Source organism: Ziziphus jujuba, chromosome 11 (assembly GCF_031755915.1).
Source record: "Ziziphus jujuba cultivar Dongzao chromosome 11, ASM3175591v1".
In the NCBI taxonomy this organism is placed as follows: Eukaryota; Viridiplantae; Streptophyta; class Magnoliopsida; order Rosales; family Rhamnaceae; genus Ziziphus; species Ziziphus jujuba.
Genome location: NC_083389.1, coordinates 8,634,088 through 8,842,519, shown reverse-complemented (window position 1 = coordinate 8,842,519; position 208,432 = coordinate 8,634,088). Strand labels below are relative to the sequence as shown.

The 208,432-nt window shown below is 34.4% G+C and overlaps 40 protein-coding genes and 1 long non-coding RNA gene across 63 annotated transcripts; 19 read left to right on the top strand and 22 right to left on the bottom strand.

Moving 5' to 3' along the window:
- Window positions 1-843: 843 nt before the first annotated feature.
- Window positions 844-3,189, bottom strand: LOC107409920 (pentatricopeptide repeat-containing protein At4g21065-like). Its single transcript, XM_016017340.4, has one exon. It carries the CDS (start codon window positions 2,858-2,860, stop codon window positions 959-961), a length of 1,902 nt encoding a protein of 633 aa, XP_015872826.4. The 5' UTR covers window positions 2,861-3,189; the 3' UTR covers window positions 844-958.
- A 140-nt stretch (window positions 3,190-3,329) lies between these two features.
- LOC107432078 (kinesin-like protein KIN-5C) lies at window positions 3,330-11,760 on the bottom strand. The gene is made up of 23 exons (XM_016043138.4): window positions 11,537-11,760; window positions 11,273-11,402; window positions 10,502-10,660; window positions 10,047-10,396; window positions 9,834-9,972; window positions 9,636-9,733; window positions 9,390-9,546; window positions 8,877-8,946; window positions 8,713-8,789; window positions 8,442-8,495; window positions 8,269-8,349; window positions 8,078-8,189; window positions 7,905-7,991; window positions 7,641-7,816; window positions 7,379-7,540; window positions 7,129-7,236; window positions 6,631-6,789; window positions 6,474-6,557; window positions 6,169-6,374; window positions 5,980-6,081; window positions 5,619-5,728; window positions 5,088-5,239; window positions 3,330-3,856 (listed from the first exon to the last, which is right to left on the bottom strand). Exons 1-23 carry the CDS (start codon window positions 11,593-11,595, stop codon window positions 3,659-3,661), a joined length of 3,030 nt encoding a protein of 1,009 aa, XP_015898624.3. The 5' UTR covers window positions 11,596-11,760; the 3' UTR covers window positions 3,330-3,658.
- A 5,718-nt stretch (window positions 11,761-17,478) lies between these two features.
- On the top strand, window positions 17,479-20,461 carry LOC107432080 (uncharacterized). The gene is made up of 3 exons (XM_016043140.4): window positions 17,479-18,498; window positions 18,625-18,793; window positions 19,462-20,461. Exons 1-3 carry the CDS (start codon window positions 17,674-17,676, stop codon window positions 19,911-19,913), a joined length of 1,446 nt encoding a protein of 481 aa, XP_015898626.1. The 5' UTR covers window positions 17,479-17,673; the 3' UTR covers window positions 19,914-20,461.
- Window positions 20,462-22,049: 1,588 nt separating this feature from the next.
- LOC107432075 (uncharacterized) lies at window positions 22,050-25,236 on the top strand. The gene is made up of 3 exons (XM_016043134.4): window positions 22,050-22,918; window positions 24,278-24,446; window positions 24,540-25,236. Exons 1-3 carry the CDS (start codon window positions 22,121-22,123, stop codon window positions 25,013-25,015), a joined length of 1,443 nt encoding a protein of 480 aa, XP_015898620.3. The 5' UTR covers window positions 22,050-22,120; the 3' UTR covers window positions 25,016-25,236.
- Window positions 25,237-26,118: 882 nt separating this feature from the next.
- LOC107432098 (auxin-induced protein X15) lies at window positions 26,119-26,964 on the bottom strand. The gene has a single exon (XM_016043167.4). The coding sequence runs from the start codon at window positions 26,725-26,727 to the stop codon at window positions 26,347-26,349; it is 381 nt and encodes a 126-aa protein (XP_015898653.1). The 5' UTR covers window positions 26,728-26,964; the 3' UTR covers window positions 26,119-26,346.
- Window positions 26,965-38,334: 11,370 nt separating this feature from the next.
- On the top strand, window positions 38,335-42,301 carry LOC107432074 (rho GTPase-activating protein 5). The gene is made up of 5 exons (XM_016043133.4): window positions 38,335-39,293; window positions 39,954-40,074; window positions 40,335-40,454; window positions 40,763-40,993; window positions 41,443-42,301. Exons 1-5 carry the CDS (start codon window positions 38,848-38,850, stop codon window positions 42,046-42,048), a joined length of 1,524 nt encoding a protein of 507 aa, XP_015898619.3. The 5' UTR covers window positions 38,335-38,847; the 3' UTR covers window positions 42,049-42,301.
- A 487-nt stretch (window positions 42,302-42,788) lies between these two features.
- LOC107432083 (uncharacterized) lies at window positions 42,789-45,139 on the top strand. Its single transcript, XM_016043143.4, has 7 exons — window positions 42,789-43,187; window positions 43,312-43,489; window positions 43,675-43,737; window positions 43,881-43,982; window positions 44,132-44,287; window positions 44,501-44,617; window positions 44,824-45,139. Exons 1-7 carry the CDS (start codon window positions 43,078-43,080, stop codon window positions 45,040-45,042), a joined length of 945 nt encoding a protein of 314 aa, XP_015898629.3. The 5' UTR covers window positions 42,789-43,077; the 3' UTR covers window positions 45,043-45,139.
- Window positions 45,140-45,440: 301 nt separating this feature from the next.
- Window positions 45,441-47,718, bottom strand: LOC107432090 (putative pentatricopeptide repeat-containing protein At3g11460, mitochondrial). Its single transcript, XM_016043152.4, has one exon. It carries the CDS (start codon window positions 47,580-47,582, stop codon window positions 45,675-45,677), a length of 1,908 nt encoding a protein of 635 aa, XP_015898638.3. The 5' UTR covers window positions 47,583-47,718; the 3' UTR covers window positions 45,441-45,674.
- A 102-nt stretch (window positions 47,719-47,820) lies between these two features.
- Window positions 47,821-52,995, top strand: LOC107432091 (signal recognition particle subunit SRP54, chloroplastic). The gene is made up of 15 exons (XM_016043153.4): window positions 47,821-48,057; window positions 48,171-48,303; window positions 48,564-48,631; window positions 48,710-48,811; window positions 49,394-49,546; window positions 49,657-49,734; window positions 49,815-49,940; window positions 50,077-50,179; window positions 50,666-50,766; window positions 51,560-51,697; window positions 51,782-51,925; window positions 52,037-52,112; window positions 52,248-52,333; window positions 52,415-52,540; window positions 52,696-52,995. Exons 1-15 carry the CDS (start codon window positions 47,887-47,889, stop codon window positions 52,801-52,803), a joined length of 1,713 nt encoding a protein of 570 aa, XP_015898639.3. The 5' UTR covers window positions 47,821-47,886; the 3' UTR covers window positions 52,804-52,995.
- Window positions 52,996-53,132: 137 nt separating this feature from the next.
- Window positions 53,133-54,140, top strand: LOC107432097 (uncharacterized). Its single transcript, XM_016043166.4, has 2 exons — window positions 53,133-53,564; window positions 53,739-54,140. Exons 1-2 carry the CDS (start codon window positions 53,415-53,417, stop codon window positions 53,886-53,888), a joined length of 300 nt encoding a protein of 99 aa, XP_015898652.3. The 5' UTR covers window positions 53,133-53,414; the 3' UTR covers window positions 53,889-54,140.
- A 286-nt stretch (window positions 54,141-54,426) lies between these two features.
- LOC107432089 (replication protein A 14 kDa subunit B) lies at window positions 54,427-61,887 on the top strand. Of its 5 annotated transcripts, XM_048465085.2 has the most exons (11): window positions 54,431-55,175; window positions 55,317-55,403; window positions 55,508-55,615; window positions 55,813-56,079; window positions 56,430-56,513; window positions 56,702-56,918; window positions 57,179-57,264; window positions 57,495-57,682; window positions 57,758-57,887; window positions 60,502-60,760; window positions 61,491-61,887. In XM_048465085.2, the coding sequence occupies exons 1-11, from the start codon at window positions 54,570-54,572 to the stop codon at window positions 61,553-61,555; spliced, it is 2,097 nt and encodes a 698-aa protein (XP_048321042.2). In that variant the 5' UTR covers window positions 54,431-54,569; the 3' UTR covers window positions 61,556-61,887. The 5 variants fall into 5 exon arrangements, with proteins under 5 accessions (XP_015898636.3, XP_048321042.2, XP_015898649.1 ...); XM_016043150.4 differs by lacking the exons at window positions 60,502-60,760; window positions 61,491-61,887 and adding an exon at window positions 58,331-58,733 and having other exon boundaries at window positions 54,427-55,175; XM_016043163.4 differs by lacking the exons at window positions 54,431-55,175; window positions 55,317-55,403; window positions 55,508-55,615; ... (4 more) ...; window positions 57,495-57,682; window positions 57,758-57,887 and adding an exon at window positions 59,298-59,454.
- A 664-nt stretch (window positions 61,888-62,551) lies between these two features.
- On the top strand, window positions 62,552-66,794 carry LOC107432092 (heterogeneous nuclear ribonucleoprotein Q). 3 transcript variants are annotated; one of them, XM_016043154.4, is made up of 9 exons: window positions 62,552-62,699; window positions 63,748-64,218; window positions 64,323-64,439; window positions 64,646-64,786; window positions 64,932-65,105; window positions 65,430-65,637; window positions 65,734-65,909; window positions 66,055-66,140; window positions 66,307-66,794. In XM_016043154.4, the coding sequence occupies exons 2-9, from the start codon at window positions 63,817-63,819 to the stop codon at window positions 66,446-66,448; spliced, it is 1,446 nt and encodes a 481-aa protein (XP_015898640.1). In that variant the 5' UTR covers window positions 62,552-62,699; window positions 63,748-63,816; the 3' UTR covers window positions 66,449-66,794. The 3 variants fall into 3 exon arrangements, with proteins under 3 accessions (XP_015898640.1, XP_024935374.1, XP_015898641.1); XM_025079606.3 differs by having other exon boundaries at window positions 62,555-62,699; window positions 63,426-64,218; XM_016043155.4 differs by having other exon boundaries at window positions 62,556-62,699; window positions 63,665-64,218.
- Window positions 66,795-67,552: 758 nt separating this feature from the next.
- On the bottom strand, window positions 67,553-70,734 carry LOC107432093 (F-box/kelch-repeat protein At1g57790). 3 transcript variants are annotated; one of them, XM_016043157.4, is made up of 3 exons: window positions 70,577-70,734; window positions 68,356-69,477; window positions 67,553-67,798 (listed from the first exon to the last, which is right to left on the bottom strand). In XM_016043157.4, the coding sequence occupies exons 1-2, from the start codon at window positions 70,606-70,608 to the stop codon at window positions 68,379-68,381; spliced, it is 1,131 nt and encodes a 376-aa protein (XP_015898643.1). In that variant the 5' UTR covers window positions 70,609-70,734; the 3' UTR covers window positions 67,553-67,798; window positions 68,356-68,378. The 3 variants fall into 3 exon arrangements, with proteins under 3 accessions (XP_015898643.1, XP_015898644.1, XP_015898645.1); XM_016043158.4 differs by having other exon boundaries at window positions 67,553-67,792; XM_016043159.4 differs by lacking the exon at window positions 67,553-67,798 and adding an exon at window positions 67,837-68,132.
- A 1,805-nt stretch (window positions 70,735-72,539) lies between these two features.
- LOC107432068 (subtilisin-like serine-protease S) lies at window positions 72,540-75,866 on the top strand. Its single transcript, XM_025066613.3, has 11 exons — window positions 72,540-72,635; window positions 72,741-72,832; window positions 72,941-73,038; window positions 73,163-73,327; window positions 73,441-73,552; window positions 73,630-74,164; window positions 74,252-74,352; window positions 74,455-74,697; window positions 74,788-74,899; window positions 75,039-75,234; window positions 75,331-75,866. Exons 1-11 carry the CDS (start codon window positions 72,540-72,542, stop codon window positions 75,864-75,866), a joined length of 2,286 nt encoding a protein of 761 aa, XP_024922381.3.
- Window positions 75,867-76,007: 141 nt separating this feature from the next.
- On the bottom strand, window positions 76,008-77,649 carry LOC107432094 (uncharacterized protein At3g28850). Its single transcript, XM_016043160.4, has one exon. The coding sequence runs from the start codon at window positions 77,523-77,525 to the stop codon at window positions 76,332-76,334; it is 1,194 nt and encodes a 397-aa protein (XP_015898646.3). The 5' UTR covers window positions 77,526-77,649; the 3' UTR covers window positions 76,008-76,331.
- A 10,020-nt stretch (window positions 77,650-87,669) lies between these two features.
- Window positions 87,670-89,147, top strand: LOC107432100 (uncharacterized). The gene has a single exon (XM_016043169.4). It carries the CDS (start codon window positions 87,860-87,862, stop codon window positions 88,733-88,735), a length of 876 nt encoding a protein of 291 aa, XP_015898655.1. The 5' UTR covers window positions 87,670-87,859; the 3' UTR covers window positions 88,736-89,147.
- On the bottom strand, window positions 88,738-92,310 carry LOC107432099 (alpha carbonic anhydrase 1, chloroplastic). 2 transcript variants are annotated; one of them, XM_048465532.2, is made up of 7 exons: window positions 91,375-92,310; window positions 91,008-91,222; window positions 90,792-90,898; window positions 90,581-90,683; window positions 90,266-90,448; window positions 89,965-90,149; window positions 88,738-89,428 (listed from the first exon to the last, which is right to left on the bottom strand). In XM_048465532.2, the coding sequence occupies exons 1-6, from the start codon at window positions 91,517-91,519 to the stop codon at window positions 90,012-90,014; spliced, it is 891 nt and encodes a 296-aa protein (XP_048321489.2). In that variant the 5' UTR covers window positions 91,520-92,310; the 3' UTR covers window positions 88,738-89,428; window positions 89,965-90,011. The 2 variants fall into 2 exon arrangements, with proteins under 2 accessions (XP_048321489.2, XP_015898654.3); XM_016043168.4 differs by lacking the exon at window positions 88,738-89,428 and having other exon boundaries at window positions 89,765-90,149; window positions 91,375-92,309.
- Window positions 92,311-100,059: 7,749 nt separating this feature from the next.
- Window positions 100,060-104,382, bottom strand: LOC107432177 (uncharacterized). Its single transcript, XM_060812966.1, has 12 exons — window positions 103,945-104,382; window positions 103,661-103,725; window positions 103,022-103,094; window positions 102,857-102,875; window positions 102,272-102,391; window positions 101,868-101,937; window positions 101,521-101,564; window positions 101,333-101,382; window positions 101,139-101,190; window positions 100,884-100,951; window positions 100,399-100,456; window positions 100,060-100,297 (listed from the first exon to the last, which is right to left on the bottom strand). Exons 1-12 carry the CDS (start codon window positions 104,262-104,264, stop codon window positions 100,205-100,207), a joined length of 1,032 nt encoding a protein of 343 aa, XP_060668949.1. The 5' UTR covers window positions 104,265-104,382; the 3' UTR covers window positions 100,060-100,204.
- A 5,964-nt stretch (window positions 104,383-110,346) lies between these two features.
- Window positions 110,347-111,584, top strand: LOC107432197 (uncharacterized). The gene has a single exon (XM_016043282.4). The coding sequence runs from the start codon at window positions 110,426-110,428 to the stop codon at window positions 110,939-110,941; it is 516 nt and encodes a 171-aa protein (XP_015898768.3). The 5' UTR covers window positions 110,347-110,425; the 3' UTR covers window positions 110,942-111,584.
- A 1,840-nt stretch (window positions 111,585-113,424) lies between these two features.
- Window positions 113,425-115,958, bottom strand: LOC107432228 (heme-binding-like protein At3g10130, chloroplastic). Its single transcript, XM_016043326.4, has 8 exons — window positions 115,569-115,958; window positions 115,399-115,485; window positions 115,224-115,294; window positions 114,968-115,069; window positions 114,718-114,822; window positions 114,215-114,350; window positions 113,865-113,974; window positions 113,425-113,716 (listed from the first exon to the last, which is right to left on the bottom strand). The coding sequence occupies exons 1-8, from the start codon at window positions 115,804-115,806 to the stop codon at window positions 113,642-113,644; spliced, it is 924 nt and encodes a 307-aa protein (XP_015898812.3). The 5' UTR covers window positions 115,807-115,958; the 3' UTR covers window positions 113,425-113,641.
- A 361-nt stretch (window positions 115,959-116,319) lies between these two features.
- Window positions 116,320-119,649, bottom strand: LOC107432101 (1-(5-phosphoribosyl)-5-[(5-phosphoribosylamino)methylideneamino] imidazole-4-carboxamide isomerase, chloroplastic). The gene is made up of 8 exons (XM_016043170.4): window positions 119,371-119,649; window positions 119,192-119,247; window positions 118,580-118,787; window positions 118,369-118,454; window positions 117,914-118,015; window positions 117,555-117,688; window positions 117,120-117,168; window positions 116,320-116,797 (listed from the first exon to the last, which is right to left on the bottom strand). The coding sequence occupies exons 1-8, from the start codon at window positions 119,495-119,497 to the stop codon at window positions 116,618-116,620; spliced, it is 942 nt and encodes a 313-aa protein (XP_015898656.3). The 5' UTR covers window positions 119,498-119,649; the 3' UTR covers window positions 116,320-116,617.
- Window positions 119,650-119,737: 88 nt separating this feature from the next.
- LOC107432219 (uncharacterized protein At5g03900, chloroplastic) lies at window positions 119,738-124,297 on the top strand. The gene is made up of 13 exons (XM_016043307.4): window positions 119,738-120,264; window positions 120,378-120,485; window positions 120,577-120,677; window positions 120,813-120,893; window positions 121,318-121,390; window positions 121,484-121,549; window positions 121,893-121,982; window positions 122,363-122,428; window positions 122,655-122,797; window positions 122,882-122,968; window positions 123,054-123,117; window positions 123,391-123,534; window positions 123,816-124,297. Exons 1-13 carry the CDS (start codon window positions 119,878-119,880, stop codon window positions 123,957-123,959), a joined length of 1,554 nt encoding a protein of 517 aa, XP_015898793.3. The 5' UTR covers window positions 119,738-119,877; the 3' UTR covers window positions 123,960-124,297.
- A 177-nt stretch (window positions 124,298-124,474) lies between these two features.
- Window positions 124,475-127,070, bottom strand: LOC107432220 (uncharacterized). The gene is made up of 5 exons (XM_016043308.4): window positions 126,744-127,070; window positions 126,132-126,267; window positions 125,316-126,050; window positions 124,842-124,953; window positions 124,475-124,729 (listed from the first exon to the last, which is right to left on the bottom strand). The coding sequence occupies exons 1-5, from the start codon at window positions 126,818-126,820 to the stop codon at window positions 124,704-124,706; spliced, it is 1,086 nt and encodes a 361-aa protein (XP_015898794.3). The 5' UTR covers window positions 126,821-127,070; the 3' UTR covers window positions 124,475-124,703.
- A 507-nt stretch (window positions 127,071-127,577) lies between these two features.
- LOC107432195 (glucosamine 6-phosphate N-acetyltransferase) lies at window positions 127,578-129,630 on the bottom strand. Its single transcript, XM_048465218.2, has 4 exons — window positions 129,450-129,630; window positions 128,886-129,014; window positions 128,491-128,559; window positions 127,578-128,157 (listed from the first exon to the last, which is right to left on the bottom strand). The coding sequence occupies exons 2-4, from the start codon at window positions 128,988-128,990 to the stop codon at window positions 127,693-127,695; spliced, it is 639 nt and encodes a 212-aa protein (XP_048321175.2). The 5' UTR covers window positions 128,991-129,014; window positions 129,450-129,630; the 3' UTR covers window positions 127,578-127,692.
- Window positions 129,631-129,761: 131 nt separating this feature from the next.
- Window positions 129,762-132,067, top strand: LOC107432189 (iron-sulfur assembly protein IscA-like 2, mitochondrial). Its single transcript, XM_016043268.4, has 4 exons — window positions 129,762-130,136; window positions 130,738-130,868; window positions 131,006-131,114; window positions 131,747-132,067. Exons 1-4 carry the CDS (start codon window positions 129,777-129,779, stop codon window positions 131,810-131,812), a joined length of 666 nt encoding a protein of 221 aa, XP_015898754.3. The 5' UTR covers window positions 129,762-129,776; the 3' UTR covers window positions 131,813-132,067.
- Window positions 132,068-132,693: 626 nt separating this feature from the next.
- Window positions 132,694-135,288, bottom strand: LOC107432178 (large ribosomal subunit protein uL1). Of its 2 annotated transcripts, none has more exons than XM_016043255.4 (6): window positions 135,175-135,288; window positions 135,026-135,071; window positions 134,489-134,708; window positions 134,136-134,301; window positions 133,442-133,647; window positions 132,694-132,944 (listed from the first exon to the last, which is right to left on the bottom strand). In XM_016043255.4, exons 2-6 carry the CDS (start codon window positions 135,028-135,030, stop codon window positions 132,891-132,893), a joined length of 651 nt encoding a protein of 216 aa, XP_015898741.3. In that variant the 5' UTR covers window positions 135,031-135,071; window positions 135,175-135,288; the 3' UTR covers window positions 132,694-132,890. The 2 variants fall into 2 exon arrangements, with proteins under 2 accessions (XP_015898741.3, XP_015898742.3); XM_016043256.4 differs by having other exon boundaries at window positions 135,157-135,253.
- A 1,246-nt stretch (window positions 135,289-136,534) lies between these two features.
- Window positions 136,535-138,602, bottom strand: LOC107432191 (cytochrome b-c1 complex subunit 9, mitochondrial). The gene is made up of 3 exons (XM_016043270.4): window positions 138,381-138,602; window positions 137,627-137,674; window positions 136,535-136,831 (listed from the first exon to the last, which is right to left on the bottom strand). The coding sequence occupies exons 1-3, from the start codon at window positions 138,498-138,500 to the stop codon at window positions 136,781-136,783; spliced, it is 219 nt and encodes a 72-aa protein (XP_015898756.1). The 5' UTR covers window positions 138,501-138,602; the 3' UTR covers window positions 136,535-136,780.
- Window positions 138,603-139,393: 791 nt separating this feature from the next.
- LOC107432217 (protein CIA1) lies at window positions 139,394-144,782 on the top strand. Of its 2 annotated transcripts, none has more exons than XM_060812627.1 (10): window positions 139,394-139,984; window positions 140,470-140,616; window positions 140,929-141,147; window positions 141,281-141,345; window positions 141,557-141,643; window positions 141,828-141,899; window positions 142,363-142,425; window positions 142,794-142,869; window positions 143,179-143,262; window positions 144,417-144,782. In XM_060812627.1, the coding sequence occupies exons 1-10, from the start codon at window positions 139,790-139,792 to the stop codon at window positions 144,489-144,491; spliced, it is 1,083 nt and encodes a 360-aa protein (XP_060668610.1). In that variant the 5' UTR covers window positions 139,394-139,789; the 3' UTR covers window positions 144,492-144,782. The 2 variants fall into 2 exon arrangements, with proteins under 2 accessions (XP_060668610.1, XP_015898791.3); XM_016043305.4 differs by having other exon boundaries at window positions 139,401-139,984; window positions 141,578-141,643.
- On the bottom strand, window positions 143,757-144,410 carry LOC132799871 (uncharacterized). Its single transcript, XR_009634784.1, has 2 exons — window positions 143,958-144,410; window positions 143,757-143,832 (listed from the first exon to the last, which is right to left on the bottom strand). It is a non-coding gene; the product is annotated as an uncharacterized LOC132799871 (long non-coding RNA).
- Window positions 144,783-145,349: 567 nt separating the features above from the next.
- Window positions 145,350-146,261, bottom strand: LOC107432218 (protein BIC1). The gene has a single exon (XM_016043306.4). It carries the CDS (start codon window positions 146,036-146,038, stop codon window positions 145,514-145,516), a length of 525 nt encoding a protein of 174 aa, XP_015898792.3. The 5' UTR covers window positions 146,039-146,261; the 3' UTR covers window positions 145,350-145,513.
- Window positions 146,262-149,519: 3,258 nt separating this feature from the next.
- LOC107432182 (pentatricopeptide repeat-containing protein At3g24000, mitochondrial-like) lies at window positions 149,520-152,090 on the top strand. The gene has a single exon (XM_016043260.4). The coding sequence runs from the start codon at window positions 149,609-149,611 to the stop codon at window positions 151,688-151,690; it is 2,082 nt and encodes a 693-aa protein (XP_015898746.4). The 5' UTR covers window positions 149,520-149,608; the 3' UTR covers window positions 151,691-152,090.
- A 121-nt stretch (window positions 152,091-152,211) lies between these two features.
- LOC107432174 (cell division protein FtsZ homolog 2-2, chloroplastic) lies at window positions 152,212-156,462 on the bottom strand. Of its 2 annotated transcripts, none has more exons than XM_016043250.4 (8): window positions 156,140-156,462; window positions 155,099-155,860; window positions 154,305-154,604; window positions 153,796-153,886; window positions 153,414-153,538; window positions 153,167-153,259; window positions 152,821-152,886; window positions 152,212-152,743 (listed from the first exon to the last, which is right to left on the bottom strand). In XM_016043250.4, the coding sequence occupies exons 2-8, from the start codon at window positions 155,744-155,746 to the stop codon at window positions 152,624-152,626; spliced, it is 1,443 nt and encodes a 480-aa protein (XP_015898736.2). In that variant the 5' UTR covers window positions 155,747-155,860; window positions 156,140-156,462; the 3' UTR covers window positions 152,212-152,623. The 2 variants fall into 2 exon arrangements, with proteins under 2 accessions (XP_015898736.2, XP_015898735.2); XM_016043249.4 differs by having other exon boundaries at window positions 156,246-156,462.
- Window positions 156,463-157,590: 1,128 nt separating this feature from the next.
- Window positions 157,591-161,690, top strand: LOC107432221 (F-box/LRR-repeat protein At1g67190). Of its 6 annotated transcripts, none has more exons than XM_025066665.3 (5): window positions 157,591-157,732; window positions 157,851-157,929; window positions 158,408-160,027; window positions 160,268-160,343; window positions 160,762-161,047. In XM_025066665.3, exon 3 carries the CDS (start codon window positions 158,605-158,607, stop codon window positions 159,862-159,864), a length of 1,260 nt encoding a protein of 419 aa, XP_024922433.1. In that variant the 5' UTR covers window positions 157,591-157,732; window positions 157,851-157,929; window positions 158,408-158,604; the 3' UTR covers window positions 159,865-160,027; window positions 160,268-160,343; window positions 160,762-161,047. The 6 variants fall into 6 exon arrangements, with proteins under 6 accessions (XP_024922433.1, XP_048321448.1, XP_015898801.1 ...); XM_048465491.2 differs by having other exon boundaries at window positions 158,323-160,027; XM_016043315.4 differs by lacking the exon at window positions 160,762-161,047 and adding an exon at window positions 161,097-161,690 and having other exon boundaries at window positions 157,669-160,027.
- A 2,610-nt stretch (window positions 161,691-164,300) lies between these two features.
- Window positions 164,301-165,487, bottom strand: LOC107432158 (NDR1/HIN1-like protein 10). Its single transcript, XM_016043234.3, has one exon. It carries the CDS (start codon window positions 165,293-165,295, stop codon window positions 164,654-164,656), a length of 642 nt encoding a protein of 213 aa, XP_015898720.2. The 5' UTR covers window positions 165,296-165,487; the 3' UTR covers window positions 164,301-164,653.
- An 11,825-nt stretch (window positions 165,488-177,312) lies between these two features.
- On the bottom strand, window positions 177,313-181,800 carry LOC107432186 (protein ABSCISIC ACID-INSENSITIVE 5). Of its 4 annotated transcripts, none has more exons than XM_016043262.4 (7): window positions 181,339-181,800; window positions 180,096-180,193; window positions 178,829-179,957; window positions 178,219-178,290; window positions 178,082-178,111; window positions 177,807-177,911; window positions 177,313-177,710 (listed from the first exon to the last, which is right to left on the bottom strand). In XM_016043262.4, exons 3-6 carry the CDS (start codon window positions 179,945-179,947, stop codon window positions 177,816-177,818), a joined length of 1,317 nt encoding a protein of 438 aa, XP_015898748.2. In that variant the 5' UTR covers window positions 179,948-179,957; window positions 180,096-180,193; window positions 181,339-181,800; the 3' UTR covers window positions 177,313-177,710; window positions 177,807-177,815. The 4 variants fall into 4 exon arrangements, with proteins under 4 accessions (XP_015898748.2, XP_015898747.2, XP_060669005.1 ...); XM_016043261.4 differs by having other exon boundaries at window positions 177,313-177,695; window positions 181,339-181,799; XM_060813022.1 differs by having other exon boundaries at window positions 177,313-177,695; window positions 181,375-181,799.
- Window positions 181,801-184,594: 2,794 nt separating this feature from the next.
- LOC107432223 (germin-like protein subfamily 3 member 2) lies at window positions 184,595-185,577 on the top strand. The gene has a single exon (XM_060812756.1). It carries the CDS (start codon window positions 184,757-184,759, stop codon window positions 185,432-185,434), a length of 678 nt encoding a protein of 225 aa, XP_060668739.1. The 5' UTR covers window positions 184,595-184,756; the 3' UTR covers window positions 185,435-185,577.
- A 601-nt stretch (window positions 185,578-186,178) lies between these two features.
- Window positions 186,179-190,296, bottom strand: LOC107432222 (uncharacterized). Of its 3 annotated transcripts, none has more exons than XM_048465484.2 (6): window positions 190,176-190,296; window positions 189,957-190,069; window positions 188,515-188,777; window positions 188,203-188,414; window positions 187,850-188,117; window positions 186,179-186,826 (listed from the first exon to the last, which is right to left on the bottom strand). In XM_048465484.2, exons 2-6 carry the CDS (start codon window positions 190,048-190,050, stop codon window positions 186,530-186,532), a joined length of 1,134 nt encoding a protein of 377 aa, XP_048321441.2. In that variant the 5' UTR covers window positions 190,051-190,069; window positions 190,176-190,296; the 3' UTR covers window positions 186,179-186,529. The 3 variants fall into 3 exon arrangements, with proteins under 3 accessions (XP_048321441.2, XP_024922671.3, XP_015898803.3); XM_025066903.3 differs by lacking the exon at window positions 190,176-190,296 and adding an exon at window positions 188,916-188,985 and having other exon boundaries at window positions 189,957-190,088; XM_016043317.4 differs by lacking the exon at window positions 190,176-190,296 and having other exon boundaries at window positions 189,957-190,169.
- Window positions 190,297-193,712: 3,416 nt separating this feature from the next.
- Window positions 193,713-195,798, top strand: LOC107432188 (protein TERMINAL FLOWER 1). Its single transcript, XM_016043267.4, has 4 exons — window positions 193,713-194,254; window positions 194,457-194,518; window positions 195,025-195,065; window positions 195,263-195,798. The coding sequence occupies exons 1-4, from the start codon at window positions 194,057-194,059 to the stop codon at window positions 195,478-195,480; spliced, it is 519 nt and encodes a 172-aa protein (XP_015898753.3). The 5' UTR covers window positions 193,713-194,056; the 3' UTR covers window positions 195,481-195,798.
- A 2,872-nt stretch (window positions 195,799-198,670) lies between these two features.
- On the bottom strand, window positions 198,671-199,946 carry LOC107432199 (uncharacterized). Its single transcript, XM_016043285.4, has one exon. The coding sequence runs from the start codon at window positions 199,292-199,294 to the stop codon at window positions 198,905-198,907; it is 390 nt and encodes a 129-aa protein (XP_015898771.1). The 5' UTR covers window positions 199,295-199,946; the 3' UTR covers window positions 198,671-198,904.
- Window positions 199,947-201,188: 1,242 nt separating this feature from the next.
- Window positions 201,189-202,647, bottom strand: LOC107432180 (uncharacterized). Its single transcript, XM_016043258.4, has one exon. It carries the CDS (start codon window positions 202,224-202,226, stop codon window positions 201,471-201,473), a length of 756 nt encoding a protein of 251 aa, XP_015898744.1. The 5' UTR covers window positions 202,227-202,647; the 3' UTR covers window positions 201,189-201,470.
- A 1,817-nt stretch (window positions 202,648-204,464) lies between these two features.
- On the top strand, window positions 204,465-207,770 carry LOC107432181 (CAAX prenyl protease 2). Its single transcript, XM_016043259.4, has 8 exons — window positions 204,465-204,816; window positions 204,969-205,028; window positions 205,212-205,424; window positions 205,749-205,860; window positions 206,613-206,684; window positions 206,829-206,891; window positions 207,015-207,092; window positions 207,475-207,770. Exons 1-8 carry the CDS (start codon window positions 204,613-204,615, stop codon window positions 207,606-207,608), a joined length of 936 nt encoding a protein of 311 aa, XP_015898745.3. The 5' UTR covers window positions 204,465-204,612; the 3' UTR covers window positions 207,609-207,770.
- The last annotated feature ends 662 nt before the right edge of the window (window positions 207,771-208,432 follow it).

Below are 208,432 nucleotides of genomic sequence, written 5' to 3'. Positions count from 1 at the left end.
CATCCAATAAGATTGGATTGGATTGAACTGGTAGTTTTCGTTTTGATTGGTTATAATTTGTATGGACATCCTGTTCCTTTTTTTTTTTTTTTTTTTTAATGGTAATATTTCTACTCCTTGGTTACTCTAACTTAGCCTAATTGTAGAATAGGCATTCACATTTGGAGCATAAAGCATGTCTTTTTAATAATGATATGGGATACATTTTTGCTTTTGGTGCAAAAACGAGCTTTAGGTTCAGTGCTGGTTTAAATGGAAGTTCTTTATGATTTACTAGGACAATTTATTGAAAAGAATGATAGAGATCCTTGCCAGGAGATCAGAGTTAAGAAGAATACCTGTCCAACATACGAAAACTTCCCTTAGTGTTTAGTTCGTCACACATAAAGTGAACCAACAATCAAAGTTAACAAGAAAAATTTAAGATAATAGGAGGATAACCAAACGATGACATATCCAAAATGAAATAATACCTCAAAATCTCTTAAAAGAATTAATATGAGCAAGTACCCAAAGACATATACAGGAAGAAACAGAGCACACGTTATCATTTATGAGAATCAAAAAAAAAAAAAAAAAAAAAAAATACTGGAAGAGATAGAGGTTCAGTATTCTATTTCTCCTACCAGAGGCAGAACGGGAAAAAGGAAGATTCATGTCCGTGCTTGTAATGGCATTGTGAGAATGATTTTAGCAGAATTAATGGCACAAGCCGTAGTTACACTCTGCTTCAAAAATAATGAGAAATTCAGCTTCCTTGCAATCAAGACACTATAAGCAACAGTCGTGGCTCAGCAGCAGTTTACCAAAGGCTGTTTGTGGCTAAAGAACTTAGCATGCAAATACAATAAATCTTCTTTGCTCTCAAATATTTTATAAATTTTTAAAGTACATCAGCGTATTCCAGTCATAATACGAGGATCAAGATTCAAGAGGACAATGATAACATATAAGCCAATTACCAATAATCCCCGCATGAACAAGCCCCTTTCTTGAAGTGGTGAAACCGATTGGCATCTCGAACAATGATCACTCTTTCTGTAAGGGCTGACACAAACTTACTAAACGTGTGGCAATCACCACAAACCCTGAGATTCTTTGTAATTCTGATAGGAGTTTCATTAGAGGTGGCCAAAAGGCCAAACGCAATTGCTAACTTCTCACTGTGTGCATACAACATTCCTACCTTAACCTCCTCATCAGCTTCGTGCAACACAAAGTTGGTATCAGGGACATAACCAGCCAGCTCCAATTTCTTGTATAAACTCTCAAGCATCCCGTAAATTTCCTCAGACCGAGGATGACTCCTATCTCCAGCACTAAATTGGAAAATCTTATTATCAACCTCACACCATGTCCAACCAGGAATTTTCTTTAGTTTCCTTTGGGACATCAGATCCCTTATCCTCGCCACATCTTTCCATCTACCTGCTTTGGCAAAAATGTTTGAAAGCAATACGTAATGCCCTGGGTTCTGCGGCTGTAGTTGAAGAAGAGAGTTTGCTGCCATTTCTGCTAGGTCAACATTTCCATGGATTCTGCATGCCCCAAGCAAAGCACCCCAAAGCCCCTCATCTTTCACAATTTTCATGCTCTCCACCAATCTTAAGGCCTCATCGAGTCTCCCTGCACGTCCCAGGAGATCAACCATACAAGTATAGTGTTTAACATCTGGTCTTATAGAGTATTCATCCCACATCAATGAGAAAAATCGAAGACCTTCTTCAATCAAACCTGCATGACTGCAAGCATATAGCAGTGAAATAAAGGTTATACTATTTGGTAATATTCCACTTCTCAACATCACTCTAAATATTTCGAGAGCTTCGCTACCATGCCCATGGTACCCATAAGCTCCAATCATGGCACTCCATGAAATGACATTCTTTTCTTTCATCCTATCAAAAATATCTCTCGCAGAACAAATACTCCCACATTTAGCATACATATCGATCATAGCTGTCCCCAAGATCACATCCAACGAAAACTTGTTCCTACAAATATAATCATGGACAAGTCTCGCTTTATGCATTGCCCCTAACTTTGCACAAGCATAAACAACAGATACCACAGCAACCTTATCGGCTACAACACCTTCCTCTGTCATCCGATCAAACAAAACCAACGACTCATAAGCATTCCTACACTCTGCATAGGCACCAATCATAACAGTCCACGAAACAAGGTCTCTACTACTCATATTATCAAACAGTTGACGGGCATCCTCAATTAGCTTACATTTTGCATACATATCCACCAACGCCGCACAAACAAAATGATCCGAGTGCAACCCATGTTTCAAAACAACGGCATGAATCAATTTTCCAGTAACGAGATCCGTCATATCCCTACAAGCCCTTATCACAAAAGGCAATGTATAATTATCCGGTGTGACTCCACAACGAATAAGCTCTCTAAATATTCCAAAACTAGTAGCATAATCCCCAACCTTAGCAAACCCACCAACCATTACACTCCAAGTTACTGCGTTTCTCCCCCTCATCCGATGAAACATGGCATAGGCATCGTCCATTGCTTTATGATGAGCATAAACGTAAAGAAGCTTGTTTGCAACAATGAGATTTTGGAGCATTCCATTGACAACCAATTGGGAATGAATTTGCCTGATTTGGAAGACGCTTCTACTGCCAAGCAGCGAGGAGACACAAACTTTGGGGTCACGAAAGGGCAAAATTTGAGATTCTTGAAGCTCTTGAATGTGGTTATTGGTAGGTACAAAGTTGTGCTCCTGAAACTGAGGAGTCTTAGTATCTGCCAAGGCAGCAACTGTATAAGCCAAGTAGAGCCTAAGCTTTTCATGGCCTGCTATAGGGAAGTTCTGTTTTCTTAGTTTGAGCATGACAGCTCCAGTTGCATTAACGGCTAACTAATTTTTAAACTTCCATTGCTCTGTTACGTTTTGGTATGGTCAAAATTTTTAGTTCTTAAATTTTGAAATAAATTCGATGATCGCAAACGGCTAATTCGAAAAAAATAATTTCAAAAAAAAAAAAAAAAGCCACGTCCCGTTGGCCATCCAACTCTTTAACAGTTCGAACGAAATCGAGCTTTTCCCAAAAGCAAAACGACAGTAATTTCAGGGTCGTTGTTCACACAAAATTCAAACAGATCCATGATGAATAGAACACTAAAGATTATAAGATGTAGTGGTTTACCAATTGCTGACACTTCTCAACTTATATACGAATTTCATTAACGTTTTCTTGCAGATTTCTCAGCTAGGGAATAACAAGATCTTACATAACAATTAACAAAAAAAAAAAATGTAAAAAACTTTGTGAAGAACATTAGAAATGAACCACAGAAAATAAACAAATGGCCAAATTGTAATATTAATCTAATAAAGGTGGCGTCACATAAAGAAAAAGAAAGAAGAATTACAGAAATTGTATGTAGTGATTAAAGCTTTAACCACATGTGTGCTCTACCTAAATATACATTCCTGTAAAGGAGCTACAGATTTGGTAAATCCCAAGACGGGATTTATTTGATTTACCTTCAAACTAGAAATAAGCAGATGCATCCCCCCATCTACCACCTGCTTTTTACCTCTTAAAATTTTCAAACGGCAAATAATAACAGTACAGACTTGGATAATACAGATACAAATTAATGAAGCTTAAACCACAGGGCAAGATTAGTTGAGTAGGGTAAGAGGCGAGCGTGGGATGAGTGAGGGCTTTAACTCTTTCCCATCAAAAGAATCATACGAATGATTTTCCCTAAACTCTTCAACAAGAGCCTCCATTGGCATGGCTCGAAGAGACTCAATCGTCTTCTTGCACGGAATGTCCTGCTCAGATCTTGTTGGTGTGGTGCCGCTAGGATCATAATCCTACACATGATTGTGGAAAAAAAAAAAGGTCACTATTGGAATACACGACAGCACATCTACCCTGTCACTATGAATGTATGAAGGGAATCATAGGGAACAAAAAAATATTTTATCCCAAGTACTTGGTTCTCATGGCATTTTTTTTCTTTTTCTATTTTGATGGATAAGAATTTCATTAATCAAAAGTTACAAACAACAATCTGATAAAACACTCCTTTCATAACAAAAAGCTTTACATAAACTAGAAAAGAGATTAAGATAAGAGATACAACCATTACCAAGATTATCCTTCAAACCCCATTGACATAGTTCATGAGCTACTAGATTATTTTGTATTTATTTTGTTATGGCATATAATATTATTTAAGGGTAAAATACACAAGACTTACTAATAACTAATAACGACTTAAAAATTACCCCCAAAAATAGACATACAAAATAACCCCTCCAAACTATTGAAAGTTACATATAAAAACTATAGGGATTAAAATCTTCATATTACCCCTACCAGTTAATATCTTTTATATTTTTTTGAACGTAAATTTTCAATATTAGATAAATAAAAACTTTAAATAAAAAATTAAAAAATTACCATGTGAAAAATACAAAAATAACCTTTGGACCCATTATTTAAATTTATATTATTTATTTTCATTTTCATTTTGTATTTTTTTAAAAAAAAAATATGTGGGTATAAAATATTGTAGCAAAAAAAATCTGTAAAATTTATTTATATTCCTATTCATACTAGTATAATTTTATATTACTTCGAGTTAATCAGAATATCATATAATTTATCAATTTAATGTAAAATATTTATGTTGTATAGCTTAATGCATATTACAAATAGAATAAGGGTATTTTTGTCTTAAAAATATGTAATCATTTATTAATTACAAAATCGACATAGGGTGTTATCTGTTATTTATAAAGTTTAAGGAGACTAGTTTTGTGTTTTTCACCCTATTATTAATAATATATATTTCCAAAAAATTTGGATAGGATGGGTTGAGCCCCTCCTTAGCCCTAAGGAAGATTCTTCCTTGTGTTTTCGCTATTTCAATAAAAAGAAGATAGATTTGATGCCCTCGTTTATGCAAGAAACGAAATGGAAGAAATGCATAGGGGTCGGTCAAATAAGAATAACATGCAGCTGGTTTCTTTTCTCTATCTAGCTATCATTCTTTCTTTTTCATTTACCATGTAACTAACATATGCCATAGCAACTTACCATGTATTGATTCCGGAATGTTTCCTGTGCCTTTTTCTCAATTGACGCAGCTTGGCCAGAGTGATCCTCCCTGAATGTCTCAATCGTGTTTGAATGATCTCTTACAGTGTCTAAGATTGCAGAAATAGATCCTCGCTCCTCTGCATACATGCCTGTAACAAGTTCCAAAACCAAATATCACATCTCCAGTATAAAGGTATGTGGAGAATAACTAAGAATTCATAAGGATATGGAAGTCCAATTTCTTACAATGTTTTTACTTTAACACAGAGAAAAAAATACCAGGTGGTCATGCATAATTTACCTTCAGCTGTTAGTCATGCATAATTTACCTTCAGCTATTACTGTATCAATATATATAAATCGACCATAAAATTTTATACTAACAAGCGACCTAGTAACTTTATGACTTGTGAGTATAAATGATCCTTATGTTATAAAATAATAGCTGACAGGCCTTGTTCAATTGAATCCATTCAATATTCCAAGTAATAAAACATAAGTTGCTCGTGGAATTAATCATTAACTTACCATTAACGTGCTGAAGGAAATCCTCGGCATTCTTTGCTACATCTTCCTCAGCAGCAACCCTTGCAGAAGTGATCTCAACATCATGTTGTTCATTGCAATCAGAAGCATTCCTGCACCGGAGAATATCAAAATGATTTTGCCTGGTTGAATATGAAATGATAGGCTTCCAATACGCTATTCCAAGAACAACACAAGAGTCCTATTTTTGACTCACAAATATTCTTCCTCTAACAAAACAAGCAATAACCAAGGTACATCATCCACAATACAGAGGAACAAGTGCAAAAGAAACATCGGGAATTAATACAGAAATCCTATACCACATATACAACAGAAAGGACTCAACAAAATTGGGCACTACCTGATATGTTCGGCAAGAGTCAATACGCTTTTGCTCTCAATCTCATTTACAGTTTCCTGTGTCCTCTTCAAGTGCTTAAAAGCTGAATCAGCTGTACTTACACTGAAACAAATGGAGAAGGGAAGATCAAAGAATATTTAATTTGTTATGGAGTAAGACACAGCACACCCAAAAAAATAAAGGACTTACCATTGTTGTAGAAGAACTTCCATGCGACAATGCTTTGCAGCAGAGTAATCTTCACCATCTTTCGCATCCTTTTCTGCTTGTGCTGAAAATGATTGCCATTTTCGTTTTGCATCTGAAGTAATACCCCCCACTGAAGAAATATGACTATCAAAGAACGCTTTATCTGCAATTGCACTGTCCCTTAGACCATCAAGCTTGGCATACACCTGTCAGCAAAAGACATCAGTAAAACTAGAGTAATAAAAGAAAGGAGTTTTATATAAAAGACAAAAAAATAAATAAATAAAGATTTTATCAATTTATACCATCTCTTTTTGTTCACAACTGTGATTGGATATTAAATTAGTAATACTAGCAATAAGATTCTCCGCATGCGACTTTGACTGCTCCTGAAGAACATAAACTACACTTATCAGATACTTTGAAAATATAATCTTCCAGTAAAAACTGTATGCATCTTACCTCATAGGCCTTCTGAAATTCATCAATGCTTTTCATTTTAAAATCATTAACTGTTGTCACATGATCTTCAAGTATTTTTGATTCTTGCAAAAGCTTATGCAAAAATCCTTGAGAGTACTCAGATATGCTCTTTGTTTGTTCAATACTGGCATGAAATCTCTGTTTATTGAAAATCAGGGGAAAAACCAAGAACATCGTCAGAGTAATGCAAGATAGGAGATAATACACTGTAATTTGTACACAAAACACTGCAACGACAGCCAAACTAAACCACATTTCTTTCTTAGCTACATAAAATCACTGCAAAACATTAAAATTAATTAATTAATTAAAAAAAAAACTAAGGAAATAATAAAAAATAGGAGGAAAATGCTTCTTAGACCAATACTTCGATAATAAAACTTCAAATTACTGTCAATGAAAACCTCAAAATTCTGAAAATTAGAAAGAATGACAAAATCCTATTGAAAAGAAAAATGTTAAGTGATAGAGCACAACCTGTCGCAACTCCCTTGCAAAGACTACCATTTCACCCTGCTGAGTTGACAGACAACTTTGAAGATCATCAAATATTGAGGATGCTTTACTGGAATTTGACTCTAGAAACTGGTTCACAAACAATCAAAATAAACACATCAAAATTAAGAAACATCAAATATCAAAATATCAAAAAATCCAAAGTAAAGACTAGTAGAAATGAAAGGATAAAAATACAAGAGACAAAGAAACTCAAACCATTGCTACCTACTTCTTCAATAGAATGAGCATTTGCAGCAGCCAAGGATGAAATTTCCTCTAAAGAAGCATTTGAGCTTGCCTTGTGCAAGCGAACAACATTTTGCACTGCCTCAATATGTGATAGATACAAAGCCCTTGAAGATTGAACTTTTTTCTTCAAGTCCATAACAGCCTAAATGCAGGAATTTCCAATTCATGCACAAGTTAAGAAAGATTAAAAATATCACCAACACAGTACAAAATCGAACGGTGGAAAGTATTCATAATTTTACCCTATCTTGTGTGTCTATAAAAGAATGACAGAATTTCTCAACACACTGAATGTGTTCACTTTGACGAGACATCGATTTTGAAACAATATTCCGAAGAGAACTGATTTGTTCTGAAAGCTCTAATTGATAATTGTCCACCACAGATCTATTCTCAGTATTCAACTTTTCCTCTCTACCTGTATCATATCACATCCAAAAACAAACAACTCAGTAAATTTATAACTAAATCACAACATAAAATCTAATTACTTTTTGACTACTAACCAATTTTTGAAAATAGTGAAGCATTATCATGTAGTGCTTTCTCCAAGTCAGATCGTAAAACGCAGGCTTGATGAGCTAAAGCATTTTCTGTTTCACAAATTTAACAACATTTATACAAACAATCTCAATGCACAGAAAATAAAAAGATTCATGGAGAAGAATATTCGAAATACCTGCTTTTTTTTGCTCAGAAATAATAAAATCTCGTTCCTTTAAAGCATATCGGCATTTTCTTAATTCTTCCTCACAATTGGAGAGTAGTTTACTGGTTTGGTTCAAGTTTCTCTGCACAATTTCTCCCCTAATCATTTAGATTTTATACGTGCCTCATATCATAAACAAAAACACATTGAAATCAGCTTACTTCAGTGGCATCCAGTTTGTTGCTCAAATCAGTACATTGCTGAACCTGAGTATTATATTTATCTTGCAACTCCTCAATTTGCTGTGTAACATATCATGAAAGTAAAGGTTAATAACAAAAAAGTAGAAAGTAGATTATTACGATGTTTTGAATCAAATGTCAGATTATAAAACCTTTTGATTGGTTTCCAGCACAAGCCCCATCTGCTCAATCTGATCAGCCATGGCCTACGCATAACGAAAACGAAAGTCAATATTCAAAAAAGCAAACTAACAAAAATATCTATATTATACAAATATGTAACCACAGAAATTGAACTCTCCAAAATTAGCAACTTTAGCTCAATAATCATGGTCATGAAATCTTAAGAATACCAATTAGACTATAAAGCTGTGGCAACAGAGTGAAAACATTAGGGAAGGAAAAAGGGAGAAAACGAAATACCTTCCTTTCACTCTCCTCCTGATAGTATCTCTCCTTCGGAATGTATACACCAACTTTCTCACGTGCAGCAAAAACCTCTGAACAAAAAACGACAGCATTGAAAAACAATCTGCTATCACAGGTTACAACCAATTACCTAACACCCCAAAATGTGAGAACCTCACCTGCCTTGAGGCGTTCAATTTCACCATAAAGATCCTTGATAAGAGTTGATTTCATCATTTTCTGGTTCACCTGCAAGTAACCAAAACAAAGAATAAACATACAGAAACAATGATAAACCACTGAGCAAAATGACAAAAGACTTAAGGATTTCATCTGCAGTCGTAGATCATATTCAAAAAATAGCAGTCAATAAGAGGGAAAAAGGAATAGTGGCTATCAAGCCAATGCATGCAAACTCTACTCCACAAAAACGGCTATAATTCAAAACACAAAATAACTATTACATAAACATATCCAAAGTTCTTAAGAGAAGTTCCGCAGATTTTTAGTAAAGCAATTAAAGTACATACAAAAGTATACACTTTCGGCGTATACAGATGGTTAGCCATAACAGGGGCGTATACAGATGGTTAGCCATAATAGGGTTATTCTCTTTTCAGTATATACAGGGGCAATAAGGTAGTCAAAACGACAAAAGCTTAGATGCTCAAAATAAGAAGGAAAAAACAAACCTCAGGCTTGTTCTTTATATTTTTTGCCCTATGTGCATAATCAAGTGTGCTTAGGGTTTCCTCCAGACAGTGGACAGCAGGTGAAACTGTAGCTATGATGCATGTCTTGGTTCTTCCACCAAGCGAGTCTCGAAGTAACCGTGTGAGCTTGCTATCCCTGAATTTCAATATAAATTTGTCAGATCGTAATTTGAGTATAAAGGAGATGGGAGACTAAGCTGAGAAACTCAAAGTGCAATGCCAAACCTGTAGGGGATATGCCCAAGATGTTCAACCAAAGCATTGATTACTCGCCCCAAGGTCAATAAGCTTTTATTAATTTCCCCAGCTTCTCTTGCACGACCCTATTGAAAATACGATAAACGCTTTCGTATGTATAGAGTTTACAGAGTACTTCCTAATCTAATAATATAAACTTCAGCAATTTAACAGAAATGCCTTTACCTCTCGAGCTCCAGATCGAGATATATTTTCTGACCCAGCCAAATCTACAAGATTCAACTTTCCACATTTGATTAGCTCTTCACCTTCTGGTGTTGCCTCTTTAATGTGGATTGTAATGGAAAAGAGAGAATGTGATCGACTGGGATTGAAAACACAATATCAGTTAGCCAAGGAAACTTCACATTTTACATTTAGTATGTAATAGATCATCACCTTGATTGTTTGTTTAACAAAGTTTCAGCAGTGCGACGTTTTGCAGACCCTCTTTCAAGCAGGGTAAAAATCTCACTAGCACTAGTAACAATTTCCTCCTCCAAACCTCTAACAAGGACTCCTCCTTTCCCATCCTCCATCAAAGGCAACTGCTTCTTTTGCTTCTCCTCCAAAGCAACTCTAGAAATTTCCTCTGGGGCAAGTAGATCTGTAATTTCCTCATTGTAAAGTTCTAAAAATGTAACTTTCACACTATACTCCGCATTCTGGCTCTCAAGGGTATCAAAAATCTGCTGGACAGCCCTGGGGATAACTCCAGCCCCAGGAGGCAATTCTCCATTGGGCCCACTCTGTTTCAATTTCCCATGACATAAACAAACTATCACCCCATGATTTACAGATGATTAAATAGAATCGACTGATGAGCTTAATGAAGATATACACAAGTACTATACCTTTGACCTTTTGCATTCACCCTCCATGGTATACGTCTTGCCCGTACCAGTTTGACCATAGGCAAAAATAGTACAGTTGAAGCCTTCCAAAACTTCATTCACTATTGGAATCACTGCTTGCTCATAAAGATCTTTTTGCTGAGAAGATGGGCCAAAAACCTGAAAGTACAGTTAACAAAATTTTAGCGTATTCAACCCTTAAGACTCAACTGGAATAAGCGAACACCAGACAAGACTATTTATAACTCTGTTTTTTCTTTTTCTTTTTCTTCTTTTTTTAATTTTTCCCTTTCAAAGGTTTCTCATGCATTCCATTTCACTGAAGACAGAGAAGTGAGTGTCAACAGTGATTAAGAATTTATTGCTAGAGAATGAAGTTACTAGCAGGAAACTAAAACCAGAATACCACCATCATTATGAATATGAAAATTGCAACTAGATTCCCACCACTTAACTTTACCAGACTACACATGTAACCCAATTTTGGAAGACATCAAATTTTAATCATCAAAGGCGGAATACAAAGCCATTTCGCTGACCAGTCTCCGAAAATTCCACTAGTTAAGAAACCACAAAGAAAAACACAGGATGAAATTTTTTTTCTGGATTCGAAACCAATATTAAAAGAAAAAAATATTTATCATTTCTCAACAAAAAGATATATGAAATTAATGACAAAAGAAACTAACAATCTTTTAAAACGATTAATTAGATCAAGCAAACTAGTTTAAAAATATATATATAAATAAATAAATAAATTATCCGAAAGACCTTATCAAAAGTGAAAACCCTATCTATGTGCTTCCCAGCAATGTTCTGCGACACGGCCACTTCTCTGTGGTATTCATTGCAAGTAACAACCTGCGGGGCATTGTTCCGCAACTCTTCATCGCTAAATGGCCTGAGAAAATGAAAATAAAAAATAAAAACTAAAATTAACAAAAAAAAGAAAAAAAAAAAAGCTTCGGGCAATGATTTATAACACGTTCATTCCAAAAAAAAAAGGCATAACCGACACATCGGAAAAGGTACTACCTGCAACGAAGAAGAACCTGAACATTGACTCCCTTCTCTTTCTCGTGGCGACCGGACATTTTGAATTTACGGCGAGACAGCGATCGAATTCAACAAAACTGTTAGCGCTGGTTTCAGATCCGCTACTAGCAGCACTGTCTCTTTGTCTCTCTCTCTCTCTCTCTCCTTTTGTCTCTCAGATGCGAAATCTTTCGCTCTGTTTTCTCACCTCTGAATTGTGAAAGAGAGCGGGATGGAAAAGATATTTGAATTTTGAGAGCTGCTCTCTCCAAATATATCTAACGGCTGAACTTTGACCAACGTAGATTGAACGGTCTCGATGGTGTTGAAATCATGTTACAGTGATTTTACCATACTGCCCTTGTTTTGAAAGGAGCATGCCCGTTGATCCTGAACCTGGCTCTTGTGTTCATAAGGGCCCAGATCTATTGGACTGGACAAAAGAAATTGGCCCCTCTCTACAATGCAGAGTTTTTCAAACCCAAATCTAAACGTTATGAGTGATAGTCAAGGAAAACGGGACAAGAAAATAGACCATGGTTAGGCTGGACTTTCTCACCATGGATCTGTTTGTTCCAAGAAAATTTAGCTCTGGAAAATAACAATAAAAAATAAAAAGCAAGGGTGAAAAAGAAAAACAAAAGGAAATTTTATTAGCACATACAATTTTTGAAAAGAGTTTTGAAATAAAGAAGATTATGAAACAAGGAGAAATACTAATTAAAAAAAATTAATTGACTCTATAAACTTCATTTTGTCAAATTTTTTAATAATGCATTGGGTTTTTTTTATTTTTTTCTATTTAATTGTGTGTAATTTGTTTATTTTTAAATATTTGTTAGTGTTGCACTAAAAATAAAAAATATTTTTCGGTGGTATTTAATGAATATTAAAATTTATTAGGCATCTAAAACAAAAATAAATTTAAGTAAAAAATAACAAAAACAAAAAGCCATCACAATTTTTTTAGATAAAAAAAAATCATAATTTCTTGTTTTAAATTTGTAATTTATTAAAATACCAAATAAACTCTAATTAATAATTTTTTTTATCATTTACAATAATTTCTCTTATCTGATAATGTTAACTAAAACTATATAGTAAACATTTAAACTAAACAAATTAAATACAATTAATTATTCAAAAACAAAAAACCAACAAAACTCTGAAAAATAGTTGTTAGTGTTAGTAGTTAATGGATATCAGAATATCCTAGACTTCTCAAATTAAAACAAAAATAAACAAAGTAATCACAATTTCAAATAATTTTCAATTTAATATTTATACGTTTCCAATAAATTTGTAATTAATTCAAATACCTAATAAATTTTAATTAGCAACTAACATTAATAAACATTTAAAAATAATTAAAGCAAATGATATACAATCATCAAACCGCTCTAAAGAATTTTTCCAAAATGAGTGGATTATTCACATCAAGTTCATATTATGTTAATATTTCTTTTGTTTCAGATGAAAAACGGATAGAGACCGAAGATTTATTACCAAATTATATGTAATGAAAAAATATCATATACATATATATATATATATATATTAAAAAAAAAAAAAAAAAAAAGAGCAAAACATCAACGCATTATCAAACAACACGTAATAACTAAATTTGAAAATACATAATAGTTTTATTTTATTTTGTTACAAAATTGAGCAAAACTTACAATTAATGTGGCCATTTGATTTACACGTGCACGAACATACTGCATTATTGAAGTTCAAAGCGGTGGTCATTTAGTGTTTGGCAGAACGGAGCGTACACGGCTTTATCACTTCATATGGTTGCTTCGGAAGCTGTTTTCCTCATCTTCTATAAAAATACGTCTCCTCTGCTTCTCATTTGAAAGATACCTTTCAAGCATCCATTAATATGGTCACCCATCGGCATGGCATGGCTTCAGATTATAGCTGTTCTTACATATAGAATTTTTCACACTCTAATTGTTGGCTTTCTATCGGGATGGCTCCGATCATTTTTCGAGGACATTTGAAGTGGTCCATCTAAAAAAGTTTTACCAAATTTTTTATCAAAAATTTAATAAATTTTTTATAATTATATGTAATTCAATAGTACATGTAAAATAATATGAATATTTTTAATGGAATTTTTATAAAATTATTAAGCAAAATAATATATAAATCATACATTTAGATTAATTCATCAAAACAATTTAAAAAGTATGATAAACTAATGCAAAATATAGAAAATGGTCAATATAATATATATATATATAAAAGGATTAATGAATGAAATAATATTTATTATTATGATAATCAAAGGAAAAAAAACAATAAAACAATTCTCTCTAAACTCAACTTTCACTTTTTTGACAATTCTTATGTTTTGAAAATTTTTCTTTTCATAAAACTTATGAAATTTTTCCAAAAAATATGGCAAATTTTATATTTCATATATACGTATCTGTAAATATGATACAAGTAATAATCTCTTATATTTAAATAAATAATTTATATTTTTAAAAAATAACTCATAGACAAAAGTAACAGTTTCATAATCATAACTCTAGAATCTATGTGTCATATGCTTAATACTAGATCTGTCATACAATTATTAGCATTCTAAGGCATCATAGAGCCAATGGAGGAGGAAAAATTGGTTATACAATACTCAATGTTCCACATGCATTGCAGAGCTGGGACCTCTCAATCAGCTTTTACACTGCGTAATAATAACAAAAGATTAAACTATATATAATTATAATTTTATTTATAAATTAATCTATATCTATATCTGTAACATTGATATTGCTTGATACATAGCATCACCAATTCATATTGTACATATATCGCATAATAAAATGTCATTTATTTATTTTATATCTATATCAAAAAATTTAATGTAACTATTTGACATATTACAAGCAAATCATATATATATATAAAAAAATAAACAAAATAATCAAATTATAAATATTTCTTTAATGTCAAAAATATTACAATGTAAAGTTATACAGCAATAATCAATATAATTACCAAAATTTATCAAATAACAAAATCCATAATTTCACCATGAACATGTTAAAATTTAGAAACAATTAAAAATTTACCAAAAATCATATGAAATAATAACTTTAATATATATGCACATATATAATCATATAAGTAAAATTTATATAACATTTCCTAAAATTTCGAAAAATCATGAACCATCAATTTAAAATGCCCAAAAATATTTAGGAAAATAAATCCATTCACATGTACTGTTAATATCCATTCCCACTCTTTCGTAAGGTCGTCTCCTTTCTCAGTATGGGTGCATATAGTATAATAAAAATTAAAACATTCTTTAAACTCTAAAAATCAAAACCAAGATATTGGTATGTACCAAATATTTTAAAATACTTCATGCAGATTTAAAATTATATAAACTGAATATTGAAATGTCTAATTATACAGCGAACCATTATGATTTGATACCCAAACTTGGAGATTTTCCCTCGAAAACTAACTTTATGAAATTGAACATTCTCATATGTCCTATTGACATCTAATTACACTAATTTAAGTTTAATTTTATCTAATTTGTCCAATTGTGTCAGAATATAGTTAAATTTTATATGGTATTAATTAATTAACTTAAAAAAAACTATCAAATAATATCCAAAATTTGCAAACACCTTGATAAAAAAAAAATTTATCACATGATATCCAAAATTTACAAACACCTTGGCCTATCAATAATCAATAATTTTCTTGTCCAAAACTTAGTCACACTTAAAAGCCCAATTTAATCAATTTTTGTCGAACGACCAAAAATTTCAAATTTTAAATGTTTTCTTGAAATGGATTGTTACACTTTCAAATTACTTAAAGAACAAAAATAAATAAATAAATAAACATTTTGAATACATCTTATATATGTTTCATTATTTTTTTCTAATTACAAAGCTGATGAGAATTGAGAAATCCAATTTAATTATTTTATTTTCAATCCATTATTGTTTAGTAGAGAAAAATATAAATCAAATGAAAGTTCACCTTCTATAAGTTTAAGCTTTTGGGATCAGTGATAATTAAATATGGTATCAAAGCCAAAGATCCAAAATGTCCTGAGTTGAAAACTCAACAACTTCATCTAAAATAAATATATAAGTAAATTAATTAAAAACACATGTAAAAACCCATAACGAAATCCAAAAAAGATGAACTTACATTTGAAAGGGAGCGTTAAAAAAAATGTAAATCAAATAAAATCAAATGAAAGCTCTTTTTCTATCAAAAAGAGGTGGATCTATATTTGAAGCGGAGTGTTAAAGAAAAATATAAATCAAATAAAAAGGTAATTAAACACTATTATTTTATATATGAATCTGTATAAATACATTAATTGTGGTAACAAAGTTTTTAAGAATGGGTGTAGATCCATCATGCATTTATAATTTCATCAATATATATCCATGAACATATATATATATATATATATATATATTTTTTTATTACAAATGTAGGATGGGGATGTTTACCCAAATTAAGGTTCCAAATTTATATCTAGAAGCATACTCTAGTAGATTTACAGTCAAACATATGAATACATCCATTGACATATTTTGTTGTCTAAAAACTAGTTTTGCGGACCACTTGGTTTTGGGTCACCTAAACAAAGGGAATCATTTAATATATCAGCATTCATCACAAAAGGCTATTATTGAGCTATTACTGCTAATTAAATCACCAAGCATCGAAGTTAATATTATTATTTTTCCTAAAAGACTTATCAACATATATAGGATTATCTTTCAAGGAAAAGGATGTCAACCGAGTTGGAATAAGGCTGTTACTCGAGACACAGCGTAATGGATTGACGTCTACAAAACCGCTGAGTCTATTAACTCTCTCTCTCTCTCTCTCTCTTTCAACTCACGTATGAATTAATTATTAATTCATTGAAAACATACTAGAGAATAAAAAAAATAAATAAATAAACAAGCGGTACATACATACAATAAATAAAGAAACTTTCATTTATGACAATAATATTATTTTAATGTGTATTTATCTTGTACCATGTATGCATGTGCGTATGTAAGGAACTACAAATCTCAACATTTTTTTTCCTACAAATCTCAACATTTTTTTTCCGGCTTAACTACAAATGTTACTCACTGCTCCTTTAATACTGTCGGTCGCCCATTTTCATTGGACCACTCTCATCTTGGGTACATACTTTGAATGCATTTTGCATTTTTGTTGTTTTTAGGGGTATGTTGGCAATAGTTTTGCAATCTCCTTCTGTCAATGTTACATTAATGTATCATTATCAAAAACATTCAATTCCACTGATACGTTGTTGAACCATAGATAAAGACATTGATGTTACATAAAAACTTAAACAAACAAATACGAGAAAAATACAGATAAAAAAAGTAAAAAAGGAAAAAACAAGAAAATGAGGAAGTGAGTCGGACCATGGAAGGTGCATCAGTTAATAAATTAGCAAGAAAAAATTATTATAGTGAGAGAGGGTGAGTCGGTGACCGTCTGACAGGGATGGAAGTCAACATACCTTTAAGACACTTTTGGCATAATTTCTGAAACGTTGTTTTTCATTTTTAAAGCTCCAAAACAACTTTAGTTTTTACTTTTTTTTTTTTTTGAGAGCCAAGCTAGCTTAGACCTCCATATCTTAAAACCAAGACTCTAAAATGTAAGTGGCATCCAAGACACATTCATTTTTTAGTTTTTGTTTGGTACTTAATATTTAAAACAATCAAATTAGACACCCTTAAACTAATGCGTTATCAAACGCCATGGTAGTTTCTTATAAAGCTCTTTTAAAAATGCAGAAATCAAAACTTATCCCAAACCGAGCCTAAGCCCTTCTTCTTCTTTTTTCTTTTCAGTATAGCTACTATATATAGTAACTATAAAATATAAATGGACCATGATAAAAACTCAGTGCAATGAACAGCAAAGTTAAAAGCCATTTAATCAAATCTAGAGGCAAGTGTACCTACCAACCGAGGGGCAGATAAAAGTTAATGTACAATAATTAATTCAAAACTAAAAAACCCTAGCTATTCACAACTAGTTTTACTAGTTTGAGTATACAAAATAGCCATATGGTCGACCATTCACTCGTCTATAAATAAAGCTACTTGTTCATGTATGTCTGCTCAAAAACTCAACTTTCCATATCAAAAATGGTTGAACCAAAGGGTCGACCAGTTGGTGCCACAGAGTACAGTTGGTGTCGTGCTGTGCCCGGTGGCACTGGCATAGCTGTGCTAGCACTTCATACCTCCAAAGCCCCAGATGTTACCTTCCTCCAAAAAGCCCTACATAAGCTCCAAAACTCTCACCCAATCCTCAAGTCCAGGCTTATTTCCAATACTTCCACAAACACCTTTTCCTTCCTCACTTCACCAACTCCTTTTGTTCAAGTCAGATCATTCAATCCCTCATCAACTTTTCATATTTTAGACAACTTGGCTAATAAGCCTAGCAACCAGGAAGTGTCACATTTCCATTTGATCCTTGAACATGAATTGAATTTAAATAGTTGGCATTATACTAGAAATATTAATGGTAGTAGTCCGCCACATAATTGCACTGATATGTTTTTTGCTAGCATCTATGCTTTATCCAACAGCAAGTGGGTAGTGGTGCTGCGGCTTCATGTGTCGGCATGTGACCGCACCACCGCGGTGTCGTTGCTGAGAGAGTTGTTGGTTTTGATCGGTGAAGGTGAAAGCAGAGGGATTCAGACGGAAATGGAGAAGAAAGGAGAGGTCAATTTGGGGATTGAGAAGCTCATCCCTTCTGGGAAGGCTAAGAAGCCTTTGTGGGCACATGGAGTTGACATGCTTAGTTACTCTGTGAATTCATTGAGGCTAACAAATTTGAAATTCGAAGATACTAGATCGTCTAGATCTTCTGAGGTGGTAAGGTTGCAGCTGAACCAAAATGATACTGAGAAGATTCTTATTGTAAGTCTAATAACCAATTAAAATAAACATTCAGTTTATTTTAATTTCATAGATACATGAAATTTAGTATATATAGTTTATATATTAAAATGTCATATACATTTATATATGCATGAAAATTGGCAGGGGTGCAAATTGAGGGGGATTAAACTGTGTGGAGCATTGGTGGCTGCTGGATTAATGGCTGCACATAAATCTAAAAACCGAGTGGGTCACCAAATGAAGAAGTATGGAGTAGTGACCCTCACTGATTGTCGCTCACTTCTTGATCCACCTCTTTCCACTCATCATTATGGTAAGTGTAAAAGCTCCGTGTGGTACTCTCCCATTTCCCATAAAGCAATTTTTTTTTTGTTTTTTCTTTTTGTAATGTTTCGATTTCGTCATTATATGCTTCTGATTTGATCCCTTAACCAAAATAATTAAAAAAAAAAGAAAAAAAAATATATATATATATATAAATATAGAGAGAGAGCAAACATTTAGTTGCACATGCCATATGTAAAAAAAAAAATTATACCGTTATGATGATGCATATATAGAATAATGAGCGATCACAACTATTTATTCTATGAGCAGAATGCCCACAAATATTTATTCTATGAGTAATGCAGTAGTTATCAAATTTTTTTATCAAAATTTTAATAATTAATTGTATGATATTTTTTTAATAATACTAAATTAATATTACCGTGTATATCTGAATAAATAAACTATTTAAAAATTATAAATATTAAAATTTTGATAAAAACTTTGGGCCCTCTAAATTTATTCTTATTCCATATATTAAATACGAACTCTGAGAGTCTAATTTTATATCCTGACCTGCCGAGAGATTCACTGGGTGCGGCTAGTACACCGTACTCGAACACGGTGGTCCAACCACTTTGCAAGTAAAAAATAAAACAGATGCTTCCCATACCATACTTACTCAATGACCTAAAATGACATTTAAAATTATAGGATTTTACCACTCTGCCATCCTCAACACCCACTCCATTAAAGGAGGAGAGGAGCTGTGGGACCTGGCCAAGAAGACCTACGGGGCTTTCGCGAACTCCAAGAACTCGACCAAACACTTCTCGGACATGGCCGACCTGAACTTCCTGATGTGCAAGGCCGTAGACAACCCGGCTTTGACCTCGTCGTCTTCCCTGAGAACCTCTTTCATGTCGGTGTTCGAGGACACGGTGATCGACGATTCCGACGAGACGGGGCGTGGTCAGGTGGGGCTGGAGGACTACATGGGTTGCGCATCCGTGCACGGCGTCGGACCTTCCATCGCAATCTTTGACACCATAAGGGATGGTCGGCTCGACTGCGTATGCGTTTATCCCACGCCGTTGCACTCCAGGGAGCAGATGTTTGAGTTGGTTCATAACATGAAGACGATTCTCTTGGTTGCTAGCCAGTAATTAACTTTGGTGGCCCGTTTATTTTTTATTGCATTGTTATTTTCGTCGTCGTCGTTGTCGTTGTTGTTGGTTTTTTTTTTTTTTTTTTTTTTTTTTTTTTTTTTTTGTAAATTATAGTGACTTTATAACTAAAAGTATAATTTCTTAAATTTAATAACTAAACGATTCCTGTCCCAAAAAAAAAAAAAATGATATGGTCCGCATTTTTGTGTTTGCTGTAACGTCAAATGAGATCTGTCACTATACGAACCCGAAGGCCATGTTATGCGCATTGAATGGGGCTGTGAAATTTGAACCATGTACGAAAATGGTCCAAACTTATGGCTTAGCCTCTTCGACCTTTCTATTGCAAATCGTGGGGCCGAGGTTTTGTCTTTATTTCATAGGTATGTATGATGGATATGTATGGTTCAGTTGTGGGATGCCTACATATTTCAGAAAATAAACGTGTATACTCATCTCATACATGTACTAAAATTAAGTGTGTGAGAATTCAATTTGATACACATCAATAATAAATTTCGGAAACTTTTTATGGCTTGCTTTTCCATGATAAGACATATAACAAATTAAATACAATCAACCGAATGTAGTCAATCTAATCAATTGAATATGATACTGTTAAATTTTTACGTGAAAACAAATAAATTTGAAATCATTTATTTAATTATTATATAATTCACCGTCTAATTTATTAATTTGTTAAGAATATGTGCAAATTTCAAAGCTATATTTGATTTAGGTTTCAAATTATAATTTTTTTTTAATCTACAAATATATTTGCTTGTTTTAGATTTTTATTAGATTAAATTAAAAATAACAAATCAATAAATGTTTTAGATAATAATTTATATATTTTTAATATTATAAAATATATATAATTACAAAAATATTTTTTTCTTATGGGTCTAATAAGTTTGTTGTGTTAAGATTTATGAATTTATTCATTTTTATTGGATGGTACAAATACAGATCCAATATGATATTATTAATCTGAAATTAACGTTCGGATATGTATTATGTTATCTTGTCATATAAAATTTTACCAAATCTATATTGAATTTGAAGACCCGTTGGTATATGTATTATGTTATCTTGTCATATAAAATTTTACCAGATGTAGATTGAATTTGAAGACTTTTAAAGTGGAAAAAAAAAAAAAAACAAAGGCTGGAAGATAAATTTTATTTTCTAATTCTAAGTAGATAGGAATATTTATTAGTGATTACAAGTTTTCTCTTTTTTTTTTTTAATAATTAACGGCATTGCTGACTTGCCATATACTCAAACCTGAATAGAGGAAGGTAAGAAAATATGGCACTTATCAATTCTTTTGCGACCTCGACCGCTTCATTTTATGGCTTATATATATATTATCATGGAAATTTAAATTTAATAATGATAAAATTTATAAACTTTATCAATCAACTTAATTTGAATCAATCATATGAAATTAACTCAATTGTAAATCATTCATATTTATATTTGAAAAATCAAGATTCAAGATTAAAATACATAAAATTTTAAAAAACCACAAGTTTAGAAAATATAAATAAAATAAAGACCACTTTATTATTTGCCACAAAAGAGAACCACGTTTATTTTTTTCTCTCAAAAATAAGAAATCCACTCGATCAAAGTACATCTAAAATTTTATGATCAAGTCTTCTTGTAACTTGTAAGCTTCAGTAAAAAATCACATATGGAATATATATATATATATATATATATATATTTTTTTTTATCTCAAATAAAGTATAATCTATTTGAGTAATTTTGAGGGTTCATAATAGATTGGCCCGCATATCCGGCCCCCATGATATGCAAGTGGGCTGCAAGAAACTCTAGGCCCTGAACACTTTTATAATGCTTTTGTAAATATTTTGGATGAGGAGAGGAGGTCCTTTTCCTTCTATGTGCTGCCAAGCTTTTTCTCTTCTCTGGATAGCTTGACTTTTTTGGTTAATATAAGCTTTATCTCCCATAAAACCTGAAAAAAGAAAAATGAAAAATGAAAAATCTATTTGAGTAATTTTATAAAAGATATTTAAAAAGGAAAAAATCCATATTACTTGACAACGACATGCGTCACGAGTCATGACCTTGTATTATTATTATTATTGATATCATTTTATCTTGCTTTGAAGCTTGCTTTCTTCGCTCCCTTAGGTGCTTTTCTCTATCTTTTTCCCCACAATTTCCACAAAATGTCTGAAGCAAGTCTCAACCCCCAAACGGACGAGCCCAAGGCTCGACCCCTCGGAGGAACCGAATACAGCTGGAGCAGGGCCGTACCCGGCGGCACGGGCATCACGGTCTTATCCATCCTCCTCACAAAACCACTGGATATCTTACATCTCCAAAATGCCCTCCGCAACTTCCAAATTTCACACCCAATCCTCAACTCTAAGCTACATTTCAATCCCACCACAAACTCCTTCTCTTTCCTAACCCAACCAACGCCCAACCTCCAAATCCAATCGTTCGATCTCCCATCAACGGATCAGATTCTTCGAGACCTGCTCAACCCAAACAGCGACTCCGTTACCCCATTCCATCTGATCCTCGAGCACGAGCTCAACCAGAACAGCTGGCAGAATCCCGACCATCCATCATACGCTGACACCGACGTGTTCTTCGCGAGCCTTTACGCTGTAAGCGACACTCAATGGGCTCTGATTCTCCGGTTGCACACGTCAGTGTGCGACCGTACGGCGGCGGTTGCTTTACTGAGGGGACTGTTGGTAAAATTGGCTGGGAGGAGGGAGGAGGGAGGGACAGATTGGGGATTGAAAGGGACTGAAAAGGTTAGTTTGGGAATTGAAAATCTCATTCCGCATGGCAAGGCCAGCAAGCCGCTTTGGGCGCGTGGTGTGGACATGCTGGGGTACTCGTTGAATTCGTTTAGGCTGGCGAATTTGGAGTTCCTAGACCCTAATTCGCCAAGGCATTCTCAGGTGGTGAGGCTGCTGATGAACGAGGAAGACACTCAAAAGCTCCTTGATGTATGTGATTCCTAATTTTATTTTAATTTTTTTCTCATTGCCATTTTTTTTTCTCACTAGATTTTTTTTTAAAAAAAAAAAAACAAGTTCTTTCAATTTAATATTGTTTTTTTTTTTCTAATTTTTAATTATTGCAATTTTTTTTAAACAGCAAAATTCGAATTTAACCGTTTTTCCGGTTTAGACTTAATTTGGGAATTAAAGGGATTGTGCTGCTAGCTATTCGCTGCATGCATGTGTCTACTACACGTACGACAAATATCCTATCAATTGATAAATGCTAGCATTTTCTTATGCACCCTCTGCTGATGCAATCCACTTAATAACTATATTTGTTGTTGTCGTTTTTTTTTTTTTTTTTTTTTAATTTTTTGATAAAAGAATATTAGAATTATATGAACTCACTAGGCATCCTTAGATGATTTCTATAATGTTAATTTTGAAAATCCATGCCAGTGACTTTTACGATTTGCTTTCTCATATGAATAATTTTAAATTTAAATACATCATTCTCAATATTTAAAAAAAAAAAATTCAGAGCGAAGGGAAAAAATAATAATTTCCCTTGTTGGTCGAAGACAAAAGACTTATTAGTTTAGTACGATTAAACGAGAAAAACAAAGAAAATAGGACTGTTCCTCTTGGCCCAGAATGGCGACAACAATGTCCCATTACGAAAGATGGGTGGGTCATGGGTGGGTAAGTGTCTATCATTGGGAATTGAATAGCTGTAGCGTTGATGTCTAAGATGTGTGGTCCATTATTAGCCCATTTCTTATGCTGTCTCACGTTATTTTCTTTCGTTTGAAATAAAAATTTAATGAACTCGCCCCATCCGATCTCGTCCTCCTGTGATCCTATCCGATAAAAATTGGAGAGTATGATATATGATAATGTTCGAAATAATGAATTTTATATAAATTTTGTAATAAAATATTCTTAGAACCCGCCATTTTCATACGTTTTAGTGTACTCTCGAACCTATCCAAAAATATATATATATATATATATAGAATACTGTTGAAAAAAATTTAATGATCTTGACCAATGCCTCCATCTAATTCAATTCTATTTTCACGATAACTAATAATGTTTAAAAATTAAAATGTTTAAATATGTATAATCTTTTTTTGTTTTTTTTTTTAATGTAAAACATTCACATTTATATTTATACTTTCACATTTATATTTATGCTTTGCTCTTATCTGAGTTTCAAATCACTGAAATAATTGTAAATTTAAAATTAAAACAATTTTATACAAGTAAGGGAAAAAAATATATACCAGTGAGCTTTCAAATGTTTGATGTTTCTGCCTAAGGCGTTGAGTTTGATTACTCAGAAGCGAAAACTATTTGCAGGGTTGCAAATTAAGGGAAATTAAACTGTCTTCAGCATTGGCAGCTGCAGGACTGATTGCTGTGTATTGCTCTAAAAAGCTTGATGATCACCACTGGGAGAAATATGCTGTTGTGACACTCACCGACTGCCGTTCCATTCTTGACCCGCCGCTCAGTGGCCAACATCTTGGTAAGCTCTAACAGGACTTTTACCCTGGAAACAGAATTTCATGAGCAAATTTGTAACCTTTTATTGGTTTTTTGAATTGATATGAATTTTTAGGATTTTATCACTCCGCAATCCTTAATACTCATGATGTAAATGGAAGAGAAACGCTGTGGGAGCTGGCAAAAAGATGCTACATGTCGTTTGCAAATGCTAAGAACTCCAACAAGCATTTCACAGACATGGCTGATGTGAACTTCCTTATGTGCAAGGCAATCGAAAACCCTGGTTTAACCAGATCATCATCTTTAAGAACTGCCCTTATCTCGGTGTTTGAAGATCCGGTCATGGACAAGTCCAGTGAAATGTATCAACAGCTTGGGTTGGAGGACTATGTGGGTTGCTCTTCTGTTCATGGTGTTGGACCCTCCATAGCCATGTTCGACACGATACGTGATGGACAATTGGATTGTGCTTGTGTTTACCCCTCTCCCCTGCATTCAAGGGAACAAATGCAAGAGCTAATTGATCATATGAAGAAAATTCTTATAGATGCTTGTAACCAAGTTGAGAATGGTGGAAATGAAATCTAGATAAAGTTCACTGGTAGCTCATATCAAACGCTATCAACAAAACAGTACTCTGTGTGGGTTCAATTAGTAATAAATCATCCATTAAATAGCAAGATCATTTTAAGCAGAATTTTATTGTTACTTTTATGGTCTTATTTCATAATCTTTACCTTGTAGTTTGTAATTTTCTTCACAATTTATTATTTTTAATATATTCATTTGGCACTTAAATTCAAAATCAACATGTGAGAAGACAAAGGACCTTTCTACAAAAATTTACAATTTTATCAATAAATGATGGAAAAAACAAAAAAAAAAAAAAGCATTCGACAAAGTTGTAAATTTAAGTAAACAAAGACAATTTATCTTTTTTTGGGATTTGAACTTTGACTTTAGTAATGCCTGAATTATGTTTAGTAGGGTTGGTCTAAAAACACCAAACACGTGAAAGTTGGCGTTATAAAATCTGTATGGTCAACCGTGTTATATCATCAGATATCAAGCCTTCGAACGCTTGGTCCTCGGGCTTAATATGGAACTATACGTGCTAAATCAACAGGCCACTAAATTAGCAATGATTAAGTTTTTCCAAAAGGCATGCCAAAGGGGCCAATCACAGACAAGCTTAATTTACATTCAAAGGTCAAAATCGATGCTGTTGGCCTATTCTGTATCACCAGAATTAGTAGTGGCCTCGAAGCCTCAACCATAGTTTCCTCATTCCCATATTGAAAATCTTCAATCTGCATTTTCAGCCAATTCTATTTCTTGGTTTTCAAAACAGAGACAGAGGAGGAAGTAATAGTAGCATAGCTATAAGCACCGTGAGATTCATTGAGCCGCATAATCTCTAGACGTTTTTTTTCTGATTCTCATTGTTGTGGAGATAAGAATTATGTCATTCTTGAACTAATTCCCAAGAAAGGAAACCATCCCTATTTCATTCCACTTGTTCACTTATTACAGTTGCTGGCCTCTGTTTCACGTTTGGCTTCAACACCCTTCTTCTCTTAATCTCATAAATTATGGAAATGTTGGTCAAATTGCAGATTTTACCTCAATTTCCTTTTTTTTTTTTTTTTAATCTTTTTAAGGTTCAATCTCAATTTAATGGACTCGGAAGATTGGAATTTAGACATCCCAAAAAGGATCAAAACTACAAGCTCCATTCTTTTGGAAGAGCTATATTCATACATCTCTTTGATACATGTTTCTAATGCATTCATGGAATTACAAATCCACAGCATGTACTGATATTCCCTTATCATTTTCCCTACCTAATCTCAACGAAAAAAAAAAAAAAAAAAAAACAACCTTCTGTTCATTTTTTTCCCTTTGTTTTCTATTAATTACTAAACAAACTCCTCCACTAGTTTCCCAAAATCAAACTTCCCATTACTGCATTCAACAGCATTCACAACCTCTTGGAAAGTAGAGACACTGCATGGAACAACTAGACCATTTCTCTGCTCGAACCCAAACTCATTGTATGCCTTCTCCAACAACATCTTGAAGAGTGGATGAGCGAGGAAGCTCGTAGGAACCACAAAACGCTGCCGTTCCTCTCCTACATAAACTGCCAGAAACCCAGTTGGTGTTGTGGCAGATGAAGGGGAATCTTGCTCGAATTCCCTCAGCAGGCATTCATTGTAAGATGGCTGACGATCGTTTCCACCCAAATCCTTCACTTTCTTTGCCAATTTTTTGAAAGAAACCATCTTCTTTCCTAGCATTTTCTTTCACAGCCTTTTTTTAAAGGTTTCAGAGAGGAAGAGAATGAGATATTATTGAAGGTGGAAGAGAAAGAGAGAGGAAGAGGAAGAGGAAGAAGAAGAAGAGCCAGAGCCTAGAGAAGAAGTGGATTCATGATTTTTGGGTTAATGGGGAGTGGTGGGTGGAAGAGGAATTTATTTTGTAATGTGGGAGTGGTGGGAATGTCTCAGAAAGAGTCATCTTTGACTTTTTATAAAATTTTGGGAATCTATGACTAATATAAATGATTTTGATTTTTGTTTTATGGAATTGTTTTCACTCTTCATTTATTCTGACTTCCTAATAGTTCATAGCAAAATTATCCTAACATTAGACTTTTTAACAAGGGGAAAAATAAATAAAAAATCAATTATAGATGTCCCTTCATTATTTCTGTGTGACATGACTTTTTATCTTTACCTTACCACATTGGTTGGTGATAAAATGCCTGGTGACCGAATAATGAGGTCAAACAAGTGAATTTTTGTACAGCTATAAATATTGGTAAAACACCAAGGATTTTTTTTTTTTTTTTTTTTTTTAAGCTTGTAAAAGTTGTTAATTTAAAGTTTCCATTAACAATGATGGAATCCCACTACTTTACATATTAAAATGCTTAACCGCTGTGGAATCATTTTTAAGTTTGAATCAAATGCCAACCACTAACAACTATAGTGCTTTTATTAACCTCATGTATAAGTGGAATGTAAACAACAAATATTTGATTTGTTGTTATTATCCTTTACACGTAATCAGCAACTACCTTAGGTTGAGGTTTTAATAGAATTCCAATTGTTTTTTGATGAAATAAAAAAGGATGCTTCACAATAATACTACACTCATCAATTTTATTTTATTATGTAAATTTCACTACATCACATTGAATCCCATTTCTTTTCATCTGTATTATTCTTCTTCTCAGTTCTTGGACCAAAATCTTTAATTCTTTCCTTTATTTTTTATATGATTCAGATTTTTTTTTTCTTTCTTTTATTATTTTTTTATCATTTTTAATAAGAGATGGATTTCATTGAACAAAAATAAGGCTTAGTTGAAAAGACAGGCGCTTGACAAAAAGGAAAACAAACAGATGATTTGGTATTTTAGCAAAATCGAAAAAGAGAAAAAGAAACTGAGAAGGATTCGGTAGAAGGTTGATGGTGATGGTGGGTAACGACAAGAAATTAAATTAAAATATTGTTTATTTATTAGCATTAAGAAAATGAGGAATAAAGAATATTCTGTTAGTTATAAGGTATATTAAAATACTCGAAACATTTATTTTGCTTAAATTAAAATATTCAATACATGATGTTTAATTTATACAACGTGTTAGGAGGAAACAAATATTCTTTCATCTAAAAAATGTCCGTACCTCTTTCACCAAAAAAACGAAGTCCTTGCTTACAGCATAGGAGGATTTTATTTTAAGTGCCGGAAAATAACGGACGTTGTTACACTGACTAAAAGACAGAGGGCTCAAATGCCCGGTGTGGGCCGGACCTACATATGTGAACATGACGGAACATGACGAAACGTTGACCAAACCATTAGGCCGAAAGTCAGCCATCAAGGTAGGCTTTCTTTTTATGGCCCATGACCCAATTTGTACGTACAGATGTACTACTTCAACGGTAACTTTTAATAAATAAATAATTAATATATATTTTCATCAAAAACAAAAAATAATTAATATATATATTTTTTGGCTCTGAAAATAATTAATATATATTATTCCTCCACTAAATGCATCTTTCATGATTTTATTCGCCGAAGTGTAAACGTATGTGCCGCTTTCGGATTTTCTTTGCTTGAAGGTCCTCCATCTGTCAAATTGGAGAGCTCCAATAATTTGCCGTTCAGTCAACAAAAAATTGTTCAATTTTATTTTATTTTGTATGATAATAATAGAAAAAGATTTAATTTTATTTCGTTTTTGTAAGGAAAAGCCTGTTTGTAGTCGATTCAAGGAGTGTCAATTCCTAATATCGTGTTTAAATTTCTTATTGAAAATTTATGCCATTTTTAAAGTCTAATTAAGAATCTAGAGAAACATGAAGTTGAGGTGGTCAATTGGTATTTGTTTTTCACTTTTTTGTGTTTAAGGAGTTGAAGTTCACAATCACATGAAAATTTTTTTTGACTATCTTTTTTTATATATATATATATATATATATATATATATTTTTTTTTTCTATCCTTGTAACTTTTCGGAATGTCAAATTTATGAGGATATCTTAAGTTGGCTTGTAACTTATTGGTTTGACAAAAATAAAATCGAACTTTATTTTATACAAATTTCTTTTTGACTAAATATTTATGGAAAGAAGCTTCTATTTTTCCTCTTTATACTATCTTTTTATTATTATTATTCAATTTAAAAGAGACCTTGTTTTATTTTTTATTCACTGGCTTGTCCAACATGCTCTGTCTGTCATTTTGACTGTGTGAAATGGCTTGAGGCGATTTATTTTTGGTGTTTTAGTGCCTGTTTAATTTAATTTTGGATTTTTTATTCCTTTTCCGCCAACAAAAAAATAAAAAATCACTGAATTAATATTTGATTGGCAATGTATATATATATATAATGAATAATATTCTTTTTCATATGCACGTACACGTTATTTTTAAAAATTCAGTGAAGTGGTAGTTTTGTAAATATCTTATCGAGTTAGTTACATGGATGAACAGTCAACCAAGTAATATTAGAGATATATATCAATTAGTTTATCAAAATGATGTTGCATGGTAATTTATTTTTATTTTATTTGTTGAAATTTTAATATAAATAAATAAACATTTTCAAAATGATAAATATAATAAAAGAATGTATACTTTTTAAACCAATTATAATAAGATATAAATTAATAATATAATGATACTTATCACTTTTTTTTTTATTAATAAATAATACTTATCACTTGATAACATGTTCTTTTTTCTGGTGAATATCACTTGATAACATGTTAGTAGTCAGTTAATACCTCAAAACACTATTATTATCATAAATAATATTCCGTTAAACTGTGTATTATATTTTTATCAACAGGTGACGCCGTTTGATCTCCAGTGTATATAGATCTGTATTACAAACAATGGGCCTGGAAAACTAACATGCTCTGGGCCCGGAATATGAAAATTATCGGGCCCATGTTAATATATTGTTTGGTGTAACTCAGGGGCTAGGTTGTGTTTGGAACTAGAAGCAACCGAAGTTGTTATTATTATTTTTAAATTTAAACTGGTTTTCTTCGGGCATCCATTTATTTGTTTGATAACGAAAAGTTTATTTGAATGTCTGTTTTGAGTTTATAGCGTGTGTGTATATATATATATATATATATATGCAATTTTGATATATTAACACATAATTTCAAATCTTTGCACATTTAATAATTGTGATAAATGTTAAAAGATTATCATTTGCCAAATTAATAATTATTAAATCATTATTAAAGGTGATATTCTTAGTAATTAATAGTCAATATGTTTTTATTTTATGTTGAAAATATATTTTCTGTATATCTATATAGTATATATATAAGTATAAATTGATAAAAAAAACCTTCTATATAAGTATAAATTGATAAAAAAAACCTTCTCAATTATTTATATGTTGATATAGAGAGTAACTCCATTAATTAAATATCTTTATCTTTGTTTATCAGAACATGAGTTCGAGTTATGAAAACAAAAATGTTTAAGCCATTTTGGGAATCCTTTTATTAGATTCTCTGAAGCTAACTAGTTTGATTTGTGGCTTCTACTTTTTATTTTTATTTTTTTGATAAATTTGTGGCTTCTAGCAGAGTTGGGCTTTTCAAAACATGAATATATGATAGGGTTTTTTTTTTTAAAAAAATAGCCACCCTACATATTCAAACTTAAAAAATAGCAAATTTTTTTAAAAAAAAAAAAAAAACTAGCCAACTTTTAACACATCCGGACCAAAACACCCTTCATTATCTTATTTATTTATTTTTTTTAATCTTTTTTCTTCACCAATACACAGCTGGTGTGCTTTTCTTGTTTTTGGTTTTTTTTCTCTACTTCCCTTTCCCTTTCCTTTTCAAAACACAGCTAGGCTAAGGCTCGTTGCAAGTCATTTTTAAGCTGGTGTATTCCCATTCGATTCTTCTACAAGAATGATAGGATTCATTGGGGTTTTGGTTTTGAAGAAGAAGGGTTTTCGATTGGGACTATGTGCTCCAAGAGCTTGGATTTAGCTCTGCCCAAAAAAAAAAAAAAAAAAAAAAAAGATAACACAGAAAAAAAAAAGTCTTTTTACTTATTGGGTTCATATAAAGGTTTGGATTTTTTTTTTTTTTTGGTTTCTTTGTTTCATGTACTTATAATTTTTTTTTCTTTTCCCATCTCACGTTTCTATGTCTGTTTGTTTCCCGAAAAAGCTGAAGAAATGAGAATTTGGGTTTTTTTATTTTTATATTTTTTTGGCTATTTCGTTTGTTAACATAATCGAAAATTCAGCTTGGGTTGAGGAATTTTTTTGTCTGTTTTGTTTGGCTGTTTTGGTCAATTAAGTTTGAAAGAAGTAACCAAAGCATGGTAGCATCATCTGGGAAACTTTCTTCATTCAAAGTTTTATGTACAGTCTTTTTCTTTTCTCTCCACCATTTTGATGCATTTTCTGGAAGAGTGGTAGAAAAAAAATTAAAAAAACAAACTGGGTGTTTTCATATTCTAGTTTTTCTTCTAGTGAACAATTTTTCATATTATCTTGAATAGAATTTGTGACTTTTATTCTTTAGATGTGAAAACTAGTGTGTGGAATGGTCAGATTTATTTGTTTTATTGGCTTTGGGAAATTGTATTTATTGGTTGCAGCTATGCAAAAAAATTCCTTGTGGTTGTCTTTTATATATATATATATATGTAATATGTTCTTTTATTTGAGAAATTTTATGTTTTAAGGTATCCTAAAGCTTTATCTTTTTTTGCTTCTTCTCTTTTACTGTTATGTTACTTTGGTTCTTGTTCGTATTTATAACCTTCTCTTCTGTTTTATTTCCTTTTTCGTGCCGTTGTTTAGAATTTACTTTTAATTTGTTATACCACTGGCCTTTTTTTTCTTTTTTTTATAGGATATTGTGCATTTTCAATGATGAAATTTAGAGTGTTTTGTTTTCATCCAGAATTCTGAGAATCAGTAAAATATTTGGTTGAATCAGTATTATTCTATACAAAATTTTCCTTGGTTCTCTGGCTTTTTATTTTTAATTTTGTGTGGTGATGTTTATCTAGGCTCATAATCCATGATACCGAATTTAGTATTGTATAAGTATTACATAAGCGGTCTTTTGAGTTTTTGTTTGAATTAGTAACAACTTTGCCATCAATTAATATCAGATACTATTTCACTGCTATTTCAAGAAAAAGTACGCTCATGAGGTTTTACAACAAAGAACTAAGCATATGAGTTAGGTGGTTGATTCATGAACAACATAATATCATTTTTACTTCTTTGTTTTTGTTACTTTCATTATGTTTATAAATGCCTCTTTTTTCTTATATTAGCATTTTAAATGTAGAGATAATGATGGATTTTGATGTTCATTTAACGAAGATAATTATGGATTTTGATGTAAAGATATCTAATTAACTGTCTGCAAAATATAGCATGTTTATTAGAATTCCATTTTCCACAAACCCCTTATATACAAGTCAATTCAAGCTTCTGGATAATTTTCTGCCCGACGGAAATTTTTTCCTCAAAGCGGAAATCATTTTCCCTCCTGTCGGAAAATATTTCCTCCTGTTGGAAATTATCAAAAAATATTTACTCCTGTCGAAAACTAATTTCCTACATTTGAAAAATCAATTTCTAATAGATTATTTAAATTAATATTGGAGTAAAAAAATTGAGAGTGGAGATATATATTATATAAGATGAAGATGGATTTAACAAAAAATGTATTGACTTTTAAAATCAATAACCAATTAAAAGAAAATAAAAAATGATACACATTTGTTTTTCTTTTCAAAATCATTTGGACATTTCATAAAATGAGATGTAAACTAAATATTCAAAATCAACTTCAGAATGCCTCTTCTAATTTAGAATTGAATTCTTAAAAAAAAAATTACTAAATACGTACTACACCATTATCACAACATAAATGAATCATTATCGTTGAGTAGAAAATATAATATCCAATATATGAAATAATTATCAAAAGATATCAAACCATAACATTAAATTAAAACTTCCTAATTAGAAGCATAAGAAAATGGGTTCGTACATCTCTGCCTATAATGTTCAACACTACCGCATCAGTTACATTTACGTTTAATAACATCTTTACCTTGAGATGGTATGCGTTGCACCCTCGGCCTACCGGCTCGTCTACGTGTCCATTTCGATGGAAGAACAATACGACTTGACACGTCATCCAGAGCATGCCACTATTTTTCATCTAACACAAGGTAAATGGACTCAGCATAAGCTGTACTATATGTATCCATGGTGTAGTAATGAGAATATATGTCATAACGAGTAATTTGTGCTCTCTGCAAGTAGGAATACAATGATCACAAGGATACATGTAGTACTGAGAACACATGCCAAAGACTGTTTGATGAACATTTCTAGATACATGTTCAACTTTCAAAATCACCTCAACATACAATGGAGGCCGCATAATTGTCATCCCTCCATTCCTCACTTTTTGAAAAAAGCATTTCACATCCCTATCATTGCATATTTTTGTAGGATCCAACTTTTATGCATATCATCCATATATCCATTTTAGCTTTAGCAAATATTCATTCAAACTATCTCAATAGAATTGAAAATCTTATCCTATAACTCTGATTTTGTGCATCTCTTGCCAATGGAAACCATTATATTTTCACCATTTCGATACTTCCAATTACCACCATCATTTTATACCAATGTTACATTATATAAAACCGCAATTACAATATCATCATATTTTATTTTACTATAAAATTAAATGAACAACGTTAAACTAAATCAATAAATATATAAAAATATAAATAATACTAAACAAACATATTAACTCTCTTAAAAAAGTCGATTCTGTTTTTTTTTTTGGGCCAAATATAGCATTTTCCTACTGGCGAAAAATTGGCAGAAAAACTTGCGAAAACAGATAAACTGGAGGAAAATGGCAGAAGTTCATATTTTTCGTAAATTTTTCTTCGATTTTAATGGTTTTCATGATTTTTCAATTCTACATAATTTTTCCCCTATTTCCACATTATTATCACCTAAGTATCTTTACATTCAAATATAACAACTCATAAACTAATTTATTACATACCCATATTAAAAAAAAAAACTTAAAAGTTACAAAAGAGAGAAAATATGGGAATAAGAGAAAAAGAAAAAAAAAATTTACCTAGCTTTAGCTTCAAAAGTGAGAAAATACAAGAAAAAGAAAGTGAGAGTAGATGAAATACCAAGGAGAACAAGCTCACTAGCAGATGAGATGCACGGATGAGAGTAGATGAAATGCAGGGTGATTTGAGAAAGAAGGAAAAAAGAAAGGATAAGAGAAAATGTATTTCGCAATTTTCAATTTAGCTAAGGGTATTTTTGTCCATAATTGGTTAGTTTTTTTTTTTTTTTTAAATTGTTATTTTTCAAGAGTGAATTTATGGAGTGGCTATTTTTCCAAAAAATCGTATATGGATATTGCAGAAAGTTTTGTATGTATTTTGAATCTTTGATTATTATTATTATTATTATTTTTTTTTTCGCTTAAGTGTTATCCTATTTGCATCCCCAACAAATCCGATGTACGTCATATTGAGTTAAAAAAAATAAAAACAAAAAAAGTACATCATCCTCAAGTATGGTTTTCGAAGAGTAGGATCTGATATATTGTCCACTCAAGTTTAGTTTGCATATAAAAGCTGCTTAATTTTATGAAATGTCATTTTTTATAATTTTGAATTTTATAGTGGTTCAGTGGGCCCCTTCTTTTTCATATATATATATATGTATATGTGGCTCAGATTCCTCTTCTGAAAATAGACTATGTAGTAAGTGTGCTTCTATGAATTAATTCTTATTGAATAGAAGTGAAATGAATTGGCTAATATAATATGCAATCAGGTAGTTTAGTTTGAATATGGATTGTAGCTCACCGAGCTTGAAAATGAAACAAGCTTTACCATTTAATACTGCCTCTTTCTCACTTTGGGGAGAAACTCATCTCCCTGGAAATTATGAAAACTAATTTTCCTGCTGTGAAAATATACATAAAGAAAAGCACATTTTTGGCCCCTTGAAAAATGGTTATATAAATGAATGAGCTATAAGGTTTAAATATTCTTCAAACCCATGTCTAGCAAATATGTTTGTGATTGGAACTTTAATTGATTAATGGGGTATTATTTATGAGTACTGGAAGAATATAGTCCTGAAACTGAAATGGGTCAGCATTTGTCTTAGTCATCCCTGTCTGCATTTTCTACCCCCATGCTCAAATCGAAAGCACTATTAAATTATCACGGTGAAGACAGCAATAATGAGCAACTGTTGTCTTCCATAACATTGTAGTTTGGACGGTGGTGGTGATACATAAGCATCAATTAATCTACTTCAAGCTGCTGTTTGGGTAACGAGAAAATGCAGATTAATTGTAACTTGTAAGGATGTAAGTGTTTATGTTGGACCATATATCCTAACCTGGAAAAGAACGAAAATAAAAATTCCATCTTTTTTCCAGGTTAAAGTTAGAACAACAAACATGTTATACTGCACTGCAACATCTAGATTTTGAATTTGAATTTGTACAAACTTTATTGTTATAACGGGTGTATTCCCTTCAATTGATAAAGTAGTTTTCTTTTTGTAGTCTGATAAAAAGCAGCTCAGCTATGCAGATATGCTTTCGTTTTTTTGATCCCCTTATTGTTTCTCTGATAGCTACGTTTTTATCACAAAGGCAAGGACTTATTGATGCTTTATTAATTGATACATGCTTTCTGGTTTGAAAAACATCTTTCTTTCAGTTTATTTACTACATATTATACTGATAGGGAACATAAATCAAACCTTCTTTGTTGGGATCCAAAATATAAGTTTCTTCTTTATATTCTACCAACATTTTTGCTTCTGTTATTAAATATAACATATTAAGATTTAATTTATACGGTTCAGTTATAAACTAAACCTTGTGGAAGATGCTCAGTTATAAACTTGTCTGTATTTGAACCTAAAAGGTGTCACATGTGTGTTTGGTATAGATGATTAGACTAAAAGTTATAATGGGTTTGTATTCATCCACTTTGCCCATCTAATGCTTTAACAAAGACAGCTCTTTTTTGTCATTTAATTCCTTCTATTTTGTTCCTTTTTTTTTAATTTATTTTTTTATGATACACTCCATTATTTATATGTTTCATCCTTGTATTATTTTTATGGGTCCGAACCTAAGCATTAAAAAAATAAAAATAAAATAAATTCAAAACTAGTAAAATAATATTGTCCAATGTTTTTCAGGAGTGGTCCATGCGTGCAATACTAGCAATGTTTAAATTGATAATCATATAAGTCTAACAGAGGTTTTGATATATTCAACCTACCGGGTCATTATTTGTCAATGTTAAATTCCACCGATGATCAGTACCAACCAAAGTAACAAAATTCTAATAATGATCCATAGGAAGTCATAAGACCATTAGTTTTGTGGTTTTAATTAAAATGATCAAGAATGTTCTTTTGCTTTTTTTTTGTCCAACACGCATGGATATCTTAATATATGTTTAATTAATTATTAATTTTCCATCAACTTGCTCATTTTCATAGCTAAAATGATGATATTCAATTTTACAATAAAGTTAATTAGACATTCACCAAGAACTATAATAATTATCTAAAAGAGCATGTAGATGAACAGAATTTGGATTTGCAATTATTATCATATCGATTTAGGAAAGTAATAATTTTCTATACTCTTCAATGTATCATTAATAATCAAGACAGATAATAAATTGAAGAAGCGTGTATAAAAGTTTACCAATCCAAATCCAATCAATATATACATAATTTTTTATTTAAAACACTTAAATGGAAAAGAAAATTATATAAAAGAATAATTATAAACTTACCCAAAACCCAAAATTTAACCCACAAATAAAGATCATAATTCATTAATTCCCTTTTTGGTGTCATAAATGGTAGTTTTTATTTTTTATTTTTTTTTGGCCCTTAATTAAAATCGTTTCTTTTTGAGTGGCTTCCTAAACCTTCCCTCCCCTCTCTCAAATTTTCACCAACTTTTGTTATCGCGCAGCAAGTATCAATTATTACCAAAAATAAAATAGCAAGTATCAATTCGATCAAAAAAATAAACAAGAAGCATCAATTATGTTACATGTTTTATATCAAATCAAAACTAAAGATTTTTGCTTTCCTTCTCTCTCTTTCTCTCTCTCTTATAAAAATTCTGAAATATATTAATGGATATATTTCTAAGAATGAAAGTGTTCATATCATAGTGAAGCAATTTCTTGAAAAATTTTCCACCCAAAAAAAAAAAAAAAAATTCTTGAAACATTTTGGAAGCAAAAGAAAACTTATTGAAAATCTCTGACAACGATAGAAAATTTTCTGGGGCTCTAATTGAAATTGTGACTTTGAAGCATGAGAAGTACCTAGTAGACAATATCCTTGACCATGGAGCCGAGAGAACCATAGGGATGTTACGTGTAAGGAAACCGCTGGACCCACGATGCTAAGTTGCTGACTTTACCCGTTCTTGATTAAATGTTTCATTAACTCTTAAACTATAGCATTAAAGAGAAAACAAAGAAAAAGTAAAAGGATAATAAAAAGAAACAAGAAGATGTACAGGTGGTCTTCTCCATGTGGTCAGACGGCTAAGAGTTAGGAGAATCGTTTATGTTATCAAGTAATCCATTTTTTTTTATTAATCAAATTTTCAGATGGGATAAAGTTTTTTATTTGTTAAATTGATAAAATAATCGGATAAAATATGATATATTTTTTTTTAATATAATAACGATGTTCTTATAGACATAAAAGATCCATGTGCATAAGCAAAATGACCTGTCATTCCATCTTAAGAAAAAAAATAAAAAAAGGTCATCCAACAGTTAAGGTCATCAACTCTACTATCAACGTTAAAAAGAAAAAAATCATGCCTAAAAAGAATATAAACCCGTATGAACATTTTTGGCATTATATCTTATTATATTCTTTACTGGTATATTTTTGTTTCTGGGGAGAATCTATGTGATATACCCTTTTGGAGACATTGAAATCGTTATGATTTTAAGTAATTGTAATGCTTAATTAATCATCAAAATATGTGGAAAACCTTGTTTCGAATAAGTAGGGGACCGTAGTTCTAATTACCCAAAAAAATAAAAAAACGAAAAGAAAAGAATAGTTTTCGCCAGAATTTTTTTGATTAATAATGCTAATATTACACGATTTATTGGGGGTAGTGAATTCACTAATAGGAAATAAGAACAGCCATTTTTCATTATTTTTTTTGGGTTATTGTAATAAGAACAGCTATTTGTTTCTTTTTTTTTTTTTTTTTTGGGAAATTGAAATAAGAAGTTAAGAGCAGCTATGGAGACTCAAAGGGCCAAGCCAAAGGTTTTGGCTTTGCTCTGAAGCGGAAATACTATCCCTCCCACCCACCTCTCCTTTTCTTGTATGCTGGAAATACACCTATAGAATATATAGACTTCCTTCTATCTCTCTCTCCACTTATACTCAATCTCCATTCCAACCTACCACTCTCATTCTCTCTCTAAAACCATATAAAAAATTTGTACTTTGTTTCTCTCTGTCTCTCTCTTACCCTTTTATTCTCTCTTCTTGCTTCTTCAAACCTGAATATCAACAGCTAGCCAAGATAGAGAAAAAGGAAAAGTAGAAAATACATATAAAAGTGATGATAGTCACGTCTCAACCTCCAAAACCCTTCCTTGAATCCAACTCTACTCCACATCCATATCCAAATCTTGGTCTCTCATTGTCCCAATAATCAAAATTGTAATAATTTAGTCCCAAAAAAGACTTTTTCTTTCCCTTCTCTACCCAAAAGAATTTTTATTTTTATTTTTTTCTTTGTATGGTCCCAAATATGACTGAGGTACTCCAATCCCCATCTCATTTTCCTTCGCCTTCACCTTCAAGCTCTTCCACAGCATGTGCACCACCCACACCCAATGATGGTTCAAATTCACATGGCCTTATTAACAATCCCAGAGTAGTTGAAAGGGTTCAGGGACATTTGGATTCGGAGCAGGTGGAAGAACAAGGTAGTGGGGGAGACAGGAAAAGGAAAGAAAGGGACAGAGAAGGAGATCAGCTGTCTCTCTTGACGCTTGTTGTGGCTGCTTTTAGGAAGTCTTTGATTGGGTGTAGTGCTGGCAGAGGAAAGCTCTCATCAATGGAGATTGGTTGGCCGGCAAATGTTAGGCATGTTGCCCATGTCACCTTTGATCGTTTTAATGGGTTTCTTGGTTTGCCGGTTGAGTTTGAACCTGAAGTTCCCAGAAGAGCTCCTAGTGCAAGGTCAATCATAACCTCTTTCATTTTTATTTTTTTCCCTCCATAATGTTATAATGTTTCTGTAGAACAATTTTTGATTTAATGGGTCAGGATAATTTTATGGGTTTCTGATTGGGTATAATTTATCGAATTTTTTTCTGTTTTGTGTTTTAGATATACAATTAAGCTTGATTTTTCATTGAAAATTTTATTGTCAACTTTTTCATATGCTGATCAGCGTCCATTTTTCTTAAAAGGATATGATTTTGAGCTGTGGTTTGTTTCTCGAATTTTTCAAGAAAATCCTGTTTGAGGTTTTAATGAGTTTGCTGACAATGGCATCAAATTATTTGTTATTCGATTAGAGTTGAATCACAAAGATATATCATGCACTTGTTTTAGTGTGATGCTACAGTCAATAGTATTGACATCTCTGGTTATCATTGCATCTACACCTTGTTGCCAAATACCTGTGAATGTGACATCTCTATTTACCTGTGCATCCACAACCTGTTGAGAAGTCGGTGTCTGTTTTTGCGGCTTCTCAATTGACGTTTCATGCTGTCTAAAATGAAACAAAGATTAGAACTTGGTTCCAATATTTATCAACCTACATATTTATTTACATTCTGTTCCATACATATCTAGGTCTCGTCTATTAACTTTGTTCCTTTTTCTCTGTAGTGCAAGTGTTTTTGGGGTTTCAACGGAGTCTATGCAGCTATCATTTGATTCTAGAGGAAACAGTGTCCCTACAATACTCCTGCTGATGCAGAGACGTTTATATGCGCAAGGAGGTCTGCAGGTATACAACCATTACTCTGTTGCTTCTCTTTTTCCTGTATTCAAAGAGTATATTGTGATCAGGTAACTGTACTAGAAGTAAAAATATTAGTTGACATCTTTCATAATTACAAAAGTAATGCTTTTATGAGCCCTTGCTATATGCTGCTTAACAATGAACATTTTTAGAATAATTTATACTTGTTATGTGCTGCTTGATGATGGACAATTTAGAATAATTCGTACTCTGAACTTTGAACTTAAATTAACTTCTACATGCAGGCCGAAGGAATCTTCAGAATTAATGCTGATAACAGCCAGGAGGAGTATGTTAGGGATCAATTAAATCGTGGAGTGGTACCAGATGGCATTGATGTACACTGCTTGGCAGGTCTTATAAAGGTAAGGCTTTTAATGGTTGTCAATTTTAATACCATGGCTTTATCTGGCCTAGAGAATCTGTATGCATTAGCTTTCTTACTTATCATCTTGCTTGACTAAGTACTGATTATTATAAGTCAACCATCGACTAGTTTGTCAAAATTTCTAATTAGCTCCTTAACCAATGGCTTATGAACACTCATTCCTCCTGATAAAATTAACTTTAAATAAATTAAAAAAAAAAAAAAAACCATTTTGGTAAACTTGTTGAGCATGTTCATTTGTCAACATTGCATCTTATATCAATTTGATGATTTTGTTTTCTTTAGGCTTGGTTTAGGGAACTCCCAACTGGTGTATTAGACTCTCTCTCACCAGAGCAGGTAATGCAAGCTCAGTCAGAAGAGGAGTGTGCTCAACTTGCGAGGCTCCTTCCCCCAACAGAATCTGCATTGCTTGATTGGGCAATAAACCTAATGGCTGATGTTGCAGAACTGGAACATCTGAACAAGATGAATGCCCGAAACATTGCAATGGTTTTTGCACCAAACATGACTCAAGTGAGTAGCAATCTTATACTGTGTAAAGTTTGAAGAACACTTCCAAGTCTACTACTAAATTTTGATTAGCAAGTGCCATTCATTTCATACCATGGTTTTTCAACCCAACTTTTCTCCTTATAAACTTTTGTTATATGCAAAGCTTGTAGGATTATAGATTTGTTAAGAAAAGAAGTAGAAGATGCTACCCATGAGACAAAATTTCTGTTGCTCTATATGTTTTAATGATGACCTGTAAATGGGTCCAGTCTTTTCAAGTATCACTGGAGCTTGTGCCAAACGCTTCTGCTTTTTGCCACATTTTGTTACTGAATGGGGTTGTGTGCAATAATCTTTCTGTTAAGTTCTAATGGTTTAATGATATTCTAGAAGTGGACTTTAGTCTTTTAACATGGTCAAATGGTCAAATTTAGGTGTAGTATAACATTCTTAAATTTTGTTTGTTGCAGATGGTAGATCCTTTGACTGCATTGATGTATGCAGTCCAAGTGATGAATTTTCTCAAGACCCTTATCACAAAGACACTTAGAGAAAGAGAAGACTCTGTGGTGGAAACCTCTCCCATGTCCCGAGTAGAACCTTTTGATGAAGATGGGAATCAAAACTGTAGCCAACCATATCTTCAAGAGGACAAGGAAGAGGCTAACAAGGGAAATGAAGGAGAGAAAGTATTTACCATTGACGAACCTGCTTCTGAGAGCTCCTCTTACTCTAGCCAAGATGAAACCACAACAGGAAATGGACAGCATAGTTTCTTATCTTCCATTGAGAATATCATTCCGGGGGGGAACCTGTTGCTGGTTGACAATTGTCCATGTGAGGTTGCATCCCAAGTTTTCTCCTTAACAGATGGTCTCCAGGATGGCGGGGAGGCTGAAACAAACGCTTGCAAGAACACAACAGGTCGGTCAACTGGTTCAAATCTCAAAAAGGGATGCAAGAAGGTAAATGAGCAGCTAATGGTACAGAGCATACGACCTGCAGAGAAGAACAAGAAAACTGGAATTATTCGCCGCTTGAATTCAAGAAAAGAACTGGTGGAAGCTTGGCGGTGAAAGGTCATCTAATCTCTAATGCTGATATGGTGGAGGAATTGTGGTGGTTTGGTTTGATTTGCCAGCTTGTAGAAACTAAGCTGGCATTTTGTTTCTGTGTAATTTCAATGTGTGCTTTTTCACATTTGTTTCTTGGTGAAGTTTCTTTTAACCTTTGTTTCGTGTTTGGTAGTTTGGTAAGCCACATTAACATCTTCCGCCTTTGGATGTAAAGCTTTTATTCTAAGTTTCTAACCCTAGTTTTATGTCTTCATATTGCTGCTCCTCACAATATCAATCTCTGTTTCTCTATTTTGTTGCCTTTGTCATCATGGCTAGTAATTCTCTAATGCCGTTGGAAATGTGATTCTTTTGAGGAAAGGCCGGAAATAATATAAAAATGTGACAAAGATTAAGCAAAATGGAAAAGAAACAAAAAAAAAAAAAAAGTGAAAATAAGATACCTTTTGTAACGATTAAATGGACTTCAAATGTTTTAGAAAAGAGATAAAATGAAATCCTGTTATGAGTTATATTAGTAAATTCAACTGATTAATAAAACAAACGTGGTAATAAAATGTTTATCAATTTTATGCAAAATGTGACCACTCTTATTTAATTATTTAATTATTTATATTATTATTCTTTTGGGTGTATAGGTTCTGAAAGCCCATCTCGGCCCATCTGTAGATGGGCCCACTTTCTTCGATGGTTACGATTACTGTCTCTCCCCAAAAGAAATTTCTTCTTCCTGCTTAAATTTTTTTCCCTTGTCTTATAGCCTGTGTATCCAAGAGCTCATTTTTACACTTAAAAAAAAAAAAAGAATTAGATTTTTCTTTTTTATTTTTCTTCCAGTTTAATTTCCTTTCTGTAGGATTGGTTTTTCTAATTGTTGGCACTTGACTTAAGGCACATTGCAAACTTTCATTTGTGGCGAGACTGCTAGGCACTTCTTCAAACGGTTTATGTTCTTTCAGTGATCGCTTTCAGGGTTCGACCAAAGTTCCATTCTTTCGAAAGCCTTGATTTGGAGGCTCCCAAGTATGCATGTTTTTGATTCGGCAAAGACCGTATTTAACGATGAATATTCATTGCCTCCAAAGGTGTTTTTGTTCTGCTCCATCCCCGTTGGCCGCCTTGCAACTTCCATCTCCAATGTAAGGGAACAGTAATCAATACGCGCACACAGACACGAAAATGGGCAGAGCCGCTGATTTTGATTTGAATTGTTTGAATCGCCCTTTTTTTTTTTTTCTTTTTTTTTTGTGTGTGTGTGTGCAGGGAAGCCCATTTATGGTATGTTTTACCTGAGGAGGTGAGAAGCGAGAAGCTTATGGCTCAATATACAGAGCTTCTATCACCTTGTGAGAGAGAGAATGTTCTCAGCATGCGAGGAGAGCAGCTCAAGAAAAGTGCGGTGCTTTCTCGAGCACTGGTTCGCACCACCATTGCTAGATATGTAGGTCCTTTTGAATTACTTATTATTTTCATATTCATGCATCTCTTTTACTTTTAATGCGCTGTTGATTTTGTTTTAATTTTATCTGCATAGAAGTTGTTTTGAGCTATTATTTCTGTAGTAAACATTGGAGATGGGGTGTTAATGTGAATTTCTGATCTATATTGTGTTTATTACTAGATCAGACAAACTTTCAAGTTGATCCCAAATCCTTAAAGTTCAGGAAGAACAGATATGGGAAGCCTCAGGTGAGTTGGTTTCTATTGCCATTGATGTCTTGTGGAAATTTCTCTTTGTCTTTTTTTTCCTATTCTAACCGTTATGGTTTTCTTTACCATTTCAGTTTGTTTACTTTGTTTGATTTAATGTTCATTGTGTCATTTTTGTGTAGGTAGACTGGGAAAATGCAGATGGTCGGCACCCACCACCATTGCATTTCAATATATCACATACTTCTTCTTTGATAGCTTGTGGAGTGACTGTGGATTCACCAGTAAGTATTCGGTGCATCTAAGGGGCCACATATATATCTTCTGCAAGTGTGATAATTTTATTGTATTGTGATTGAATTTTATGTCTTTATGTTATTAAATGTGCAGTAGTACTGACTATGAATGGTATGATTCAATTTTCTGCTTGTAGATTGGTATTGATGTGGAAGAGAAAAATCGAAAGTTAAAGAACCATGTCTTAGCTTTTGCTCGGAGGTACTTTTCTTCTCAGGAATTGGAACATTTAACTGCTATTTCAGATCCTGAAATCCAGCGGCAGGAGTTAGTAAAACTGTGGACTATTAAGGTTTGTGACCCCATGCTGAGAAAATTTTCTTTTCGAATAGTAAATACAGACCAGAGTGATAAAGATTCATAAATGTTTTTCTGAATAAAAAGTTGAGGTTCCTTCTGTAAAGCAGAAGCGGGGACAACAAATTGTTAATTGGGAGAAGCAGCGTATGTCACTTTGAGATTTATACAAACTTCAAAAATAATTGAACTTTGATTTTACTTCCAGGAGGCATATGTGAAAGCGTTAGGGAGGGGCTTCTCAGCTGCACCTTTTAAAACCTTTACCATTCGGTTTAAAGCTAAAACCAGAGGCAGTCATCTTTCAATGGACAAAGATACTGAGGTACGCTCCCAAGATTACCATGAAACATTTCATTGCAAACTTATAATGCTTTCATAGAGTGTCTTATATTACATGTGATTTGGAGTCTAGAGTTGTCTTGTCACCAAGCTTATATCACATGTATTGAGTGCTTTATACTATCACTACCCTTGAAGTTTATAATGTTGATAACAATGAAAATTTGTCCGGTCATTTCAATTTATCAGGCATCCGAAATTATTGTTGAGTCTTTTGATGACCCGGGTAACATCACTAGTAATTGGCAATTTGCGCTTGTGGAGTTGGCTGGTTCTCATTATGCTGCCATTTGTACAGAAAAGGCTAAAATTATTGAAGGTAGGAGTTCTTCTGTTCCAATGAAATTGACAGTGCGGCGAACCATACCGTTTGTTGAAGATGAATGTTTACCAGAAATTCAGTTGTAGCATTAGGTGAACTGACTTAATTGTGTAAATGATCATATTCATTGGGAACTTTGTGCTTAGACATTTGATGTAAAATTCAAAGCAATTGAAAATCAGAGACTTTGCCTATTTTAATCGTTTGTAAAAACACATTCAGGGTTCGTTGATACTTAAATAATGCTAAGTTATTTTCAATTTGGTTGGCCTTATTCCAGGCATACTCATTGTCATAAAATTTAAGCGTAAATATCGAATCTATCTTTTATGTACATATGAATACCATATTCAATTTCTTATTTGGCTTAAAGAATAGGGAATTGTTTCCACAAAAAATTGCCGGCATAATGGCGGACTCAGAAATTTTCATAGATATTTTGTTTCGAATATGATGCATGCTTGAGAGCCTCAGAATGGAGATCTTAATAACATTTTGTACCACACTGAAATTAGCATCGAGTAATTCATCTACCCAGCAAAAAATTGGAACAGTGCTGGCTAATAGTCAGCTAAACAGCTTAAACTTTACGTGTCAGCAGCAGTATTTAGAATTTCCAATCGTGATGTGTTTCAATGCATTACTTCCATTTGCCAGAATGCTAAGAAAATTTTGAGAACTGGCTGTTTGAGCAGAGTCACTGGATTCTGAAAATAACTTACCAGTAGTCTTTGCAAGAACAGATCCCATTTTCAAAATGGTGGAAACGAGTTGCATCTCTTATAATAAACTGCCGGTCTACAATCTTGCTAACCAGCTTTATAAACAAGTGACAATCCCTGCATGCCCTCAGATTTTTTATCACAATAATCTCTGTACCTGGCAAAGTATTCAACAGCCCAAATGCAATTGCCAATCTTTCGCTGTGCACACCCTCACTAATCAGTAGTTCTTCGTTTTTTCCTTGGATCTTGTTCTCCTTATACTCATCAAGTTCCTTTACTAAACTTTCTAACTCGTACAGCATTTTGTATATTTCAACTGTTTGATGATGAGTTCTATCCCCAGCCAAGAAAATATTTACTTTCCCTTTCAATTCAACATAGCTGTACCCCGGCTCCTTTTTAAGCTGCCTCTCTCTCATCATCTTACGAACATTTAATACGCCCTCCAAGTTCTCTCCATCAGTGTATATATTTGATAACAATACATAGTAACCAACATTCCTGGGTTCGAGCTCAATCACCCGTTTGAAAGCCAACTCTGCTAGATCTACATTTTTATGAATTTTACAGGCATTTAAGAGTGCTCCCCATACTGCACCATCTGGTTTTACTTGCATAGATCCAATCATATCCTCAGCTTCCTTGAGTCGACCAGCCCGACCCAAAAGGTCTACCATGCAAGAGTAATGCTCTGGACCTGGTTGCAGCCCATACTTTCTCTCCATTGCAGTAAAATACTCCAAGCCTTTTTCAGTCAGTCCTGCATGGCTACAGGCAGAAAGAACACTCACAAATATTGTTTTGTCAGGTCTAATTCCAGTCCTTACCATTTCATCGAAGAGCTGAACAGCAATCTCTCCATGTCCATGCATTCCATAACCACCTATAATTACTGTCCAAGAAACTATACTTTTCTCAACCATGGAATTGAAGATAGCATGAGCTTTTACTAAATTACCACATCTAGCATACATGTTAATCAAACAGTTACTTAAAAAAGTATTGGAACCAAACCCATGAAACTTAATCTTCTGCTCCACCTCACGGCCAACACCATGGGCACCAAGGTGAGCGCAAGAAGATAGAACACCGACAAGTGTCACAGGGTCAGGACGAATGCCAAGAAATTCCATTTCCCGGTACAGGTCCAAGACATGGGTAGCAAGCCCATTTTGTGCATACCCAGAAATCATTGCATTCCAAGTAATCAAACCCTTTCCTGGCATTTCATCAAACACACTCCGAGCATAATCAACTGACCCGCATTTGACGTACATGGTGAGCAAACAATTCCCAACAGACAAATCAATGTCCAAACCACTCTTAATAATACAACCGTGAAGACACATCCCAAGACCCAGATGCACCGGGTCAATACAACCCGGAATCAAACCCAACATCGTCACTGAATTAACCGACAGTCCTGCCTCTCTCATTCTACGAAACAACAAAACCGCATCCGAAATTTTCGAATTTGAGGTGTACCCAGATATCAAAGCATTGTAACAAACCGTTAGCTTTCTCGAAGAGTCATTATCTTCAAACACTCTACGTGCATTCTTGATCAAAGAGCACCTACAGTACATAGAAATCAAAGAGGTCTGCACAAAGGGTTCGGGTTCGCACCCGGTTTTGACCACGTGGCCGTGGAGTAGTTTTCCGGTAACGAGAAGCGAGAGGGCAGCGCAGGATTTGAGAGCGGAAGGGAAGGTGAAGGCGTTCGGGGGATGACCGGAACGGAGCATTTGGCGGTACAGAGTAAGAGCTTCGGCGAAGTGACATTGGTTCGCTAGCTCTCTCAGGCGACTGTTCCAGGGAACGACGGTGGTTGAGGCAGTGCTTGTCGTAGTAGCTTTGGCGGCTTGAAGGCGCGGCAATCCGCAGCGTTTCTGAAGACTCATACATAACGGTACCAACTTCTGTGTTTCGACGGTACTTGGCTAGAAATGAGGGGTTCTTTACTACCGTTAATATTCGTTGGACGGCCCTACTGTAGGTGAAGGCCGTGAGAATTTCACGGTCTACGTGTCCATCTCTGGTTAGTTAGATGATCAACGGGGTGGGCCATTAATGCGGGGACCACGCCACGTGGATCGTGACTTTCTCACGAGCCGTGTTACGCAGCATTTTTCAATCAGATATGGTGGACGGATAAGAATCACAAACTAGGAAGCTTGAGTACCTTTTCCCTAAACCCATTTGGCCATGGAAGCCGTACAGTTTCCTGCCGCTGCTTCTCGGCATTTCACGGCTGCAGCTTCTCCTTCTCTTTCAATCGCTAAAAGCCATAGCAATTCGAAGAGTTCAGCTAGATTTTGCTCATCTTGGAGTGGTTCAAACCTTTCTGCTTCTCTCTCTTCCAGGAATTTATTCACGGTACGTGAGAAATTTAAAGCACCGTTTGGTTGCCCAAGTTACTGGGTATTTTCTTTCCTAGGAATTTTGATTTAGAAAACATATTTTTATGATTTTTTTCCCCCCCCTCTCAGAGAGAGATATGGTGTTGGGTAAATTCCAAAAGTGTTACCACTAGAAAAGAAATGCGTGGAATTGTAAGAGCAGAAATGTTTGGGCAGTTGACCGGCGGCCTCGAAGCAGCTTGGAACAAGCTAAAAGGAGAAGGTTCGGTTTTTCTTTTTCGTTTTTCTTATATACAAATTTTGGCTGCTTAGTTTCCAGCTTGTCTTTCTATTCGTTTAAACTCTTAATTCAACTAAATGTGCCAACAACGTGCAACTTTGGGATATGAAGAAGTATGCAAATGCCTTCTAGATATTTTTTTTCCCATATTACCAATATGCCTATTTTGGTTAAATTTTGAATCTCGAGGACATCTTTGTTTGCTGTTAGTTGTGTTTATTTGTGAATTCTATGTGCTTCAGAGGTTTTGACTAAAGAAAATATTGTGGAGCCTATGCGGGATATTAGGAGGGCTCTTTTGGAAGCAGATGTAAGTGAGTTTGCATTCTTATGGTTAATTTTAAAATTTATGTCTCCAATAAGATGGTAAATCCTGCCCTCCCAACAGGTAAGCCTTCCTGTTGTAAGAAGGTTTGTGCAAGCCGTCAGTGAGCAGGCTGTTGGTGTTGGCCTTATCCGTGGGGTGAAACCGGATCAGCAATTGGTGAAGGTGTGGATTTTGATAAACTAATTGCTCTTCACAAAGAAATCAATCTACTTTTCTCCTTAATTTATCATTTGGTTTCGCTCTTTGAGTAAAAGTTCAACTTAAATGAGAAACCTTTTTCTTTTAGTATATTGAAAAGCCGGTCTCTTGAATGCTAACTCGAATTTTCCATTCAGCTAGGAATAACGTGGGAATGCATTTGGGGACTTAATAAGAGTTTTAGAATTGATAGACTTCTTTTTGCAATTCCATCCCATTGTGTTGGAGATGCCCATGGTTATAACATTCTTTTCTACTTAATCTTTAACCTGTTACATTTTTAATGTTTTTTTCTCTGCTTTTTTGCATTGCAAACAAAAACCATCCTTTCTCGTAAAGAAGCTTCTTTTCTGGATGAGCAAATAATTGCAAAAACTGGTTAACTGGTACAATATTTTTTGATTGGAGAACTTAGTTGATTAGTAAATTTAAATGACAAGGTCATTGGTCAAGTACAAATTCCAGAAAATGCTGGGTAGTTTCTGTCGAATTTTCACAGTGATGAGTTATGTGAGTAATGAAACTAGTAGACTGCTAATCATGCAGATTGTACATGATGAGCTAGTGAAATTAATGGGTGGAGAGGTGTCTGAACTTGTTTTTGCAAAATCTGGGCCCACTGTTATTTTATTGGCTGGTCTACAAGGAGTTGGAAAGACAACAGTATGTGCAAAGTTGGCTCTTTACCTTAAGAAACAGGTGCATGTCCTCAAGCATCCCTCTTTCTATGTGTTGTTATTACATCATTTCATGTCTCTATTGCTCAATTTTTTTGCTTAACCTTACTGACAACATGGCATCAATTTCAGGGGAAGAGTTGTATGCTGGTAGCTGGAGATGTGTATAGACCTGCTGCTATTGACCAACTTGTTATTCTGGGTGAACAGGTATTGAATGTTCATTTCCTTTAAAGCAACCAACTTTATAATTCCAATTCTTTCTCATATTGAGTAATTGCTTATAACAGGTGAAAGTGCCTGTATATGCTGCTGGGACTGACATTAAACCTGCAGAAATAGCTAAACAAGGCTTAGAGGAGGCCAAAAAGAAAAATATAGATGTAGTAATAGTGGATACTGCTGGAAGGCTTCAGGTAATACTAGTATATTTATAGTGATTTTATGTTTCTGAGAGGAGGTCTTGATAATGCCAGCTAGTTCACTATTTTTCATATTGATCTTAGCTGGATTTTGCCCTTTTATTATTATTATTATTCCCTCCCCTAATAGATAGATAAAGGAATGATGGATGAGTTGAAAGATGTAAAGCGGGCACTGAATCCCACAGAAGTTTTGCTTGTTGTGGATGCAATGACTGGCCAGGAGGCTGCAGGTGATTATTTTTATTTTCTCTTTACTCATTTGGCATGGAATATTTCGACACTAGTGCTTTTTAGTAAGTATAAGGAGTAAAGTTTTTGCTTTGCACAACCCTAATCTGCTTGCACTCTGTTTAATAAGTTGCTCCTCCATCTTGAATGAATTCTAATACATGGGGATCAACCATCTTCGTAATATTTGTTGTTTAAATGTTGTAGCATGTGATAATTATCTCACTGGAATTTGTCAGTAAACAATTCATTTGCACTGTCAAATGTGCTCTTTAAATGAATCAATTACGATGACTGAGAATTTTGTCATTGATAAGTTTATAATTACAAGTGATTAGCTTGCTTGGTCCTCCTTCCTAGAAACAAACCAAATTCTTATTTTGTTCCGAATTTATTCATTTGAATTATATTGTATATATGAATCCCATATTGTGTGTGTCAACTGTTCCCCAATTTGAAATCTCATCATTTTTTTCTGAGCTTTACAGCCCTAGTCACAACATTCAACGTCGAAATTGGGATTACTGGAGCTATTTTGACAAAGCTAGATGGAGACTCCCGAGGAGGAGCAGCTTTGAGTGTTAAAGAGGTATTCTACTTTGCTACAATTATTATGTGTTCATCATATAATATTATCTTATACTTTGGCTTTGTAAGAATAATTTATAGTATGTCTGCAGTTAATGGTAACTAGAGTTTTAGGGGCTATTGAAAGTCTCTAAAAACTGCCAACTAGGAATATCTCATTGATTTAGATAATCTTGTTGAACAAAAGGAATGATTTACGGCTGTTCAGTTTGTTCCAAAAACCAGAGTTAAAAGCATCAAGTTTAATCTTGCTGGAACTTGGTTCCCTCAAAATTTGCAAGCCTCCCTGATTCCCTTAGGGAAGTTTCTTATGGCTCTTGAACTTAATATCAAAAAATGATAAAACAATTCCAGACCAAGTGCATTGTGTCCACTTCAAGAATTCCTGGCGCACTTTTCTATCCATATATTAACTTGACTTTATATTTTTTGTTGCTTATCAAAACAAAGTTCTAGATATGTATAGTTGGTTTCTATATCTAATTGTATCATAACATGTTTTAATAAAATTTCTTACATAGATTCACTTTCACCCCTATTAACTGCTTCTTTTGCATCCCCCTTTGACACTTTGAAGTAAACAATATCACATATTGATATGTATTTAAAATTGTCTTCAATATAGTTGCTCAACTTCTTTGAACAAACGTGAAAAAGACTTATGAAGTTATTATAAATAATTGAGTAGTATGCTACTATTCTTGATTGTTCTTAGCGGCAGTTGTTTTACAAAATAAATGTTTCTAAGTGAAGAAATTAAGTTAATATTGTACTATAATTTTAATTGACGGTAGGTATCAGGAAAGCCAATCAAGCTTGTAGGGCGAGGAGAGCGGATGGAAGACCTTGAGCCTTTCTATCCAGATCGTATGGCAGGACGAATATTAGGAATGGGAGACGTTCTCTCATTTGTGGAGAAGGCGCAAGAAATTGTACGTTTTTGTAAAAAATTCCATTATAGTAGGTATCCATGAGTGTACAAAATGGGTATGCTAAGAATCAAGTTGTCTATATAGATGCGTCAAGAAGATGCTGAAGACTTGCAAAAGAAGATAATGAGTGCAAAGTTTGACTTCAATGATTTCCTGAAGCAAACTCGTGCTGTTGCAAAGATGGGGTCCATGACCCGTGTTATTGGGATGATTCCTGGTATGTCAAAGGTATGAAGACTTGTTTTTCAATTTGTCCTCATTTCTTGACCAGATAATTGATTCCTTCAGCAACATTTCTTGTAACTCTGTATGATTATCCGTTTATGTTCATGCAAATAGGTTACTCCTGCACAAGTTCGAGAAGCGGAGAAGAACTTAAAGATTATGGAAGCAATGATTGAAGCAATGACCCCTGGTCTCTTATTTTCTTCACCTTTTTACTAATACCATCTCCCAGTGATATTTGCTTCTAGCTTTGCTGATTATCCAGTGATGTTTCTTCCTTTTATTTATCAATTGTGGTGTTGCTGGTTCTCTTCTTTCACTGCAGAGGAAAGAGAAAATCCAGAACTGTTGGCAGAGTCTCCTGTAAGGAGGAAAAGAATTGCTCAAGAGTCTGGAAAAACTGAGCAGCAGGTATGAGCAGGAGCGACCTGATTTAAGACAATAATATCAGTCATTTAGATAACATATGAACATTTGCAACATTAACTTTAGGTGAGCCAACTTGTTGCTCAACTCTTCCAAATGCGGGTTCGCATGAAGAATTTGATGGGTGCAATGGAAGGCGGATCTATGCCCGCACTGAACAATCTTGAGGAGGCACTCAAAGCTGAACAAAAGGTTATTTATTTTCCTCTCTCCTTCTCTTGTTTTTTTAACCAAACTTTTTTATCCCTTTGAAATTGCTAATTAGGCAATGTTGCATGGTTTTTCAAATGCAATGTGAGCTGAAGTTCAGTTCTGATGCTTCTTTTACTGTTTTTCTTCTGTATCAGGCTCCTCCTGGTACTGCAAGGAGGAAGCGAAAATCGGGGTCGAGGAGGCAGTTTGTAGAGTCATCATCAGAGAGGCCAAGTCCTCGTGGCTTTGGGGCTAGGAACTAAACTGAGAAAACAAAGGAAGAATTCTCATTGGAGTTTATTAATGTCTGTAATTTCTTTCTACTATTAATGACAGACATGCAAGAGAGATCGACTTATTTTTAGTAGAGTTAAGCTGCTCTCACAAGGTTTGTAGTGCAATTCTCATTTCACAATTTTTTATTCATAATAATATCACCAAGCTTGCATTTTTTATGCTAACAAAAAAAAAAAAAAAATTCCAAATTACTTTTTAATTTATATATTTGAGTGATAAGTGTTATAGTTTATCTTGTCCCTCATATCGTTTAAAGATCACAAGAGACTAGTTCGGAGGAGGAGCATTGACTGAAAAAAAGAAATAATAAGAATAATAATAAATAAAATAAAATGGTCATTGGGTTCCACCAAGTCCGACAGTTTTCCCGGGCAGTTGGAGATGGTAAAAGCCGAACAAACCTAACGGCGTCTTTAGAGGCAGGGTCTCAATTCTTACACGTGTCAATAAGACTGGGTCTTATTTTTCTTTTTTTTTCCTTCTCTCTCTCTCTCTCTCTCTCTCTCTCTCTCTGTTTCTCTGGCTTTGCTATAGCAAAACAAAAGCTCCAAGGCAAGCTTTTCCCTCTGAAAGAAAAATGGCAAGCCCCAAGTTAGCAGAAGCAGTTTCCGACTCATCGGATTTCCCACCTGCCGATGTCGACAGCGAATTGAACCCTCCAACAAAGAAAAAAGGCTTGGAAGTCGACCCCATATCGTCCGAAGTAGCTACTTCCTTGGAGATTAAGGTAGTCTTTGGCGCGCACGCTTTCAAATCTCACACTTTTTATTACACAGCAGTGAAAATAAAAATGGAATTTTTATTATTTTATTTTCTCAAATATTTGACAATCCCATTTCATTGAATTTTGGAATGCCATTTTATTCACGCTAGTCAAAATGTCGTATATTGTATATTTAAGGAACGAGTTGAGGCTGAAGAAAAGCAAAAGGCAAGGGGGAAGAAGGATGATGCATTGCAGACGCTCAAAACAACAATTATAGTATCTGGGGTAATCTTGGCTGTGGCAGGGGCCGTCATTGCCATAACCAAGAAATTGAGAGAGAAATGAACATGGCAGACCTAGCATTTGTAACAGTGGCAGATTTTTTGCTTTAATTTTTTTTTCTCCATTATTTTCTCTGATTTACTTTTGGTCTTCATTTTTATTTTTGTGAATCCCATGTTTCCTTTGGGCTAAGTGCTTACAGGGTATTTTGATTTGTGGAAGTGGTGAAAACATGCACAAAAATTGATGCATTTTTTTTTTTGGGCAATTATATACATAAATATATGAATAACACAAACGAGCTATTTACCAATACATATTATCATCTTCTATTTTTATTTTTCTTTTCAGTATTTCATCCTAATTTGGATTAGGGAGGAGGGAGCATTGCAGTGAGAAAATAAAACAGAGGAGGGTGGTTTGTAAAGGAATCAATATTAAAAAGAGAAATAATGGTAGCACATTTGCAAGTTCTTAAAACAAGCAGTAAATGATGTAAAATAAATCTTATATATATATATATACACACTATTTTTTTGTGAAAAAATCTTATATGTTTCCTATAATAAAAAAGAAGTTTCGTTTTAATCCAAAAGGAAAAGGAATTCCTTAAATTTTAATAATTTACAATATATGTTTTCTGTACTCTTACTTTTCTTTGCCAAAAAAAACTCGGCTGTGAGAGTTAGGAGGTTATAGACGCCGAAAAGAAAGAAAAATCCATATGTTTCCTGCTGAAGAACGATGTCCATCATCCACCTTCCGTTTCCTCCATCTCAACCAGTATCTCTTAAATTCAAACCTCTTTTCTACTTGCCCACATGCCCAAAACTTAAACTTCCTCTTGCAACCAGCTTTAAACCCTTTTGTTCCTCCAAAGTACCTTCTTACATTCCCTCCGAGCCCACAACCCAAAACTCCCACTTTCTCTCTCAGACCTTCCATTCCCTCAATTCCCTCAAACCTTACGTTCTCTCCCAGCGCACTCCCATTCTCTTTGGATGGCTCTGCAGCCTAGTCTCCGTTTATTCTCTCTCCAAGGTCGTAGCCAACATTGGCAAAGCCTCAGCTTTTATGGGCAACTTCGATGGTATGAGATTGAGGAGCGAAGGCTCAGTTTTGGCCTTGTTAGTGCTCGCAAGGCATGTAGCGTCTTACTGGCAGCAAGCGTTTCTCTGGGACGCGGCGTTGAGCGCCGTCTACGAGATTAGAGTTCAAGTTTTCAACAAGGTTTTGGAGAGAGACTTGGCGTTTTTTGAAGGTAGCGGCGGTGTCTCGGCGGGAGATATTGCTCATAGGATTACATCCGAAGCCTCTGATGTTGCAGATACTGTATATGCTTTGCTCAATGTGAGTATAGGTCTTCTAATTAATTAGTGGCACTGATAAAATTTGCTACTTTTTATTGATGATTATGCATAGTCTCTTCTCTTCAATATTTTAGGCTTTTTCTTTCTTAATACTTTGATTATTTATTTGGTTCTAGGACAGACTATTGTACCCAGTACTTTGCAGCTGATAGCAATGGGGATGCAGATGTTGGCCATCAGCCCCTTGCTGTCTTTGATATCGGCAACGGTAACCATTTTACATTATTCTGTATCAATATGATTATATATTATAGTTTTCTAGCCCTTAAAGTCGATGTGCTTAATAAGGCTGTGCTTGCTGGATGATGGTAGGTGATACCATGCATGGCTCTTGTTATTGCCCATCTTGGCGAGAAACTTCGTAAGATATCTAAGGATGCACATCTTGCTATAGCTTCCATATCAGCCTATTTAAATGAGGTATTTTGTTTTATTTTCTTTATTGTTATCTGTTAAACCAATCCTAATTCTGTTGTATTCGTTGAAATCTCAGTATTTTGTGATATCTCTCTAGCTCTCTGTATCTGACATTGTAGTTTTATAAGTCTGGATCATGGAATTTCTATGTGACTGCACGATCCTGGTACAAATTATGCTGTTGTATTATCATATTTTAGATCCTTCCTGCAATTCTTTCCGTGAAAGTGAACAATGCAGAGCTGTGTGAGAATGTTAGGTTTCAGATGCTTGCTCGTGCCGACCTCTCTGCACATTTGAAAAAGAGGAAAATGAAGGCGCTTGTTCCCCAGATCATACAGATTTTATATTTTGGAGCCTTATGTATACTCTTTGCCGGTTCACTTGCAATTTCAAGAGGTTCTTTTGACAGCTGTAGCATGGTTTCATTTTTAACATCACTGGTTTTTTTGATTGAGCCAATTCAGGTAATATTGGATACCGTTGAGAACTTTGCTTTCTTTTTCCTTTTTTCCCCTATGATAACTTTTTCCCAGTTGTCTCTTCCCTTGATCAGTGTTGGAGGTTTTTATTCAGATTTCCTAAAATTTTTGAACTGCCTTGAGGTTTCATTCAATATCTTTGATCTCACCATCTTAAAGTTTGAAAGATACTACTAACTTTAGTTTTCTGCATTTATGAATGGAAATTGCTTAATTAGATTATTTTCTTGTATTGTCTAAAGCATTTTTGCTAATTCCACTTGTGTATATAATTTGGTTGAGTCATTTAGGAGATTTTTTAGGTTACCAATCTGAATGTAAAGAAAATCATGCAGGGTGTTGGGAGAGCATATAATGAATTGAAGCAAGTTGAACCAGCTATTGAGCGCCTATTTGATATGACCAGGTTCAAATCAATGGTAATTTAGGATTAGATTGGTATTTCAAAAAGTGTAACTTGTATATTTATTTTCAGTTAACTTTGGGAGACCATTTGTTGTAAAATAAAAATTAGGAAATAGGATGGCTGGAATATTTGCAGAAGTCTTTTTATGTCTTATAAATATTCTTGCTGCTTAGATTGATTTATCAACTTATTTCGACACAGGTAATGGAGAACCAAGATGCTGCTGATCTCAACCATGTTGCAGGAGAGTTGCAATTTTGTGATATCTCATTTAAGTATGCGGACAATATGCCTCTTGTTTTGAATAAATTGAACCTGCACATCAAAGCTGGAGAAACAGTTGCTCTTGTTGGGCCCTCTGGTGGAGGAAAGACTACCCTTGCAAAACTACTTCTTCGGCTATATGATCCTTCATCAGGTGAGTATTTGAGATTATGATTGTTATTTGTTCAGCCATGAACTTTTATTGTCTTTTCATTGAAAGTTTCAATTTGAAAAACTATTTTTATCCCACTTTAATCTACCTGTTAAAATAGAGCCAAAGCCTAGTGCATTATACAAAACTTGCCTCTTAGTTCTTAATTTAGAGAATTGAAGCTGCTTTTTCTTTTTGTTGAGGGTGCATGTACATATTCCAATGTTAAATGGTTTTTCTGCCAAAAAAAAATTTGTTAACAGGTTGTATATTTATCGATGGTCATAATATCCAATGCATCCGGTTGCAAAGTCTGAGGCGACATGTTTCCCTGGTTTCTCAAGATATAGTGAGTAACTGTTGATCTTATAATGTTGGATATCCTTTCTTAACCAGAGATAAGGGGAAGAAAAAGGTATCTCATATTTAAGACCTTCACTTGCTTGTTCTCAAAAATAATTTAGCAAAAAGTTTGAACGTTACCATAGGTTGTTTGTGTTCTTATATGTAATCATCATGAATTTGTTTGCTAATATTTAATTTTGACTTTTCTAGTTTTATCTCAAAGTCTGTTTCTAGATGTTATTTTCAGGAACAGTCGCTGAAAACATTGGATATAGGGATCTGATGAAAAATATTGACATGGAGAGGGTAGAGAAGGCGGCACAAACTGCGAATGTAGATGAATTTATTAGAAAGCTTCCAGAAGGGTACAAAACAAACATTGGACCGAGGGGCTCAGCTTTGAGTAGAGGCCAGAAGCAAAGGTAAAGCTTGAATTTAGGACCTGATTCTGATATTCAAAATTTGTTAGTTAACATCTATGCATACTCTCAATGCAGACTAGCTATTGCAAGGGCACTGTATCAGAATTCTTCTATACTGATTTTGGACGAAGCTACTTCTTCTCTCGATAGCAGGTCTGAATTATTAGTGAGACAAGCAGTGGAGCGCTTGATGGAAAATCATACAGTAAGAACAAAACAATTCATTCCACTAGCCTGACATGCTTTCTTCACCCCTGGATTCTTTAATTCACAAACCTTTTTGCCTGTTTACATGGCAACACTTTCTTGGTTTTCTTAAGAATATCTCTGAATGTGAGCAGTTTAGTACATAGCAAGTTTGTGATAGCATACGCACAGTCCATATGAGTCATGCATGTATTTCCAAGTCCATTACTTTGCGATTAGCCATTAAATATGGAGTGAGTATTCTGCCTGCCATTATGAAGATAGAAAGCCTTACAACGATTAAGCCATGGGGCCATGGCTTTGTCAAATGTATTAGTTTGTTTGTTTCCATGTATGTATGTGGGGTACGGGCAATCGCTACTATGCTTCTAGTTATGTGTCTGTCACTATGCCTGCAACGAATAGAGTAGTTTAAATGGATGAAGAAATCTATGTTAACAGGTGCTGGTGATTGCCCATCGATTGGAAACCATTAAGATGGCTAAAAGAGTATTCATTTTAGATGATGGGAGGCTAGAGGAGCTAACTCCCTCCACTTTTTTGACTAGTCAGTACGAGTCAGTGCTATCGACGGGGATTGTGATCTGACAAACGGGATGTGGATACAGAATTTGGCCATGGCCATGCTTCAGTTGATTGTGAAAGATCAAGTTCTTTGGAATGCGATCTGCGTGCTGTGATGCTTGAATTCATTGTGATGAATTTTCTTGTTCAATGCTTATTTCAAGGAAATTAGATAGAAATGGATCAATTGCCAATGTCCTTAGCGGAGTACAATCACAGTGTTGATATGTTTCATGATAAGGCTCTTACACAGCAATATTAATCATCGAAGATGGTCCTATCTTCTTGTGTTCAATTTTATATAATTCATTATAGTTGTAGTTATCAAAGTTTCCAAATATATTAAAGCAATTGGAAACTAAGTCTCTTGAAAAAAAAAAAAAAGAAAAAAAGAAAAAAAGAAATCTATCTATGTTATTAGAAACTTTTATATCGAGAATTAAACTTTAAATCTGAATATATATTTTAAATGATTTTACCATGGACTTGTACTATTATTGAGAGATGAAGTTTTCAATTAGGTAGAGGCTGAAGAGACATAAAATAAAGTATGAAGTAAATTATGATTTTGATGCATATAAACGACAATAATCATTCTAATTCCAACATAGACTGAATGTTGTTTCGCAAAAAATATTAATAAATATTCACGTTGTCTCAGAAAAATAATAAGTGCATTGTAAATTTGTAATTTTTTTTTTAAATTTTCTGTTGAAATTAAAAAAAAAAAAAGATGGATAAGTTGAGGGCTCATATGACAAGGTGGGAAAATAGGAGTGCGTGCTCACGATATTAATTTGTATCGACTACAGACAATCTTTATCTATGAGGTAGACGGTGTATTTAAAAACCTTCACACGTACGAGAAGAAATGACAAACTTGCTTTATTTTTTTTTTTTTCATTTTTAGCGCCTTTGGAACCCGCCCTGTGTGGCTCGAACTTTGAACTTGTCTAGTTCGTGAACGGTTTTTCCGTCGCTCTGATTCTCTACAGCATCAGGTAAACACTCTTCCAACCCTAGATATACTCGTCGCTTCTTTTGGATTAGCTCGAGGAAAAAAAAAAAATGTTTGGAAAATAATGACATCGCTAAAATTTTTCATTCCCAACTTCTTTTTGTCACTTTTCTCGGCATCCAAACACGGTGACTTGATTCTTTTCTGATAAAAACCCTAGCAGGAACTTTCGAATTGTTAAAAATCCAGGAATTGAACTGAACTCTAACTCTCAGTTTTGAAAACAACTTCACCATTCGGCATTGATTTTGGGTCTTCAAATTTTATTTTCTAATTTTTCATTTTTTCTCGAATTCTTCAATTTACCCTGGTTATTTAATTTTTTTTAAGTCTCCTAACTTTAACTTTGATTAATTGATTAGCAAGTTATAGTAAAGTTGTAATTATTTGTTACGTAGAAGTCCTTTAATTATTAGTTGTCTGTCTACACTGTTTTTATTCTGAAAAGTAATACCTCATATCTTTTAGGTCAACTTAATCTTGCCTCTGCTGCTTGCCTCGATTTATGTCTTTCTTATATGTCCATTACTGTGACACCAGATTTCTCTCTTGTGAAATTTGATTCGCCAGGTCTCTTACACTTTTTCTCAGAAATGCTAACATAGTAATTATATTTATATCTTGAATTTGGAAGAAGCATGTTTGTATTCATAAATTTGATTTTGAATAAGATTTGTCTCCCATGTTTCTGGCCTTGAAGCTGCTGGAAAATGAGTGCTGATGTATCTGTTGTAGCTGTAATCATGATACACTTGCTTTTATGTATATACTTAGACGCTATAAGTTCTAGTGAAGAGACATCCAGAAAGCCTCTTCAGAAAATCGGTCTCTGAAAATGTATAAGAACTATTATGTAGTGACTCTTGAAGTTGTATTCTAGTTCAGCTGTGTAGAGAGATACAAGTATATGCTTTTCATGAGTAAGGATAATATTAGTTGCATGGCTGTACTGCAGTTGGGACACGGAAGCTTTCCTTTTTTAGCCTGACTACACTGGTTCCTAAGAAGGTACCCTTAGATGGTTTTGCAGGATATGGATACATCAAACCCTGCAGTTTTCGTAAATGCTGAGCTGCTGCACATGCATGTTGGACGGAGGGTTCGGGCATTGATTCAGGTTATCCGATCTGATGGTGGAAATGTAACTGGAAAATCTACAGATGAAAACCAGCTAGTTGTTAAAGGATCGCCACCCTTTGCCCTCACAACTTTTGTTGAGGTCATTGGTGTTGCTGACAGTGAAAAATCCATTCGTGCTGAAGTTTGGACCAATTTTGGCGATACAATTGGTAAGGGCTTTTACTCTTCCATTACCTCCAGGCCCTAGAATTGTTGTTATTTTAGAAGTGACTAAAAACTTTCATTTCTTTCGAAATCTTCTGAAGGATTGTTTCTGTATTTCTTTAAGTAATGGTTAATCTATAAGCCCTTCTTTATATATGTGGAAAGCTGCTTTAAATGTTTATGATTTGGGTGAAGAACGATAATAGAAAATGGCTTTAGCTTCCAGTTTCAATGGAAGTATGAGAGTTGTGTGCAAGATAGCATGTAGGTCCCAAAACATACTTACAGTTGTTAAACAGCTGCTAAGACTATGGAAGCATAACTAGCAACTTGAAATCAACCCCTGAGATGAGTTTGTATGTGGATTACAAAATGTTTTTGCGTCTTGCATACATGTCTGTATGCTGTATAGTACTCATTCCACCATCCAGTAGAAGTTTCTTCATTCTACATTGATATCTCTGAAGTTCTAACCTCCACATTTTATTTATTGAATTCACACTTAATAGCAAGGAGCTAAGTCATAGTAGTTTAACTATCAATAAGCAAACTCCAAAAGTGCAAGTGCTTGTTGGAAGTTGACATTATTTATGACATCATATTGCGATTGTAGTTGTTATTTGGCTTTTGAAGAAAATTGTTTGATTCACTTCTCTCGTGGCTTCTGAAATACTGATTTTTTTTTTTCTTTATTTATTTATTATTATTATTTTTATTTTTTCTCCATCTTGGCAGACACGCATAGCTACAATCAGCTTTGTCAGCTTGCAAATGGGGAATTTAAACACTTGTTCGTTTGAGATACAAGAAGCTCACTAAGTATTGGAAAGTGCTTCCGACCTGTGGGAATTTAAACAGGGAGATACTCGTGAATGTTTAGCCAATCATGTAGTCTTTAAAAGTGCTCTTGGATATTTCTTGAACCTTTTGAATGCGATTGTAATCTGCAAGTAGAGAGCCTTAAACCTTCCACGCAATTCAATATACGCTGGATCGGTGGGAGTTATATTTTTACATTTATGAGCTGTTGAATACTTTTAACCCTCACAGGTTGATTCCATTTTCAACAAATTGTCTGCAATGCCGTTGTAAATTGCCTGCTATATCGAATAATTAATAGTTGGGTTTTATATTTGGATTGGATTTATCACAGAAATTAGTATCAAAGGGCTTCAGTTTTACTTATAGCTTTTTATATTTTATAACAAATTAAGAGGATCGCATAGCATAGTAAGCTGAGACCCTACAAATAAAATAAAATAAAGTTGTGACATAAATTATCAATCAAATACTTTTCCATGTATTATTACCCAAAAAAAAAAATTTAAAAAAAAAATTCTTTTCCATGTGTTTTACAATGATATGGCAGTTTATCAATGATTGACAAATTACTAATGGCTTGAAACAATGAAATACAAATCTAATAAAATAATGTTAAATTATTTAGTATTCAAAATTTGGTTAATAAATTTGATAAGTTCAGAATTATTGTTTATAATTAATTGAAGTTAAAAGTAGTACCAAGATGATATGCTTTTGTTTTATTAAATGAAATTTTAATATATTCTAACGGATAAGCCAATCTTTTAAAAGATAAGTGAAAAAATAAATCAATAATATGATAATACTTATCATTTATAAGTAATTTAATAAATTAGTTAATATCTCTAAGTATTATTTACCTATAAAATGATTTATTATGGCAAATTTTGTTTTGCCTATACTTGTCAGCCATCTGGAGTTAATCATTTGGGGCGGGTGAGGGGGGCCTATGAAAAAGGCCGAGCCCAATATTTAAAGTGAAAGCCCAATATCTATCTCATCCGTATTCGTTATTTTCGTCTTCCTCTGGATTCGAGTTTCAGAGAACTAGGGTTTTCAAGTTATAAGGCGATTCTCCTCCAAAGTTTTCTTGTTACCTTGTTTTGGATTTTGAGCATTCAGGTATTTTACACCAACTAATCCATCTATTTATATATTCGTATTAATATTTGTATGTTTTCGTTGTGTTAGTTTTTTTCCCATGAATTATTTTGTTCTTCTCCTTTAATCCAATTAGCAGCGTATATGAAAGAAAAATTGTTCAAAACCCTAGTCATCTCGAAACAATCGAAATGGGCGAAGAAAGATTAGAATCAGTTGGCTATGGTCTAACGGCGCTTCGTATTTTGTGAATTAACAGCTTAAATATTAACATTGAAACTTATAAATCTCACATTTATATTTCTCAATGGTTTTTTGAGCTCCGGTCCATGCATATATAATGATAGAGTAGAAAGATGCAGTGCTGTAAAATGTATATTAGGATTCACTACTCAATAGCCTCTTTAGATATATGGGAAAAGTTCAAGCTTAAAAATTTATCTTACTAGGGCAAAATGACTTTACAAGATTTTAGTTGCAGATTTCGATCAATTTTTTGGAGGTCATACTTCAAAGTTAGAATTGTATTTCCAATCGGATTGAATAAGGACTATGCATTCACAATCAGACACAAGCATTGAATGTTTTTCTGAATCAAGACATTTTTATAATCCGTGGATTGCTCTTGCATTGTATTTTCTGGTAGAATAATTAAAATGATTTTGTATAATTTTTCGTCATATGTTGTTTGATTTCTTATTCATTTTTTCCGTTTTGGTTTTTTCCTTTTTCTGATGCATTTTCCAGATAGATTGCTAAACAAATAAACTTGTCCTTTTTTTGAGGGGGACACTGTCAATATCTTGTCTATATCTATATTTCGAGAGATTCACTGCTCTGTTTTTCGCCTTTTGAGCATCATCATCCTCTGTTTTCATTCAGAATTCTCTCTTGCCTGTCTCTGTTATTGTTGTTACTATGTGGGTGTTCCCTTAATAGAAAATCATTCACTTTGCAACTCCCTAAAGCCATACATTATGGCACAGATTCAGTCGAAGATTCTTACTCTGCAACTCCGTTTGGCCTCTCATATTGTTTCGACCTTTCCATATTTGTATTCTTTCTTCAGTGAATGCTTCTGGCATCTGTGCTTTCTTCACAGTTGCCTTGCAAGCTTTCCTTTTTTTAGATACATAAGATGCCAAGGACAAGGACCGGTGAGGATGGAAAGCATATGGAATCTGAAGAGCTGGTAGACCTTGATGGAGACAATGATCCAGAGGAGACAATGGAGGAAGAGGTTGAGTATGAAGAAGTAGAGGAAGAGGAGGAAGTGGAAGAAGTGGAGGAAGAAGAGGAAGAGGAAGAGGAGATTGAGGAAGAGGAAGAAAACAAGGAGGTTGCTGATAAGGAAAATTTCTCAGATGGTGATGAGGAGATAAAAGGTGCTGAGGCCAAATCAGAAGATGAGCAGAAAATACATGCAGAGCTTCTCGCGCTTCCTCCTCATGGTTCAGAAGTGTACCTTGGTGGCATTCCTCATGATGCATCTGAGGAGGATTTAAGGGGATTTTGTGAATCTATTGGCGAAGTCACCGAGGTAAATTATGCTGTTGTTTGTCAAGTGCTTTTCTGCATGCCTCATGTTAAGACTATCAATGTTATTATTGCTGACAATAGCAATGTTATTGTTGCTGACAACAGGTTAGGATAATGAAGGGTAAAGATTCAGGTGAGGCCAAAGGTTATGCCTTTGTGACCTTCAGAACCAAGGAATTTGCTGTTAAGGCCATCAAGGAACTGAATAATTCTGAATTAAAGGTGACTAAACTGTTATTGGTCAAGCATTCTTCTTCAAATATTTGCAGCTATGGCTTTTCACTTTGTGGTCATGCTGCTGCTGATGTAGGCATGGATGAGTGATGCCTTTCTGTTTTTATAACTTGGTTTCCATGAAACATGCATGAATGAGTACCAACTTCTCATAGCACTAATATGTTTTGTTGAACCTCTCTTTTTTTTCTCAGGGAAGAAAGGTAAGATGCTCAACATCTCAAGCAAAACACCGACTGTTCATTGGTAATGTCCCCAGAAATTGGGGAGAGGAGGACATGAAGAAGGTTGTGACTGATATTGGACCTGGAGTCATTTCTGTGGAACTGTTGAAGGTTTATATCTTGCTTATGGTTCCTATTGGGTTTATTCATAATATGTTTTATTTCAAAATTTAGAATTTAGGACATTTTTAGAGATGAATTTTCTGCATGCCTTAATTTACTTTAGTTGATAGTTCAGTACTCCTAATTACTGCAGGACCCACAAAACTCAAGTCGGAATCGTGGATTTGCTTTTATCGAATATTATAATCATGCGTGTGCAGAATACTCTAGACAAAAGATGTCAAACCCAAAATTTAAGCTTGACAACAATGCTCCAACTGTGAGCTGGGCAGACCCTAGGAATGTGGAGTCATCTGCTACTTCGCAGGTTATCTATTCTATGCTTCTGATTTGTGCATTTTTAATTGTCTCTCTGGTAACTGTTTAGTGATGGCTATCTGTTGGATTTCAAAGAAACATATGTGAAAGTGATATCAGATGGTTGATTATAGTTACTGATGCTCTTTTATATGTTTTAAATTGAAGTTGATTGTAGTTAAGTTACTTATCTTCTTTTTGTATATCAGCGGCGACCCTATGATCTAAACCTCATTGAAACTCTGGTTTGCATGTGTTGCATGCTACACTAATATTGTTTGCATTGTGATCTTCACTTTAAGAGTTGCTGAATCCGGACTATTGTTTGGTACAGATTAAGGCAGTCTATGTCAAGAATTTACCAAAAGATATAACTCAGGATAAACTAAGACAGCTATTTGAGCATCATGGAAAGATCACAAAAGTGGTTCTTCCACCTGCCAAACCAGGTCAGGAAAGGAGCAGATTTGGCTTTGTGCACTTTGCTGAAAGGACAAGTGCTATGAAGGCATTGAAGAACACTGAGAAATATGAAATTGAAGGTAGCTCATTTTCTTACTCTTTGCATCCCTTCTCTGTGTTACTTCGTCATGAATTAACATTTTTGATACTCTCGATTGAATTTCTCTGTTTTTAAGGTCAAGTTTTGGATTGTTCTCTTGCAAAACCACAAGCAGATCAGAAGTCTCCTGGAGCAGCAAATTCAAATAAGTCTACCTTACTTCCCAACTACCCAACTCGCATTGGTTATGGTATGGTTGGTGGTGCTTATGGTGCTATGGGTGCAGGATTTGGTGGTGCAGGTTTTGGACAAGTAAGACTTCGGTGTATACTTTAGAAGTGCTGATTTCAAGTATCATGAGAAGGGTCTGCTGTAGATACAGTGATATCTTCCAAAAATTATCTACTCTTTGATTTGTCTAGATTCCTTTGCTGATATAGGTGCTAAAATTTTGCAGCCACTGATCTATGGTAGGGGGCCCACTCCTGCTGGCATGGCAATGATGCCAATGCTTTTGCCAGATGGAAGGATTGGATATGTTCTGTAAGTATTCTCTTTTGCATTTTCATAGGCTTTTTTTTTTTTTTTTTTTTTTTTTTTATGTTTCTTCTTGTAGGATTTACACCCTTGTTCCTCTCAATCCCGTAATAAGCCTGTCGCCACTTTGCAATTTTCTCAAACAAGGTTGAACTTTTGCATTTTGTTACAGGCAACAGCCTGGTTCTGGTATGCAAGCACACACCCCTCCATCACAGAGCCGAGGTGGAAGAAGTGGTGGAGCTGGGAGCTCAAGTGGTGGAAGACGTAGCAGTGAGAGCAGCCGAGGGCGCAATCGATATCACCCTTATTAAGTAGTGACTCAAAAGTGGAAAGTGAAGAGAATATTCTGGGTAAACGTTATTTACTCTGGGGGCCAAAAAGAGAACTAATTCAATTGGAGCATTGCAGCTAAAGTCAAATCCAATGGCAACTGCAGGATCTCGCCATGACAAAATTTGTTGAACCACTTTTATGTATGTATCAAAAATTAAATTATATTTGTTTCATGCTGCCTTCGGTTCTGATCCTCGTTTATCAAAAGCTCGTTGTTCTTGATGGAAAGAGAACCCAGTACAAGACAAAATGTCAAGTCAATGAATGCCTACTACAACTCCAAAATAGTTTCTTTTTATTTTATTTAATTTTATTTTTTCATCAGAGAGATTTCTTTTTGGTACCATGATCTTAAGCATATTTCAGAAATCAACTAACCATGATTGCCAGAAACAATGCCAAGGGCAGATTGCTTAACCTGATGCAAATAGAGAACTAAACGACGGTTATTCCAATGGAATTAGTGTCTAGACATGCATCACCCTAAAAAATAGTGTGAAACAGAAGAGAAGATCCAAATCATTTAAGTATGGAAATGAAGTTTAGGTGAGGAGCAAGAAGGAAGATCAACAATCCAATGCTTTTCAATATCCAACATTGTTTGATTGCTACGATCGAAACCAAAAAATGCAGAACTCTTAAGTAATTGAGCAACTCGTTTTAGAAATTATTTTTACTTGAAATACAAATAGCCTGCTTTTTAAATCCCAAAAAACTTGACCACCAAATTTAGAAAGAAGACGAGGTCCAGTATTATTATGGACTGCAATGTAAATACCTAAAACGGCTGCATAACTGATCCATCGTAGAACTAGAAGTCATCTTCCCACACTTCCAGGTTGCCAATTGTAACTTTTTATATTTTTATTATTATTGTTATTGTTTTTATTTCCAGGCGTGTGGGGCTCCAAATTTCAAACTATGGAATTTTGCCCGTGAAAGTAGTGGCTTTGCTACTAGGCTTGACACAACCGATCTACAGAACATGCAATTTTATGCACCATACTACATTGCCATGCATCTTTTTCTTCAAACCTCAATTATGAGCAAAAGCCTTCAAGAGAGTAAGGAAAGCCAACCCAGAACCAAAAATCAAAGATAAAAAAATACATATATAACACATATATCCATTGTAAAACATCTGTAATTCCATTATAATCCCTATAGCATGATGGCTTTTCCAACTAAATTTTCACATTTTAGAAATTCCAATGCATAGATCCTTCTCCCAAGTTGCAAGTTTCACTAACATAACTTCCTAGTGTACACGCTTTGTCATGCAGCTTTGCTTTGTGCTGCACCGTTCATATCTTGAGAAATTGCTGCATCTAGATAAAGAAATTTCATAATCACAAAAAAACCCATCTGACAAAACTAAAGTTAGCAAACCATCAATTCTCATTAATAATAACATTGAAAAGTAGACAAGATCTCAAGATCATAAGCGCAGCAGATGATGTACACAATTCTTTATTTATGAATTTGTGTTGATTCAAGCTAAAAAACCAATATTATATTTGGGGGATGCAGGTGTTGAACCTAGAGAACTATAATGGCAACAACTTTCAAGGCCTGATTATGTTGTTTAACAGCAAACAAATACCAGAGGTTACATTCAGAATCTTTTTACACTGCAAAGGTCCACAGAAATTACTCTGCTTCCTTTAAAAGAAGAAGAAGAAGAAGAAGCAAAAAAAAAAAAAAAAAAAAAAAAAAAAAGCAATCATAGAAAGAAAGGAACAAGTGAGAGATATGAGAAAATAAAATTCCGAAATATACTAACTAACACATGGAGTAAGTAGTTACATATTGGCAACAATACCACTAAATTAATGCTGCAAGAAAAGATACAGAAGAAATCATAAATGCTTAAGTCAAAACGTACCTAATTTTCTCACTAAGCATTGTTCAGGTGAAGGTTGTAAAGCCTTGAGGTGGTTCGATCCAAATGTTCTCAAAAGGGTCTTGTTCTCCCCAGTCATAACATTGCTTACGAGGATAGTATCTAGAATCCTCAAGGGAGTATGATATGCAACGCCTTCCGTAGAAACGGACTTTAGAGAAATAAACACTGTTTCTCAGTATTCCAGGGAGGTCAGTTCTAGAATGTGATGACAAGAAACTGGCAAAAAGGGTCACACCTTCAAGAGTCTGCTTCTCTTCCCAGATCATGTTTGTCTGATCCAGCTTGAATATAATAGGGTTTTCACTAGAGCATGTATAAATAACTAATATGTCTCCCTTATGCTCAGCCATAAACTTGCCCTTCCACCAATTTTTGGCAAAAAAGTTCTCAGGGCATCTTGGGGGAGGCACAGCAAGAACACTCCAAGAACGTTCAAATGGGTCAAACACCCCTAGCCAACCAGTGAGACTCAGACAGTAAAAGAGTCCATTGCAGAAAACAAGCTTATTCCAAATGCTGCTAACAAAGGGCAAGCGATTTTGGTAACTATTAGTGGTCCATTCTGTTGCCCCAGGATGGCAAGTACTAATAGCAACAACTGTGGGACTGATGTGCTTGACTGTAAAAAGTATGCAGCTAGAAGATGTTGGTGCACAAGAGAAAGCAACTATCTGATAGGTCAATTCAAATCTTGGTAACTTTATCACTTCTCGAGTAAAGGGATTAAAGAAAAACACACGATTAGATCTTGGTCTGTATAGCAATAACCAACCGTCTTTGGTGTAACAAACCCTGGATCCAGTCAACTCAGGTAATTCAACAGACTGAGTCTTCCGCTGTGATGGATCATAAAACTCATATGAGTCACCAAATTTTGGAAAGTACATAAGCCAAGGTGATTGGTTGACCACCCGGACAGAAATAGCAACTGAGTGCCATCTCTTGCATACAACAGAGACACGGATATTGTCATCTAGACTTAGACGGGATATTATGATCTCCAAAAGTTCTGTAGGAAGATCAGACCAAGTTTGTAGCTCCAATTTCTCATTCTTTTCCTTAGTTCTTTTTCCTTTACTTTTTGTGATCGTTTCATCTAACCTATATACATCACAAAATCCTGATAAGTGCTAACAGATCACAGTCGTGCAAGATCCATAAATGGGAAAAAAAAAAAAAAATGCCACAATGAACTAAAAGATTTACTAGAAGCACCTAAAGTGGTGTTAAAAACATATAAATAAGCAATAAGATAGAATTTGCAAACAGAACATCATAAACCTGTACCAAAATCACAAATTCCAACTGCCCTCCCAAAAGAACAAATGAAAACGTGATACAAGCCTTTTCCTTCAAAGGATTAGTTGAAAAATTCCCATCTCTTATAAGGAAATTGTATAGTGGGTATAACTAAAAGTTTTAAAATTACTATACAAAAGAGAAATATACAAACTAAGTGATTGACATTAAGGGGAAAATGTCAAAGAAAACATGACCACCATCATCAAAGATAAAATGAGAATACTATGCTGACTAGTTAAGTTGATAAACTAAACTATTTTATTCAAGATAAACAAATAAACAATTAGTTAAAAAATCCGTATTTTGACTGACCATGGAATACCAATAGCCAATGATACATTTATCAAAAGCTCGAACGACAACAGCAAGCAATTTAAAAACCCACAAACCCAACTTAACCCTTTTATCTCTAGATAACATAACCTCATGCATAATTCAACACTCTGTGAGATGAACTATGAACTTGAAATGACCACGATCTAAAACCCAGCAAGGAAAAAACAAAATACACCAAATTTTCAACCTGTTCTCTAATTCTCAAAAATTTAACTAATTCCTAAAGAAAAGGTAAAGTTGAAACATAGCATCAGGTTCTCCCAATTTCTAAACCCTAGAATCAACCCTTTAGCCACATATTAATACTCCTCTGAAAACCCATCAAAATATATTCAGAATTGACTTCAATTTTCAACAATTCAAACCCAAAACTCACTAGCACAAGAAAACACATTCGCATTGAATCTTAAACCCAGACTGATCAAATCCCTAAAACCCTCAATTTCAAGAAGCCCTATCCCTAAGCAAGCAAACTGAGAAAAAAAAAGAAAAGAAAAAAAGAAGCATATAAATGCAGTAACAAAATTGATATTCAACTCTAAAGTAACAAAGAAAGGCATACAATTTAATCTTCCTCCTTTTTCTCCCAGCCATAGTGAACCAAATGAGTGCCTGTACACAAAGACAAAGAAAGAGAATAGGGAGAGATATTAAGGGTTTAGAAAGAGAAAGTTGAGAGAGAAGTGAGAGAGAAAGCCATTTGTAGAATTTGCAAGTGAAGGTGGCTACACCTGTGCTACAATTTGGATCAGGTGCGGAAGCTTTCACACTCCACACTGGGCTTAAGCAAATCGTTGCGTGACAACGCAGAAAAATTATAATAACCACGCCATGTTTCATAAGATCGATGTTCGTTGACTTCTCAATGAGGTTGCGGTGACTTTCTGAGATTTTCGCACGGATTATTTCTTTAAATTGCGCATGATGTTTTATTCAATTTTTATTTGTTGCAAGTTCCCTTTTCTTTTTCTTTTTTCTTTTTTTTTTCCTTTTTCTTATTGTTTCTTTTTTGGCAAAATTCTTTTTGTTTGTTGATTAAACGTTGACTGTATATTAATTAAGAAAATAACAAACTGTAAAACTATAGTCTATAATTAATTTCCCTTTTATTAAATAATTTAATTTTAAAAAACAAATTCAAATTTTGAAATTTGTTTTTCTAATTTTAATAGTTTTTAAAAAATACTTATAAACACCAAGTATCTTGTTAATTAAGTCTTTATATATATATATATATATATATATATATAGATAGTTAGAATTAAAAGATAAATGATAATTACAAAATAAAATGTCTCAATGCGATTCGCATGTCAAATATCATGTGGACTTAATAAATTTAATCCATAAATATCTTGATAAATAAGGAAAGTATGCCATCAATTACAAAACAATTAGAATTTTGTAGTTTAATCTATTTTAACTATAAATATCTAAATAGATTACGGATGCTATTTAGAACATTTTCTATTAATCTATTTTAACAATAAATATCTAAATAGATTAAGGATGCTATTTAGAACATTTTCTATTTTTTTAAAATATATATATATATATATATATATATATATATATATCTATTTATTTATTTTCTATTAAAGCCAAATTATGAGTTTATATAAACGGCCCAAGGCGTTATTAAGGTACGCAATAATTTTCATTTCACATGTTTATTTTTTTTTAATTTTTTCGATAGATTAGTCAATGGTGAAGGAAAAGTTAACCAATGATGGAGGATGATGCGCAACTGTAATTGTTGATTTTTATTTTAACTTGATTTTTTTTAATAGAATTGAGAAGAGTAAAAAAAATTTTCAAAAAATTTTATTTTTTATTTTTTTGTGAAATAAATAAATTTATGGTTAATTTTGTAATATAGAGTTGTAGACTAAGGCTATTTTTGCCTTTCCACCATATATTTTTCTTTCTTTTTTTTTTTGGACAAATTCCACCTTATATTTTTCAAAAACTCATCATTAATAAATTTCCTTTTTAATAGATCATCATTAATAATTTAGTAGAAGATTTTACTTGGATGGGGGAGATATAATAGGCAAGTCAAATTCATTTTAAATATTAGATTCTTTATTCAATATATTTTAATAGATTCTTCCACACCTTTGGTTTCTTGTAGATTATGGGCCAACCAAAGCCCAAACAAAAGTTTACAAAGATTAGTTAGACTCCAAGTCGTCACCTTGCACTCAATTTCATGCATGTCTCCACGCGTGTATTATATTACAAAGGTGTATGTCTGCATACTTTGAATTTTAAATTTCTAAACAATTTAAGAGGGGATGAACAGTAATCATATTAGGGAAAAAAAAAGGATAAATCAAAATGATTTCTATGTGGATAAATATTATTGTAAAAGATAATAAGGGATTATGAAAAAAGAAAGCAAGTTTGAATAATTTTGAAAATGAGGAAATCATTACTAGTTTGTTATAGGCCAATTATAAATATACAAAGATTCACATGCTTTTTCTTTCACCATAGTTGTGTGTCTTATGAGCTAGAAAAAGATGAGGCTCATCAGTATCATTTTGGTTTTGTTTTCATTTCGCATACTCTCTTCTTCTACTAATGTGTTTTTAGTTCATGGAGCTCCAACTGAAAAGGTTTGTATTAATTCTTGGTTTTACTTACATTTTTTTTTCACTAATCATCAAACTGATTTTGAGAAATGTATCTTTATATTATATTTAACGTTGAAAATGTTGCAGCATTATATTGTGTTCATGGGGCAGCATTCATATCCAGATTCAGAATCTGTGATATCCAGTAACCATGAATTGCTTTCATCGGTTGTTGGCAGGTAATTGGAATATAGTCCAAAATTAACAAAAACCTTTTGAGTTCTAAAAATATAAAAATAACAAACAAATTCTGCTTAAAACATTAATAATTATATTTACATTTTCAGTATCAATGAAGCCAAAAAGGTTGCAGTTCATCATTATACAAAAAGTTTCAGAGGCTTCTCTGCAATGCTTACACCAGAACAAGCCAACAAATTATCAAGTATTGTATCATCTAATAATTCTAAGGTGTTAATAAATATGAAGGAAAAGAGAAAAGATACATTTATAAATATGTATATAATTTCTTACTGAAATTAATTTGTTTATGAAATTTGATGTTGCAGAAAGCAGTTCAGTTGTTTCAATTTTCGAAAGTACCGTCCATCGTCTTCATACCACAAGGTCGTGGGATTTTTTGGTTAATGATTATGGTTCACAACAAACTAAACAACTCTTTGAAACAGACAGCAAACAACATGATGATGTGATTATTGGCCATTTTGATAGCGGTAAGTAAGAGAATTAATCAACACTACTTTGTTTCGCTATCAAATCTTGAATTAATTTTGCAAGTCATATTAATAAAGACTAGTGTTTTGGTTTCGTTTTTCATTATTAATAGGTGTTTGGCCAGAGTCCAAGAGCTTTAGTCCACAAGGACTAGGTCCTGTGCCAAAAAGATTCAAAGGAGAATGTGTTACAGGAGAACGATTCACGAAAGACAACTGCAACGAGTAAGTAATTAATTGATCAAGTTTTTAAGTTTACATTATAAAATGGTTAAACTTATTGTCTTAAAAATTTTTTCTAGGAAAATAATTGGAGCTCGTTACTACTATCAAGGCTATGTGGCAGACAATGGTCCTCTGGATGCTAAAGGACCAGTAATTATGTCACCAAGAGATGATTACGGGCATGGCAGTCATACAGCTTCAACAGCAGCCGGTGCAGAAGTAAACGTGTACACGCAAGGCTTCGGTAACCAAACAGCTCGCGGTGGTGCCCCTAAGGCCCGGTTAGCAGTCTACAAGATCTGTTGGCACAATGAATGTGATTGTGGTGATATCCTTAAGGCCTTCGATGATGCAATCCACGACGGAGTTGATATCATAACCATATCCGTTTGTCCCACAGAACCCCTAGCTTACTTTAATGATTGTTTTTCCGTGGGAGCCATACATGCTTTCATGAGAGGAATTCTTGTTTCTCTTGCTGGGGGTAATGCAGGAAATAAAGGATACGGGACTGTTGCGAATATTGCTCCTTGGATGCTCATTTCTGCTGCAGGTACAATTGATAGGCAATTCTACACCTCTGTTACCCTTGGGAATGGACAACAATTGAAGGTTAGGATAGTCGCTCCCACTGGAATAATCAAAACTTATCTTTATACCGACCTAATCTAAGAATTTATTTGTTTTGTGATTTAACAGGGTTATGGGTTCAATGTACCACAAGCAATGTTAAGAGGCTATCATCCAGTTATATATGGAAGCTGGGCTACAGCTCCTGGAGTAGATTTTATGCAAGCAAGGTAATGATGGTTTTTTGGTTTTTCTTTTAGTTTTTAGATCCCTCTTTTAAGCAAATCCAGAGATGCGTATGATGATAATGATCAACTTTTATCTGTTTCCAGTCATTGTAAGCCTAATACACTCAATTATGAGCTTATAAGAGGAAAGATCGTGATTTGTACAACGGAAAACTCGAATGAGGAACCACTGGTCAAATCAAGTGAGGTAGCACAAGGAGGAGGTGTTGGAGTAATCGTTGTTGAAATTGATGCAGGTGGACAGTGGTTATATAATTTTCCCATCTCTACTTCTATAATTGGTTATGACGATGCACAGATACTCGATGCTTATATGGGTAGTTCAAGGTTTGCATTACATCTCTGCGTTTATTATTATTATTCTTGTTCATTAAGACGTATATCTGTAGTTTTAACAAATTATTTGTTCATGTTCAGTAATCCAGTTGTAAGTTTCTCATATTATGGGGAGATCAATGTCAAACCAAATCCAGTGGTGGCTCATTTTTCTTCAAGAGGGCCTAATATGATAACACCTGATATCATCAAGGCAGGCTTGTTTCCCTTCTTATTCCTTTCCAAACAATGAAAAAGTTTCTACATCATAACCATTGGAATTTCATCCTTCAATAACAAAGAATGATAATTTGAAATTGTATTTCTGTGTCCTCAAAACGATATATCTGCAGCCTGACATTACTGCACCCGGAGTCAACATTTTAGCAGCGTTCCCTGCTTCTGGAATAAGTCCTGATGCCCTTGTATATGGGATGGATTCCGGTACATCAATGGCTTGCCCTCATGTTTCTGGTGCAGCAGCAGTCATAAAAGCTCAAAACAAGGATTGGAGTCCTGCGGAAATTATGTCAGCTATAATGACAACAGGTTACCACAGCAACAGCTAGCATTTCTTAAAACATAGTTTTTGTGATAATCATTATCACAATTTAACATTTTTATATATATCTCTTTGATAAACAGCTTCAATCCAAGATAACACAGGAGGTCTAATTCGATCTGGCTCAGGAGGACCAACGCCTTTTGACTTTGGATCAGGACTCCTAAATCCTAACCAAGCTCTTGATCCAGGCCTTGTGTATGACTTCGACACTGATGATATTGTTAATTTTCTTTGCACTTATGGTGCAAGCAAAGGGCAGTTACAGAATCTTATCGGGAAGCAGGTGGAATGCAATCCTCAATTCGCTATGTTCAATCTCAATTATCCTTCCATTGGTATTGGACGTATGAATGGTCCAATGTCAGTTTATCGGACAGTCACATACAAAGGCAAAGAAAATGATCCAAAAGTTTATAAGGCTTACATTGAATATCCTCCAGGAGTGGAACTCAGTGTGGCACCAGATATTCTTGATTTCTCAAATAATTCAACAAAGGCAACCTATCGGATTGATTTTAGGCCATTCAATGCCTGGGGATATGTCTATGGGAGCATTACTTGGACTGATGGTGTCCACAATGTAAGGAGTCCAATTGTTATAAATGTTGCCTTTTAGGAATTGTGGAATCCTGTAATAGAGGGTTAATTGTCTAGAAAAGAATTTAAGATTTTCTTTTAGTTAGTTTATTTTATATGTCTAGGTAGTAATTTGGTTTTGAGGTTTCGATTTGTACATATACAAAGTTAAGGAAAGTAATAAGAGAAAGCTAATGTTCATAACTTAAAATAATACTTGCCATAAATCATAAACTACATTAGAAAAGAAAATTTCAAACTGCACACAACAAGAGATACAATAATAGTGTGGGGAAAAAAGAAAAAAGAAAAAATGAACCAATACCGAGTAGTACGAGGCCAATCTCAATCAAAACAAAGCCCCATGTAGGAAAGGGTCTAAAACCCACTTTAGAACCCCCACTTCCCAAATGAAATAAGCTTATCTATGAACTTCTCGTTGTAAGAGATACGTAATCAAGCTTGACATCCAAAAAAAAAAAAAAATGAGAAAAGCCCAAATAGATTAGCAACAAACAGGGCATTGAATCAACCCATTCTCATTGCACTCAATACACCTCACTGTCTTCTTCTGTTCTTCATTCAAAACCTTACAACTTCCATTGCATTCCATACACATTACAAACCTGAATCCAGCACACCCTTCACAACCGGCAATCGCGGTCGGAATCCCATCGAAAAGAACACCAAGTTTTCCTTCTTCCTCCAACTGCACCACTTCATCAGCACCCCCGATAAGCCTCCCTTTCACAAACACAAGTGGAACTTTCACTTCCTTAGTACCCATTAGCCCCCTTAGTTCTTCCTTGAACCCGGAATGCATAGATATATCTCGCTCTATTACATGGATAAGATGAGACTCGATGGTTGATCTAACAATGTTGCAGTCCTCGAAGGTTTTCCTAATTCCTCGCAATGTGGTTGTGTAAATGACCACCGCATTTTCTCCTCCCGGCGGGCATTTTTTCTCGAAAGATTGAAGAATGGACTCGGAATCTCGGGATGGATATTTCGGTTTTCGAATTTTGGGTGTGGATGAAATCATCCTCTTGATCTGTTCTTCCTCTTCGGACAACTCTTTCTCATAAGATGCAACGAGATCTGGATCGAACAGGGGACTGAAAGTACATCTCCAAGGACTCGAATCGGTTCCGAAACTATCTCTTTTCGCTTTAATCGGAGACCCTTTCACTGGTAAACTCAAATTCAACACAGCCTTGCAAGAATTCTCTTTGGAGTTGCTCTGTTTCAGTACCTGATTGGGGCTATAATCCAACCGAATCCGGCTTTTATTCTCTTTCCCACTGAACCTCTTCATCTTCTTCGGAGACCCAATGCGGTTGAAGAACTTCAACGGACTTCTTCCATCGATATCCGCAAACCCTCGAAGTAAAGCACGCGACTTTGGGCTTTTCTTAGCTTGATTGAACACTGGTATTCCTTCTTCAAGATCCTCCATAAGCTCCCACGCATTGATAACCTCTGGGTGGTCTTCACGAGAAGGAGACCTCTTGATTCTCTTAACCTCTGCAACGCATTCTTTGATGGGCTGTGGTTGATCATTTTTATTCTCCAGTTTGAGAACCCCATATGTGCTTGAAGTGAGAGAGACCACATGGTTCACACATTGACCGCCATTGTTGAATAAATTTTCTTCCTTGATTTCTTTCCTGTATAGTTTCGAGGAAACGCAGCCCATTGAGCAAAGTGGGTTTTTTTTTTTTTTTTCTTTTCGTCTCTCTGTTTTTCCCTCTCGTGTGTCTCTCTCAGTGGCTGTTTTTGAGGGATTAGGATTTGAAGGAAAAACGGTCGGAAACAATAGGAGTTTCTTTTTGAATTTTAACGGTTACATTGTCTGCAACGGGTCCCAACGGTCGGATAATTCGAATGGAGTGAAACACCTAGATTTATTGGAAAGGGAATTTTTGTAGGAAGCCCATACTGTTTTTGGTTATTATTTGAAATTTTGCCTCCCAATTTTCATTATTTAGTTCCGGACCCCGTTCCTTTTTGAACTTTGATCTCTGCACCCTCAATTTTATTGGTACAGTTTTTACCTTTTTTACAGTTTTCTGGACCACATTCTTTTTTTTTTTATAGCTTCTTTCTTTGTTTTTCTTCTCTTTTTTTTTTAATATATACTAGGACCACATATTGGTACAAATTTACTTAGTTTAACAGTCAGCTCTAAATTTTCTGTCAAAATCGGTTATTTAATAATACACTTAATTTATTGACTTAATTTATTGAGATCATTAAAGACGTCATTCTAGTAAAAAAAATTTCTTTTTTCTTTTTCCCCTTGACACATTTATTTGAGATTTTGAAAAATAAAAGATTTTGCAGTTAATAAGAATCTAAAATAACAAAAATTTAACTATAAACTGTAATAAGGACCCAATGTTTAAAAATACATATGGGAATGATGACATCCTCAAGTTATGATTATTGTTGAAAACTAAATTGATTTTCGCTATGGAAAAAAATTTGTATAATTGCTGAAGGGTATATGGAGTAGATTATTTTCAAGTGATGCATAATAAATCTTGAGAAATTTGGACAATAAAGACGAAATGCTTATATCACTGGGAATGGATGCCATGTTTTTCTCTTCTTTGTTGCGTGTCTAAGGCTCTTCTTTCCTTTTTCTTGTGAAATACATGATCATACATTTATTTTATTGAAACTCATAATAAATTCAAAAGCTAGACTGACTAAAATTAATTAGATGTTTAAGCTTCTGAGCTTGATAAATATGATTTGGACTTGGACTTGTAAGCTTGGATGCAACTTTCAACGTAAATAATTCCCCACCCCATTTGTACGATCTTGGATTTTTGTTTCGTATTCTTGAAGAAACAGTTTTAAAGTCCAAAACCATTTGTTTTATAAGAAATCAATGACAAAACATGTCAAAACGTTATAAGTTCTACAGTGATGGTCATTGAATTGTAAACTTACCAATCCCAATAATAGAGAAGGTGAAGTGATTAAGGTCTAAGTCAATGATGAGCAACTTTGAAGATTTGAAGAAGCTTAGCCAATCACAAACTCACAGCACTTGCCTGTTGGACTTGGACTGGGGGGCCCCAATGAATTTTTCGTCGCAGCAAAGCAAATGGTCCTAAAAACTCACTTTCAATGACTGGAAACATTGAACTGTCTGTGTAGGCTACGTGCGTTTGCTCATGAAGTAGAAAGGAGAGCAAAAGACTAAAAAAACTAAGACACCGATCAGAGTAGTTGAATCTTGGTATTACATAAATCTCATAAATAGAGTATACATATATAAATGCAATCAAAATCATATATATAGAGACATATTTATCATTAATATATATTTTGATGTCAAATGGTAGAGGACCCAGACCTTTGCCAGTTAAATTATAGAACAAGCACTTTGTAAGGGTGGAAAAGCACATGCTTGGCCAAAGGAAAGTTTATACATAGAAAGAGTAATTTGGAAAAAATATGTTCCTCAATTTGATAAGATATACATGTCATTTGGTCAATTATGGCATATGCAGTACTTGATCTTTTGGCAATGAGAAACAAGGAGTTGAATTGTAGGTAGATTGAATAGAGCGGCAAAAGAAAGGAAAAGTCTTTTCTATTATTTAATAATTAGTCACCTTTTGCTTGTAGGCTTGTACGATCTCTTTGGCGTTAGCGCTAAGCGAATGTGGATAGTTTATCTCATTACCATCTCATAGTAATGCTATGCATAGTTGTATTTGATTAAATTGTCGTATAAAAATGTAAAATTCATTTATGATCATCATACCTCATCTCATACCTTTTTCATAGCGATGTTATTCAAATAATAATCAATTAATTGTTATGGATATGTAAAATTTTTTTGTAATCATGCATGATGAGCAACAATTTTTCTATCATAATTTAAAAGGTTTGGAGTGTGCTTTAAATTTTGCTGCACTGTACCAAAAATTATTTTTTTTCTCCCTGCCTAGCTGTTCTGATTACTGGCCATAAATGTAATAGAAACCATTATGATGTGTATTTTACTATGTTACATGATTATTACTTTCGAGGAAATTCAAGTTTATTTAGTCATTTTATCATTTACTGTTCCTACATAAAAGTAGTATAAAAAGGGCAATGATAAGTTGAAAAGAAAAAGAAAATTAAATAAATAAAAAGGTAATTCGTAGCATGTGATTCGTCTTAGGTTCCTTTTCAGGCCCCAGGATTCTAGCTGCTATTTACGAAGTCCTTTTGAAATTTTAGCCATATGAAAACAAACTTGTCTTTCATTTCGTCTTCTAGAAACCTTTATGTATTATTTTAAGCTAAAGCACTGAGTCTTTGTTCTCATCCTGTATCTGCATGTCTACCAACCATGAATAGCACTCTCCCTCAAAAATTTCATTTTTAAGTTTCTAACTAAATTTGCATCTACCTATTCCACTGTAGCTCTCGTGTGCTAAACCTTTTTTTATTTTTTTTATTTTTTTAAAGCAAACTGCTAGCTTTTTATTTTTGTCTTTTTTTCTATCAAGATGTGAGTACGATACCAACTCCTCAAGTCCATATTGGTCTTTTCATAATAATAATAATAATAATAAATAGTTATGGTTATAATTCTTAACTACTTCCTTTGCTTATAAGAATGGTAAGGGTCAGATTAATTAACCAAATTGAGAAATGGGGAGGAAAATAAACCAAAAAAAAGAAGAAGAAGAAGAAGAAAAACTCCAAGAAACGTGTTCATTTATAAATAAATTAATGCACTCAAGCAGATTCTCGTTAAAAAGTGTGACAGATTCATACGGGGTTTGGATGATTAGCCCACTGAAAAACATTTGACTGCGTTTAAATTTGGTCTTGCAGCTTTAAAGATTGATGGGATCGAATAACTGCCCTTATATTAAGGCTTTTTTATTTTTTTTCATTATTATTATTATTATTATCATCATAATAATAATAATAATATTATTATTATTTGTGTGAATTTTGCTTATGACCTTGTTTAAGTGGGAAAGGTTTAGAAAATTGACACTTTCAGCGTGTATGACTTTGTTTCCCCATGGCCGACGCCGTTGAAACCTGAATTTTGAAGCAAAATTTATACACTAATAATAGCTTGTATATGTTTCAGCAAACAAAAAAAAAATAAAAAAATAAAAAAATGAAGCTTGTATATGGCTAAAAATTAAAAATTAGAAAAATAGTTTTTAAATTCACAGCCAAATTAAAGACTAAAGTTTTTGAATTATATCTCTGTATATAACATATTTCCTCATTCATTATGATTTTCTTTTTCTGCCAAAAAAAAAACCCCCCAAAAAAAAAAAAATGGGGTCAGATTATTATTATTATTATTTCTTTTCCTCCTCTTTTCTTTTTGGTATTGGTACTAATTTGGCCTTTCGTTTTGTTCCTCTTGAAATAAAAGTATACTTTATTATTGGAAAAAAAATAAAATAAAATAAAACCTCCATCTCTAGAAGCTTATGAAGACGAAACTTCATCATGGTTCACGTAGGTTCACTTTTGGAGGCGGCTTTGCTTTTCTGGGATTGGTAGCTTGGAGTTGGAGCACTATAAATATAAATGTCTTTGTTATTATTTATTATTATTATTTTTTTTTTTTTTGAACAAGTCTTTGTTATTAATTTACTAATAATTTTAACGTGGTTTGACTTTTTTTTCTCCTATAGTCGTCTCGGACTTAATTAATGGACCCCTACCACTAGCTTTTTAATCTTTTTCTTTTTGTTTTTTTATTCATGTTTTGTTAATGGCTTGTTAATGGCTCGGCTTGGAAGCCACCCAGAGAAAGAAAAGTTTTTTATTTTTTATTTTTTATTTTCTTTTTTCACGTTGGAGGCCAAGCCAAACATTGGAAGTTGGGAAAATTTTAAAAGGTCTCATAGGAATTGAACATGTAGTAATAAGACCTCCCATCTACTAAGTAGGGCAATAGCTAGAATTCGAATTCCATTGTTTTCCCTTTAGTACATAGCTTAGTTCGAAAATTTGTACCCAAGTTCAAAAGTTTTAACTTTGAATACTATTTATCAGAAAAAAAAATTACTTTGAATGCCGAATAAATTTGTATAAATAATTTAATATAATATAATATATAATAAAATTGAACAAGTCAATTGTTAATTCAATTCTGAATTATTCTCTATTATTATATTTAATTATTCAAGTGCGTCAATATCGACAAGATCACTTGTAAAATATATACTTTTTTTTTTTTATGCACAAAATTTGAATTGCCTTGGATTTTTTTTTTTTTTTTTTTTTTTGGAATGCAGAATTGCCTTGATTTTGAAGACGCAAACTATACGTATATTTATTTCTGTATCACCAAATATATATATATATTATATAAATATTTATGTATGAGGTAATATGCTGGTCAATGTTCCTAGATCCCCTAGGCGAGACAAACCCATCTTATAAAATTTCCACATGGTGACGAGCTGATCCAAATGATTTTATCATTTGTTAGTACACAAAGTCCTGGCCAAGTAAAATTAAAATACACTTTTAGGTTTTAGGTTTTAGCTTTAACTAGATTTGAGTAAAAAATCCTCCTTTTATTTAGTTTATAATGTATTATAATCCTTGAAAAAAAATTGTTGAAAATTTTTTTGTAACTTATAAGTATATATACAATTCCTTCTTGAAAAAAAAAATTCCATAAAAAATGTGCATACATAATTAATATGGTTTATATTATCAATATATATATATATATATGTGATTTCATACTTTCTAATTCTATATGATCAGAACAAAATTACAATAATATCCTTTTGCTTTGCTAGTTTTATATAAATGTCTATAAATTTAATGGAATTACAGATCACCCACTCACAATTTTTTCCTTTTTTTTTTTGAGTAAATATTTTTATTTTCTTTATAAGTATTAACTAAAATGACTTAGGTCTTGTCGTAATATGTGGGATGAGAAACCATACTACTTCAAATTACATGATTCACAGGGAGTATTATGAATCTTCCATTTTTGTTTTTTGTTGAAATTATGATTACCTCCATTGATTATATATTGTTTGAAAGTTTTCATATTATTTTATATACAAGTTGGGTATTCACTTAATGTTCAATTAAGTATAATTAGAAGCTTGACTGAATGTGCCAATGGTATAGTTGGTGCCTTAATTGGTGGCACAGCAGTAGGAAAAAAGTTCCAATTTTCACGTTTACAGCAATGTTTTTACCTACACGCTTGGATTGTTTTTTTTTTTTTTTTTCCTTCTCATTTTTATTAAAAACCTTTTTTATCATTATTTTAATTTTACACTTTTTTTGATAATTTTATACCTAAAACAATTTTTATTTTTATTTTTTTGAAAAATAAAATTCATTTTAATACTAATTATTTGAAGTTTTTAAAGATTATATATGGTCTTCATCTTTTATTTTTGAAAGATCCACGTAATTTCACAAAAAATAAAAATAAAAATGGTTGATGTATATAAACACTGTGAGTTAATTTAATTATTATAAATCAATAATTTGGTCTATTCAAGATCCCCTTCAAAATATTTTATCAAACAAAGATCAGTATTCATATATATATGTACAAATAGGAACTTCTAGAACTGATTTATATTGAAAATTATTCAAAAATTTAAAAATTTAGTTTGGCAACTTGGTATTAAATTGAAAACGACATTAATTATAAAAAAATTCCTATGTACATATACGGTCCGTGACATAGTTTTTTTGGTATAAACATATACCCGTGTCATGCATCTAAATAATAAGAGAAACTTTATAAAAAAAATAGTAATAAGAGAAACACCAAGTTTGAGGTACTCAAACAACTTAATTTTTTTTTTTAATTGCAATTACAAAAAATGGAAAATAACTTAAATCATGATCTCAATAATGTGGATGTAAAGGGTATACGTACCCATCAACTTGACTAAACAAATAATTGAATGTTACAAAATTTTAGAGAAATGCAAAAGAGACGGAATATGTGGAGCGCGAAAAGGGTATTATATTATGCGAGACATCAAATTGAACCTCAAATTGCAATTGATAACCGCATGCATATGTATAGAAGAAGAAGAATCATTTGAGGGCACGGCAAAAAGTGGCCCGAAACATGCTTAATACACTTATATGCACTCTCAATAAATAAATATATATATATATATATATTAGCACACACATAATAATTTGTGACTTTTCCAAATGTCTGAAAATTTAATTATTTATACAATAATTAAACTTAACTAGGCATGACAGCCCATTTAACGGCTTTTGCAAGTCAATTGATATTATAATATGCTATAATTTTGTATTTGCATACCCATAATTCGGGGCCCTGAAAAAATAGGGATATATATTCTTTTACATCTATTGCTTATAACATTTTTTTTATTGGATATAAGTTAAAATTGGAGGAGGAGAATTTTTTTAAGCTCAGATATGATTGAATCCAAAATATGAGAATTTATCACCTTGGATACTGTCACATGTCAACGCAAGGAAAAAAATAATATATGTACCAATAGGACTAGCTTATAACAAACTAGGTTATGTATTTACCAAAAGAAAGAAAAAAAAAAAAAAAAAAACCAACTGGGACATGGCCTCTATTTATGATCTACCATAAACCACCTATATATTATACTAATTTCTTTATTTCTTTCATTTATTTTGTTTAAAGAAAGGTGGAATGACCACGTTACTTGATACTAGTGGATTGTGGGATTGGCTTATTTCTTGCAAATCTAATTGGCAAAGACATCGCAATTTCTTTAACAAATTAAGTATTTCTTTACTTTAAATTTTTAGAGCTATTGTGGATTCTAATTTTTAATTAACGTAGTTTAGAATTGATGAGATAATATTATATATATGTCAAATATTATGATTATGCAGAGGAAAACGTAAGCTGACGATCGAGATTTATTTGATAGAAAATTGCAAAGATTTCTTGACATTGTGCATTCTTAGGGTCATACCAAATTGGCCTCTATTCTAAGATTCCTTTCCTCCTAATTAAAGTCCCACGACGGCCATGATCGTACCTAACCTGGTTTGCCTTATTTAATTAAATTAATATTAAATCCCTCTACGAATAATCTGTTGTGAATTGTGAATAATTTTTTACTGTAGAAATTAGTATCCACTCAATCATTTAGTTCCAATAATAATAATAATAAAAGGTTAAGCCTAAATCTGAGTTCCATCAAACAAAACGAAGTATAAATCCGATCAGTAAGTGGGCTCAATAAATATTTTTACTTGATCATGCTGGCATTTAGTAAAGATATATATAATATTTTAATGGGAATTAATTGTACTTTATTCCAACAACTAATTGATTTTTTTTTTATTTTTTTATTTTTTGCCTCGAGCACAGGGGCAGTAATTAAGGGAGAAAACACAGATAACATCCATTTCCTTTTAATTCAACGTGTATAGTATTTAAAAGCGTATCAATTAATTTTATGATCATTAATTACTCTCCAACACAATATATATCGGAATATTTTAATTAAAATGAAAGTTTAGGACCCATCCTAATTAATTAATCTCTTCCATATTTTTAGATGGCGTTCTCGGAAACATCTTTCGTAGCGTTGGATATAAGTAAAGCTCTTTTCAACATCCTAATTTTTGCTTCCTACTTAAATCTTCCAGGACATACAATAATTAAACTTCAAGTCCCTGTCTAGTTTCACGTTAAAACCCAAAATTAATCATATATATATATATATATATATTAATTCGTTTATGCGGGAACTCAGTATATTATTTTTTTGGACAATAATTTCGAACTTCAATCCTATCGTTCTCTAATAAAAAAAATCATATTTATCTTATAATTCATATATTAAAGAAATCATATAAATCTTAATTAATTGGATGGTGCAGCAATATACCTGTATTTACAGATACTTTATGTATATATTGGACAAAGTATAGCTGTATATCTATAAATACATAACAATATAAGATTATAAGTGGTTGTACAGCTTAACAGCGGTAGCTAGCTTTTTTGTTTTTTTAAAAGTGACAATGCATTAGATGACTCGATGATTATATATAAAAATTGAAGGATCAATAAACTTTTCAATTATTATAAACCTATCATATTATTGGTAGTCACAGGTATTCCGTCATTATTTAGACAAAGACGGTGGCTCATATTCCAAAAACACTTGAACGTATTGGAGGCATGGGAGGGCTAAGAGATTGCGTTACGAACATATCACTTTGGATTCTTATTAGAATAAGTAACCTCTTATAAGATTAATATAATATAAATGGGATATATATATATGTATACATGTAGCAGTAGTACTAGTCATATAAATCATTAAGTTTTATCAAATTTTCAGCCTTTTTTATATGATAAAATATTTTAGATTTGGTTACCAAATTACGAGAAGGCCAATTTGATAGCTATAGGTAAAAGAGAAATTTAATGGGGATAGAATGGAAGATTTTCAATATATTGCCAAGACATTCTTCTTTGTATATGCTTTTTTTTTTCTTTTAATTACAATTTGGAGGAGAAAGAATTTTCATCAGAATTGAAGTTTGAACTTTGAATCTGAAGTGTATTCTTATATATATATATATATATATATTTTATTAGCAAGTACAATGTAAATAAAAGTATCACATTTGTCAAAGTATAGTATTACAGGATTTATTATTATTATTATTTATTTTTTTTAACTAAAGAACGGGTATGACAAAAATCTTTTGCCTCTTTCTTTTTTATTTACTTTTATGATTTCATCCACAAATCTTCCAATACCTGTTTTTCCAAATGAAAATGACATCTCAGAATTACAAATACCACAATTAGTATTACATTGAGCTGAATTCATAAATACTTCCAACGCTCCAATCCTCTCGAGTCCGACCAAGAAAAAAAGGTTTCTGTCTTTGGCACCATTTTGGACTCTCAAGCATGCATGGTGTAGGCCTCATGGTCACATGCCACATGCGCAATCAATTACCACAAATATAGAATATTTGAAAATTTTCGGCGACCACAGTTTTGGTTTTTTTGGCCCATATATATATATATATATATATGGAGTTGGAGTTCAATTTCAGTTTAAGTTAAATTTCAAAGACTAAATAGATCAAATAGTCAGCATATCATATTTGGCTAATTGGGAGTTGGCTTGCATCGAGGATACAAGAAATTTACAACCTATATGTTAAAAAAAAACTAAGTAAGATAATCTCCGTCAGTTGGTGCGTCTTAAGCAAAATTCTAAATGCCATTCTAATAAACAATTTCTAAATAGTCTATCAAAATCATATATACATTCAATGTCGTTGAGGTTCTCATGTTACCATTAGATTCTCAAGAGAGAAAATTTATTCCGCACCAATATGTATAATTTTATTAAATTGATTGTCACCTTCTACTTTTCTTTAATTAACAAAATGATTATATACTACACAAAATGAAAAGCCCCACAAAATCAAATGCATCAACGATTGAAATTGTGATTTAATCTACGTTTTATTTTAATTTCTTAATCCTAATGGAGCCGACCTACTAGAAAAGAAAAAACATAGACCAAGCCGAGCCATCCCAATAGAAACAAATTATTAAAAAAAGAAAATAAAGGAAAACAAAAGAAAATAAGAAAGCCTGGAGAAAAGTATTAAAGTAAAGAAGGCGCCCATTGTAAAAGGCATATCAACGTTGTACGCTTGCTTTTCTTTCGTTTTCGTTTATATATATATATATATATAAATTTGACAGAAAATTTAAAAAAATAATAATAAAAGAGAAAATATATATATATATATATATTTATTTTCCCTCTTATCTTTTCGAAGGAAAAGGAAACAACCACGCACGAGTCAACAAGTTGGAAACTCTCTCTCCTTCCTAATAGTAGTTTTCAATCCACTTTTTATTTTATTAATTAAACGCACCACAACCATTTCTTTTATAAAACCTCTTCTTCCTCTTACTCCGTCTCTCTCAAGTCTCCCAAATTACATTCTCTCTCTTTTTTCATTACATTTCCTTCTTGTATGATGCCACAAGTCGATTTGGAAACACTAGTTTCCGCCTGTGCTGGAGGCTCTATGGATCGGAAAATCGCATGCGAGACCCTCGCCGACGGCGAAAAACAGCCGGAGGAAGATTCTGGTCAACCGGAAGTTCCGCCTGATTTCCCGCCGGAATCTTTCTGGTTATCCAGAGACGCCGAGCTCGATTGGTTCGACCGCAACGCTTTCTTCGAACGGAAAGAATCGACTAAAGGATCCAATTCAACTAATTTGAATCCGAATATCAATCCGAGTTCTAACTCGAATTCTCAGCGGTTTTCCATGAATTTAAAATCAAAGGCCGCGATTATTGGCCTACCGAAGCCTCAGAAAACTTACGTCGACACGAAGAATCTGAAGCATTGCAAGGCAGGGAATATCCATCTGTTTCCGAAACGTTCCGTGTCTTCGGGAAAATCGGACTCTGCGATGGTCGAACCGTCTTCGCCTAAGGTTTCGTGTATGGGACGTGTGAGATCCAAGAGAGACCGTAAGCGCCGGATGAGAAAGAACCGCCACAGACAGTCTGAACCGGCCAAGCAAAAAACCGTACCGGAAGAGAGACGGAAATCGGGATTTCTCGCTAGTTTCCGAGCCATTTTCCTTTCCGCAGGCCGAAGAAAGCGGACGCATGAGGTCGAACCGAAACCGGCCGATTTGTCTGAATCACCACCGAGGCAGAGCATGTCGAGGAGAGGGCGCGAGTTTTTGGAGGTGGATATCGACGTTCCTTCGTCGAATTCGCTAGGGAGGAAAAGCGTGGAGAGTGAACCGCCGAGCCTGGGAGGCATGAACCGGTTCGCGTCTGGTAGGAGATCGGAATCTTGGGCGGTTGAGGCTGGAGGAGGGTTGGTGTAAAAACACCAGAGTCGTTGGAAAATCGTTTCCATATGGCGACGTCGAGAAATGGGCCCACCGTAGCAGGCATGTTTTCGGTCTTGATAGGCGGTCCCGGTGGGGTCCATCTCGGTTTAAATTGTCGTTGGGATGACGTGGCACGTTGAATAACGGTTCCTACACGCTGGGTAAAAAAAAACAGGTAAAAAGAACAACCAGGATTTTTACGTTTACATTTGTTTCACTTTTTTTTCTTTTTCTTTTTTGCCCCTTCAATTAGAAAAAAGAAAAAACACAAAAAAAAAAAAAAACAAAAAAAAAAGCACGAGGTTTGTAAATAGGTTAGTTGGGAGTGAACGAATTAGTTGTAAATTTTTTTTTTTTGGTTTAATTTCGGATTCTGAATTCTGATAGAAACCGTATTTACATTAAACGGGTATTTTGATTCTCATTATTTGAAATTTACTTCTAAGAAAATAATTAAAAAAAGGAAAATAAACTAATTAAAATGAGCTTACTGGATCAAAGTTCTTTTTTTAATAGGCCATAATTTTAGATTCAAGCATTGATTTTCCAAATTGAAGCAGCACCGTTTGATTGGGGGGTTCTGTAGCATTTGACACCATGAGGTGGATGCCATTTATTTGAATTGATTAGGTAAGACAAAATTGTCATCTTGTTGATCCAAATTCTCATTGAAATCGACATCCTTACCTATTAAAAAAATAAATAAATAAAAAATCATTTTTTTAAAATTTATATTTCCCAATCAGTCCAGAAAGATGCCAAAAATCTGCCTGGAAATTCGTCTATGTCAATATCCACATGTTGCAAGTCTTCTAAGTTACGTTTAGGTGGGGTCATACATTCATTGCCAATCCGGTCCCATATTTGGCCTGTTTTAGGATCAGACAATATTTATCTAAATCGACGGTAACTAATTCTAGAATCTAATCTCTCAAAATAATGTTTATCCAAAGTGAGTTAATTATATAATTTATAAACCCTTCCAAAATTTACTGAGAAATTTGAATTTAGGCGGAAATGCCATTTTCTCATCAGATTACATTATATATATATGCATATATGTGTTTTGATTTTGGTATGGTCCATATGGCCAATAATTTGAAAGTCTAATTTACAAAATGTGAAAAAGAGAGGAGCATTACTGTATTAGCATATTAGCACCCCTTCTCTTATTTCCTCAATGAAATTAAGTAACTATATAGTACATTGAAATTCAAAGTCACCTGGATTAAGGAGTAGATGGCCAATGGGATGATAAATAGAAATTTAATTAGTCGTCGTGGTCGATCTCGGCATAAAGCTCAACCTGACGACCATTAAGGGGCTGCAATGGCCTTGCATTGTTCTTGCAATTTGAACGTACTGGTGCTTTTAGAGCCTCTACCTGCTCCTTGGATATGCTTCTTACCTGCATGCATGCGTGCGTTTGCTTTAATTTTTTTTTTTCTTAATTTTCTAATTTTAATAGTTTATAATTTGAAATTCCTCTTAATTAATCTTTAATTGTTTAAATAAGATATATACCCTGGCAAGGATGTTCCAAATGACTTGCTCAGTGCATGGAGGAGTAGTGAGAGAGCCTATGTATCTGTAAAATTTGCGCGTCTGTTTCTTGAGTAGCTTCAGATCCAAAGTTCCAACGGCAATATGAGCCTGCTCGTGGCTTTGACAATTCTCCTTAGCTAGCTCTGTCAATTTGTCCATGAACTGCAAAATTTAAGTTAGTTCTGTTAATTAATTATTTTTTGTTATTAATTTTTTTAAATATTCCTGATAATAATTCATAATCAACGAGTTCATGGATTAGACACACACACACACACACACACATATATATACCTTTGCGAGGAATGGATCGGGTTTATCGTATTGGTAGAGGATTGCAACAACTGAGCTGCTTCCATCATCTGCCCGGTGGACTAAATGTTGCTCCACTGGATACCTGTACTTACGATTATATATATATATATATGTATATATAGTCAAGGCTCTGTATTGGGTACTGTATATAGCAATTTTGATGGGAGACAGAGAGAGTTAAAGAACATACTGGACTCCCTGAAGTTGATGCTCGGAAGGAGAATGATAATGCAATTGCTTCAAGGTGTAATTCTTACCATCAACAACCATCACTCCCGCATACTCTTCGAAATGTATCTGCACATGTATATTCATCGATAATAATAAGGTGGGAACTATATTCCGAACAGATCAAAATTCTATATATATATATATATATATATAAAGATAATGGTAGCTAGCAGACCCCAACGTTGAAGCCGTTGTTGATGAGAGTAGAATTGCAAGGATTGTAGATTCTGGTTAAGGACTTGAATGTTTTGCCCCGAGTAACTTGGTTATTTACAATGTTCACAGGAGACTGCATCTTCCCATTTGAGCATTGTGTGTAAGATGAAGTTAAGGTTCCCCATTTCTCTGGCCCATTCCCGCCCTCATAGCTGAATTCTGGTGCATTCGCATCTGAAATTCGTAGTTTTCATGCATATCAATCTATGGCTAATCAATCCATTTTATGGAAATTCAACTATATAAATCAAGTACAAGTTTCATACAAGAAGAAAGAGGGACAACGGGAAAAAAAAGAAAAAAGAAAAAAAAAAGAATGATGATACCTGTCGAGGTAGACGAAGCACCAATAACAAGCAAAGCAAGAAGCAGGATGGAGAAGGATATTCTAGGAATCATCGTTGTTATTAATGTCGAACTAAGCTGCCGGTTACCTTGACAAACATAAAAACAAGGAAGAAGGAAGAACATTTTCCTATTTTTGTCAGAGAATGGTTGATATATAAGTAAAATATGGTTACGGTTGCCTTGACAAAACCAGGGAAGCAGCTTCTAAATTTAGCTGTCTTGGTATCGAAAATGTTGGGGCACCTTTGCTTTTACGTGTCTATGCCTATTTATACACTTTTTTCTTTCTCTTTTTTTTTGCTGTCACACAAACTATATTTAACTTTTTTTTTTTTTTTTCCTCAGAGATTTTTGCTTTTTTCTGTTTGTCAATATTTACTTCATAGCCCTCAATATGTATCTATACGTACATAAAAAAAATAAATAAAAAAAAATAAAAATAAAAATGTTACTATGGCAGAATCTTTTTCTCATTTGTAGGAGTACAAGTCTTTATCTGTTTTTTTAGATAGAATAGAAAAAGCAATTTTGGTTAAAGAAGATGAAATACTAATAACAATAACAATGACAACCTGCAAACTGAGTGGTGTGTGTTTAATGAAGATTGAAGTGGGAATATTTGAATATATGAGGGAATGATATGAAATTAAACCACAAAGAAAGCCGATGCCTCTGTGACACTCACTTGTCGACCATTAGCACATCACGTGGTAGAAAACCTTGGTGGCAGAAGCAAAACCACCACCTTCATCACATTTGGTTTAGGCCAACAACGGTAATATTAACAATGGTCCTTGTTTGCCAAAGTTTTATGGAATATACTAACCACACTTGGGAAAATCTCAACAGAGTTCTGGTATGAGGGTTGGCAATAGGCAGTGTGGATGAAGAAGTCAGTGCAGTGCCCACTAAGTGCTCGATGTCCGAATAAAAAAGCTGTTTTAGTGGTTGCATTATATGCCACTGTCTCAGTTCTTTGGCAATCACACTCAGATTCCACGTATAAAAAAACAAAAATGATGTCAATGAAAGTTCCTGCAATATTTTAACTTTATTGTTTGGGAGTCTCTAAACAGTGGACCTTATAACTTTTAATCTGAAAACAGATTTTCCCTTTAGAATATTGATTGACAAACATTAACAAAACATGCAATGAGGCACTATTTTCCGTTGCCCACCTCTCTCTATCTTAAATCACTCGTCACACTCTTGCATATAATAAAGAATATCTACTATAAATAATTAAGGTACCTAGATAACTAGTTCAGGTTTCTTCTGTAAAGAAATTGAAATTCGGTTTTCAAGAATTCAGATGGCCATCTATATGGAAGATTTTTTTAATTCCTTATTCTTTGTATTTCGTTTATGTATCTTGTTCTCATATATATATATATATATATATTACAAGTTGTGATGCTCAAAAGCGAGAAGAAATTTCTAGGTTGATCAGATGGTACAGCTCCACTAACATATATAAAAGCATCCCACCACATATCCAACGATCAAAAGCTACAAAGGAGAGCCATTCCATTGCTTGAAACCTAACATGGAAAAAGAGTGTAGCAGACCAAAGCCCAAAAGGTACCCCTTTATACTACAATCCAAATCCATAGGATCCCCCACTTAGCTTTTATTATTCTACAGAGATAAATACACCTTCCCCTGCTGCGCATTGCTTGATTTTTCATTAACATGGCCCACCATTACTCACCACTCCTAAACCAACTCCGCTTGTTTTTAATTTGGCATTGGATTTTCTGCTTCTCCAGCCACTTCCTTCTGGAATATTCTCTGTGTTGTCCAAACGATAGTAACCCAAACAAGCTTGGATATCCCCTGACCTTCAACATCTATATATGGCTCATTTATCAGGAAAAGTCATTAGCAGTTTTATAATATATATAATTACTAGAGTAGCATGGGCTAATCTCACATCTCAATTGCAAGAATTAGATACCCTATCCTATTACCATCAAAAAACAATGAATATATATATATATATATATAATGGGGGAAAAAAAAAGTTCTCTCTTTATCAAAGTTGAGAGAGAAGGAATATATTTTTCTATCTGAAAAACATGTAACATTGCAACTGCTGCCACACAAAATGCCCAGAGTAGGCGCTATCAGCAACCAGTTGACAACTCTTTTCTTCTGGGCTTCAAAACAGAGATAAAGATCTCCACTACAATGGACAAGGTCAACTTGGATAGACATTCCAAAAGAAAAAGAAAAATAAATAAAAGGCTAGAATTGACCCCACGTTTGGTAAAATAAAGTTCTTTATTAGATTTTACAACCTTTAAAACCACTGCCATATTATTTGTCCTGGTATTTTTATTTATTTATTTATTTTTTTAAATTGTTTTCCCAGTTAATTTTCTAGTTACACAGCCATTTGCTTTTGCAAGGGAAAGCCATATCTCCTGGTATTCTGATTTTTTTTTTTTTTTTTTTTTTTTCAGTTTAAGTATCCTAGTTACACAGCCATTTGCTTTTGCAAGGGAAACAATATCCAAATCATATGGTATAGACCATTTGATCAGCAATTATACCATAAAGTACCTGTATCTCTAAGGATACTCACTGAAAATATTCTGCCCTTGGTGTAGTGGTTGATGAGGAATACGAGCCTCAATTCTCTATTTCCATTAAAATGGAAGGAAAATACGTACAGAGAGAAATCTCTAAGGAACCATCTGGAAAATTCAAGCTAAATTGCAGAATGGCGTGGGAGAAGAGTTTTATCATTCTCTCTTCTCACATGAACCCAAGTGAGAACGACACCGTCTTTATACAATTAAGAGACAAAAGCAATTATAACGCAAAAAAAAAAAAACAAAAAGAAATATATAATACTTCGAAAACTAAAATTGACTGATGCTAGATCCTGGGCCAAATCTCTCCCATATGACTGCATCAGCATCTGTCCTCCTGCCTAGCGGTTAGTTTTTGTAGCTAATCAATCAAGATAATGACAATTATGTAGTCCCAAAATACACAGTTTAATTGGATTAGATTTATCACGTGGGCAACATAGTAGCACTAACCCACTTTCTTTTCTTTTGTCACAGCCGTATCAACCCACTAAAACCACCCTTGTCTTTTTTTAAGGATTTATTACGGGCAAAATAAATGGCAAACTTTTCACTTTTCAGGCATTTGATCGGGAGTGGAATTTCCTCAATGGGTAATAACAAAAGAATATCATGTTGGTTTTTCATTTGGTTGTTGGAATATTTGTTATGTGTCTTAAATTGAAGTCAAGGAAAGGGTACTCAATCTTAAATATGCTTTGGTTTTTTCAGCAGCCTTAGCCTTGTCCCTCTCTTCTCTGTCTTATGTAGAATTAATATATATTTTAAAATAATTATATAAAACCAATATAGATAGATAGTTTAGTTTTATTTATTTAGTTAGTTATTAATTTATATCCATAATTTGAGCATTATGGAGTTATGGGTCTATTTTCTATAACGTCTGCCTATGATAAAACCAGTGTTGTTTGTCAGGATTAGCCATATACCGACTCACAACACTAACAGCATGTGCAATGTCAGGACGGGTACACACCATAGCATACATCAAACTACCAACAGCACTAGAATAAGGAACATTTGACATATACTCAATATCTCTATCCGACTGTGATGACATATCAGCAGACAATCTAAAATGAGTAGCTAATGGAGTACTTACAGGTTTAGCGTTCTTCATTCCAAAACGCTCCAGAACTTTCTCAACAAAAGATCTTTGAGTCAAGAAAAGTTTACCTGCAGATCTATCTCTCTCAATCTCCATACCAAGAATCTTCTTTGTCGCTCCCAAATCTTTCATCTCAAACTCACCACTCAATTCTGCTTTCAATCTGTTGATATCGGATTTCTTCTTGGCCACTATCAGCATATCATCAACATAAAGCAACAAATAGATAAATGAGCCATCTTCCAACTTCCTAAAATACACACAGCTATCATATTGGTTTCTAGAATAGCCATGGCTAACCATAAACCCATCAAATCGCTTGTACCACTGACGAGGGGATTGCTTCAAACCATACAATGACCTTTTCAACAAACACACATGATCCTCTTTTCTTTCAACCTCGAAACCTTCGGGTTGCTACATATAAATTGTCTCCTCAAGCTCACCATGCAAGAAAGCGATCTTCACATCTAGTTGCTCCAACTCTAAATCATGCATAGCAACTAGCGCTAACAAAGCACGAATAGAAGTATGTTTAACGACAGGGGAAAATATATCATTAAAATCAACTCCCTGTACCTATGAATACCCCTGCGCTACTAAACGTGCTTTGTACCTCGCATCTTCAACACCAGGAATGCCTTCTTTCTTTTTGTAGACCCACTTGCATCCCACAATCTTCTTACCCTCTGGAGGTAATGCCAACTCCCAAGTGTGGTTCTTATGAAGCGACTCCACCTCTTCCTGCATAGCAATTAACCACTTTGCAGAATCCTCACATGAAATGGCTTCATAATAGTTGCAAGGATCACTGGGACTCTCGATCTCCTGTGCTACAACACAAGCAAAAGTGACATAGTCAGCTAAACTAGAGGGCTTCTTGATCTCCCTACGAGGTCTATCCTTAGCAATTGAATGCTCCTGCACCTCCTCAATTCTCTCTTCTTCCACATGAGTGGGTGTCTCAAATGGGCCTGAAACTGAACCATTCTGTGAAGTACTTACTTCCTCCACCCTAAACTCCACCTGCTTTGGCACACTGTCTGAAACAACGAGCTCCTTTTTCGGATGCAGCATTACCATCTCATCAAACACAACATCCCTGCTAATCACAACCTTAGATGACTTTGGATTAGGAAGCCAAACTCTGTATCCTTTTACACCCTGCGGGTAACCAAGAAATTTGCCCTTCTTCGATCTAGGCTCAAGCTTACCATCATTAACATGAACATAGGCAGGGCATCCAAACACCTTCAAATCTAAATAATTAGCAGGTTTTCCAGACCATATCTCTTCAGGAGTCTTGCAATCGATTGTTGCCGATGGAGAACGATTCACCAAGTAGCAAGCTGTAGCAGCTGCTTCTGCCCAAAAGTCCTGTGCTAACCCAGAATTCGACAGCATGCATCGGACTTTCTCTATAAGAGTTCTGTTCATCTGCTCAGCCACACCATTTTGCTGCGGAGTTCCTCTAACTGTGAGATGTCTAACAATCCCTTTGTTTCTACAAAACTCATTGAAAACACCATCACAGAACTCCAATCCATTATCTGTACGAAGGCGCTTCACCCTTCTTTCCGTTTGCTTCTCTACCAAAGCTTTCCATTGCTTGAAGATAGCAAATACGTCATTCTTGTGCTTCAAAAAATATACCTAGACCTTCCTGGAGAAATCATCAATGAAGGTCAACATATATCTGCCACCACCCTTAGAAGCAGTACGTGCGGGTCCCCAAAGATCTGAATGAATGTAGTCTAGAGTACCTTTGGTTTTGTGAATTCCAGTACTGAAGCTAACTCTCTTCTGCTTCCCAAACACATAATGTTCACAAAACTCCAACTTCGAGATACTCCGATCACCAAGCAAACTCCGTTTGCTCAACATCGCCAAACATTTCTCACTCATATGGCCCAATCTCATATGCCACAAACGAGTAACATCCGAATCTGACATGGACACTGAAACAGCAACCGACCCTATTACCACAGAACCCTGTAGCCTGTATAATGTACCAACCAGGCTAGCTTTCATCACCACCAAAGCACCCTTAAGAACCCTCAAAACTCCACCTCCACCAGAAAAAGAACAACCAGATTTGTCCAAAGCAGATAAAGAAATTAAATTTTTAGACATATCTGGAACGTGACGTACCTCAGATAGTGTTCTGATAATTCCATCATGCATCTTCACCCTTACAGTTCCAATGCCGATGACACAGCAAGGATGATCATCTCCCATCAGCACAACACCTTTATCCACCGGAACATAAGAAGAGAACCAATCCCTGTGGAGATAGATGTGAAACGAATAGGCTGAGTCCAAAATCCATCCCTGCTTGCCCGAACTATCCTCAGTCACTAAATAAACATTTCCATCTTCAATTTCCTCATGTGCGACACTGGCTTCGGCATGTTCCTTACCCTTTTCATTATTTTTATTCTGAAGCTTACGACATTCAGTTTTGATGTGCCCTTTTTTCTTACAGTAGTGACAAATAAGGTTTCTGAACCTTGACTTCGATCTTGGCCGACTACCACCATTGTTATTTTAATCTCTAGATGATGTTCTACCTCTAACAATCAAACCCTCTCCTCCGGAACTCCCAAAGTTATTGTTATCCGAACTGCTGGTCAACTCCTTATCAAACAACTCCTTAGAATACAAAGAAGTTTTCACGTCCTCCAATTTTAGGGTTTTATTACTGTAAATCAAAGTCTCCCTAAAATTTTTATACGACGGAGGTAAGGAACGCAGTAGCATTAGGGCCTGATCTTCATCATCATATTTAATGTCCATGTTCGCCAGATCCAACAAAATAGTAGAAAAGTCATCTATGTGTGTTTTAATAGATGTACCTTCAACCATAGAAAGGGTGTATAGACGGTGCTTCGCAATCAGTTTCGTTATGAGATTCTTTGTGATGTACAAAGATTCCAACTTGTCCCATAAGTCCTTTGCTGTCTTCTGATCAAGGACCTCCCTCAAAACTTCATTGGACAAGCATAGCTGAATGGTGGACAGGGCACGCTCATCAACCTCGGCTTTCTTTTCGGCATCCCACGAAGACGGCATCTGCTCCTTGCCAACCAACGCCTTGTGTAAACCGTTATGTGTCAAAATCGCCTTCATCTTGACTTGCCACATGGAGAAACTCATGTTGCGCTCAAATTTCTCAATGTCGAACTTTGTTGCCATGATCGAAAAAAAAAATTCCCAAATAGATCGACGCGGCTCTGATACCACTTGTTACGGAATTGGGAGGAAAAACAAATAGCAACGGAAACAAAGAAAGCGAAGAACAAACACACAATTTACGTGGAAACCCTTGACGGGAAAAACCACGGGCAGGGAGAAGCAAATCCAATATCGAAAAATTGGTACAAAGGTGAGCAAGATTGCACGATATCCTAAAACTCCAATTTTAGCCGAAAAACCCCAAAAGCATCAAATTATATATTGTAAGGAAGACACCTTAAAATTGAACAAGTTCGTACCGTGGGGGCGCTGCCCGAGACCGTAGCCCACCATAGAGCCCCAAATTTTTCTCCAAAATTAGTTTCACCAAATGGATCGCACCACGAGCTTTTCGGGTCGGGTCAACAAGAATCCGGGTCACTAACTCTAACATTGTTGTTGATTACTTTTATAGATCCAATACAAGTAAATCAGTTCGGTTGTATTCATATATTAATGCAACCATACAGGCTTAAGTAATAGGATTTCTATTGAAATCCAAGGTCTATGAATGGATGGAAAGAGAGATTAATTGGGTCGGTGGTAGTAGACTGGCCTTGTACCATACCTTTTACAATAAGAAGAAAAGAGATGATTAACTTTTTATAGTCTTAGTTTTAGTAGTTTAAGAAGAAGAAGAAGAGAGATTAACTTTTATTGTTTTAGCTTAGAAGTTGGTTATTAGGTAATGCGTTTGAGAGAACCATAGAAAAGTTAGGGAAGCAGTTATTTGTAAAAATTGCAAATGGATTGGAATAACATGTTTATTAATTATTATATTCCTTACCTTTACCATATCTTCTATTCACTCTTTCCACTTTGGGAAGATAAAGATCGTATAGAGTATATTGGCCTAGTTGAGTGGATTTTTAATGTAAGATGATATTTTGAGAATGAAGGGTAGACACCAGTGGCATATATATATATATATATATATATATATTCTTTTAAGAGTTTTCTTATGTTTGTTAATTTTAAACTTATTTTCGGATTCTGGCTTAATAGTTCCTTTAATTGCATTGATACATCAATGTTTCAAATTAGTGCATTAGTTTTCCTCATGCTTTAGATGTCATTATTAAGGACTGGCGTGTGCAGTGCCTTGAGAAGTAAAATGTTTAACCAACTTACTTTCTACACAATGCTGCTTGACATTATTAGCATTTCAGCTCGACATTCCTGCTTTGGGAACACTTAATATTCTCCTCTGTCGTCTTTGAATTGATATTCTGTATAATATCTCTATTAATTTCACCAACTTCATTGCTTGGTGGTTAGTTGCAACTCTAATATGGTCATCAATTCAAAAACAAACTTCAGCGAGAGCCCGATTGAGACTGTAATATGAAAACTGGAAGCTTGAACTTCTTAGGAAAGGTCCATGATTTTGGTGTTTGGTCCTTCGGCAGTTTGACCAAAGATCTAGAACTTTTAGGCACCTAACATGTGGATATTTTTTTTGGGGATCTGGGAAACTAGATTATGACCTTGTCTTTTTTTCTTGCAGGATGTTTTTCTTTGATTGTAATAGATTATATGCTTAAATAACTTTCTATCAAGTCTTCTATTGTGCTACCATTATACCTAGTTTTAGGACACTTTTCTGTGACGCTCCTCTCATTATGTTGAACTGATTATTAAATATGCTTTTATTTAGTTGTCATTGACGAATCAATTCCAATAATGCATGATTTAAGATCATAAGCAGACAAAAAACGGCATCCTAATACATTAACGCATTTTACTTCATTAATAACAAAAATTCTGATTACATCTGTCAAGAGTATCTTGCTCTAGAAGAATATACACACCTAAAAGGTTTATCAGGAAAAGAAATGAACCCAAAAGCCTGCCAAGATGTAGCATTGCTCATTGAATAGCATATGTTGCTGATAGATACTCTACAATTTCAGCACTTTCAAACATTTTAATCCCGGTATTTGGATCTAGTAAATACGGTGCCTGTCAACCATTGTTATAAGTTTGTTATTATATCCTTAATAATAAACTTGAGACATGTAAAATAAGATTCAGAAAACTCATTTAAGAAATTTAAGAAGTACCTGAAAACGGCCTGTTTCGTTGTAGAGTATCTGTCGTTTTGGGCTGCCACGGGCACAACTGAAATAGATTGTGTTGAAAAGAATGTTAATTGGATCAAAATGGTATTAACCAAACAAGTGAAAAAAGACACCCACAAAAGCCCTTATCAACAGGTAACTTGAGGAGTGTAATAGTAAATTTTTGCTACCCATTACAATAACATGCATGCATATGCAACTACCAGATGATGGAACCCATTATGTCCATTTAGCCACATAGAAACCTTAGTACAGATACTACTTGAAGGTCTTCTTCTTCTTCAGACATTTTGTATATTTAGTCATATTCAATTAACTTGTCGTATGAAGGCCGGAACAGAAATCATAATCAGAAGTGCATGGGTCAAAAAAGCCTGGCTAACACACACAGTGTTTCATTAAAAGCCAAAAAGAAATAACTTATGATGAAGGTACGACTCAACAAACAGCTTCCTATTCATATTTACCTCCGTTGTAGGTGGGGTAACTCTAACTCTACTAATACCTCACGGACATATTTGCAAAAGGGGGATCCCTGAAAGAGATGGAAAGAAATTTCATACAAGAACTGTGATTGTCATATCAGCAAAATAAAACAAGGAAAACTAAACAAACAGATATTAATCGGTTAGCTACACCACTGTGTATATGTATAAAAGATCAAATCCCATTGACTTCCTAATTTTAAATTTCGAAAATCAAAGATGGGTTTGCGCTCTTACCTCATATGACCATATTTCAAGTGGTTTGGGTGGTAACCTTGATGGTGAATAACTAGTTCCCTGAAATAATAATAATAATAATAATAATACATAAATAAATAAATCAGGGGGGAGAACAAGTTTATTGACCCATTTGAAATTAGGCATAGGAGCCCCAACCAGAGATTGTGAATAATTTAAAACATTTTAAGGACCATCTAATCTTCCCTGAACGACCAATCAAAGCAAGGCCTGCAGTCAAAGTCTGCAATCAAACAATAAAATATATAAAATAGCACTGTTTAAAAATAAAAATAAAAAAGCAGCCAAAAACTGGTAACAATTTCACACTTTACTTTCTACATGTTGAGAAAAACTACTAATGAAAGACTTGAACACTAACCGTTAATAAACCAAGTGACAACATCAATGGAACTTTTCCATTACCTGTACATATAACCAGAATTTAGGACAAATAATTGTGGAGTTAATGCTTATAACTAAACCAAAGTGAATATTATTGTTGGAACCTCATATTTGAGAAAGATAACAATTGTTAAGTTCTGAAACCACCAACATGGTATCTAAGAAAAATGCATATCCTCAGCCAGATAAAATCAAACAGAAAACAGCCAAAACTGACCATACAAATTGAACTTTCCCAGCATATTATATATATGTAATCATCAAATGATGGAAACAATCAACAAAAGGAAAACACTTGAAGCCAGAGCAAGTTTCCATACACACCATACTTCCCGACCAAGTACTTGATTATGTCATCTGATTCATACATTGAAGCTCCAGTGTTAGGATCCACCTGCAACAAACATGTAATTTAGCTCGAATCCCATTCAATTTCCTGTATACTCATAATAACTTAATAGAAAGGCATGATTCTAGAGCATGCCATATTAAAAGTACAAAGAATGATATTCAAGTTTTAAAAGAGGTGGATTCCAAGAAATGTACTACTTCGCCTGCCTTATTTTCATGTTTCCAAAGTTGCCAGGTACTATAAGATAAATAAATTAACAATTCATCTTTCATTTCCATCTAATTTTTAATATTTTGTATTTAGAGAGTATCTTTTACTTTCTTCCCCGGCTGCTGGGAAAAACTGGAAAAAAAAGAGTTAAGGAAAATTAACTAACCATGTAAGGAAACTGCTGCTTTCCACCCATCTCAGCAACCTTGGGACGGAAGTTTGGACCATTTTTTGGGCAAGGATAAAACAGAACATCGATGTCCAAAACTGAAACAATTTCTCTAACCTGTGTGTAATGGGGAGCATTTAGGATGTTGAAATACAAGAACAGAACAGCATAGATGTTTAGATACATATAGTCAAATTGACTAAAGACATACATGATGAACCATCCAACATCCAAATGAACCTTACATAGGTTGAACAGCTGAGCTCACAAAAAGTATATCATCATCACCAATCTAATCTAAGAACTACAACAATCATTACCAAAACCTTAAAACCAAATGCCTCAAATCAATCTGAGATGACAAATATAAATCAGAGCAAATTTTAGTTTGGCATTCCTAAAAAAGGTAACCATGCATCCTTTGGATCAATTAAAGTGTAGCCATGTACTTATAAGTGCATGCCGTGAAAGAAATCACCAACGAGATCAGTTTTATTATGTCTTTTTAACAATATTATGTGGTAAAAAAAGAAAGCAAATCATTAAGGAATAAAAAAGGGGTAAATTCTTGGATTTAATTACCTTCCGGCAAAATGGACAGCTGTGGATCCCATTGTAGTGAGTATATTTGGGAGGAAAATCACAGGAAAAGGTCAGTCTTCATTTGGAAGAATGAAAAAGCTTATAATCATCTACCCTAATAAACTAAATTCAACAAAAAAGAAACATGTTTATGAAAGTAAGTACCCTTCAAATTCATATATCTCAATGGGCTTCTCTGGGCGAGGGCCTAATTTTGATGTCTCTTTGACCTTATAACCTGTTATTTCAACCATTTTAAAGCTCAAAACATAAAACAACACAAAGAAAATGACAAAACAAACAAAAATTCTTGAAGTTTCCACAAACTAACATATGTGAACAAGTAAAGTTTTGACCTTTTCGAAAGTGGGAAAAATGCATCAGGTAGACAAATTTCATTTTCTCTTTCAGTTGTTAAGATGGATGAACCAACAGACCTATTCCTAACCCACTACTTCTTTTGCCAGTTAAGCCACAACGCCAAACTACTAGTCGTGAGTATAACTATTTAGCCCTAAGGCCTTGGTCTAGGCATTTAACAGGTGCAGTGGGGTAGGTTCAATCAGAAATTGATCTCCGACTCAAAAAAGACTGATAATATCTCAGAATTCACAAAAGAGACAGAATTTAAGATTATATTCTTGCCGATTTTGGAAAAAAATGAGAAGAAAATTCTCAAAAAAAATAAAATAAAAAATGCTCAAACTAGTTTCTGTTTCTATTTATCCGTTCTGATAGGGTTAATTCACACTTGCACTAGCCATTTAAATAACGATTATAACCACAACAAAATTGAAGAGCTACCTGAAACCTCTAGAGCATACTGGTCTGGTGGATACTCATCCTTGGAAATAAAAGTTGCAGAATACCTACAAGTCAAACCAGAACAGTGCAAAGAAATTCAGATAAACATAAAAACCACTACTTTGAGTACTTCCCTACTGACTATCTACTTTTTCCTATACATTCAAGCTTCTCAAGTGCTTTTTCTACAAAATTAATCCATTGTTTATTTGGACACTAAATGCAGCTCAACAAAATCAATCAACCGAGACTTTATAAAAAAAAAACAAGAAAATTTGGCATACCCATCAACGAAAACGCCGGTTCCCAACCGAAAGAACAAGGCAAGAGAAGCTCCAAAGATGTCCCCGGACCTGTCGGGCCTGACACCAAAAGTTTTGGGCTCCGGAGGCTTGAAGTTAGGGGGAGGAGCAAAACTGAAAGACTCAAGCTTTTCTTCCTCTTTGGCTTTGACAGAAGTGGAACCTTCCGGTCTCTCCGATGAGGAAGGCGCTGATGATGCTCGGATAGACAATATAGACGACGACGTCGTTTTGGGTCTTTGACGAGAAGAAGAAAATTGTGGCAAGATTGGAGAAGGTAAGAGGCGCAGAGCAGTGGCCATGGTCTGTGTGGTTGAAGGTTGGAAGTGAAGTGGCCTTAGACTAAGACCGTGGAGAGCATAGCGTGTGATTTGAATCAACTAGGTGACCATGAATGAGACAGCAAAGACAGTTGGAACTGTTGGTAGCTTCAAAAATATTTTTAAAAAAAAAAAATTACGAAAAACATGAAATTAATTTGGATGGACTTTTCGTGATTGGTGGGTGTGGGATTGGATATTTTCCAGAAATATTTTGATTGGAGGAAATGGATCCTCTGTTGTTTTTTTTTTTTGGGTAAATGATGGATCCTCTGGTGTTTGCTCATTTTATGTAAGTGCTTTTATTTATTTATTTAATTACTGTACTTAAAAAAGATATTTTAGAAAGGGACACAGCTGTGTGTGTACTATGTACTTTGGTTTTGTAGCACGTGAACATTATGTTCCTACTCCTCCCAATGTCTGACCAATTATTTTGCATCACTCACTGAAAAAAAACAAAAAAAAAAAAAAAAATCAATCATTGCATCTAAAACTCCTGTGTTTTATTGGCATTTGTGCTCTAAGTTTCGGGATTAAATGAGAATCAATTTCACCGACTTTTTAAGTTTTTACGATGTGAATGGTGATTTCTCTAAATTTCGTTTCATGTTTATTTGAATAATAAAGAAAAAAATAAAACCCAGAGTGTTTTTTTTTTTTTTTTTTTGTTTTAGAAAAAAGAAATCTTGGAAAACCACCAAAAGAACATTTTTTTTAGATATTATTTTTTAAAATCTAAGATGATCAGTGATAATCTCCAAGTTCAAGGTCGGGTGAAATCTCCTTAATTATTTAAAAAAAAAAGAAAAAAGAAAGATTTGAGAAAAAAAGAAAAAAGAAAGATTTGAGAACTTGAGAGAGCAAAATTTCATAATGATTATTTTGGTATTAATAATTTTAATTTTTTTTAAATATGGGTATTAATAATTTATTTGACAGACTACTCCAAAGTTCCAGATTCAGCATTTTTTTTATGTTGGGCCGACTGGCCTTGTGCTAAAAATGGGCCTCATCCATTTCGGGAAGTTGTAAAAGCCTATAAGCCCAATGGGCTATCCATGTTGTGTTTCTAAACTTTTAGCCCAAAACATCCTTGCTTAATGCAAGCTGTAATTAGTTTTGTGAATTAATTGCCTTAATTTATATTAGAGAAATGACTTTTCGTTCTCAGACTGTGGATGGAAAAACACTACATATACAAATTAGTCTCCATCTTCTTCGCATATATATATATATATATATTCCTTTTTATTACAAAAAACCAAATTCTCTTCATAAATGAGAATTTAATATTAATTATCAATTTAAAAGGATCAATTTTATATTGAAAAGGGACAATCTATTTTGTGAGCATGTTTCATAAAAAAATATCTATTTCGGTACAAAATTAACCTTTTTAGAATGGTGTTTAATTTTAGATATTTATTTTTTTAAGAGAATATGATTTTTTCTGTAATAAAACCTTATATATATCATTTATCAATATAAATATATACTTAATTGTATATGTCATACATAGATAAATAGCTAAATTAAATTAGATAATTATGATTTCTTTGAATTTTAAATCTAATGAAAATTAAGAAAGTTGGGGGTTCGGTCTCATACGAGTTAAACCAATAAAGTGGATGCCAACGTGGAATTCACATCCACAAACCTGGGATGTGATTGCGAAATGTGGCAGCATCTTTCTTTGCAAAGTGTCAATTGTGTTTGGGAAAATGCGCATAGCGATGATTATAAGTGCTTTAACGTGACATCCAATTCATGACCAAGTCAGAAATTACTGTCTAATTAAAAAACATATACAACTCAACAATTCTACTAGGCGGTGCCGACCAACCACTGAGAGCCAGGTGTCATGATCGGGCTTGCCATATCAGCCGACCGAAGCAGGGTCCCGTACCACCCTCCCAAAGGCCCAGTCTAGAAGCGCCACAAACCAACAAAAAGAGAAAGAGGATGCTGGAGTGAAAATAATCAAAAGCTAGCTAAAGCTTTCAGTGTGTGTCATATTTTTAGACTTGGAAAAAAAAAAAAAAAGGAATGAGAAAGGAATAGCTTTGGGTTGGATGAGAAAAGAGGACTGCTTTTCCAATCAGATCCCAAAGACCAACAATTTCCAACATGAACAAAAGGTGAACTGGTATTTTTCTTCTTTCAGAAAGCCCTTATACATAAAAAGCCAGGAACTAGTGATGGAATTATAGCATCAGCATGAGAAAGTTTATATATATATATATATATATATATATGTATGCATGAGAATGGCATGGATGTGCCATGCATGGTTGTGATGAAGAAAATGACATGATACATATTGTAAGTAATATCGAATTTGGCTGGAAGTGAAACATTTATCGCAGCTTTGCCGCTTTTTCTGTGGTAAATGTCAATCTGCTTTGTAAATATCAAACATATATATATAATTAAAAAAAATATATATCTTAAAATATCTAATAATATATTATCCAACATATTGTGAGATATTTTATTGTTATGCAATATATTATATGATGTTATTTGGACGATCAAAAAAATATCTATATATATATATATATATATTTATCTCATGCAGAAAAAATTACATATACTTTAGCTGCACTCGTCAGGCTGACATAATGACAGCATCTAAATAATAAATATCCTAATAACAACCACCAGAGCATATATAAAAGGTAAGGCCGGGACACGCAAACCTATTACCTATACATATATATAAATGCATAAAGCGTTTCACTAATGGAACCAAAAAATCTGAAGGAAATGTCGAATATCTTCATGGGGCTGCTTTTCAGTTGAAAAAATATCTTCTATTCTTAGTAGTAAGCAACTCCAAGCCTCCAAGCCAGTGACAGTTTGCCAAGTACAACAGCTAGGGTACCTTATAGATGATCTTTTTAATTAGTTAAATAGCAAATCATGAAACATCAATGAAACATTATACTATCTATCAAAGAGACATTTATTTTTGTTCAAATTAAAGGCTGATCTGGTGGTGAGCTTCAGCTGAAGAATAGTAAAAGTTGTTTTTGAAAAAAAGATGGAAAATGTATACGATTTGATCTTCTGAAAGCTCAAGCAGGATAATACTCCAGACATTGAATGCCAGATAAATAGAGGATAGTCCCTGTGATTGGATGCATGGATAAGCAAATCATCCACTTATATATATATATATATATATATATCATAATTCCAGGTTAATTGATCATCATACGTACTGTTAGGATTAATTAATCACCATTCCATGCGCAGGAATATCTTGTATCACCAAACACTATGCCTTCATCAATGGGACAGCTTGACCAGCTAACGGAGCTAGCTACTTTTTTTTTTTTTTACGCGCATAGTAATGTAATTGTACATGTCCATCTATAATGTATAAGCATTAATTATATGTTGAAAACGCTGATCATCGCCATTAACTATGGGATATAATTATGCTTAGTTTTAAATTATAATCATAATGGAAAAAGTAATTTTATAAGAAAATCCTGTGCATCTCTAAAATTCTCAACTCTCATCATGCATTTTAGGATAATCCAAACATATCGATCACAAATATTTATTAAAATATATTAAAATGATATATATATATATATATATATATATATGTTTATAGGAATTTTTGCATCAAGATTATTTGGATGAAAAACCATATAAATTCCCTTAATACACTTTTGAGTAATTTCAAAGATGAATTTAAAAATGAATTTAAAATTTACATCAGTCCATATAGTATTCATTTTTGGATTTTAGCTTTTAAAATAATTTAAATATGAGAATGAGTTATATGCTGAGATGATCATGTATACAAATATATACATAAAAATTGTAAATATATTGTTTTTAGAGGATCATAAAGAATCACGATAAATGGCTCACATTTCATTACAAGTAGTAATATTGACCTCCCAAAAAAAAAAAAGTATGGTTATTGGTGCAATATACACTTGAGTCAAGAAATTGGCTTTTTGGCTGTCTTGTTTATATTCTATGTATTAATAAATTTAATTTGTAAAGTAGAGGATAAGTTTCTAACCCCACTAGTAAAAACAATTGCCCCGAAATTCATACTATCAAGCATGCGTGTTGACAGCATCACTCACCACTAACCCCACTGCACATTCCTTTCCTTACATACATCTCCATGATTCATTCTCTCTCTCTCTCTCAAGTGGGTCTCAATCCTTTTCATGCTCTTTTCTTTTTTTATTTGTTTTAGATTTTTCCAACCCATTCTGTTCTCAAACTCATGGGCAGGCTCTTGCTCTAAATTACAACTCTGCCATGCACCACGTACCAAGTTGACCTATTTCATCAGCAGCATGCTAACAATTATACCATTTGCAATCCTGGAGCTGGTTAACCAGAACTTATTTACCCCAAAAAAAAAGAAAAAAGAAAAAAAAGGAACTTTAGTGAACCTTCACAGAGGGACCATTAGAAGCCGTGGACGGCAAACCACATGCCTACTTGCTGACATTGGTCGCCTGATAGGGACCTCCTATATATATATATATATATATAGGGACCTCCTATATATATATATATATATATATAAAAGCATATCAGAAACTCAAATTAATGGTTTTATTAATGTAATTGAAAAGTAATATTAAGAAATTCACTAACTCATTCAAAACATATGATAGAAAATGGTCTCCTTTTTTATTTTTTATTTTGTTGGTGTGTAGATATTTGAATTTGGAATCATTGGATGTCACCGGAATTTAAACACAAAATTTCATTTCTACCAACATAAATAAGATGCTTTTACCCATATTATATCACAAACGCTGTCGATCACATTGTTCATGCACAAAACTTCATTAATTGATTTTCTACGTGTTTCTATTTTCATTTCCCATTCATCTTTTCGTTTTTTCAATTTTTATTTCTCCTTAATTTTCAGGGTGAAAGAAACGTTTTATAAAAATTTCAATAACGTGTTTAAATTTGCAATCGGTATACACCATGGAAAGTACTAAAAGGCCAAAAAAAATATGGGGATCTGTGATTTTAGTGCTTTATTGACCCAAAGTCTGCAAATTGGGCATGTTTTTGATGATACTGCTAAAGAGGAAAATTAGCTCATTATTGTCAATGTTGCACTAAAAGCAGTCAACCATGGAGAACAAAATGCAAAGGGCTACAATAGTCAACCACTAAATCTGCATCTACACCCCCTTTCCCTGGATTTTAGCGGAACTTTCACTGTTATGCTATTTGCTCATATTTATATGTCTGGTAATATTCCACTTTCCAACCCAAATGCTAACTCGGTACCAAGTAAAAAACAACTAAAAGACAGAGCTCAAGAATTTAAATTTGTGCTTTAATCATTGCTTAGTTGCTTATTAATAATCGTGATCCGATACACATAATTATGATTAATTTTTTTATTATACTTTTATTTTTACAACTTTTTTTTGACTTGCCAACCCCAACTCACACCAGTTAGATTTTGGAGTATCAACAAGGTTATCATTGCATCTTTATATGTGTATATTTAAACGTTTTATATACGTTAATTCTCCCGTACCTTTATTTTTAATGTTAAATTTTATTAAAAGGTAGTATTTAAAAATTGAATAATGAACTGTATGAAGTTATAGAAATGTTCAAATGTTAGAAAAACAAAATAAATTCTATATAGATTCATATAAAATTTAAAAATACATTTTGAAGTTTAATTATTAAATAATTTAATGATATTATAAAATATATATATAATTCAATGACTAATAAAAAAAATTTTAATTTGAATATTGATTTAAGTTGGAATTTTTTATCTTTAATGTAAAAATAAGATGAAGTAATTTTACATGTGTTCATAAGAATATGAATTCGAAAAATATAAATTTTTTTTAACTAATTGTAAATTATATAATTTGTTAAAAATAAAAAATAAAAAATAACTTATTTATGCTTTTATATGTTTATACGATACCAACAAAATTCTCCAAGATGGGTTCCACAGGCAAAAGAGAATGTCCTCTCCTTGTAATATTGAAGAAATTTAAGGGTAAACATTATAATCACTTTCTTTAAATATAACCCATCTTTTAACTCCCAACATCCAAAGGAAAGAAAATTTTTAAAAAGCCAAATTATATTTTGCGTCACAGAGAAAAATGGGAAACTGCTTGGTTCTGAGAGAGCAAGTTATAAAAATCGTGAAACCGGATGGGAAAATCCTCGAATACAGAGCACCCATGAAAGTTTACCAGGTGCTCACTGAATTCTCAGGGCATGCTATATCAGAGACAGCCTCGGTGATGAAGCATCTAAAGCCAGAAACCAAACTCCTCGGTGGTCACCTTTACTATCTTGTACGTCTCCCTTTGCCGGCAAACGGTGCTTCCAAGAAGAAGAAGGTGAGGTTTTCAGATCCTGAAATGGACGAAGCAGATGCAGGACAAGAAAGAAAGAAAACGACGTCGTCATCCAGTGTTGTAAGGATTAAGCTTGTTATCAGTAAGCAGGAACTCCAGGAGATGTTGAGAAAAGGAGGAATTTCAGTGGATGACATGGTCTCTAAGCTTCATAATGGTGGTACTGGAAAAAGCATGGGTATGGACGATGATAATGGTAATAATGATCGACATGGTTGGAAACCTGCATTGGAAAGCATACCAGAAGGAAACTAGCAATAAGCATATATACACATATATATAGACAGAGGATTAACATACAAAGAAAAACAGTGTACCCAGAAAAGAAAAAGAAAAGGAAAAAAAAAAAAAAAAAAGATAGATATTGGGAAGATTAATACAGTTTAGATTAACTTTTCGATCATCATAATTTAGTCCTTTTTTTCATTAATTTTTATGCTCGTTAATTTTACTCTTTCGTTGTCGGAACTTGTTATATTTTGATTGTTTGCCAGAACGCTCACAAACAAATAGAGTTATCTCCTAAAGCAGTTCAGGTTAATGTTAAAACCAAGAATTAAAAGTACCGATGATTGATCGAAAATTCAGAGTGTTTTTAAAGTGATAGTTAACTTTTTCTTAGAAAAAGCATGGGTCCATTTTAAAACTGAATTTAGGAAGTTAGAAATATTCAGAACAGAAAAAGTTGGATTTTCTTAAAATAGATTATTTTGAAGATTTTGAGTTACCATATATTGCTATGACGTTTATGGTCCTACCTAAAATTTTCAGGACACACAATAAAGAAAAAGAAAAATCTTCATCGACTCAAACCCCTTTTTTTAATCACATATTAGTCCAAAACAACTTAGTAGAAAAAAACAATTTTTTGATCAATCTCAATCTATACGCCCTTAGCCCTGTTGTGTTCGTGTCAAAAAAAACCCCCCCAAAAAAAAAAAAAAAAACAAAAATCGTTGTTGTGTTCACGTAGTTTCCGATGAATCTTTAGTTTACTACTTGAGTTAATTATTTAATTCAACCCTACTACAAGTAAATAGTAATTACCCTCATTTAACTCAATCCAAACTGTTTAGATTTTTACAGTTTTTTTTTTTTAAATTATTTATTTTGAGAAAACAGAGAAATTCCATTAATAGAATGAAAGGTGTTTGTAATCTTTCATTCTATTATTACTGGATTTACAGATTTCACTTAATGGGTTTTTAACACAACCTTTAATTGCACATGACGGCCATGAGCCTCAACCTTCCAAGTCACCAAAAAGATATATAAAAAAGAGAAATATTCATGGTAGAAAATAGTGTACATTCTTATTAAATCCTTCGCCTAATGATGCCGTACATTGCATTGCCAAATGAATGGTGTGGTTATTGGGAAGGCCATAATTATTTTATATATGGAGGTGCTGCTACAAGTGCTCCCACCATAACAGCAACTTGCTATTTCCCACAATTTGACTCACATTTTCTCCCAATATACATGTCAACTTGCTCCGCTAATTCACCTTCTAATTTCTATGATTACAATCCCTACTTATTAAATTAACCCCTTCCTTGCCACTCTTTGCTTCACACGGATTAAATTAATCTTGCAGGCTTATTTCTTTGTGGTAAAGCCGGAACCAGAGCATTACTTTTTTGTTCTACAGATTTTTAAATTTATAAGGCCCCCACTAATATATAACAAATAATTTATGATGTACTTATGGAGGAAAAGAAAAATAGTACATATGCAAAACAACATATATATATATATATATACATATAAATTGGAGTTATTACCAATATATATATATATATAATGCAGTTATTTCAAAAAGTAGCGATGTGAATGAAATGGATAGTTGAGGAATTAAAACACCAAGTAATCATTTCCACATCCCACGCCATCAAAAAAGTCTACACAAGGTCAAGGAATTTGTACCACAGAGAGACATACATTTAACTACCTTTTTGTATCATCCTTTAAATTCCACCATGTCAAACACGGAACTAGTTTAAATTTTAAAATAATTGCTCACCGCACATATAGTTGGTCAAACAAAAGATTTACTTGCTCTCTGCTTGTCGCATGCAACAACTACTGTGTTACCATAAAATGACAAAGCTAACAGGAACTATAGCTCAGCTAAATTCCAAAATGTCTGCAAAACTGTTAAGTTTTTGTAGTGGTGAACTTTTTGTTGGATTATTCAGGTAAAATAGTGCGTATGCGTATCCGAATAAAGAAAATTTTTTCTACCTAATTCTCACTCTTTTCCAATCAGCTTAGAACAAACACACTTTGGCTTTTACTGATTGGGAAGAAACAAGGCATAGAATGGAAAAAGCATAAATACGTCAGAGATCATGATCTCTGTGTTACAACTCACTAGTAATCCGACTGTGCTATCAGGTTAAATATTCTCATCTTATTTATGGTGGGCATAATAATCCTCCAAATCCTAATCAGCTGACCAAATGGAAGCAATTTGGGATTTGTGTATGGTAAAATATTCAAAGTCCACCGAGCATTAACATGCCCACTACGAAGTCTTCATCTTTATTTACTGGGGTGATGTATAATTAATCACTAGTTAAATTACTAGCTACTGTCATGTTGCCAATATAAAGTGACATTACCATAACATTATTTATTCTTCTTTTTTGTCCAAATTTCAACTTAACCACCCTCATTTTTTTGTCCTATGTCAAAGCATTAATCACAAGGTCTTCCAGTGCTCAGCCACACAGAAATAACCATGGATGTAAAGATTCCTACATAATAATATTATAATCCACTTGGAAATGTTTCATCCAATTTTTTTTCCCCCCCAACAAATATGCCCTGTAGTTACAAATTAAGATGAATATTTAACTATACAAAATTACTTTTATCAGATTCTAGTACACAAGTATATACAAAATGGTATACAAGTTTTAGTTACTTTACAGGAGAAGTGGCTGATAAGAGCTATTCCTCTTTGCTTTCGACTTCTATTGCAATCTCATTACGACGTTGAAATGGAAGAGTAAAAGGTGGATTATACTGCAAAAATAAATAACTAAATAAATAAAAATAAAAAAGAAATAGAAAAATGAAGGTCGAGAACTTAGAAAGGCACGCTCTATGTAAAGTCCTCGAAATCAGGTTTTTTGAAGACCATTATCTTAAATAGTTCATTCATGATCTTTACCTGGGCAACTTCCACTGAAGTCCCCTCCTTCACTTGAAACTGTCTATCATTCTTTAGAGCTTCTCGTAATTTAGTTTCCCGTTGTTTAATGTCTTCATCGGTCACAAAACCTGATTTGGATTAAGGGGAACATTAGGTGTATCATGATGCATAATGACTAGAGAGTGCAAGGACTATTTACCCAGTGCTCAAACTTATAAGAAAGACACAAAATTATACGAAAAATGATCAATGGAACCTAAAAATGTAAAGCATTAAAGCCACATACCGAAGCTTGGGAGCATTTTCTAAGTAGAAACACCCAAACTTCCACAACGCTGAAGGGCTCAAAGAAATAGAGAATCACAAACCTGAGAAGGCAACAACTGCAACAATTTTCCTTGGAACCTCTCTGATCCTCACAGATGGATCTTTTGGAAATGGCAAGTTAGCACCATACTTTGAGGGCATGAGAAAAGACATCTGCCACTTATCTTGATCTTCCACCTAAATATAACAGTAGATCATGAAAAAAGCAAGAATGAATCCAAGAAAGTTTAGAATGCAGAAAACATTTAGAACTCCGAATAGAAGAACCTGTGAACTCATAAGAACCTATTGTATTTTAGCTCTGACCAGGTCCAAAGTGATGCTTGATGGAAAGACTAATCCTATGTTATTTATCATCCTTTGATGAGGTTATTTATATTCTTGAGAATCCTCAAAATAGAAATCATAAAAATGGGCACAATAGGCACATTAAAACTTCAAATGCTATCACAGATATTATGAATAAAAGATAAATCAGAAAATACCCTTTGTTTGTTGTTGGTTTTTTATTTTTTATTTTTTGGTTCGTTGAAAGGAAAATTACCCTCTTTGTTATGACAGGAGCTGTCATTTCCATTTTCTCTCCGTCAGATAGAGAAGTACGTGTAAACACTGGAGTGGTCATCTCCATCTTCTCCTTTCTGGTATTCTAAAACAGTTCAATCTTCATTAGAAGCAAACAAATAGAAATAGATGTATACACGATAATAGGGAAGTGATTTAATTCAACAATATTTTAATTAACTCATCAACTGAAGAGCCAAACAGAAAGATAATATAAAATTCAAAACCACCTCACCAAACAGGTACTCGGCTAAAACATTGAAGGACTTCGATGCTCCATTGAAATCAAAACCAGTCTTCCCAGGCATTGACGTCTCTGCTACAAAGTAAGGCTGTTTCCAAAGTCCACAATCACAAATTTTAGACATACATTACATGCATGATGCCGATGAATTTCAGAGACAGAAAATGAAAAAGGCAAGGCTATACGAACAGGACAGATAAAGAGGCAGAGCAATTGCAGAGGTAAAACTGAGAATTCAATACCTCAACTTCCCTAATCTCGTACTGGTCTGTCCGACTCAAAACCCTAAACTTAAACGTTTCAAGGTCCGGAACTACATCAAACACAAAATTAACCAAACGTCTCAATGGTCTTAACTTCTAATTATTACCAAAAAAAATAAAGAAATTGAAAACTACAATCAAATACAATACTTACCTGACATCAAAGCTTCCTCAAGAGTGCGAGACTCGAACCTTTTCGGGAACAAGTATTTGGCAGCCTCGGTCGTAAAATCCAGCACAACTGAAAGAGAAGCGGACAAGCAAATTAAGACAAGAGGCTTTCAGCAAAATTCATATATATATGAGTAAAGGATGGATATTTACGTCGCTGTGAGAGAGAAGCTGTTTGGGAAGCGAGAGCGAATACAAGGGAGATTCGAGCTTCAAGAGCAGACATGGTCCTTCTCCTTTGCTGCCGTGGAGCCGTAGCTCTGTCGGTGGCCATGGAGATGTTGGTGATGGTTCTGCTGCTAGGGCTAGGGCTAAGGTTTCTTGTTCGGGAAATAGTTTGGGTTTTGGATGCAATTGGTTGACCAACTATCAAAGGCTCGCAAAGAAGCATCTTTTATATCTTTCTTTTCAAGTCTACTATATGAGAGGTTTGAGTAATGGAGTTTTTTGTTTTGAATTTCTGTTGCAGATGATACAGTTAGAAGATGAAGCGGTGGCTTGTATTTTCTATTTTTTATTTGGCGCTCGGCCCCGCAATGTTTCTCAAATATCGTTATTGCCCTCGTTTTAGAATATCTTTGCGAGTACTGTATATGTTTCGCATCTTTGTGAGTTCGACTTTTCAATGATATTTTGCTTTGAACAAATTAATCTCTGTGATATTTTGACTTTCGAAAACAGAAATAAAAATCTTTGATATTTATCTGATTTACAAGACAACAATACCCTTTTATTTTTTTGTTCTTTCTTCTCTCTGTCATATAAGCGCTTGTAGTTCATATTACATACATTTTTTTTTTTTTTTTTTGCTTGGAGTTCATAAGCCTATAAACTACCCTTTAAACATAAAGGATGTAGAATAACTGTTAAACTCAGTTAACTTTGTAGTTAAAATGGTATGAAATAGCAAGGAATATAGTCAGTCCTTCAAGTCTTTCTTTAGCAGATGCAAAAGCATTAAGATCTTTTAGAAAACAAGACGCATCAACAAGGAAAGACGACAAATTCTCACAATTTTCTCTTAACGTTTCCAACTGAAAAATCAAGTACCAGACAAAATCTGGATGCTACCTTGTGGCAAATAAGCGAGAAGATATTGAACTCTTAGCAAACTACTAATGCTACAATCAGTAACTCTTTTATCAGGCTGGTGACAAGGGGGAGTTGGTAAATAACCAGGCAATGCTACAAGAAAATGAGAACTAGATCGTCAAGGCCTTCCTTTGCTGGGCGTGCCAATCAACCACTTCTCTATATGCCAGGTTACCCCCAAAAATATCCAAAGCACTGCCAACGGTAACATCCACACGTCCCATTCCCGCCACTTTTATCTTTTCCAAGTCAGCCATTACAGTGACACCTCCAGCATAAGTTACAGGAATCTGGCATCCAAATCATAAATGAATTATTAATTAGCAATGTTTATTCTTAATCCATTGACATAAACAACTTTTAAATGTTTTAGTAAACCTCATATGCTTCCCACATAGGCCATAAGTCACTGGTTTATGGGTTTTAGTTAGTGGCTTAAAAAATGACAGGGGAACATTTCAAGTATGACAATGTGAATAGCCTCAAGAATATTTCCCACAATCAACGTTGTGTACATTTTGAGAAATTAAGAAGCTAGCAACTAGCAAGATATGAGGAAAATAAGTGAGTTCGAGACCATAATTATAAATTATGTCATAGTATGTCACTAACCGGTGAGTGCTTTCCAAGCAATGCCACAAGCTCTTCGTCAATGCCCAACCTACGAAAGGAAAACAATTAAAAGCGATCCTCTCCATGATATATAATCAAAAGAAAAGATACAATAGATAGCCTTTTTTGGTGGGAACTCCTATTGAAAACCTAACATTATGCACATCCCAAAATCCCTGTAGTCCCAAACTGATGTAAGCCCCAAGAGGTTGTAAGCTTTCAACAGTTTCTAAAGTTTTGAATATTCCAACCTAGCATTGCTAGTCTTGAGAATCCAAACCACCAAAATTCTTTAACATTTAATTGATTTGGCCCCAAAAATGTTATAACTGGGAATTAGCATATGAGCGAGGAGGAAAAGCAGATTAAGCAGGATTAGTTGACAAATAAAGATGTATGCTATGAAAAAAACAAATCTGACAATTCAGAACGTACTTTTTCCCTTCAACATCAACACCATGGACCAAAAACTCGTCAGCATAGTTGGCAAGAAAATCCAGTACTTCCTCGTCAAGATACACATCGCTAAACTTCTGCCATCTATCAGTGACAATTGCATATTTACCTCCCTACATGTCAAAACCAGACTATTCAGGACCAAGGAAAAGGGGCCCCGCCCGGGGGGGGGGGGGGGGGGGGGGGGGGGGAGGGGAAGGGGTGGTTGTGGTGTGGTGTGGGTTGTGCGTACTTGAAACTATGTAGCTTTCAAGTTAAAGAAAATAAAATTGAATACATGCACACACACCCTCTAAATCTAAGCACAAGTGGACATTCATCTTGATATTGGCCGGTACCTTCTTTCTGCAGCTAAGATCCAAAATAAGCCTCTCTTTTCCAACGACACGAACAAGACCTTTAAGCCTCTCAAGGTCCATTTGGCCATTGCTGAATACATACTACAAGAAAACCAAGAAAAGCTTAAATTGAAAGAATAAATTTATGGAAAATGCTCATCGGGAGAGACCCTTAATCCATCTTTTTCATAAATTTAACTTCAATATGGAATTATTTACGAACAGTTATGCAAAGATCCACCCCAGGTATTTCGTTAGAGGGTATTCCACCATCAGGATCTTATCAAGATCGGTCCCATTTTCATATGCTATGCATATTAACCGCCATAACATTGGTGTTCCTTTCTCCTTTCCTTTATAGAAGATGTCATATTCAGCTTAATCATATAAGCACACTTTTTTAACAGAGAAACAGAGATTGGCAAAGTAACAAGAAAAAAAAGAAGTATACATACTGATGTGACAATCACATGGCTGGCTCCTTCCGCTATGTAACTCAAACAGTTGTCAGAATTGATCCCACCTCCAACTTGTAATCCGCCTGGATTTTACCAGTCCTCGCAGTTAGTTCAGCAGAGGAAAAATCTGTAAGTTTTTAAACATATCATCAACCATATAGACAAAAGTTGAAAATATCCTTGATAAAAAGAAAGAACTATAGCCTACCAGGATAGGCATGCAATGCTTCAATGGCTGCAGCTTTGCTCAAAGGGTCTGCTCCAAGCATGATTACATGACCCCCTGTAAGTCCATCTTCTCTGTACAGATTTGCAAACTCAGCAGCTGACTTATCGGATTCAAAATTTGTCACAAGAGCCGACCCATCTTGCTTTGTGTCCCGAAGAGTTGATCCAACAATCTGTTTCACTTTTCCCTTAAAAAAAAAAAAAAAAAAAAGGGCCATATCTCAAAATTTAAAAAAAAATTCCTCCCAAAGAGGAGGAAAAAAAAAAAAAAAAATCCAATGCCACAAAAACACTATTACATATTACAAGTACGAAATCAGATATAAGAATGGCCATTCTACTAACGAAAGGGACCAAACTTTTTGTCCTCCCAGCAACCAAGGAATACCTAAGGGCTGAATCATACAAACTAAAAAGTAACAATCAGGCTATATAAGGAACTGTGACCAAAACAAGAAGAGAGAATTGGAGCAAGCATATTAATAAAAACCACTTAACTCAACCGAAACAAAATACATTTGAAAGGAAAAAACAATAACCACCCAACAAATTGTACAAAAAAAATAAATAAATTAAAAAAAAAAATGCATACCTTGTGTATATCAATACAAGGGCGGAACCGAACCCCGCATCGAATGGAAATTAATCCTACGCCAGAACAAAAAATGAAAAACCATTTTTCAAACTTTCCAAGTTAAAAAGATTGATAGATCCTTCGCTACGTTCTACAAATTAGATAAAACCAAATTGATAGCGGGAAGCAAAACTTACTGGAAGTTGAAAAAGGCATAGCTGTGATGAACTTAGGCTTGTTTATGCCGCAGATAGAATGGCTCAAAGCTCTGCGGAAAGAAAGGAGGTCAGAGGACAAAGTGGCATCGAGGCTTTCAAGTCCCATTTCGCAAACAAAGCCTTCCTACCAGCGATTGACAACTCGAGGAACAAGAAGCGACTGGATTTCTGAACCCAGATTGCTAAAAGCTCGTGCTTTAGGTCAAATACCAATTTTTATTTTTTTATTTTGTGATGAAAAATCACCATCTGACGTGGATATTGGTAGGACCCAGTGGATATATTTGTAGTAGGGCAAGATCGTAAACTTACCAGCGTCATCCTCCCGCTTTCGCATTCCACCACCTTGACCAAAGGTTTAGAACAAGAAGGAAAAAATCCCAAGCTCAAATTTTTAGCCACTCAGTCAGATACAGATTTTCATGGGCATGGCCAAAACTTGAAAATAAATAAATAAATACCTCCCCAAAAAAATAGGTTTAATCTATGGCCTCCATATCCACATGCTTTCAGTACCTTCCACCAAAGCCACGCTTCTACTACCCAAAACCCTCAATTCTCCCTAACTTTCCCAAAACCTTTCCTGTCATCCAAACACCCATTTCCCCGCGGCTAGCCCCGAGAGTTCGGGCGCCTAGGGTTTTGGTGCCAGTGGTTAGAGCTGGCATTGATGTCACCCCAGGGATTAGGCCTGGAGGCGTTGTGGAGAGCGATAAGCTCTCCACTGATGTGAGGAAAAGAACAATGGAGGCTGTGGATTCTTTTGGTGGAAGAGTTACTATAGGGGATGTGGCCGGTAGGGCTGGGCTCAAGTTGAACGAAGCTCAGAAGGCTTTGCAGGCTCTTGCTGCTGATACAGACGGCTTCTTAGAGGTGCTTATTATTATTTATTTATTTATTTATTTCTTGGTTTGAAGTCTGTGATAGTGGGTTCTTTGAAGTTGTTGAATTGATGAGTGCAAATTCTTTCAAGATGGTCTTAACAGGTCTCTGATGAAGGTGATGTTCTCTATGTTTTCCCAAAAGATTATCGAGCAAAGCTTGCGGCCAAATCATTCAGGATAAAGTTGGAACCTATATTTGATAAGGCAAAGGTATTTTGCTTGCTGTGATTGTTGTTAAGAATGTAGTGCCTTGGAACATTTTTTTTATGGCAGTTATATGATTCCCTTTTATATTTTACAGGCTACAGCTGAGTATTTAGTAAGGGTTTCATTTGGCACTGCTCTAATTGCGTCCATCGTTCTTGTTTATACCACAATTATTGCTATTGTCTCTAGTAGAAGGTATTTACTTATTTTGTACTGGAGGACTTTGCAAATGCTTGTACTGTGCCTAATTCATTTTAGTTGTGATCATCAGGATACATTTTTTTATTATTATTTTAAATCCTTTTATAATATGAGCAACACATGGTTCAGTGAGGAAGATAATCGAGGAAGACGAGGAAGATCGTATGATTCAGGATTCGCCTTTTACTTCAGCCCGACTGACCTCTTTTGGTAATATCTTCTATACAAAAAAATTGTTATGTTGTTTGTTAATGATAATGCTCATAAAACTAAGAATGGGATATGATTGAGGGGTTTTATTTGTTGAACCAAGAGATTGTTTTCATGCTAGCCTTTGCTATTTTCATGCTAGCCTTTGCACTCTCTGCCTGATTATTGCCCTCTTCTTTGTCCAGCCCTCTTTCCTTTTCACCTGGGAGTTAATTGATTATAAACCATTGTAAAACAAATGAATCCATTAAGCTTAACATAAACCAATTTATGAATTTAGTTTTGGCGCTATTTTATCATTTAAATTCAGTAGGCAAGGATGGTCTCCATTTATGAGGGTCCAGTATCGGTTGCTTTATAATCGATCATTTTGGAATTTGGAGGAAAGTTTAGCTGATCTGTTTCCTAATTTATTCCATATAAGGTACTGGGATCCATATTACTATAGGAGGCGACGTGTGCAAACTGATGATAGCAAGACAAATTTCATTGAATCTGTATGTGGCAAATGATTTGTTTTTCTGTTTCATAATGGACCTCTTTTGGAGTAAGTTAAACAAATTATTGACTTTATCGCTGATATCTTTCAGATTTTCTCATTTGTCTTTGGGGATGGTGATCCTAATCAAGGAATTGAAGAAGAGAGATGGAAGTTGGTAATATTTGAGCACTGAGTCCAGTGGTCCGTTGCTTTCAACATATTTTTTTCTTTTCACCTAATTGATTTTTTCTTCCCTTTTTAAATATAGTTTTCCTTATATCAGTTAATGTTTAGGGGGTCTTTATGATCTCTTTTTCCCTCCTCTCATAGTATGCATTTATAATTACCTGTTTTTTGAGCTTACAATGATCCCTTTTTAGACTGAGGTCCTTAAAGAAAATTCCTTCTTTATCATAAAATTGATAAATGGTTATGACCTTATGACTGGCACCACAAATATGTATGGCATAGCTTGGAAATATAGCAAAACAATTACAACTCACGAGCTTTGCTTGCAGATTGGCCAATACATAGCCTCTAATGGTGGTGTTGTTGCAGCTGAAGAACTTGCTCCTTATCTTGATATAGAAACTGGAAAGGGAAAAATGGTGGGTTTGTTATTTAAAGAGATTTTGCATTGTCCCCCCAGATAAAAAACAGTTAGAAATGGTTTACTATAGTACTTTGTTTGGATAAATATCATTCTTATTCCTGGTTAGGTATTCAGTTGCATCTTCCATGTTCTTCCATAACTTTAATATTCAATAATTTCCGCTTGTGATTTTATTTTTTACATTTTTCTTTCAAAACATAAGATCCTATAGTTATATTCAAAACTCATTTGGCTTCATTCTAAGAATTTTGTGATACATAAATTCCTGGTAAATTTGAGAACTTATCATTTATCTAGTCTTTCATTTTATCCATGCTGATGGTTTTAAAGTCTTGTTGTGTAGCTTGACCTCATTTTTCTTCCTGTTGGTTTCAGGATGATGAATCATATATACTACCTGTTCTTTTACGATTTGATGGTCGACCTGAAATAGATGAAGAGGTATGTATAAACATATTTGAAATTAAAGTTCATGTTACGTATTAATATAAAATAAATGTTTGAAGAATTAGTCCTGCAAGGTTATTAATCCATTATATCGATTAGCGTTTTTTTGTTAGGATCCATTGATGCCTATCCCAGCAATGGAATTTCTATATGTTTTGGTATATGTCTCAATTTGATAAACATATTTTTATTGGTAGATAATGCTTATTGTGCGTTGCAGGGTAATATTTTGTATCGGTTTCCATCGCTACAGCGTACAGCTTCTTCTCAAAGGAGTGGAAGAAAGGAATATGTGGGGAGAAAATGGGCTGATTGGGTTGGAGGGGTTGAGAAGTTTTTCAATGAGAAGAAATTGCAATTCAGGTTCTTTGTTATATTTTCTTTTGCCAGTTATGTGGTGAAATTGTTTATATGGGACAATGACAGATTTTTCTCTCTTTTTCTCAGTAAAACTAGCATGTCTGAGAGAGCAATGGTCATAGGACTTGGTGGCCTCAATTTATTTGGTGTTATCATTCTTGGAACCATGTTGAAGTATGTATGTTTGACCTGAAAGCTTTGTTATATTGTGGGCTTTATGTTGTTGCTCTAATGCTTTCTACTTATACTTTTATTGAAGGGACATGGCGGTTGCACCAAGTGGATTCATTAGATTTGTTGCTGACATTTTTCCTCTACTTCAGGTCTGCTTTGATAATGCAATTAAATTAAATAATAAGTTGCTCCATGATTCAATACTTATTATTATTTTCACAAATGACTGTTATTCAGTCAGTTTACATTATGACCAAAAATGTGATTGTCAGGAAAATTGATATATTACAAATGTAAAACAATTCATTGCAGAAATATAACTCGTTCATCATTAGATATGATCAATAACTTAGGTTCTCAAGCTCAATGTTATCATATCTTGGTATGCTTCAGTCCATTTATGTATAGCAGTAATTTTGCAGATTTATGCTGGTTCTTTCTTTGCAATTCCTTTGTTTCGGTGGTTCTTTATGCAAAGGAGGAATGCTGATATAGAGAAGAGAAACAGAGCAAGAGAACAGCGAGCTCGAGAACTTGAAGTGCCAGATCTCTCACTAAGGCGAAAGGTGATAAAATCTCTGTAGTCTAAGCACTTTCCTTGTGCATTAATTTAGATTCAATTTGCAGTACATTCTTTGGACATCTTAATTGTGGTTTTTCTCTCATTTCTTGTGGTTCATATGCTTTTTGGTAATCCAAATTGTTTGCTTTTCCAACTTAGAACAAGCTTAATTATCTGTTCGACCTGTTATATCCAAAACTTTTTTTTTTTTTTTTTTTTTGGGTCGACTTGTCTAGCACGAATATAGATATGATGGGACTTGTTTTTTGCTGCATGATGATTCAGCTCCTCAGTGCTCGGGATATGGCTCAAAGGACGGTTATAGGACAGGATCAAATCATATACAGTACCGACAGGGATTTGTTTGAGCAAGACTATGAGGCCCGAGAATGGGATAGGAGATTTCGAGAGATAGAGAAATCAGATTGAGAAGAGGTCTTCTTTGTGAATTTATGGAGTTTTTCACAACTTTCAGCGCTCTAACCTTTAGATTGGAGTCTTCAGTTAGCAAGCCTTGGATGATGTGTCAGAATTTGCAGTTTTGGAAGTCGGATTCTGCAATCTCATATGGTTCATGAGCTCAGATAAATGTATAGCACTCCCTCAAAATACAATCCCCATGAACTTCAACAGTATCATAGCCAATTTTGGGATACTTTACCTGAATTTTCACTTACGATCTGAGAGTAAATTACCCAATTGCTCATAACAGGATGAGGATACCTTGTACCTAGTTATAATTTAAATGATTTGCGGTGTTTCTTTTATTATTATTTGTTTTCTTTTGTTCCATTAGCTTTACGGTATAGGGTGCTGGACTCATCCCTTACCACTATTAATTTTTAATTCCTTATAATGTATGGTTATTGCCAAAACCCATTTCGCTTTACACCCCCCCACCCCCCCCAAAAAAAAAAAAAAAAAAAAAACGAAAGAAAAGATGATGAAGAAATCACTCGGTATAACCATCCACTAAACATTTAATTCAGTAAAATCACAATCCCTCAGATGGTTAAAATAAATCGTGGTGAACGGATTACCCACCAAGATTAAATTGCAACGCATTCACACTCGCATATACAGACTTTACGGAGGCTAGATTTAGCCCTTCTACACTGATTATTCACGCTCTCTTAGCAAACATCCTATATGCAGATCGCATAGTGAATCTTTTTAAGCCATACGGGACACCAGCATACCTGCATCAGGTAAATAATTGAAGAAAAATTAAGAACTTACATACTGCCCATCATAACAGATGGCACAAAAAACATAAAGCAGGAGGACAAATAAAGAATAATATGTCCTCACCAAGAATAATGAGTGTAAATATTATTGACAATGTCAACCGAAAAGAATGTCGATTAACTTGAACGTAATGAGTCCATCTTTGATATGCCACCCTACATGTCCCCAACCAGCTCTGCAAGTAAATAACCTTTGTCAAAGGCAATTTATTTAAAAAAAACTTTGTCAAACGCAAGTATGACATGATACATACAGAAGCTAAACCACCCTATCAAAAGGCAAGTAAACTCGGAAGCATCTACATGACTGATATTTAGTAAACTGCCATTTCACCAACAAGCAACTTATAGCATCATCTTAAAACATGGAATTTACCAAGGCTTTCTAGATTTCATCAAATTTCAATACTCAGATTATGTCCCTCAAAACTTAATAAAATGAAAAGGATAGCTAACATAAAAAACACTACTTATCAGACAAACTGTTAAGACATGATAAGTAATATGAATTGCAGCATTAACATGGGGATTTACTCACCTGTCCATCATTGAGAACATCAGTTCCTGTTGTTGAATGAGCTTGTTCTTCACCATCTTTCAATCTCTTTATATAATTCCTTGTGAACGGACTCTCATATGCAGTCCATAGATTACCGAAGAATCCAAATATATTATTTCTGCTGCGGAACCTTCTCAACTTGTTCTCATGGAAACCGTTTTGAGGTTTAGTTTGATTAACCTCCAGATCCCAATTCCCATCTTCACCGTATCCATTACAATATGTTTCCAGAAGATTATCCCTTGATTCACCCAATTGTGAAGAAAAACAAGAATCCATATTTCGCAAGTTATTCCCCATAGAGCCAAAATTATGGTTCACGTGCACAACCTCATTCATATTCAAGTTGTCAACTTTTATGCTTTTGATCTCAAAATTATGCGAAGTATTGTCTTGAGAACTAGAAGCTGTGGTTGGATCAAGAAATCTTCTCAAGATACCACTGTCCTCCAATTCATAAGGACTTGAGCTCTTAGAGGGACTTCCCCCAGAAAGAAACAACGCCAATCCATCTCTATCGTCTTCGTTCAAGTTGATCCAATCTGCATTTTTAATGGGATATCCTATTGATGCCTCCTCCAAGCTTTTCTCCACTTGAATTATTTGTTCCCTGATAGCTCGGATAAACTGCCTGTTCCTAGAAATTACATCTTCCCTCATCTTGGACTTGTCTGTTACGGCTGACAAGCTGACTGCTCTTTCAAAATCCTCCAGCTGGTAAATAGATAGACACCATTAGCTTGCTAAATAAATAAGAAAAAAGGAAGATTCAAATTGCAGAAAATGCTATATCACCTGCCACTTTGCCGTTTCAAGTGTTGTTGCAAGATCACGCCTATGATAATTTATAGATGCAAGTAGCTTTGGGTCTGTTTGGTCGCCTTGAACTAGAGTCAGCTCATGCACCAGAAGGCGGAAAATCGATTCCATCCTAAATAAATGTCAAACCAAAATCATTGGTTGCACACACAAAATTAAAAAAAAAAAAAAAAATAGTAATAATAATAAAGAACGAAAATATATTCATTTTTTCATGGTTAATCACATTGCAGTTGCAACTTCGAGAACCTAGAAAGAAAACTAATTTTTCACATGAATAAAAAAAGAACCATTGCTAAGTAACAGAAAAAAAAAAATTATAATAATAAATTAAAAAATTAAAAAACTTTGAAATGCAGCTATCAAAAAAAAAAATTTTTTTTTCCCCCTCACCAAACCCAGAATCCGATTCCTGAAAAAGCTATTTTTGCGATTTTGCAATACAAGGATAATCTTTCAGTTTTTCTTTTCCGAATAGGATTTACCTTAAAAACCATACCTAAAGCAAATTCTTTCGCGGTGGAAAACCAATATACAGACATCCATAAACCCAAACAAAAAACAAAATTCAACCCGAAGAAGACTAACCTGTCAGCGGAGTCTTGGACAACTTCGGCCGCCGAAAACAGAGGGTCCGATTCCCATTGGAGCAAACTCGATGCCATTGATATCTGTTGCCAGGCCTAATAAGCTAACTCCGTGTATTACCAAAAAATAAAAAATAAAAAATAAAAATTCCAAGTATAAACTTTGAAAATTGGAATGAATTCATTTGCAGTTTAGTACAATATAATTCACTTCCAGAAAAACAATGAAAACATCATGACTGAAAATTTAGAAGGTTTATTAGGGTTTTAGGTTTCCAGAGGAACAAAAATTTTAGGTGGCAGAAAACTGATGGAAAACCAAAAAAATAAAAAAGTAAAAATGTGACCTTTTAAAGGTATGGATGAGTAGGTATCCTCTCGAAGTAGGTTTAAAGTAACAACGGTCTGCAACTAAACATAACCTAATCATCAATCGCCACGTCAACGGAACAGGAAAAAATGAATTTAGGAACACGAAACGGAATTTGGTTTTTATTTAGTAAACATAGAAAGTACTTGTCAACATATTTAGAAAATATGATTTTTTTGGCTAATTTAGTAATATGACTTGGGCACATGTATTCTAGAGGTTATGAGAATGTTGAATGTTTGATGGCAAATGCATATTTTGGGAAAATTAAACTGAGAATGTTAAATGGTTAAACAGACTCCGTTTCTGTCCAATTGGCATTTCCATAAAATACAAATCATAAGCATTCATTCGAAAGAGGAAATAAATGAACACTTTTGAAACAACAAAATAATTGCATCGAGCATGGGTTATTCTTGTTTCTACCCCAAAAAATAAAACCAAAAAAAATTAATAAAAAAACCATAAAAATAAACTGGGATTAAAAATAAAATAAAATAAAAGAACCCATAAAAATAGTGTCCCCAATTGGTATCTAAATTTGCATTTTCACTGTAAACAAAATAAGTTAAAACATTTTTCAAGTGAAATACATAACCATCTGAATTTCTTTCTGCTTGAAGCCACATTTTTCATAGAATGTTTTGTTATCAGTACTGCAATCAAGAATCACCTTATAACACCCCATAGAACGAGCATGATCTGTGAGGAATCCAATAATTTTCTTCCCTAGTTGCATTCCACGAGCATTAGAATCGACCACAACATCTTCTATATGACCAACTTTGCCACAATTCCTTATAAACTTCTTTTCAATGAACACACTCCCAGTTGCAATGATCTTCCCAGATCGATCATCTTCTATAACACAGATAACATGGTCATCTCCCAGGATGCTGAGTTCTTGAAACCTATCTTCAAATTCCTTGTCTGATACAGAATCACAAACAGTTAGCTGTTGCAATAGCTCTATGAAACTGCTCTTGTCAGATATCTCCAATCTTCGTACTTGTAATTTTGGTCCTTCAGTGGATGGATTACTGCACTGCATGTTTTGCAAGTTTAACTCTGGTTTTCAATGGCAACTCGTTGAGAACTGGAAACAATTTAAACAAAGTAAAACAAGAAATGTCTACAAATGATAATGACTTATAGGCACTAAAATAGTTTGCTTGATACAAGCTTAATTCAAAATCTCCATAAAAAAAGTTCAGGTTTTGTTGGTTTTTGGAAAGTGAAATGAAAATATCGAAGATGGTATACAAGACTCTTCAAACTGTTGCTCTAGCAGCAAGAAATGGAAAGCATAAAGGTGGCCAACTCTTTCAAACAGAAAGCAAAAGCTCTTGCTATTTGAATGATACCTTGCATGTATTACCATTAGAATGGAGAGCCAGCCTCCAAAACTCAACTTTATACTGGAGACAATAGTAGATTGCAGAGACACCTTTACTTAAGAATGCTTCAAGTTAGAATCTTTAACCACAAACAAGCAGCATAACAAAACCAAGTAGAGCCCAAATTTTATCACCACTTCAAATTTCCTTCTAAAAGTTTCTAGGATCAAAAGCAATTTCATGAGGCCCAAAGATCTTAATAGAAAAATAGGAGTTCTTCATCTGTGATCCATTCAAGCACCAAGCATCCACAGAGAATGCTTCAAAATAAAATTCGTATCAAATGACAAACGCATTGCACCTAAAAAAATTACCCACTTATAACAGTAAAAAATTATGTATAAAGGAATCACATTCAAATTTCCTAAAGAAATACCGAGCAGGATCTGGGAACAGAGATGGATTTAATGAAACAGTCTGGTGAGGCATGTGGTATTCTGATAGCCCGTAACAAAGAAACCCGGCCATGTCTTACAACCATAACACTTTCTACAAACCACCTACACTGAATTGTAGCACTGACAGTAACTAATTTCAACAACGTACTTGGACAAAACAAATGTTTAATCACAATCAATTTTTCACTGTGCTAAAACCGATATTTTCTAATCCTAGGAAGCCATAGCAACTGGAAGAACATTTGAAGCCATGAAGGACAATCTACTGAACGGAAACTAAGAGATGGTGGCATGTATGTATGTATATATTATATATAATATAGAAATAAGACCATCGGTCCTATGATTTATCTCCCTCTCTTTCATTCATTTATATAGAGGAATTATCAACGTAATTTTATTGAATTGATGGAACAAACCTCAGATCGGTGGCTAAATTTCGAGAGAGAAATTAAAAATAAAAAATAAAAATCCAGTAACAACACAGAATATTTCAATTACATTACATGGGAAAAGACTCAAACTATACTAGATTTACTTACCGCTTAATACTAAAATGGTTTTGGGAAGATTGTCTTCGAAACGGAGCGGTAATTGCGGGGTAGTCACTTATTCGATAAAATGCCTGAGAGAGAGCAAGGCGTATGAAGGAATGCCAATTCTCTCTATTCGTCGGGAATATGCTAAAATAAGTTTTTGCTTGCTTAGCCTTCTATTATTGGCATAACTAAAGCTCTACCCCTCAATTTTCGTGTATTTCTTTTACATCCACCAAAATGGGCCACTTTAAGAAATAAACCAAAATAAAAATTTGTCAGGTCAAAAATGGAAGCACGTGACGTGGCGTGGATGTGGAGTACGGAACTGGGATGCTTGGCACAAGCCTAAAGGCTAAAACCGCCATTTTGAGGTCCCGACTCTGCGTTGGAGAGGAGAATATTGGTGTTGTTTTCGTTCGGACATTTTCACAAACAGAGAAAACCCAGAAAGAAAAAGTTCATTTGGACCTCTTGAGAGATAGAGAAAGAGAGAGTAAAGAGGCCGGAATGGCGCCAAGATCGTTGATTCTTCATCGCCTAACGCCGTACTTCGCTGCCCGAATCCGACAGAATCAGAGGCTCCTCAGCTCTTATTCTTCCTCTGCTCTTCAAGAAGTTTCTTCTTCATCTCCATCTCCATCCCCGTCCCCGTCCCTTGATGCCGTGGACATGACTGAAACTTGTATTCGGGTATTTATCTCTCTCGGTATTTTCAATTCTTTTTTCTTCTAAAAGAACTTCTCTTTTCTACTCTCTGATTTCGTATGTGGGTTATCTGGATTTTTCTTGTTTCTTTCTGTGGGTTATTTGTTGGCTTAACAACTTTGGGATCTTTATGTGATTTCTCAGTTTCTGGAAGGTGAATTGTTTGCTATTTGGTTCATTTGGGTGCGAAGGAAATGAAAGCAATTAAATTTAAGATTAAAAAAATGATAAGGAAAGAAGTTTAAATTATTGAAGTTTACCTTATTGAACTGGTTCTGATGCAATTGTTTAGCTTCCTTGGGTTGTAATTAATCTCTTAAATTTAGGAACCCAAAATTTAAAAGTCTAGGAGGTATATTGGACTTGGTTATGCCTAATGCAAAGTTATGATTTTCTTTGAAATTCTTATGAACCAACCATCTTTGTTCTATAAAATGCTGACATGGGCATTCACGTTTTCTTTTGATTCGAGTTGGTCTTTACACCTGTAATTGGAATTTAATTGTCTCAAGAAAATGATATTGTAGTATTTATGATTCATATGAAGCTTATGTTGTTAGATAATATTTTATTCTTCGTCTTACAGAGAATTAAAGACCTACAGTCTAGTGAACCATCATCAGAGGAAAAGATGCTTCGATTGAGTGTAGAAACTGGTGGATGTTCTGGGTTCCAATATGTTTTTGATTTAGACAACAAAACCAACCCAGACGACAGGTTTCTTTCTTTTGATATGTCCATTATATGTACTAAATTGTATACTTTTGATAATATGTTTTGTTTTTAATTGGAATGTGAAGGTTTTTGGCCACAATTTCTGTTTGACATTTATCCTCTTGTCCTTGTATTTGTAGAGTTTTTGAGAGAGAAGGAGTTAAATTGATTGTTGATAATATTTCATATGATTTTGTAAAAGGGGCAACCGTTGATTATGTTGAGGAGCTTATTCGTTCTGCTTTTGTTGTAAGTCACTTTTATCTTGTTGCTGTAAATGCTTTATTGTTATTATGTTTTTTGAGTGCTGTATATCTGCTTATATGCATAACTTGTCCAACAAAAGTTTTATGAGGTTCAGACATCACATGCTCGACAAATCCATAATGAACAATGGCATCGAGGCGTGATGGAAGTTGAAACCTTAGTTTTGTGGTGGAATAATGGGATGTGTGTTTTTTCAAGACTTGTATTGGCACTATTTATTATTGTTCTAATGTGAATTTGTGGCTGTAAAATTCCTATTAAAGACGTGACTCCACTCAATTATATGCAGCAGAATTTTAGCTAAAAATTTATCTTAATGAATAAGATGCTGCAATTCTGGTCTTTTGACATAATGGTGCGAATCACATAAACCATGTATAGTATTTCACTTGGAACTGAACTGGATCGAATATTTACAACCTTATAGTGATACCCTTCTAGAAATCATTTGTTACACTACCGTTTACAGTTTCACATAGGCCTCTGTAATCCCAAGTAGATACCTTATGCATGGTTTGCTCTTCTATTTTTTCTGTTTTTGATAATGTTATCAAAATAATGTATCTTTTATATTATAAGGCATGCAACATTTTGAATTCTGGTTTCAAATGCAGGTGGCGACAAATCCAAGTGCAGTAGGCGGTTGCAGCTGTAAAAGTTCTTTCATGGTGAAGCAATAAGCTTTGCTGGCTTGAAGTTTTTATTCTCTTTCAAGCTCAAGCTCAAGCGGCTGAATGTATGAATATAATTATTATTTCACATGATTCTTTTGAATAATAGTTTAGTAGAAGCTAATAGCAATGAATGTAACAAGCGGCTTTTACCAGCCACGCGTAATATCAATTAGCCTCCTCACTGCTTATATGATTGGTTGCAGGCTACGGAGCCTTTGTATGAATTATGGTTAAAATTAGAGAGATTTCTTTTATCTTGCATATCGTGGAAGCATCTAATTTGGATTTTGATAGGTTTGGATAAAAAACAAGATAAAATGAAATAAAGGAAAAGAAGAAAAGATGAATTAGTAATATTTCTTTTATCTTTCATATGCCTTTGTATGAATTGTGATGAAAATTAGAGAGATTTCTTTTATCGTTTATATTTTGGGAGCATCTAATTTGGCTTTTTTTGATAGGTTTGAATAAAAAATAAATAAAATGAAATGAAGGAAAAGAAGATAACTCAGAGATATTTCTTTATATCTTTCATATCTTGGAAGCATCTGATTTGGATTTTTGATGGGTTTTGAATAAAAAATATAAAATGATATAAAGAGACGAAAAGATATAAAATGATATAACATTAAAGGGCAGTCCGGAACGATGCTAGGTTGCATTCAAAATAGTTCATCTTTCATCAGTTCATAATTTTCATGACCACATAAATAGAGGGAAAACAACATAGTCGATCCTTCTAAAAAGGCAAAGCAATGAGTTATATGACCAAATGAAGCCCCGTAATAGTTTTATAATAGTTTTAAATTTTAAAAGCAACTTTTGCATCCCACAAACTCAGTACAAAATTATACCATGCTAAAACAGTACGGTGGGCAACAGCAAGCTGAGGAATAAAAATATGTTGTTAATAAACCAGCAAAATATCACTATTTGAAAACAAAGTCACAGTATCAATTCAAAATTTCCAACTAAGAAGAATCCAAGATAAACAAAAAGGGCTAGTAGCAGTCCCGAAGAATGTCTCGCTAAGATGTTTACTATTTCTTCCTCTCACTAAAAGACTAATACAGAGCTTATTAAATTAGAAGACGCGGATTGCACTCCCCATGGTACTCTTCAGGTACAAGCACCTCACCTATTAGCAAAAACAACCAAGCCAAAAATTATTCACTGCACAATGAAGTAGAAAAGGACATGAATACAATAAAATTATAAATAGAATAAAGGTCATATTCATACTCAGCTCTTGGAACTAACATCGGATCCAACAAGTTATGAGCATCAGTTGCAAATTGATAGAAAAATTAACATAAAATGGTTCAAAAAAATGACAAATAAGAATTTGAGGCTTCAAGTGCCTTGATCAGTGTAATTTGCCGATAGTCAATCTGAATTACAATTCTCCTGTCAGCTAGTTTATGTTTTTAACGTTGGCATTTACTCATACTTTTGAAAACACAAATTACAGGTTTTTCAAGAAATGAATTCCTCACCTTCAAATAGTAGTATTAAATTATAAGACTATACAATGAATCACTTTTCATCAAAACAAAAATCAGATACTTTGATCCAATATCTTAGAAAAACCCAAACTTAATGCTTTGTGTTTTAAGAGGGGACAATCCAACTTACATTCTGCCAATTCTTCTTCAATAATGAAACTAGGAAATTGACACTCATTTGCACATTCTGGAAGATCTGCTTCTCTTCCATAGAGAGATTCCCCACAGCAACTCCCATACAAAGAACTTTCTTAAGCTGAAACTTTACCATTGCCTTTGTTTCATTTACTTTTGACTCCAAGGATTCCTGGTGAGTCACCAAGGTAGGAAATTTACCTGCATTCACACCCATAATGAGAGAAGATAGTATAAAATGTATGCATATATGTGTATATATATTTTAAATGTGGAAACTTGACAAAATTCAGCAACCAAATATCATATTTTGAAATATAAAAGAAGTGATTACAAATGAGGATCCAAATGTAATGATACATTGAAGCATCAAGTTATCATAAACTCCAGTCAAAGGTTAGCTCAAAGGAAAAAACATAGAATATGTTTAATAAATCATATGAAAAGCTGTTATAGAGACTTCAGCAATAAATTAGATAGATTGAAATTTAATATATGAAATTGAAAGCCATAAATGAAGGATTGCTAGCCTGAATTAATCAACCAAACATGAGAAGAGTCATAAGCTTCTAATTACCATCTACACAAAAATTTATAAGATAGCATATATGAAGTAATGCTAATATATCAACTAAAGATTGATGGTTTAACTAAAGTTTGATAATAAGACTTGATGAGAAGTTACTAACCTGCTTTGTTAAGACCAGGGCCCAAAAGACGAGGAATTTGCTTAATAACAGACTCAGAAGCTAAAAATGCATGATACTTCTTTGCTAGCTTTTTGACCAGCTTTTTGTTTTTGTTAAGCTTTTTCAGCCCTTCCACATCCATGTAATCCAATCCAATCTTTTCTGCCTGTAGTGAAAAAAAAAGTTATATGTTAAGACTTTATAACACAAACACTCAAAGTTGCAATATAAATATAGGCAGAGTTCCATTGGCATAAGTTATATCTCTGATCCCATAAACTATACACCAATAAATATTAAAATTGTACCATGAAAATGTTTGCCATAAACCCAAAATGCAAATACAAATTTACCTCTTCCACATGTTGAGCATCACCAAGCATGCAAATCTTCATTTTAGGACGAGGGATGTGTGGAAGCTTAACAGAACCGCTGAAACGCTTGTCTTTCTGGGGGTCATAGTTCTTCAAACCAATTTGCAGCTCAACGGTCTCAGTGAAGTTGCGCTTTTTCTCCACGGAGTTTTTACTTATCTGGGCGATGGCGTCTCTTAGTACCTCACTCTGAAGCTTACTGTGAACAAGTACATTAAAAAATAATGATAAATAAAGGGCATTTATTATTACATAAAAATATGGGATAATCATATAATTTTTTTCCCAAACGTCATAACTTTACAAAACATTTCCAGATGCCAGACGATATCTAATGGTTCAGTTCAAACCTAAAATAATCATCTAATAAAAAGCAGAAAATATAAGCACCATGCCATTAATTTAACGTTTTGAATGTACTTAAAAATTGCATTTTCAAAGAAGAGCGAATAAAATCGAATAAAAGTTTTGGCTTTTCAGAAAATTCAAAATGCTTTTAAAAGTAAGTTTAACTACCTCATTGTTATAGCCTTCTTGTCACTGCAGGTCCACTAAAAATATTCTACAAAATAAAATAAATAAATAAATAAAAAGCAATAGAATTTCACAGGATAAGAAAAGCTCTAAATAAGCATAGAAAAACTTAAGGCGAAGAGAACACATACATGGACGAAACCCTTTGGGCCTGCAATCGAGCGGTTGGCAAGAGAGACAGCAGCAGGTTGATCGTTAGAGCTTATTAAAACCCTAGTTACGTGTGAGAAGGTGTTGCACGTGCCTTTATCATTTATTTTTGGTATTTTCATTAAGGCCCCTACTATATTCGGTGCCTTTTTTTTTTCTTTTTTTCTTTTTTTTTTTTTTTGTGGTCAAATATTTGGTGCCTTGTTTTGTATTTATCCTTACCCTTCTCCTTCCCCAAAAGGTTTAACTTGGCCGATGTTTACCTTACCCTCTATCATTTATTTCGTTAAATTATCTTTTTATCCTCGTAATTTGTTCTTGTAATTTAATGATTTTTAATAAATTTTTATTGTTCAATACTATTATTTTTAAGGATTGAAGGGGAGTGTGTTTGTATGAGGGAAGAGGAGGAAAGGGTTTTTGTTTATTTTTTATAATAAGCAAATTTATAATTTTTTTTTAAATCTTCAAATTAATAAAAAAATAAATCGTGAAGGGAAAATAGATAGCTAAGGTGCAGTATGATAACAAATTCATTCTTTTACCTTTTGTTTTTTATTTTTTTAAAAATTGTATATAGTTTGTTAATGTTAATGGATAATATTATATATTTTTATTAACTACAAAAGCAAAAATAATAATAATAATAAAATAAAATAAATAAATAAATAGAAAAGAAATACAATTTCAAATTGTATTGATCTTGTTTCTTTTAATTCTTTAACATTCCTAGTTGATTGATACATCTAACAAACTTTAATTATTATCAATTAATATTAATAAATTATTAAAATAAATATACTATATATAATTAAAAAAATAAAAACAAAATATAAAAATAAATTTATTATCAAACGGACCTTAACCACAAACATAGCGAGAAAGAGAAGTTTTATATTTCAATTGGACCAAAAAGGGGGACACAGACTTAATAACCCTTTTTCCAAACACTAAACAGCTGAACCGAGATTCAAATGGATTAGTTCAAGGTTGGAACTTTGTAAGGGGTTTTAGTTAATAAAGGATGGTTGCTGTGTGAAGATGTTAAGTTTTTTTCCCCTTTTTTTTTTTTTTTTTTTTTTCACATCCCTCCATTATGCCTCCTTCCTCCTTGAAAGTTGCATCATTTAATTGAGATGTTAAGTGATAGTGAAATGTTTCATAATTATGTCAAAAAGGATATTAATCTTTGCTGCCCATTAAGTCTATGGTGCTTAAATGAATAAAACATTCAACTTACTCTTGTTTCATTTCAATCATTAATCGTAACACCCACTGTATACACCATAAAAGTTATAGATGTTCAGGACTAAAACGCTTGAATAAATAGACCAAAAAAAAGGCAGGAAAATAGGGGCATATCTAATAAGCCAAGCAATACAATGTTTTCGTCATCGTATCGATACAGAATTCAAAATGATTCAATGCTCTCTAACTCCCAGTTGAATGCAAACATACTTGAAATACAAGTCAAATGCACCCAAATACTTATTGCAAAAATTAGAATTGTACCGAGTACATAATTGCATACTCCAACTGTCCAGAGGTATAAAATCTGTGAAACAGACAACAAAAGTTTTTAAAAAATCATTCCTCTGATTGCCTTTGCCCCAAAACTGGAATGTCTTCGTATCGTTTCTGCATCAATACAAAAAACGTAACTTAGATTCAATACAGATAGAAATAACTTAGCTCTAACACTGGTAACAAGCAACAATGAAAATATTTATCATGTTAAAGGTAAAACTCTTAAGTCATACTTCAGGATCTTAAACGTCTACCAATCATTCCCTTCCACGACAATCGTTCAAATATACTAAAGTCTGTTAAACACTAAATTGTGTAAAATAGAATACTGTACTACTAAAATATGTCATTCAACGGCCATATATGCCACTCATACCAAGAGCTGCAACAGTATTGACATATTTTGTAATAACACAAAACCTCGTGGCGAGAACGATTGTACAATAATATTAATAATAACAAGGTAGAAGATCACTCCCAAGACTTTTTTAACATGAATCAAACATCAAAATCAAGAAGGCAACACAGGCCTGAATGAGAAGAGCATGGGTTTCACTACTTTTCCGAAAAAATGGACGTTACAACCATGTTCCACACAAACCCCATTCTATCCTTTACCCCCGAATTAAAGTGAAGAAGAAAAGGGCCAGGAGCCTATGTACACATGTTACTTGCATGTTAATGTTTTGGTGAGTCATAAATGTTTTAGCATTATATGATATTCATAATTAACATTAAAAATGCAATGTAGGAATCATTTTCCAGAAGTTCAATGATAAGCCACATATCTAGTGCAACTGTGCAACACAGAAGTGCAGAACAGATGAAACAAACTAATTTCCTAGGAGTAAAAAGCAAGGAAACCGATAGAATTGTATAAAAGCAATAAAATAATAGATGCAATACCCCAACATTGTTGTACTCCCATATCTTATGAACTCCATAATCCACAGCCTGCAACCAGCAATTCAAATAGATAAGAATTCTCGATTATACTAACACCTAATCTACAATCCAAATGGAAAAAATAAAAAAAATAAAAAAAAAAACGTAGGGAAAACCAAACCACATTTTAGAATCGAAGAGAACGGTGGGTGGAAGAATGAAAAAAACACTCATAAAGGGTACAAGTGATTTCATTGAACAAAGTAAAAATAAAATGCTAACCCACGTAATAATTGTAACATGCAGTTCCTGGTGAAGCAATTCTTTTACCATCCATTGTCCAGGCACTATGAATAACTAATCAGAGTCTTCTACTTTCATGAACAAAACAAAATACAGGCAATTGGTTCCTTATAAATTAGGTTATAGGCCAAAAGCGAATTATAAGAATTAAGAAATAGAATTTTTAAATCTCGCTAATTCCAAAATTACTGAACCTCATTTGACTGGACGCGATGCAGAACTATTACATCAAGCTAGATGATTGCATTTATCATAAAATAAAATTCATCAACGCTCATCTAACCCCCACAATCCCGTAGAAGCATAGTCATAAAATAAATAACCGGCAATGCGAAATAAATAAAAAATTTAATCATGAATAAACAATTAGGAAATAAAAATCAATCGTGAATCTGGGTAACCTAAACTAAGTTCAGCAGCGTAAAAATCAAGCAAATTTTATTTTTAACCAAATTTTGATATTTGCACTCACTCGTTCGCCAAGGAAAGCACCGGCGATGATGAAGGTGACGTAAACTGAGTTCCGTCGCATGATCACTCTGTAAAGCCCTTCGAAAAGGCCTCCACCGCTTCTCCGAGCTGCTGAATCCATTCTGATCTACCTCGATTTCTGCGCTTCTTTCTCTCCTTCTTCCTTCTGATCTGCGAGCTAGGGTTTACGCAAAGTGAATCCTCCCCTTCCCAGTTGAAAGGGAAAATCGATTTGTAGTTGCTTTTCGAACCGGTTTTTTAGAGCGGTCCGATAAAATGTTGAACCGGTTTGTTGCAGTTTCTTTTGGGCCGTTTCATGTGGACTTTTGGGATTGGTTAATGCTCCGCCCCTAATGGGCCTTTTTTTAATTAGGATATATTATTATTAAACCATTTTTCTCTTCTTGTTTTTTTCTCACCTGTTTTTATTCTTTTGTTTTTTTATGAGACTATGGGAATAGAATTAAATGTATATCTTACTTCTTTTTTTTGGTTGCTTTTTTGGAATGCGTTCCATAAAATTCTTATTAATTATAATCAACCTTTTAACTAAGCTTATATCATTAAAAGAACAGGTTTTTTTTTTTTTTTTGGGGGCAAAGATATAAATACAGTTTGAATATGATAAAGTTACAATTTACAAATATATCAGTCTGGTGTCAAAATAAATTACTACTTTTTTGTAAATATAATAAATTACTACCTATTATATAATAAATTATGACACAAGATCTTATATGGCAGTTCCGAGTTGAATTCTCTTGATAGAGACAATTTCAATTTAACATAACGTCTTTTTTACATTTGAAAGAAAACATACATATTTCTGCCAAAAAAAACCAAAAAACAAAAAACAAAACATAAACATTTTCTTGCTAAATAATAACATAAGAATTAATAGATGGAAATAATTATTTAAATTGGGTCGTCTAATATGAGTTTGAATCGGCTTAGGCTTTAAAATCAAAAAGGGTGAGGGACACAATATGATAATAATCATTGGAGATAAGAATGATGGAACCTAAACAGAGTTGGGTAGTCCAGTACGATTTTACGAAGGGTAATTTGGATATTACACGCTAGACAACAGACATTCGAGGTTTATGCACATCCACCACACTCCTCCGCCGGCAGTCCATCCCAAGTTCGGCGCGTGTCATGGCGCGTCCCCCGTTTGTCCACTTGTCAACTTGTCAACGCCCCTCTCACCCCGTCCGTGATTAAAAGGCGAAAAGAAGGCTAGGCTACCACTACCAATCTCTCTCTCTCTCTCTCTCTCTCTCTCTCTCTCTCTCTCTCTCAGTCATTCACTTTGAATGTTCTTATATATATATATATATATATTAAAGAAAAAAGAGGAGGATTTAATTGGAATTTTGTAGAGGCTGCTCCATCTCTGCAGTTTTTGCGATGGAGTTGGAGGATGGGCGATTCGAGCTCAGGGAGATTCAGAAGCTCGAAGGCCACACTGATAGGGTCTGGAGCCTCGCTTGGAATCCAGTCACAGGTGTTGCTGGGATACCGTACGTATTCGCTTCTTGTAGCGGCGACAAGACCGTCCGTATTTGGGAGCAGAGTCCCTCTACTGCTTCTTGGGAATGCAAGGTTCGCCTTCTTTATTTCAAAAAAAATATAAATAAATAAATTTAAATGCAATAAAGTAGACGAAATGGAATGCAATTCTAAGTCTCTGCGCTTCATGCCCCCTTTTCTTTTCTTTTTTCTTTTTTTTAGGGTTTTGAGTGATGTAGAATTTTATAAATGCAGTGATACGGTTGAATTTGTGTAAAATTTGTTGTACTATATCATTTATTTGGAGGTTAATGCCGTGAAGGTCTGAATTCAATGTTATGCTTTGTATTGGTTCATGTAGTTGTTTCCTTAATGGTGCGCATGTTAAACCAAATGTTTAGTTTTTTAATTTTATGCAATGAAATGGAGTTGGTGTTTTGCTAACTGAAATTAACGAATTTGGTTAATTTTATATATTCCTGATCGATTGTTTTTGTTTTTAATTTCTGTTCTTACTCATGACAAAAGAAATGATTTCTTTGTGCCGTAACGTGTGATGACCTGCTGTGATCATGCAGGCTGTTCTGGAGGACACACACACTAGAACCGTCCGATCCTGTGCTTGGTCACCATCGGGCAAACTACTGGCTACGGGAAGCTTTGATGCCACCACAGCTATTTGGGAAAATGTTGGTGGTGATTACGAATGCGTTTCCACTCTAGAGGTAGAATCATCTTTGAGATGTACTTTTCTCTCCATACATTGTAAAGCTCATTCTAGTAAGCTCATTCTAGTAATTAGATTATGTATGAGTTGTTATTTGATCCATGCTTAATTTTTTATTTCTTGGCATTGAGTGCAACTGAAACTTAATGAATCTGCAGGATGGTGGAGAATGCTATATTTGTACACAGACATTTACTATGCTTAGTAAAACTTGCCAATATGGAAATTCCCATCATCTAGAAAGTTGTATTTCATTCCCTATCTCGTACACTTGTTCCTGATACTTATAGGTATGTGCTTTTGTGCATAGGGTCATGAAAATGAAGTCAAAAGTGTGTCATGGAATGCATCTGGGACTCTTCTTGCAACATGTGCTCGAGATAAAACTGTTTGGATTTGGGAAGGAGAGCAAGGCAACGAGTTTGATTGTGTTGCAGTGTTGCAAGGACATACACAGGATGTGAAAATGGTTCAGTGGCATCCAACCATGGACATTTTGTTTTCTTGTAGCTATGATAATACCATTAAGGTAAGATGATGATGAGGAGATTATTATCATTTCCTTATAGGCATCCTGCTAAAATGATTGTTTGTTTGCTTTCCCTGTGAAACAAGATTGGGTGATCCATATTTATGTTGATGTGCACAAATGTTACTTCCAGGTTTGGGCAGATGAAGGTGGTGATGATGATTGGGCGTGTGTTCAAACATTAGGTGAACCTAACAAGTACTATGTCTTAGCCTCTCTTCTAACCATATCTACATATTCTGGGTTCTTTTCATATTCCTTATCCAAAATTGTTGTATTCTTTTGTTCCTATATTATCATAAGGTTTGCAATTAATGATTATGTAGCCTTTATTCACTATTATGGAATAGTTGAATTTGTAGAACTGCTTTAATAATTTTTGTTAAAATATGGTTTTAGTCTAATACAGTTGCGCTGGATTTCTTGTCAGTGGTCACTCATCTACTGTATGGGCTCTGTCATTTAATCATAGTGGAGATAAAATGGTTACCTGTAGGTAAGTGAAAGTATAGTTTATTCATTTTTATGATTTTGGATGACTTTTTGCCTGTTACTAATTCAGTAAGATGCCTTTAGTGGAAGAAACAATCATGAACAGAATTCTAAAAGTATTGAAAAGTACTTACCTTGTTAAAGAAAGAATTCTAAAAGTATTGAATAGTACCTTACTTGTTTTGCAGTGACGATCTAACCCTAAAGATATGGGGAGTAGACACCATTTCAGCACAGTCTGCCAATGGTTATGCACCTTGGTAAGGAACGTTTCACATTAAAGTATTTTCATTTGGCCATAAAGTGTTTAGGATATTTCACCTATCTGAATTTTTTGAAATACTAAAGTACTGTTTGAAATGTCCTATTAATGGTTTTTTTCTTTGGGAGAAATGTTTGATATATTCACTTTACTTTATGCTACAATATTTTGTTTTGGGCATGGTGGCGTATTTGATAAGTTGTATTAAGAGACAGAAGCGTATAATAACAAAAACATTTCCTTGTAAATTATGATTTTTGCACCTTCACCATCACCCCTGTTATGAAACAATAGTTGCACATACTACAATAATTTCTTCTTCCCTTTTTTTTTCTTTTTTTTTTGTTTCCCAAATATCTTTAGTTTCATTGGAATAAGTGAGGAAATGCTTTTCAATGGTAAATATTTTATTCTACATTCTTATATCACAATAATCAAAGGTTTCCTCCTGGTTTATTCAGGAGACATCTTTGTACCATTTCAGGTTATCATGATCGGACAATCTTTTCAGTTCATTGGTCAAGGTAATTACAATCAAACCAGTTCATGCTTTTTTTCTTTTTCGGCATTGACTGTTTCTCATGAGCTAGATCTATTAGAAGTCAAAAGGAATATCCCAACTGTTGGTTGTTTGCAGTTCATTAAACAGCATACATGATTGAATAGATGAACAGAGTCCAATAGAGTTTTCTTATGATTTTTCATCAATTGAAAGATCTATGTAAATGCTATGGAGAAAATATAAGCAAAATTGATAATGTGTAAAGTCTAATGTAATCTTTGTTTGGGATGTTTCTATATTTACTTTAGTTTACCATTACTTCTACAACTTTTCTATTTAAAAAAGGAATTTTTCTGATCCCAATTTTTTGTTTATATGCTAATATGACAGGGAAGATATCATTGCCAGTGGAGCCGCTGATGATGCTATACGATTTTTTGTGGAAAACAAAGACAAAGATGGTTTGGTATATCATGTTCATTCACCCTCTCGTTCTTTGTATTTATTCATTCATACAATCAATAAAAATCTCCTGTTATGGTCATTGTTTTCAGTTAGTAGTTTTGTATTTTTTTAATTTTTCCATGTTGATGTTAATTTTCTACCCTTTTTTCCTTTTAATGTCATTATTTTTCCCTTCAAAGCAATCTTACATCATAGTTATATCTATATATAATTGCTTTGTCCCTGTCCATTGAGTTCTCACACATGTTTTTCTTGGCTTCCTTTTTTACTTATATAATTTGAAAAATACTGATCACGTAAAATTTTGAAGGTTGATGGGCCTTTGTATAAACTGCTGATGAAGGAGGAGAAAGCCCATGACATGGATGTAAATTCAGTGCAGTGGAGCCCTGGGGTAAGAAAAATTTGTAGAGATTATAAACTTCTGTAATATTCTCAACTTTCCTTGGGAAGGAGGCTATGGTTCCAGTATTCCTAAGATTATCTATGTCTGGTCGTTATTGGATTAGGAAATCCCAATAACTAGAAGTTTCATAATCTTCACGGCTATAACTAGTATTGCTTCTGTATGTATAATCACTGTTCTTGTTATCCCTGCTCTGCTCCATCACCATGCTTGCTGCTTTCACCACCACCACAGTTAATAATTCCACCAACACAACCATCATAAATCGGATCATCATCATTACAAGAACCACCATTAGCACAGTGCAACTACCAACTACTATTGCCACTGTGTCACTGTTCTTGCAACTATCCAGAAATAAATATACTGCTTAGTTAACTTCATCATTGTCATTATCATTACTAGAACCATCACCACTATTTATGAAATCGATGCTATCACCCTTCATAGTTGCAAATGCTGCAACTGTTGCCATTGCTGTCTCATTTTCCTGCTTGCCAGCATCTTCACTGTCAATACTGTGAATCCCTGGCGCTGGTCCTCTCTCAACGTCTGTTACTGTTACAAGTGAAAAAGAAGAGAAAAAATCTAGAAGTTTAGATTTTCAAGACTTGACTTTGCCCAAGAAGATATAATATGTCTTTTCTGATATGGTTTCATCTATGTTCTTGGTTGCAAATTACCTTATCATGATAATTCTTGTGTTTGGACATTCTTTCCGATGTTCAAGCTCTTAACTTATGTCTTGGACCTCATGGGGTGTATCTGAGATCAGCACAGTAGTTTTTACCTGGCTGATTCAGATGCACTGAAGTCCAGTGATGGTTGCTTAAGTTCCAGTGTTCTGCTATGCTGAGGCAGAATTTCCTGTCATTTCCACTTTTTTTATTCTTTAGGATTCAATTTGTCTGCATCTATAAATAGTCTATTTTATTTCTCAGTTGTATGGCATTTTGAGGTCTAAATGTCTAAAATTTCAGATTTAAAAAATAAGAAATGTGTGTTCTGATAGTAAGAAGAGATTACTACACAGACAAATCTCTTGTAGACCTTAAATTGCTTTTGTCTTTTGCTTATTTTGTGTTGCGTTTTCACCTTCGGATCATTAACAATTTCCCTTGTCTTATTGTTAAATTTATTAGGAGAAACGGCTACTTGCTTCTGCCAGTGACGATGGGACAATCAAGATATGGGAGCTGGCACCTGTCTCCTGTTAAACTTATAAAAAAAAAAAAAAGAAGAAGAAAAAACTACAGAATTTACCATACCAGTTATGCTTGATTGCAGAAATTTTCTTCTATATTGGTCTTAGTTCCCGGTTATACAGTAACCCAGAAATTAAGGATAGTTGGAAACCTATGGCTGTTGCAAGTGTCAAACATTATTATTGATAGTTCATAAGAATTCTGATGGTAAAGGTTTTTAAGTGCACAATTCTGTTTTACATATTCATTAGTGAGAATGGTTTTTTTAGCTGAAATAATTAGTGAGAATGGTTCTTATGTTTATTTGCATTATTGTTCATCTCTTTTCGCATTTCAGCTCAAGTGGGATATATTTTCGATACGGTACTGTGTTCTTTCAAATTACAACACTGGTTTGGGTACATGAAGGTGAAATATCGTACGGGAAGAGTGGCGAACAACTTTACATAGAATTTAAGCAACGGAAATGTAATGTTCCAGAAGCTACTTACCGAGCCTCCATGTGACCATGTCCCTTTTTCAAGTAATCTCCAAATAGCCTGGCCCAACTCTTTCCAATCCCACAGCTAATTGTGGTTCGGATGATTGGGTGGGCTTTGTGGCCCATTCTGAATGATTACTAACCTCATTTCCTTTAAAAGGTTTGAGTGCATGAGGCATTTCTCATTCGCAATTATTGACATTTCTAAAGCTTAAAGCAGACTCGATCATAATAGAAATTTACATAGTTATATATAAAATGATTTGAGGTTATTATGTATGATAAATCATATATATGTATATATAGGTTCATTTTCAATTATGAGCTAAAAGCAGAAACCACCACCAGCTGCAGAAATAAATATCGATCTCCATTGGGAGAGGAGAGGATAACAAAAGAAACAAAATTCATTATAATGCATTTAATGTTTATGAATTATCTCATACGACAGCCACATCGATGCACATAATGGTTCTGTTTTAGTACGAACCGAGAGAGACATTTTAAAATCTAAACATAAAATAATAATAATAATAATAAATAATAAAAAAACTCAACACCTGTTTACTATTCTTAATCTGCCGGAGTTTGCTCTTCTTCCTTCTTCAACCAAAGCTGCTCGAGCAGACATAATCCCAGTAGGAACCAAAGAAGCATCAAATGCAGCACAATCAATCCAATCCTTCAATAGTTCCTCCTGACCCCATATATCAGGAATCCACACTCTTCCAGCAACCTCGCGTCTATGTCTCTTCAGCCTCTCACGTTCACTATCCTCCGGCGAAGCCTCCGACGTACCGGGTTCTTTTCCGACATGCACCGAAACCGACGGCAAGCCTTGCAATGCATTTTCTTCGCTGTTCGACTGAGTACTGGGTCTAGGTGACGACGTGGAGGAGGTGCTCCGCCAGTCGTTTTTGTAATCACTGTCATCATGAAACCTCAAGGGAGATGGGGTTCCGTCTTGGACATGAATATGATAATGGTGTTTAGGATCCTCTAATGGCCGCGAAGGGTTTCTGTCAGTGGATTGTGAAGAAACTTGGAGAGGCATTTGGGTAGGTTGTTGCGGTTCCATGCAAGTTGAAAGATCGCTTTGTATGTGTTTGCGTTTGTGTTTAGAGTGGGGAAAGAAGGGTTACAAGAGAGGATATGGGATGGGGGTTGGGTGGGTGCATATGTGTGGGAATAAAGAAAGGAGAATGGGTGGGAAATTAGTTTACACGTCACCCGCACAGACTGCTTTTTGTATGGCAAGTGACAGGTGAACGTGTCTCGGTTGAGCTTCGGAATCCAATTTGTGTGGCTTACTTCCAAGTTTTATAATACACCAAAATAAAATTAATAAAAAATGGAAACATGAAAAAAAAAAAAAAAAAAAGAGGAGCCCAATATAGTTTGGTGTGTGTATAGAGGATTCCTTTGATGGATTTTTGGAGGATTGTGAGGTTGATGTTGATTTTGGGGAGCATAAATGATTTTGGCCTTTGTCCAATTTGATTTACCAAAAAAAAAAAAAAAAAACAGGAAAGAAAAGTGCATTTTTTTTTTTTGGTAAATAAAAAAAAAGTGCTCATTTTCAAATATTACGTAATTTCAAATTTTTCATTAAATGTGACGTAGACTTTGATTGATGTGTGTTCAAGGAGATATTTTAATTTGCACCATAGATAAACCGATCTTTTGTTTTAATTGTCAGCCTTGCTTGATCTTTTCTTTTTATTGTCGGCCTCAATTTTTTCTCTGGCCCTAGTCTTCCTCTTCATGTTCTTTTCTTCTCTTTCACACACTCCCACACAAAAATGCTAGGTCTCAAAATTTATCTTCTTCTTCTTTTTTTCTTTTTTTGTTTATTTTTGCAACGTACTAAATTTATCATTTCACCAGAAAAAAAAATTACTAAATTTATCTATTAATTTTTTTTGCAAATTATGCAATGGCATGTATTAATGGTTGACAAAAAAAAAATTGTGTTCTAAATTTATAAAAAGCAAATCCAAATACATCTACAATATTATTTTATTTAGTGAATAAAATTTGATAAACAAGTTTGATGACCCTTTTATTATTGATTTTTTCTCCAGAAAAAAAATATATTAAATTTATCTAATAATTTTTTTGAGCAAATTATACAATGGCATGTATTAATGGTTTACAAAAAAATTTGTGTTCTAAATTTGTAAAAATTTATAAAAAGCAAATCCTACTACAGCTACCATCTTATTTTAGTGAATAAAATTTGATAAACAAGTTTGATGACCCTTTTATTATTGATTTGAAAAGTTAAACACAAAATCATATCTTGATATTTCTCTCATATCATATTCTTTAGCATAAATTCAAGAAAGAAAAGTCTCGGCAGAATATTCAACAAATATATGTGTATATAAATAAGTCTGATGAAATGGAGAATATTACAAAATAATTCATATAAAGATTTTCAAACAAAATATTAATAACATTTTGTTTGTGTAATCAAAAGTTTCAGTCAAACCATTGTTATAAGAAAATTTTGATGGTTTGGTTTTGTCTTATAGAGTGGTAGGGCAGGTAATCCACATGGTTATGTTTTGGCTTTGAAGTTACGCCCATAGAACCGGGTCACGTTCAATTAGTTTGCAACGTTTGTCTATTTCTTTTTTCTGTGTTCTATCTTCTAACCAAAATTATCAAATATATTACATTTTTTGGCGTAAAAATAAATAACATAATTTATATTGATTATGATGTTGTATTTTCATTGGTAGGTTTTTATGTTTCATTTTCAAATATTAACTATGGATTTTTTAATTATTTTTTTAATCAAAAACAAATTTTATACTTCTAAACGTTTTAGATATTTCGTATACTTTAAATCTATTCTTAATAGTTGTCATTGAATTTGTTAAAATTAGAACATTCCTAAAAGATTTTTTTAATATATTATATTTTTTATTTAAATAGATAACTTTTTGATATAAAAAGTTGATTTGGTTTTCCAAATGCAAAAAGCCAAAATTATTTTTATTTCAATATTATATAAATTTAATTGAATATAGTACATATAAAATAAAGATACTACAAGTAAAATATAAATATTTATAAAAAAAATAATAATAAAAAATTTTATTGAAAAATATTTTCAAATTTTATTAGTTATCTCAAAAAAATATTATATATTATAAAAAATATATTTTTTTTACTTTAAAAAATTCATTGAGGATACTCTTACATATACTATTTAATTAAATGAACGTAACTTTAGGGTATACAAACTTCATTTGACTTCTCTTGTCTAGGAGTTTACCTTCTAATTTAACTTTATTATGTATGTTCTTCAAATAAATGTGTGGGTTATATTGCATTTCAAGGTTAGCACCTTTAATCTTACAAAAGATTTGACAAACCAAAAATAAAAATAAAAAATGAGGGTAGTCCAAAATGGTTTACTGTGAGTCTTGCGTATTGTAAACATCAAGATAGATGCGATGTCTCAACAAAAAAGCAAAGAGGGGAATAATTTGTTAAAATATAGTCTAACTTCTTCCATCACATTTCCAAATCATATCCAAATGACTAGGTATACTTAAAAGTAGTATAAAGATTGACATCTAACCATTAATAATAATAAACTCGACTCATGATAATAAAATTAAATAATTAAACATAGAAGAAAATGACTCATAAATTGAATCAACCTGTAGGGAAATTTTTAAAGTGCAACCGGCATATGCATATCCCAGTTGCACTATAAATATTTTCCTATATGTCAATTTGATCCGCATATATTTTAAAAGGGCATTATGTATTTCGATTATGCTGTAGATTTTTCTTGACAAGTAGATGTGTGATTCAACACATAATCCTAATAAGCATTATGGTAATTTAGATCTTTTTTTGATTAGATATATTCTAAATTAAAAAACAGATTATCCAAATCTGATATAACACAAAGAATTTCATCTAGATATGATCTAACAAGGGATTTAAAATTGTATTTTTGGTAATTTTGTTAATCAACCAAACACAAATATAGTTAAAATCCACTTTATACTAAGAATTTTGCTATCTATTTGTTATTATTGGGAACTATTATCCATTTATATGTTAAATTTTAATTTATGTATTTAATTCTATTATTTTTTTATCTTTTAAACTTAAAAAGTCAACTTGTAATCAATTAAATTATCATATCACATGTACATCGTTCATTAATAATAATAAATAATATTTTTAATATATTAACCACTGTTACTGATATATATTTTTTTATAGTTTTTGAATATACCCAATAAAAAAACTCTACGTACACATACTTAATGCATATAGACATTTTTCTTGACCTAGAGAAAAAAAAATATAGATAAATTGAAATACACAGAAAATTTTTTGTGGCACATTTTTGATTCATCGTTTTACTTGATCTATTATTGACTTTCTATTTATTTATTTATTTGTTTTTTTGGGTGACTTGTTGTTTTGGGTATTAGGGTTATGGGCCTGTGGGCTGTTGATGGATAAGAAACCAAAACTGGCCCATTTGATGTCAAATGATTCAAAAAGAAAATCTTCATGTTTGCAAATTAACCCCTCAGATGAAGAAAGAAGAATCCGTAATTATACAACTTGAGACCCCAGTCGTAGAAATTTCATTTCTACACCTCTCTTCATGAGAAGTCGAGCTTCGTGGGGCTTTAGCAGAAGTATATTCAGGGACTCCAACATCTTGGCGCAGATCATTCAGAACTCCGCCCAAGCCAAGCAGCTGAATAAAGGAAAAGAACTCCACGCCCACCTACTACGTTCCGGCTATCCACTATGTACCTTTCTCACCAACCACCTGCTCAACATGTATTCCAAATGTGGAGAGCTCCATTATGCAATGAACCTATTTGAAAAAATGTCTCAAAGAAACCTGGTTTCCTGGACTGCAATGATTACTGGGTTTTCACAAAATATAAGAATCTCAGAAGCTTTGACAGCCTTTTCTCAAATGAGAATTTCCGGTGAGAACCCGACCCAGTTTGCATTTGCAAGTGTTATTAAAGCTTGCTTGTCTGTAAAGTCGGTTGAGTTGGGAAAGCAAATGCATTGTCTTGCTTTGAAATTTGGGTTCAGTTGGGATATACATGTGGGTACCAATTTAGCTGATATGTACTCTAAGTGCGGGATAATGAGTGATGCCTGTAAGTTCTTTGAAGAGATGCCATGTAAGGATGCAATTTTATGGACCGCAATGATTGATGGGTATGCAAAGAATGGTGATTGCGAAGCAGCTTTGTTGGGTTTGAAAAAGATGATTGAGGAAGAAATTGTGATTGATCAGCATGTTCTTTGTAGCACATTAAATGCGTGTGCAGCAGTAAAGGCTCATACTCTTGGAAAGTGCCTTCATTCCAGCATTGTGAAATTTGGATTTGAGTTGCAGGTTGTTGTGGGCAATGCCCTGATAGATATGTATTCAAAATCAGGAAACATGGAAAGCGCTTCAAATGTGTTTGGGATTGTCTCAGAGTGTAGAAATATAGTGTCTTATAGCTCCCTCATTGATGGCTATGTTGAAATTGATCAAATTGAGAAGGCTGTAAGTTTGTTCCTTGAATTGAGGAGACAGGGAATTGATCCTAATGAATTCACTTTCTCAAGCTTAATCAAAGCTTGTGCCACCCAAGCTGCACTTGAACAAGGGGTGCAGCTTCATGCTCAAGTGGTCAAGTTTAATTTTAATGGAGACCCTTTCGTATCTTCAGGTCTTGTTGATATGTATGGGAAGTGTGGGTTGCTACATCACTCAAACCAAGTATTTAATGAGATAGGAAATCCGACTGAAATTGCATGGAACTCCTTATTAAGTGTGTTTTCTCAGCATGGCTCAGGGAAAGAAGCCGTGCAAACGTTTGATAAAATGTTACGTGCAGGAGTAAAACCAAATGCTATAACATTTGTTAGCCTTTTAATAGGGTGTAGCCACGCTGGAATGGTGGAGGAGGGGTTAAATTACTTTCATTCCATGGAGAAGATATATGGTGTAGTGCCTAGAGAAGAACATTACTCTTGCATTATTGATTTATTTGGTCGGGCAGGAAGAATTAGAGAAGCTGAAAATTTTATAAAGAGCATGCCGTTTGAGCCAAATGCTTTTGGATGGTGTTCTTTTCTGGGGGCTTGCAGGATCCATGGTGATAAGGAGAGGGGCAAAGTTGCAGCTGAAAAATTGATGCAGCTTGAACCGGAAAATAGTGGAGCTCATGTTTTACTTTCAAATCTTTATGCAAAGGAACAGCAATGGGAAGATGTAAGGAGTTTAAGGAAGATGATGAGAGATGGAAACGTTAAGAAATTGCCTGGATATAGCTGGGTTGATGCTGGCAACAAAACTCACATATTTGGAGTTGAAGATTGGTCTCATCCACAAAAGAAAGAAATATATGAAAAGCTTGATAGTCTTCTTGATCAGATACAGAAAGCTGGATATGTTCCGTATACAGAGTCTATCCCATTTGAAATGGATGATAAAGAAAAGGAGAAGTTTCTTCATCATCATAGTGAGAGGATAGCTGTTGCATTTGCTTTAATAAGCGTGCCAGTTGGGAAACCAATCATAGTGAAGAAAAATATAAGGGTGTGTTTGGATTGCCATTCTGCAATTAAGTTCATCTCTAAAGTGGTTGGACGAAAGATTATTGTTAGGGATAATAGTAGATTTCACCATTTTGCAGATGGTTTGTGTTCTTGTGGAGATTACTGGTAAACACTTAAAAAGTACCAATCAGGTTTTGGAGATCAGAATGTTTATACATTAGACGAATTTACAGAAATTTGTTGCAACGCCATAAATATATCAAAAATTGCGAGGCAAACAATTTTTGCGACGATTAACAACTTTTGGAGCCAACTGCTTGGAGGAACAAGTGTTTTCAATTCTATGGGCACCAAGAAAAGAGGGCCTACATATTTCTTGTGTAGAACTTGGGAGAGGGATTCCATCGTTATTATTGCCTTTTAACACCGTATTTTACAATGCTTTAGATAATTGAAGCCCTCAAAAAAAACCAGTTGTTTCAAGGTACTAATTGTTGGGTTCCTAATGAAATTCAAATGTTACTTTCCAACGTGAATGAACTAAAAAAGCGTCACAATTTTTTTTTTTCTCTCTTCTTTTTAAAAAATATGTTACCTTTTTTTTTTTTTTCTTTTTTTTTTTTTGGCTCAAAGATAATTGATTGCTTCTGGGATATTACACCTCTTGAATAAATATAAAAGAATCCGACATTTTAATTTTTACTTGATGATATCAAGGAAAGCTTATATTAGAATGTAATGTAGAGTAATAGGAAATTCTCACAGACGCTATACAACAAAAATAAAATAAAGAATATTCTTTTTGAACCATTCGTGATTCTACTTCTACCTAAATTTAACAAGCTTGAAGGCAAACACTTTCTATACAAGGCAAACAGATTGTATTAAAATCTGACACTGCTAAGGAAAAACGCTCTTAGGTAACGTTGTTATTAGGATTTACGCCACAGTAATCTAGACATATTATTAGCTACTACTCGAACGAGTGTACAAGGGACACATTTGAGGTCTACCACCAAAGTATCTTAAAACCCTAAGAAGGGGATCTTGAAGTGGAGAAGGGATGGGGACAAACGGATGTTATTGGAATCCTCAAAGCATATCAAACTCTTGGATACCGGGAACGTCCTTTCTTCTTCAAGAAATCAGGAATCTCCACTGAACCACCATCGGTAAAAGCAGAAGGCCGCCGATTGATTCCAAGGGTGACGTCTCCCTGTGCCTGCACTTTCAAAGTGTACTAATCAAATTGGACAGAAAGAGTGGACGAGAAATGGAGAGAAAGAAGAGAGAGAATACCTGGAGTGGCCTCCCTTCACTTTCTTCTTGGCGTTTGAATCCAGTAGCAATTAGAGTTATACTGACCTGAAAGAAATAAACAGGCCAAACTAACAATCATCTTGCTGTTCACCAAGCACCATATATTCAAATTAGAATTTTAAAATCTAGGATGTATCTAATCAAAACACCATTCTAGTTTACAAAGACAAGTTGAAGAAAGGAAACAAGTTTAGAATAATCAGATAATGAACCCAAACCAAAGCAGCTATGATAGCAACAATATCTATGATAACATGCAGATATTAAAGATTTGCAATGTTCACTTAAGAATGAGTCCAAAAAAATAAAAAAATAAAAAACTTACTTGACCACTGATTGATGGATCTATCACAGCTCCAAATATCAAATTTGCAGTTGGATCCACAAGATCGTATATAACCTCTGCAGCAGCATTTACCTATGAGAATATCAAATTGAAATGTTGAAAGTTAGAGGAAGAAATATAGAATATCAACCATAATTGAGCACAAACATCAAAGATTGGGAGATAGCAGTCACAAAATTAGGATTTGTGAAAATCATTAGGTAGGACAAAAGAGAGAGAGAGAGACCTCGTATAGGGTCAAATCACTCCCACCAGTTATGTTCCACACTATTCCAGTAGCCCTCTCAATACCAATATCAAGCAAAGGTGACTGGATGGCATTTAACGCAGCATCTCTTGCCCGGGTCTTCCCTACTCAAAAGCATGCATCACAAAATTAATATTGTTCCTATAAGTCAGCATTCCATTAGTAACATAATACACCCATTTCATGTATCTGGCAAAGTGAAGATGCACTGGCCACCAGAAATGAACCACGGAGTAGTTAGCATTGACTTATACATCAATGAATGACAACACTGGAATTGTTAGAATTCTGACATCATGATTAAGAATTACCAGCATTCTGAACATTCTAATCACAATAAACCAAAGGATTAGTGGATTACCAGTTGCTGTTCCTATCCCCATCAGTGAAGAACCAGCATTAGCCATTATAGCTCGTACATCAGCAAAATCCACATTTACGAGCCCTGGTATCTGGAATTGAAGTGGCTCTTAACCAGTTAGAATAAGAAACAAAGATGCACATGATGTAATACGCACTAGAAACTAAATACATTTATCTAGACAATGCATTCTGTTTCAGAGATATTGACAAGTTGAAAAACACTCATAAATTCTCCTACACATACACACCCATAAATATTTCAACACTATTTACTGGATTTTATGAGAATTCCCAGTTTTAACACCTAGAAGTGTAAAATTCTGAATTATCTCCATATACATCCTCTGGAAATCATGGTTTAAAAGATAATGAGAGTCAGTATATATCATCTTTTCCCTAGCCTCTTTTTCTTCTCATATGAACTTTCCTTTCTTTGTTAGTCAAATTAACACTCAAAAGGAACAACGAAATTGAGTCTATAATTACAAGTTCTTTGAAATCCCATACCGTGATTATATCAGAGATACCACGAACACCTTGTCGAAGAATATCATCAGCCAGGTTAAATGCTTCTGTTACTGGGGTAGATTGGGAAACTGCAGTCAATAACTTGTCATTTGGAATGACTATAAGTGTGTCAACATTGTCTCTTAAAGCTGCAATTCCTTCCTGGGCTTGAACTGCCCTCTTCCGTCCCTCAAAAGAGAAGGGAGTTGTAACAATGCCAACGGTCAATATGCCCATTGACTTTGCAACCCCTGCTATTACGGGAGCCCCACCAGTCCCAGTTCCTCCACCCATTCCAGCCTGCATATACAAAAATATAAAATAATTTTGAGACTAGCATACACGGTGGCAAGATCTCATATAAGCTTACAAAGGATACTTGGGCTGTTTGGCCATTAAGTTCTAAAATAGTTTTTTGTTCTATAAAATAGAAAACTGATTTCAAAATAAAAAATTATCTGTTTGACTATCATTTTTAAAAATAGATTTTGAAAACAAATTAAGAAAACAAAATTTAAAAAATATTAAAATAATATTTTTTATTTTATGTTTTTTAATTTTGAGAACTGTTTTCAAATATTATTGGCAAACGTCTTTGTTTTCAAAAAACAAATAAAAATAATTTTTTTATTTTTTATTTTTAAAATAATATTTTGAAAACTGAAAAAGAAAATCATAACCAAACAGAGCTGTCGTATTATAAAATATGCGTTGGAAATAAGTTTGTTTTATGTCACAAAATTGTCCAGTGGTCATAGATGGGAATTCAAAATGAACAGAAAATGTATACCCACCGTAACAAAGACCATATCCGATCCATAAAGCGCTTCTTCTATTGATTCTTTGCTTTCTTTGGCAGCATTCATGCCAATCTCTGGGTTACCACCGGCACCTAGACCCCTGGTAAGCTCTTGACCAATTTGCAAACGGTGCTCATGAAAGACTGGCGACATTCTCATGGCTTGAACATCTGTGTTGACAATCCAGAACTCCACACCCTTCATTGAACTCTCTATCATGCGATTAACTGCATTGGATCCGCCACCACCAACACCAATAACTTTGATCTTCGCTTCATTATTATTGCTTGAATTAGATGCCTCCCCTAAGTTCTCAGTTGCACTCCCACCAGAACTATCCTTCCTAGGACTGTTCACAGTGTTGTTCCCCTCCCTAAGCATTGAGATCTCAGGGTGCAGATTCAGAAAGGGGTCTTTACTTTGATAGGGACTAACACTGTGAGAGTTGGCAGAACACTTAATCTGAGGCAAAGTAGACTTGAGGCTAGTACCCACAATCCCATACTTGTCCTCAGGCATTCTGATACACCCAACTTTTCCCAGGTGAGTCTCCACTGCCATTCTTCCTCTTAGTGCAAGTAGTACCCCCATTGGGTTTCTAGTGTCAGAAAGTGTAGCATAGGTTGATATACAAGACGCCATCTTACAATGGCAAAGTCGGATACAGAAACAGGTAAAAGCTAACAAATGTCGAGAGATTTAAGAGACCCAAATGACTTAAAATTTCAGTTCTACAACGAATCTATCTTTCAGCACCTGCTAATCAAAAACCAGAAAAACAAACAAAAGCAAAGAAGAAATAAATCCTTAAAACAATGGAATCAAGGAAAGAACAGCCCAATTTCCACTTTTGGGAGTGACCCCAGAGAAACAATAAGAACTTGAGCAAACAGATACTAACAATATCAATGGTTACCTCTAAAATCAACTTAAACAGTAATCCGACAAGCTAGGAACGACAAAATTAAAGCCAAAAATGTTACTAAAATCTCATTTCCTAGCGAATTCAAGTCGAACCCAAAAAAAGAAACCAACCTCCACTGCAGTGAGCCGTTAACGACCAGATTATCAGAAAGAAACATCTTCGAGAAAAAAAAAAAAACAAGAAATGGCAGCTGGGTTTTAGAATAAGAGACCTGACCTGAGAGAGTTGAAGAAACCTAGAAAACAGAAACAGCAAATTTGGTAGAAGCATTTGGGCGCTGAGCCCAAAAGGGTCGAAAATGGGGTCGAGTAGTACTTTCTTCAAGCTTGGACCTGTGCGGCAGAGCAGTCTACCTTTTGGAGACCTGAGTGAGTGTTTTCGATGATGATAGAAAGTAGAAACGCAAGCCACAAACACCTTGTGAATGGAGCCAACTGGAAATTTGCCTTTTTTAGGTGAAGCAAATGTTCGTGGGCTCAGCGAAACGACAACTCTTATTTCACCTAAACCCCACCAGCTCTTATTGTTAGGGTTTAATTTGTAGGCCCTGGGCCTCTTCGTCTATCTCATTAGACCGAATAATGTGAGCCCAGGAACCCATTTTGTATTAGATCAACATTTCTTGGAGTTTCTTCTATTTACATTCAAATGGTAACTTTATACAGTCCTTATCCAACTGAAATTACAAAAATACCCAAACACTCTTGCTCATTCGTTTACCTTTTTCAATAACTTTATACCATTCTAACGGGTATTTTGATAATTTTACATGGATGGGGATTGCCAGAAGAAACTCCTTTAGATTTTCATAAAAGGAATTAGTCCCCCACCCACTTTATTTATTTATTTATAAGTTGGTTTTTTTGATTGTTGGAGATATTATGATGTCAGATAATAGAACAAACGAACAATAAAATATGGACAAGCCTTAAGCGAGATTGTTTGCTTGAAATAGAATCTTTTACCAGTTGAATAGCGTTTTCCAGGCATTAAAATATTAAATTCAGATTTTAAATTTTGAGAGCTGAACAATAAGATTCTTCAGATAAGTGTTATCAAGAATTTTGAAATCAGCAAGATAGATAATGTAGAATAAGCAAAAGTCAAATTATTCATACTTATTGGTATGAAAATTTTCTTCTTGCATGTGTTTTTTTTTTTTTTTTGGGTAACTGTTTTCTTCTTGCATGTGATTGTCTGTTGAGCAGCCAAGATGTGGTAAATAAAATACTCTTTCTTTTGGGAAAAAAGTACTATATATATAGGTTACACCATCTCACATATATATGTATTGTTGCATGGTTAGGTATAAAAGATTTTCGGTTCTTTAATAGGAACCAGGCGGGTGGGAGCAAAAGTGACAATGCAACAATCAAATGGGCTTAGGCTGCAGTCCAAGTGTTCGACTTGGCCCATGGGATAAGGGCTCCGTTGGTTGGGCTTTGAGTGGTCCAAAATGGAAACAACCTAAAATATCCACACTTGCCCCAAGTGGTTGGAAAGCCGGGGATGGATGCGAGGTGGTGCGAACTGGAAGTGCAAGTGCGAGAGCAAGTGCAAGTGCTGTGCTGGCAGAGCTGACGTGGAAGCTGATTCTCACGTGTAAGTGACTTTCCGCACGAGTTATGAAGACCAACCCAGTCGTTGTTCCGCTGCTGCTTCTTCTTCCTCGGAAGAGTGGGAAGACTCTTCCTTTATAGCAAGTAGCTTTAGTATTCCTTCCTTTTTATTATTCTCATTTTTTATTTTTTTCATTTTGTTTCCTATTTTCCTCACAATTTGATTCCACTCACTTTCCAATCCTTCTAATCATATATCCAGCTGACTCTCTGATATTCCTTCAACTCATGATGGGTTTTTGATATTCGTCAAAATCGTCGCCTTCGTCCTTATTATCCAGGTATGTAGGTCAAGATTTTACATTCTCTCATCTTCGATCTTCTTTTTTCTTTTCTTTGTTTCATTTATTTATGATATGTATTTCCGGGTTGGTGGGAGGGTGCGGATGGTTAGATTGATGCTTAGATTTTGAATCTGATCAAGCATCTTATTTCTACCAGAGTTAAATCATGCCCTGAATTTTTGTAATTTTATCGGGTTTATCTGGGTTTTCTTTGTTGCCCCAAAAATTTTGAAAATTTTATTTTATTTTTTCTCTTTTTTATTTTTTATTTTTTATTTTTATTTTTTATTTTTTTTGGGAAGGATGGTTAAAATTGCAAAGTTGTTTGCAATACCCAATATTCTAATTTCGTATAGAATCTTCTACCAATATATTAATCTTTTGCAATAGACGGTTGTGATCGTGATTTCACATGACGAATCATAAGTTTTCCAACTTATTGATCTGGGAATTGTTGCCCAATTTTTCAATGAAGATATGACAGATTGGTATTGGACGCTGATCAATTCTGATTATTCACGTCTATTGCGATAAGTGCATAAGGTAGACATGCCTTGATTGTTGGGGGTGTTGATTCTTTTAGAGCTGGGTGTTTAACTTTCTTGTTTTTGACTGGATTCTCGAATAGCACTGTCGCCTGGGTTTTTCATTTGGTGGTTGTTTCATTGGGGTATGGAGCATCTCCCTGTTGAAGTCATTGGTAACATACTGTCCCGGTTGAGAGCTGCCCGAGATGTGGTAATAGCATCTGCTACTTGCAAGAAATGGAGAGAGGCTTGGCGGAATCACCTGCACACCCTTTCCTTCAATTCCAATGACTGGCCTGTCTATCACGATCTTAGTGCTCGTAAATTGGAAATTCTTATAACTCAAACGATATTCCAAACCACCGGACTCCAGTGTTTATCAATTTTTATGGACGATGTCGATGAGTTTTCAGCTGCCCCAGTGATTGCTTGGCTTATGTATACTAGGGAGACCTTGCGCCAATTACATTACAATGTGAAGACAACCCCAAATGTTAATATTATTGAGAAATGCGGTCGACATAAGCTGGAAGTGTTGGCACTCGCTAATAATTCCATAACAGGTGTTGAACCCAGTTATCAGAGATTCCCTTGTTTGAAGTCACTTTCACTGAGTCATGTTAGTATCTCCGCATTAGAGTTGAGCCTTTTGCTCACTGCATGTTCAAAACTCGAGACTTTGGCTCTTATAAATCCTGATATTGCCATGTCAGATGCACAGGCAACTATGGAACTGAACAGTCTTTCATTGAAAGATATCTATATTGAAGCAATTAGTATGGACAAGTTTATATTGGAGGCGGATAGTCTTGAGAATCTGCATTTAAAAGATTGTACTCTTGAGTTCTTTGAGCTTGTTAGTAAGGGGGCTTTGAGGGTTCTGAAGATTGATGATGTTAGTGTGATCCATCTTGATATTGGTGAGAACACTGAGAATCTTGAGGTTGTGGATGTTAGTAGCTTCACAATTATGTGGCCAAAGTTCTACCATATGATCTCAAAAGCATCAAGGTTAAGGAGGCTTCGTCTCTGGGGTGTTGTATTTGATGATGAGGATGAGGTTGTGGATTTGGAAACTATTTCCGTTTGCTTCCCTCGATTAAGCCAACTATCCTTAAGTTATGATTTAAGAGATGGAGTCCTTCATTGTGGCTTACAGGGGTCTTCTCATTTGGAGAATGTAGTTCTGTTAGAAGTTGGGTGGACTATCATTAATGATCTCTTCTCAGAATGGGTAGCCGGCCTTCTAGAAAGATGCCCAAATTTGAAGAAATTGGTCATTTATGGAGTTGTTTCAGAGGCCAAATCCCATGAAGAGTGCCAAATTCTGGCGAGCTTCACTTCATCCATTGTTCGGTTAATGAGAAAATATATTCATGTAGAGGTTGAATTTGAGTATGAATAGAGGTCCTGCTATGCTTTGATGGTTGTCCAATTTTTGATCGAGTGTGTGGCTCATACAAAAAGATAGATGGTGCTTCACGAGGATCCTTTTCATCCTTGGTCTTTATTTTCCATTTATTGGCGACTTTGAGCAATTGTAAATTTACAGATTCATTTTTGAAAAGGTAATGAATTTCAATTCGGATTCCTTGTTCTATTTTCGCTTGGATTATGCTCTGGTTTGTATCATCAATTTCATATATTCTGTTGGGTGGTGGGGAGAGGAGGGGGGGTTTACTGGCAGGTGTTTTCTGTATCTTTTCTGCCTGTTTATTGCATATTTGATTGTGGTAGTTTGTGAGGTTGGTAATATTCTATTCGGACATGTCTTTGGTTTTGATACTTTATGTATAATTTGAATGAAGGTTAGTACCTTGGATAGCTACCTTGCTGAATGCGGTTGTGGTTTTTGCATCAATAACGACTAGATTGCTAAAGCAGGTAGAGTAAGTGCTCTCATACTTTTTGATATAACTTAAAGTTTGGACAACTTCTATCTTGTTTCCTAAAACTGAAAGAAATCGGCTTCTATTTGGTTTCAAGACTACTGTATAAATTTTTTGTGGGAATACAAGGGAACAGAGACGAATAAAATTTAACTTTTCGAAATGAAGCAAGTGAAATTTAACTTGCTTCTTATATTATTATATGTAGAAACAAAATGAACTATAATTTATCGGGTAGTTTATAGCTTCTTATCTTATATGTTAACCTGGTTAACTGAAGCATTATTATTCATATGCATAAATTTGGACTGAGAAAATCGACTTAAAAAGATATAGGATAACAGTGATCCGAACTAGTTTATACTAAAAACCTGCAAAATTGTCTCATTTATGATATAACTATTTCCTTCTAGGACATGAACATTCCTGATGCTTCAGCGACCACCCTCAGATGTTCTTCCTCTAGAACTCTAAGCGAACCTTTCAGCTTACAATTGATCTTACTGTAAGCTCTAGCAGTCGTTTCAGAGGCATTCTTTTAAGTCTCTGTCTAACGAGGTCCACCTTCGACAAAAACTTCAGCTCCAGCCTCAAGACTTGATCTAAGCTATTGAGTTCAAATAAAATTTACTGTGTTTGAGATGTTAAATTTTGTTATATTCAATAATTCTTTGGTAATTTATATTCGATAATTTCAGATGAATTAGCAAATATTATTCATACGTATGTTATGAACCCTTGGTTTCAGAACTAATGGGTCCAACCTGAAACTCCGGCACCAATCCGAAGAAGCTGAAACTGTCAAACATGGTAGCCTTAAAGTTTCCAGCTGAGGATGTTCCATTAAAACTTAAAAGGAATCCTCAACTTACAATTGATCTTTTTGAGGTGTTCTTGTGGCCTTGGCAGAAAGGAGTGCAAGTGTTCAGAGACACATTGCCAAACCTTTTGGTAGCTAGCTGTGGCTTGAATCCTGTAGTAGTACAAACCAAAGCCTCTTGTTGGGTCTTCTAAAGGAGATATTGAGGGTCAGGTTGTAATAGAAGCATGGTGTTGGTGATGGTTGTTGTGAGATTGTATTGCATGAGGAAGGCATACGAACGGTGAATTTGATGTTTTGAGGGAGGAAGATGAGAGGCAGACACAAAGAAAATGTGGGTGGATGAATACAAAAAGCAGAACCAGAACTTGAAGCGGCAAAACCAGCTGCTTTTTCCCAACATTGATAATGGTTAAGAATGTCAGAGGAAGTAAGGTACTGGAGGTAGTTTTATATATAGAAATTTGGCAAAGGAATTATATATTATATGAGAAAAATATGTAGCATTAGCCGTGTTTGTGACGTTGAGAGTCGTTCTTCATCGGTGGAAGTTATTTTGGTTATTAAATTCTAAAAGATGAAGCCATTGGACAAAAAGAGGGCAGTAGCTACTTCCTAGAAATTTTCAGATACATTGACCAATTATTGCAGTTTAAATTAATTTTAAAAACTCCCAACCATTTGTCCTCAAAATTGAAATTCCCATTGCATAAAGGCATGAGGAGGAGTTCAGAATATAAACCACACCATTTGAAATATATGGCATATTCAAAATTAACGTACGGCATAATGTATTATTTAGTCCAAAAAAGGTAAAATTCAACCACAACTTCCTGTATCTTATACTTTGTATTGTCTTTTATTATTTTATCATGGAAACGTAGGGGGTTCTTATCAGTCATTCATTTTCCTTAGTTATTTATTTCTAAACCGAAAACCGAATCAACTTTGTTAAATATATATATAATCTGAAAATTTTATTGTGTAAATATAGTCGCTTGCTTGACAAGTTTCTAAATTTTTCTGCTATTTTACATGATACTCGGATATGCGCTGGAAGATCATTTTGGACTAAGTTTCTTGTACTCTCGCGAGTGCACCAAAGAATGAATGTTCCTATATATGCCCAAGTACTAGATTATATAAATATATTTATATTTATATATTTGTGTATTTGAGGTACAGATATTCAGATTATTATCCGAGTGTATGGACCGCTGGTCTATTATAAATGGTAAACAAAAAGTCCAATCCAAGCTTCTCAGATCAATTGAAAACCACACAGTATGTATCCAAAATTTTAATTTATTCGTTCGGCACACTGCTGGGCCAGCGCAGCCGCCTTTTATTTAGACAATATTTGGTTGTTTGGTTGGAAAAAAAAAAAAAAAGTTAATAATTTAATAAATGCGTAACACATTCAATTTTTATTTTAGAAATGTAATTACAAATTAATAAATAAAAAAGTATTGAATATCTATACAAGAGCATCTCAAATAAAATGCTATTTCAATATAAAATATGGTAATTTCTATAGTCCACTTTGCTTTCTATATGCAATTGCACAATTTATCAATGGGCTCCACTTTTCACAGAGTATGTGGCCACTTATCATTTAATGAATTAAATAATATTATTTTATGTTTAATTAGTAAAAATTAATCTATAAATAAATCTCATCACTATTTAATAAAATTTAAAATTTGACATTGTTATTTTTTAGCCTTTGCTATTGCATTGAAGAGATTATGTCATTGAAATCTAATATTTACATTAATATTTATTAATGAAGAGATTATGCCAATGTTAAATTTTGAAAATATCAATAATAAAATAATATTTGTTATTGAAAATACTCTTACATTTTAAGAGGGTCCAATTTAAATTCTTAAAATCTCCCGATCACGGAACCGACTAAATAGATAGAATTTGAAGAATGCACTTTTAAACTTGATTTTGAATGGTTACAGTAATTGATTACATTCCTCTAAATAATTCCAATTTTTGAAAAAAAAATAAAGGGTTATTTATCCCTGTGTTCGCAGATGGCTTATCAATTATATATTTCTAATTTGTCTTGAGATATGGGCTTGCTAGCTATTTCAAAGCTCCATCATCCTCATTCCTTAGTCCTCACCAATTAAAACAAATATACATTCCCAATTTGGTGGCCTTGGGGCTTAAAATGGCTTGGTTTTAATGGTGGTTTGTGCCATCGCCTTATAATAAGAAGCTAGCAAGATTGGAAATTATTAGCACGGGCTGATTCTAGGAAAATATTAGCACGTGTTTTTCAATTAAAATCTATGGAGTCTATTCGCAATTTATGAAAGCAGGTGAAAAACAGAATTACGCAAAGCGCCGGGCTGGCCAACATCATGTGGCATGTGGCATATTGACCTATACCAAATGGCATAACTTACAATCTAGTCCAACAAGGTAAGATTCTCTTTGATAGGATTTTTTTTAACTTAAACATTCTATTTGAGGATTAAAAACTATTTTATAGAAAAATAAAAATGTTTGATAAAAATTAATAAGTATTTATTGATAAAAAATGAATTTTTTTAAACTGTTTTAGAGAAGTTCAAATTCTGTAAAAAAATTTTTTTTTATCTTATATGGAAATTTAACAAACATTTAATACAGTTTAATAAATATTTAATACAGTTTTTTTATTTACAACCAAACACTTATTAGCTTTTTAATAAATTTTTTTTTTTAAAAAAAATTTATTATATAAAACTCTACAAATTAAAGTTTTACTTTCATCAGCTATACCAAATAAATCCTAATACTATTATTGTTTTATTTGGAAAGGGAATTCTTTTTTCAGTCATTTTCTGCAATTTATTTAAACTAGATATGAAACAATTTTGTACAATCAAAATTTCTTGATTGTTCTGAAAATAGTTTTTAATTAACTCCTGCCAATATATATATATATATATATACTCCAATTTCCTTTTCCTTTTGTTGTTTTGTATTTGGCAACAATCTTTTTAATTATATAGCCAAATATGCGTTGGAAGATTATTAGGGTGGAGTACTATTTTGCTAATTATTAATATCTCTCTCGTTTGCGGGGATAGAAAAGTTCGAACTTGAAAAGATAAGCATACCCAAAACCAATGACAAAAATTAAGCCGCACCAAAATATATTAACTCAGTAAAAACTGTGTCTGTATATTACATATCATAAACAAAGTGCAAATCCAAGCAACTCAACTGAAAACCAACGTATGCACCCAAGTTTAAACAACTCCTTGGGAGTACAAATATTTGCAACGGCGTTTTATTTGTATAATATTTCATCGAAATTAATTAAGAGTAGAATCCGAAAAAAAATAAATAAATAAATAACCACATCCGAACAAGGGATATTTGCATTCTCTTGCAATATATATATATATATATGTATATATGTATAAACGTAAACGAGCTTATTATAAGTACTGAAGAGTAATTAATTCATAGAGAGACTTTTAAGCTCCATCATACTTAGCAATTATAACATACACATTACCACACCTCGTGGGGTGGAACTGAGCAGCACTAGAGGCAGTTCCATTAATAGACTTGTGCAACAAAGGAAGCTTGAGCTTGCAGCTAATCTTCTCAGCTGGTTTGTAATATCGGGTCTTGAACTTCCCGTACCTGGCTTTGACCCTAAGAGCAAGCTTGATTTCGATACTATAAATCCCAGCACTCGTCTCCCTATCATACTTGTCAACATCTTTTTTCTTAAACAAAAGCAATTGCTGGCCTTCAATAGCCGCACCAACAACGGTGGTATTCTTATGTCCTTGGTAAAACGGTGGAGAAGTCAAAGTCACCATGGAAAACCTCTTTTTGGCAAAGTGAGATAGGGTTTGTATCCGGTTGAAGTAGACACCGACTTTCTTGTTTGGGTTTCTGATGGTGATGTTGAGGGACATGTTGTAGAAGAGGGTGTTGTTGCCGGTGGAGTTGTAATCAAACCGGGTTAAGGAGGCGTCGGTGACGGTGAATTTGAGCTCCTGGGGTAAGAAAATCAACCAGAATATGAGAAAGGAGAGAGCGAAGATCACCATGGCGCCGTAGAGGGTACAGACGCAGGAGGTGCAAGGGTGGCAGCCCCTTGCCATGGTTTTTGAGATGGAAGAAGATGGCTTGGTTTGATTTTGAATTGAGAGAGAGAGAGTGATAGATTTGTTATATTGAAGAAGTTAGGCTGAGAAATTGGAGAACCGCGTTAGGACTTGGTTTAAGATGAATTAGTATATATATATATATATATATATTTGCGGGGTTCGAAAGAGGGAAATCAAATTGGGGCTTCCTTACAAACTTCGAAAGACATTGACATTTAAGAGAGATGGAAACTATAGCTTCTTTGTAACTTCCAAACCCTCCAACCCCCCCGTTGACTTCGATGATTATATGTTGATTAATTTTTATTATTATTATTTTTCAAAATTATGGTGTTGCTTAATTAGTTCACCCAACAATTCCGTTATGGATATCTAATTTATGATCTATTAAACTTTGCTTACGAATTTTTTCTTATCTAATTTACAAGTTAATTTTAATATCTAATTCTAAAAACGAATAAAAAAATGAACAAGAAAACAAAAAAGAAAAAGAGAGATAAGATCCAGGCCAGGAAGCAATGCCCCTTATTTTGACTGGTTCTTCAAAGAAAATATTAATAAATTAAGTTTGGTATATAACATTAATGTTTTAATTTTTGTTAATTGTACGTCGGTAAAATTATATATGAAATTTGCTTAGCATTAGTATTTCACTTTTCATATTCATAAGTTTGATAGTGTGAAATCCAATCCAAAATTCAAATTTTCATCTGATAAAAATCCCTTTTCGTGTTGTAATAATAAATAACCAAAAAAAAAAAAAACAAAAAAACAAAACAAAAAGCACTTCACTTTTCTCCAATTATTTTAGTTTAATATAATCTGTACGTACAATATGCTCAATCCAGCATGATGGAGATTAATATTTATCATCTGACACAATTAGAATTGGTGGTGCTCATCATGGGTGAAATTAATTAGTTTTACACTCGGTAGCTTAGCTACAACTCCTACCTGTACTACTACATAAATATGCCCATTGATGAATAAAACAATTAAATATTTTAATATAAAAAAAATGTCTTTACTATATTTGTCCCTTTAATTTGGATGGTCTGGTTGTATTTAATTGAGGGTGCGGGGAGCAAACAACGAATTGAGTGAGGTTCTCGAAGACTTGTATACAAATGTCCAAGGAAAAAACAAATAAAAAAACGATATGTACGCATGAGAGGGAAGGTTAATTTAGAGTCAATTAACTTTGTTAATTTCGTCCCTACCTGTAATGCCAGAATAAAAGTACTACTGCAGTTTCCAGACTGTTATTTTTCACAATTTTCTTTTTCTGAAAACAAAAACAGATTTTATATTCGTCAGAAAATAATTAATAAATTTTATTATATACATGAAGAGAGGGGTGTCAATTTTCTAACAAGGCCTAGTGATCTTCTGAGTAACAGGGGGAATTCTTCTTTCTTGTTTGACTCATTCTTTCCTCCTTGAATTGTAGAGTATTTAATTAAAGGATTAGTGTTTTGCAAGTAATTAATATATAGATTGCTCATTTACTATTAATTTTTTTATTCTCTGTATTATTTAATACTTATAACTTTTTATTTTTATTTTTTATGTATAATACTTATAACTTAAAGTTGGAGAATTGTTTTGCTAAGATAAGCAATGGATAATTAATACCACTGTGTTTATAACATTAATTCTGAAGCCAAACTATTTTGTATGTGTGAAGGATATGCATGTTGTCACGGTCCCACCGCTCTAAGCGTACAACGGGGCCGTGCGGTGCTTACTCACCTCTCGCGGGTAGTAAGCCAACCGTTAATGTCCCTCGCAAGCAAATAACCCACACGATATTAGTATTGTGCATGCACCAAGCAAGCAATAAAATAAAGCATGTAATCACACAATCGTTAGAAAATGGGGTCAGTAAACAAGGCAACAATACGATGAATTGGAAATGCGTTCGTTTTATTCGGTCTCGATGGAGAGAACAACAGAGAGGTTTACAAGCACGCTATTACAAGTTCTCACCTATGTTAGTGGTCTAGCCCAACAACTCGCCGACTAGCCACCCCCCTGCAAAGAGCTTATCGGGCCATTTTCATTCCGACAAGAATACATATCAAAATATGCGAGGAATCATAATGGCACTATTTTGAATAATAAAAGCTAGAAATCCAAGCAAGTGACCATGGGCTTGACTAATGACCCTGGATGAACTTGGCTTGGTATTTACAATCAAAATGCGGAGGAGTGTACGACTCTTACATCCTCCCCCACTCATTCTATCGACGCCCTCGACGACTCCGCTGCCTTGAACTCCTCGATCTGCTGCTTGTAGGCTGCCAAGTTGCCTTCCTTCTCCCACCTGGTTTCTTCTTCTCCTAGTCCCTTCCACTTGATGAGGTATTCTCGTACTGGCTGACGATGCACGCTTCTGGTTCGTTCTGCAAGGATCTCCTCCACTTCTTTGGTTGTCTTCGGCAGCTTGGTCTTGACTTCGGCTCTTGCTGGAGTGTTGCGTGCTGGATCCTCCTTGTCGGTGTAGTATGGCTTGAGGTTGCTGACGTGGAATACCGGGTGCACTCTCATCCATCCTGGGGTAACCACCTTATACGATGCCCTCCCTACTTTGGCAATGATCGGCATTGGTCCCTCATATTTTCTCATCAACCTGGGGTCTCTGTCCCTTAGCCAGCGAAATTGTTCTCGAGTTAGCTTCACCATCACCATATCCTCCGCATTGAACTCTAGGGGTCGCCGGTCTTTGTCTGCCCATTTCTTCATCCGATTTGCTGCCTTCTCCAAGTAGGCCCTGGCTATTTCCATGTTGTTCTTCCACTCTTTAGTGAAATTGAAAGCCCTTGGATTCTTTCCTTGGTACTCATCGACTGTGTGTGGAAGTAAAGGCTTCTGGCCGTTAACTATTTCAAAGGGGCACTTACTTGTGGGAGATCCCTTCTGTGCGTTGAAGCAGAATTGAGCTACATCAAGTAGTTGCGCCCAATTCTTCTGGTTGGCACTCACGAAGTGTCGTAGGTACTCCTCCAACATGCCATTAAATCTTTCTGTCTGCCCATCTGTTTGTGGGTGATAACTGGAGGAAATGTTGAGCTGGGACCCAAGAAGCTTGAATAGTTCTGTCTAGAAAGATCCCGTGAACTTGGCATCTCTATCACTTACAATGTGGCGCGGCACACCCCAATATTTCACCACATACTTGAAGAATAAACGGACAGTTTCCTCGGCCGTACAGAACTTTGAGGCAGGGATGAATGTTGCATACTTTGAGAATCGATCCACAATAACCAAAATACTTGAAAGATCCCCGATCTTTGGAAGGTTGGTGATGAAATCGATTGACACACTCTCCCATGGGCATGACGGGATGAATAGAGGTTCCAACAGCCCTGGTGGTTTCTGCCTCTCAACTTTATCCTGTTGGCACACAAGATAGGTTCGGATGTAGTCCATAATATCGTCACGCATCTGTGGCCAATAATAACCCTGTTTGATTAAGGCATACGTCCTTTGCCACCCCGGATGTCCAGCTCACAAAGTGTCGTGGCATTCTCTCATTAACATCTTTCTTAGGTCTCCAGCCTTCGGGACAAATAACCTATTTCCTTTTGTCCACAGCAAGTCATCTTCCTCCCAAAATTGACGAGTTTTTCCCTCCTTGCACAGTTTGAGGATATTCTAGGCACATTGATCTCCCCCTAAATGCTGCTTTATCAACTCTCGCATTGAATTCGCGATAGTACTTACAGCCATGTTAGCCACCACCCTTAGTGCCGCAAGCTCCGTCTTGCGACTTAAGGCATCTGCTGCCTGGTTTTTGGTCCCCGCTTTGTGCTCGAATTGAAGGTCAAACTCTGCAATAAATTCCTGCCAACGAGCTTGTTTTGGGGTTAGTTTTGGTTGTGTAAGAAAGTGACTAACGGCTGAGTTATCAGTCGTTACTACAAAGCTTGACCCCAATAAGTAGTGCCTCCAGGTTCTTAAGCAATGAATTACGGCAAGCATCTCCTTTTCTTGAGCCGTATAGTTTCTTTCTACCGCTGATAACTTCCTGCTTTCGTAGGCGACAGGATGACCATCTTGGAGTAGGACTCCACCTAAAGTGAAGTCAGATACATCGGTTTGGACTTCGAAGGGTCTGGTGATGTCCGGCAGGGCCAACACTGGGTCTTTCATCATAACTTCCTTTAGATCCTGGAATGCGCCCTCACATTCCTTGCTCCACTCCCAAGGCACCTCCTTCTTTAGCAATTCCGTTAGGGGAGTTGCTTTCTTCGAGTATCCTTTTACGAAGCGGCGGTAGTAATTTGCCAATCCCAGAAATGATCTAAGTTCTTTCACATTAGCGGGAGTTTTCCACTCTTGGATGGCTTTTACCTTCTCCATGTCCATACGGATCTTCCCCTCCTCGATGATGTGTCCCAGAAACTTGATTTGTTTTCTGCCAAAAGCACATTTTTCCTTCTTCACAAATAATTGATTTTCTTGGAGTCTCTGGAGTACCATTCGAATGTGTTCGACATGTTCTTCCAAGGTAGGGCTAAAGATTACAATGTCGTCAAGATACACCACCACAAATTTGTCAAGGAAGTCTCGAAATACCTGGTTCATGAGGGTGCAAAATGTTGCTGCTGCATTCGTCAACCCAAAAGGCATCACCAGGAATTCGAAGGCTCCGTATCGTGTGACGCAGGTGGTTTTCTCTTCGTCCCCTTTAGCGATTCTCACTTGGTAGTATCCCGATCTCAAATCCAATTTAGTGAAAAATTTGGCTCCGCTTAGCTGGTCGAACAAGTCAGCTATTAAAGGGATTGGGTACTTGTTCCGCACCATGACCTTGTTCAGGGCTTGATAATCTACGCACAGGCGCAAAGTTCCATCTTTCTTCTTTTAGAATAATACTGGAGCGCTGTAAGGTGCCTTCGAGGGTCTCAGAAACCCTGCTTCCAAAAGTTCCCCGAGTTGCTTCCGTAGCTCTGCCAGCTCAGGAGGGGCCATCCGATAAGGTGCCTTTGCTGGAGGTTTTGCTCCTGGTATCAATTCGATGTTGTGGTCAATATCTCGTCGAGGAGGTAGGTTCCTTGGTAAGTTGTCCGGCATCACATCAGTGAATGATTTTAAGGCATCCAGCACCATAGGAGGGGTGGTTTCATCATCTTCACCCTCCCTGGCTACCACTAATACTATGTAAGAGGGTTCTTTGCGTCTTACTCCCTTCTTAAATTGGAGGGCCGATAGAAGTTTGGGGTTTTTCAGTTGCTTCCTCTGTACGGGAACTACTCCTGTTTGTTCCCCCATCATCAACAGACTGTTAGCGGCAGGAATAGGGATTGCCTTCTTCTTCACTAGAAAGTCCATTCCCAAGATTACATCAAAGTCATCCATTGGTACTACAATCAAATCCATCCGGTCCTCCCAAGTTCCTAACTTGAGAGGCACTTGTTTCGCCAGGCCCACCGTAGGTAAGGCTTTGGAATTTACTGCTTTCATTTGCCCCACATCCTTTTGTAAGCGTAGGCCCAGCCTTCGAGCTTCAATCTCTGAACAAAAGTTGTGGGTGGCACCTGTGTCCACCATCACACTCTTTGCAGCCTTTCCATTTATCGCCGCATCTACGAACATAAGACCTTTCTCATTGGTCTTCCTGGCCTGAACGACCTGTCCATTAAGGGCATTCAAGAATCTCAGCGCTCCCACTTGTGCGCCGTTTTCTCCTTTTTCTACTACCTCCTCTCGCCCTCCCTCGTGCTCTTGGGAGCACATAGATGCTTGTAGAGCACTAAGAGCGGTCTTATGGGGGCATTCGCCCACTCTGTGGGGACCATTACATAGGAAACATGTCAGAGGTCGGGGTCTAAATCCGAATGCATTGGGGTTCCGCGGTGGAGGCTCTCTCGCTTCCCCCAGGTCTTGGGAGATTGGCAGGCCTGAAGGGTCTACTGCTATTGGCATTCGAAGGAGACGGTTGGGGCCTTCTATTGATGGGGCTCTCTGTTGAGTAGTCCATTAGGCGCTCCGCTGCCCCTAGTGCTGAGGCTAGGTCTTGTACTCTCTGTCGTTGGAGTTCTGTCCTAGCCCAAGGTTTCAGCCCTTCCAGGAAGTAGAAGAGCTTATCCTTCTCAGACATGTCGCGTATATCGAGCATGAGGGCCGAGAAAGCTTTCACGTAGTCCCTTACATTACTCGTCTGTCTCAATTCTCTCAAATGTCGTCAGGCAATGTAGTCCACATTCTCGGGAAGGAATTGGTTCTTGAGTTCCTTCTGTAGCTGGTCCCATGTGTCAATGATGCACCTGTTGTTCTTGATATCTTCGTATTTAGATCGCCACCACAGTTTTGCATCATTGGTTAGGTACATTGTAGCCATGGTCACCTTTGTTTCCTCCGAATCCGGTTTTATTGCTCGAAAATATTGTTCCATATCAAACAAAAAGTTTTCGAGCTCCTTCGCATCTCGTGCCCCTCCATACGCTCGGGGCTCAGGCACTTTCATTCGTCCATAGTCCCCACCCATTGGGACAGCAGGTCGATTTTCTACCGCTCGCATGGTGATGGCGAGCTTGGTGTTTATTTGCCCCATTTCAATCTTTAGGGCTTCCACGGTGGCTCGAAACTCCTCCGTCAGTTCGTTGACCGTAGACATCAATCTCTCTATGGCCTCTTCCATTGCTCCATCTCGCTCGCCCGCAGTGGAGCTCGAAGGGCCGGTATTGCCCCACGTGGTTTGATTCCTCTCGAGTGCGCTCACTCGACTGGCTATGTCATCAAGTGTCTCCATCTTTTCGAAGACCTCCTGCCAGTTGTGGCCTCTGATATGTGCATTTACAACGCCAGCAAGCTCCCCGAGCTGTTGGTCGATGTTATCGAACCACATTTCATTTGTCAGCTTCGGTATCTTGTGCGAGTGACTCCCAACCTTGCTCTGATACCAACTGTCACGGTCCCACCGCTCTAAGCGTACAACGGGGCCGTGCGGTGCTTACTCGCCCCTCGCGGGTAGTAAGCCAACCGTTAATGTCCCTCGCAAGCAAATAACCCACACGATATTAGTATTGTGCATGCACCAAGCAAGCAATAAAATAAAGCATGTAATCACACAATCGTTAGAAAATGGGATCAATAAACAAGGCAACAATACGATGAATTGGAAATGCGTTCGTTTTATTCGGTCTCGATGGAGAGAACAACAGAGAGGTTTACAAGCACGCTATTACAAGTTCTCACCTATGCTAGTGGTCTAGCCTAACAACTCGCCGACTAGCCACCCCCCTCCAAAGAGCTTATCGGGCCATTTTCATTCCGACAAGAATACATATCAAAATATGCGAGGAATCATAATGGTACTATTTCGAATAACAAAAGCTAGAAATCCAAGCAAGTGACCATGGGCTTGACTAATGACCCTGGATGAACTTGGCTTGGTATTTATAATCAAAATGCGGAGGAGTGTACGACTCTTACACATGTCATGTGAGAACATACTACTAAGCTAATCTTACTTGTCAAGTATATAGTTTGACTGAGAAAGGAGATATAGTTTAAAATTGAAAATTGCAATAGATTATAAACAAAATCTTATACTTGAAATGTTTTAAAAATGAAATCACAGATTAGAGATACCAAAAATTTAATTTATGTCCCTACATTTTTTTTTTCCCAATCACACATAGTGGATTTCTATTAGTTAGTGAAATTGTCATTTTCATTTTTCAAGTTCTGCATTAACCTTTATATGGAGTCGTTCCCCAGTTTCATGTTACCCACACACACTCGTCCCTCAGAACCTTTTTTTTTTTTTTATAAATTTAATTTAATTTTTTTTATTATGATTACGCTACAATTCTAATATAAAAGGGAGAGAAGGCTAACTCAAACCTATGATGTTAAAAGTGTGGGTGTGAAAATTATACTACTAGTTCAGCCTCACTCTCAAACACATGCCTCCATTAATTGGTTAACAGTTTATACATTTAACTTAATTACAATAATCCGGGATTGGTCAAAATATAGACATTCCAACACTTAGTGAGCATAAACATAACAAAAATGGTACTAGTAGTGGATGTTCCCTTAGAACGCAATAAAGGAACTTGAAGATAGCACTCGATCTTCGGCCTTTTGCAGGAGCGGCTCTTTAGCTTACCATAATTGGCATCTAAAAATGGATTTTAGACCTTGATACTGTGCTTCAATATATATGTCCGTATATTAAATCGAGTACCGTGTATTATTTATATCACAAACAAAGCCCCAACCAAAAGACAGATCAAAATCAAGACTAGTATGTTGATACATTCAACCACTTCATCTTATTTAGAAACATATTGCATTCTTCTAAATTATGGATTTACAAGTATTTCTTGATTTATAATTTGATATCGTCCCGTATAACATCTGTAACATGTAATTTATGAATTATACAAGTTTAACTCTTCTTCCTCGAATATGACGAATTGCTGGCCTTCATCAACTGCATTAACAATGGTAGTATTCTTGTGGCCTTGGTAAAATTGAGTGTAAGGGAAATCCAACACAGAAAACATCTTCCTTTGGTAGTAAAAAAGGTCTTGGATCCACCTGTAGTAAACACCAATCCTCTTGTTGGGGTTTCTGATGGTGATGTTTAAGGACTAGGGAAAGGTTGTAGAGTAGTGTTGTTTCACTTTTTTGCAATGGAAGAAGACACAACACCACCACATAGAATGGCATCGGCAGAACATCCTCATCGGTGCTGCCATGTCGCTGAGTTTTTGAGGGACAGTATGTGATGGAGGGATTAGAAGAAGATAGGATCCATATGTATGATAATTAATAAACAAATTAAGGAGGGAGGATTAATTAGTTAACAGAGGTTTAATGGGGGGAACAAGAGAAAATAACAATTGTGGGGGAACTTATGATGTTAGAATATTTAATTTAAATTTTGATTTTTTAAAAATAATTTTGTTGTGATTATTACTTTATATGTATATATATATATATATATTGCAATACAACTGATCTTGTTAAGTTTAATTATAAAAATTAATCATAGAAATTCATGAACTATTTTTTTAAGCAATATGTATTGTCACTTATGAAATATGACATATTATTAAAATGGCCCAAAAAGTTTAATTAAAGTGCAAGTGTTATATGATAAAGCTACTTCAAACACATTCAGAATTCTTTACTTATTTTCAGCAAAGAATCAATAGGTAAGCAGAAGTTCCTATATCTATAATCCTTGTCTTTTCTTTTTGGAACTGCCGGGATTGCTTTCCGATATTACCTTCTATTTATAAACTGAATCAATTTTGTTAAAATGTATTATAAACATAGTCCACATTCCTTCAACTCTAACAAACCATTAATTTGCACTAAGATTATATGCTATACATCCTTATTATATAGGCAAAATATACGTTGCTGTTGGGAGATCGTGAAGATTTTTTAAATCAAGTTGACCAAGTAGAAACACATTCTAATAAGGTAATATTTGCATTCTCAAAATATATAAACATGCGTTTAAAAATGGAACAGTTTTACAAGTCTTTTCTTGATAACTAATTATTCCCAGTTGTCCTAGAGATCTACTTCAGCTAGTATTAGACTGTAGAAGATATATACACACAAAGGAAAGCATTAAACTCTGTGGCGGTAGAGGAAGTTCGATTAGGATAATCATGCAATAAAGGAACCTTGATATCGCAAATAAGCTTTTCCGGTTTGTAATAGCCGGTCTTGATCTTTCCATACCTGGCCCTCAAACGGAGTGCAAACTTAACTTGAAGACTGTAAATCCCAGCGTTAGTCTCTCTGTTGTACATCTTAAGCTACTTATTCTTCAACAAAACCAATTGCTGGCCCTCGATGATAAAATGGTCGGGAAGTCAAAGTCAACTTCAAAAAACCTCTTACCTTCCATAGTAAGAAAGGGCTTGTATCCTGTTGAAATAGAGACCTACCTTGTTGTTTGGGTTTCTGACGGTGATATGTTGAAGGCCATGTTGTAGAAAAGTCTGTTGGTGGAAGTGGAATTGTAATCTAATCGAGTGAGGGAGGCACTGATGACGGTGAATGTGAGATCTTTGGGCGTGAAGACGAGAATGAAGATGAAAAAGAAAGAGAGCAAATGTGAGGCCGGCTATGAGCAAGAGGACAAAGTGGCATAAATGGTACATTAGGAAGAGGGGAGTGGAGTGAAGGATCCTGAGCTGTCCCTTTCCGCCATGGTTCATGAGTTTCAGTGGTAGATGAGATTGGTGTTGGAGCTAAAGGTATATTGGCTTAAAGTTTTGGGATGGAAGATGAATATGGGATCGAAGTTAAATTAATTAACAAAACCAAGATCGAGTATATGCGGTACTTAGGTAAAATTTAATAAAATATATGCAAAGCTTCCTGTTAACTTCGGAAGCCCCTGTAGACTCTATTGATTGTATATGCTATATATATATATATATATATATATATTCTCATGGATATATTTCGATGTAATTCATGTGAACCAAGAATACATTATGTTCAATATGAATTTATTTTAGTATTAGTATATTAAATATTATGATATGTGTTAATATGTGGGATAACAACAAAAATTTACGACTTTCTGGCCTTGTAAAAAATCAGTCCTAATGGAACTAATGTGAGAACATCTTGTATATTTCGGGGAAAAAAAAATATGGGGATTAGAAAGTAATAGTCGGATACAAGTTGTATGCAACCAAAAATAAAACTTTTATTATATAATTGCATTAATGACTACTCGTAGACTAATATATATAACTACATCTATTGATTCAAATAAAAATATATAAACGTCCATTTGAATTTATGAAAGAATACGGTCAAATGGGTCACATTCTTGATGAATGGTGCAATTTATGCAGTGATCACCAATTACATTAGGATTCTGGAATTACATATATTGATCAAACATTGCTCTCTAATATTCTAATATGATACCTAAAAATATCTTTTAAGTTTTGGTATTGCATTGTTAGACGAATGTGTGTTTTTTTTGTTTTTTTTAGGTGAATGACGAGTGTTAATTTGTGGGTCGTTACATACCGGGACCGCTAATTTTAACTTACCATCTGCTCTAACAAGGTAAAACATAACTTTATCAATTCCTTCTTTTTTTTTCTTTTTTTTCTTTTTTTAACTATATTTGGAATGGCCGTGGTTGGTTTTGGTTTTCTAAAACTGAAAAAGCGGAGACTATTTTAGATTAAATGTATGAACATGTTCACATTTGGTCCACGAATCTTGAAGTTTATATCATAGGTATAATTCAAATAGACTAATGACGAATATCTGTGTATATTCTACCAAATATGAAGTCTATAGCTAGAATAGCTATTCAACATTCGAATCGATGGACTGGATTAACGCTAATTATCCCAGTTGCCTTAATAAGATATAGTTGAGCTACAGCTAGCCAGCAGCTTCATCAATCAGGTTTTGGTGTTAGAACATAGACATTTCCACACTCTGTAGCGTTAAACTGGACACCAGTGTTGGAGGCACTTCCATTATTTGTGGAATTACTCGACAGATAAGGAACCATGAGGTTGCAACTAATCTTTTCATGCTTTTTGTAATACCTGCTCTTTACCATCTTTCCATACCTGGCCTTCACTCACTCGAAGTGCAAGCTTCACTTCAACACTGTAAATCCCACCACTCGTCTCCCTATAATTATACTTGTCAACCTCATTTTCTTAAGCAAAACCAATTGCTTCCCTTCATTTGTTGCATCCACAATGGTGGTGTTCTTGTGCCCTTGGTAAAATGGAGTGCAAGGCAAAGTCTCCAAAGAAAACCTCATCATAGTGAGAAATGGCTTGGGTCCGGTTGTATAGTATACACCCACCTTCTTGTTTGGTTTTCTGATTGGGATGTTGATGGAAAGGTTGAAGAAGAGGCTGTTGTTGCCTGTGGATTTGTAATCGAATCGAGTGAGGGAGGCAATGAGACATCGGTGATGGTGAATTCGAGATCTTGGGGTAAGAATATGAACCAAAAGAGGAGACAGGAGAGAACGATGATTAGGCAATATGGGTCGATGGTATCGGCTCATTATAGCAACACTTGTAACTTTTAACAAGAGTTTCAGAAGCCTTACATACAGAGGAACGAAAAGGACATATAAGAACTTGTCTAATAAGAATACAAGCATGTGTAATTTATAGCATTAAAGAGCAACTAAATATATTTTACACATTTAACTATTATTTGAAGAAAGCCTCAGAATCATTTCATCTATCATGCGCCAGTACTCAGTGCAATCAAAAACCAGATTCTTCAGGACAGTTAGTTCTAATCTTTCCACCATCCTAGCTCGAATTCTTTTCAGACTTCCTTGCCTTAATCTTGAGTTTCTACAGTTTCATATATTCTCAGTCTGAGCTTCCCATCTATCCTCACTATGCTGCATCACAGTTCTCTAACCAAGTATAAGAATATAGTGTTTGAAAAAGTAAACAAAATATGGAAAAGGACAAATCCGAGCAAAAAATTGAAAAAATAAAAATGCAATTACCTATTTGTATCATAAAGGGCAACTCAAATTCCTTCTAAACACCCTCAGTTTCTCTTTAGCCTTGTATCCCTTGGTTTGAACTTTCATTTTCATTTCCTCAAAATGCTGTTGCAACATGAACAGAAAAGTTAGGAATTTTAAAAAGCCAGAATAATAAAGACTTTTGTTGTTGATATTAACGATGAAAGTAATTGATTGATCTAGTTGCAGAAGTCACGGTTATGGAAAAATATTTACTCGTTGCGTTGACAAAAATAAGATTGTATATGGTTTACCTGTTGCTTACGTTTCCTCTCAAGCTCTGCCTGTTTCAGATCAAAAAGCAGTCAACAAACTCTGTCAGTTTTCATAAATTTACATGCAATATCAATACAAAACCTCTCAACTCATCAAAAGAACATCTCGTGTTTACCAGAGCTTGTTTAAGTTGAGCGTTTTCCTCTCTCAATTGGTTCAGTTCTGCTTCTAGTTCAACTGTGTATGCCTGTAAATTATACCAATAACTTACATATTATTTCCACAAGTCGTTCTGTTTTAGTACAGGGTCTATCATAGGAATATATTCATTCAACATATGAAAGCATCTATGTCGAATCCACTATCTTCCTACTTAAGAGATTAGTTGGAGTAACAAATGCAAGCATTCTTTCCCTTCCATTGTTGCTATAAGTAGGAAGAATAAGAAGCTTTGCTTAATTAAAGGTGCATTTGTTCAAATCTTTATCAATTTTTCATACTTGCCTACAATGAGCCTTTTATCTTTTTTGGATACATACTATGTGTGCCCTATCATTTGGTTGCATCTTCCTCTGTTCTTTCAGTTGGGACCATTTGGTGCATCCAAATGATCAAGTCTCAGATTCTAAACAAAATTTGAAAAAACAAGCATAAAATTTCTCTAAAATGAACAGAATCATAATAAAAACAATATCTTTCATCTGTGAGAAGATCATATTCCACATTGATGCATTTAAAAAGGAAAAGGAAGTAATATATGAACAAATTTTCTAAGTGTAGAATACCTGCTTTCTGGCTCTAGACCTGGCCGCAGACTCTCTATTCTTGATCATCCTCCTTTGCCTCCTCTCCACCACTTTTTCCACCGGACCATCAATGATCCTCTTCCTTCCTCTCAACGCACCCATATCCAACCCAAATTGACTCGCCGAGTTATCAACCTGACTCGTGCATATTCCATCCGACGACACAGGACTTACAGGAGCCGGCAATCCCAAGGGCTGCGCCGGCGGATACCCACCTCCACCATTCACCACTCTCCCACCGTAACAAATTGCCGGGGGCGGCGGCGGCTGATACGCCCCGTTTAGTTTACCATTCGCCACATACCCCGACGACTCTCCGACGGCCGTACTCCCCTGCGGCATTGTTTGGTAAGAAGGAACAACACCGCCACCACCTCCACCTCCACCTCCGGCGGATACACCGGCAGCGCTGTCTATCCCCATTACGGATCTGTTAACGAAACCGGGTGCCACAGCTGGGTTGTTACTGTGGTACATACCGTACTGTTGCTGCTGTGGCTGCGGTGGCGGCTGCTGCTGCTGCTGCTGCTGCATCTGAGCTGCTTCCCTAACTACCCCTGCTTTGACCAAGAAATCTTCCAAAGTCATCTCTCCGAATGTAGGCTGACGAGGGGCAGAATCGGGATTCTGAACACTATCATTGTTATTCCTCTGCTGCTGCTGAACCTGTTGTCCTTTATGTATTTCGGACCAGACCTCGTCCACTGTTTTCCTGCAAAGCGGTGCGGGAAGCGTGAGCGAGCCTTGTCTTGCCAGGCTGGGTTGCCTGACTATCCTTTTGTCCGTTGACACTTCGCTTAATGACAAGTTGGTATTATTGTTGTTATTGTCATCGTTGTTATTGAAGTTGGAGGAATTGATGACTTGGTTCTCTTCCGCTGTCCAGATGCTGGTGAGGAACTCATCCATGTTCATGGATCCGAAGTTCTTGCCACTCTCGCAGAGTGTGTGCTGGAACTCGTCGAGGGTGAGCGAGTATATGGATGATTGCCTTCCCAGCGATGACAATGGCTGGTTTTTGGGCTGTTGTTGATCATATTGTTGTAGTGGCGATTCCACCTCTGCATGGGACATGTTTTCTGCCTCCGGAACCACCATTTTTTTGGGCCTAAATGTATAAAGCAATTGCGAATGATATTTTTTACTGTTTTAGAATTTTGCAGTGGTTGTTACGGTAGATGGTTCATTCAAAAAACCAAATAAATAAAAAGAAGAAGAAGATAAGAATTTATGACCTAGCGTTTACCTGTTTGGACTCAACTGAAAGGACTGACAAGGCAAGGTCCAATTAGAATCAAGTTCAGCTTACAAGTAGGATGGTTGATTACTTGATTTTTTAGTACTCTGCCACCAAAAATATAATGATGCTGTAAATCATGGTTTCACAAATAACCCACTCGATTTTAATTTTATGTCACATCCATGTCCTCATAAGCTTTAACTATTTGAAATTTTTGGTAATTTGCTTCCCCATCCGCTACTTTTTTTTTTCTTTTTTTTCTTTTTTTCCATGCATCATAAAATTAAACACGAAAGCAGTACCCCAAAAGCATTTTTTAAAAATACATTACCCATTTAGAGATTACATCCTTAAATGGTTCTAATATGTATATTACTCCAAGACCACACCTTGTAATTAAGTAACACCTATCGAAAGTGACCCATTTGGTTATACTTTTCTCCGTTCCGGTGGTTTGGGATAGACTTATATATAGGGTCAATGAGTTTACATGATGTAATGTGTTTTTTTTTTTTTAATATATATAACAATAATATATGAAATTGGCTAAGACCCACCAATCAAAACCAAGGAAAATTCGTATTGGGAACAACTTTATGTATGGTGTGTTATGGTATGGTATGGAGCACCATACATTCTCCACAATCATACCATTGAATGTGACTGAAGTACAAATTTCATTTTTAAAAACAAAGCATGACAAGGATGAGTAACTAACTAGATGACGTACGTGCTTATAAAAAGGAAAACGCCAATATTCTCCTACAAGGCAACAGCCAGTGACCCCTAATATCTGCAATAAATATTCGTTTCCCAGACCGAAATAGATTGTAGGTGGGGTTACACAGAAAAGCAAGGGAATCTTTCCTTTTTTAGCATGCCATTTATCGGTCAGATTTTTTAATTTAAAAAGTAAAAAAAAAAAAAAGTAAAAAAAAAAGTAAAAACACAATAATATATACAAAAAAAGAAAAAGTTGCAGGATTTCTAGAGCTACCACTGCCAAATTTTTTTGGGTTTTTTTACTTGTACAAAAAGTTCCATAACCTGATCATGTACCAAAACCAGCATGGAAAAGAAGCTTGCATGAACCTATAACATATATAACAATTTTCCTAATCTTAATGTCAATGCAAAATTAATGATATAAATAAACCAATCTCAGATCTCAATCCCAGAAACAGCACATATAAACAAAAACACATGTATTCAGGAAAGTAAGATATGATCTGGAAAAACAAAACTTTACCAGAAGAAGAGATCACAAAGAGCAATGAACAAATACCCTCTTCAGCACACAGCCAAAATGGTAGGAAATCCAATACTCCAATACAGTAATGTCTATTTTGATGTAGTATTGGAAATATACATATATATATATATATATAAGGAAGCCAATCGTTTTAAAGCACCATGAATAAAGTTTTGTCAAGCTTTGGTGTTTGTAGAGAGAGAGAGAGAGAGAGAGAGAGAGAGAGGGAGAGGAAGTTTAGGAAGAAGGGTGTGTGTATTATTAATGATATGTGTGTGGGTGCGGAGTGGGGAAACTTGGGTTGTCCTGAGAAGTGAGGAGTGAGGAGTGGGTGACCTGAAAATTTCTGATTTCTGGACAGCACTCTTTCTCTCTCTCTCTCAATCTCTTTCTGAAACAAATGTGTGTATGTCTCCTCCGGCAAGGGGCGAGGGCCCACAGTATCGTACAAGTCAATCCAATCAATCCACACTTCCCCATAAAATAAAATAAAAATTGAACCCCCCAGTCCAATATTGGTTCCATCCACGGGTCCGTTCGACACGTGTATGCCATGTGGCTTCACTACCTTTGCTTTGCTTTTCTACACAACACGTGTGCTGCTGCCTCTTTCTTCACCATTTCTCTCTCTCTTTTTTTTTTTTTTTTGGGTGATATACTTCACTATTTCTCTTGTGTTAGCGTATGCACTATCTTTTTTTGTGGTAAATGTTAGTATATGCACTCTCACGTCTATTTCCCATCAACCGCGTACATTTTATTTCTTTACGTCCTCCTCATGATTATAAGAGATAATAAAAGGATTTAAATTCCAAATTGTTGTTTAAATAAATAAAGGTTTTATCATTGAACAGCTCTCGATATGATTTTTTTCTAATCTTAATTATTTTATTTATTTATATGAGTATAAAAAATAAAATAAAAAACTAAATTGCTAAAGTAATAAACCAGCTAAAATTTACATTTTAAAAATCAATTTTTTTTTTTTACTTGGTTTATCTTTTTTTTTTTTAATTGTTATTTAATATGATACTGTTAATGAATAGGAATACGAGCCAAAAAAAAAAAAAAAAAAAAAAAAAAGATCAACAATAGGCAAAAAGACCTTTAAACCTTTGAAGGTTGTAAGTGATATGAAGCATTTTAAATCATGGAAACGGTGCGAGCATTACATGCAAGGCTCCCCGAGGAGGGCATCTCAGGCACGTGCGCTTTAGTTCGAAGCTTTTCATCTGGACAACTTCTTGACAAGCTTTCTGGAGAAATTCGGCTGATTTGTTTAACAAATTGGTTGTTTTGTGGCACATTTGGTGGTCTCTGTTTTTTGGGCCTGGTTTTATATGCTTCTTACTCCTCTTATATTGCTGCTCACCCGAAACAAAAATGCGCCTCTTTTTTTTTCTTTTTTTTGGACTTCTTTTTTAATTCCTTCTTTAAATTTCGAATTATTATAATATTTTAAAAGTTATATATATATATATATAAAGTGACAATCAAGTTTTTTTCTTTTCTATGATCAATTTCTATTAATTTTAGAAATATTTCATTAAATTAGTTTTGATTCAAATATAGATATTCAAATTGTTGAATTTCTTCTAAAATAAATCATATGGAAAAATATTGAAATATTTCAGATATCCATGATATAAAGTTAGGCTTGGGACCTATGGGCTGCAGCCCAAAAGAATCGCAAACTAAACTACTTTGGTGCATGAACTCTCCAATAATGAGTGCAGATCCAGAAAAGATACCTTTGGGCTAATTCTGAAATGAGGAGATTAGCCCAAAACAACCAAAATCTTTAGACAATTTCTGGAAATACTATCATTGCCAATCTCTTCCCACCAATTGATTGCGCTTCTTGTAAGCGTGTCTTGAAGAAATTTGTTTATAAGAAAACCAAGCTGGACTCCATATCAGCTTATAAATTGCCACCAAATAAAGAATATTTATATAAACAAATAAAGAAAATTAAGGGGTTATTCGTCATCAGCATGCAATTAATTAGCCTTTTTCATACAAAGGGAGTTGAACCTAATTCTCATTCTACATTGTTTACACATAAGAAGAATTCGATCCAGAATAGATTAATTGAATCGGAATGAGATTCTCATTCCGGCCCTAGCTAGCTACCCTTATTACATATGTTAATATTATTTTGCATAAAGATATATAAGTCTAGTTTTATTATTGAAACAAGTTTGGCCCCTATAAAACATTCCTTTATCTAACTTAATCACATACTCATTTCCAAACATAGTATAAGGTATAAAGTAACAGATCCCACATAAAATTCAATCAATTTTGCAAATCCCCATTACTTTTTACTTTCAACTTTAATTTGTATGCAGACAAATGTCCTCAAGTAATCATAATACACCAACTATTTAATAAAAGTTTTGCTATATCAAATATTAATCAAATTGTTGTTCATTTTTTTTTAGTTTGGTGTCTTGTGGTGTTGGTGCCCAATCCGGACCCTAAAAAAGGCCAATCGAGGGAAGAGGTGGCAAACTTTCTAACTTGGATTGGAGGAGATCAACCCCACCAAAATTCAAAAAGAGAATCTTAACAAAAAAGTAACAAATTAAATTTTCACAAGAAAAAAAAAAATACACGAATATATCTCTGTGGCATAACAAGTTTATGTAATATTCAATATGAATATTGGATCATGTAGATAAACAGTAATTTTTTTTTTTTTTTTTTCATACGATTAATGGTGCAGCCTTTCTTTCTACTGATAGAAAAAGACATTATACTTCTTTCTTTGGAGCACCCCATTGAATCTACCAATTATTACATCCAATGGGTGGAATTCATCATTGTTCTACAGCCCTCTTCCCTTCACTCGCAAGCAATTGGATATATCACAAGGAAATCACCATATTATTCGTTGCTTAGTAAATGCCAAAAAAACAAAAAAAAAAAAAGCCTATTTTGTTATGAAAATTTTCTTCTATAACCATATAGATCAATAATCTTGAAATGTAGCAATCACAATTATGGTTGTGATCCATGTGTTGTTCATATCCACATTATGGTGTGGGATTGGCAATTTACTTTTTTCCGTAATTATTGATAAAGTAGCACGCAGAGAATTGTACATACATATATATATATATATATTGGCAGGGGGGAAATTATTAGTAGGTCCAATTTGGATACTTATTCTTTTGGCACTTACATAATACATGCCTTAAATCCTGCAAAATTATATTTATACTGTAATCATTTAAAACAGAGCGTAATTTATTAATTAAACAAAAAACCAAGAGCATGTTTTGAAAATTCAAAAATCTCCTTCAACCTATTTCTAGTTCTATAAAACCCCATGTAAACCCATGCAAGCTTTCCAACTTGCAATCCTCATACAAAAAGATTAGAGTAGCTGAAGGGAAAAAAAAAAAAAAAAATGCATCCAAATCTGAGTGTTTGGCTGGTAATTTTCCTCCTCCAGTATTCTTCTATAACATTTGCTTCAGACCCTGATCCAATCCAAGATTTCTGCATCCCAAACCCAAAGTTTGGTTCCATAAAAACAATTCACTTGACCATCCTTCCATGCAAGAATTCATCGGAGGCAACCACCGATGACTTCATCTTCTCCGGCATGAAAATTCCGGGCAACTTCTCCGACACAGGCCTCGCTACAATCTCCGTGAACCCGGTTCTGTTTCCAGGGATAAACACTCTTGGCATGTCGTTTGTTCGAGCTGACCTGAAAGTGGGAGGTATAAATCCACCACATTTCCATCCCAGAGCCACAGAAATTGCATATGTAGTGCAAGGGAGTGTTTATTCGGGTTTTGTGGATTCCACCAACAGGGTTTTTGCAAGGATCTTAGAGCAAGGAGAGGCAATGGTGTATCCCCGTGGTCTGATGCACTTCCAAATGAATGTTGGAAAAAAACCTGCTACGGTTTTTGGAAGTTTCAATAGCCAAAATCCAGGATTGCAGAGAATCCCAGCTGCAATTTTTGGATCTGGGATTAATGATGAGCTCTTGGAGAAGGCATTTGGATTGAGTCCTAAGCAGATTGATTCCATGAGAAGAAGGTTTGAACCCAAAAAGTCGAGAGGTAGAGAGTGAGTGTGAAAGGTGTCTTGGTCCTATTTAAGTTTCGTTTTGTTGGCTTAATTTTGCTTTAAAAATTCTAGAGGTTTGGAATTGGCTATTAATTTCCTTTACGGAAATTATGTGTTTAATTATATGTACCGCCGACTTAGCATGTACTCCAGAAGTGGTCGAAGTTGCAGTGTCTCAGTTTTTTTTTTTTTCGTTTTTTGCAAAGAACAGTTAATAATTATATTTGTTTGTATCTTGCATTAAAATGAATATAGGGGATTTGAACATATTTATTAAAAAAAAAAAAAATGATCATAAGTTTATGTTGCCTAAGTAACACTTGAAAACACTACGAGGAAAATTTTTCATTTGGAGAAACCGTAGATGGTCTAGATTAGTTGACTAAGTAATTGGATGGTCATGTTTAATCATATTACCAAACAAACTCATCCTCTTTGTATTATTATTATTTTATTTTTTAAAAAAATTTTTTTTTTTTTTGGTTCTTTTTGGAGGCATTCCCACATCACCATCGGGATGGGTTATCACACCGACAGTAACTTTAATCATCTCCCACCAAGTTTCACTCTCTTTCCTTTCTTTTTCTTCTAGATAGAATTCTTACGTAACTAATTGCGGAAATAACTAGTCTTTTTTATTCAATAGGTCCACTGAATAATGGCGAATTAGTACCTTTAAATAATGTGCAACAAAGAAGTCGTCTACAATCCCTGTAGGACAACCCGCCCATAGACAGTGACAGTACGATAATTCCAAGATACATGTAGCAGATTCATTAACCAGATAACCCATCCTGAAACTGGAGTCGTCTCCTCTATTTCAGTATCCACCAGATCTCATAGATCATATGCTACTACAAGACTGCATGACAATCAAAGTATACCCAAAAAAAAAAAAAAAAAAAAAAAAAAATTACTGACTATGGCTCAAAAGCAGTTTCATCAAACTAAAACCAAATAAAGCCTCGGATTTCTCATATTAATGTTTATGAGAAAACTACTGGCTACAGCAAAATTTATCATACATGAAAATTAAATTCCAAATCACAAGATGCACAGAAAATTAGCTGAATAATGAAGCTGATTCCTTAACAGAAAGTTATTCCTTCTTGATTAAAAGCTCTTTGATGACAGTATCGGCAAACGCCTTGAAAAAGGGGAAAAGGTGTCCTGCACCTGGTAGCTCATGATAGTGAATCCATGGGAGTTGCTGTGCAATGTAACGTTGTAATGTAACAGGCACAAGCCTATCTTCATCGCCATGCCACAGGTGGACGGAGCCTTCGTTGTTTGGAAATGGATTTTCCAGTTCCAGAGGGCTGAATTCCCAGGTTCCAAATCCAACAATCAAGTCACGATGGACGGATTCAAATTCACCTTGTTGTCTTATTTGTCCCTAAGGAAGACACATTGAAAAGCAGTTACTAATTTTATATTGAAAGAGGAATATAACTCCTAGTGAAAGCAAGAACATAAAGTCTACTCTCTTTCTAAATATTAAAGAATCAACTAGATGACTTTGCCAAGCACACTCAACGCTAAGCAGCTAAAAGGAGATCATACAGGGCATCACCTACTGTCGATCACAAAAAGAAGCACAGCATTACACAAAAGGCAACCTTTTTATTTACTTATTTTTCTTTAAAAAAAAAAGAAAAGAAAAAAGAAAAAAGAATTCTAAAGCTTTGGAAGATGGAATATTGATACTCTGCAATTTTGAAACATTTCACAAAACTCAGAAGTCAGAACCCCAAATGGGGGAAAAAGGAAAAATAAGGGAGAAAAAGAGGGGTGCATCAAAGGAAGAATATATTTCTAGATCCTTTTAATTGGAAAAAAGGTTCTAAAGGCTCCGCAGCTGTCATGAGGCCAAGAGCCTGAAGCTAAAATTATAAAGTTGAAAAGCTATCAAAAACTTACCAAATAGTATTAAAAAGGATCTAAATTCAGGCATGCCATAAACACAGGCGGATATAAGATCTTCCAATCCCTATTCTAAACAAAGCTTTCAACGCATTGCAATCATGTAACTTTGAGCTGTGTAGCACATTTAAAATATTTATAGGATGGCATCAATTTTTGGAGTTTTCAAAACAAAAATATGCTTAAGTATTTTCTCCGCCTTTATAGCATAATATATTAATATCAAAAGACAAACTAATAATATTTAAGCATCAGACCAAGTATCATATTTCAAGACATCTTTAACAGACAAATTTTGCAACACCACTAGTAACAATCTCTGGCTAGTTTATAAAATGGATAAATCAAACAACAGTTGCAAATGAATAACAAATTATATGCAGTCAACCATATTATTCTTTAAAGTACTTGTTATTTCAAAGTATATAATCGTTTATTGTTCATTTGGTGAAAAGAAGTATAGCGCATAGCATTATGTGAAATGTTAGGTACATACCGCATGTGTCTTTCTTGGCATTCTTAATGAAGCAATCAGTTCTTTGTCTTGATGAGAAAGAATATTGGAACTGTTAGCCAGAACACTAGCAGAGGGGAACCACTTCTGAGTGTTCCACCAGTATGTAAGCCATGGGGCATGGTGAGCAACGCGGAATGTCCATTGATCATTCCAAGGTTGTTGGTAGTAGGCTTCATTAGAAAGATTTGAGGGAAAACCAGACCACCAGTAATTTACAACCGGAGCTAGTAGCACTGCACCTGCCAACCTGTTATGATCACATGCATCCCTCATATAAGCGTAAGGAATGAAAAATATCTCTCACTCTCTCCCCCTCTTATGATAAAACATACCTGTGAGGGATGTACTTGAGGCAGCTCCAAACCAACTGCCCACCCATTGAAACACCAATTACATAGAACTTGGGCCCCAGACCCAACTGGTCAGCAAGCTCTTCTATATCTGAAGCCATGGTCTTTTCAGTTCGCTTTGGATTAGGGTCACTTTCTCCATAACCAGGTCTATCAAAGGACACTATATAGATACCCAAGTCTTCAATAATTTCCTGGAAGACAATGACAGAGCCTTAAAATGATATTGGCATTTGATAAAGAACTAGGAAAGATTGGAAATAATAGCAATTAAGAGAACCAAGAGATATGTACCGGAGATAGGCTTTTATCCAAAAAGGAGTCATGCCTGCAACAATCGAAAGGATGGATAAAGACAATTTTATTCTTAGCAGTGTCTTTTGGAACACCATGCTCTTTGTAGGCCAGATATCTTCCATCTCTAAGTTTAATTCTTGGAGCTGTAACAGGAGGGCCACCTGAAGATCCACAAATCTTGGGTGGTGGAGGTTGGATTGCTTGGTATGCCCATGCACAAAACCCAACGAACAACACAAGTAGTGCTTTCTTGAAAATTCCTGAAAGTTTTCAGCTTTATTAAGACAATATGGTCATTGGACAAAATGAATAAATTTTATATTAGATCACTACTCAAAGATGGACCAACTTTTATAAAGTCCATGCATTGAGCAAAGACAAATTCAAAACATGCATACCCTGAATCATAAAGGGTCTCTATGGCTGCCTCAAAATCCATTCCTCAACAAGGATATTGGCTTCTTAGAACTAACACAACAGATTTTTCATTCCAACATGTCAAAGAACAATATATTAATTCCAGTAGCATAATGTTGCATTTCACATGTCCATCCATCAAAATCCAGAGATTGAATATACATTAAGATAGACAATAATATTTATAAATTCAATGCAGGGTATGGGGTATACACTAATATACTGAACTGACAAGGGTTAAGCTTTCTTCTCAAATCTACTAACCCAGACAATTGTCCATCAATATCCACCATCCAGAACAGAGACATTCTACAGCTTCACATTCAACTTCTCCTATACCAAAACCATCTCATAATTCACGATGAAATGACAAATAAAGGAAACAACAGACGACACTCTGCTTCGCAATGCTGACATATACATAAACTGTAGACAAAAGATACACCTCTGTGCAATGTTTAATTTTAAAGCAGCCAATTCACTCTATCCAATCAAATGTAACTTCATTGTACATCAAACATGACAATTTGCTAAAAACACAAAGTATTAGACCGATAGAGAGAAAATAAAAAATAAAAAAAATAGAGTAACTATTGGGTGTCAGGAACTTCAATTTTTCTTCAAATTTAGTAAACTATCCATAAATCAATGTATACAACGAACAAATAATAAAAAAGAAATAACATTACAAAATATAATAATAATAAAAAAGAAATAATCTCCTCTATTAAGCCGTTTATCGAAAGGAACAACATCTTACGGCTCCGAAATTAGATTATTGATTTATATAAAAACCCACCCAGCAAAGCCAAAAGACTGAGAAATGGAGGGGGCTGGGCTTAACTAAGTGAATGCATGACTTTCCCAAATGGTGAAAATCATTTTAACAATTCAACGTTTTGTTGCGTTAACCAAATCCTAGTATAACAAAAGATTTTAATATTGACCCTAGTTTCAGAACAAGTTTCATGGTCCCGAATCCGATGTAAGACAAATAGATTAAAACAAAGGGAAAAATTCACCTGAAGGAAGTTTAAAGCCAGTGTTACTCTTGGCTCTTCTGGTGTGAGCTCTGGCCGATGCTGCCGAAATCTTCCTGTTCACTCCTCCAGCCATCTTCACCAAGCTACAAGATCTTCCACCAAATACACGGAACGGGTTTAGAAAGAGAAACACATAGAAGAGAGAAAAAAGAGAAAGAGAGAGAGAGAGAGAGAGAGAGAGAGGATCGTAGAGTATACAGATATATTAGATATTGTTACACATAGGTCCGTCCTCCTCACATCACACTTTGACTGGTTTGTGGTTATTTTCTGTTTACAGGCTTTAAATTAAAAACTTTTTAATCTTAAAATTACTCCTAGATTGAGTAATTCTGACAATTTTGCTTCTACGGTGCCCTGTCTGTTTAAATTAAAAACGCTCGAATCATTTTTCTCAATGATTTACTTATTTATTTATTTATTTATTTTTTGTTGGACCACCCAGTTGAATGATTTTGTTTGGATTAGAAGATGAAGATTTAATTTATTACATGTTTTCGTTTAAACATTTGAATTTTAAAACATATTTATTTTTATTATATACTGTTTGAAATATAGACCATAAACAATTAAAATCTTTTTATTTTTTCCTTCTATATATATATATATATATATATTTTTCTTATTGAATAATTTTTCTTCCATATATATATTTATACATTTAAAAACCTTTAGGCATAACCTTAGAAATGACATCCAAAAAAAAAAAAAAAAAAAAAGAAAAAAGACAACCTTAGGATCTCAACAACTAAATATACCTTAATAAACTTCAAAGCTAAAATCGAACAAAACCAGAGAAAAATTTAAAAGATCGTTTAGGAAAAACAAAGAGAAAGCTGAAATACTAACATGTAGAACGACAAAATTGAAATCAATCCTCATTTAAACATGTTCTACTTAATTTGAAAAGGCATATCAACAAAATAAATAAATAAGTAAAAATATATAACAGTTACACTTTTAAAAAAATCATCATTAACCTTCCTTAGTTTCTATATTTATCAAAATAAATTAATTAATCAATTTTTACAAATTAATTTTAACAATTAAAAATTAAAAACATATTGAAAATTAATATTTTAAAATTGAATAATATTGTAAAAATATAATTTTATACATTAACAGTTAAAATTAATTAGTTAAAAAACTGATAAATGGGAGGTTAATAATAAATCTTTAAAATCCTAGATCTAATTATAATTACAATAAAATCAAAAAGTTTAAATGAAATATTCGTTTTGAAAAAAAAAAAAAAAAGTTTGTGTTATTTGGAGGGCTTGTGTTATCTTTTAAGCTTAGTTGGGTTTGATAGACAGTGATTCAGTATTTAGTCAGGGTCAATGGGCCTATGTGGAACTTATCCATAAAGTTAAGCCGACGTGAAAGTTTCCACTTTCAAGCAGACTGGAGAAAGAGAAGATTGAAGTTGAATAGAAAACTAAAAAACAATTGCGAAACAATAAATAAAAAATTTAAAAAAAAAATCCAATTTTCTATAACTTTTCCTTTTTTCCTCCTCAAAGTTTATTTTTGCTCCCATGATAATGTTAACAATGCCTTAAAAGCAACCACTTTATGGTTTTCTTTTTCTATGTTTTTGCAAGATGGTAAGGGAAGTAAAAATTGGCAATTTCTATACATATAAAGAATCTTATAGTTTCTTATTTTACGCTTATCCATGTTTATTTATGTGGATCTCTCAAAAAAAAAAAATGGTTCGTTTATGTGGATGAAGAACCGAAAGGATAATTGCATAAAAGGGTCTAGAGGACAAATATAAATCAGAAATGGGAGACTTAAAAAGAGAGATTGCACTTATATATAAAAAAATGTTACTTGTCATTTTTAAAGATAGAACACCAATAATATTCATTCAACGTGATAATTTAAAGGGTAACTATTAAAAAATTTATTTTTTCATATTAAATTTTTAATATTAAAAAATAAAAATAATTAGATGACATTATTTAATAATTATCAATGATAGAGTCCACAGTTCTTATTACCAACAAATAGCAAAGCTCTTTACATAGTAGTTAATTTTTCATCATCCAAGAATTTTCTATCTAGAATTATGAAGGAAAACATCCCGACGAATTTGGTAAGACATGTAAGTTTTGTATAAATGTTCCACCATATATATATATATATATATATATGTCCATATCTTATTAGCTAACTATTAAGTTGAGAGGAAAAACCACTTATAGTGTGCCAAAGAAAATAGAATGATGCTAAGATAACTTGTATGTTTATATATATATATATATATGTAATCATCTTATTAGAGAATTCCTGAATTAATTAAATTGTGATACTTACATAGAAAAAAATTTGATCATTAAATAAAATGATAATTGATGTTTAAAATACATGACAACTTTAGCATTTACAACATAATTGCCCTTTATCCCGCTTATTTATTAATGTTAGGGAATGCGATTAGAGAGTTATTGATATATATATATATATATTATATGCTTGTAATATGCCAACAGAATGAAACAGTTTCATCCACTTAAAATATATGCACGAATTCGAAAATTTGTATGAAGCAAAAGGATCGGATATATATATTAATCATTCATTTTACTGCTGCTGACAAATAATATTATTAGTGTTTAAATGAATAGATGATACATTGATGGGCATCGATGAAATAATGCATATACAAAAGACAAAAAAAGTGAATAGGGAATTTTTGAAGTCCACCTAGAACAGTGCAAACGTCCATATTAAAAAATAGTAGAAGGCAATGAAAGAGAGATTCGTAGGATTTGAATAACATAATTGCATAAAATAGAGAATTACGTAGAAATGGGGATATATGGTATGGTTATGTTTATGGTTATGGTAATGGTGTGCAGGAGTAGTAGTAGGAATTGAGCACGTGAGGACCAGCGTGGGGATATACAGAAAAAGTACTTTGGCTTCTAGTTATAGAAAATCCACGTTGTTTTCTTTTGCCAGTCTTGGAACTCACCTATGAACCTCCCTTTTGAAAACTCCCTTCGGATATGACCTCTCACCACTATCAATCACTCATTCCCTCTCCTTGCCAGCAATATTAATTTCTAAATATTAATTGGTGGAGTTCCTTTATGCCCTCAAACGCTTCTGAAAAGAATCTCATCTAAATGGCCTTAAAATTCCTTTGTATTGTGTTCATGAAATTTCGGAAATTTATTTTTAATTATTTAATTATTTATTTAAAAAAAAGGTTCTCTACTCTATAGACAAATGTGCCACTCAAACCAATATTACCTTAACTGCTAAAGTTGATTTTCCTTTATCAGCCTCTCTGAATGTTCAACCAGAATCATTTTCGAAATTTCTCTTCCATTTTTCGCTTTACATTTTTAATAAAAGAGCTGAATTGACAACTTGCATTTGTCTCGGGACCCCACATGCAGTGTATATCTATTATGCTTTTCTGGCCTTCAGCATGAAAAAAAAAAAAAAAAAAAAAAAAAAAAAACCAGCTGCTCTGTGTTTTTGAAAACTTTTAATTTTTGGTATAGTTAGGTGCACAGCCAATCAAAGAACCGATTCCAAGGGACCCAATAGATAGGTATTAGATTAATTAACACTCACATATTACAAAGACACTGACTAATATAACATCATATAAAATTATACCACTAACCCTTTTTCTTTTTTTCTTACTAACCCCTCTTCTTGATATGTCATAAAACACACAGAAATTAGAACATAAGGATGGGAAGAGTGTGAAACATATAGCTAATTAGCACAAAACATTATTATCCTTTTTTTTTTCTTTTTTCTTTTTTTTTCTTTTTTTTACTTTTCTAGATTTTGTATAATATATTATTATTCTTTTCTTTTATATTCTTCTTTTATATTCTTCTTCTCTCTTTAAACCACACTCTCTAGATCTAAAGTTATAACTTCTAGTTTCAAACACTATAAATACAGAGGCTTCTACTTCCAAGCCTCCTAAGAATTAACTGCAATTCCCCTAGCTATAGTCTTTCCTGTTGGTTTTGTCTTATATCATTCTTTTTCCTCTCACCCACATTCCACAAAGACTTTCCTTTCTATATTCTTTTCTTTTGTTAATGGCAAGAATTTCAGAACCTCTAATTGTTGGGAGAGTCATTGGTGACGTTCTTGATTCTTTCACTCCAACCATAAAAATGTCTGTCACTTACAACTCGAAGCAAGTCTGTAATGGACACGAGCTCTTTCCTTCCAACGTCACCTCCAAACCTAGGGTTGAAATTCAAGGAGGTGATATGAGATCTTTCTTCACACTGGTACGTATGCATATACGTATAAGTTTCATATATCTTTTATTTAATTTATCATCAATTAATTATGCTAATAAATTATTTTAGATCTCTTAAAAGGTTTTTTTTTATTTTATTTTTTATTTTTTATGTTACTTTGTAAATCTAAATATAATAAATCTTGTAGATTTGTTCATGTGTTTCTATATATGTCTTTACTTATTTGCAGATCATGACAGACCCAGATGTTCCTGGTCCTAGTGATCCTTATCTAAGGGAGCACCTGCACTGGTATACCTATAGAGAATGCACCTATCTAACTAAGTCTTATAATATATATGCTAACAAAGACGAACAATAATCCTAAATTACTCATTTTACAGCCTAGCTATATAGCTATATATCTAAAATGGTTGCATTCAAAAGAAAATCTTACCTCAAGTAACACCTATATATATATATATATGCATATCATTCATTAGCATATGCATACATCACCGAGAACTTCAGATTGAGTTCTTAGTTAATTTGCCGCATCTTGCTCCATATGTTATTATATATACATATATATATATATATATATATTTCTCCAGCTTAATTAACCATCCTTATATACGCATACATATGATGATCTGTCTACTTTTCTTTATAATATGTATATATCTCTGAGATCTCAATCAAAATTTTTTTTTAGTTTGATCTGAAAAGGCAAAAAGAAGGACGAAATTTTAGATTAGCAAAGATATATGCATATTTGTAAGAGAACTAAACAGGGTGTTTTTTTTGAGCATGTACAGGATGGTGACAGACATACCAGGCACAACAGATGCGGCATTTGGTAGGTCCATATAAACATATTCTGCTCCAATCGATGATTAATATAAGAAGAAAATAGTAGTTTAATTTGTCGTGAAAGAAAGGAAATGAAATAAAAACTTATCACATTTTTCTCTGTTACTTTTTTTTTTTTTTTAATTTTTAAAATTTTGTTTGGCATTTTGATTAAAAAAAAAAAAAAAAAAAAAAAAAAAACAGGAAGTGAAATGGTGAGCTATGAGATCCCAAGGCCAAATATAGGGATCCACAGGTTTGTGTTTGTTCTGTTCAAACAGAAAAGAAGACAATCAGTAAACCCACCTTCATCGAGGGATCACTTTAGCACCCGTGATTTTGCTGCTCAAAACGATCTTGGCCTACCTGTTGCTGCTGTTTTCTTCAACGCTCAGAGAGAAACTGCCGCAAGAAGACGCTAGAGCTATCTACATACAAAACAAATCAAACAACTCCAATATATATATATATATATATGAATAAATTTGGGCTTGGGAGTTGGGGGGTATTTTTCTAAACAAGGCTTTTGATCGAATGCTAGCTAGGATTTTAGTATGAATTTCCACATGTATGTAACTTAGGAATAATACTGTGCTAGCTGAAGAAGAAGGCTCAGGCTTATATCATCAGCTGTGTGACTCACTCTACCTCTGTCTGTCATTTGCTTTTTCTTATTATTTTCCATATGTACCTAAAAGAAAAAAAGGAAAAAAAAAAAAAACAAAGCTATGAGTTGTTACTGTCTCTTTGTCTTCTTTCAATGCACTAACTATAATCTCTCTGTCTGAAATAATATCTCAGAGCTCCGTATATCTTATTTTCAACTCGATAATCATAACTGGGACACGTGGAACAAACCCATTTCTCTTTGTTCTAAGATTAATTGATTTCATCTTTCAAAGTTCCAAGGATGAAGAAAATTGTTGTACATTCGGGGCATCAAATCTGGAATTGATCATTTCCAATGTTTCTTTTCTTTCTGGTATGTCAGATTTTCCAGAGGTTTCTGTAGAACTGCTGTAGCTTTTCACCATATTCTTTTAACAGTTTTTTTTTTTTTTTTTGCTTGAAGTATCTGTCTTTAACTCTTTATAGCTTGCCATGGTTTCCATATATAGAACTTTAGTCAACATATAATTAAATATTTAAGTTGTATATGTATATGTATATAATATACATATATAACGACCAAATAGGCTTTTCATTTTGAAACCCTAATCAATTAAGCCCCATTAATGTCTCTAGGGTTTAATTAATGTTGATAATTAATCCTCCTTATTTTTTATGGAACATTTTGTATGGACGAACTCCTGCATTGATGATTTCAAATATGAACTATTATTTTTTCTATGATGAATGCATATCATGCATATAGGGAGGATCTTCTGGACTGATGATTTCAGATATTAATCATTATTTTTTTCTACAATTAATGTATGTTTATTTATTTATTTATTTATTATTATTATTATTATCATTTTTGCAATAACTGATGCATGTTAATTAAGTGCTTGAAATTCAAGATATGTCTATATATATATTTTTTTGGGCATAAGATATATATGTATTATGTATATATATGTGCTTACGTATTCAATACGCATATATAATTGTGTTGTATTGCTTTTGTTTTAAGTATGCAATTAATGCTGATTAGCCATTAACAAAATTATCCAATGTACTTGCATACATTAATTATTCATTTTCATAAGGCATAAAGCTAATTAATTGTAATTACATGCCTGAGGCAGGATGATAAACTCGATCAATATTTTCGTCATCCTCATCAAGAAATGAATGCACCACATGACGCGTTTGTTTCTTTTGCTTTTTGGACGAAACATGATGCTTTTGTTCGATCATAGCTTTTGTTTTGTTTCTAATAAAAATAAAAATAAAATAAAACGGTATTTGATAAATTTTTTTTTCATATATATGTATATATATATATATATATATTCTACTAAACCGCTTGAAGTGATTTCCAGTTTCAATTATTTGTTTTTGTTTTTTTAAAGCATCATTTTCTCCATCATCACTCTCAACATGTTCGTAGATAACAAGAATGGGCATATGTCTTTAAAAAAAAAAAAAAAGAACTTAATAATATTTTTCAAAAGTTAATAATGATATGATTTATAACAATTAAAAAAGATATTAAACATATCATCGAAATTTGGTATGGTAGTTCAAATATCATCTAACCACCCAGCTAATATGTAAGGTCTATATAATATTAACAACATTCATATACTAGCGGTTTCATGGATAGGAAATTCTTTTTCTTCAAGAGAAAAAGCTATTTAGATTAAATTAAATCTCGGCACCAACTTAAAAAGCACAAATTAACAACACATTTGAAACTGCTTCACTCGCTTTATTTTTTTTTTTAATTATTTTTTATAAAAATTACATTTATGTTTCTTATAAGAGGTAAAATCCACTATTCCTACATAACACAAGATGGTACCAATATATTATACTTCTTTTGGTTTTTTGCTTGCAGAAAAGGGAAAAAAAAAAGTAGTTTTCTTTTTGAAGGGGAAAAAAAAAAAAAAGAAAAGAATAAACAAAGTTGTTATTCGATTGATAGTAAATTTGATGATTAAAAAAGATGGACTATGTCTATCAGTAAAGAATGAAAAAAGCGAAAATGTTTCAACGTGGCGAAAGTGTATTGAAATAAAAAAGAGCCCCTACCTCTAGTTATAACAGACCGTATGTAGTGCGACGTGCTTTGTTTTGTTTCTGGACGATTCTGGTTCTCTGATGGTACAGAAAAACTATCGCAGGAGATGTTAAAATATTGGACATTTTAAAGAATATATATATATATATATATATTCATATGTAAGGAAATGAATGATATTAATCCAAAATATTGGACATTTTCAAGAATATACATACATATATATATATAGATATGTGTGTGTGTGTGTGTTTGTGTTTGGACATTTTTAAGAATATACATACATATATATATATATATATATATATATGTGTGTGTGTGTGTGTATATGTGTGTGTGTGTGTGTGTGTTGGATTAATATCATCCATTTCCTTGTTATTTGGCTCAAATTGTATTTGATATCTGCTGTCTTAAAAATATCATTATCAAGCTCCTGTTAAATTTTAAAAAAGTATTTGATATCCATTGTCTTAAAAATATCATTATCAAAATCCTTTTAAATTTAAAAAAATTATCATTTTCTTTAACTATTATTTCATTTGTACCTTTTTTCATTAAATCTCATTCACATCTTTTATGGAGGTACTAATTATTATTATTATTTTAAATGCAACACATTAGATTATAATTAATACAAATTACAATGTAAAAAACATCTTAAAATATTTTCTTGCGGATTTTGATTTGTTTTTGTTATTTATTCTCTATCTTTCGTACTAACAAAATAGGGGTCGAGTTCCCATGGCCCTTCAAATTTTCTTTTTGGCAAGTCCCAACTTGGTTGGACCGTCAAATTGTTAAAAAGTATAGAATCTCTTTATTTCGCTCAAAGTCAAAAACGGTAGCTTATGGAAAATGGTACCCTTTCCTTTCCTTTCTTTCATTTTTCCTTCTTTCTCTGCGTCCAAATCCCATCCGAAGAATTCATAAAAAATAATAATAATAATAATAATAATAATAACAACAACAAAATAAAAACCCATCCCAAGAAGAGAGAAAATGATGAAGAGCACAAAGTCCCACAAATTATTTAAAATAACTAAACTATTGATCAAAGATAAATCTTTCTAATTGCCAATAATACAAAGAAACCAGCACCAAACCCCACGCTAAATTCATTTTGTTCTTCTGATTCACTTTCTAATGTTTGAATAAGATTAAGCTCCCATTTCCTTGTGTTGAACCCCAAAAGCTCCCAAGGACGGCAACCCAAGCTCCATAACCATTAGAACCTTCCCTGTTCCTACAAACGACAATGCATTGCATGCTTTGGAAACCATTGGCACAGCGCAGGAAATATCGGAGATAGGCAGCAAGCAGTTCGCTAGGAGAGCATTTCCAGTTGCAGTACCATAGCTGTCCCAGTAATATGGTGGAGGGATGCTGTTTACTGCCTCCAAATCAATCTCGAAAAGATCCTCTTCCTCTTCCATATTTGTTATGTCTTTGCTGGATTCTGGGACTTGGGCAAAATCATCCTCCTCTTTCATGTTTGCTTCTTTGATGGATTCTAGGATTTCTGCTATATCTGTGTAACCACAAGCCATGGAGGTCCCTAAGGTTTTACATACTTTGTACTGATAAAATTCCTAGACTCTGTGTATATATATATACATATTTCTGTCCTGACAAAATTCCTGGAGACAGTGTGTGTGTGTCTGTGTGTGTAGATATGTCATGTTTGGGTTGTGGAGGCGAAGTCAGATGGTAAGTAGAACGCTCTCCAACAAATCTACAACGATCAGAAGAAAAAAAAAAAAAAAGAAGAAATCTTTGGGGGGGTTGGTTTCTCAAGACAAGAAGACATCTTCCTCCCAGTCCAATCCATGGTGTTGCTGACTTTTGACTATTTATCTTTTCCTTCTATTTCTCCATGATATTTCATTCCAATTTGAACCCAAAAATAATATTATAATTTCCCATATAATCTTTTGGAGAATGACACAACATAAGGATGGGAATTTATTGTAAAACCTGGAGAAGCTCAACATTTTTAGGTCTCCGAATAAAATTGTGGACTAGTATCTACCAAACCCATCAAGTCAGTAGAAGTAGAGCTAACAACCACAACAGAACACGAGATACTGTACACGTTGTGAAATAAATTTAATACGCTAACACATAAGATGGGGCTCAGGAATCCCAACCCACAGGATTTGCTACTCTCTTCCAACTTAAATAATAACAACAATAAAAAGTAATTTAAAAAAAAAAAAAAAAAAAAAAAAAAAAAAAAAAAAGAGCCCCCTTAACAACAGTTACCACCAGTCAATATTTCTTCAGATTAGAGAGATGAATTCTTTACAAATCAGAAAAATAATCCCAAAAAAAGGGTCTCTGTTGAACCGGGCAAAAGATTTCCTAGCAGCAAAGGTCATTGAATAGACTTTAAAGGTAATCAACTTCTAAATGCCTATCCAAAGTCACAGGCTCAGATGTAATATGTCGATAAATGTAAAATGTTCAAAAGTACTTCTAAATATGGAGTCCAATCACATTAGGCGTTATTGCATCCTTTCAGAGGCAGAGGATAAGATTTTACAGGTCCTCTTCCATAAAGAAAGAAACAGTAATCTTGTAATAAGGCATACATGATAAAAGGGTACAAAACTTTAAAGATGATAAGGAGTTTGATTCCATAATATCGCACGTATCTACCATTGGTTCACCAAAGGTGAATGGTAGATACGGATTGGATTTCCACCCCTAAACTAAATATTGCCATTTTCAGACCACCTAATATATTTCTGACCATTGGCCCTTAGAAAGGAGGATATAATAAGAGCCAAAAAAAAAAAAAAACTCCAGTCAATTACGTGTTTATATTAATATTTGTAATTTAAATTTCGATGGTTGGTGAACCAGCCGTTATTTTAAGGAAGCACCTGAATTTCAACATAGGTTGCCGCAACAGCAACTATACTAAGTGAAGCACAAGCAATATCCATCTCTTCGGAAAGATTTTCTAGTTACGCACTACATATATAAAATTTCAGTGCTAATGTTTCAAACCAAGTGATGAATGCTAAGGTGTCATAATGCAATATACCACCTAGAAAGATCTAAAACCAATGGTTGATAAAAGAGTATATACCTAAAAGTTGGAGTTTGGATCAAATGTCTAACCAAATACACAAAGACTTATATGTGAATGATCATAAAAAACTGTTAAGTAAATCATGTAAAGAATCAGAATCCTGTCACCTAACAAAAATGAGATTGAGTACAAAAGAATAAAAACAGACGCAGAATTCTCAATCTAGTATATCTTAATTTCGTTCCCATAATGGAATTCAACAGCCAACTCTAAGCAGCTAACAGCACAATAAGTTATAAAACCAAACTAACTGAGCGAGTGTAGCATTTAGAAGACACAAGCAACTCAAAAATGGTTTCTATTAAGCGAGCCAACACAGAGTATTCCAGAGGAGCATTTGTCTATAATCAGAAAGAATAGTTTCATTTACAAAATAATATTATCCTTTTTTTTTCTTTTTTACATATACGAATCGCTCATCACATCACAAATTTAGGTAAAACCCAATCAGTCATTACATTCATGTAATCCCTCTTCAAATATAAAGAGGCGGGCCAAAAAAAAAAAAATACTATTAAAAAAAAAAGGGGGGGGCGGCGAGGGGGAGGGGGGGGAGGGAAGCTACAAGATTTGCACCGTTTCAGTTTCACCCAAAATTTGGAAAACCCAATTAACTGAAAGTGTCATTAAAATATAACAAGCAGCGAAAAGAGAGTGTAAATCAAGAAACACGCATACGCTATCAGCCCGCGATGCTCGTCGCCGCCGTCGGCGAGTGCCACCATTAGCCCTGTGCAAACCCTGGTGGCCCACAGCACGAAAATAGCTGCGATACCGAACCGAACAAACCCACCTTGCGGTACAAATAGCGAAGCTGCCGATAGTATCACCACAGGCAACATACAGTACCCAACCACGCTGGTACAGGTATGAAGGTCCAGATTGCCGTTACGTCCCGCCAACATGTTGAACACGACATACAGGAAGATCGAGGACACCACGATCCAGCCTAGTATTACACCGAACTGAATCTTCCCGGCCAGCAATTGAAAGAGGCACAGGGACATGTATAGGAAGATCGGGCCCGATAGGTCCGAATCCTTGTGGACAGCCGGGTTAACCCGGAAGGGGTTGAGGATCGATTTGGTCTTTTTCCAGATTTGGTCCGGGTGGATACCAAGCTCGTCCAGGAGGGGTTCCTCGTCTTCGAAGTTGGCTCCTCCGGGGACTGAGCCGCCGCCGATTGGTCCGCCGTATAAGCCTCCAGAGGACACGGTGGCGGAGCCGATGTCAAAGGACATGAAAGGAATACTTGAGCCTGAGGATCGAGGGGGCTGAAACGGCGCCGTTGGAACGCGACGCTGCTGGAGGTTCCCCCCACCGGCGCTGGGGTTGCCGCCGGAAGGGAACACCACCGGCGGCACCGCGAACTCCTTCGTCATCGGCGAGTTGGAAATATAGGGATTTTGAACGAGTTTGGGGGGTTTCGAGGTCCGAATTGTAAGGGTCTGAATGCGAAAGTTAGGGTTTTGAGTTGAGGATCGAGAGCGATGAGATCAACGAAAAGTTTTGGAGATGCTTCCGGGGACTTAACTATTTTGACTCCCACGAGGGAAGTTCATGGACGGTTTTGGGGTACAATTGACTTTTCATCTGTGCAATTGGGTCAGGCGGTCAGTTTGGCGGCACATTATTGGTCCGATGACTCGCTAATGGGTTCGAAATTACTTTTTTGGGTTCAGTAATTTGATCAAATAAAGAACTTTCTTTTTCCTGTCTCGGAAACTCTCTCGTCACTTCTCCCCATATATTCCGAACGAGGAAATGCACATACAATATTAGAAAACATATAAAACCCCACACAACTTTTCAAATAATTTAGACCATTTCAGTTTTAATTACCCACGTAAGTGTCTACATATATTGGTTTAGATTGAATAAAACTAGTTATTTTCGTGTCTATAAGTTATGTTATATTTGTTCGTTTTTCTTTTTAATCTTATTCTAAACAAAAGTTAATCTTAGGTTCTTAACTTAATAATTTTTTTATATCAAAAAAAAAAAAAAAAACTTAAGGAATTTTTCTTCTTTTTTTTTTTTTTTGTTTTTTTTGAAATAAACTTAACTTAATGATTAAGTATACTTTTTTTAATTAAAAAAAATAAAATAAAAATCCCTTTGGAATCCTAAAACGCCCATAAAAGGCTTTTTCAAATTAAAACATTTTCACTATAGACAAAGCAAATAACAATAGTACATAAAACGGTTTTTTTGATAAATAGCCACCTTACAATTTAATTTTAAAAAAATAGTAAAAAAGTTTTTTTTTAAAAAAACTAGCCACCTTGGAACAAAAATACCCTTGATAAAATTGAAAATTACGTAAAAGATTTTTTTTTTACCTTTTCCTTTCTTCCTCTACACAGCCGTTCGTGGGATTTCTACACAGCCGTTCGTGGGGTTTTTCTAAGGTCACTCTTTGCATCTCATCGCCTCTCACTCTCATTTTTTTGTATTTTCTCATATCTCAAACTAAAATTAGGTAAAAATTTTATCCTTTTTCTTATTAGATGAAAGTAAAGAAATATGTGTTTTTTTTGTTTTTTCTCTTTCTCTTTTTTCTTGTAAGTTTTATTAGTTTAGGATTTTTTAAGCTTTTTATTTGATATGGGTATGCAAGAAATTAATTTATGAGATGTTATATATGATTTTAAAGATACTTAGATGACATATGGTTTGAAAATGGAAGAAATTTTGTGTAAAACTAAAAAATCGCGAAAAGCAGTAAAAACGGAGGAAATTTGACGAAAAAGATGAACTTCCGCCAATTTCCTCCAGTTTGTCAGTTTTCGCAAAATTTCTGCCAATTTTCCGCCAGTTTTTCGCCAATTTTCCGCCATTTTTCTGCCAGTTCGTGGAAAATGGCGCTGCTTCTAAAGGAAAAGGGAAAATGGCGCTACTGGTGTGCTTCTAAAGGGAAAGGTGCTTTTAAAGGGAAAGGGAAAATGGCGCTGCTGGTGTGCTTCTAAAGGGAAAGGGAAAATGGCGCTGCTGGTGTGTTTTTTGCTTGAAGTGAAAATGGCGCTGTTGGTGTGTTTCTAAAGAAAAAGGGAAAATGACGCTGCTTCTAAAGGGAAAGGGAAAATGGCGCTGCTGGTGTGCTTCTAAAGGGAAAGGGAAAATGGTGCTGCTGGTGTGTTTTTTGCTTGAAGTGAAAATGGCGCTGCTGGTGTGTTTCTAAAGGAAAAGGGAAAGCTTTGTTTTTATGCCCTAGTTCTGTTTCGAAAGGAAAAGGAAATGGAGAAAAAAAAAAAAAACCAAAAACAACAAACTAAAACAAAGTTGCATTTCGGTAGAGAAAATAGACAAAAAAAAAAGTATAAAAAGATATTTTGGTCCTGATATACTAAAAGGTGGTTATTTTTAAAAAAAAAAAATTTTTTTTGCTATTTTTCTAAAATGAAGTTATAAAGTGACTATTTTTCGAAAAAACCCTACATAAAATACTATGTAATTAACAGCCCAAATGATTCTTTCTTGCTCAAGGCCACAAATGATTTAGGCCGGGCCTGTTGAGAGTGGGGTCGTATTGTGGGCTTCGCTGGAAAAACAAAGTGGGAAAAAAGAAAAAAAGAAAAAAAAAAGGCCCAATAATAAGCAATAGAATGGAAGCGTAGCGCCAGAAAGAAATCTCCGGCGCGAGGGAGAGTTGAGACTCCAAACGGTCCTCGACAAGTCAACAAGTCCATTCAAAGACTTCAAAATCAAAGGGACACACAGAGTCAGATCCGGAGGTAAGGTATTTTGGGAAGCTGGTGGGGGTGAGGAATGGAGGAAGAAGGCGTTTCGAAACCACTGGCGGTGGTGGTGTGCGCCGCCATGGCCGTGTTCTACGTGGCGATTCTGTACGCTCCCACTTTGATCCTTCGTCTCTCTCCTCCTTCTTCCTCGAATGACTTCCTGATTCGACGTTTCCTATGCGCCGTCGTTTCGTCTGTTGTATCTATCATCATCTGCGCTCTCATTCTACCCGTAAGCTGCTCTTCTCTTCTCTAAATCCGCTTTCTTTTTGCTTCCGCATTTTCTAATATTTTTTAAATTTAGCTTCTTTTTTCTTGTTTTTTCTGTTCAATTGCTCTGCTTTTGTGTCTCTTTTATGGCTTATTTCCATTGAATAAAGCCAGGTGAGAAGCAGTGAGGCGTCATATTTATTTGGTGTTTATGGCATCCGAGCGGACCATATTGTGAGTATCACTTTTCTTATAGCTTTTTACTAATACTGCTACAAAAGATGTCATTCTTCTTCTATTTGGGTAATTTTGGATTTGTATTCTTGATTGCTCTGCAGATTGGAATAGGTGTAAAATGTAAAATGAATGCTAAAAACTATTTGCGTGCTGAAATTGAAATTTTTATGTATGAAACAGTGGCAAGCTGTGGTATTTCCTCTCTCGTTGACCAGTCTAATGTATGCTGGATCCTTGGTCCTCAAGTCTCTGTTATTGATAGATTCATGGAGTGATTACGTAAATTCGAGTGGAGGTTTTTCATTTGGATGCATCAAAACTGTGTTGCAAAGCGTCCTTGAATGGGGGCTTTCAGCCGCTTCCAATATATTGGCTTGGCGTACTTTTGTTGTGGTTAGTATCCTTCCATTTCATCATGGCTATTGGGTTTTTGGTGTTGTATTTTACATTTGCTTTATTTATCTCTCCTTTATTTTGCTTTTGTCAGCTTTGTTCTTAAGTTGTAGGTTTACCTATTGCAAACATCATATACATGTTCAAAATTGCACAGAGAGAGAGAGAGAGAGAGTTCTTTCTCCACTTATATTTATTCTGCAACAGATATACTGTAATTTTCTTGATAGATCTAATCCTCCCCAGTCTTCTATTGTTGGTCAAAATATTGAATTCTTTCAGTAACTCCCATTGAATCAAACCTTGACATTGCTTTTTGAACAGGCCCCTCTTACCGAGGAGTTGGTGTTTAGAGCATGTATGATACCATTACTTCTCTGTGGAGGTTTCAAAACAACCACCATCATTTTTCTATGCCCCATTTTCTTCAGCTTAGGTAAGTTGGTAAGTGTCGCTTTTAGCTGCTATAATTAAAAATGTACAAAAATATCCGGTCACCTAAATTTAAGATAATTTGTGATTGATTTGAAGCCTTTCAAGACATCATACATCAAGCTTCTGTACGGAATTAACTAGCTAGATGTTCTGGTTTCTTTTGAAAGTTGGTTTACATGTAACCTTTCTGCTGTTGAGTTATCCTGATTGAAGGAATGAAGTAAGAAGGTCAAATTTAGATCTTCCTGAGTTCCCATATATTGTAAAAGCCATTTACTGTTTTGGTTTGCTACAAAAGTGAAAAATCAAGGCCCTATCTCATGCAACTTATTTTCCACTTTTTACCTTAATATTGTTATCTATGTCCTTTGCTGTGTCTTTCCATATGTGAAACTTCAAAGTTTGATGGTTCAGTGAACAGGACACTATAACATGTTTCATAGTATACCTATCTTATGCAACTTATTTTCCACTTTACCTTAATATTATTATCTATGTCTTTTGCTGTGTCTTTCCATCTGTGAAACTTCAAGTTTGATGGTTCAGTGACACTATTATATGTTTAATATTATACCTTAGTAGATCTGTAACCTCAATGAGAGTCTCCTTCCAGTTTAGACTATTGTTTCAGCTTTTGTTTCATATAGGGATCTTATTTTATTTTTGTATGTTTCATTACTTGGCAATAATGACTGGCGGCTGAATTTGGAGAAAAACTATTCTTATTGTGTATGATCTCTCTATTTTTTGCAGCTCACTTAAACCATCTAGCGGAGGTCTACAGCAGGGAAAACTTCAACTTGATTAAAGCTATCATGGTTATAGGTATACTCAACATTTTTACACCTTCACTGAATTGGTGCAGTTTTTGACATTTTACTCCGCCAATTTTTTGTGATTGTCACATATAAAATCTGTTGCACCGTCAGCGTCAAGTCATTGATAAATGGATTATATGTGCCGTCTCAGGTGTTCAGCTTGGTTACACTGTGATATTTGGCTCATATGCATCTTTTCTCTTCGTTCGAACTGGTGGGTGGTAATTAGCCATTTTATATAACATATGCTTTTTGGACAAATTGTAAAAATTGTATTGTGTTGGAGAGAGTTTTCTTATGAGATACTAAATTTCCACGTCATATATAATCCGTGCAGGACATCTACTTGCTCCATTAGTTGCTCATATATTTTGCAATTTTATGGGATTGCCCGTGCTTTTCTCATCGCGTAAAGGTATGGCTAGTAAAGTTTTCCGTGAGCGACACTAATCACCTCAATTATCTACTTGTGATTCTGATAAGTTCCTAATGTTGTTCAACTGGACTCTTATTATAAACTATTACCTTTTACTTCTAGTCTGTTTTAATTGCATGTCAGGGCCCCCAAAGTTCAATTTTAAGTCCCTGATACCATATTTTCTTCGGACCCTATTCTGGGTTACTTCTTCGCCCATCCTTTTCATCTTAGGGCCTAAAATCTAGCCCTTGTATTACAGGATTGAAATGCACCAATGGCTATACTTTTTAATTTCCTTTCTCAATTTAAATCTTTATTTTCTCCTGTTCTTGTCAGATTTTTCTCCTGTTTTAATTTTTTAATTTTTGCAATTTTCCAGGGATAGTAAGCTTGGCATTTATAGTCGGAGTGCTTGGTTTCCTGTGGCTTCTCTTTCCAATGACACGCCCGGAGCTGTATAATAATAGAACAAACAATTGCAGATGTTGGCATGGTTATTGTTCTTGGAGCTGAAGCAGTCAAATCTTGAGTAGAATTAGGGTGGTTGTAACAAAAAAATATATCTTTTGTAGAACTATTTTAATATAAAGCGCACTTCGTTTCTTCCGCTAACGAACAGGTCCTCTATGCCTATTCCTCCAACAATCGACAAAAAGAAAAAGTTTTTATCCCAAAGTTGTATGCTCCATATACTCCATTCATGTATGGGGAAATGTCATGGTTGACTGGTTTTTGGTTAAATTATTCTTCCTGTATTTTAGTAATATTAATAAGTGAGAGCAAGGGAGGAAAAATAATCCAAATTCTCATGGCCTTTTTTTATTATTAAAAAAACAAAAAAAACGTTTCCTCCTTATAGACGAATACAAAATATTTGACTGATCAAGCTCTAGGACTTTAATTACCCCAAAAAAAAAATAAATGCTCTAGGACTTCGGTCTGAGAGTTAGAGGAAATATGAGCATAATTCACTTCTGAATTTGGCCTGTTTTATTTACTTTTGCTCCTTCTAAACTACAGTCCTTATTAGAAAAAGGTCATGATAACCTAGTCTATAATTTACACTGCATTACAAGAAATACTCATGGACTTTCTATCTACCTAATAATAACTCTCCCAGGCTAAAACCACCAACCCATATCATGTACATGGAAGCAATTAACATTTAGCATATTTTTTAGGGAAATTAACACATTTTGCAAAAAGTTTAGGGGTTGGTTGAAATGACGTTTTGCTTTTAACCCTCATTGCGGTTCTGTGAGGGGGATCTGGTAATCATTTTCTGATTCTGTTTTGAAACCTACAAAATGGCTTGCGGAGTTGGTGAAATGGGTTTG

What these genes read in the sequence shown, in the direction of transcription:
- LOC107432091 (XM_016043153.4), top strand. Translation starts at nt 47,887, where the DNA reads ATGGAAGCCGTACAGTTTCCTGCCGCTGCTTCTCGGCATTTCACGGCT. An exon ending in TGGAGAAGGCGCAAGAAATT is followed by an intron (nt 51,698 to 51,781) that starts GTACGTTTTTGT and finishes TTGTCTATATAG; the next exon opens with ATGCGTCAAGAAGATGCTGA. An exon ending in TGATTCCTGGTATGTCAAAG is followed by an intron (nt 51,926 to 52,036) that starts GTATGAAGACTT and finishes TCATGCAAATAG; the next exon opens with GTTACTCCTGCACAAGTTCG.
- LOC107432217 (XM_060812627.1), top strand. Translation starts at nt 139,790, where the DNA reads ATGGAGTTGGAGGATGGGCGATTCGAGCTCAGGGAGATTCAGAAGCTC. An exon ending in GCTATGATAATACCATTAAG is followed by an intron (nt 141,148 to 141,280) that starts GTAAGATGATGA and finishes TGTTACTTCCAG; the next exon opens with GTTTGGGCAGATGAAGGTGG. An exon ending in GCCAATGGTTATGCACCTTG is followed by an intron (nt 141,900 to 142,362) that starts GTAAGGAACGTT and finishes TGGTTTATTCAG; the next exon opens with GAGACATCTTTGTACCATTT.
- LOC107432080 (XM_016043140.4), top strand. Translation starts at nt 17,674, where the DNA reads ATGTATGTCTGCTCAAAAACTCAACTTTCCATATCAAAAATGGTTGAA. An exon ending in ATACTGAGAAGATTCTTATT is followed by an intron (nt 18,499 to 18,624) that starts GTAAGTCTAATA and finishes GAAAATTGGCAG; the next exon opens with GGGTGCAAATTGAGGGGGAT. An exon ending in TCTTTCCACTCATCATTATG is followed by an intron (nt 18,794 to 19,461) that starts GTAAGTGTAAAA and finishes TTAAAATTATAG; the next exon opens with GATTTTACCACTCTGCCATC.
- LOC107432100 (XM_016043169.4), top strand. Translation starts at nt 87,860, where the DNA reads ATGATGCCACAAGTCGATTTGGAAACACTAGTTTCCGCCTGTGCTGGA.
- LOC107409920 (XM_016017340.4), bottom strand. Translation starts at nt 2,860, where the DNA reads ATGCTCAAACTAAGAAAACAGAACTTCCCTATAGCAGGCCATGAAAAG.
- LOC107432083 (XM_016043143.4), top strand. Translation starts at nt 43,078, where the DNA reads ATGTTTTTGATTCGGCAAAGACCGTATTTAACGATGAATATTCATTGC. An exon ending in TTGCAACTTCCATCTCCAAT is followed by an intron (nt 43,188 to 43,311) that starts GTAAGGGAACAG and finishes GTGTGTGTGCAG; the next exon opens with GGAAGCCCATTTATGGTATG. An exon ending in CAATGGACAAAGATACTGAG is followed by an intron (nt 44,618 to 44,823) that starts GTACGCTCCCAA and finishes TCAATTTATCAG; the next exon opens with GCATCCGAAATTATTGTTGA.
- LOC107432182 (XM_016043260.4), top strand. Translation starts at nt 149,609, where the DNA reads ATGAGAAGTCGAGCTTCGTGGGGCTTTAGCAGAAGTATATTCAGGGAC.
- LOC107432098 (XM_016043167.4), bottom strand. Translation starts at nt 26,727, where the DNA reads ATGCTAGGAAAGAAGATGGTTTCTTTCAAAAAATTGGCAAAGAAAGTG.
- LOC107432158 (XM_016043234.3), bottom strand. Translation starts at nt 165,295, where the DNA reads ATGGCAAGGGGCTGCCACCCTTGCACCTCCTGCGTCTGTACCCTCTAC.
- LOC107432178 (XM_016043255.4), bottom strand. An exon ending in ATGCTCAACATGTGGAAGAG is followed by an intron (nt 134,302 to 134,488) that starts GTAAATTTGTAT and finishes TTTTCACTACAG; the next exon opens with GCAGAAAAGATTGGATTGGA. An exon ending in CCCTGGTCTTAACAAAGCAG is followed by an intron (nt 133,648 to 134,135) that starts GTTAGTAACTTC and finishes GTGTGAATGCAG; the next exon opens with GTAAATTTCCTACCTTGGTG.
- LOC107432101 (XM_016043170.4), bottom strand. Translation starts at nt 119,497, where the DNA reads ATGGGACTTGAAAGCCTCGATGCCACTTTGTCCTCTGACCTCCTTTCT. An exon ending in TATGCCTTTTTCAACTTCCA is followed by an intron (nt 119,248 to 119,370) that starts GTAAGTTTTGCT and finishes GTTCTGGCGTAG; the next exon opens with GATTAATTTCCATTCGATGC. An exon ending in CTTGTATTGATATACACAAG is followed by an intron (nt 118,788 to 119,191) that starts GTATGCATTTTT and finishes TTTTTTTTTAAG; the next exon opens with GGAAAAGTGAAACAGATTGT.
- LOC107432228 (XM_016043326.4), bottom strand. Translation starts at nt 115,806, where the DNA reads ATGCTTCTTTGCGAGCCTTTGATAGTTGGTCAACCAATTGCATCCAAA. An exon ending in CCGAGTACCTGTTTGGTGAG is followed by an intron (nt 114,823 to 114,967) that starts GTGGTTTTGAAT and finishes GAACTGTTTTAG; the next exon opens with AATACCAGAAAGGAGAAGAT. An exon ending in CTTCAGTGGAAGTTGCCCAG is followed by an intron (nt 113,717 to 113,864) that starts GTAAAGATCATG and finishes TTATTTTTGCAG; the next exon opens with TATAATCCACCTTTTACTCT.
- LOC107432199 (XM_016043285.4), bottom strand. Translation starts at nt 199,294, where the DNA reads ATGGCTTGTGGTTACACAGATATAGCAGAAATCCTAGAATCCATCAAA.
- LOC107432189 (XM_016043268.4), top strand. Translation starts at nt 129,777, where the DNA reads ATGCTTGGCACAAGCCTAAAGGCTAAAACCGCCATTTTGAGGTCCCGA. An exon ending in TGACTGAAACTTGTATTCGG is followed by an intron (nt 130,137 to 130,737) that starts GTATTTATCTCT and finishes TTCGTCTTACAG; the next exon opens with AGAATTAAAGACCTACAGTC. An exon ending in TTATTCGTTCTGCTTTTGTT is followed by an intron (nt 131,115 to 131,746) that starts GTAAGTCACTTT and finishes TTTCAAATGCAG; the next exon opens with GTGGCGACAAATCCAAGTGC.
- LOC107432181 (XM_016043259.4), top strand. Translation starts at nt 204,613, where the DNA reads ATGGAGGAAGAAGGCGTTTCGAAACCACTGGCGGTGGTGGTGTGCGCC. An exon ending in GCATCCGAGCGGACCATATT is followed by an intron (nt 205,029 to 205,211) that starts GTGAGTATCACT and finishes TGTATGAAACAG; the next exon opens with TGGCAAGCTGTGGTATTTCC. An exon ending in CCCCATTTTCTTCAGCTTAG is followed by an intron (nt 205,861 to 206,612) that starts GTAAGTTGGTAA and finishes TATTTTTTGCAG; the next exon opens with CTCACTTAAACCATCTAGCG.
- LOC107432223 (XM_060812756.1), top strand. Translation starts at nt 184,757, where the DNA reads ATGCATCCAAATCTGAGTGTTTGGCTGGTAATTTTCCTCCTCCAGTAT.
- LOC107432090 (XM_016043152.4), bottom strand. Translation starts at nt 47,582, where the DNA reads ATGAGTCTTCAGAAACGCTGCGGATTGCCGCGCCTTCAAGCCGCCAAA.
- LOC107432089 (XM_048465085.2), top strand. Translation starts at nt 54,570, where the DNA reads ATGTCCATCATCCACCTTCCGTTTCCTCCATCTCAACCAGTATCTCTT. An exon ending in GCTATATGATCCTTCATCAG is followed by an intron (nt 56,919 to 57,178) that starts GTGAGTATTTGA and finishes ATTTGTTAACAG; the next exon opens with GTTGTATATTTATCGATGGT. An exon ending in AGTAGAGGCCAGAAGCAAAG is followed by an intron (nt 57,683 to 57,757) that starts GTAAAGCTTGAA and finishes CTCTCAATGCAG; the next exon opens with ACTAGCTATTGCAAGGGCAC.
- LOC107432219 (XM_016043307.4), top strand. Translation starts at nt 119,878, where the DNA reads ATGGCCTCCATATCCACATGCTTTCAGTACCTTCCACCAAAGCCACGC. An exon ending in GCTATTGTCTCTAGTAGAAG is followed by an intron (nt 120,678 to 120,812) that starts GTATTTACTTAT and finishes CACATGGTTCAG; the next exon opens with TGAGGAAGATAATCGAGGAA. An exon ending in ACATTTTTCCTCTACTTCAG is followed by an intron (nt 123,118 to 123,390) that starts GTCTGCTTTGAT and finishes GTAATTTTGCAG; the next exon opens with ATTTATGCTGGTTCTTTCTT.
- LOC107432220 (XM_016043308.4), bottom strand. Translation starts at nt 126,820, where the DNA reads ATGGCATCGAGTTTGCTCCAATGGGAATCGGACCCTCTGTTTTCGGCG. An exon ending in GTCCAAGACTCCGCTGACAG is followed by an intron (nt 126,268 to 126,743) that starts GTTAGTCTTCTT and finishes ACATTTATTTAG; the next exon opens with GATGGAATCGATTTTCCGCC. An exon ending in ATGTTCTCAATGATGGACAG is followed by an intron (nt 124,954 to 125,315) that starts GTGAGTAAATCC and finishes ATTTACTTGCAG; the next exon opens with AGCTGGTTGGGGACATGTAG.
- LOC107432075 (XM_016043134.4), top strand. Translation starts at nt 22,121, where the DNA reads ATGTCTGAAGCAAGTCTCAACCCCCAAACGGACGAGCCCAAGGCTCGA. An exon ending in ACACTCAAAAGCTCCTTGAT is followed by an intron (nt 22,919 to 24,277) that starts GTATGTGATTCC and finishes AACTATTTGCAG; the next exon opens with GGTTGCAAATTAAGGGAAAT. An exon ending in GCTCAGTGGCCAACATCTTG is followed by an intron (nt 24,447 to 24,539) that starts GTAAGCTCTAAC and finishes ATGAATTTTTAG; the next exon opens with GATTTTATCACTCCGCAATC.
- LOC107432186 (XM_016043262.4), bottom strand. Translation starts at nt 179,947, where the DNA reads ATGGTGGTTCCGGAGGCAGAAAACATGTCCCATGCAGAGGTGGAATCG. An exon ending in GGTCTAGAGCCAGAAAGCAG is followed by an intron (nt 178,291 to 178,828) that starts GTATTCTACACT and finishes TATAATTTACAG; the next exon opens with GCATACACAGTTGAACTAGA. An exon ending in CTCAACTTAAACAAGCTCTG is followed by an intron (nt 178,112 to 178,218) that starts GTAAACACGAGA and finishes GATCTGAAACAG; the next exon opens with GCAGAGCTTGAGAGGAAACG.
- LOC107432222 (XM_048465484.2), bottom strand. Translation starts at nt 190,050, where the DNA reads ATGGCTGGAGGAGTGAACAGGAAGATTTCGGCAGCATCGGCCAGAGCT. An exon ending in TGGATAAAAGCCTATCTCCG is followed by an intron (nt 188,415 to 188,514) that starts GTACATATCTCT and finishes ATTGTCTTCCAG; the next exon opens with GAAATTATTGAAGACTTGGG. An exon ending in TGCCAAGAAAGACACATGCG is followed by an intron (nt 186,827 to 187,849) that starts GTATGTACCTAA and finishes TGTCTTCCTTAG; the next exon opens with GGACAAATAAGACAACAAGG.
- LOC107432099 (XM_048465532.2), bottom strand. Translation starts at nt 91,519, where the DNA reads ATGTTCTTCCTTCTTCCTTGTTTTTATGTTTGTCAAGGTAACCGGCAG. An exon ending in CCGATCCATTCCTCGCAAAG is followed by an intron (nt 90,449 to 90,580) that starts GTATATATATGT and finishes TAAATTTTGCAG; the next exon opens with TTCATGGACAAATTGACAGA. An exon ending in TTTGGAACATCCTTGCCAGG is followed by an intron (nt 90,150 to 90,265) that starts GTATATATCTTA and finishes GCATGCATGCAG; the next exon opens with GTAAGAAGCATATCCAAGGA.
- LOC107432221 (XM_016043315.4), top strand. Translation starts at nt 158,605, where the DNA reads ATGGAGCATCTCCCTGTTGAAGTCATTGGTAACATACTGTCCCGGTTG.
- LOC107432097 (XM_016043166.4), top strand. Translation starts at nt 53,415, where the DNA reads ATGGCAAGCCCCAAGTTAGCAGAAGCAGTTTCCGACTCATCGGATTTC. An exon ending in CTACTTCCTTGGAGATTAAG is followed by an intron (nt 53,565 to 53,738) that starts GTAGTCTTTGGC and finishes TGTATATTTAAG; the next exon opens with GAACGAGTTGAGGCTGAAGA.
- LOC107432180 (XM_016043258.4), bottom strand. Translation starts at nt 202,226, where the DNA reads ATGACGAAGGAGTTCGCGGTGCCGCCGGTGGTGTTCCCTTCCGGCGGC.
- LOC107432218 (XM_016043306.4), bottom strand. Translation starts at nt 146,038, where the DNA reads ATGGAACCGCAACAACCTACCCAAATGCCTCTCCAAGTTTCTTCACAA.
- LOC107432188 (XM_016043267.4), top strand. Translation starts at nt 194,057, where the DNA reads ATGGCAAGAATTTCAGAACCTCTAATTGTTGGGAGAGTCATTGGTGAC. An exon ending in TGAGATCTTTCTTCACACTG is followed by an intron (nt 194,255 to 194,456) that starts GTACGTATGCAT and finishes ACTTATTTGCAG; the next exon opens with ATCATGACAGACCCAGATGT. An exon ending in CACAACAGATGCGGCATTTG is followed by an intron (nt 195,066 to 195,262) that starts GTAGGTCCATAT and finishes AAAAAAAAACAG; the next exon opens with GAAGTGAAATGGTGAGCTAT.
- LOC107432195 (XM_048465218.2), bottom strand. Translation starts at nt 128,990, where the DNA reads ATGGTTGTAAGACATGGCCGGGTTTCTTTGTTACGGGCTATCAGAATA. An exon ending in CTGTTCCCAGATCCTGCTCG is followed by an intron (nt 128,560 to 128,885) that starts GTATTTCTTTAG and finishes TCTTAAGTAAAG; the next exon opens with GTGTCTCTGCAATCTACTAT. An exon ending in GCTGGCTCTCCATTCTAATG is followed by an intron (nt 128,158 to 128,490) that starts GTAATACATGCA and finishes CAAAACATGCAG; the next exon opens with TGCAGTAATCCATCCACTGA.
- LOC107432078 (XM_016043138.4), bottom strand. Translation starts at nt 11,595, where the DNA reads ATGTCCGGTCGCCACGAGAAAGAGAAGGGAGTCAATGTTCAGGTTCTT. An exon ending in CTTGGGCATATCCCCTACAG is followed by an intron (nt 9,547 to 9,635) that starts GTTTGGCATTGC and finishes ATTGAAATTCAG; the next exon opens with GGATAGCAAGCTCACACGGT. An exon ending in TTCTGAGCAAAAAAAAGCAG is followed by an intron (nt 7,992 to 8,077) that starts GTATTTCGAATA and finishes TTTGTGAAACAG; the next exon opens with AAAATGCTTTAGCTCATCAA.
- LOC107432074 (XM_016043133.4), top strand. Translation starts at nt 38,848, where the DNA reads ATGGTCCCAAATATGACTGAGGTACTCCAATCCCCATCTCATTTTCCT. An exon ending in GCTTGGCAGGTCTTATAAAG is followed by an intron (nt 40,455 to 40,762) that starts GTAAGGCTTTTA and finishes TGTTTTCTTTAG; the next exon opens with GCTTGGTTTAGGGAACTCCC. An exon ending in TTGCACCAAACATGACTCAA is followed by an intron (nt 40,994 to 41,442) that starts GTGAGTAGCAAT and finishes TGTTTGTTGCAG; the next exon opens with ATGGTAGATCCTTTGACTGC.
- LOC107432068 (XM_025066613.3), top strand. Translation starts at nt 72,540, where the DNA reads ATGAGGCTCATCAGTATCATTTTGGTTTTGTTTTCATTTCGCATACTC. An exon ending in CTTTCATCGGTTGTTGGCAG is followed by an intron (nt 72,833 to 72,940) that starts GTAATTGGAATA and finishes TTACATTTTCAG; the next exon opens with TATCAATGAAGCCAAAAAGG. An exon ending in TATTGGCCATTTTGATAGCG is followed by an intron (nt 73,328 to 73,440) that starts GTAAGTAAGAGA and finishes CATTATTAATAG; the next exon opens with GTGTTTGGCCAGAGTCCAAG.
- LOC107432092 (XM_016043154.4), top strand. Translation starts at nt 63,817, where the DNA reads ATGCCAAGGACAAGGACCGGTGAGGATGGAAAGCATATGGAATCTGAA. An exon ending in TGAATAATTCTGAATTAAAG is followed by an intron (nt 64,440 to 64,645) that starts GTGACTAAACTG and finishes TTTTTTTCTCAG; the next exon opens with GGAAGAAAGGTAAGATGCTC. An exon ending in AGTCATCTGCTACTTCGCAG is followed by an intron (nt 65,106 to 65,429) that starts GTTATCTATTCT and finishes TGTTTGGTACAG; the next exon opens with ATTAAGGCAGTCTATGTCAA.
- LOC107432191 (XM_016043270.4), bottom strand. Translation starts at nt 138,500, where the DNA reads ATGGATTCAGCAGCTCGGAGAAGCGGTGGAGGCCTTTTCGAAGGGCTT. An exon ending in GTGCTTTCCTTGGCGAACGA is followed by an intron (nt 137,675 to 138,380) that starts GTGAGTGCAAAT and finishes TGCTGGTTGCAG; the next exon opens with GCTGTGGATTATGGAGTTCA. An exon ending in GGGAGTACAACAATGTTGGG is followed by an intron (nt 136,832 to 137,626) that starts GTATTGCATCTA and finishes GTATTGATGCAG; the next exon opens with AAACGATACGAAGACATTCC.
- LOC107432093 (XM_016043157.4), bottom strand. Translation starts at nt 70,608, where the DNA reads ATGGCTGGGAGAAAAAGGAGGAAGATTAAATT. An exon ending in AAAAGGAGGAAGATTAAATT is followed by an intron (nt 69,478 to 70,576) that starts GTATGCCTTTCT and finishes TGATGTATATAG; the next exon opens with GTTAGATGAAACGATCACAA.
- LOC107432177 (XM_060812966.1), bottom strand. Translation starts at nt 104,264, where the DNA reads ATGGCCACTGCTCTGCGCCTCTTACCTTCTCCAATCTTGCCACAATTT. An exon ending in GTACTTGGTCGGGAAGTATG is followed by an intron (nt 101,565 to 101,867) that starts GTGTGTATGGAA and finishes TTATATGTACAG; the next exon opens with GTAATGGAAAAGTTCCATTG. An exon ending in TGTCACTTGGTTTATTAACG is followed by an intron (nt 101,383 to 101,520) that starts GTTAGTGTTCAA and finishes GTTTGATTGCAG; the next exon opens with ACTTTGACTGCAGGCCTTGC.
- LOC107432094 (XM_016043160.4), bottom strand. Translation starts at nt 77,525, where the DNA reads ATGGGCTGCGTTTCCTCGAAACTATACAGGAAAGAAATCAAGGAAGAA.
- LOC107432174 (XM_016043250.4), bottom strand. Translation starts at nt 155,746, where the DNA reads ATGGCGTCTTGTATATCAACCTATGCTACACTTTCTGACACTAGAAAC. An exon ending in GTGATTTGACCCTATACGAG is followed by an intron (nt 153,260 to 153,413) that starts GTCTCTCTCTCT and finishes ATATTCTCATAG; the next exon opens with GTAAATGCTGCTGCAGAGGT. An exon ending in ATCCATCAATCAGTGGTCAA is followed by an intron (nt 152,887 to 153,166) that starts GTAAGTTTTTTA and finishes TATTTCTTTCAG; the next exon opens with GTCAGTATAACTCTAATTGC.
- LOC107432197 (XM_016043282.4), top strand. Translation starts at nt 110,426, where the DNA reads ATGGGAAACTGCTTGGTTCTGAGAGAGCAAGTTATAAAAATCGTGAAA.